The 229,248-nt window shown below is 33.9% G+C and overlaps 2 protein-coding genes across 3 annotated transcripts; one reads left to right on the top strand and one right to left on the bottom strand.

The window, feature by feature from the left end:
- Nucleotides 1-101,734: 101,734 nt before the first annotated feature.
- LOC118184705 (uncharacterized) lies at nt 101,735-130,248 on the bottom strand. 2 transcript variants are annotated; one of them, XM_085808989.1, is made up of 3 exons: nt 130,057-130,248; nt 109,913-109,994; nt 101,735-103,197 (listed from the first exon to the last, which is right to left on the bottom strand). In XM_085808989.1, the coding sequence occupies exon 3, from the start codon at nt 103,156-103,158 to the stop codon at nt 102,085-102,087; it is 1,074 nt and encodes a 357-aa protein (XP_085665115.1). In that variant the 5' UTR covers nt 103,159-103,197; nt 109,913-109,994; nt 130,057-130,248; the 3' UTR covers nt 101,735-102,084. The 2 variants fall into 2 exon arrangements, with proteins under 2 accessions (XP_085665115.1, XP_085665114.1); XM_085808988.1 differs by having other exon boundaries at nt 129,949-130,248.
- A 16,278-nt stretch (nt 130,249-146,526) lies between these two features.
- Nucleotides 146,527-216,215, top strand: LOC118204320 (uncharacterized). Its single transcript, XM_035376651.2, has 5 exons — nt 146,527-146,678; nt 167,428-167,768; nt 180,315-180,575; nt 194,862-195,194; nt 215,687-216,215. Exons 1-5 carry the CDS (start codon nt 146,675-146,677, stop codon nt 216,170-216,172), a joined length of 1,425 nt encoding a protein of 474 aa, XP_035232542.1. The 5' UTR covers nt 146,527-146,674; the 3' UTR covers nt 216,173-216,215.
- The last annotated feature ends 13,033 nt before the right edge of the window (nt 216,216-229,248 follow it).

Below are 229,248 nucleotides of genomic sequence, written 5' to 3' on the forward strand. Positions count from 1 at the left end.
AATCAAATGCTGTAAGGCATAAAAATGATTGTATAAATGTTAATGAAATGGGGTTAATGAAATTACTAGTGAGGATAACAACTCTATTTTATTTTATAAGCCTTAAAATATATTTAAAAAAGTTATCCTGAATTTTAAAATGATGATTTCACATTAATGAAAATAAATGACTCCCAGAGGCACTTTCTTCAGAAGTTGGGATCAGACTATATATGTATAAATGGTACACATAGGTTGAACGGTTACAGAATTGAATTAATCACACAGAACTGAGCAGGAAGTTTTGTCTGTTTTCTTTGCACATCTGAAAGATAAAGTATGTCAGTTAACACCCGAAGTATTTATGAATATGAATACAAGCTAGTTTTGGCTCACCAGCGGCCGAACGGACGCTGGTAGTTTGTCACTGAACTCTGGTAGTTTGGTCCGAGGTTCAAGTCCCTCAAACGGGCTGTCTGCATGGGCATTTCCATGTTTTTCCCCATGTGTAATGTGTATACGAGCCAGTTTCCCTTAGAATGTCCTCCACAAAGGCATCCCTCCCCTTAGGCAGATGGCCGTCAAGTGCTTTGCCATAATAAAATAAACCAAACCAACAAACTAGTTTTGATTAAAAAGTCTTCCATAAAGGTATTTCTTCCCCCACATGATCTTTGCCATATTCCAGTTCCAACAATCAAATCAACACATTGTTATTTAACTACTTAATTTGAAGATTTTTGGGCCCACCAGCGGCCGAGCGAGCGATAAAGTCGCTGAACACTAGTAGTTCGGTCTGAAGTTCGAATCCCGTGAACGGGCTGGCTGCATGGGCGTTTTCGTGGTTTTCCCCATGTGTAACGTGTATAGGAGCCAGTTTTCCATAGAAAGTCCTCCACGAAGGCATCCCTCCTCTTAGGCAGATAGCCCTCGAGGCTTTGCCATAATCACACGCACACATTTTGAAGATTTTATAGCAGATTATGAAATATACAATATTATATTGATGCAAAAATATATTTTTTACTCAATTCTGGAGGAGGGGCAAGTGTTCATTTTCCCGTTTCTGCAGATTCCTACAGTCTAGCATTTTCAAACCTAAAACATGATAACCCTAAGTAACATATCACCATCATTGGTACGCATTAGAGCAAACAGATCACTAGAATTTGCATATCTTCTATGTCTATTTGCTTCAATATTAAACCAAAGTCTGTAATAGTTAATGTGAAAGGCTTGAAATAAAGCAGTATGCATGATTGTTTAGAGCTCATATTCGCAATATCATTATTGTTTAGAGCCTGTTCTCTGGAAGTAATTTACAGACTTGCTGGGAATTTTATTAAAAATGATATACTTTTCTGTAGTTGCTGCATAAAAAGTAAAAGCCGTGTGTTGGCCATCCCTGGTGTAGGACGGTAAAGATAAAAATTGCCTTTCTCTCGACATGTTGCAATGCAGTGAATATAACTGAGCTTTAACTTCAAATATCTTGAGTTTAGGCAGCAAATGACATATGTGTTATCCCTGTTTCATTCTTACTTTTAAGCAATTCTACTGCAGAACGTAGCTTGAGAGTTATACACCAGAAATATGAAATACTTGTCAGCTGGACTAACACCACAGATTTACACCAGTGGACAGGGCCGTCCCTAGGCCATTGGCTGCCTGTGTACTTTCCTAAGAATATTTCCTAAGAATTTAAAAAAAAAAATTCTTAATGATTAGTTGAATTTTTATTTCATACTCACTAAGTACTTATATGTGACAAATTGTATAAAAAGTATTTACATGTGACAAGTACAATGAATTAAAAATATTTAGTCGTGGTATCGCGAGTGTTCAGCTGTTGCATAATTTTACAGCTGCACCGCGCTAGGAACGGCCCCGACAGTGGAAGATAACCATGTTCAAATCATGACAAAATTACTTTGGCAACAACACAATCAACTGGCTATTAAATTGCTGGTGAAGGTTACTTATCAAGTTCCTATAATTAATAAATATCCTTATTCAGGACTTAATTTCTAAACTTAGAAATGCCAGAACCCTATGCTAAACTGTCAGCAAAGGGGAAGAAAAGTAAATAAATAAATAAAATGACTGTTACAATCATTAATAATTTAAAAATTAAATAGTTAATTAATACCAAATTAATTCATTATTGTTTAATTAATATTAATAATTATCAATTATTTTTAATTAATGATTGTTATTTAATTAAATAAATTATTATTAAAAAAGCTAAATTATTAAAGTAATTAAAATTAAGTAAAATGTAAAGAGATAAATTAAAATTTAATAAGCGATTTGTAATACAGTTTTACTGCAAAAAATAAAATTTTTGAGATCAAATTTTTGTTCAGTTGCATAAAAGAAGTGCCAGAGCCTTTTTATTTAGGCCTCCGGCTATATTTATGATTTATTCCAAAAACTAAGAAGTACCGGAGCCAGGCTCCGGTGCAATTTAAGCTCTGTCTCTATTAACTTTTTAATAAACTTACACATTTAGTCATTATGAATATCTTAAACTTCCATTAAGTTATAAGGTTATTCTTGGTCTAATAATGGAATTTTAGTCTTATAACCCTAATATAATTATCACTTAGGATATCATGACAAAAGCTTTATGAAAGATTTTAAAACAACCTTTTTATTTAAACTGAACTTTTAACAAAACAGAGCATGGCCTGAACTTAGAGCATAACCACGGCTAGTGGCGATGCAAATAAATGCGAACAATCAAATAAATGAAAAATGTTGATCAGTAGTCTAAGACTACATAGTTAATTATTAAGCTAGCTACTAATTTACTGGCACATCAGATTAAAGTATCGGTGGCATGAGAACACAAAGCTGATACTTTTAATTATACTAGAGCTGGAAGAATCTGACCATCCAACACAGATGCCAGAAACACTCTCTAAAGATCCAAAATCCTCAATTTAAATAATGGAAGTAGAAATAAGAGGAGAGGTCTTAACTGGTTTTCCTCGTGTACTGCCCTGAAGCAGTAGTGCACCTCTCGTGGAAACCAAACTATTCAGTGACTATCCATTAAGATCAATAGGTTTTAACATAATCGGCGGTAAACATTTTGTAATTACATCGTAAATATACATATAAATATATATATTTTCTTTTTCCATAATACTTCAAAGACATAAGTATGTAAAAAGAAAATATTTTAAAACAATGTTTTATTCTGAGCGGAATTAAATGCTATACTTTCCCAGAAAAGTTTAATTTGAATGAAATATTTTCACAAGTTCTTGTTAATTACATTACAAAGAAATTTTAAGTTAATTTGATTTTATTTGGTTAATGATTACAAAAATTAAGATCAAAGTTTATTATAATACTAAAATCAAAATTATGCATTATTTCTTTCCTATTTACAGAGCTTCTTCCTGAAATACCTTCTCAAATGCAGAATGATTTTTTAGCTTCTGAGGCATCCTTTAAAAATCAGAGTTACTTTATAATTGATGCTCAATTCGGTTAATTTCAAATTAGAGCAGTTGTTATTTCCATAGTAAAATACGTTAAATATTGCTACTGATTTCCATGTACTTAACTTTCTATGAGTATTTTTGAAATGGATTAAAAAAGTTTATTTTTAATATTGTTAAAAACTTGTAATTGATTTATTACAAAATGTAAGGAAAGAATTCTTTTGATACTTACAGTCAAAAGTCTTTAATCTGGACGTCCATAATCCGGAAGGATCTATAATCCGGACCTCAAAGCTACAAACTTTCTGCGCATGCGTCAACACAGAAATTATGGTTTCATATTTTTAATTGTATAATTTCTGCATGCCATCTTACCAGATTTAAATTTATGATCTATAATCTGGAAAAACCCCTAATCCGGAATCACTGAAGTTCCGACGAGTCCGGATTAAAGACTTTTAACTGTATTATATTTTTTTATATCCTTAATTTCAACAATGCATATTCTAAAATTTATTTTTTACTAATTCCTTAAGTACACATCTGTCTACCTCACTTTTATGTACTTTGTGTGTTTCTGGACAAGTCATGGACACTGCTCATCTGGACATGTGCTCTGCACTTTAATGGTCAATAGCCAGGCATTTGATAGATAAAATTAAGTACACATCTTGTAGACTGTGCTTTACAGCACTTTTTAACAGATTGCTTTCCAGTATGAATAATTCTTGCTGAAATAGCAAATAAAAAATTCCTGCTAAAAAATTTCAATTTATGTTTACAATTAAATGTTAAGGTTATTATATATTTAAATAATGTTTATAATCATTATAAATTCAGATATATTTAATAACTAGATTTCTTCACAATAACGTTAACAGGAGTTTATGAAAGAATAAATCCTTCATTTCCAAATACATTTATAATAATTTAATAAATATTTATGCATTTTATGCTTTTTACAAGGATAATGTATACTCATATATTTAATATTTTTCGAAATGTGCAAATCTTAAATTTCTGTGTATTTACTATATTTTTCAAGTAAAGTAATTAACAGTAATGTAGCATATATCAGAATTTTTTACATATGAAATATGTATAAATTGAATGAAAATTAGATGTATTATTTTTTAATATGCACTCAAACGTCAGTTTTGCCTTGAAATTCCTCCATGAAGGCATATTTTCCTTTAGGCATATAGCTCTTGCATTCCTTACCTTATTTAAAAAGATTAACCTGACCTATGTGCCTAATTACAAAGTATTTAAACATCCATAATTTTATATTTACATTCAGCCATCAAGTTTCAAACTTTTGACTCAAAACATGTGTTTGGATACATTCATTATGAAATTCAAATTTTTTAGTAAACATATTTTCGCGTAGCATTCAATACCTTCCTTGGCGATTATGCCCAGTTTAATAATTCTCTGATAGTATAATAAATAACAACTTTCCATTTCACATTTAAACATTAATCTCATTGTCATCGGATCACAATCTTGATTTCCTTACTCTGCATAATATTGCTTCATTTTTTAAAACAGTTAAAACAACTAATTGATCTGAATTCACAAATGCATACATTATACAAGTAATTAAAAATATATAAATTATACAAATTTTCACACTTAATACTATTTTGATGTAAGGAAACTGAGGTTTAAAGAGTGTTATATTTTTCCGAAATTTTGACATTTTAAATGTATCTTAAGGTATTTTTCATTCTTTACGCATAACATGAACATTTTGCTAAAATCTATATTTTTGTTATCCAGTAGCTTAGAATTTCCTAAAACAAATTTATAATCAAAATCACTGTTGCAAGTTATTGAAAAATAACCAACACATAATTTTTACATAAATGCCACCAAACTGTACAAAGTACTATTATCCATCCAACAATTGAATGTTTCTTTTATGTAGAAGTGTCCCCCTTTTCGATTTGTGTTGAACTGTCATGTGTAGAAAAAACACTATCAAAGAGCTCTGGATGTAAAAACAAAAAATACTGCCTCTGGAGACAGTAAGTGAAAATACATGAAAGATCGAAGTATTGTAGGCAGTTTAGGTAGAATGTTATAGCTAACATTCAACCTGAAATGGTCTTTACTAATATCTCAACTATGAACTAGCAATAAAAATGTTGCAAATTTACTAACTGTAGTCTACTACTATACTGTTATGTTACATAATCCTTAGCCATTGAAAGGCTCCTCAATGATAAAATCACAAATATCTGAATTATTAAGTAAACTGCGGCTATGGCTCTTACAGTTATTTTAAAATTAGATACTTCTATTTAAGCTTCATGTCTATTAATTTTAAAATCCAGGTTGATGTATGTTTTTTAAGACAAAACACAGAGCATCAATGATAATTCTGAGCACCTTGTTCTCCAGCTGTTACACAGACAGTCAATTCATTGGCAGCAACCATCCAGTAAGATGATGTACATAAAAACACGTTATTCATGGATTGATAAACCTCTTTATTTTAGTACTGAGTAGTGAATCATGTTTAGTTACAGAAAGAATTCTTATACTTTCTTTGTCAACCTTGTCCTTGACATATAATATACCTCTTTTAAAATGATAAATTATCACAAATAATACTTAGGTATTATTAGCTTGACATTGTAAATATATTGAGAATAACATGATGAATATGAATGTCTAAAGTATTTATTTTTTCCAAAAAGTAACAGTTTTTTCAAAGACATTGACTTTAATTTTCTTGTTTTCACACTATTGTAATAACAATTTAATGCATTTGTCTCACATGCACGACTTAATGATATAATTAAAATACAGTACAGTCAGGATATATCGAAAAACAGTGCACTTCATTGCTCTTGTACAGATGATGAAATGTCAATAGTTTAATTCACAGTTGAAATGCCAGTTGTAACACCAACTTATCACATAGCTGATGCAACAGAATGTGCTCATATGTGTCGTAAATAAGCTTTTTAATACACTTTAACGCATAAGCTTAGTATAGGCAATAAAGAAATTTCAGGAACAAACAATAGACACTCTCTATCATGGTCCTGTGATTACCTGCTAAGAAATAAACTAGCATAACGTATATTTCCTCATTATTTGCACATGTTTTAGCAATAATTTACAGAAGATAGGCATGCTTAATTAACAACAATCTAAGGTAATATTTCATTATTATTTAATGTATATAATTAATTTAATGTTTAATGTATAAAAAGAAATAAAACTTTTTTAATGAAAAGTGCACTACTTAATAACTTTCATTAGCAAAAATTTTATTTTTTTATCTCCAAGCATAAATTAATTTTTTTAACAAACACCGATTTATTAATTGAACTGTATTTCACTGTAGATCAAATACAGATGTAATACAATTTCATCCATTCTCAACACATGACGCAAATTTCAAAACCACATTGTACTTCACGTAAATAAACAAAATTTCACGAAGTGCACGGCAGCATATGCGCAAATTGAGATGCGCACGGGAGGATCAGATCACGATCCCAAAAGTTGCCTTCTCTCCGTAGACGCTAGTCGGCAGAGGTAGTGGATGAGGGGTGGGAGACACTTGGACCCGTCCCCAAGTTGCTTCAAATTGAGGGCGGAACTGAGCAAAGTCGTATTGTCACCTGTGTGCTCAAGGCCCTTGCCCGAGACAGGCACAGTCTTACTCTCCTTGGCATAATGAATTTCGTGGGCTTGTTCTGATGCTACTGTCAAACAAGTGAGATAAGTCACAACAATATAAACTGTATCACTATGTATGGAATATTTAAGACCGTACGCTAGAGCGCCAAGAGTACTCTCAATGGTTTGTTTTTTCAATGGTTCTTTCAACTTTTTCAATTATAGGAGATTTCAGTAACATCAGAATTCCAACTGACTAGAACCCAGATGAATAAGGAAGTATAATGATCAAGATGCTGCAGACAAAATTTGTTTAGTTTGAAAATTATAATTAAAAACCTTAAACTGCATAATTAACTACTTAAATTTATGAATCAAAACTAAACCTTTAAAAACAGTAGCTGATTTAAAAAACGAAAATTCTCATTTGAATTATTTCAAAATAGGTATAAAAGTAATACAGTATATGCTAATAATATATAGTAATATATATGAAATACCGTATTTGACGGCATATAAGACACACTTTTTTTCCTAAATTTGGTCTCAAAAAAGTTACCTGCGTCTTATACGTGAAGGATACAGACTTATACGTGAAGGTAATTGCATTCAATAATTGTTTATTTGGCTTTTACGAAACGTGAGAAGTAAAAGAAACCACGCTATTGAAACTTTTTTTCCTTGTGTGTGGCCGTCTAAATAAAGGTGCGTCTTATATGCCGTCAAATACGGTATATATGCTACAGAAGTAAGGTTTATTATGAAAAGGAAATGTTTTCCTTTGGAATCACGTTAAATGAATTAATAAGCAGTAAATATTCTTTTTTTACTTCCTTGTACGAAGTAAAAAGGAAGTATTGTAATCGCGAAAAGTTTCAGGCAGCATATTTCAACGAAAATATCCATTTTGACCGCTATCGAATGCAATTTAACGATGTTTTTGCGTGATATCTGTACGTAAGGACAGAATAAAATACTCTTTTCCTTCCAAAAAATTATAAAACTGCTTTAAAATTAATTCTGAAGAGAATTTTTCGTGGCGTCTGTACGAACGTATGTACGTACGTGCGTACGTACGTATCTCGCATAACTCAAAAACGAGTAGCCTCAGAACGTTGAAATTTTGTATATAGGACTGCTATAACATGTAGATGTGCACCTCGTATTTTGGTTGCAATCGGCCGCACCAAACGTATTAGTTCTAGCTTTATTATAGTATTTGAATAGAACGTGTGGCAACGATTAGATAATTCTTTAAATGATATACATTTTGTGCATTCTGAGTTATAATATGAATGAAATATAATACTATTAAGTAAACCTAGAGCCAGAGTGTCGCTATGGTAGACAAAGTGAATTTTTAAGAATGCATTTATTCTATTGTGGTTTATGCGCTGTCGGCGAAGTAGGTTTAATTCAATCTAATAAGTTTAAATAAAATGCAAGAAAAAATGCGCATAATTTAATATTCCGTACAAGGAAGTCATGTGGTGTACACATCAGATTTTTTAAATTTAAAGGCATAATAAAGCAGCAAGTATTTCTTATTGTCGTTCTTTGATTAATTTGCCTTTTCACAAAATGTAATCAAATTTAATATAATATGGAACAGAAATAAAATTTACATTTAATTAAATTAACATGGGACATCAAAAGAACAAACAGATCGGCTACGAGAAATATAAGGAATTTTACTTATTTTTGTTGTCAATCCCACAGAAAAATTTTAAAGGGCATCCTTCAGACTTCTAACCACTGACTTCAGACTTCTAACATAAAAGCATATAAAGTATTCCTTGCAACTATTTTATTATAATTATTATTATTCATATGAATGGCAAGTAAAACACAGCCATTGTGTACTCAATATGCTAATTTAAATGTCACTAAACACTGAAATGAGCAAATAATTTCAAAACGTGCATTTTTGGTACAAAAGCCATATTTCTGACTTTTTTTAATTCAGAATTTGACACATAATTAACAAATATTGACTATTAGTTTCTCATGGTTATTTATAGAACTGTTAGTTCTGTAAACAAACCATGCACATTGGGTCCATATAACTCCATCATTAACCGTTATTAATTCAAAGTAACACAAAGAGCTCATTTGATACCTTGTTCATCAAATCGTGCTTAAACAGCAATTTATACATGTCGTATCAACTGATTTAATTTGGTTTCTTCATTTTAAAATTCACGTACAAAGTTGAAGTTGGAGTATAAGTACTCAATGAAGCACTGTCTAAAACTGGGGAAAAAAATCATCTTAAAACCAATGAAACGAAATTAGTTTGTTGTTCCTGAAAATGCACCTTAGCGAGAGGCGTTTCAAGCAGCCTAGAACTAGTATATTCCCCCTCCCGCAATAATACGTAGATCACAATTTCACGTCTTAAGACTGCTGCCTCTTATCTGCATAGAGTACTTTCTCTTCTCAAGTCTTGAGTACTCCTAGGTAATCTGAACTGATAGCACTAAAACACTTAAAAAGACTGAAAGAAAAAGCTACTACAGAACGCTTGCAGGCTCGATAATCTAAAATATTGCAGATTACTTGGAAGACTCGATAGTCGAAAGTATTCAAAAAATAATAAATACTTAAGGGCACTTAAAAATAAGATTTCAAAATACTTAATGGCAAAACTCGAATATTTAAAAGCAAGACTTAAATATACTTTGAAAACAGTAGGGCTGATCATATCTCAGTGTAACACGAAATACTCCCAAAACAAATACACATTTTAAGAAGTAATTTAATGTTTCTTAAAAATTTTATTTCGATTTAATCAACAGCCAACATTTACAATAAACAAACAAATGAAATAAAATAAATAAATAAATAATTAAATCCTGATACCTATAACTAGCTGTTTAATGCATTAAGTTGCAAGTGTATGGCCATTTAAAGACACAAATAACTTGTTTTTAAATTCATTTCTAAAGAAAGACAAAGTAAATGAGAAATTGAGCAATATTATTAATTTTTCACAAAAATAAATATATGTTCTAATACATTTTTTAAAAAATATAAAGATAAATAATTTATTTAATTTTTTATTATAAAATATAAAGATAAATAATTTATTTAATTATACAGTTTTAACTGTAATTTTTCATTGACACAGAAACCATTTATACATGGATAAAGTCATTGATTGCGGTTTATATAAAAAATTCATATTGATTCTTCAATTTTCCTTCCAGCAATTCTTCAATCAAATACTAAAATTTTAATCTAAAAGCATTTGGATATCAATTGTTGGATTTTGCTACATTTTATATAAAATTTGTCCTCTGTGTATTTATTTCTGTGCCATCTGCTGTCATTCATGATCACTACGTCAGGATTGCGTAATATGCAATCATTAAATAAGAGAATTAGCGCGGGCGTATAATGTTTATAGTATAAGGTGTGTCACTAGCGCAGACCAACTGAATTGGGTATTTCCTGCACCTAAGAAGAGGGTATCTTCTTTTGTATAGCTCTGCCTTTCTTTTAGACGCCCTGTCCGTTTTACTTCTTTCAACACGCCCTTGTGTTTAGTTTTTTTGACAAAGTGTGACTCGAAAATGAGAACATTTCAATTCGCCATCATTGTTACACTGGGATATTGATATTCATGTATTCCGTTAAAAGCCCACTCGCGATTATATTATCACTTCGTAACTCTTTTTCTCGCGAACCCAACCGAATCCCGATTGATAATTGTATTTATAAATAACATGTACGAAGTGAAACTCAGCATCCGACTTTCTCCCATTTTAGACAAGTCTGTATAAAGAGTCGAAACAGATAGGCTGAAAAAAATGTTACAGGATGAAAAATCTTACTTATTAGAAAAAGATTCATTTCGTAACTACCACGAAAGGAAAGTTCTTTCCTAAGAGTTATATGAATAGAAGGAAGTATTCAGTGTAAGCGTTTAGAGGGGGACAAACATAAAGCAGGGAATTTCGGGCGGAAGTACCAATTAATAACCTTGGAACTCTCGAAATATCAAAAGGAATAACCTAATATCGTCACGCATTCGTACAAATTTTGCTTTTTTGATGCAAAAAGTGGTTTTGAAAATACATGTTTAAATTGTAACTTATAGCTTGAAAACGTCACCACTGTGTTTGAAGATGATATTAATTTAAGAAAATTAGTGAGTTTTCGGATTTCTGTTGGAATGTGAGATCTTGTATTCTAAGGAGGCATAAGTTACACTCACACAGACCATGGTATAAAAGTAGCAGTGAAGTAAAAATGAGACCAGTGTCCAACAAGAATTCTTATCAATAATGGCAGCTAAAATATTTCTGTCTGCTCTTGATTTACAATTTTTATATATTTCCTTATGGTTCATGATCTTTCCGTTGCGAATGTGAACAGGATGGACGGTCCTCGCTTTTGAAAATTATTTATTATACTTGCGGAAGTAATAGACCCATTCGGAATTGCTGCTTGTTGGTGATCCTGACTTTAACTTTTAATTAACTCAATAAAATCAAAGCTTTGCTGCTGATCTGAGTGATCATTTGGGACATGAGGGAACAAAAGACCTTCATTGCAGCAGCGATGAATTTAAAAAGGAATCAAAATGTCATAGAGACAAGCTGGAAAATGTTCCTCAAGTGCTTTGCCATCTTCAAATAAACCAAACCTATTAATGTAAATAGTAAACAACAAAAAGTGAAGATACTGAAAATACCAGTTCATGGTAGTATATCATCGCACTGCAATTAATCAATATCATTAGAATTCATTTTCGTTGCGGTTCATATCCTGGCGAACGGGCTGGCTGGAAGGGCGCTTTCATGGTTTTCTTTTTATGTAACGTGGATACGAGCTAGTTTCCCTTCGAAAGTCCTCCACGAAGGCATCTCTCCCCATAGGTTGATAGCCCTAGCGATGCCGTTATCAATGAAACAAACAAACCTATATGAAAGCTGTAACATGACCTAGACTGATTAGTTTTCTATTGTCAATGAAATAATTAGCTCATAATTTGCCTAAAAAAAGCTAGCGTTTTTCATCTCCAGCAATATTAAACATTTTATTGTCACAAAAGATGTCACTACATTTCATAGTATATTAAAGTCAATAATGAGTTTCTTAATTACTAATTTATAACGTAAATCTGCTCACAAAGAAAAGGGCATATTAAAAGTCATTGACTGTCTACAGTATAACAACCAGAAGAAGCTGCAAAATCAGGCATCATCTTGCAGTCAACTAAAAAAGTAAAGCCGCAAATACTAATAATTGAAAAAAAAATCTTAACGGTAGGCAATTCAAACCTCCAAAACTACTCATTTTACGTAAAAATAGAAAAACTGATGCCTGAAAATAAATATATTTGGCTGAGCTCATAACTTTCATCCAGTAGATACAACTGAAAACTGATAAGCACTTTCTTTTCCTGGAACGTATAAATGTTCTTTCCGGTATGCATATCCTGTTTTGCTTTACATGCACCGACACAAAATGAAAAAAAAAAACTCCAAAAGTTCTGAATTTTTCCTCCCTTTTTCTAATAACCTGAGGCTAAAAACACTTAAGTTAAAATTTCTTTCCACTTCCTTCTAGTTTAAACTACTGTGTCAAACTTTGGCCTAATTGATCTCAAAAATGTTTTGCATTTCGAAGAAACTAACTAATCAGTTTATATATGGTCTTCACAATATGCTGAAAAATTACTATTTGTTCCACTCAGGATATAACTATAGCACAGGAGGAAGGGTCTCAAGCACCTAAGTCTTCATATACGGTTTGAACACGTTAACATTCATTCAAGCCTTTCTAAGCAAATAGGCTATGCATACCCGGATGAAGCAGTGACCGAAGATGTTAGGCTTTAACAGTCTTCAGTGTTGGCTTCAGCAATATTGGTGCCCTGGGAGACCGTTATAAATTAAACAAATTGATGATTCAAAGCAAAATATACTTTATTTAATTGTGGCTTGACAAAAATACTTTATTTAATTGTCGCTTGACGAAAAAGACTCAGCTGGAGCCCTAACTAGGTGCTTATGTCGTCTATGCTTGGAGCTGTCCTTGTCCTTAAAGTTAATTTGGCTAAAATATAATAAAAGCAAATTAGCTGTTAAGTATTTAACGTAGAATTCGTAGAAATATTTGCAATCTCTTAGCAGTGTCGCGGAAAGTCACACAAACCTTTCGATATTTCTTCTCCCGATCCAGCGCTTAGTACCTGTGATATGTAATAAATAAATCTCGTCCAAGACAAGAAGGTTCTCCTCGTTACATGGTTAAGCTGCAAGTGCCAAGTTTGCAATGCAGTGTTTTAACCTACTAATCCCAGTTACAGTCCTCAAAGTAACACAAAAGAGAGGATGTAAGTAATGTAATGGTGTCAGACTTTCCCTTCTCAACGGAAGCTCGGCCGATGACAGAATTAATGACCAGCGAGTCGAAAGGGAAGATCCTCGGTGTCATGACCTTCGACTCCCTCTCCCTGAACATGTTGCCTCCTCGGCAATTTATTTACACTGCTGTCTTGTCTGACGTTTGTGTGAATTCCCGGTTGGCGGTTGGTGTGAAACTTCAAAGCTATGAATAGAATCCAGCGCGTTAATTTTCTCCGTGGCGTCTAAATTATCTCGTTGGCGTCAATAGTACAAGGCGGGCCATTTATTTCTTTTTATTCCTGAACTTAACGCTCGTCTTACAGATACTTTATTTTCATACTGGGCTGTGTGTGTGGGGGGGGGGGGAAATGACACTTCGTTTATTTGTTGCAGAATTCATTGTTAAACAGATTCTATAAACCGTACATAATACACTCGTTTTCCATTCCATAGTCTGATACCAGAAAATTAAACCCTTTTAAAAAACTAAACTCTTTTTTTGTTTTTGCAGAATATTGTAGAAAAGGGGCTAAAGTCAGTTCTGTTTCTGAACAAAGAAAAAAAAAAAAAAAAAAAAAGGCGTACACTTTAAAGACATTTGATTTTAATACAAAGGCAGATTTTCGAGAAATGAGAAAAAAAAAATATTTCTTATTATTTAGTTGGTAACAGGAAAGCTATCAAGTAATTAATAGCATCTGTCAAATAAATAATAGGAATGAAACGAGAAGGAGGCAAACATAATTTCTTGAAATGCATGAAAATACATGATTAATTTTGTCACGTCGTGAAAAGTGTGTGAGAATGGAAAGCACCCAATCTACTAACATATATAATGCAAAAATTAAAATCTGAAAAATAATTTCAAAGGAAGACGGTATAAGGTATTTCTCCCACCTTCCTAGCGTGCCTTCGTGGTGTAGTGGTTCTGCACGCTGGGCCGGTATTCCAGAGGTCCGTGGTTCGATTCCCGAAGGCGTTTGCTAATTTTTTATCTGTCCGGCTTTTCCAAAATACCTAATGTCTCTACAGTGGCGCGCGAACTAAAAGGGTGTTGTATGATGATTCTCCTCACCCAGGATTTGGCGATCGGGTTCCCTAAAAACCCCAGTCGCCCTTTAAAAGGGGGGTATATAGGGTATTTCTCCCACCTTCCTAGCGCATGGAGGTAGAGTCGCCCTAACCAAGTTTCTCCCGTACCCTGCTCTGAAGCACCGGCGATCCCTACGTGGTGACCAAAACATTGGGTCATTTACCATTGAGTTCAATGGGATTTGACGCGTTCGGATGTAAATATTTTGTAATTACGTCGTAAATATACATATAAATGTATATATTTTCTTTTTCTACAACACTTCAGAGTCCTAAGTATATGAAAACAACATATTTTGAAACAACATTTCATTCTGAATGGAATTAAATGCTATACTTTTCACAGGACAGTTTTCTCAGAATGGTTTAATTTGAATGAAATATTTTCACAAGTTTTCGTTAATTACATTAGAAAAAATTAAGGTAATTAGATTTTATTCAGTTAAGGTACAAAAATTAAGATCAAAGTTTATTGTATTATTAATATTAAAATTATGCATTATTTCTTTTCTATTTATAGAGCTTCTTCCTAAAATACTTTCTTAAATATGACATGATTTTTTGGCTTCTGAGGCATCTTTTAAATCGAAAAATGTAAGTCAATTTATAATTAATGCTCTATTCGGTTCATTTTAAATTAGAGAATTATTAGGAATTAGCAAAATACTTTAAATAGTACTTGACTTTCTCTGAAGATTTCTGAAAGTAAATAAAATAAGTTTTTTTAAAATTATTATTTAAAACTTGTAACTGAATTATTATAAAATGTAAGGGGAATAATTCTTTTAATTATACTTATCAGATTTTTTTTTACCCTTCATTTCAACAATACATATTCCAAAACTCTTTATTACGTTCTTAAGTGCGCATCTCATAGCATTTGCTTTACAATACCATTTAACAGATTGCTTTCCAATACGAACAATTCTTGCTTAAATAGTTTTATAACGTATTTGTCAATTTCAATTTATGTTTACAATTCAATATTAAGGTTATCATATATTTAGATAACATTTATAATCATTATAAATTAGATACATTTAATAATTAGATTTCTTCACAGTACTTTCACAGTTGTTTATAAGTGAACAAATTCTTCATTTCAAATACATTTATAAATAATTTAATGACCTGCGTACGTTAAGAAGCCAGCATAAAACTCGAATTTCCGAGAAAAAAAGACTTGCGTGGGAAACATTTAACAATCTGGAATCAATAAGAGGGCCATTCATGATCGGACCTCCTTTGGCAGGATATACAAATGTTTTCACCTTCGTCGATTACCCTATTTTCAAATTCTGAATAAGCTGTCTTGATGATGTAGCACGTTCGCATGGTCACATCATCTTGACCGCACATGGTACTTCCGGCAAATTCGCAAATGTATCCCTCTTCTGTTCCACACATTTGTGTAAAACTGTACATAATTTTACACAAATGTGTGGTTCCAAATCAAGGGAAAGCTAACTTATTGGCATATCTGTGTGTATATTTATTAATTTTGACGAGGATTGCAGCATTTGATGGTAATTTTATTTTTAATTAACCCAAATAAGTAAAACGTGTAAGCGCAAAGTGATTTTTTTTTTTTTTTTTTTTTTTTCAGATATATAAAATTAAAACGATGAGTTTAAAATGGGCAGCAGTAAAGCCTCTCCTCTAAAAAATTTTAAAAGGTACATGTTAAATAATATATGGATGTGAAAAAAATTTGTTTTCGTTTGGAAAATAAAATAAAAGTAGCGAATACTCTATAAAGGGTATCGAAAGACGTATACAATTTTAAATGTACCGTAACGTGTTTTTCATTCTTTAAGCATAACATTTTTCTTAAAATCTAAATTTTTGTAGTTCAACAGCTTAGAATTTTATAAAACAAATTCATAATCAAAATCGCTGTTGTTAGTTATCGAAAAATAACCAAGATGTGATTTTTGCGTAAATGTCACTAAACTATACAAATTGCTATTATCCATCCCACTATGAATGTTTCTTTCATGCGAAAGTGTCCCTTTTTCGATTTGTGTGGATCTGTCGTGTGTCGAAATACTATCAGAACCCTGTCAAGCGAGCTTCTGAATGTAAACAAAGAACACCCCATCTGGTGACCCAAGCTTCAAAGCAGTGTTTCACTTCTAGCGCAGGTTGGCTTCTCCTTCCTTTCCTACCTCCATGTCCTAGCGTGCCTTCGTGGTGTAGTGGTTCTGCATGCTGGGCCGGTATTCCAGAAGTCCGAAGTTCGATTCCCGGCGAAGACGGTTGCTAATTTTTCATCTCTCCTCCTTCCCAAAATCCTAATGTCTCTATAACGGTAAATGAGTAACGAAAGGCATAAATTTTAGGCACATAAATATTACATATATAGTATATACAAGAACAACACGTAGGGAAAAAAAAAAGAACTACGTCTCACAAGTATACAAGAGTAGCTACTACAAGGCATATTCCTGATCAGACCTTTAATAAATATCCTAATTCCTCCTACTATTTCTCCTATTCCAAATATTTGTCCTCTTTCTCCTAATTCTTAATTCAGAATTTCTATTCTAGGGCGAAAAGTCATTAGAAGACTTAGGGTAGGGGGAACTGCAAGTAATATTAAGGGCTGGAATTGCTTTCAGAGCTTAAAATTATGTAATTCACTTTTGCTGTCTATAAACACCTTTTAAAGCCGATGATGGAAATAGTTTATTTTGTAATTTAAAAAATGAAACTTTTTAAGTACTTAAGAATTAAACACTTCTTAACGCCTAGTGCTTTGCCTCACTTTATTACCAATAATATGAAATTAAGAGTGAGCTGACAACAATTTCTTTCCTCTTTCTCATTAACCTACAAAGAGATTTGAGACTCTCAATTGGCATAGTCCGTAATTTTTCTCAAATAAGCTCCCCTTGAATTATTGAAGGTATTGAGAAAATAACATACTAATTTTTCAACTAATAGAGCAAAATGTTAATACCGCTTACAGAAAACTCTTGCTTACAGCCAATTACCCGATACTCATTTATATCTTTTAAGGTGAGAGAAGATGAAAGGCTGGCTTGACTCATTTGGACAGGCCAACTACTGTAGATTTGCATGACAAACTGTGAGGTCAGAAAAAGATTAAAATTGTCGGCCCAGGGCCCTTGAATTTTTACACTGAAGAGTTTAACAGAATAATAAGAAACAATGCGAATTACTTTTCGGCAGGTTTTGCTGCTTATCATCTGTAAAAAAAAAAAAAAAAAAAAAAAAAAAAAAAAAAAAAACACTTTCTTTAAAGGGTTACAAATGCACCTCCCTGCACTCACCAGTTCACCTCCCTTTATATTCACCAGTTCGCGTAAGAACAACAATGAATTGTCAATATAGCTGCTCCTTGCAGTATACTGGTATACATATGCTAAGACGGCTCTGGTAAACTTAAACTAGGCATTGGTCTTTTCATGCATCTAAGAGTGTAGCAAGTACGATGGATGGCAATCGACTAAACAAGACAATTTTTGATGGATCGCCTGTTGTCAGACAGTACTCAATACTGTTAGATAATATTTTTCTATGCAACGCTGATGGACGGGAGCTCCAGAGACTTGCTTTTTACACCTTCCGTCTTAGAAAGGACATTTGTTCATACATTTAGACTTTTGGAAGCATCAGTTATTAAACTTTTCAAGCACAGCCTTTTCTCAGTATGATTTGTGTACACTACTAATACCAGAAGTCAATTATCTCCGAAAGTCCTCTCAAGGGGCTGATGGTAAAAAAAGGAGGGGCGGGAGAACCTCGGACCAACCTCCGGGGTGTTCTTCCACAAAATTGGGGTGGAAAGTTTAACAGTTAGCTAGGTTCAGCAATACCTAAATTACCTGTGGTACTACGGAGGTGCTGGCCTAGTTTCTACCTGTACCTGTCAGACAATACTTTCTTCTAGATCAACACAAATACCATATCATAAATATAAAGTAGTTTTATAATATATTGTTATCATAATTATTGTCACTTATGCCCAGAGAATCTGGGTGTGTTAAAATTTTGCGATTTGATTAGGATATTGTGGCTAATGTTTCTGCAAGAAGTCGATCATAACAGTAAAAAAACTAGAATGTCCCTAACTGGAAAAGATAAAATTTCGTGTGATCAATTAAATAGAAAAAAATTTAATCCCTCCAACCCCCCCCCCCCCCGAAAAAAAAGAATAAACCTCTGAAATACTAGGAATTTGGAATAGGAACGCTTTTTTATATTTAATAAACTTTTAGCACATATTTTATTTTAGTTGTTACTGTTTATTGCTACAAAATTTAATTTAGCTTTTTTGGGTTTTCTGTAAAATTCTGTAACTGAAGGCATAAAACATTCAAAGTACTTTTCACTGACTTCTACCACAAAGCACTTGCTGACAAATGTTTTTCACTTGCTGGCAAAGAGTGAAGAATACAGTCAAAGAAGGGAAAAAGGGGTGTAACTGCTACTTTTGCCCAAATGTCGGCCCAACTGCCAATCGGATCCGACATAAAGACGACCTTTGTACGACAAGAGGAGATGCCGCGAATTTCCGCGAACGACAGCTGTCACGACATTCGGCTTAACCGAGGAGAGGCCAGAGTTTTCACTAGCTTTCGACACTCTAATTCTTACACTAGAATTATGAGCCAGAATTAGGCTAAATACATTTGTAGAGCTCCCGATATGTGATAAGTTGTTGCCTATCTGATGTGATGTCAATAAGAAAAAAGAACTGTTTAGTAAGTGACATAACTTAGCCTGAACAGAATTCTGTCTAATAATGCACACTTGACAGCCTCTAAAACACATCTAGTCACATACGATAAATTTTATGAATAAATATAAGAAGACTTGAGTGTATGAATATTTTCACATTTATGCATAATTTTAACCATAATGTTGAAACCAGACCACAAATATTATCAGATTTCATTGCACAGAAAATGCAAGATTGTCCTGTTTGCGCAAGTGCAGAGATTATAGATGTTCAATAATTTATCACGTGTCAGGTAAACATGCATATTAAAACAAAAACTTCCTTTTCTCATTTTTATAGCACATTTTTAGGTTACAACGATGTAGGAAAAAAAAATTAGCTAATAAACTTACTAATAAACTAAATAAACTTACTTTTCATGAGGAGCTTGCTTAAAAATACAGTAAAATGGTTAACAGTATTTTATGCTGTATATAATATGGGCTGGTCCTCTTTCCTGTTTTTTTTTAAACTGTCTTCAGATTAACTTTATAGAGGCATAAGGTTTGTTTCGGAGTGGCAAACATGAAAACTCAGGAATGCTCTCGCCTGGATTGGAGCCTCGGACTATATGATTGCTAGCCAGACGTGCTTCCAGTTACACCAGAAGGCACGCGGTAAGGAAGAAGATACTTTGCAGCATGATTTTGAGTTAACCATGGACATCATTCTCCGTTTTATCCTACAAAGCCGAATTTCTGTACTTTTAAAAAACCTCTAAAATTTTAAGTTGGAAAACTATATTTAACTGAACAAAAAGCACTGTTAGTGAGTTTGCTGAAAATCTGAATATACAATTTTGATTACATTCAAAACTGTATTCTTGATATATATACAAATTGCATAAAAATAATAAATATGGGGCGACATTAGAATTTTTTAATCAGGAAACATGAAAAATAAGCAATACCCTCGCCAGGCCTCGAACCTGGACCTCTGGAATGCGCGTCAAGTGTGCTACCGTTACACCACGAAGGCATGCAGAAAGGAGGATATACTAGCCCTTTTAAAGGGCGACTTGGGATTAGGGAACCCAATCGCCAAATCCCAGTGGTGAAGAATCATCATCCACCATCTTTTAGTTCGGGCGCCACTGTAAATTTATTAGATTATTTTGAAGTAGGAGACATGAAAAAATGAGCAATGCCCTCACCGGGATTCAAACCTGAACCTCTCGAATATGCCCCGAGTGTGCTACCGTTACACTGCGAAGGCATGCTGAAAGGCGGGAGAAAACACCTTATAAATAAATATATAAATAATCATTTGTGTATTGGTTGCCTCTTCAGGTTCTACAGTTAGGCAATGAAATGAAGACTTTGAAATAAAAACATTTTTGAAGAAGGAACTAAATAAAAAGAATAATTGATGGAAAGGCGAATGTGGGAACCTATCGTTGCACCTCTGCAGTAATAACTAATTTCATCATTCTTTCATATAATATTAAATAGCTATTTCATTTTAAGGGACATTATTTGAAAACATTCTAATTTTTTCGTGCAATTTAATTTCCATTTATGGCAATATATTTATTTATTCGAAAAATTAAACACACAGAATGCAAATAAATAAAAATAAACTAATAATGAAAACTGCTTTCATTGTTGTTGTTAATTGTGGTGTTGATAGTGAGACATTGGGTTATTTTGAAGCAGGAGACATGAAAAATGAGCAATGCCCTCGCCAGGACTAGAACCACGGACCTCTCGAATACACGCCAAATGTGCTGACCACTACGCCACGAAGGCATGGTAATAAGGCGGGAGAAATGCTTTATATACACCCCCTTTTAAAGGGTGACTGGGGATTAGGGACCCAGTCGCCAAATCCTGGTGGTGGAGAAACATCATCCACCTTTTTTAGTTCGGGCGCTACTCTAGAGACAGTAGATTATCTTGAAGCAGAAGACGAGAAAAATGAGAAATGCCTTTGCCGGGACTCGAACCTCGGACCTCTCGACTACGCGCCGAGTGTGCTGACCACTATACCACGAAGGCATGCTAATAAGCCTCGAGAAATACCTTATATAGTCTGTTTTGATATACTTTGCTTGTGATGTACAATCTGCTTCTGAAATAGCAAAAACACTCTCAAGGAGGGAAAAAATTAGAAAAGTTTGCATGCAGATATTTTAATACTTTGAATTTTAGAAGAAGATAGTAAACAGTTAAATGAGTTTAAGCAGGATGTACTAATATTCTTCCTTGTGTAAAAATAAAAAGAAAACGACAACTTTTGATGTTAAACTTTACGAATAAAAGTATATGAAAGACTGTTTTAAATTCTAAAATGAAATATTTATGCAAAATCTCTACTTCCCCCTGTTAGAGAAGCAAGATGCATAGAATTATTTTCTGAAATATGAATTTTAGATATAACCTCTTTACCGAAAATCCTTAACTGAAGTATTTTCGTTTAATATTTAGAGCCGATTTTGCTGGCTTCCTTTATAAATCCTACCCAGCTTCAGAAACATTGAGTGAAAGCACTTATTTACACATCTCTAATGATAGTACACTATTTAAAACATATATTCAAATTTGAGTTTAACTAATACAGGAAATTTCACCTTTGCAGTTTGAATTTTTTCAACTTTATTGAAATTTGCTGTAAAATTTTCGCCAAACATAAATATTTTATATTTCTTTCCCAACCAAACATCAAAGTTTTCCAGAATTTAATAACATGATATAAGTTTCCTAAAGAAATTTAATGGATGAGGTTTTTTCCTTCTTTTTTTCACAAATAGACGATTTTATGATAACGAAACTGAAGAAAAATATTTAAAAATTTTACTTTTACTTTAACAACCTTAAAATGTCTATCCTTTAGTTTGGTGATTCTCTTTTTATTGCTTAAAAATAGCTACACTTATAATTTATATTTCTCATGTCCATTCATTCTTTAATTAAAGTTTCTCGTTAGTCACTTATGTAAAGCCCATAGCTGTTTAGCAATAAAAAGCAAAAGGAAAGCATCCTATCCGATAATATTCAAATCACAATTTATATTACCAATAATGCAATGCGATAAGACAACCCTTTCTGGGAGAAAATATTAGAACTGCGTAGTTTAATTTTTATTTCTGAGCTAAATCTCTAAATCCTTACTTATCAGCTTGCAACTTTGCTCTTAATTTTAGAATAACCGGTTTATACCTCTTCTTTTATTTCAATACGCTTATCATCTCCATATTCAGTTAATTATGCCAAGCTGAAGCAAAAATAATTCTGAGATGCTTACGACTGCCTTTCCATTTTTTTCCTCCAACACTAAAAATTTTCCTGGTTGTTATATATTTTCTCTATCAAAACATTTTTATTACATATATGCATGTATAATAAATATCGCCTTTCCTTTATTAGTAATCGTATCAAGATTGCAATAATATCCTACCACTTTTCCGTTCAGTTATAATAGTCCAGTGGCTTAAATCGCAAAATAGTATGTGATATTTTCATTACGACTGAACAGGCTGGTTCGTTAGATTTCCATGGTTTTTGCCATAGGTAGGGTAACATGAATCAGTCTGTTTAGAAAGTTCTGTCTTCTCGAGTGGCGGTTTAAGGGAAAGAGAAGTGCAAGACCCTTGAATTCCATTCTACGACAAGAAGACATTGCTCTCCCTTCGTGTGTTTTGCTATAACTAAATAACCCAATCTAATCCAACCCTTTAATAGTAAAGACACACACACACACACACACAAAAAAAAAAAAAAAAAAACCTTGCCACAGCACTGATATTTTTATTTATTTATTTACGGCGCGTTAGTAAAGCAAACTGAATATTCCGTTCATGTTTCTTCTAATGCCTTCAAAAGAATATTTTCGCTAACCAACCTGTTCTTTCAGACAAACCTAGTTGCCAATTGTTAAATATTAGGGTAATGCTTCGTGAGAAAATTTAAAAAAAAAAAAAAAGAAAAAGAAAAAGCAATTATGATGCATACGGTGAGATGCATACAAAACTACAGAGAAGAAATTTTTTCGACTTTTGTCGTCGTTTCAACTACTAGAATTTCCGTTACGACAGCATATTTTTTTGGGGGGGGAGGGGGGAGAATCAGGACGCACCTATAACAAAGAATCAATGTGAATACTAATGCCAAATACGCTTGAAATACTTTGCCCAAGTTGATGTCTAACAAACATTTCAGGTTTCAGATGACTTACGACTCCGTTTGCTTAATTGCAAACAACTAGACAACGTCGCATTCCCGGCAGCGGAAAAGGCGGAACAAGGTTCTTTGATAACTGTAGCGCTGGCTTACAGATGTCCCTTGGGAGAACGCTTCGAAGATGTTCACAAGCAAAGAAACAAAAGTAGCTGTCGTGCACGCACGTTGAGAATGAAAAAAAAAAAAAAGATGAACTACGTTGGTATAAATATGAATCTCGAGATAATTCAAGCTTTTGACTTCCGCTAAGGGAAAATTAAGACACACACACACAAAAAAAAGCGCTATTTTGCAGAGTTTATTATAATTGGTGAATGTTTTGTTCGGCTAACTTCTTAAATAACGTACTTAACAATACTCATATAAAAGCCCATTGCTTTTCTGGCCCCAGTAATCACTGCTTTGTTTTACTTAATTTGATTTATTTTTTGTGTCATGTTATGTTAAAACTTCAGCGTGTAACATAATAAATTGATCAGAGGGCCCAAAAAGTAACACATAAATAAATAAATAAATAAATAAATGCTTTAAAATTTCGCATCTCTTCTAGTAGTTATAGAAACAGAACGTTAAAAATTAATATAATTCCGCAAGGTTATTATATTTTCAGTATTAATTTCTAGTGATTATCGTTTGCTTGCAACCTGTAAACAGAGGTGCTTTTCAACATATCTCAACAGTATGGCCAAACACAAAAGTATACTCAGTGTTCAGGAAGCTGCTCTCAGTACGTTTAAATTATTGGAATGGTTTTTAGTTATAAAATATTTTTATGCAAAAATATACTTCTAAAAGTCAGAAAGTTGATCCGGAATGCAGAAAAATATGCTCTTGAAATTTCTTTTCCTAGTCTAAAATTCCTGTAAGAAATTTCGATTACAAAACATTCAAAACTGATATCTGATTTCGCAAGAAAAATGTTAAGTGTATTATTGCAAAGAGAATTTTAAACATGCATACTTTATGCGCATAGTTGACGTATGTGTTCTGTATACCTGGGCACCTAAACAGATACACTTATAGATATCAGCTTAGTAAGGAATAAAACCTAGAAATTTGAAAAAACTCTGATAGAACAAAATTGCAAAAGTGTTAAATTTTGGTAAGTTTTAAATTCTGATATATTACTTTAGTCTTGATGTGAATTCATCTGGTTACAAAAGGTTTAACATAAGGTTCTCATCATAGCGATGAAATTTAAGATTAAGAGCTGTGAGCTAAATGAGAAACTTTCTTATCCTTCTAGGAAATAAAAAAAAAAAAAAAAAAAAAAAAAAAAAAAAAAAAAAAAAAAAGAAAAGAAAAAAACCCTGAGTAAATTCCCAGAGAAAGAAAGGGCATAACTATATTTTTTAGCTTGATTTTCGAAGTTTTTTTTTTTTTTTTTAATAGCTTAGCTTGATTTGCGAAGTGACTTAGAGTTATCAATTTTAAAGTTCTTAATGATCCCTTTCCCGCTTGAAAACAAAAGTCTGAATTGAAAATTTAGTTTAAAATTGAGTAGTGAGGGAAATATTTTACAACTAATGACAGAAACACATTTTACACAATTTTCGATTAGTTGCTTTTTTTTTTTTTTTTTTTTGTTGTTGTTGTTGTTGTTGAGTTTTTGATTTAGACTGCGTCAGCAAATTTAGCAGAAATATAAAATGTTTTGGGAGTTGAACATTTAATATAAGGGTAAATTATGTTAGTGCACTAAAATTTACTGCTTAGCTTAACAGAAAAAAAAAAAAAAAAAAACCTTGTAGTGTGGCCTAATCTTCCCCTTCGTGCAATAGTTTAAGCACAAGATTCTTTTAATATTTTCTATTCAGTAATTTGTAATGTAGAGTCTAATCCATGGGTGTCTAAAGTGCGGCGAACGGGCCGTACTTAATATATTTTGCCATTTGCACAACCTATTGGCTATCTGTATTAAATACGTATACATAAAAAATATATTAGATTAAAAATGGGTTACCATTTTTATTATCAAAATTTAAGTTATAATACTTTAATTCTAGAATTTAGTGCGAAATTTGGGCCTGTTTAAGAGAGACAAATTTCTTTGCTTCTGGTCTTATTTCACTTAATTTTAACCGCAAATTAAGATCCACTTTTAATTTTGTTCTGTATTTAATTTTTAAACATAACGTGGAAGAAAAGTCCTTGTTCACACAAATAGGTTGTGCAAAAGGGCAATAAAAATTTAATAGCTTTATCTGAAATGCCTTTAAAGTTGTTTTTTCGGTTCAGAAGAAACTTTACAAATGTATTATTTTTGAAATCTTCAGTTAGAGTTCGATCACGGGAAATTTCTATCAATTTTTCTTTTTCTTCGCAAGATTTTTGAATTTGATAGTTAAAAATACTTTTTCTTTTGCGTACCACCTATTTTTCTCTTGCATACCACCAGTGGTACGCGTAACACCGGTTGAGAACCCCTCTAATCTATGATTTAGTGATTTAGCTGTAGGGAAAAAAAATAATGTTTAAAGAGATTGCGATGCATGATTGAAGCTAACTTGATATAGAACAATTGTTTTTTTGTGAACAGTATTGCTTTTGCAAAATATTCATTCAAAAATTACATGAAATTTCGTTTATGAACCGCCTTGAAATCAAGAAGAATGGTGAGAGTTTCTTCCCCTATATAGATCATTGTTATTCACCCCTATAATTAAGTTTAATGTTGCTATTAAATTGTATTGTAAAATCAATGCTTTTTTTTATTTAATATGAAAAATTCCCAGTAATGCTCATAAATATTAAAGGACTGCTAGCCAGCACGTAGAATGAACATTACACAGTGCTCAATTAGGATTGAAATCTGCATTTTGATATTCTATTGAAATTGCCTACATACCAACTTTAAAACTATACAAAATTCTGAAGTCAGAATGACCAGCAATTTTACAGAAATACTTCATACATTTCAAGGCATCAGATGCCAACTGTTTTTGTGGCTCAGTACATTTAATCTTTAAAATTGGGATAGACTAAATCTATCCATAAAAGGCGATAATTTTAGAGAGATGCTCCTCTCATTTCAAGAAAATGTAACAAAATTCGTTTTTCTTTAGTGCTCCAATGCTTGCTCTAAAAGAGAGTTTTGCATCGAATTCGCTGGAAATTTATTGAGCACTTTTTAAATTAACCTAAATTTGAATATTTTATAATTTTTAAGTATGTTAATATATGTTTAAATTGAGCATCCCTTCTCTGAAAACTTAATTCTATTTCGATTCTTATAAATTTTTGATTTACATGAACTTATCTGATAAAACCGATAAAATGATAAAGGGTTAAATGTTGATGCATGAAATGTTACTATTTCTCATTTGCTTTGAACTGCCCAACATGTTGTTTGTTTATGAGATTTTTGTAGTTTTTACTCTACAGAATATGCTTTTAAATTAATGTCCTTCAGAAAGTCTTCTATGAAAGCATCGCTTCAGATAAATTCCTAAAAGAGCAGAGTTTTGATATTTTTTTTTTCCTTTTGGCTCCCGCCAAAGAATATTCATTTCTTTGTACTTTCTCCATGCTGTTTCGATTGCGGCAAAGCGGTTTCAACCAGATATTCCCTTCCTCCATTAATATTTATGTTTACAAACGAATGCAGTAACTTAAAATATCAGTGCTATCCTATTAAAAAAATTCATAATCATTTACGATTTACACAAGAATCCGCCAAATCTGATTGTAATAAATTTCTTTCAGTACGGTACAAATCTCTAATTCTTGTAGCAAATTTTCAATTATACATTCGAATGCTGTTATTTGTTTTGATTAAAGGTATGTACAAAATATTTCTACATATATTTGTAAAAATTGCTGAATATTCATCGCATATATTTATAATGTTTCGAAATACTTTTCCCTTGCAAGCTATTGAACTTATTTCTGAATTAACATTTCGATTCCTGAATTTTGCTGGAAAAGATCACATACTCAAGGCAACACTTTTTAGTCACTTAACGGCTTATTCAGATAAGATTTTTAGACACATTATTTTCAATATATACACATTTTAGATATATAAATTTAGGAATTTTGAAACTCAAATTAAATTTTTTGGTAACACTGCTGTCTAGCTCGAAACAGTTATATCTGTATATGCAAAAATTTTAAATGGATTCAGAAATGAGTATTTCTAAAGCGACACATTGGCAAGAGGATTAGTTGTCAAAGCTGAAAGAAAATTTCCCTTCATCTATGAAAACACAACGGACTTCGCATTAAATTTTAATCTGCTGTTTTTTCAAAACTTTTCTTCAGTTTCTTCTTTATTTTCCACTCATTTTCGGAGATTGTCACTACGTACGTATTCCCCGTATGTTTGTAACTCAGGACTAATCCAAGAACTTTTAGTGTAGAGATGATTCTCGATGAGGAAGCTGACAAAGAATTAATTTTATTGCTAATAGCCAAAATTGACTCAAAATTGATAAACTATCGGAGTTCCTTTTTTTAAATCAGAGATTTTTAATTAAATACATACTTATTATTAAAGAGAAGGAAAAAAGTGTTTACTGGTGCCCTGAGTTCTGAAGCATTTTTCCATTGCACAGTTTTTTTAAAGTTTCCCTTTAATTCTTGGACACTTGGTATATTTTCCCCACAGTCTTTCACGTTTCAAAACATTTTTGAAACCTCTGTACCTGAGGCAACAAAAATATTATCTTCTTATCTTAAATGTCTGTAGTAATAAATTTATTATTTTGTAACGTTGCGCGCCTCCAACTTGCACGCAACCAAGGGGTGACTGTGAAAACTGGATAAAAGACGGAGTCTTGTAAATGGTTTAAGTCCCTTTTTATTCAACGTAATAAATTACAATTGCGTGCTCTTGACGCTCACAGACTGCGCCAACTCGGCGGTCAAATAAAAATAATAACCTGAAAAGAAACTAAAGACAAGACTCTAACTACGAGGCTCTCTAAAATAACTAACTCACCGCGTTTTACAATACCGCTGCTAATTCAGCAGACTTGAAGCTCACTTGAACGATTAACACTACTTCCCGCCAAGCACATAGGCCGAAACGCGGGGTTCTTCAATTTCTCGCTAACTACCTCCGCGCTCGTGAAGTAAGAATATCACACACCGAACTTGTTTCCTTTCTATTTAAATCATAATACTTCCGCATATAATTTGAATCCTTGCGCGTTCTACCAACACCTCCTTATAGAAGGAAGCCGGGACACTGGATTGTGACGTCACGCGTAGTCGTCTATGTCGAAACCCCGAGAGAGCAACGAAACAAAACAGGCTGCGCGCTAGTGCCGTACTTAACGTTGATTTCACTATTTGATATAGATACTTGGGTGGGATTTTATTCAGAGATTCAATTATATATAATGAATAATTTAATTACTTCAAAATTTAACACAATAAAATTTGACATAAATTTAAGAATTTTTTGTTTCTTATTTCTTGACTTTAATGAATTATACTTCCTTGTAGGTTTCACAGCAGCATTTAAAAAGTTAAAAATCAGCCATACTAACTCAAAAAAGGAATTTCTGACTTTTCCCTCATAATTTAATATTGCTTTATATTTTTCTAATATTTATGAAAAAAACCCAAATTATCTGCATACAAACTATTACTTATCATTTCATTTTTCTTCCAATCAGTAATTTGTCTTTAAAAGAAAATGGTATAAAAATGCACTAAATTTTGTCTATAATATGCTATGTGTCTTGCAAGTTTCAAATAAATTAGTATATCAGAGGTTTGCTTAGCAAATAATTCAATGTGCAATTTAAAATTATTGCTTAAATCTGTAGAACCAATAATATTAGTTGTATATGTACTTAACTGTATTGTGTTAGTTATATAGCTGAACTTGAAAATAAAGATTCACAAGTGAAAAATAAAAAAATTTTATTTAAAATTTTATGCAAGCAGTCAGCATAACAACACAACACCTAAGTTATAACATACAAATAAGTTAAAACCAGCTGATCTCTTTTTATCAATAAATTATTCAAACTTTCTTGTAAAAATTGAAGCAGAAATCTCATTAAGCATATTGCCATACTAAGAAATCTCATCAATTCTTATTTATTAACAGGTGTGAAAATTTCAAAACTGCTTCTATATTAATTGGGTCTCATCAGAAACAATAAGATGAGACTATGTGACCTAATATTTAAATTTTGATACTGCAAGTTCAAGTTTCTATTCGTTAAATTTCAACCCATTTTGTCTGGCAATTACAAACACCGTTATTAACTTTTTACAACAGCCAATTAATAGTTTCAAAATGTATTACGATACTGCCATAATATGGATAAATATCGGGCAAACACTTGAGAAGACCGTCCATTACCATTTAAAACACTTCAGGTGCACAAATGATATTAAATTTTATACGATGGCTATTATTATTTATGAAGCATATAAAGATACATTCAACAGCAAATGGATGTCAGCATCACCAGTATATGTAAAAACATTTATTGATGTTGTGTAAAGGAAGTGATTATCAGTTAATGTTTCAAATATAGAAAATAATAAAAATGTTTTACCTATGCACCAGTATCCAATTTGAAAGTATCTGGTCACTACATGCAACACAATTTTGTTGTAATTTTTCCAAGCTAAAATCGTGATCTTCTAAGTTACTCGCTATCAGGCTTGTTTAATTTAAGCAAAGAATATATCAAAATGATTTGTCCAGAAAGCCACCAGTCTTAATTATGGGACACCGTTAATTTCAAAATGCACATGAAAATCACAGGTTTGTGAAATGAGTGCTCCTAATCAGAGACACCCTTTATTCAGCCAATTCCCAGAATAATAGTAGGAGTTATTACAAACCTGTTATTTTGTCGCCATGCTGAAACACATAACTGTTATCTTGATAAAGTAATTTATCATATGGTAACATGAAAATTATACTCAAATGATATAAGTAATGGCCACTTAAAGACACAACATAGACCCTTTTTTACACAACAACAAATTAAAGACAAGGAAATGAATTTTTCAATATTTTTAAGTGTAAAACAGTCAGTACATGCCCATATAAAAAATATAAATTATAATGACCCATTCTCAGTATAAAAGCAGCAGTTACCATAAACTTGTCATCTTGTAAGCATGCTGAAACACAACTTTTATCATGAGAAAGCATTTTACAGTATGTTAACACCAAATGATAACCACTTACTAAACATTAAGTGGTAGCCATTTAAATACAACCCAGATACCATTTTATGCAGCAAACACTCAACAGCACGAAAATGAATTTTTCAATATTATCATCTTTCAAGTGCTCTGAATATAAAACAGTCAGTGCATGTCCATATGAACAAAATTATAATGACCCATTCCCAGTATAATAGCAGCAGCTATTATAAACATACAATTTTCTAATCATGCTGGAAACATATAACTGTTACCTCGATAAAACATTTTACCATATGTTAACACAAAAATTATATCAAAATGATAAGAGTAGTGGCCACTTAAAACATAACCCAGACACATTTTTATGCGATGACAAATTAAAGGCAAGGAAATTCCTTCTTCAATATTTCAAGTCATAGAGTGGATATATATATAAATATATTTATATACGTTTGGTGTGGCCGATTGCAACCAAAATACGAGGTGCACATATACATGTTATAGCAGTCCTATATACAAAATTTCAACGTTCTGAGGCTACTCGTTTTTGAGTTATGTGAGATATGTACGTACGCACGAACGTACGTACAGAAGCCACGAAAAATTCTCTTCAGAATTAATTTTAGTTTAAGTTTTTTTAAGCAGTTTTATAATTTTTTTGAAGGAAAAGAGTATTTTATTCTGTCCTTACGTACAGATATGGTGCAAAAACATCGTTAAATTGCATTCGATAGCGGTCAAAATGGATATTTTCGGTGAAATATGCTGCCTGAAACTTTTCGCGATTACAATACTTCCTTTTTACTTCGTACAAGTCAGTATATGTTCATATCAACAAAATTATAATGACCCATTACCAGTATAACAGTGGCAGTTATTATATACATATCATTCGGTAAGCATGCTGAAACATCACTTTTATCAGGAGAAAGCATTTTACCATATGTCAACACCAAACTTATACCCAAATGATAAAAGTAGTGGCCGCACTAAAACACAAACCGAGATACTTTTTTACGCGATGACAAATTAAAAAAAGGACATGCCTTCTTCAATATTTCAAGTCATCTAAATATAAAACAGTCAGTATATGTTCATATCAACAAAATTATAATGACCCATTACCAGTATAACAGTGGCAATTATTATATACATATCATTCGGTAAGCATGCTGAAACATAACTTTTATCAGGAGAAAGCATTTTACCATATGTCAACACCAAACTTATACCCAAATGATAAAAGTAGTGGCTGCGCTAAAACACAAACCGAGACACCTTTTTACGCAATGACAATTTAAAGGCAAGGAAATGCCTTCTTCAATATTTCAAGTCATCTGAATGTTAAACAGTCAGTATCTGTCCATATCAACAAAAGTATAATGACCCATTACCAGTATAACAGTGGCAGTTATTATATACATATCATTTTGTACCCATGCTGAAACATATCACTTTTATCAGGAGAAAGCATTTTACCATATGTTAACACCAAACTTATATCCAAATGATAAAAGTAGTGGCCGCACTAAAACACAAACCGAGACACTTTTTTACGCGATGAGAAATTAAAAAAAGGACATGCCTTCTTCAATATTTCAAGTCATCTGAATGTAAAACAGTCAATATCTGTCCATATCAACAAAAGTATAATGACCCATTACCAGTATAACAGTGGCAGTTATTATATACATAACATTTTGTAAGCATTTTGAAACATATAACTGTTACTTTGATAAAGTATTTTATCATGTTAACACCAAAATTATACCCAAATGATAAAAGTAGTGGCCACATAAAAACATAACGCAGACACTTTTTTACACAACAAATTAAGGGCAAGGAAATGAATTTTTCAATATTTCAAGTCAATTATAATGATAAAGAATCTTACCATATGTTAACACTAATTTGATATCCACATTAATAATAAGGACCACTTAAAATACAACCCAGACACTTATTTACATAGATGCATAGAAATGAATTTTTCGTTACTATTACTTTTCAAGTGATCTCAAGGTTAAACAGACAGCATACATGAGTAGAAAAAAAATAATAAGGAATTCACAATAATGTGTAACAGTAACTGTTAGATGCGAAAATATTTTTTCAACAGCTAGTATGTGTTAATGCAAAATGTGTTTCCTTAGTTAGTCCACCACTAGAACAGCCTAAAAGTTTCCACTGATCTAACCACTCAAGTAACTTATTTAAATAAATATATCTAACATCATCATTTTGCACAGTTAACGGCTTTTGATACTCATTCATCTTATGGTGTCCTTTAAAGATACTTTTGACATTGACTATTGACCACCATGTAGATATAATTTTAATAAATTCAGCTGTTGTTTCGTAATTTAAAATACTATTTTCTTTACCAATAACCATTATTGCCTCTGCAAGACGACTGTCAAATATTTGTAATGCTAGCTTGACATTTTGTCTTTCCAAATTGGTTGGATACAGAGCTTTCAGAGTCAAACCATAACTATATTTTACAATTCTGCCTGCCTCTAATGAATGGAGACTTTTTATGCATGCAAATGCCGCTGTTTCGACCTTGGAAAAATTTTCAAAATTTGGATAAAATAAACATTGCCCAGAAGTTTTTTGATTTATCCAGTTGTTCCTGACACACTTCAAGATGTGCACTGAGTCAATAACAAAAAATAGTGGTCGAGATAAGTCTGCAGGGTTTTTATACACAATACTAATTTTTGGAGGCATACAAAATAATGACATGGCTTTTTTATTTATTGAATTATTGTCAGAGACAACTGCCACAATTCTATAACCTATATTTTCTAAACCAATTATAATTTTCTTAAGATATTGATACAGATCCTCAGCATTTAATGATTTAACTGGTAATATATGTGCCACATCCTTGAAAGGTGATAATAAGCTACGTATCATAAAAACATAAGCACTTGTAGCAGCTTTTTCACAGTTGTAGGCCATGCCACACAAATTTCCTCCTTTAAAATCGAAACATGAATTTAAATGCACTTCATCCATCATAATAATTACAGTTTTATCATTTTCTTCTAAATCCTTGCATCTTTGTTTAACATATCCTAAAAAGTCATCATTAAATTGCTCAGTAATAGGATTAAGAGAAAACGTTGAACAAATTCTACGAATAGTACGTGGATGGGGAATAGAAATGTAACCTGAATGTCGTAAAAACTTGTATGCATGCTGTGAGATCGAGTTTAACAAACTGCAAAAAATAAGTAAATCTGGAGTATATCGATACTTCTCTTTCTTTACATTTAGTTTATTTACTTGCTCTGAAAGGAAGTTCAGTTCAGTTTCTTTTTCAGGTAACACTCTTTTCAATTCTGAAAGCATATCATCCACAATTTGTATAGAATTCTTAATATATTCTTCATTTTGTAAGTTATGAGACAGACTTTCAACTTCCTTTAGTACTTCTAGAAACATATTTACATTACTAATTTTTAGAGGGAAAACAAATTTACCAATAGATTTTATAGCGATGTTTTTAATATAAACACATACTGTTAAATCCTCATTTATTACTACCGATTTCTGAATTTCTGGAGCTGGGTCACTTAAAATATCAAGTAACATAGTTGAATTTTCAGTATGTACAGTTGTCCAAAATGTTTCTAAAATCTGATGTTCTAGACAATTATTGAATTCAATTAAACTTTCAAATGATCGTTCATTATCATACCGTTCTTTCATTTTCAAACTTTCTTCTATCGCTTTCTCCAGGTATTTCTCTTCTAAACGAGCTTTCTTCTTTTCTGGTGACATTCTCGATACAGAATTTGATGACATGTAGGATGGGCCATCAGGGAACTGAGAAGGTATGCATCTTTTTTTCAAATTGGGGCTTTAATTAACTCGTCATACACTCTTAGTGCTGATGTGGCCTCTTAGTGCTGATGTGGCGATGGCAACTTTTTGTCTTTCAGGAACAGGGTAGAGCTGAAAGTGGTTTTCTAGAGCTTCTAGAAATACCGCCACCGAATTTTTTCCGTCGAAATGGACGTTTGGCTTGATTGACGCTCTCAAAGTCTGGACCAGGTATCCAAATCCTTCTAACTGGCTTGTCATTTCTTGGTGTTGTCCAGCGGCTTCCATCCAATTTTCGGCCATTTCAGTTCGATAAGTGTTCGGGCGCCAATGTAACGTTGCGCGCCTCCAACTTGCACGCAACCAAGGGGTGACTTTGAAAACTGGATAAAAGACAGAGTCTTGTAAAGGGTTTAAGTCTCTTTTTATTCAACGTAATAAATTACAATTGCGTGCTCTTGACGCTCACAGACTGCACCAACTCGGCGGTCAAATAAAAATAATAACCTGAAAAGAAACTAAAGACAAGACTCTAACTACGAGGCTCTCTAAAATAACTAACTCACCGCGTTTTACAATACCGCTGCTAATTCAGCAGACTTGAAGCTCACTTGAACGATTAACACTACTTCCCGCCAAGCACATAGGCCGAAACGCGGGGTTCTTCAATTTCTCGCTAACTACCTCCGCGCTCGTGAAGTAAGAATATCACACACCGAACTTGTTTCCTTTCTATTTAAATCATAATACTTCCGCTGATAATTTGAATCCTTGCGCGTTCTACTAAAATTTACATATTCTGGCATTGGCAGTTCCAGGGGAAAGTAAGGCTTGACAGGAAAGATAGTTTAAACTTAAAATAAATGTTAGTTAAAATAAATATAAACCCTACAATTTCAGAGGTTTAAACTTTTTGATTTTTCTTCAGCCTTCCTTCAATATTTTTGACTGAAACATTATTTTTTCTAAGGTATTTATGCAGATTAAATGCAGTTTGTACATCTTAATAGTACTGTTAATATACATTTGCATGGGTAATAAATGTTATAATCTCCATTCAAATCAATAATATAATGCAAAGATGGCATTAAAATTATGGGTGCACTTAAAATAGAAATAGTTAAGATTTGTACCGTGTTATACACGTAACCAAACTACAGCTTAAGAGCCACATGAAATTCGATAGCCATCAGATGTAGCTCTCATTATAATAGCGAGGCCAGCAGGAAGATCTAACAAAGTGAAATGGGTCAGCGATAGCTACCAAAGATTCTCTCTCTTCTGAATTCAAGAAATCTGCGCCTAAATACATTAACTAACTTTAATTAATCCCTGGAGCTGACGAAAGCAGAAGTGAGAGTGATTGCAAAATAATAATATTATTGAGTTAGTTTGTACCGTATTTTTTTCCTCCCTACTTGCAGCGTGCCGTCGTGGCGCAATTGGAAAACATGTCCGGCTAGCAATCGGGAGTTCCGGAGTTTCGGAAAGTTCAGAGTTCGAATCTTGCGAAAGCAATGCATATTTTCCACATCTGTTGCTCCGAAATAAAACAACTAATGACTTTACAAATTAACGTGAAACTATATCCTTAGAAATAGGCCCGGTGGCGCAGTGTCTGGCGCATCGCGAAGCAGCACCACAGGTCCGAGGTTCGATTCCCGGGCTGGGCAAGGTCAACTCAGCCTTTCATCCCTTGATTTCCATCTCTTGGATAGATAAAATGAGTACCAAGTACCAAGTTCGCTTAGGGACTTAACACTGGGGGTACTGCGATAAGCTGACCACTAACTTGTTCAGGGCATATGCTTACGCACCCCGGGGGCCCATGGTCAAGAAAGCAGATTTCGGGGCACTGCTGGCCTTGGCCCATTACGGCTGTTGCGTCACTGAGTTTTATATCCTTACAAGTAAATTTAATCATTTACTTATAAATCATGCTTAAGTACTGAAAGTACGAATGATATTTTTTCATCTTCGTTTTTCATTCGTACCACCAGCAATCTGCTAAAGGCGTTTCTTAATATGAACCACTTAAACAAATGCGATATGAACGAATGCGATAATCATTTCAACAAATTTGAAATTATGATTCATATGCTGGGAATCTGAGGAAATCCTTACTAACAAACAACAACTGCTGTATGCTATGTAAACTACCAATTTTAGTAAATTTTCAAAATGATAATGGTAATGTGGTAAAAGGATTTGCATTCGAAGTTACCTGGAATGACTGAGTTTAAAACTCTACATTGGTCAAAGATTCATATAAATCAGTATTAGTAATTTTCTCCCTTCTTATCGCATTCCTTCGTGATACGCCCACCAGCGGCCGAGCGGTAAAGACGCTGAACACTGGTAGTTCGGTTCGAGGTTCGAATCCCGCGAACGGGCTGGCTGCATGGGCGTGTTCGTGGTTTTCCCCATGTGTAACGTGTATACGAGCCAGTCTACCTTAGAAAGTCCTCCACGAAGGCATCCATCCCTTTATGCAGATAGCCCTCGTGTGCTTTGCCATAATTGAATAATCCAATCCAATCCTTCGTGATACAGTTGGAAGCTTCTCCGGCTGGCAGTCAGAGGTCCAGAGTTCTAATCTCGTCGAGGGTATTACACATTTTTCATATTTTCTGCTTCTTACAAACTTAATTCTCTGCACACTTTTATATGAATAATGTGTTGTATAAACATGAGAGTATTCGTACAAAATGGTTTCTGGTATAAATATGAGAGTTTTCCAACAATTCTACAGCACTTGAGTTTTTCAGTCACAAAATATGTTAATTCTATCAAAAGATCTCTTTCTTTATGCTTTATTCATTGTTTTTCGTTAAATCCGAATTCTCTTTCTCTCAGACTTTTGGGTTTGCTTTTTTTTTTTTTTTTTTTCACTTCTGTACTTTGCGAACACAACTTCCTCAGACTGAAGTAAATATAATGACCAAGGTCTCAGAGTATGCATTCGTTTCCTCTCGTCTACAAAGATTGTAACGTATTGTGTAGGGTATCTTTTATTACACGAAGTGTTGTGTATGGTATCTTTTATTACTTTATGTATTGTGCAAGGTATCTTTTATTACTTGGCATGTACTGTGCTCAGTGCTAAACGTTACTGAAAGGATCTACTCTGAAAAGAAGAGGAACGAAACTGTATTGATAAATGAACTTTCTCACGTGATGTAATCCTAGGAATAAATATAATCATTTCAAATATGAAGATGAATCTAAAAAGTATACAAAGAAGAAATTCAAGGGGAAAAAAGCAGTATGACGTGAAAAACAGTTAGATTTATGCAGGCAAATAAGCTCCTAATATATACGCAGATATACTTACGGGCAAATCCTTACGGGCAATTACTTCTCAGTTAATGGAAAATCTGCCATCTGAGCGTGTTAATGAAAACTTTGCATTTAATGATACAGGAATCGATTTTTGTGGACCCTTTCTTGTGAAATACAAAAACCAATGTACTGAATTTAAATTTGAAAAACATAATAAGAGACTACTTAGATCCGAAGCTATGAAAATCATAAAGAAAGAGAAGACTGCGAATACATTTAACAAGTGTTCAAATAATGGCATATAAAAGAAAATATTCTTAAGTTCAAACACAGCATGCTGTAAAGCAATTACATAGTTATCAGTTACAAATATAGATCTAATAATAAGAATCTAATGAAGAGACATTTATGCCTTACTTATCTTTTTGAACATGTTTTTACGAAAAACGTAAAATTTTCTATTATTTACATTGTGATTGCATGTGATGTCGTTCAAGCCCAAAAGACATATTATGTGGTAAAGAAAACGCACATGTGTTGTTCTTGTGATCATTGTTGATAAGTCTTCTACCCACCCAATATATTTGAGAAAACTCAATGAACGGAACGGTTCAGATAACATCGTTCAGGTAGCTGTAAGATATGGCTGAGATCTTGCCGTTCAACCCGGAGATACTTCACTTCTTTCAATACCAACAGGGAGGCGGTACGCTGCTAAAACAAAACAAATTTAACAGGGGGCGTGTGTTGCGAAAGGGCGTCGGAGAGATATCTACTCAATGAAAGGGTTAAAGGACCTCTATTAATGGAGGACAGTACGTTATTCGAATATCCTCCCTCTTCCAACGTAGGCGGTAGCAACTGGATTCATCTTAACAGATGAAATCATGCCTAGGGTTAGAAATTGGTAATGACCTTGTAAGGACAGCTGTCAACCATGTGAAATCCGTGTTTGCTTCGTGAGGCTCTACTTCGTGAGGTTCTACAAGCTCTTTGCAATATCTCCTCTGAAATGAATTTATTTCCGTGTTAATGTGTGGAGAAAATGTGTATTTCAGCATTGCAACGTTAAAGTACACTTTAAAATGCTGTACGCGGATTTTAATGCTATGGCCCTCTTTCAGAACTGAAGAGTACCTGTCAATATTCTATCATTTTTAAAATACTGGTCGAAATGAATTTTACCATAGCTACTCAAATAAGCGTGGAGATAATTCTTACTGACTCAGAGTACAATCAACAGTCAAATAATTGTGCGATCTAGACATAAATTTCAGAAAATTTATATAATGCAAAAAAGAATGGCTTTCGGCGAAACTCTTGACATTGGACGACACAGCGAAACGAGCGGTGCGTGTTAAGAAGAAAAATGGGGTACGCAACAGCAAAGTGCTAGATATATAGTGAACGTCACATTGCTGCTACGATTATGTAAAGGATTAACTTTGAACTACGTGCTTTAGAAAACTTATTACTATTTTTAAAGAGGGGAGGTACACAAGATAAAAACATCTGATGTGGATACTACATTACTTCCTTGTACTTATTAAATTATACACATATTTTGGCTGCATTTCATTTAAACTTATTACCTCGAATTTCATTAGAGATATATTTCTCATTCAATTAATTCAGTTCTCACTTCGTGGCAAAGCAAAAATACATAAAACCTCAAAACATCTTCATTAAAAATTGTAAAATACAGAAAAACATAAAACACCAATTGCATTTAAAGACAGTTAAAAAAAATTTTTTTTTACAATTAAAATTAGCGTTTCTACGCAAAAGCAAGCAACTCGGTCAGCGGGCAGGCAGACCAATTTTTCGGTGCACAAAATCGAAAGTTTACTTTTGGTCTCACTCGGTAAAAAGACACCGACGTTGGTGCACGAACTGACTTAATTCACTATTCTACTAAAAGTTTCATTTGTAAACAAATGGCAGCTTCGTTATGCTTAGTACCACTTAAACAACACTACACTGCAAATTCCGGTAATCTACGTAGTAGTTTTTTTCAATCATGACTAAAAAGTGAATTGATACCTTCCCTAATCAAGCTGTCATCTAATATCAAGTTATCGAGAACGAAATAAATCATTTCAGCGTCAAGTCGGTGGGCTTCGAAACTATGTGGGCAAACCCTGTGTAGTTCGATGATTGTATTTGAAACATGATCATACTCATGATTTCATAGCATTTATTCAATAGGATATTTCTCCCAACTGTAAGAGCTTTACTAAATGAATTCCAAAGCGGATCCATTTGGGTATAACGAGAAGGAAACTACATAAACTACAATTATCTCCTTTCGCCCTAGGCATTACGGCTGTGATTTTCCAGCTGGTTCTGACTAACAGATGGTTAATGGAAATACACCTAAGGACATGGCGTATATGGTGCACTTAATTTCATCATAATGATTTCTCATTAAGCTTATCTTTGAGTTCGTAAATCTGTGATTTTCTAAATTGGCGAGGTTCTGTATTTGTTGAGATTAACACTTTTAAACTGATATATGATCGTTATGATCAATGTAAGCTTCAAAATCTCGTGTTGAATATTCTTTTGAGATTAAAATATATATTATATAAGCTCTTTTTCAATAAAAGTGTTAACTTCGTATCAAATAAAAAATATTTAATCAGTGCATTTTCTCTAACTAGTTCGGGCTGACTGGATTTGAATGTAACGCTGCCAGAGTTGACCACTGGCCCCAGCACTTTATAAGTCTCACAGTGTTGTCATCTTGCAGATGCTGACTAATACTTGATAATTCCATCTTTGGATAGAACTAGCAGAACAGATGATATTCTACACAAAAGTTATAAAGCCATATATGCTATTTGTATACAGGAGCTTTTACAGTCATTGTGTCGGTATAATAACATCCTTGGTTTGTGTTACAGGACGTGATAGTTTTAATGAAATATGTTAAGATTTCAGATGCTATATAACGTAGAGATAGTTCGCATTAATTCTGACACTCTACAAAGAGAATAGATAAGTAAGCCTCATAATATAAATCAAAATAATCCAATGGTACTTGCACATATATACATAAATATAATAATAGAAAATAACAGACCATGCATTAGATTACAATTATGCAAAACTATGTTCAAAATTGCGTACATAATACGAAGAATGATATAGCTGGAGTATATAGTAGTGATATCCAGTATTTTGGAGCATATTTACAGGGTGCTATTTGCTATAAGCATTATTCATAAGTATTTATTCACTGTGTTTAATTAACATACATAGACACAGCATATCAAATTATTACGCTTAATTACAAGTATAACTGATAGTAATATAAAAGTATATTACATTTAAACCTAACGTATAAACACAAAGCTATGTAATGAGATGCATTCGGAGTACAAACCATGGTGTAATGCTAAAACTAGTACTTGAATAAATGTGTGAGAGGGACTATATAATTGCGACTTAAATAAATACATTACGCAAAATTGCTAGTGAACTATATATAACTAGCACAATTACTTAAGTAAATTGCATAAACATAATTATGATATAACACTAATTTTGATTAGCATATTTCTATTCGTGTTGCACTGCACATTACTAACATGTAATATAAATATATTCATAACACATAATTACCTGTGCACGATAATAATTAAGGTAAGTACATATTATGGAGACATTAGGATATTTTTGGAAGCAGGCAAGATGAAAAATGAGCAACACCTTCGCCTCTGGAACCCAACCACGGACCTCTGGAATACGCGCTAAGCGTGCAGACCACCACACCACGAAGGCATGCTAGGAAGGCGGAAGAAGTACCTTATAATATATAATAAAAAGCAATAATCATGTAACTGTTATTACATATTATAACACACATTGTAATTGTAAAAAAAACTACGCGTAATAAAACAGTGAGTAATAATGAATATATCTGAGGTACATGAATGGATACAGGGAAGTGGGCTGCATAGGCATTTGTGCACTTCGTTACGTAAAGAGATACTTACAGAGTACAAGCAGTGTTATATAGTTAAGACTTATTGGAATCCCTGAAGTTAACTGTTAGATTAGTAGGGATATGTATATGTTTTTGGTACTCTTATTTATAAAAGTATATTCGATCAAGTAGGCACTTTTAAATCTATCTCTATACGAGAAACGAAGTGATACCTAAATCATTCGGAAATACCTTCCGAAGAAGAGTATCTAGACTTAATTGTTCGTGTATGAGATTCTTAACTCAGCATTATCTCAAAATCGTGAAATTTTCTTTCTTTCACATGCATTATGAAATATCCGTAAAAGGCCAAGCCGCTTATTTTTTTTCCTACAGTATTAATATAGATTCGAAATGTACTATATGCTTCACTTGCTTTTTTGTGTCCTTTAATACCCTCTGGTAGAGTTTTTGGACATTTCTACTTTAAATTATCATAAACTTCTGCAAAAACATAATATTAATGCTATGATTAGCAAATACTAGCATGTATTATAACAGTGTAAAATTTGCAATTGATTAATCGCTGACTGAAACAGGTGCTTTTTATTTTACATGTACTGTTGGAAAAATCTACGAACTCATTTATGAAACTGTATCTTTAATTCCTTGATTTCTATTAGTAATTCCCAGGACACTAAAGGCCTTACAGCCGCTGTACTGAATTTCTATTAGTAATTCCCAGGACTGAATTTCTATTAGTAATTCCCAGGACACTAAAGGCCTTACAGCCGCTGTACTGAATTTCTATAAGTAATTCCCAGGACACTAAAGGCCTTACAGCCGCTGTACTGAATTTCTATTAGTAATTCCCAGGATACTAAAGGTCTTACAGCCGCTGTACTGAATTCATTTTATAGTTTTACAGATGTTTAAAGAATTATTTAAACGTTCAAATGTAGCCTATGCAATTGGTCTCTAGACGTTCGTTAATATTTACTTATTCCTAACAGAAAAAGTTCAAAATAATTGTGTACTTAGATTAAAAATTTCTTCCCCTAAACTGCGATGTTTTTCCATGTTGCTTTTCTTACTAGCGAGATATCAGATATCAGAAATACTCAAGAAAACCAAATAGATTTTCTTTCTAAGACTTATAACTAAATATTTATATCGTTTTAAAAGTTGTAAAACAAGTTTTAATAGTCTGAAAGGTTCCAAGCAGGTTCAAAAAAGATAAATGTTTTTAATTAATCTGTTTAATTGTAAACATAAATAAATAGTTCTTGCTCTTTTAAGTGATATTAAAAGCGCTTTCTTCTTATTGTAATAAACAATTCTTGCTATTTTAAGTGATATTAAAAGCGTTTCTTCTTATTGTAATAAACAATTCTTGCTATTTTAAGTGATATTAAAAGCGTTTTCTTCTTATTGCAATTATCAAGGATGCAAACTGAAATTGGTGAGGAAAAGAGTAGTGATATAAAAGACCTTTCAAGCGAACGAAAATAATGTAGTTATTTCAAGTTGAACCAATGAGTTTTGTTTACTCTTAGTCCATTTGCATTTCTATGGAAATCACTAAAAGCATACAAGATGGGATACAAGATGACTGAAATCGAGACTAAAGTTAGACTAAAGTTAGAACTAAAGTTAGAACCAGAGCTCTGAGATGGCACCTTGTCTTAAATCTTTTAATTAATTCACAATATATGAAATAGTTTATTATGATAAGCTTTGTTTTTCTTTGCAGGAGTTTATTTTAATTTTCTAATAGATATTTTTATTTTGAAACAAGCCTTTCCTTTACTTTCTCGTTTCCCCGCCTACGTTTTCCTGCCAGAAGGAGTTTTTAGGATTACCTTTTATGTAAAAGAAGTAGAGACCAGTATTTAAGCTGAAGTCTGGATCACTTCACTAGAAAAGCCTAGTAGTGCGTTAGGAGAGCACTTTCTCCCTTCTGACCACGTTGTTGCTGAAAGTCTAATTTTACTAGTATTCGGCCGTATTGTTACGTACCTGCTAGTATCCGCAGGTGATCTTAAATAATGGCCAACTCTGTTAGTTAATTCTGCGTAGCTTCCGTTGTGTTTATTTTAGTTATTATTAGATTTTTCTTGAGTTAAAGCCCAAGTGGAGGCTTATTGTAAGCCGGAGAAGGTGCCTTCTGTTCATTTATTTTTAATTGAAATAAAGGGTAAATTTAGCTCTTCTTTGGACTCTTACTGAATAGAACTCTGCGATAAGTCGCTACACAGTTCTTCAATATTCTAGCTCTCAGGAACTTCCAAATAAGCTAGGATATTACATCTTTTACAGCTGTACATATTTGTAGTATGTGACTTGACAGCAGCTGAAATATATTCGTCAATGCAGCTTTTTGCCAAAATATTTGTCTTTTATGCTCTTCCATTAACCGCACTGGTTTTAAAAACTGTACCGTCATAAAAAATGTTCCATAAACTAAATTATTTGCTTTATTTCATGACTTTGAACATTATTATTACATTATGCCCAATTTGAAATTATTTTGAAATTATTACACGAATAAGGTAAATTAAAAATTAAATTATGCCGCCCAGCCAGGATAGTGGTTAGTGACTCTGATCCCGGGGAAGGCATGAATGTTTGTAAATGTTATATAGTGTCTTTGCGGCATGGAGGCACTCAAAATATACTGCGAGCCGAAAGTTCTCTCTCGAGATTGATGGTAAGGGAAGAGGGGAGGGAGAGGACTTTGTATTCGTCTTCTAAAAATGTTCGGCCCACTAGTGGCGAAGAGGATAAGACCGCTGATTACAGGTATATTTAGTCCTGCTTTCAGTTCCTATCAAATGATCTGACGACATGAAGTTGTTGGAGATTTCTCTGTATGTAACGTGAATATGAGCCAATTTTCATAGCAAAGTCCTACGCAGAAACATCCTTCTAAGGTTAACAGCCCTCACTTCCTCTGGCATAATAAGTTTACCACCCAACCAAAAATGTCTCCAAATTCAAAGAAAGCCTACAGTTATTATATTAATTACTTGAAATTGTGATAAGGGTGATTTTAACTGGACACTGTTGCTTTCAGAAGACTGATAATTGACTACGTAGTGCTAATAATCGAGAACTGAATGTTAGATGTATTTTACAAGTATCATTGTACAAGTCTTGTGAACAACGGAAAAACAAGATCAGGAAAAATTCTAATGGTAGAAAAGAGAATAATAATTTGTTCTAAGACTGGCAGACAAACTGCATTTTAGGGTTTATACCAGTTTCTCGGTTCAGAGCGTCAGTCAAAGTTTAGTTAATGATATACAAAAGTTGTTGCTTTAGCGTTAGGGATGGGCGAATCACAGCCTTCTGACCGGAAATGACTTCCGGGAGTTTGTGCTCTGTAATCCATTCATTTTACCTAGGGGTGTTAAATGAAAGAGGTGCAGGTACTCTTTGCAGCTTGTCAATAACTTTGTTGCTCAACCCCCCCCCCCGTTAATTGAGTACTTCCTCTGAGCAAGTCTATATCATGATATTCGCTCCTGTTAATTAGGTTACGTGGTCACAGTTAATGCAAATTGGTTACCTGTCAGAGAATGTCATACTGCAAGAGTTGATTATTAAAGAATGGTTATTCGATTTATTTTCCATTACTAATTAAAACTCTATTGTTAAGCTGTTAACATTTGAGCATGTATTTACCTTTAGGGAAATAATTATTTAATTTAGTTATGTTTATAGCAAGTTTAATTATGCCTTACTAAATTAAATTTTCGTTTTATTGGCAAACTAAGAAGAAAATTAATCTAGATTGTAACGACTGACCAGAATTACTGTCACATTAATATGCATATCTAGGTCGCAGTAACATCTCCTTCTGGATAAAAAATTATTATCATTCTGTTGATTGTTTAGTTCTTTTACTTAAATAGCAATACGGATTATTTGAATACGCTTCGGAATTGCTTTTATCTTCTGCTTTTTCTATTGTCTAATTAATTTTCGTGCCTTAAATTAATCAATAAAGCACTTTTGAAGACTAAGCAACACGCTACTGGGAATTTGAAAAAGAAAACTCAATGTGCAATAAAATCTAACATAGGAATGAGGATGACAAAAATTACATAAGTTTAGCATATGTTGCTAATTTCCTTTGTACTTTTCAGCATGAATGAATTAAAATCAGAAAAGATAAAGTATAGAAATTAGATTGAAAATTCTTTGAGCTGTAATTATCTCAAATTAATCATTGTTCTCATTAATTTCAAACTTACTTTATTCAGAGAATAATCAAAACTACAAGACTATAAGTTCAAAATTTGGGCAAGATATTTTGAATAATCTGTCTTTATTCGAAAACTTTAATTGACTGATTTTGAGTGAATTAAAGTTTTCGCAGGGTTTGCAGGGTTAAAAAGAGTAATAACATTTGCAGCCAACTATCTAAAAGGAATTGGCAAAATAATAACTACAAAATCCAGACTTAAATATTTGATTAAATTTCTTTAATGGACTTCAAAAATGAATTCAAAATTTTAAAAAAAATTCCCTCATTCGATTCATTTTTCAAAAATTCTCATTAATAAATAAAAAAAAATTAAAAACTATGTTCAGTGTTTTAAATGCGGTTCTAAAACTCTTGAAGAATCTCTTGATGATGTGTTTTGATTAGAGATGTATCTCTAGATTATTAAGCATCAAATAAAAAAGGTGAAGAGAATAATATTTAGGCTGTTATTGGAAACGCAGCTCAGCAGTGGAACACTAGAAAGTCGAGTGAGGTACAGAATTTGAAAGCAATGCAAAATCAATCTACTTTATGTTTCTCTCAGAGAAAAAATTAGGATATTGATTATTTTTACGCATTCATTCTTAAGCAGTAACACAAAATTTAATGAAATATGTTAATGTTATTTTATTCATGAATGATCATCAAATAATAATTAAATCTAAACAGCCATTTAGAGTAATATTTACGACTATTGCATATGTATAATAAATAAATTAGCTACCTCAGATCTAGCAAGTTAATGTTTTTCTGCAAACATCATGTACTGAAAAATTGCGTTGGAATATAATTAAAAGTTTAGAAATAAATTACGTCTGGATTTTCATCATCACTTCTGCAGTTTAATTCAGATTTATACTGGGCACCTTAACTTGTTCATCTTCTAAATTTCTTTGCAACGCAGAAAACGGACTGTTAAATCAGACAACTGTTAGTGTTTAGTGTTTTGAACTCTGCTTTGCTGTCAAGGATACTCATATTTGTTGTATAAGCACATTTACCTATTAATACTTTCATCACGAGCGAATAAAAAATTAGTGATGTACTTTTAAGATCTTTTCAAATCTAATTCTCGGAAGCTGGTCTTTTTAGATTAGTAATATATTTATGTTAACTTTGAACTAAAACAAAAACTATACGCGAAATATGAAATTTTGAACGCATTGCTGAAATCCCTGAAAGGCTTATACATTGTTCAGCACTATTTATCTTGTTTATTGAAGGTCGCAACTTCCTTTTAGTTAGTTTAGGCGACTGAGTGGTCGTTTCCATTATCCCTTAGCGTGGGTCAACGCACGCGACCCTCGCACTGGCCTATTTTGTCGCTCGGTCATAAAGATGGTCCACATGTATGTTTACGAGAGCATTGTGTCGTTATTGTTAAACTGTTTCTCTCTAACTGTGGCAGTCGTACCAATTGTTCTGTGCGTGGGTTCAAATGAGCAAGTGAGTTCTATGAATATGACTTATCCTAAGGCATTGACCAATTCAACTTGAATAGCTCAACCAGATGCGAATTATAAACAAAGAAAGGTGGAATATTAGAGCATAAAGATTTGATTTCTTTGTTATTAAGATATGATGCTTGAAGATAAAAATTCGACATCCCTTTCAGAGTCAGTTAGTGGGAAAACTGATCGCATAGCGTACCTTCTTTTCAAAAATTGTTGTTCCTAATGCAATGAAACCTATTTGATTTAACTTTTCCTTACAGAATTTTGAAGCAAACTAAGCTTTTACTCTTCTTCGTATAGCATACTCTAAGTAAGAGAGTTTTTGTTACAGCTGTGAGATTCGTAATGATGCTAAAAAATTTTTAATATAATTTTACGTTGATTTTGTGGGTGAAATTTATGTCTAGTGTGCTGCTGCCCAAATATGAAATGCCTCTCAGAAGCAAAATCATAACTATATTGTTTAGAAATCAGCAGCACAAAGCAGGAGTCTTAGCAAATTAAATTAGCATTCATCTATCGACTGGCTTATACTCAAACTAAAATAATGCCTATTTATTAAAAATATGATCATAATCAATTTGTTTGTTGCATTAGGGTCAGTCTTTGGCATTAAACAAAAATCAAATCACAACAATCATTATAATTGGTTTAAAAAAAATCCCACCAAAAATTGGCAGAGCCCTGGGTGGTGATATTTCTGTTTGTAATTTGTTTAAGTGAACTTCGTTAGAAGAAATTGTTAAATTCATATACTAAAATTCTCCTCTTAAAGCATATTGTATGCAACTATCCATTAAAAGAACAAAAAATTTAACAGAAGAATTTTTTAATGTGAATGTGCAGAAGGATTAGGTTTTTCAATGCAAGAATCATCAGTAATCAGCTATAGCCTGGTTGGATTCTAACTCTGGCCGTTCTGCTTACTAGCCGTAGTGTTTCAGTGACACTACGAACGGACACTGTAAGAAAACAGAAAATTCCTTACAGTGTACCTGTGCATTTACATGCAAGCTAATATTATTTAATGTGAATGGTCTTGCATTAAAAAGTTTATGAAAAATCACAAAATTTAGGTCGTTTAATATGTAAGGATTCACATACATCTGAAATTTCAAAAAAATGAACTTTTCTAACATTGTCGTTTAACTAAAAGTCAGCATGTCTGCTTACAGTAACTTAGGATATCTTAAGATAATTCTGAATGTTAAAGATTTGACGACAACAGAAGAAATTGCGCATCAGAATAAACCAAACGAAGGCATGCAGTGCACTTTATATACATTCCATTCATTAAAAATTTTCATTCCCTAGATTTATTGTGACAGTTTTTTTTTTAATTTATGATGTATAATGTCTCCAGGATTAAGACAAATAAACTTCTTTTAAATAAAACTTTGAAAAAAAAAAAGCATCAATTCTGGCTCATCAAATATATAGTCAAGAGTGTGTCGATACAGGTATTTCACCATTATTACTTTTAGTTTTCTATGAGATAAACAGAACTCGAAAATTCTTTTCATTGAATAAATTTCACAAAGGAAAGCCTTGGTCATAAACTCCCATTGAGAATATACAGAAATACTCGCAAATATTTTATTGCCAAAACTGAAGACCTGCGCGACTTTCATAAAGGACTGAAGATGAAACGAAGCTAGTAGCATTAATAAGTTTAACCTATTGAAAAGTAGATTAAGTCAAATGAATTGCTCAACCAGTGATAGGTCCGCGAGTGCGATAAACTCAAATGTGATTACTCGGTCATTGATGGTTCAAATGCGATAAACTTCGTAAATAAATTTTAAAATAGTTGCATAAACTCAAATATAAATCGACAGTTGGCTAAGAGGTGCAAAAGAACTGGGGTATTAAATAAAATAACAGTTTATGCATATATATAACTACGAATTTTTGTTGTAACTACATTAATTAAAAAAAGGTATAATTTTAACAAGGGATATTTAATTAATAAGATTTATTGAAAGCTAAAATTAAACTTATGAAGAATAAATAATTTTTTCTGAACATATCATGTGTAAGAAAATTTTTGTTTTAAAGTTGTTTGACAAACTTAATCATTTTATTGACTATACTTTCTCTCATTAATTCTCTTAATTAAATTTATTCAAGCTTTCTATGATTTTTAGTTTCTCTTTGTTCATGCAGTTATAAAAAATTACATAAATTAGACATAATAATAAAACATTTTGTTTTTATAAAAAAGTATTACATTTTTATTACTTAGAAGGCATTAATTTTTATTATCTGACTAAAAAACATATTTATTAAAAAATTATGATTGAAAATATTAATGTTTTTAGGAAATTTAGTAATATGTTGAAAACTGATAAGCTGATAATATTTTTTTTTTCCTTCGGAAAAAATGAAATTATTTATTTACAACCTGCAACGTGAATATTTGCGTTCAGAATTTATGCAGCATCATTAAAATCCTATTCACAAAAAACTAACTAAATTAAATATTTTTTACTTTTCAATATCAGCACAAAATTTCTTTATATTTTATTATAAAAAGTGTATTTTGCTTCGCCAATTCGTTTTCTACTTACGTATATTACTGTTTAGGGATTGTATAATCAACTTTCGCTATAACGACTGTTCAATTGTAACAATCGGTTCAAAATGTTTTCCCAAATGATGAAAGCATATTAAATCTATTTCTGCTATAGCTACTACAGTTATAATGTCTTTTTCCTCTGAGATATAAGAGGTCGTTGTAATAAGCACCAACTGTATTTATTTCTGACAATTTTCTTCGATTTCTGTAGTTTCAAATCTACAGACAAAGTTCATGGAGGTGTTTAAGCTACTATTCGTAACATCCATAATTATGTCCAAAAAGAACAAATTTCCTTATTTCTCCATTTAACAGTTGTTCTAAAAGTGCAGCAGCATATGCGATTACAGAATGAATATTCGTAACAGAAATGTACATAGAAATTGCTATTTGCTAAGCTTTGCTTTTTAACTGCTTATAATTTTGTTAACTAGGACAAAATTTCATTGACTACTGATCCTGGAATCCTTTTAACTGATTACCGACAAAAATTAACTTCGTTTCAGAACAGCATTAAAGCATTTTAAATAGCCCTGAAAGGTGTAGGGATTTATATTTATTTTAACTAACAATTTAGAGTTTAGACCTTTCCTGTAAGCCTTCATTCCCCTAATTGTCAGTGCCACAATAGTTAAATGTTATAGCGCGCGGAAGGAAATGCAAATTTTCTACTTTGAAGGAAGTAGTTAAAAGCCTAGTTTCGGTAGCAGAAAGAGAGAGTTATTTAGGCTCTAGGGCTGCCATCTCTGCCGTAGGCTCGTTCAAGTGGCTTAATTGCACAGCTTTGCTGCCACTAGCGTAGAAGGGGGTTTAAGTTACAGTATCTCGCTGAGCTCTGTAAGCTAGTTTTATCACTTGTTAATATTTCAACTTTTAGTTTCAATTATCTGACTTTCAATTACCGCCCAAGCAGAGGCGAAGTTTGTTAGCGTCGAGTTGACATATTGTAATTTTTAAAGAGATAATAAAGGGTACTTTAACCCTTCTCCTGTGTAGTTTTCTGCTACTCCAGTATACAGACAGAAGTTCATTCTCTGGATTCTACAAAAGTATAAAGAGACAAAGTGATCTTCGACATACAATGGGCATTTAAAATTTTAAATATGATCTAAATTTTAAATATGACGTAATTCTAATATGAGCCTCATTACAAGTTGAATTATGATCTAATTACAAAATGAATTATGGTATATTTAAAAGCAGAAACTTATATCCAGAGCAACGATAGCATTACAGAAATATTGCTAACAAAGCTAAGCAAAGCTTCTTAGGATATTTAAAAGTTTTCTATACTAGAGACGTGCAACACTTTATTTTTTCGTATGAATGCTTAAAAAATTGTCAATAATAATTATCCTTACTTATAATTTAGTATCGATAACAGTTAAAGTACATGTGCGATGATATCTTGAAGGAATTTTTAAATTCTTGCATTATAAATTACTGCATTATAATTCTAACAAATATCTTATATTACAAATAAATGGTTTGAATTCTGATTATGACTGATAATCTTTCATGGCAAACTCATTTGATGTTCATCTACCTCAGGAAGATTGTCTTAATATAAATCTTCCTAATAAAATACGAGTTTGCATTTATATTACACGGGGAACAAACAAAAATACATTGCACTTTACAAATGCTTTAGTTAATTTCAGCTCTACATTAAGAGTTTTTATTCAGGTTCGGAAACTGATGAATTTGCGAAACACTTTCAGGAAGCGGAAATAAATGAATTAATTTAGTTCTGGATTTCCAAATAACGAATGGTTATTTCTTCATTAAACATTTATCAAAGATAAAATTTTTAATCCCATTTAATACATTTAAAAATAATCGATAACTCTCAATTTTGCAAAAATTTCCACTAACAGGTTTCCAGTACTGTTGGTAGCAAATATTAATTGCTATTTAAAGATGTCAGCATTTACTTTTCAAGCTTATATACTTAGCTGCATTATTGTATAGTGAAACTTCTACGTCTTGTCTTTTCTGTATTATTTTCATTGCAAATTTTCTCTTTGATGGAACATATAAATCATGCTGTGGTAATCTACCAACAAACAAGGTCTGTTTTTGTGGATCTCTAGTATTAGCATTTCAGTTACAAAAATTCTCATCTCCTTTTATCTTCATTTCTTTATTTTTTTAAAAGGAGCAAGGTGTTTTAATATTCTTTAATCAGAAACAGGATGTATTCTAGCTGATGTAACATTGAGATAAAACATGTTTGTAACTTTTAAAATTTTAGATTTTTATTTTGTTCAGTGTCAGTGTAAAACTTCATTTCAAAGGACATTTGAATCTGGGACCTCATGACCTGCCATCAAACGAGTATTCCACAAAACTACTGAAGCAATGTTCCCTTCTTCTTTCTGTCAGTGTATGTCCTTAAGAGAAATTTTCTTAGTTGAATAAAAATATTACAAATTTTCAGTATGCAAAAATTGGGAAGGCAGGACTTAATGCGTAAAAATAAATTTTGATACTGCATAATGTTTTCCGTTAGCTAGAAAAATGCTTTAACTCATTGTGTTAAAAGACTGCAAATTGATAAGTTTTTTATTCTCACTTCTTTTCCTAGAATTTCTTCCTGTCATTAAGTCATTAAAAGCTGAGAAATTGTTCTTTCAGTATTTTAGCCTTGCTTAGGTATACGAAAGAATACTAATCAATAACGTACTTCTGAAAAAAAACTGAGATGGTGACTACTGGTTTAACATGTAGCGCTCACTTTGGTATTATCGAGGATTCGGATGAACTACGTTTGCTTATATTGTAAAAGTATTCAATTTCAAAAAGCCTTGAAAAGCGCAAGAACTCCCGGAGCTCAGAACCCATACTGAGAAGGTTCTAGCTCTCCGCTTCCTGTTCCAGTTAGTTATTAAGCATACGATTCTCGTACTGCATGTGAAGCGAATGTAGCAGGTGCTGAAGACCCTCCTAGGGACCTTTAAAAACCGTGCAGGGGAAGGTGTGTATCAGCTGATCCTTCTCAGCATCCACCGGAAGCAGTCGGGAGAAGAGCATTGCATCCTTGTGAAAGAGGGGTGTAAAATTCTTTTTCCCTCTATTTTTTATGTAGTTTAAATGGCAAGGTATACCGAAATCAGCTGTTTACCATCCTGGACGTTTGCCAAAGTTTTGAGGCGACCTGTAATCGATTCGAGTTGAGGTACCTAGAAAATTGTTTGTATTTAGTTGATGCACAGAATTAATTAGTTTTTATGTATTGTATTTTTATATAAATATTAGATTCATTGACGGTTGTGCTTCGGGTAATGTTAACTTCATTCATTTATAATGTTTATTCCAATCTCTTGAAATCTCTTGACTTAACAGTCAATACATTTTTTTTCACGTAATCACATCATCATATGTATTAAATAAATTAAATTAACGCAGAAAACAAATCAAATTCACGAAAGTAAATTCATTAAATAGAATTTGGTAACATTTTTAATCTGCTTGGGAACTTTCTGTTAATATTTACCTCATTTTTCATTGATATGATTATTTTAAAAATAATTTGCCATTTACACAAAATCAGTTTCAGTGATTTCTGTGCAACACAGCATAAGAATTAAACGCATGCTTACAAAACTTGAGAAAAATATTAACATTATTTTACTATCCTAGACCAATGCATTGTTAATTTTCAAAGGGTATGAATAATTAAAATATATTAAATTATAGATATAAATTTTGAAAAAACGTGAGATTTGCATAACTCAAAATCAGGTGACTTCTCTGCAGAATTTCCTGGCGCCAAACCTCGCACCAGGAACTTCACACCTTAGCATAACGTCTTAGGCTAATTCATTCTCCTGTAATATTCTTATTTTTCCTTCCTTATCAACCTGCGGTTTAGCAGTCTATAACATACTTTTCCTGTTATTCTAAAAAATTAAAGTTTAGTATATCGCTCATGAGAAAAAGGAATTCAATCAGATTACATAACTAGAGCTCTACTGTAAATTAAGGGATGTTGTCTAGGTTCACGTGGTGTAGCCATGCGAATTTTATTTTTAAATAGGAATTATCTGGAGCTGTCAATCTGGGCACATGGGGTAAGAGTTATGGGGCTCAAATCTCAGCTAGAGCCATGAAATTTAACGTCGTATATAGTAGTGCTCCTGTGTCCACTAGCTCACAGTATCCATAGTTACCATTATCGAGAACAACAGTGTAATTAAAAGAACTGCTGTTAATTCACTGCTTTTATCTTTCAACACAGTATGACAAATGGCGTAATTTTTCTTAAGTAACCATCTTGGACACATTAATAACACAAAAATGTTTCAGCAGAAAATGAATTGACGTTGCAACTAAGCTAACAAATCGCATACCGTGTCTGAACCGAGAGATAAGTGAAAGAGAATCAGATTGCTTTAGTTTGAAATGACTCAACTTTAATTACGAAGAAATTATTTACTAGCGCTCAATTCTGTCGATTGATTTAAAGTTGACAATCAAATTTTAATTCATCTTTAAAATGGTATGAAGTAGGATTATAGCTTAGATGTAATTCAGTCGTATTGAAAATTAAACTTAATAATTCAGTTTATTGATGAATGTTAAGAAACTAGTAATATAGCGGACTTTTAGAAAGATGTAGCTTATGTATGAGACAAATTATTACTAATTAACAGCTTTGAAATGGTACTTTTATTTTCAAATTTGTGAATACTTTTAAAAGCACCAATTAAGCCACACAGTGGAATGTTTAAAGCAACTTAAAAACTGATCTGTCATCTCCTTCATATCATCGCGGAATCAAATGTGTCATGTAATCAGTATATTTAAAAAAAAAGTCGTTAAATATAAGTTCTAGTTATCAGTATGGTAATGATTACAAGAAACCCTAAAAGGCGTATTATTAAGAAACATACTTTCTGTCATGTGAACTTCCTCAGTTCTTTATAACAAATAATTCCTGCATCCCATTATTTTTGAAAAAAAGGAACCTGATTTGGCGAAAAGTATCCAAATTTCCCGATAATTCGATAACTTATTTCATGGCTATTGTTTTCGTGAACGTACTAACATAACAACTGGTTTCTACCTTTTTTTTTTTTTTTTTTTTAATTTACAAAACGTAGCGTAAACAATGCATGATTAATTACATTCCTGAAAAAAGCTGTAGCATTGAAAGTGAAATTCGCGTTGCTTAGTATTTAAAACTTAATGATGCCGAGGAAGAATATATCCGTATTTAATACTATTTCTCCTGCGTCTCTACTCAACAGGACGCATGCTCTTTGCTGTAAGGGCAAATGCACAGCTGTCGATGCCCGGATGTTGGCAGCAAACATGCAAAGCACGCTTTGTCCCGTCTTCCTTCCGGTGCCCCTCACTAACTTCAGCCCCTTTAAAGAGACCCATGTGGTTGGTAGTAGCTAGCTACTTTGCACCAACGAAGAAAAAATATTTAAATTTCATTTTATACGCTGCCGTGGCCTTTAATATCTGTTGCTGTATTGTTTTAAAAAGTTTGTTTTCCAGATGCTCCAGGCATTTTTAAGCTTCAATAGTTTCAATTCGAAGCACATATTGTAGATGAGGACGCATTGTTTAAACTTCGTTCTTTCTAATCCTAGTTATCCATTGTTTTATCGCTGGAGGTCACTAAGAGAATCACACCTTTTAATTTCGGGGGGGGGGAACTTCAAGGATTGTGCATGCTTTTTATTAATTAAATTCTCCCCAAGGTAAATTAAAGAGTTGGGAGCAGTTGTTATGATATTTCATGAGACATCTGTAGATCTTTAACTAATGCCAAGATATTAACAGTATAATTATTTAATCTTCTCAAATAAGTATTAAAAGATAAGAAATAAATTGGTAAAATTATTTAGATCATCCAGAAAGGAACGCTATATGAAAAAAGAAACTACAGAAAATTAAATAGTAATCCAAGTAGTGGTAATGCATTGTTTATCCTGTGCTCTGAAGGGTTATTACGGTGAATTCATACACATATTTCAGCTGATGGTCACTGACAATAGGTACTTCGTGACTTATATCTGCCTTTGTTTAGTAAAAGCTAGATCGTCACTCAAATGAAATAAATTGTTCTACTCTTATAATGATCTGACTAATTAAGTCGTCAGTAATGTAAACAAAGGACAGACTGCAAGTTCGGAAGGGCATTACAGAGTGTTTTAGGCTACTTTTAGCGACATAAATCTGTTTCTTCTATTTCTAATTCCTATTCTGCACAGAAATATATAGTTCTAACTGTTTAATAACATTGCTGTATTTTTTTTCAAATAACAGAATTTTAAACTACTGCTTAGGGATGTAATTATAAGCATAATTCATAATCATATTTGATAATATTTATGATTACGTAAAGAAAATCGAATATACATGAATTAAATTGTAATTATGTCGCTGTATGTTGTTTTATGCGTTTTCTATTTAAGCGTGGGAGAGACTGATAGCTTAAGCCTACATGTGGCATGAAACTTAAAATAACACTTTTTTTTTAAGTTAATGTGCTATAAAAATCATTATAATTAAAAATATGATTAAGTTTCAGTCTTGATTTTCTCTAAAATTAAGCAAATCTGATGGCGGTTTATTAGAAAAACTTTTTGCAGAGGAAAAACATGTTTTCTCTTCCTCATAGAATAAAAATACTCTGCCAGAACATTGTGGCCAAATAAGGTCAACGTGTAATAAATTTAGGTTTACTTGTAGAGACATTAGGATTTTTTGGAAACAGGAGACCTGAAAAATGAGCAACGCCCTCGCCGGGAATCGAACCACGGACCTCTGGAATACGCGCCCAGCGTACTGACCACTACACTACGAAGGTATGCTAAGAAGGCGGGAGAAATACCTTAAAGGGCAACTGGAGTTTTAGGGGACCCAGTCGCCAAATCCTGGGTGTGTAGAATCATCATCCACCACCCTTTTAGTTCGGGCGTTACTGTAGAGACATTAGGATTTTTTGGAAGCAGGAGACCTGAAAAATGAGCAACGCCTTTGCCGGGAATCGAACCACGGACCTCTCGAACACGCGCCCAACGTGCTGACCACTACACTACGAAGGCGGGAGAAATACCTTATATACTTTAATCCTGATGAACCAAATATAAGTTTGCTATATCAGCTTTTCATAGCTAAAATGTTATAATTTTTTCCGTTTAAACTGTTATCAACGAAATATGCAAAAAGTATGTTAAAAATATATAATAACTGTACAAATTTTTAAAATACACAGCGCAGCTCAAAAATACAAAAAACACTTTAAAAAACTTGTATTTTAGGGAATTTAAAAAATATGACAAAGCAATTCCTCAGAAGTATATAAAGACTATGTTATTTTTTCCTTTATCTTTTTAGGAATTTTATTACTTAGATATATTTTTTTAGATTATATTCTCTAGACCAGAGGTGCCCAACCCTATGCCCACGAGCACCAAGGCGCCCGCCGCTGTGCGATCACAATAAAAATGTTTTAGTTTTCAATAAAATTCTATGTGAAAGTTTTCTCATTTTTAGTAAAATAGAAATTGCGTCCAACACAGATCCTAGACAAGAGGGAGCGGAATGTCACTGACGACCCATCGTACCATATATGACGCGCTGAAACGGAACGCTTTATTTCAGATTTTAAATGCGTACAAATTATGTCTGAATGTTGCGAAAACTTACTGAATAGAATCTCTAGACTGTTAGCAGTGTTATGATGAATATTATTTAGTATTTTAATCTACGAAAGTAAAATGTTCTAGGCTAAGAACGCATGTTCATAATTTACAAATGTTTCACGCAGCTTAAAATTTTTGCAGGGGAATATAATAAGCAATTCTCAAGTTCATTACTTCCCTATTGTACAGAAATAATTTAAATATAGGGAAATAATCATCATTACTAATATCGCCCTTTAGTTTATTCTGAATTTTTATTAAAACTTTTTGCATTAGGATTTTGTTTATATTGCGAGAAATATTATTTATGTAACTTATGCAAGAATTCAAGTATTTAGATGAAAAGCAGGTTTTATGGGAATAATGTTTGCACAGTAGGCTTAATTGCGAAATACGCTTGATCACATGTGCCGCTCAGCGCTCCAAGGTCACGGGCATACGGGGAAACTTCGTTCGCTCGACGTCGGGGGGCGAAGAGGATCAATGAAAGAAATAATGATGCGATAAATAAAAATATTAAAAATAATAAAATAATGTATGTACGCTGAATTTTCTTCTTAAAGAAAAGAAAAATGAAAAAGAAGGTGTATTGGAAGCCGTGAAAGTGGTGGTAATGACGATAGTGCGCTGAAGTGTCGGAGATTCAGCAGTTAGAGATACAAAGTCTTAACTGCAGGGAGAAAAAAAAAAGGATAAAGATCGGCTATTAATATTTTGCTTCCATAAGATCCCTGTTTTGCGGGAAAAGACTTGAAATAAGGTGTAAAATATTGGTGTTTCTCTATTGTAACTAGTGGCCAAACCTTCATAAGCCATTTATACCTGTCTTCAAACTACAGAGACCTGGACAGGGTATAAAAGACCCTTTATTTTAAAACTAAGTAAGATGAACAAAAGGACACTTGATGCTTACAAATCAGCCAGCATTAAAGCTCTTACCTTAGAATAGCCCACCTAAAAACGTGGCCTTCACTAGACAAAACACGCTCTAACTTCAGAATCTCAAACCCTCGCTTAAATACACGCGAGCTAATTTGCATTCTAGCAGGAGAACGGAAAGAGAGAAGTGACGGTAAAGCTTCAAAAACATAAAAAAACTTGCTACACAAATTAAATAAACGTTACAAAGGTATACGGCTGATGGGAAACTAAAACTGACACAATTATTTTTTATCGTGAAGTTACTCGCAAGTAATCAAAAACTTTTTCAGAACTATCGTAAGCAGTCGTAAGCCAGCATGCTACATAAAACTAACTCATAATTGCCAGCTCTCTGAACCATTCTTTCGCTTTTTACATTTAATCGTAAAAACAAAATCCATTTTCGGAATTTTTTTTCTTTTTTTTTTTGTTGTTCACCGTATATGTTAGTTAGGTTACTTAAATAGGACAAAACACACGAGGGCTGTTTGCCTAGGGGAATGGATACCTTCGTACAGGACTTTCTAAGGGACAGTGCCTTGTATTCATGTTAAAAATGGGCAAAAATGCTGCTCAGACGGTATACAGGTTATCGGAGCCTACTGCGATACCGAAGGGCCCGGTTTCGAATCTTGGAGAAGGCATGGATGTTTGTAAATGTGTAGTGTCTTTGCGGCATCGGGGGGCACTCAAAATACATGGCGAGCCGAAAGTCCTATCGAGTGGTGGTAGGAACAGAAGGATGGGAGACCCTCAGACCCGTCTCCCGGGCTGCTCTCCATCATCTCCGGGCGGAACTGAGAGAAGTTGTATTGTCACCTGTACGGTGCTTAAATCTCTAGCCAACGATATGCGCAATCTTGCTCTCCTTGCCACGTTGAATTGCATTAGCTTGTTCTGATGTTACTGTCAGAAAAATGAGATAAGTCACAACACGCAACACAACATGGGGAAAAACATGAAAGCCAAAAATGTAGCCAGCCTGGTCTCCATGGATTGAACCCGGGTCTCACTTCCCTCGCAACATTCGGCTGTCTTAACCACTCGGCCTCTGATAGGACGCAGTGCAGTTCCCTAAAGTGAGCATTAGTGATGTGAAGGATACTTCATTTTTTGTAACAATGAAGGGGAATTATACTTTGGAAAGGAAAAAAGAAAAAGAATGGGAGAAAAGAAAAAAGAAAGTTTATTTGGGCATAATTTCCATAATTTAACTGCACAATAACCATGGATAATATGACTAAAAAACTTTTAATTATGAGGGCAATTTTATTTTTCTGTGCTTCATTAAAGTTTATGAACATTTTTCATGCTTTAAGAGAATATTAAATGTACAAAGGGAAAAGGTAGCTTTTTGCAATAACTTCAGGAATTTCAATTCAAGCTTTGTTTTCGAATAATTAAAAAGAGCTCTTTTATGATGCAACTCTTGTTTACCAGACAAGCAATCCATCTCAAGAATTCTTCCGCTAATAATAATAAGTAGATATACATAAAAGAGCTATAATGACTTAATAGCACGGAAGCTTAGGCTAATTTTCCCACAGAAATTAATTTTGGAACTGGAAATAAAATAACAATAAAACTGCAATTAACAACGAAATTCGGGTAATCTCCCTTCAACGAATTGAAAACTCAGGCAGTACCCAGCAGCCATTAAATATCCGATGCAGGGAAGCAAGTAGGCAAGAGATGGGTCATCCTTCACGAATGGCCCACGATCCGTGATTCTTTGAAAGACAGGTGGCCTTCGCCGTGTCTTAGATAGCCAGGTGATTACGTTTCCTTGACACGAAGCCTTAGCTGCGATTGCTGCTACGAAAGCGTATGTGTTTGACTAGGGTACGTTACAAATTATTGAGTTGATTGCAAATACAGAAAAAATTGCAGAATGAGCGAGATAGTGATATAATATTTACTAGCTTTAGAAGAATAAATCGAGGATTTTTCACAAGTTCTTAATGAATTAAAAAAATCTACGTGTTAGTTTCATGTCCGAGCTTCATAGTTTTCATACTCCCTCATCTCATACCCCTCTCCGAAAGTTTTCTTTATAGGGTATTTATTTCTAGACACAAAATTATTAAATCGATTACTGGCGGGCAAAAAATTTCCCCATCAGGTAATAAATAAACTTGCAACCTTTTTTTGTGTAAGAACTATACCACTATTATAACTATTAAAGATATATTTTTGGCAGTGGCAGCTGACAAACAAAAGACTTCGTAAATGAAAACATTCTGGACTCCAAAACAGAAGGAAATGCTTAAAGAATTGTAGATTGGGTAACTAAGTGGTAACTGTTTGAGGTACAGTACATCAATTTCGAAATTCAGAATTCCACTGCTCATTTTCGGCTAGTTTAGGTTAGGTTTGTTCACGAAAATTTGGTTATAGAAAAAAGTTCACGAGAGCTAGAGCTATAGGCCTAAAGGAAGCCATGCCTTTATGGAAGATTTTCTAAGAGTAACTGGTTCGTATTCACGTTGTACAAGGGGGACCCCTAGGAAAACGAACCATGAAGTCAGCCCGTTCACCTGGGATCTAACTCGGATCGAACTTCCAATATTTAGCGGATTTAACCACTCGGTTATTTAGCAAAGAGAGAGGAGTTAAGCTTCTTTATTTGGCATTTGAGTAATACCTTTTTCTCCGGATGAAACAAAGCGTATTACATAAATTCAGGAAATGCATACCAGTTTCGGAGAAACTCTTTTAGGACTTTAGAAGTAAGAGATGTGAAAAGTCAGCTGTTCCGTCGCTGTGATTCAAACTCCCGGGTTGTTAACTGGATCTGTTAAACATTTACACCACGAAACCACGCACATAAGAATGCAATAATTCCTTACATTCTTTCCCACTCTAAGGGCAGTTGAGAAAGATATGAAACACAGTCGACAAAATCAAGATGGTATCGAGTTAACACCACTGCACATTAGTTTAGGCGCCATTGTTGAACGTTGTTGAACATTTTTAAAAATGGTGATGTTGTTCATAAATGTACTATTCCCATAAATGTCATTTTTATTGTTTCGTATAAAATATTAGGAACTTCATTTATTCGAATTTTTAGCACCTTGTAGGTATTACGTTTCGTCTAAAAAGGATCACTATGAAAATACCTCATAAAAGCATTTTCTTCTTCTTAAAATGGAATTTATCTTAAATATTTTTCCTCATTGATTATACAAATGTTAAAATTTATTCCTTGTAATATCTCAAAAAGGCTTATTTTGACAGCCTTGAATGTTCAAAACAAAAATTTATACATATACTTCAATGTGATGACATGATATCTTCTTTTTGATAGACTCCTTTTTTTTATAATTATATTTATAGGACGCCTGCCTTATTAATTTCATGCTACATTACATTGAAAATCATAAGCATTTCGATGAGATGCGGAAAATTCCATGAAATTCGCTTGATCAATTGACCTTCAAATGCCAAAATCTCTGCGAAACAATCACTAAGTAACACTAAATTGTTTGAAATATCCTTTGTAAGAATACCTTGCATCTTTTGGAAAATAAAACCCATACCTATAATTTAATACAAATTTTAAGAAATAAAAACGTTGATATTTAATGAAAGCATAGATTTGATTAGAATTCACTTGATTGAAATGAAAGCCAAACTACCCATTTAAAAACAATATTTTGCTACGGTACAGAAAAAAAAAAAAAAAAAGAAAAATTAATGACACATTATTAACGTTTTGTTTTCAAGCTTACCAACAAGTAGTACCGTGATATCGCAAAACTAAATGTAGTTAGTTTTATATACGGTAACTGCCTCTGGGCTTTATTTAATATTAAAAATATGTATAGTTGTTATACAATAATTAAATTGCTTCCTTTCATTCTCTAATTTAATTTATTAAAATACCCAATTAAAAGACCCAAACAAATTTTGGAACTGACATACAGGAAAAAACCAAATGAGGATGGAGGTCTTATTTTCGGTAAATAGGTTTAGAAATAGTAAAAACAAACTGTTCTCTCCATACATCCAAAAAGAAAAATCATTGTGATGACTGCAGTTTTCGCATTCCTGTTTTATGCAGAAGAGGAAATAATTCACATCTTCGTCTTAAAATAGCAAATAAAGAATGCAGTCTGTGACACATTAAAAATTATTTCGGTAAAGCATTATAAATAAATTATGTACGGAAGTACATAGAGAAAATCATTATAAAAACTGCAGTTTGTCCGCTTTATACATTATCATCTTAAAATAAATAACAAAGGAAAATACATTGTATGACGCATTAAAAAATGTTCATAAAGTATCCTATGAATGAAACCTTCTGCCTAAAACGAAGCAAACAAGGTCATGAAAGTAACAAGGCGGCTGCGTTAAAGAGGCCACTGCAAAATAATAGCTTGTAAGACTAATACTCTACAATGATGTAATGATTTGTTTAGAATAATTCCAGTCCCTTGGAATTTTTTCTTTTATTCATTCATGACGCATTTCGGACATTAGTCTGTAGAGACATTAGGTATTTTTTTGGAAGCAGGAGAAGTGAAAAGTGAGCAACGCCCTCTAACCACGGTCCTCTGGAATACGCGTCCAGCTTGCTGACCACTACACTACGAAGGCATGTTAAGAAGGTGGGAGAAATACCTTATAAGCCTTGTTTAAATTTTTCTTCTTTAATAATAATAATAATAATAATCAATTCGTTTTTTCTGAAAGCTGTCTGCTGATGCTTCCAAATTCTTCGATATTAGAAACTTACAACATATCAAACAAAATGTTTTCTGTCCTTCCATTTAAAAAAGAAGAAAGAGAGAGAAGACTTGTAGTGACATTCAGAGTAGATTGATTCCATGGAACGTTCAAATATGAACTGATTTAAACGAAGATTATTAAGACTGATTTAAACAGAATATGAACTGATTTAAATGAGTTCTGAGTCCAAATCTGAACTGATTTAAACGGAGGTTGCTGAAACATCTTTTCCCGTTTATTATGTTGATCAGTTCATGCATTCTCCTGCTTTGGAAAACAGAGTTCCATTCTCTCTGCTGGATTTGATTTATTTTCTTGGGTGCTTCGTTTTTTAGCCTTTTTAAGCTCATAACTTCGGAATCAGGAGTACAGCTCCACCTGTTACCGATTAATTATTATTATTATTTTTATTAACATGAGTGCGTATTGATTCTATAAGCATAAAATCTGAATTTTTCTATGGCACTTTTAGAATAAAAATTTCAGTTAGAAAAATATTCTGTATGATTTAACGAGTTAACTACAAAAGTTCCTAATCTTTTATGTTCAAAATTCAGAGACGTGAGTAATTAATATTGTCACAGGGAAAATTACAAGTTTAACAATAAAATACTGTTTTATTCATCATGAAATCTTTAACTGCGAAAACAAGAAACTTCTATTTAGTAGTTTCCCCCTAAATTTGGTCAAGAAACCTTCAATTTCCATCAGTAATAGGTACTGTAGACCTATCTAAATCAACAAATTCATTCCAGAAAATCGCTTTGAAGCCTCGGCTCCTTTATTATTTGATACTTCGTATATTTCATTTATTAACATAAGAGACATTTAGCTAATTAAGATTTTTGCTCTGTAAGGATACCATGTCAGGTAGATTTTATATTTGCAAACATCGCACTTTAAACACCCACTGTGACCGACTGGAGAAAACAGCTGAACACTGGTAATTCGATGCGGGTTCAAATCTCGAAGAATGATTATGGGCTGATGCATAGATGTTTTTAGGGTTTTTCTAATAGTTAATATGAATACAAACTAGTTTCCCTTAGATATTCCTCCACGAAAGCATCTCTTAATTGGTAATAATCCTGACGTGATTTCCGTTAGCTAAAATTAACCAATCAATTTAATCTACAACTTTAAAACTTTTCTCATAAAATTCTCTTATTTATTTTGAACAATTTTTTAACTGGGCGAACATGTTTAGGACCAATATTTAGTAAAATAAATCGTATAGCCAAATTGTTTTCAGCATAAAAACGACTGGAAATTGCTTTCCATAAAACAATAGATATTAGTACTTTTCTCTCCTTTAAAATTATGCTATTTATCTTTAGATCAAGTTACAAAACAAAATTTTCAAAGTTACGTAGTCACCGGGGGAAAAAAAATAGAAAAAAGAAAAGGAAAGATAGGAAAGGAAAGGAAAATGGAAAAGGAGAGTGGAAAAAAACTTTTTTCTTTTCCATTGCAAATTTACAGTATAATATTATTATTTACCTAATATTTTGCGCTATACAAAATGATTTTTAATGATAAAAATACACCAAAAGGGAAAAATTCACATAAAAGTTTAATTAGGGAAGTGTAATTCATTTAATAAAAATAAACAATTAACAACGAAATTTTAATGTGCATATTATCGGTTACTTTAAAAAAATCCACGGGTATGTATTCCAGAGTTTGTTAACAGCAGTTAACAGCATTTGTTCAATATTAAAATCGTTTCTGTCTTTCTGTCTGACATTTGGATGTAAAAAAATTTCACCATCTGCAACCATTTCCACATCTTTAATCTTTTCATATTATTAATCCATTAAACCCCCAAACTTTCCCAACACGAATTATGCATGTAAATCTAAAATAAAACATATACAACAATTAAAATATAAAATTAAAAATTAAAAAAATAATAAAAAGGCTAGTAAATAGCAAGTTTTAATTTAACTTACCTAGATTCATATTTGAATTTCTGAGCTGCACCAGCATTTGCTAAACTAGTTGAGTTGAGTAGTTTGTACTGCTAAACTGTAAAAATAGAGGTCTCTAATACAATGTAAAGTTGAGTGTAGAGCTGCTACCTGTGAGATATATATATTATCTAATATTTCTAATTTTCCTTACTTTTGGCCAGTATTTAGTTAAAGTTTTGATTGAAAGTGTGACTTCAGTTTTAAATAATGCTGTCTAGTACAAAAAATTTCTTACAAAAATTCTCTATTATTTCAATTTGTAATTTTCTAATTCAAATTAAATTAATTCAATCAAAATGTTTATTCGAACTTTTAGTTTTAATTTTATTAAAACATTTTTTCTAAATTTTTACATAGAGATTCATCTATTTTCACAAACAACATCTATTTTCACAAACAGTAGCAGTTCAAAATTTTTTACTTTTTACACATTTTAACAATGCCTCAAAGTTAGCGACATTTTTGCACACAAAACAAGCATTTTAGATTATTAAAATTTACAGCATAGGTTTTTACAATAGTTCTCACAGGCTTTACACTCAACTTTACATTGTATTGGCACCCTCTATTTATATAGTTAGCAGTAACAAACTACTCAACTTCACCTAGTTTAGCAAATGCTAGTACAACTCAGGAATTCAAATATGTAGTTCTAGGTAAGTTAAATTAAAACTTGCTATTTACTAGCCTTATTATTATTATTATTATTATACATATTTTGATAGACTGTATATAGTTTATTTTAGGTTTACATGCATAATTCGTGTAGGGTAAGTTTCCAGTAGGCAAGAGTTTCTAACTTACTTTGGTTTTCTAAAAAATTTGGTTTTCTACTCTTAACTGACATTTAATTAATTTTAACTCTATTCATTTACTCGCTATTTTCTCAAAATTCCACTGTTTAAACTTCTTTTTTAGTAATTCACAACATTTGGTTTTACTTTTGGGTTTGAATTTTACTTTTACCCTTGCCTATATGGATGACGAAACACGAATTGAGTAATTGAAGAGTTAGGTTTGGAGGCAACTTCCCCTTGATAAGTCTGTCTCCTGCCTCCTCAACAATTATTCACTTAAACACTTTAACTTTTTGGAATAATATATTTTTTCATGGTTATAGATACGCGACTTGATTTACATATGCTCTTAGAATTTAAATGATATTGTAAATTAGTTCGCAGCAATAATAAATTTTATTTTTATTTTTATTTTCTTGCAATTAAAATTTCTTAATTAAATTTAAATTTTATATTAGCTTTATACGAATAGAGAAAGTATATTTGTTGAATTCAAATTTCATTCCTTGCAGCAATGACGCAAGAGAATTATTTAAATTTAATTTAACTTCACTATATATATATATATATCTATATATGTCATAATAAAAGCATAAGGAAATGACGGAACACTGTAGATGCGTGATTAGACCCATACTGAAGAAGAATTTGATTGTGTAGTATGCTAGTAATGCTAACTTGGTAATATCTAAAGAACTTGGCAGTCGAAGCAGTTTTAATTCCTTTTTTATTTCTAATTGATATTTGTGGCCACAATCACTTGGCACTCTAGTCGTGCCTTTCCACAGAAGATTTACATTTTTGATATTGTTGAGATAGAAAGCAAGCCAGCGAAATTACATCTTAGCACAGTAGAGAGCAAAAGCTGAAGTGCGTCGTTATGAAAGATGGAAGCACGCGAAGAGAAAAGTTTTGGTTTACAATTCGGTGATTGGTCGTCAAGAGGCATCTGGTATTAACGGTTACGTAAGATCGCATGATTAATTTGAATGACGCAATGCAGATAAGTTATTACGATTTTAGAATAGAGAGGAAGAATTAATGTTTATAGATATATTATAATTCTGATTCATATAATTTTATCTTACATATTCCCCCCTTCAAAAAGAAAAAGGCGTAGCGACAAAGCCTTTTTTAAAGAGAAAGAGTTAAAGCACTAGCAAATGTAAAAAAAATAAAAATAAATAAATCATAAAATTTTTGTCCTGTAAAGTATAATTTATAAATATCAATTTTTTTAAATAAATTTTTAATTTTTAAAGTCCTATTGAATTTTTCAGCATTTCAGTCCAAAAGTCTTTTTTGTTTGAGAATTCACATAATCATAATTCTTCAGGGAAGGTTCTTGTTATTACAGAATATCACAAAATAAACTTTTACACAATCATTACTTATAATAAAATGTAATGCACATAAATATTTATGATACTTATTTCCATACTGATAAATTATAATTTAACATCATAAATAATAGGATTAAGATTTTCAGAATTTATGGTTTCACCGTTATCATCTTTCATTTACAATTCCTGATTTTACCAAACTGGAAGCCTCGCAATACTTCTAAACAAACATATCCATCAATAGGGCTGTCCTCTTGAGCTAACCAGTGTGTTCTCTGCACTAGTGGCCCAGGGTGCCGAGGCAGTTACTTGAAAAGGCCTCCGTTCCTTCCATTAAGGTAACTGGCCTTTGAGAACTGCACTAATACATTCCATAATAAAAAAAATATAACAACAATAATAATAATATAAAAAATTACACACACTCATAAAATGAGAGCCTCCAACATTATCTTGCATGAAGAGGGTAAAAGGAACAACTGTACAGAGGTAATTACAGGCCTCTGTTGAAGGAACCAGTACACCCTCATCATACTATACTTAACACACAATAACCCATAAATTTTAACATGCATTTACCATAATTTTATATTACGTATCTGTATTAATTTCACTTATTTTTTACACCTACTTCATTTTTAGAATAATTATAAAATTCGTATTGAAAATTCTCAACAAAATTTCAAAAACATAAAAACTTATCTTAATATCCTTCCCTATGAATAATTTAAATAGCTTAAAATTAATTACTTAATTTGCTCACACATAATTATGAAAAATTAGAAAAATTAATGAACAAGAATTTCAGATTTTCTCAAAACAAATTGCAGAAATTTTAACCAAAGTTGAAATGAAAACTATAGAATCCGCAGCACATTAAATAATTTAGTTCCTGAGCTAGATTCACACGAATGTAATAATTTTTGAGCTGTTGAAAAAGCGGAAGTGCAAATAATTTTCTGTCGCACATACTTGCAAACACTAACTCAGATCGACCTTGAACCCGCTGTAATGCTGAATCCCTAAACGGTAATTCACTGATGATTTCCTTTTCACTAGGCATTCGAACTTCTTAATTTATCGAGAGATTACTTTCAATCTGTAAACACTACGCGTGATTATTTTTTTTTTTGAAGCACTTGCAAAACACAATAGCAGAAGAATGATCTGTTATTTTTTAAACACTGAAAAAACTTTCACATTATCTTGGATTTATCACAAAACGATGATTTGAAGAGCTGAATTAAATTTTCCATTAAGGTTTCAGGCTGCAGGAAACTATCCTGCCGGCTTAATTGTCATAATAAAAGCATAAGGAAATGACGGAACACTGTAGATGCGTGATTAGACATATGTAAGATAAAATTATATGAATCAGAATTATAATATAACTATAAACATTAATTCTTCCTCTCTGTTCTAAAATCGTAATAACTTATCTGCATTGCGTCATTCAAATTAATCATGCGATCTTACGTAACCGTTAATACCAGATGCCTCTTGACGACCAATCACCGAATTGTAAACCAAAACTTTTCTCTTCGCGTGCTTCCATCTTTCATAACGACGCACTTCAGCTTTTGCTCTCTACTGTGCTAAGATGTAATTTCGCTGGCTTGCTTTCTATCTCAACAATATCAAAAATGTAAATCTTCTGTGGAAAGGCACGACTAGAGTGCAAAGTGATTGTGGCCACAAATATCAATTGGAAATAAAAATGGAATTAAAACTGCTTCGACTGCCAAGTTCTTTAGATATTACCAAGTTAGCATTACTAGCATACTACGCAATCAAATTCTTCTTCAGTATGGGTCTAATCACGCATCTACAGTGTTCCGTCATTTCCTTATGCTTTTATTATGACATATATATATATATAGATAGATAGATAGATATATGCATAGATATATGCTATATGTTGCGAAAATAAAGGACGTTTGTGCACATGATGTGTAATATATATATACACACACGTAACGAAATCATGTTTGATGATGACGAGATGTTAACACACGATTCATAAGAAGATAGTTACAATAATGTTTGCTTGAACGTTTCTTTATTTCTAGACAAACATATTCTTGAAGTAAAATATACAGCTTAATGGCCACAATCTACTCCAAATTCTTGATCATATTTGTGTTCTTTTAAATTCCTTATGGAAATATAATTGAAAAAAGAGAAGTACGCTGCGATATGTTGACAGACCATAATATAAAAATATAAAAATTCTATAATATAAAAATGGAAAAGAAATGCATAGATTATTTCCAAGATTAGGGAAGAATCGGTTAATTAAGATTTTAGTTCGCAAATTTTGGTATTCTTATTGGCTGAAGCGTTATGCAAGCATCTGCATCATTAGCACCACTTAAGAGTCATGTGACAAAATTAAATTTGTAATGTCACATATTAGATAGATTTAATATAAGCATGTTACTCTTTTCAGAAAGATGAAATAAGCAAATTTAAAGGGAAAGTTGAAAAGCCAATGCAAATTAAAGTTAGTATTTTATTTTACATTCTTTTTTGTTATATATATGATTACATAATAAGGAAAAAAAAGTATTCGAATACTTTTCCCGACGCACCAAAATATTTTTCGTGACCCACACCTTTGCCATTTTAATCACTACAATAGACTGCAGCAATCTATAAATTTTAGTTTTCGAAGGTTTAGGTTTTCGAAGCAGCAGGAATCATAAAAAGTCCGTTGAACTCCCGCCAGGATTCAAACCAAGGATCTCCAACTTCTGATTGCACGTGCTAACCGCTTTACATCACAAGAGCAAACATAAAGGAATTTGAAAATGATTTACATTGCCTTCGTCCATTTAAAGGGTGACTGGGAAGAGGCAGGAGATCCAGTAGGTCCTAGTTAGCTCAAGCGCCATAAAAAAAAAAAAAAAAAAAAAAAAAAAAAACTACAGCATAGGAAAAAAAAAAGAAATTAAAAAAAAAAAAAAAAAACTGAAAGCTTTCAGATTTTACATTACGCCCAAAGGCGCGTTTTTTTAACGTTTTGTGTGTTACCTTTGTTTATAGTAAAATATCATGTTCTTCGCACTTAAACCATAAAATTCAGTTCAACAGCAACATCACAAAATAATTTTAAAATGAGCATATTTTTCAGAATTTTCGATACACAGTTCCGCGAGCTGAGGATTTTTTTTCTTCCGTAGAGTGTTGCCATTGCTTGCTTTTAAATCGTTGAGTTTGTTAATCAAAAATTAGTTACAGTTTTACAAAATATGAAATAGTTAATAAAACAAATTCCAAATTCGGGCTTCCAGATGGCCATATTCAAGTGGAAACGTACGTTATTCAAAATTTGATGGTTCTAGGTATCGTTGTTTTATCACAACGCGAGAAACATACATACATTCATGCAGATTCTTCATTATTTAATTTCTTTAAATATAATACTGGGTGATAATATTTGGTGGCAACAATTTGAAAAGTGAACCAACGCAAATTGCCAAAACGAAATTAACACTCCTGGGTAAATTGCCCTTTGGACTAAAAAAGAATTTTGCCGGGCTCAAAAAGGGTCTGAAATTTAGCCTAAGGGTTCCAAACATTGAAATATTCACAGGACGGCCATGTTTGCAAACTGCAGAATACTGTGTAGGGTTCTTCACTCTTATTCTACTAAATGAACGTTGAGGAACATAGTGAACTATTAAGCGACTTATCGCTGAGTTCAAATAATTAAAAACTTAGAATCAAGGAGGGTTAACTACCCTTTATTTCACTCAAAATAAGATGAACAGTTGACCCCTTTCTCGGGCTTACAACAAAGCCTCCACTTGGGCTTAAACTGAGAACTAATTGAGACTTAGCCGAAGCTAACACAATTATCTAACGTAGCTGACCCTTAATTTAAACTAGCCGACGAATATCAAAAGGCACGTAATGAACGGCCGAGCGTAACAGCTTCAAGAGAGATTTAGCCCGAAGGCAAACACGCTCTACTCAGGATTCCTAGCTCTCTCTCTCGAAGTAAGTTGGACCTTCTTTAAATAGGTCTTCTAATTTGCATTCAACGTGATTCTAAAAACTCATTTTGGTAGGAAGTTGTAACTGGAAATAAGAACTGATAGGAAAGCACTTTAAAATTAAAATAACTGTTATAAAATTAAAATATACCTTACAACTGTGTGAATTTGCAAACAAATAATAAGTTCAAATCAAAAAATATTGTTTGAATAAAAGAAAACTGAAAGAAATAGTTACGGAAAAAGAATCTTCACAACTATATTGTCGTTTCTGGGTACTTACAAGGATAAAATATTAATTTATTTTGCTTTCAAGACCCTGTACCTAAGCGCAGAAGCCACTTTAGCAAACAGAAAAATATTCATTGTACCATTTGACGTTCAGTTCTCCAGATATTAAACCTTCTATACATCCCACCACATCATTTTATATAATCAAGCATATCACTCTGTTTTAAAATTTTATGCCTTTCCCTTATGTTAGAAAAAGGTGAATTTTTAATAAAAAAATCTGAATTTGGATTTTGTTGTCACATTTCGCTTTCATTGCATTTAATTATTAACTACCCGACAGATTTTGGCAGTCTCAGTTCTCAGTAGGCAGTCTTGTTATCTCAGTCTGCTCAATCTGCATACACTTATCTCCTTTACCGGCTACACAATTATGATTTGCCAGTTCTCGATTAGAGAGCTTAAAATTTCATACATTGAGTTGCTTGTTTGTAAATTGAACTCTATTTTTAGACGAATTAATTATTTCTAAATATATTTACAATATTTTGCTCAGCATATTAATACCGTCTGAAGAGAGTTCGCCCATTGTGTCATGCAAATATAATAAACTGCAATTTTCAGCTCTTGTTTAATTTTTTTTTTTAAACCACAGTTTCTTCTACTCCTTGATTTCAGCTGAAAAAAACTTTAAAATAAATTCAAACTTTTACAAAACTTTTACACTGAACTTTTAAACTGAAGCAAACTTTTACAAAATAAACTGTTAAGAGTGATATATCTAAAATTAAGGTTCCTTTGTTGGTCTGATGTAAATACTCCGTAGCGGCCGTAAAACATTCGCAATGCCTGAGATGAAATATCCAAGATAGTGCTCCAGAATCACATTTCTTACTCTTCCATCAACTCATCACCAGTCATTAACAAACCCGCTGACGAAATATTCGTACAGCTGCAAGTCATTCATCTTCCTTAATTTTAGAACCATTGCTTTCTTGTTTCGATCAAGACATTTCCCCCTTTTTCAGGAAATTATTATTTAGTAGAAAAATACTGCCTTTAGCTGTTCATGGCCTGTATAGGAATGATCCATGTTAAATTAATATCACACAAATTAAGATGCACTAGTAGGGTTACTATATTTTAAGGACAAGAATCTCGAACCATGTGCACTCCATAGTGCTTTCGCGGGGGGGAGGAAGGAGAGCAAATGATATATGACTGCACTGGAATAGAGTAAAAAATATATATGGATACATTTAAAGTTAATGCATAATATACGTGCTTTTTAATTAATGAAATACTGCATTCTGTAATCTGTTATAGCCTTCTAAATTAAATTTCTTTCTTAAACACTTAATTGCCATTTGAGCTAGGCTGTATGTCGATACGGTGAGTTATCAGCTAGTAACTCAATACAATATTCTCAAACCTGTAATTTAATCAAACTTAAACTTCCTCTACCACATGTTGCGGGTTGAAGAAATATTATGCTAGGGAAAGCAGAGATAAAAAAATGTGTGTAGGGGGGGATGCACTCAGTTGATCAATGTTTAATAACGTTTAACAATATTTTTATCCAAAACATATGTGAAGTACAGTGAATTTTTGATTGATTTCAAGAACCAATTATTTTTACTTTACTGTTATTTTCTCCCTCCTTTCAGCATGCCTTCGTGGTGTAATGGTTAGCACACTCGGCGAGAGGTACAGAGGTACAGTTTCGAATCCCGGCGAGGGCACTGCTCATTTTTCATGTCTCCCGCTTCAAAAAATAATAATGACCAGGCGGTGGATGATGATTCTTCATCACCAGGATTTGGCAATTAGGTCCCCTAATTCCCAGTCGCCCTTTAGAAGGGGGGAGTATATAAGGTATTTTCTCCCTCCTTATTATTGCATGCCTTCGTGGCGTAACGGTGGCACACTCGGCGCATATTCGACAGGTCCAGGTTCGAGACCCAGCGAGGGCACTGCACATTGTTCATATACTCCTGGCTTCAAAAATGACCTAATGAACTCTAGGGCAACTGGTTTCCCTAATCCCCAGTCGCCCTTAAAAGAGGAAGTATATAAGGTATTTTCTCCCTCCTTTCAGCATGCCTTCGTGATGTAACGGTAGCATACTCGGAACATATTCTAGAGCCCGGTGAGGGCATTGCTCATTTTTCACGTTTCCTGCTTCAAAATTAAAGCTAATTTCTCTACAGTGGAGCCCGAACTAAAAGGTGGTGGATGATGGTTCTTCACCACCAGGATTGTGGCGACTGGGTACCCTAGTTCCAGTCGTCCTTTAAAAGGGGGAGTAATTTTCTCCCTTTTTTCTTCATACCTTCGTGGTGTAACGGGTAGCACACTCGGCGCGTATTCGAGAGGTTCAGGTTTTTTATTTAATTTTGTTTAATTTTAACGTCAAATCTCAAAATGTATAAGCAACTTTAAAGTTAGATTCATTCTCTGTTTTTTAATACTCCCCTTCTCATTCCCATATATTTCATATGGTAGCGAATTTTACGCGTTCGCTTATTTGATTCCTTTGAGAATCGGAGGCTTGCTAGTTTAACCGGAACTGCTTCTGAATAGTATAATGTATAACTTAAAATAGTTCTTAATACAAGAATATTTTTTTTTTGTTTGTTTTTGTTTACTCTAATGCAATTTAAATCCCACAATTTCAAATAAAGGGGATATTTGTATTCATCTCTTAGCTTGTCTACGTCTTTATCTGGAGTGAGCTCCGGTGCACAGGAAATCAGAAGAAACCGCACAGAGCCAAAATTAAAAATAACTAGCCTGTATTTACACTCATATTACACATTATATTATTTTCTGTCACTTTAGGATGGTGTGCACAAAAGTATAAAATCTGCGCGTGAATGGCTATAGGCGATTGACCGCAGTCCTATAAAACGCAAATACATACTTAATGATTAAATATAGTATTTCATTAACACATGTAAAATGTTGTGTTTAAAATAATTCATTGAGGAACGAATTGACGTATATATCTCTTGCATTATAATAAAGTTATGCATCTTCGAGTTCAGACTTTGAGGGGAAAGTTATCGGGCCTCAGGAACCAGTCGCTTTACTGTTAAGAGTGACTTTTTTCTCTAGTTTAGAGAAAAATAGCTATATTAAAATCAGAAATTGACTATGGTTGTTTCTGTATGTCTTCAGTTTAGAACAGCTAGTTTCAGTTATCAAAATAATAGAATTCTTAAAAAAAAAAAAAAAAAAAAAAAAAAAATGCAATTTATTGAGGATAGAAGCAAAAGTTGTTAATTAAGTGCTGCTACTTAAATGAGTCATTAAAAATGTAAGACAAAAATTTTATTGCAGCAATAAACAAAGGTGAGTTATAAAACAACAACTATAAATTTTTATAAAATATGTTGGAATTTGGGTTCTGTCTGCAAATAGTCACCATAAGTATGAAAAAAAAGGATCTCAATTCAGAGACTCCCATAAACAAACTGCTGATTTATTGGTTGACTTCTTAAGGACTAATCTAGTTTAAAAAGTTAATCCGTAGACAACAAAGCACAAAAGGCAAGTCAGGGAAACTATATTTACTATATCACTCTTTTTAACTTCTCAGCAATTTTAATTTTAATTTCCTCTATTACAAGAAGAGGAAGTAAAATAAAAGCTACAAAACAACTGCACTGCTGCCAAAAGCAGAAAAAAAAACTGTGTTAAAAATAAAAAGAGTGATTATTAGAAAATTAGCTAATATATAAACCAGATACGCATTAAAAACGAGTCATTTTTTGCATATGCAAATTTTGAAAAGCTACATTAGAAAAATATTGACACTAGGTAGATAAAAGGAAATTGCCTCATAAACTATTAAAGATGAACTTATACAGAAAAAGTTGTGACTGAAACCTAAAAATATTCCTCCAAACTTCGAAATATTTCAGACTAATTGGAAGATCAATTTACTCAAAACACTTTGTCAAAATGATTCAAATGCCGTGCGTGTCATGCTAAGGTATAGTATTTAATTCAGTTTTCATGGGAACAAGGTTTCGATAGTAGCAGCTATAAGAATGAGTAAAATCTTCTAAAAGTTCGCTACAATTTACCGTCAGCTCATCGTTAAAGGAAAGTTATATTAAGAAAAGGTTCTTTTTTTTTTTTCGTCTCTTCCATACGTTCCACGATCTCAATAGCTCTAGTAGGATGGCAAGTTTAAATGATACTGATAAGTAAAATTTAATTTTTATTTTCAAAAGTCAATTAATTGAAAATAAAAATTAAATTTTACTTATCAGTATCATTTAAACTTGCCATCCTACTAGAGCTATTTTCAGAAAAACGGCTTTCTTTTCATAATCATTCAACATTCCCTTCAATTAAAGAAAAAAACATCAGACCTAATAAATATAATTTACTGATTTTAATCAATAAATGTGTTTGTTTTAGTTTTAAATTTCTGTCTTATGTCTAAAAATACCTCATGCAGTTTCGTATGTTGTCTTTATTAACCCTTTACTTTAATTTTCGCTGTTTGTACCATTGGCATTTCTACACTGAAGATTATACAAACGTTGCTTCTATATCTGTGAAAGGGAAAAAAGGAAACTGACGATAGTCTAGTGCAGCGGTTCTCAACCTTTTGACTAACGCGTACCATCTAAACAAAAATTGAAAACTTTAGTACCACCAATAGGTTTTACAATGATTATTTTTCAATTTCTCCATGGAAATATTAAATCTGCATATATACACTCTTTTGCAAAAAAATCGAAGCACCAAGAAGGACTTTTGCGATCGTGACGAAATTTGGCATGCAAAAACATCTTGATCGAACATGCAAATGATCAAAGTTTCAAGGCAAATGAAGAAGAATTGCGATCATAGCGTGCATTTCTAGTGTGCAATTCGCAAAGTATAAAACCAGTAACAGAGGCAGACATTTTTTTTTGTTGCTGCCATTGTAATTCCGTAAAGAAGCAACTATTTTGAAGAAATTGCCGATGAAATGAAGGCTCTGGAAGGCCAAGGAGCACAAATGTGAGACAAGATAGGATGATTGTTCACCAGGCCCGAACCGCCACAAAAATATCATTGTCGACTATTTAACGCACTACAGCCACGTCTACACCTCCCGTGGTACCGTCCACCATCTCACGGCGCTTGTCTGAGGCGGACATTTCTCTTTAAGACATTTCCCTTTGACCCCACAACATTGGCGGAATCGTCTGGTGTGGTGTCGCAGCCGATCATCATGGCTGCCATCAGACTGGCATCGTATAGTGTACAACGATGAATCCCGTTTCACTTTTGAAGCAGCTGACCACCGTGTTCATGTCTGGAGAGGACGGGGCTAGCGGTCCCAAGCAGCCTTTGTGTTACAAAAGCATATAGTCATAATCCCTGGTGTGATGGTGTGGGACGCTATTTCTTATGGCAACAGGTCATCTTAAGTCATCCTTTGTACATCTTTAACAGCTCAACGATATGTTGATACCATCCTGCGGCCGTTTGCATTACCCTTCATGGCACGTCATCCTGGGGTCATTACTCAACAAGATAATGCCAGGCCACATACCACTCGCATATCTCTGGACTGTCTCCGTGTGGTTGATACTCTTGCTTGGCCAGCATGGTCACCAGACCTTTCACCAATCGAGCATGTCTGGGGCATGGTAGGCCGCTAGATTCGGGCACCGCAAAATATCGCAGATCAGGAGTGACAACTGATGAACGCCTGGCAAAATGTGTCGCAGGATGACATTAGGAACCTCTACCACTCCTTGCCTCGACGAATTCAAGCATACATTGCCGCCAGGGGCGTTTCGACCAGCTACTAATTTGAACACTCACTAGGTGACTGTGAGACGTGAACAAGTGCTATGACCTTGATTTTTTTAATCATTTCATTATCTGTGTATGAGCTATACACATATTCAATTTGTTCAAAAACAACCGTTTCCTTCATGGTGCTTAAATTTTTTATTTTATTTATTTATTTATTTTTTTTCAATAGAGTGTATATCTGCATATATATATGTAATGATAGCACAATTTTTGGAGGAACTGAATGTAAGAACACTGACATGTAGATGCGTAGAAATGCTGATTAAGAAGAGCAAAGATACTTGATGCTTAGAACGTCCATCCATTTTGAAAAAGAAGCAGACGAACCGGATTCTATATTTATTTAAATTCTCATTTGTGGCCACAATTTACTTGGTACTTCAGTCGTGCTTATTTTCAGAACATTTTACAATTTTGATACTATAGCGATAAAAGCGATCATAGCAACTAGATCACAGCAAAGCGTCTAGCCAGGAGGAAAACAGAAGCAAAAGTGACGCATCAGTTCAGAGAAAGAAGGGAGGGAGTCAAAAGTTTCAGTTCCGAGTTTTCGTTTACAATTATTTGATTGGGCAAGAGGTATCTGCATTAAGCGTTGCGTAAAATCGCATGATTAATTTGAATGACGCAGTTTAGACTTATTGCGCTATTTCTAAGACAGAGAGAGGAAGTCTCCAAATTAAATAGAAAATAAAAGAGGTTATAGCCAATTAAAATTAAAAGTTTTTTTACATATTTTTTATCTTATATATATATATATTGCCATATTTGCACAACCTATTGGATATTTGTATTAAATATGCATACATTAAAAATATTAGATTAAAAATTGGTTAGCATTTTAATTATCAAAATTTAAGTTACAATATGTTAGTTTTAAAATTTATTGTGAAATTTGGTCCTGTTTGAGAGAGATCTATTTTTTTTTTTTTTTTTTAATGTCTGGTCTTAATTTCACTTAGCTTTAATCGGAAATTAGGATCCACTTTTAATTTTGTTCTGTATTTTTTAAATATAACATGGAAGAAAATCCTTGTTCTTACAAATAGGTTGTGCAAAAGGCTATAAAAATTTGACAGCTTTTTTTTAAATGCCTTTTTTATTTATTTATTTATTTATTTATTTTCGGTTCAGCCAAAAGTTAACAGGTATGTAATTTTTGAAATCTTCAGTTAGAGTTCGATGACAGGAATTTTTTATCAATTGTTTTCTTTCTTCAGGAGGTTTTTGAATTTAATCGTTAAAAATACTTTGTTTCTTTTGCGTATTTTCCACCTATTTTTCTCTTTCGTACCACCGATTGAGAATCGCTGGTCTAGTGCAAACCAACTATGGCTTGAGAGTAAAACAAAGACAAATTATTCCTTTTCATTTTCATTTCAAACTGCAATACCCGTGTGACCAAATCGATATTGCTTCTTTTTGATGACTTCATAAACTAACTCATAAGTATCATCCTATTTAAAACGATTTTGTCAACATGATATACCTACTCCTTATTGCTTGTTGCCTCTTTTCAAAAAATGATGCTGTTCAAAATATTATTTTTGAAGTGGTCAGTGCCTTTAAACAGGGTAAATAAAGCTTTAATCAAAAGTGCATGGACTAAACGCCCACGATCACGAGAAACACCTTCAGTATTCTCAAATTATACGAATTAAATAATAATTATACGAATTTTAATAAATGCATGAACCTTCAGTATTCTCAAATTATACGAATGTATGGGCTTAATAATTACTCAAGGTCTAATTAGTGCACAAAGTAACCAAGAAAGCTACGAACTCTACCCTGAGTTTCTTTCTCCCAAGAAGGGTGGTATTGGTATAACGTAGGATTTTTCATAGCAGAGTAAAAGAAATGGCGAGAAGAAAATGGGAAATGTAGCAAATGAGTCACATTTTTAAAATTACAAGAGGAGAACATTAATAAACTACTCTTCCGAAACAGTGTACATGCGATCGATGCAGCTGCGAGAAACAAATGCGCCGAAGCTAACAGCATTCGTCCCACCACTCCTTATCAGAAGAATGAGGGAGGGATGTTGAAAGAGTTACTGGGGTTAACTGAATAATTGGGCTCGAAGAACTCGCAGATGAGGAAGCATTTCTTAAGCTTTAACATACGTCATCGCTTTTTTTGATTATGTGTGCCATGTGTCAGGATCCAAATTCTATTTTGAAATGAAATTTGCTTGTCATACGCTCATACAAAGGAAAATCCATAGTTTAAATACTATTCCCTCTCCCTCCACCATATTACATTCTTAGAACATCTCAATTAATAACACAGAACCCGAACACAGAGTTTAGTGAGTAATTTGTTATCAATACTGCACTAATTTACATTCCTTTATTATCAATACTACACGAATTTACAAATACTCCAATTTAAATGCTTTGTTTACAGTTAATGACATATGTGGCAAAATAGAAATCAATTACGTGCTAGAACAAAATGTAAATTTCAGTTAATAAAAAATTTATTCAAGAAATTTAATGTTCAGCAAAAGCATTAGACCACAAATGTCTTTTAGAGAGAAGTACTAGATGGTTGCATGTATGTCTTCGATAAAATAACCTTTAGTTTTCAAGACAGTAAGAATCTACTTAACATTTCACATTCATTTTACGAAATTTTAGGTTAGTATTTAAAATAGAGTTGCGCATTTGGCTAAGCGCTTCTCTTCAGCCCCAATTTTTTTTACAAATATTTCAATGTTTCGCTATAGCGTTGATTGTGCTTGGAGCATTTGATTATGTCAAAGCACGCGAGGGCTATCTCCTAAGAGTAAGGACTTCTTTGTGTGGGAAGTTCTAAGGGAAGCTGGCTCTACGCACGGAAAACCCATTTGCCTGGACTCCAGCCCAGGCAAAGTATTCAGCTATTTTAAATCTCAGCCACTGGTCATCTGCGCTACAGAATTAAAATCTAGATCGTTTGAGAGCCATTCCGCGCAGTGGAGTAGGTAGAGGGAGCGGTCCATCCTGGATGGCAGCAATTTTCTCGTGAAATATTATTTTATAGGGGTTAGTCAGGTGGATCGTCGAAGCAGATAAAAAATAAGGAGATTCTGAACTGCCCATACCGAATGAAATTGAGAAGAAAAATAGTTTTTACTCTAGATAAAATATTCATAGAAATCATCACGAGATTTCCCCAGCTACATGCTGTTGTTACACCTTTTATACTTCATCGAAACTTTTGAATCAAAATTACGAATATCAACTAAATTATGATCACGGTGACATTAATAAAGAGGAATTGTTCGCTAAGGGAAAGCATTTCAGACTTCTGTTTTCGTTATTGCTGAGAAAAACATAACAAAAACACGGAAGGACGGTTCTTTTGAATTTTTGTAGTTTATTCTAAAAAATACAATCTCCAAAACAAAGTTCCAAATATTGTAACACTACGTCTTCAAATTTCTGAAGAAGAGGTTTCTAAATAAAATTATGTAAGAAGCAAAATTGTTTATTTTGCGTTTATGTGTGTGTGTGTGTGTGTGTGATTATGGCAAAGCCTCGAGGGCCATCTGCCTAAGGGCAGGGATGCCTTCGTGGAGGACTTTCTAAGGGAAACTGGCTCGTATACACGTTACACATGGGGAAAACCACGAACACGCCCATGCAGCCAGCCCGTTCGCGGGATTCGAACCTCGGACCGAACTACCAGTGTTCAGCGACTTTACCGCTCGGCCGCTGGTGGGCCTGTTTTGCGTTTAAGAAGTCTTTTTGTACTGTCCACATACCAGCAACTTTAGCAATCAAGTAGATCTCTACCGTATATCGTCGATGATTTTGGGAACGGAGAAATAAGGAAGATGATAACATAATTTTAAGTTGCTAATTAGTTAACTTAAATTTGAATTAAAATTTTTCTTCAAAAATAAAGCATAGCGTCTTTTCATTTCCTATATGCCATTTTGATACTTTTTGTAGTTAATTGTTTGTATGTCAAGAGAGACGCAAATTTAGGGCTCGCCCCAAACGGCAAAAGATTTAGCTACGCCACAGATTCCTTAATGTTTACTGTTTTAACCACTGCCTTTTAACCACTGCCTAAGAATTTGATGCGTATGACAGAAAATTCTGCAATCCTAAAACACAAATGGCGTATTAACAAGTTGTTCCGTAACACATCCAAGCGAGAAGTATTCCAAAATGTTTCTATAAGCTTTACTATTCTCCCTTTGATCAAAGGAAGTTTATCGACCTTACAGAATGGCATTAGCTTTAAATGATAATAAAAACAGGATTTTTTAAAACATTTTATTACAGGGAACGATGAAGTCTTTACGAAAACTTTTCTTCCGGTGTTCTTCAATGTGCACCAGACATTTTGTCTGAAAAAATGATATTTTTTCCATTTATTTTCTTCATAGCTCTATTATTTTGGCTCATTCCAAATGCTTTTCTGCTTGTTTTAGAGATTAAGGGTTGACTTTTCAGGATATCAAACTTAATTTACGAGTAAATACAAATGTCTGCTGAAAATTATTTCATTTCAAAATGCTTTTAGGTTTATGCTAAATTTTTATTTGATGAAGATCAATTACCCTTCTAAAACAACTTTAACACCAGAAAAAAGTTGCTTGCCATAATTAAAGCTGTAGAAAATTTCCAATATTTATGATTTCTCGCTAATTTTGGTCTTCCTAGTCTCTTATTGTTTTCAAAACCATCGAAAATTAGGTGTCTCATTATGAGTTACCAGACAGGAATCTTATTTATATTTCACTAAAAGGTTAATGTTACCTCTGAGATTGTTATCCTTTTAGAGAATGTTTATCATATTAATACACTGACTGCAACTCTTGCCCTAGTCGGATTTGGTTTGGTTTATTTAATTATGGCAAAGCACACTAGGGCTATCTGCCTAAGGGAAGGGGATGCCTTCGTGGAGGATTTTCTAAGGGAAACTGACTCGCATACACGTTACACATGGGGAAAACTACGAAAACGCACATGCAGCCAACCCGTTCGCGGGATTCGAACCTCGGACCGAACTACCAGTGTTCAGCGACTTTACCGCTAGGCGCACTAGTCGGAATGGATGGGCGCACTAGTCGGAATTCAGACTGTTATTGATGACAATATCTAGAGTATATAATTACGCTGTTCTTTCAAAAATTAACTTTGTCCTTCTTTTCAGAATGTATTTGTAATGAGAATGACAGCAGCGCACAGTTTAAAGCGTAGCAGAATGCTACCCGGTAAGTATTGGCGAGATTTCGTTGCTTTAATATATTTGCGTAACGACATTTCAAATTCTAGAAGTTCTGCTAGAAATCAATTACAGATGAAAGGTGGAAACATAGGAGAATAAATAAATCTCTAAATTCTGCATATGACAACCACAATTACCATGAATACATGAAAAAAGAGAAAGAAACACTATGCAGTCAGTTTTCAAGAAATATTACTTCAAATAATGCTTATTCTATAATCAGCAGTCAAACCTGTAGCATAATATATGTAGGCTACGAATATAAAAATACGCTATACTGTAGTAGGATCTATGTTTAATTTGTAACAATTTAAAAACAATTTTTCGCAAATCAAATTATTTTCCCTTCACTCATATTGCGTAAAAGTATTAAAAACTTGATCTATATAAGACTGAAACCTTCTCGTGTCAGTAAAAATCTGTGTTTTCCTGTATCGTAATCTTCTTCTTCCCTCCCTCTTCCAAAAACTGTAACAATTTTACTGTAATTAGAGACCGAGCTGTAGACTTCTGTACCTATATGTGGTTATGAACTTCAAAGCCGCTGACATTTTTGTACTATCATACTTTCCTTAAGGTAGTACGTCTGCTTCTAGGAAGATTCTAATATATTTGAACACCAGTATCAGATTTTGCTTCTTTCGAGGATTGAGCTCAAGTTCTCTGAATAAATAAGAATGAATAATTTTCTGCATTGCTTCACACATTAAGGTATATTTCATTCATAAACACAGGATTTTGTTTCATTTTATTCTATGGATTAAAATTTGGTTATGCCACTACGTAAAATTACAACTTTTTTTAAATTTCTGTTTAGTTTTGTTTTCGTTTTACTTTTTATTTCTCCACTGAAGAGTAAACCGCAAGCATAGTAGAACATAAGAGAGAAAAGAGGTTTTGATGTGTTTCTGACAACCCCACGATGCTAGTCTCACTGAGAATTAAACTTCTCGTGCAACCGTTATTATACTTTTTCATAGAAATCTGCTGGATACTAACAGTAGACTCCACACTTTCGGAAACCTTCTAAGCTAATAAATAAAGCATGAATAAAAGCAATCAGATATTTTGATATATTTGAATTAATAACGTAACAGATATTTTTGATGCTTTAATTTTTACTACTCATGAAATTCCGTCTAGTAGTAAGTAATAGTGACTGACCAAAACATTGTTGCGTGCTATCTAGATGTGTATCCGCAATCCTCCAAAATGAATTACTGCTTGAACACGTCGAGAAATTGATTATATCATATAAAGGAAGATCGCTAGCCGAATTTAAAGTCATATCCGCTGCAATTTTACCTAAGTTGTTGGTTACGTTTTCTTGGATCTGATGTTTTTCTTAACCTGTCTCAACAGGTCTCCAATATGGTGGATCCTGGAGACTTTTATGTACTCTGGAACTCAGATAGGCTGTCCTCGAATTACGCCTACGTGTAGAAGTCAATATGGCAGACATCAGCGTTTCAAGAATAGAAAAAGCTTACTAAAATTTCTTAAAATACATCACCTACTACTTCAGGGTATAAGTGATCAACTAGCATACGTATTTTAAAAGCGGAAAGCATTTGAGAAGCTTCCAGAACACAATAACCAATCTAATAAGTCAAATGAAAAAGAATATTCTTGAAGACAAGGGACATTAAATCTGGATAAATGATTTAACTTATAGCAACAACGGCAAACGAACGAAACATCAACTTCCTAGAATCTGCAACCTACTCAATATCATCTGTTTTTCGGCTTATCTTGTAGCTGCGATAGCCAGGATGGGTGAGATTATACACAACTATTTCTTTATGTGTACTCATCTGGCTAGTCTTTGGTTACCTAAGTTATCAGTGGCCGGATGGGCGGACTCCATTAGCTCGCTCGGCATTGATATGTTCATCGATAATACACCCACTGTATACGGCGGAACATTCATATGGTTGTATTTGTAGTTACTTTGAGATAGAAGGACCCCTCCATCTTGCGCAGACAATGCATGTAGTATCCGAATCAGCGAAGTCACAACATTTAACCACTTTCATTGACTGTGATATACTTTCGGAAGGCTCAGATGTTTGCATGTTTAGTTTTCATTCGGTTTGCATAAATTCCACTCAGCTCCGGGGGGGGGGATATGCACTTCCCTTCTTATTGCTGCTTTTACCACTTTCATCATTCTTCCCTATATTTTAATACCACGTGTTACTGAAATGTTCAGACATTTACTTTACAATCTGGCGATCTGAGTATTTTTATTAGCACCAATTTGTTAAATTTTCAAGTCATATGAATTGCATACTTTCTAAAATTTTCCAACATTAACATTTACAAGAAAAAGAAAATTTTTCAATAAAATGCATCTTCTAAATAGCATTTCAGCTAAAATTTAAAAAAGGATGTTTTTCGATAAAATATTTTGCTAGTCTTTTAAAAGTGTGTAGAATTTCTAAGAGTTTTTCCCCGTGGAGGACATCTTTGTGACTCTCATTAATGTTACTTGAAGGGCATTAGACGAAAAGCCACATACAATCGTCTTTTACAACGGAAATTGAAGCCAAAGTTAACACAATATTATTCACTAATTTTACCAGTTCAGAAATCAGTGGGACCAAATTCTTACGTTCTGAAGTAAAAGGTTTTGGAGTCTCATGGCATAGCCAGCCTTGGCGGTGGGCAAGGTAGGCAACTGCCGATGGTGACCAAATTTAGAGGTGGCAAAACCAGCTGAACTACCTTTAAAAAAACATTCAAAAAATATATTCCTATTGCCTGAATCCAGTAAATAAAGGAATAGTAACATAAAATTAAATAAAACAGCAATTGACGGGCTTCTGGCCATTCCTGTATTCTGAGATGCACTGCAGACAAGAACAGATTAAGCTTTTAAATTCTGGGTGGTGGGTATTTGTACACGCGACTGCACGACAGGAAGTGAAAAATGCGCGTCCGCCTCTTACAGGAGTTACAAGCTTTTTTTTACCCTCTAGTAAAAGAGAGTCTGATCTTACACAGTGCCTTATTTATGCAGTACGACAGCCAGGTCCACTTGGATTGTGGTAGTGATACAGTTTATGTAACTTTTACAGTATAGTGGATGTGAAAAGTACTTTTTAGAGGTACGTTAGTATTGTTTGTTGCCATTTGGCCCTTCAATCGTCTAAGTTCACCCAACAATTTTTTTCAACCACATTAACTTTTTATATAATGTTTAATTGTGATTTTCTGAGGAACTATCAAACCGATTATAATACACTTTTTTGCTATATTTATTGCTATTAATTTTAAATAGGACAAATTTATGGGTGGGTGCTCCATGGTATATACGAAACTTATAACACTTTCTTTAAATCCCTATATTTTGTTCGAAGGCATCTCAGGTTATTTTTTACCTTTCTTTAGAATGAATACCCTATATATTCGGTTTTAATTGTTTGACTAACCTTATCCAATTAACTCGGGTAGTCAATATAAAATGAAGAGGTTGGAGAAGTAAACCGAGCTTCAAAAGCAATCGGGAGCTTTGCGTAACTTCTTAAGAGATGCAAATATTACCAAAGAAAGCGATTATTGAGATCTAAAAACTACTATTAATTCTGATTTGGGTTATCAAGACAACAGCAACATTAATGATGAAACTGCGAGTTGTTCCAGATAGGAACAGAGCTCAACAGATTTTGAGGAAAGGGATACTACCATGGGAAATGAAGAAGGCCTCAATCAAACTCTCTCATCAGACCCCAGGCTCGATAGTATAAGTGACTCAAACTGAATATTTTTAGTTAGAATTACCTCCTTTTACCTCCTTTCTTCGGTTTCGATTTTCCACCAGTCAAATTTCAATCAAATTCCAAATCGAAGATTTAGTGCAAAGTATTATAGCAGAATTTTAAATCACGGAGAACACGTGTCAAGAGACTGGCTGGTATATTCAGTGTATAAAGATTCTGTGTTCTGTTTCTGTTGCAGATTTTATTGGTAACTCAAAATTGATTTCGTTTTTAAATGGATGTTACAGAAACTGGAAAAAAGAATTGGTGAGATATTAAGAAAACATGAAGACTCGAACACTCCTGTAAATAATTTAAAATCATGGATAGAGCTGAAACGAAGGTTGTAAACTTGTCAGACAATAAGTTCAGCTGCACAAAGATGAATTAATTCTGAAATTAAACATTGGTATGAAAGAATTTTACGCATAATGTCAGTTATTAAATTTCTTGGTGAAAGTTCTCTAGCTTTTCAGGGTACAAGTGACTAGCTTTATAGACATAATAACGAAACCTTCCTGAAGTTAATTCAACTGCTAGCTGAATTTGTCCCAATAATAGAGAAACATGTTATTAGAATTCTCAGTAATGAAGAAGAGACAGGGACGTATTTAGGGAAAAAACATTCAGAACAAAATTATTGCACTGCTACATGATAACATAAAGTCTTATAAAAAAGGGTTAAAAAAAACGAAATATTATTCGGTTATTCTTGATTGTACTCCCAGTGAGAGTAAGGCTGAACAAATGACATTTGTAGTAAGATATGTTTCCTTCATCAGTCAGAAGCGGAATTTAAAATGCAACGTTAATGAACATTTTCTGGGTTTCTTCTTATTGAAAGATCTACTGCTAAGGAATTATCTCATGTTTTATTAGAAGAGGTGGAGAAAAATGGATTAAAATTAGAAAATATGAGTGTCAAGGTTACGATAATGGTTCGAATAACAGAGTCGACGACTTGGGAGTACAATCAAGAATTAAAATTTTAAATCCCATAGCATTTAAAGCACCTTGCAGCAACGATTCTTTAAACTTAGAATCTTCCTTAGAGGCAGCGATTTTTTTTTTTTTTTTAATATGGTTCAAAAGCTACATACATTTTTTGTAGCGTCGACATTACGGCGGGCCATATTAAGAAAACACTTTAAAACTCTTACACTGAAGTCACTGAGCGACACTCATTGGGAAAGTCGTATAGATTCCTTAATACCTGTACGTTCGAAATAGAAAATATTCACGATGCTTTACTAAGCATTTCTGAAAATGTAGAAATAGATAATATGATTCGAGATGAGACCAGTGGTATATTAATCACAATAAACCAATTTAAGTTTTTATGTTCGATCTCCATTTGGTATAAAATTTTGAATCATATTAATCAGACAAGAAATCTATTTTAATCAAAAGATTTTGATTTATCCCAAGCCCCTGATTTATTAAATAGCTCTTTAATCTCTTTTATTAAATCTAAAATACTTTTTTTAAGATTTAAGATCGGATAAATCTTTTGACAACTTTATGTTAAAAGATGAAAAATTAGCTAACGAACAGACGTAGGGGGGGGAACTTTAAATTCACTACACGACGTCATTGTGTTCGATCTACAACACGAAATTTTTAATATGAAAGTATAGACGAACCTATAGAAGATTCAAAAGTGAAATATAAAATAGGTTCCCCCCCTTGACTATAGATCAGGCGAACAGTGCTTTGGAGCTGAGATTCAAACTACTCAGTAGTCATAACGACTCTTTTGAGTTTTTGTACAGTGTCAACAACTTTAAAGACGTGTAAAAACGAATTACTGGCACACTGTAAAGACCTGGAAAACATCTTAATACTCGTAGATGGTGATTCCTCCGATCTTAACACTTTAGAACTGACTGACGAAATCTACTACTTTTTTCTTCGCTTTTAAGAAAGAAAGAAGGCCCAGTTGAATGTTCTTAAATTCAATACCTCCCTTAACAGTGGGCCAAATTTAAGCATTGCTTTAAGAATTTTGTTAACCCTGCTCATAACTGTTGCTACCCACGAAAGATCTTTTTTTAAACTAAAAACAGTAAAAAATAACTTAAGAAACATGTCTACTCAAAATCGTCTTAATGGGTTAGCAATGTTGGCCATTGAACGTGAATTGAGTAATAAATTACATCTGAAAGAAGTTATTCGCGATTTTGAGAAAAAAAGGATCGAAAGAGATTATTTTAATTTACGTTTAAACTTTGTATATTGTACTAGTATTCTTTATTGTTTGTTGTTTTAAAAGTACTGCTTGTACTAGTTTTAGTTCCAAAGTTTGTGTGTTTTTAATTTAAAAAACTTCGTAAATATTATTGAGTGTTATTGCCTTAATTCAGTTAGATTGTATGATTGTTGATAGTTATGTATTGTTAGATTAGACCATATTTATCTGGTTAACATGTTCTTTGTTCTTTTTCATAAATCTGTTTTCTTTTAATTTTAACGTTTTTGAAACTTGGGAAGCGGCACATTTAAGGTTTGCTTAAGGTGGCAAAAACGCTAGGGCCGTCGCTGCCTATCAATGACAAAAAAGAAAATAAATTTAAAAAAGTTATAATGAAATCTGTAAAATAATAATAATAATAAATTAAAGCATACATTAGAAATTTTAAAAACATTGTTTTATTTTAAAATATATGTAAAAAATAATAAATAAATAGGTAGAATAATGATAACCAAAGTTGAGAAACTGAATATATATTTAATACCATTTCATTTATTTAATTGTAACCACACTTTACCTTTTTATTTAAGTTTTAAGATTTTTAATTTTTTTAATTTTCAGTTTAAATTTAGTTTGCAGTTTTTCAGAGAGCATAAAAGTAGGCAACTAAAATGCGTAATTTATTTAATATAATTTTTGATTAAAAATTAGGATTCCTTTCACGCGTAACTTAAAAGCCTAAACACTTTATTTCATTCAGCATCTTATTCAATTCTAAAGACGGTTTTCTGATTTTTTTCCCTTCCTTCTTCTTCCATAGTGTCTCTAAAGAAACTGCTGTCCAACTAAATTGCTATGCTTCCTGATTAAAAACTCGCGAAATAATACGCAGTTTCAATTGATATTAAATTTTTCCGAGACAAAAAAGAGGCAATGGAGCTCATTTAAATATAGGGTCCAGTATTCCTCGGCGTGTTTCGGTATATGGGATGAAGTATCAAACGCAGGCTGCGGTGCGCACAAGGTAAGGCACAAATGCATACTAATCATACATTAAAATGCAATTCTATTGTTCTCAGTTTGGAAACATCGATATAAATAAAAATATATTACACTTGTGATTTGCATTCCTTGACATAAAATTAGGCACTAAATTCTGACTGCTATGAAGTTATTATGAGTTTCTTTTTTAATCCTTCCTTGAAATGTTGAATAAATAGCATTTTTTTCCTATTCTGATCACTAGATGACAGCACAAGGCTTCGGACGATGAGCCCGCTATCAACAGCGCTCATTCCATCATTCTACTGTATAATAACCATAAACGTCTATTCATGTATCTGTGGAACCAACAACATAATAAGCTATCGGAATCACTTTTTTGTTTTCTTTTTATGTCAGGTACAATTAAGCTAATTTTCGTTTTGTATAATTGAGTTTTGCGCCTGCGCAGGGTGACGCGGTATGTGCTGGAGAGTTCTGCGCCTGCGGGGGGTGATGCGGTGTGCAGCAGTTTTGATTTTCGTCCGAAATGTTATGTTGAATATGATTAATAAAGTTTATTTTAAAAAAATTGTCTTCTGCCTCACCATTAGATCTCAACTTTTGGTGACCGACGTTGGACAACGTGCATCGTTTCGTGTAATTTAGACCAGCCGTTCTCAACCTTTTGACTAAAGCGTACAATCTTAACAAAAATTGAATAACTTTAGTACCACCACTACATTTTACAATGAATATTTTAAATTTCTCAATAAAAATATTTAAAAAATATATTTTACTATTTGCATAACCGGTACTTACGTATTATCGCAACCAGGTTGGCGCTATTTGTAAGTTTCAGTAAAAAAGTATGAATAGAAAGAAAATGTACATTTATTAATTACAGATAATTTTTAACACAGTTTTATATATTATTTTGTTTTAAAATATAAAATAGCAATTAAACCCTTCCGGTTTCAAATTTGAATAAGTTGCAGAATTATTTTTTCGGCGGAAATCTTTTGGCTATTGCTTTTAGCACTGATTGAAAACCGTATTCGCCATAACCATGTACACGTCGACTTATTTTTACTTATTAAAAAAACATCCCAGAATTGCACAAAAATGGCATTGCGCACACTCTTGACTTTATCCATGTACACTGCTATTTTCTCATAAACTACAAAAATTTGCACGAAAATGCAGGAAAATTTTGTGAATCTCCACATGCTCTTTTTACAAAACTACGTACAACACATAGGGTTGCCGTAAGTAGGGTCGCCAAATTTGGCAATTTATGCGAATTTTGGCCTGGTTGCGATAATACGTAAGTACCGCATAACCTATTGGCTGTTTGTATTAAAAATGCACATGTAAAAAATATAAGATTAAAAATTTATTACCATCTAATAATTTAATTCTAAAAATTTAGTGTGAAATTTGGGGCTGTTCAAAATAGAACAATTTCTTTATGTCTGGTCTTATTTCACTTATTTTTAAACGTAAATTAGGACCCGCTTTTATTTTGTTCTGTATTTATTTTTCAAATACAACATCGAAGGAAATCCTTGTTCACACAAATAGGTTGTGGTTATAAATAGGTTTTTCATTATTTATTTATTTTTATTTTTGAAATCTTCAGTTACACTTCGATCACAAGAAATTTCTATCAATTGTTCTCTTTTTTTATGATATAAAACTTCAGGTACATTTGAACCAAAGGGATTTCTAATCCGATTTTCTTTTTCAGAATCTTTGGGAAAATACATGTTGAAATTATTTTACAACAAAAACAATGATTTATAATGCTGGATACTTATTCTTCTTTTATTTTCAAATTATTTTGGGTTAGAAAACTTTTCAAAAGTTAAAAAAAACATTTTAAATTATTATCCAATTCTTTGACTATTAGCTCGAGTTTTTTTTTTTTATCATTGCATCTCTAATGATAAACAAATTAAGCCTTTGTCCTTATAATCCTAAATTTAATTCATTTAACTTTCCAAAAATATCAGCTACATATGCTAAACGCGCCAACCATAATTCACCGAATAAACATTTTTGCAATTCAAATTTTGAATTTCTGATCGAAGTTCAAAAAGACGATTTAAAGCTTTGCATCTGGATAACCACTTTACTTCAGAATGTAAGAAAAGCGTTTTATGTTTACTGCTCATCTCTTGGAATAAAACCGTAAATATTCCTGAATTTAAAGCTCGGCTTTTAATAAAATTAACGATTTTCAAAGCTTGATTTAAAACGGTTTTCAGGTTTTCGAGGATTGTTTTGGCTATTAAAGCTTCACGATGAATGGAGGACTGAGTATATTTAGTTTAAGGCGCGATTTTCTTTATTTGAGAAATAACACCAGAATGTTTTCCTGTTAAAGCCCGAGCTCAATCATTTCATAATGCATTTATTCCAAGGAACATCATTCTCAGACATAAAATTGTGAATTACTTTGAAAATTTCATTTGCAACTGCTGTATCATGAAGATATTCGCAAAATAAATACCCACTGGCAATTCGTTTATTTTCTTCGAAACGTATGTGAGCTAATAATTGAACAAAGTTCGTTGTATCAGTATTTTCCTCCAACTGTAATGCGAAATACTCACTGTGTTTTAGTTTTTGAATAAGTGTCTCTTTTATGGAATTTGCTATTTCCTGAATTCGTTGACCTACTGTATCATTTGATAACGGAATAATATTAAGTTCATTAGCCGCTTGTTCGTTGAATAATGTTAAAACGATGTCTTTAGCGTTTGGTAATATAAGGTTTTCTCTAATAGCCGTGAGCCTGCCCGGTCTTGGCAATTCTTAGGCTTACTAGGTAACTAGCTTCCAAAGCTTTTTCACTTGAAGTAACAAAACCAGTTTTGAACTCCCATGATTTCCTCTTAAAATATTCTTCAGATTTATCCTTTAAATTGGCGAGCTTAGATTCAAGATGTCTTTTAAGAAACGATGGTTTCACATTTTGATTGGATAATAGTTAACTGCAAACCCCACACTGAGGTTTAGGATCCATTTGATCTCCATTCCAAGTAAACCCAAATGATACATAACTTTCATTATATATTCTACAAACAGTTTTTTATTTTCTTTTCAGTTTTCTTAGTGCTAGTAGATTGTCCTGGATCCATCAACTGTGAATCATCAATTTTCCGCTCAGTCCTAGCCAATTTTCCATTTTAAAAATGTAGGTTTGTTTTATTATTTCTTCACAACTATTTAAATGCACCATATATCACGAGTTCTTCAGAAACATACGACGATATTCTCAAATCACGTAGCAAAGTAAGGAATGCAAAGCAAAAAAGACAGTATACCTGCTGTTTGAGACAGAAGATTAAAGTAAAAAAAAAAAAAAAAAAAAAAAAAAAAAAAAAAAATTCTAATTGAAAATAGAGCAGTACGAACTCCGAAATGGTTGCGACATAAAGTGTAGACATGCTAATAAATCGATCAACTCTAAAAAAATTAACGAGATACTAATATCTTTTTATAGGAACGTATGTTTATTTTCTACTTAATACAACATCTACTTCTATTACTCATTTTAAAAACATCATTTATGACAAATTTTGTTATGTCTATGGCTCAAAGAATATTTGCGAAAATGAAAACGGATTATTTTGCTAAAGTCTATGGGCGGCTATTAACCTTGAACAAAGCTCAGATCGCATAAATTTACGAGTGTTAGTGAAAAAAACTTAAACAAGATGTTGGAGTACTTAATTTTTGAAGTTAATAGTTAAAAATACTTTGTTTCTTAGCGTACCACCTATTTTTCTCTTCTATACATCTCTATTCTTCTGCTTTTGAAGAAGCACGGGTAATTTCCACTATGGCGATGGTTCTATTTTAAGGTCATGTTATAATCGGGGAAATTTTAGAATAGACAGTATTTTATGACATTCTTGTACTTTTGATGATTCGTTTCCAAATTTTTCATCGTCAAAGTTTCGTCAAATTTGTTACATTTCGTACTGACCCACAGCGTACCACGTAGAAATGTTACCATTGTTACATAATAGAATTTTCAGCGTACCACGTAGAAATGTTACCATTGTTACATAATAGAATTTTTTTTATTAAATTTACGGCGAATAATTTTAAAAAAATCTGTTCATATATGTGCGACTTTACATTTTTACTAATTACTTATCATTTAAATTGTTTATTGCATAATCAACGACATTGTAAACAGCATCAGAGTTACATAAATAAGGAAAGCCATTAATTACGTAATAATGAGTTTTGGATTTGTATTTAATATTTGCATTTTGTCTTTTTTTTTCCTTTATTTTCACAGTTTTTAATTATATGTTATCATTAATATACGATAATCATGTTACTGGCAGCCAGTGTTGCCAGAAATTTTTCAACTAATGTAGCAAAAGGAGACTCAAAAAGTCACAAATGACGTCAGAGATCAAGCGGGTTTTTGTGACCTCATAGTTGTGCATGCTCAGATGGCCTCTGACGTCATCACTAATTTACAGTCCATTGGTTCCGTAAGTTACAGAATGTATTTGATTCTTTGTTGTTTCAATTACGTATCATAGCTTTAACGAAAATTTTAAAACTAAATTGATTATTTTCAATTGTTTAAATATCAATTTCTTTTTTAAATTAATTCTCATTTAATTTAGGTTCTATTTTTAAATTGTGTATATCCATTCTTAAGTGATTCCTTGCGTTTAGATTGTTAGTGCTTTTGTACTAAATTTTTTGAGTTGGCAGTTAATTTTGCCTATTTGTGAACATATTGAGAAACGTTTTTCAGTGAGTTTTCCGTTCTGCCTGGTGGGCTTGTAGAGACATTAGGTATTTTTTGGAAGCAGGAGACATGAAAAATGAGCAAAGCCTTCACCGGAAATCGAACCACGGACCTCTGGAATACGCGCCTAGCGTGCTGACCAATACACTACGAAGGCGGAAGAAATACCTTACATACTCCCCCTTTTATAGGGCGACTAGGGTTTAGGAGACCCAATCGCCAAATCCTGGGTGTGGAAAATCATTATCTACCACCCTTTTAGTTCGGGCGCCGTCGTAGTGACATTAGGTTATTTGGAAGCAGAAGAGATGAAAAATGAGCAACGCCTTTTCCGGGAATCGAACCACGGACCTCTAGAATACGGGTCGAATGTGCAGACCACTACACCTCGAAGGCGGGAGAAATACCTTATAGGCTTATTTCAGATTTCTGCGTTGTCCAGACAAACTGTGATCTCAAGTTAGCCCAGGTATTTCGAGTCCTAGTCACGTGCAAACGGCATATTAAATAAAAACTGTAACAGTAGATTCTATGGAATTCATATTAAAAAATGCATGTTTCATTACGAACATTATGAAAGTAATCATTTATCTCAATACAGCGAAAGTAATAAACAATCAGTTAACATTAAACAAAATTTTAATGCTTCTGATCAGCTACGGATGGACATGTTGGAAGGACCGGCCAACTTGCATAGAGATATCGGTACCTCTTTTCGAATTGGCCATAGTTCGTCAAGACAAAAAAGGATGACCGGCATCTTTACGAAGTTCAATTTATACATCTAAGAACGTAACTTTCATCAAGATGGCGTGGATGCCCATTTGAAAATCTAAGTGAACAGTCGTCGAATGGCATAAAGGCGATGGTATCGTTATGAAACCGTCAGGATAGCGGGACATGAAAATACACCGCTTTTATGCTATGAAGTAAAGATTTAGATCCACCAGTTATGAATTTGTGATAAGTTAAAGACGATGGGGTTAATTTGATATGTTTACCATTAATTTATCTTTCATCCGTTTCTCAAACAAGTGACAAAGCGAACTTACGATCACCAGCGCCTCGGAGTTTTTCCCAATAACTATACATCTGCCCCTGCTTGGGATACTGAACATTTCATTGAATGTAAGTAGCTCCACTAGTGGCTGAGAGAGGTTCAGACCACTGATAACGGAAATTGGATTCGGGGTTCAATCCAAGGTATTGGGCTATAGCTTTCTCCATGTGGCCACGTGAACTGTTTTGCACGAAGGCCCACCTTCCCTTAAACAAACAGTCCTCGTGTGTTTTGCCATATTTGATAAACCTAACCATTGAATGTAACTGAAAAGAATTAAATAAAAGAAATGCTCCTAAAATTTATTCCCATTAAAAACTACTCCTGTAAAATTCCCTAAAATAACGCTGAAGACCACAGACCTGCTTTTGGAAACAGATTCCACAAATATTTTCCGAAAGCCATAAAATTCGCGATTCGAGCATTTTTTTATTAAAAGGCTGTATACTGAAATCGATACTTTTTTTTTTTTATCAACTCCAGCGCTAATTTCTGTATGATAAGAATTGCTTCAGACATTGACACTTCGTGAGGTAATTCTTATCCTAGTAAAGCCAGAGCTATCTCGGACAAATTAGATTCAGCAAGAATAATTTCTATTCCATAAATCCTGCTAATAACACATTGCTTTAATAAAAAAAAAAAAAAAAAAAAAAAAAAAAGAGAGAGAGCGATTCCGTACAGGAATTTTATTTTTATTTTCCTACCATGGTCATGGAATTCTCTATATATGAAAAGTGATTCGAATTAAAAACCTGTCATCAAAGCGAAAACATTCGACTACTTGAGCAATGCAGTGTTAAAAACCAAACTTATCTTTAAACGTAACTTTCAACAAAAAAATGCCATGAAGCTTGCAAATCCTTTTCGTATTATAGGGTGAGGGAACTCATTGATTCCTTAAAGCACTTGAATACCAAAATTCCGCAGTACTTGGGATTTGAGTTTATGCGGATTACGTGGCGCAAAACAATGATTATATTTAGACTAAGAATCCAAAATTAATAAAAAATTCAAAAGAGCAGATAAAGTAATTTCTTTTTTGATATATTTACAGAAATATGCATGACACACAGGGGAAAATTTTTTAAATATTTTTATAGTGAAATAAATACATAAATATATTATAATTTGATATATGGATAAAAACATATAAAAATGATTCTTAATATTTTCAAATGTCTATTGGCAGCAGTTTAAAACTTTGCGATATGCTGGTTTAATAGCCCCCTCTACAAATTATACAGACAAGTAGCATATCTTCCAGCATTCTGAAGAGTTACACAGCTTTGTTGCTCTAAATTCTTTTCTTTTTTTAGAATTTATTCACACTCTTACCGAATTTATGTATAATTTACCATTCTGATATGGCAAAAACACACTACTTTTAGCTCTGAAGTTGAAAATTCTGTCAACTACATACTCACCAGCGGCCAAGAGGTAAGACAACTAAACATTGGTAGTCCGATCCAGTTTTATCTCCCGGCAAACGGGCTGTCTGCATGCGAGATTTCTTGGTTTTCCCCATGTTTAACATGAGTACAAACCGGTTTCCCTTAAAGCGTGTTCCACGACAGCATCTATTCTGATTCAGAAGTCAAACAACAAAAATCAGCGTTAATTCACAAAATCATCTATTCTTTTGGGCAGCCAGCTCAAGCTTGTCGTAATGCAGTCCAAGGACTTAGGCCAGGCGACTCCTCTAGACACATCATAGGATGAATACTCTCTCCTCCAGAAAGTCGACCAGTTCAGCTTAGAGTTGTCGCGAAAGGGTTTTTTATTCTACGGCGAAACTTCTACCGTATCTAAAATCAATCTTTCTATATGAAGAACATCATATGCATAACTGATTCAAAGCAAGGTTAAACATTTATTTACAATATGTACAGTTAATTAATCAACATACAGAAAATTCTACTAATCAAAGGATATGGCTTAATGCGCCATTCCCGTCTAGCATCTTTTATTCAGGTGAGGGTGCTGCTATCGCTGTATGACATATTTCTCTACAAACGTAGCCTCATGTATAAAATTTCTTCCAACAGTTCCCCCCCCAGTGAAATCTCATATAACGTTCAAGAAACTTATCTGTATAGGGCTAAGCGACTGCAGTACCTGAATTGAAGAAATGTGATGCACAGCTGCCCAGCATGTTTTCCTAGACTAGGATACCACTTTCATAGAAGTGGTCGATTTCCCTTATGTTGAAAGGATGATAGACTTGCCAGAATCCCTTTATATGCTGAATCTCGACTCATATCACTGAAAAACACGGCTCCCTATTTTTGTTGCATCCAATAATAGTATGGCTGGCTCCTGAAAAGACGCACTGTTCTGCGATCGGTTGTTGGCTGCTGAGCGTAAAAGGCCTGCTCTGCTATGCATCTACATACAAGTTGCCTGGAAACTGTTGTTCTAGATGCAGTACTGAGGTCTTAGCTGAGCTCTATCAATCACCTTTCTATGACAAGCAACATTTAATGCCCCGTACCAATTCTCCGCAGGTGCCATGCCTCTTAAGACAGCCTTAGCCAGGTCTTCTGGTAATGGTACCTAGAGTTTGGAACTAAGATCATAACGTGTATACACCATTCGAGACACTTGTAATCATCCAGAGACTTCCATTTGAGAATGGCAGTCCTTAAACCTACTGATGGTTCTCCATCTCAATCTGTCATCTAAATGATTAAGAAAATTCATTTTAACTGAAACAGTCAGTCTGTGAAAAGATATTACAGCGTATTGATGAGTTACAGACTCGAAAATCGGTCACTTACAGGTTTTCTTAAAAAAATGTTCCTTTTAACACATTTTAACAGCTACTAGATGCTTACAGTATATCTGCCATTCCCCAAATCAAATAAGGCATCATTTTTTAAAATATTAGTAGCTATTTCAAATAATTAAAAAAAATGCATGATTTTAATTTTGGACATCAACATAACTGTTACTTTTCTGGTTGCAAAAAAAATTAGAACAGAGCAGCAAATATTACTGACTCTATATTAAAAGTGTCTTCTTTGAAAAACTGATTAGAAGAGAAACAAAATACTTCTGTTATGGTGGATATACATATGAAGTCCGTGGAATTATACATGCATGTAAAGAACATGCAAGATAAAATTCTAATTTTATTTTGCAATAGCTCCTTAAGTCTCTTTTTGAATTAGGTTATTTTCCCTTTCTATCCTAAATATGCTTATAATTGGGCACGTGCAAAAGATCTACCTGCTAGCGATAGGTTGCTAGGGAAAGGTATACTGAGACGGTGTTTCAAGAGTCATGTCATCGGGAGAACATTACGGCAGCAGCAGGAAGCGAGTGTGAACAACTGGCTCAGAAGAGAATGCTGTGCCATTAAATAGAGAACAAAAAGTAACACATCAGACGATGTTTAATATTTGAGTTCGACAATGGCAGAATTGCGGCCCTAGGCATCCACAGCATCAGGCAAGTGTAGGGAAGACAATGCAGCTGATGAAAATACATGCCATCGCTGGTTTCCAAAATTCAGGGTCAATGACAGAAGTTGCCAAGATCAAACATGGTCCGGGCGGCCATCAGCATTTTCCAAGGATGATCTGGACCTAGCCCTAACAGTTAGTCCGAATCCAACTGTAGAATAAACAGAAACCTTCCAGGTACACAGAATAACAGTGGAAAGAAGGCTTAAGGCTATGCATTTGATTACAAAGTTCGACCACTGTGTTCCACATCAGTTGAATACAGCTTACTGAGAGAGGTGAGTTAAGATGTGTTTCCTTACTTTCTCGATATGAAAATTAACACTTCTTGATATGGATTGTAACGGATGAGAAATGAGTTATAAATTGGAACGTGAAGTGTCGGAGGAATGAGTCTGAAGTGCTTCCATCACAATCTAAAGAGCTTCATCCTAGAAGGTGCTGTTGAGTGTCTGGCAGGAAGTGAAAAGTATAATTCAGTGGGATGTCCTCAAATCTAATCAAAACATGAATGCAACATTCTGTCAACAACTTTTCACCATCAAATTACTTTTAAATTTATATTAATTGCCTTAAAGGAAAGAAAAATCGCTTAAATTTTAGTAACTTTGTTGCAGTCTTTGGTTTTTAATATGATGCACAATGGTATTTCTTTAAATAATAAATCCATTAATTTACAGTTTTATTGCCAACATTTAGCAAAAAATATATCGTATTTTAAACATTCATAATCTGGCAATTCTGTGCATATATTTTTCCATATCTGCCAAATAAACTAAATCTATGAGTTAGTTGTTCTACACATTGGATCAAAAGGGAAAATGCTGTTTTTCAAAACTGGTTTCCATTTGAAACTGTTCATCATAACAGTAACATGTGAGCTTTATTTGCTGAGTTAACAGTTTGCAGCCACCACTGAAATTTTTAAATTGTGACAAATTTTTTCAGAAGGCTTAATGAAAAAGCTTTCATGTCAGAAAACAATTGTGTGCAATTCACCGACCTCACAATAAATGGGTGCTTGGATGATTTGATAAAGAAACTATAAGAGTCTAGAATTATGGATTTGTGTTCCCTTCAAATTAATATCAAGGTTTGGTTTAATATATCATTTCAAAGTTATCTGAATACACATCAGGGCTATCTGCCTAAGGGAAATCCATTAGAAACTGGGCTGCACACATCATACCATTCCAATAAGCATTTGTATTTACAAGGAGTCACAGACATGAAATAATCACACCAGCATTAGAGAATATAACAGTTAAGAAGATAATGGAGAGAATTATGAAAATTGATGTACTTCTTGTACATCTTTGACAATGGATTATCTACCTACATATATTGAGATGATTATTCAAAACGTCATGTCAAGCTTTCTAAGACGTACACATGGATCTTATCTTTTTATGGATGTCCACAACAAGGAAAACTGGTTGATGGATTTCTTAAGTCAAGTGAATACAATAAGCTAATAAACTGCCCAAACAAATGTCCTCATTTGAATTCCAAACAGAACACAAAGAAAACTCTTCAAGTAGCTGCTGCATCATGAAATTCCCCTCCTATTACTCTTGATTTCAATGCTCTTATGACCATATTGGTTGAGGAGTGGAACTTATCTCTTCCAAACTTGAATTAACCATTTACAGAAAGCACTGAAGTACATTTTAAGTTTTTATGAGTTATGGGAGATAAAATTTTTTTGCTAAATATCCACTTTTTAAAAAAATTTTGTAGCCACATACTACCTATTTCACATGCATTGATATTCAGTTTATATTTTGTAAAATGATAGCAACTGTCAGACGAATGAACCTCCAAACAAGTTTCATGCATAATACATACTGGCCACTGCTTGCATAAAAAATGTCATTCATTTGTGTACACTTCAGATAAGACTTCAGCTTATTATTGCTAGCAACCTCAACCAACAGGAACCAACTGAAAGAGACACTCCGACACAAAATTTCAAATTAGGCAAGGAGGAAGAACCTTAGATTGGGAAAAATTTATTTATGCATAATTAATTATGTTTCAAGTTTGTGCCAATCTAAAGCTGCTTTTTTTTTGCTTGACTTTATATATAGAAATTCTACTGCAAAAATTATGCAAAAGTATAGAAATAATTATTTACACAATACACACATAATGCAGGCATTTATGTTATTAGGTTATGAGAGTATTTTAGGTTACTTGAACAAGCAATTTAATCAGTATTTAATTCATAATGTTAAAACTCTTAAAGTTCTGAAATATCTTAAAATTTTAAGGAGCTTAAAATAACACATAATTGCTAAAAATATTTCTTTTCATACTCAAATCTATTACAATACTTTTGCATAGAAGATCTCTGTTTTTATCACATACTTTTACAATGTGAACACATGTAAGCAAATTACACTTTATACTGCAATACAGCCTCAATTTAGTTTTATTTATATAATGAACACCACGAGATACCTAAAATGGTTAAGATAGGTGAATTTTATATAAAAAAAATTATATACAAATATTCATTACTAAATTAATGAAAGCAGAATAAGATCCTCACATGTTAGTTAAAACACAGGGAATAAATTTATGTAAGAAATCTGGTAACTTGAAAAACTATGTTTAGGCAATTCAATCACTTTTTTATGATTACATTTCTACAAGTGTAGAGAAACTTAATAGGTAAAAACAGAAAATTTAAGAAGTGAGAGGAAGTATATATATATATATATATATTTTTTGTTATGGATACATTAACAGTACTTTTACAAAACAAAAGAACAAGAAACTTATACATATATTCCTACAGCTGTTTTTCAAAACTTCACAATATTTGCAATAAGTAATTAAACTTTCAAAATAACTTTTTATTCTATACCAATAAACTTTTCAAATATAACACTCATATTAACAAATTAAAAACATAGAAAGAACAAACAAGTTTCAACATTGAACAAGAAAATGCATATAAATATTTTGATAATGACAATATAATACATGAATTACAATAATTTAATGCATGAAAATGAATATCACATATCTATGCTCAAGTTCAAACTGTAAGTAAACACTTGCAATCCACATGCCTACATTTTAAAGATTCTGAAATTTAGCAAATGGCAAAGTTACTTCAGCAATGCACTTTTTCCTAACCTGTCATCAACATTATGATCAACTACATATTATATATTAATAATTAAGAAAACAGTTTTTTCATGGCACTTGCATAATACTGATTTAGCTTCTGAACTCTGCATTTCAGAATCTGCATCTGCTTAGCTACAGCCTGATTCTTAGGTTCTAATTGTTGAGCAGATGACAAATCTTCCTTGGCCTTTTCATATTCTTGTAACTGTAAATATGCAGCTCCACGTCTATAAAGAGCTTTTGCATTATTAGGTTGTATTATTAGGGCTTTGGTTGAGTTGATCACAACAGATTCAAAATTATGATGCCTCATCTGGCAAGCAGCAACATTAAGATAACATGATAATTTAAGTCCTCTTATATCCATACCTTCCTCCTGTCCAGAAGGAATATCATGTTCTAAAGAAATGACGTATTTGAAAGTAAGTCCAAAACGTCTAAAAGCATACTGGTATGCTCCTCGTGAGTATAATTCCAAACCTCTCTGTTTATGGTAACTAGCTCTACGCCACTTTTCTGTAATGCTCATTTCCCATATTTCAGGCTCTCGTGTATAAGACAAAAGCTGAAATTGAATTTCAACTAAATTACTAGATGCATTTTCATTAGTGGAAGGAACACACACATTTGCTTCTGATTTGTTTTCTGTGGATTGTTTTGCTTCAAGTGATAAATCAGAAGCCTCATTTATTTGTTGTACTGTTTCTTTAGTTTCAATTTTACTCTCAGAAGCAGTATCAGTCGGTGACAGATTATTTGATTCGTTTTCTAAGTCCACCATTTCAGTACTTTCAATAAGGCTCTCATTTGTTTCATTATCCTGCATTTCAACTGGAATAACACAATCAGTATGTAAACAAGGGTGTTGGAATTTTATACAACATTCTTCTTCTTCTTTCATAGTCCGAATGCAGTCCTCAATTACTCGATCAGTAGATTCATCTACATCTCCAACAACTATTTCTTTCATTTGGGTATCATCCACACTGGTCAAAATACTCATTTCATCTGCAATAACTTTAATCTTACACACTGAGCCATCCTGAGGTGTATTAAAGCCATATCCCTTTGATATAATCACTTTTGAGAACAACTTTTCTGGAGCTTTTCTTAAAACAGGCATACTCAATAAAACAGTCAGTTATATACATAACACATTTTTCTGAAAAAAAATACACACATATATTAATTCATGGAATATTATTTAATATTACAGACAAATCATAAAATATTTTATAATAGTAGACTAGAAACCTTTATTTTCAAGCATGCTTCATTAGATGCAAGTTCTAAAGATTAAGATAACTTAGAAGAGATAATGCAATTCATTACAGTTTCATGAAAACACTTTTGGAAGTTAAAAATATTTTATCATTGCATAATGAGAAATTCAAAGCAGATACAAGCATTGAAACATATTTTTATAGACAGAAGTACAAAATGATTCAGATTTCCTTAAACTTTCATATGCATGATTCTTTTCAGCACATATACAATTCTTGTATAGAACTCGCTGATATGAAACATATATATGATGTGACCTCATAAGACCATTAATAGGTTCTTGTCAAAGTAGAAATTACAATTTGTAAGTATAATTTTTATGCCTTAATAATTTTAGTAAACAGTTCATGTGCTATAAATACATTTATGTTATCTCAACAATAACTTTTATATATAATGAAAACTTCCATTTCCCAAAATGTTGTTCTATAAATAGCATTGTTGAAGGGAAATATAATTCTAGTCCAATGGATTTCACAAATAAGGGCAAAATTTCATGTACACAGCTATATTAGAAAATGCGCAAGTGTTTCAACTGCCCTTTTTTATAATATTTACCCACACTTTAAAGCCATTATCCCCACAGTGATTCCTTTTACTGATAACAGAAGAAATTTTTTTGCTCTTCCTTTCCAAACACAGCTATTAAATTCACTATATAAGCTGATGAATAGCTTATCACTATAAGGAACATAAAACAATCATTGATGGTTCACGGTTTTGATTACAATGATTTCATATCATCACTACTAAGCCTTTTATCTAACTGTGAAGTATGTCATGAACTCAAGAGGAGGTTCTCGTGAAGATACGAAGCTTTATGACCATAAAAGAAAGAAAAAATAATTTCTTGAAGTTGGAATTTTGTGAAAAATGAAATTATCCTACTTCATGAAATTTTGTCCAGAATGAAGACGAAAACTTCTGGATACAGGATAGACCTACTCAAATCAAACGAATCCTATTGCCTTTTCAATGCATTTGTGATTTAACCCGTTACATTCATTAAAATGCATATGGCCTGTTAAGTCTAAAACCTCAACAAAAATGAGTTGAAATTACCTTTTACACATCAAACTCCACAAAAATGTGATTAGAAAGACTGGATTATTATTGTTAATACATAAAGAAAAGAAAGCAAAATTATAAACATACGAAACACATACAGTCGTAATATTATTCAAAGAAATATTTACTACAATGTTTTGTAGCTTGCTTGTGAAGCAGACACTAAACATGCATAATCTTAAGACCCAAATTATACGTACTAATATTTGTGAATAATGTTTGCTGATAAAAAGGATGAAACAATATAAAAACCACTTTGAGAAATAATTACATTTTTGCTAAATACATAGCAAAATTGAAAACGTATTTACCCCTTTTCTGTTTCATTAATATGCTCAAGCTCCCGTTTTAGCGCACTGTTTTGTTTGGCAAAATTAAATTCAAGATGATGGTAGAACAAGTGACTCAGTAGATATAAAAATTCTGAATACCTCACTATTTGGCACCATTGGAACAACAGAACTACTGAGATATGAACTATGGCTAATGGCACAACATTGTATAGCATCACCCATTGTATATAGTATCATTATAACAATGTTTTGGAGAAGCCCTATAAAACACATCTGCTGCAGAAAACCAGTACCAAGACAACAGTATAATGAAGGTAATTATTATTTGTAAGAAATGTCGGTGTGATGAAAATATGCTAATTTGTATTTGCTACAGTACCTAGTTTCTACTTGAACAGTATGAAGGAGGAAGACTGAATGAATAAGTATAGTAATGCCATACCTGTTATTATGAATCTCTCATAATATTGATACATAAAAAATATTGCTGTAACAATGAGGCTAAATCTAAAACTAGGACTGACTAAACAATTGAAATAGTACTATGTTTGGAGAAATAAGCATTCATATTATTTCTTATTTGAAGATGTATATTTAAGGATGAAGAAAATGAACAAAAGCATACCCCTCAGACTGCCTTCTTCTACCAAAAGAAAGTGATGGCTCTATCATGTTTTGTACAGTAATATACTGATTTTCAGTAAATGCCAATAAAACTTTGATGAGAATGATAGTAGGACTGACATTATTCTGACAGAATGTGGGCATTCACTGCCATATTTTTCTCACATGCCATATTACCTTTTAAGATAACATTTCAGTTAACATGGGTGGATATGTTCTTTCTTTGAGTGTGTGGGGGGAGGGGAAACCCTCAGATGGCTGCACAATCACCAAACTTAAAACACTACTGAACTATAATGATTTGTATTGGAAACTGAAGTGCAGTAGTTCTTACTTGAAGAATAATGTAACATACAACCGGCCATGCATAATTTATTATGTAGCCAATCCCAGGAAGATTCAGGCAGATCTGAAAGCTAAAATTAGTTACAACCTAAAAGATACATCCTATTTTCCACAGTCATATTATTTTATTCCACCTCTTAAATGCACTACATGAATTTACCTATGCAATATGCATTTATTAATGGAAAGTTACTGAAAAAATAAAATTACAAAGGCCTTTATGGTGAAGTTAGATTAGAAAAACCAATTATAATATTAATCTTTTAACTATATTTTATATACTAAAATGAAAAATGTACTATACCATCAAATAAAAATAAAAAAAGTTTTAAGTTATGTTTTAGTTTAAAAGTTTGTCTCAAGTTTCAACTTAAAGCCTACCAAATACAGTAATAAAACAAAAAAGTTTCTAAAGCAGTAAAATAAAAGATGTACACTTTTATTCAGATAAAAGTTTCAAAATTTAGTTCATAACTAAAATCAACTGAACTGCAAGGGATAGTAATACTAATGCAATTAATAATGACAGATGTATTTTCATAACTACTAACACTTCAGTCAGTTGAGTTTAAATACGAAACAGGTTAAAATACAACATATGTTTAGTGACATAAAAGCATTTTAAAAATTAATCTGCAATATTTGCATATATTTAAATTTAAACAACTTCAGCAAGAAATCATCAAAATGAAAAATACTGAAACTGATTTTGTTGCATGCATAAAATTATACAACATTTATGAAATTATGAATTCTAAATTATGTTATCTGATATAAACTAACATATTAGAAGCAAATTTTTTTCAAAGTTCATGCTTTCCATAGTTAAATAGTTAAATCTATATGTAATTCAAGTGAATGAAGCCATTAATTTCCTTAATCATTTTCTTAGTACAGAGGAATAAAGAAAGAAAGAATTAAAAACATTATATACAGCAACTAAACTTAATTACTGCATACATGCTAATACTGTTAAACAAGTTAAAACTCCAATGTTACTGATGCAGTCATTCCATATGCTAAATTAATAAATCAGAATGCAAAATACTGATCAACATTGCATACTTTATTAACTTAGAGATTAGCCTTAAAAATAGGACAGGAAATATAAAACTGTAAATTTAGCAAGGGAATAGGAAAAAATTAGAGGAAGGAAATCAATAAATATCAGTCTTAGAACTCAAAATTTATGATGAAAGTATGCACTGGAAAAATTCCATTGTATGCAGAATGTAGGAAGATTAGTGAGAAAGTTCCTCATAAGCTATTTCTAATAAAAAAGAAAATCTAGGAATTAAGCATTCAGTTAAAAAAAAAAAACTAGGTAGCAATTTGTCAATAAAAACTAGTTCCCCTATAAATGTCACAAGCAATGTCCAGTCTCGGGTACTGAAATTCATGCTGAAATCTAACCACAGATAGTATCACTAATATTAGAATTTTATTTAAAACTCTATGGCTAAAAATTTCTTTAATTTTTCTGTTGAAAAAAGATGACAATTATTACAGAAATGCTACTTTCTTGAACCGAACTTTATGCTAATTAAACAGTTTTATAAGTTATGAAGCCTCTACTTCTAAAGCAATGTAAACTGCATACAGTCATCATAATAATTCAAAACTGAATTGTTCAGAGAAGAAAGGAAACATTGGCTCTATGTCACTGGCAGCACAAGAGGCAAGGCTGGGCAAAAAACATACAGATATAAAGAACAGTGTACAAGTGAGATGAGACTAACTGGCATCAAGCCATCACAATTTGACATGAGAATAGTTGTCAGAAACTTCCTTAACTCATTTTCCAAATGTAATTTCCTTGAGCAATATATTATATATACAAGTGAAGTATGGACAAGTGCAATGACACTAGTTATGTTACTCTAAATTGTTGGATGCTGCATACTGCATACCTTGGTTGTTTTCTAACTTTGATAGCAGTTCACATTCAAGTATTAGATTGAAAAAAAAAAAAAAAAAAAAAAAAAAAAAACAGTTCTTTCAAATCACATTGGAAGCAAACTCTGTGCATGAAGGATTGGGAGAAAAAAATTTGACTATCGATAAAGACTTCAAAGAACAAATTCGATACACGGAAATTTTTGGAAAGTGGTTTTAGAACAGTTATTCTAACATTAGCTTACGTTGCCAAAAAATGTGTTAGCTTTTTTTGGACATAATGAAGATACAAATACTAATTATAATAGCATTTTTTTATCGCAGGTCAAGTCATTAAATAAATATGACAATGTTATAAACAAAGTGTTTTTTTTTTTTTTTTAAATGCCAGTAGGAAGTGTGCAATATTTGAATATATTTGATCCCTATCAAACAAAATGAATTAATTGAATGTACCGCTCATACTTTAAAACAAATTTTGGTGAACCAAATAAATGCATCTCCCTTCTATTCTTCATTATGATATTACTCAAGCTAAATCAAAGACAGATCAAATGAGGACCATTTTAAAACATATTTGCATTGCAAGACATAATTCAGAAACCATAAATTTTATAATCAAAGAAATATTTCTCAGATTTTTTATGCTGTAAAAAATCACTCTTCTGAAGGATTGAAACAAATCATTCTCAATTTCCTGAATGAAATAAAAATTACAATGAAAAAGTGCTACAGACAAGGATTTGACGACATTTATGTTAAGAATGAAGTCTATAATGGCCTCAAGCAAAAGATAAAAACTATTCAGTCAAATGCAGAATATAAACAGTGCTCATTTCCCAACTTCATCATTACTGACTCTGTAAGTGGTTGCAAAGGAATTGCATCATTTTTTGATATATTATAGAACATACATTTATTCTGTGGGAAAAGTATAAACTGATGGCAGTTAACAAATTTTACAGCTTAATCAGGAATACCTCTAACAAAATAAACCTGGCTAGTTGGCCAGGAAGGATCACCTCACTAAATACAGTAAAAATTACATTTTGGTAAAATTCTGAAAGTTTTAACTGAAATCCACTTTAAAAGCAATAATAAAAAAAAAAAGAATGGGAAGAACTGCAGATAATAAGAATATAGAAAAAAGAAAATAGCAAATTTATTGTTATTTCTATATTCATGCATAAAATAATAAATGAAATAAATAATTATTTAAAAACATTACAAAAAACTAATGCAGTGTACTCTCAGTTATCCAGGCATAGATTATTCCTGCATGGCAGTACCCCATGCACATTTATCACTGTGCACAAGAGTGCGTGCGAGAGAAGAAAAACACACAAGTCCAAGCATGAAAAAAGATTCTTCCTAATATAAAAACTGAAGATTTCTTTGAAAAAGTAAACTGGAAAAACATCGAGGAATGGTTCGAGGAAAAAAGATTCTTCCTAATATAAAAACTGGAGATTTCTTTGAAAAAGTACACTGGAAAAACATCGAGGAATGGTTCAATGGTGACTGACTGCACTGAGCCAGGCTTTAATTGCTTCAGGCTTTAAATACTTTGTGATGAAAGTATTTCAAATGTCAGAAGAAGAGAAGAATTCATAGGATTTTGAAATGGCACAAAGAGATGAAAACCTGAGAAAAAAAGGTCTAGTGAATATGGAGTATTGGGGGTGGGATACAAAACATGCCAGCCATACTCAATAAGTTTTTGTCTTATACTCATCAAAATGTATAGCCAAGCATTAGCAAGATGAAAAACAGCACTTCAAAGATTGATCAGTTCTGGGAACTTTGCCTTGACTTCTGTTTTTTAAATATACCGACCCAGAGCTCAAATAGCATCGGAGCCTGGCTCTGGTACTTCACAGTTTATGGAGTAAATCATAATTATAGCCGGAGTGCATAGGAGCCCTAAATAAGAAGGCTCGGGCACTTTTTTATTAAATTACCGAACAACAATTTCAGTAGAAATTTGATCTCAAAAATTTTATTTTTAGCAGCAGTAAAATTATATTAAAAATCGTTTATTAAATTTTAATTTACCTCTTTAAATTTTTAATTTTAATTATTTAATCATTTTAATAAATAATAATCATTAATTAATTGATTAATTATTATATAACAACTAATAAATATTAAATAATTATTTATTAAATTGATTAATAATTAACTATTTAATTTTTAAATTATTAATGATTTTAATAGTAATTTTATTTATTTATTTACTCTTGGTCTTCATAGGCCTCCAGCACTTCTAATTTTAGAAATTAAGCCCTCATACTGACCATAAGTACATAACATAAAAGAATGCACAAATAAAAACATCAAAAGAAATGAAAATAATAATTGACTTACTTTATTCTACTTGTGCATTCTGCTGATACCAGAAAAATTGAATCTCCTACCATTAAGTGTAATTATATCCTGAACATTCATGCTACAAAAAATAAAATTCAGAATTTTTATGAAACTAATAATCTTGCCTGTAAATGCAAAATATACAGGTCTTTAAAAAACTATTCAAGCATACAAGTTTAAAGAAAATATTTTAGTAACACAGAAAAGGGCACTTGTTGGGTATGTGGTACCTGCCAGCATAATGAATAATCTAATAGCAAAAAGCATTATTGGACCATAAACAATCTATTAACAAATCAAATCTGTTTTTCTTTATTATTTCTGACAGACATAGTTTAGATGCTGCATTCAAAACAATATCAAAGCAATAGTTATTCTCTACAACTTAATCTGTGTTCATATAAACTCTGATGACCTATGTCATGCTGCCACTTAGTTTTCAACTTCCTGATCTCTACATGCGTTATATTGCTTACATGTGGAATACATCTTGGGATTGAATTTTATGTTCAATTTAAGAAAAAAGGGAGCACCCCCTCCCTCCTCAAAAAGAAAGAATATTACCAAGAAAAGAAATAAAAAATTCCTCTTTGAAAAAAATCTCGAACAGCTCCTAAGACTGCCGAAAGTCGTAGGTAGGATTTTTGGAGAAATTTTAAGGGGAATCATATAACCAACAAATAATGAAAAAAAAGTTTATTAAAGCTTTTAATTTACTGCATATAAACCAGAATTTACTGAATTTTAAATTATTTGCAGACAAATCGTGTTACCAAACTTTATGAAGCAAATATCAACAACATATTAAAACATACGACACAGAAAATGTTATATTGGAAAAAAAAAAAAAACTATCTTTTTAAATTCTTATAAAACTGTAATCTACCAAACACAGATATAGCAAAGGAAAATGAATAATTTCATCATTCTTTAGACACAGAGAATATAGAAATGTATATATTTTTAAATTTCAAGTTAAATGAAATAAGAATCAAACTCGGGAAAAAAACGTTTACTTGAAAATAGAACAATTTCTTTATCCTTTTTTTTCATTTTCATTAAACAACAATCCAGACATGAAGAGTTAAGTTTCAAGAATTTACAGGATGCCTTATAAAATTTCAATATACAAAATATTAAAATGGCATTAAAATATTCACTGCAATATACATGTTCTAGCTAATAAATGTACAGAATAGATTCATTATGTCAAACTTCTTGGGCTGCCCAACTGGGATAGTGGTTAGCAACGCTGACTGCATACCAATGGATGTTTGTAAATGTATAGTGTCTGAGTGGCATAGGGGCACTTTAAATATGCAGCGAGAAAAAAGTCATCTCGAGAGATTGGGAGTAGGGGAAGAGGGGTGGGAGACTTTCGGACTCGTTCAGGATTCTCTTCATCAAAATTGGGGGTGGAACTGAGCTAAAGACATACTGTCACCTGTATAGTGCTCACGGCTGTTGCCAACAACACGTACAATCTTGCATTCTTTGTCATGAAAAATTTCATGGCCTTGTTCTGATGCTACTGTCAGACAAGTGGGATTAAGTCAACAACAAACTTCTTGAAATATAAAGGCAGCATGTTTGTAATAACTTCATGAAATAAATCCTCCAATTCCCAGAAAAGTCATGATGGCCACTTGCAGTTAGACTGCATTTGCTTCTTTTAGTTGGCACACATTTACTTCAGATATTCCAGCAGGAAGGTTCAGAAATTAATTTCAGGGCTCTGTGACATCCACATAGGTCTGAAAATACCCAAATGTTGATGAAACATCACATGGAAATCAAGCCCCATCATTAACACTTGCGACTTTCTCTTTTGGGAATATCTATACAAAAAAGTCTACTAACAGAAACCACCAAACGCAGAACAATTGTGAATGGCCATTATGACCTTCTCTGAAGAATTAACACGATTTAATTGTCAAGTTAACATTAGCCAGAACGTTTACCTGGAAAAGGCTGTATGAGAAGGACATTGGCATATTAAAGTATTTTGTGCACTTTGGCCAGTAATGCATATTCCAATTAATTTTTAAACCATCTTATTTGCAATATTTTCACATTAAAATTTCACAAACCATTTTCAGCATACTTTTTCACACATCATTCTGCATATATTAAACTATTTTAGCAAAAAAGTATGGCATAGTTCAAGATTACAAAGTAACTTGTAAACTTTTAATAATTTCATATTACTATTATATAAGACACTTTTGGCATTGACCTTTCTTTCATATGCTATTCTGCATATAATAAACTATTTTACCTCAATCAATACTCCAATGAGAAAAGTATAACATAGTTCAACTAAACAGGGATTTTCTGCTTTAACATGCAGTAATAATTCTATATAAAATTTATTAACAACTACACTGTCAGGTCAAATAATTCCAGGGAAGAGATGGAAATATAATAAACTTTGTCTAACTTAAAAGTCTTCAAATATTTTTAAAAATTATAAATATATATAATTCAAAATGCACAATGAATTACTAATTATATATTTATGCTTGATGAAAGAGCATACAAATAATGTAAAAACACTTCAATATACTAAATATTTATTTTCTTATCAATACACAACTTAAAGTTGTCAACAGCCCATTGTTTTTAAAAAGAATTTTGGAAAAACAAGTTAACAGAAATTAAGGTGAATGTCATCTAAAATGAGTTTAAGAATATATGTATACACACAATGCAGATAATTATTCAAAGAGTTTTATTAGATATTCTAATTAGACTATTACCTTATTTACTCAGTTAAAAAAAATCTATACTCTGTCATCACCTTCAATGGAAATACAATGAACTGTAAGATAGTAGTGGTGTATTTAATTATGGCAAAGCAGGCGAGGGCTATCTGCCTAAGGGGAGGGATGCCTTCATGGAGGACTTTCTAAGGGAAACTGGCTCGTATACACGTTACACATGGGGAAAACCACGAAAACACCCATGCAGCCAGCCCGTTCGCAGGATTCGAATCTCGGACCAAACTACCACTGTTTAGTGACTTTACCGCTCGGCCGCTGGTGGGCTAAGTTTAAGCAGCACTTTTGTCTTAGGAAGATAATAGTTCAATGCTGATGTTTGTTTATGTTCTGAAAAATACTGATCATTTTCAGAGTGTTTAGGGAAAGAGTCAACATGAAAAGGTTCAATGTACTAGAAAGTTGCACGAGTGCAAATTTCACTTTGTTGGTTAGAAGTTCACATAATCTTATCACAGTCCAAAAAGTTTAATTATTTAATGAAGAAAAAGCACATGATGGCTGGCTACCTGCCAAGCAAATGAGATATGCTCCCAAGGGCATTTCATTTACTTATATTAAATATGGAGAAAAGAAAACACTTAAATTGTCAACCTATTTAACTATAAGGATGATAACCTAAGATGAATACCAGATATTCTAGACTGCAAACATTATGGTTTCTACCCGAAATTAAAAACTGCCATAAGCAGAATGCGACTCACTCCGGACAAAAACATGCACTACCAAAATGTCTCCGAAAGCAAAAATAAATATTGAATGATATGAGAAAACCTAATCTAATTAAAAATAGATCAAACGAATCAATGAAAATAGTTGTTACTTTCTTATTGTCTAATGTCAGTATCTTATTTCCAAAATGTAAAAATAAAATGATTATAAAAATAAGTTAGTATAAATTATAATAAAATAATAATTATATAAATAATATTATAATTGATAAAATTATTATAAAGTCTTTTCTGAACAGATCAAACCAAACACCCTATTTTATAACTATATTAATCTGAGTTGTTTCTTCATTTTTGCAATCATGATAATGTTATTTGGAATCTGAGAATGATTGGGTAACATATAATATTTTCAAGATGCATTTCATTATCAGTAGTCTAAAATTCTGACTTACTGATGGATGTTTTAGTCCTGGATTAAATAAATAAATATAAATGGTCATTAGATATTAATGGTTTTAAGGAAAAGATCACACTGTTTACGAAAGCAAGCACAGTCCTTTTTTACAGCTACGAAAAGGAAAGAAAATTCCAGTTTTCAATAAAATCACCACCTGATTTTCATCCATTGACCAACCTGAATTTCTTATATTTGCCAAATATGCTGAAAATACTTCAGAACAGTCTTGAATAATATAAATCATCAAATCATCAGTTTTTAATTTTTTTACCACAGAATACTTCATGATGCTGCTGGTGTTTTATAATGCATAACCGGCATACTTTATGCTAACATAAATAAAATTCTAAATGTTAAACATAGAATGCCAGATGTAATTGGTTCATGTAAATTTGTGTTCAACTGAAGAACCATTTCTTTTTTACTATAGGTTTTTAGCTAACTACTATGAAGCAGCATGAAGAAATCTTGGTATGTATTACACCGACACAAGAGATCTTGGTGCGTATTACATTGATAAATAAAAAGAGCATATGCTGAAATGAGTATAGAATTTACAACAAAAAGTTTGGTACGATAAGGCTGCACAACTACCTAGCATAAGCATACACATGCATGTGTTCTACAAAGCTATTTTTATTAAAGGCTAAATGGCACCTTAAAAAAGATAGACACGGGAAAGATAATTTCATTGAAATAATAATTTGTCATTACGAAACCCTGAACAAAAATGTGGAGCTCAGTATGGACACTGTGCATTATGCCCTCCCGACTATAATATTTTAATTTCCATACCAGTGTCTTTTTGCAGTGCTTGTGTGATGAAAGCTATTTCTGCTTTTTTCTAGATCAGACAACATATAGAATTACTCCACACTATTGATGCATTTCTCATAGATAAAGAATATCAATACCTCACTGTTGTATCCCTGAATCTTTGTGGTTGACAGAATGTCCTATTCTCAAAAGATGTAAAATGCATCCGCCAAAAGTCTATGTAAACATCTCACCCCAATCCACCCTTACTTAAACATCTTGCCTTATACAATCAAAAGTCGTTAATCCGGACTCGTCGGGACTTCGATTCTGGATTATCGATTTTTCCGGATTATAGATCATCAGTTTAAATCTCGTAAGATGGCATGCAGAAATTCTAAAATTAAAAATATGAAACCTTAATTTATGAAATAAAGAACAATTATAATCTAAAGGGTATCAAAATTTACAAAAAAAAAAAAGCTTAATATTTATTTGTTTACTTTATTAAACATTTCTTTCAATGTAAGTTGTTTTAAGTTGCTTCGTTTTATGTGATAATACTTTCTTTTTAATTCTATAAACAGACACAATTTCTTGTTCAGTTACAAAGTTCCGCTGTTCAAGTCCCGTTAATTGTTGTGCCGAGAATACTGACTAACTTGTCAATCGAAATTTTTTCGTTTTCACTAACCTCTCTGTCACATTCTTCATGTCTTTATCCATTTTTTTGCAGCAATTCCACTTTTTGTTTGATGGACATCGAAACATACTTTTGTTTTGTACGATCCTTTGGGAGCTCCAGAATCAGAAACTCTATTTGACATAATCGAAAGTTCAAGTTTATTTTTATAAAATTGCTCTTACAGTCTGCAAATAATAATAAGCCGGATCCAATTCGAAGATTAAGGAACAACACAATCATCAACATTAATTGAAACAAATAATTAGATAATTTTAGATTATACTGTCTGTTATACATGCGCATGCGAAAACGCATTCTGCGCTTGCGCACACGCATATGCGCAGTGGTAAAAGGTCTTACGCGCACGAGTAAACACCTATGGGCATGTGTCAACGTGGCACATGCCAAGAAAGTTTTTAGCTTTGAGGTCCGGATTATAGATCATTCCGGATTATGGGTGTCCGAATTAACGACTTTTGACTGTACCTCCTATGAATATCTGCAAAAACTTTGCAATATTACCTGCAATCGGGGCTTAAATTGTGCCGGTGCTTCTCAGTTTTTAACCTTCCAGCATGCACATATGCACAAAATTTACGACAAATTCAGATTTGCATTGCATTTCCATCACACTAACATAAGAACTTTTACTTATATTTGAATGCCGATATCATTGGTATTTTGCAATGAGATTAATATTTTATTTCTTAACAAATTTATTATCAATATTCACTCATTTCTGTCATTTTTCGTGCCCAAAACGGTAAAATAATGGATTACGTAAAAAATACGACATGCGAGTGCTGGAAGGTTACGATACATTACAATTCTAGCTGGAATGCACTAGATAAAATAAACTCCAAATAGCTCTAAATAAAATAAACTCCATTACTTCTTTTTATAAAACTAAACCACAATTAAAAAAAAAAGTTTGTAATTCGTAATGTTTTACTTTAACAATAAGTTAGACCTTGCAATACTCTGTTTCCCTAAGATACAAATTCATGAGAACATGAGACATTCAAGGAAAATATGCTCGCTCACATGTGGAAATCATTCCGTTTAAGAAGTGCATTAAATTTACGAGAAGTTGTTCAGGAATGCATAAATTTCTCATCATGCCATCCTATCTAGAATTTTGTTATCGATGGTTCATGTTCGTTATTCTCGCAGGAAGGGAAATTTATGTTCGTCAAGTGACGCATAATGGAGTGAAATACTGAGATAAATTGCTCAAAAGCACCCTATACTATTGTCTTCTCACAGTATCCACTAATGTATCCAAATATGAGGGGCAAAAAGTGTCACCAGCAACTTTACATTAGTTCTTAGAAGTCGGATTCATTACTCTTTTTGCCCGACACACATTCTGCTTCATAGCTATAATTATATCAGCAGGAGAACATAGTCAAAGAGAACACTCACTCTTTCACCATGATTCCCCGGCAACTCTTCAGTGTTCCTTAGCCGCTCATATCCATTTAAAATGTCTTTCACACCCTCAATCTGTTTCACAATGTTTTTACCATTATCTGTATTCTCATCAGTGATAATTTACACATATTTAATTTTTGTGCTGGTAAAAGAACATTTTTTAACCTATGATCCCTTGAAATAATGTATTATATTGTACACAAAATGTATTTATTTCTTTTCTTACTTGGCCTTTGGAGGATTAGAGTGATTAATTAAAATCCATTACTTTCCATATATACAAAACAATATGAAGTATATTTTGCTTTACTTTATGGATTCCTACAGTATGTAACAGCCTTGAGGATACTTCATTTTACTTTTGCTTAAATTTCAGGCGCACATATTAATCTTTAGTATTTTTTTCTGTAACCCCTCAACTGCAGCGGGCGTATATATACACCTTGCTCAGCTGATGTGTTAACTGCCCTGGGCGTATATATATGCCCTTCTGAAATACTATCATTTGCTTTGGGCTGCTACCAGTAAAATTATTCGCAAAGCTTTGGAATGCAACACCACAATGACCTTGACAGAGTATGAAAAGGAAGATATTATTTCAGAGGAATTGGAAAGGGGGATGTTTCTGAAATGGTGAAAGTAATGCCTGTGCAGTATTTGTGATTTTTTTTTTTAGATTGAAACTTTTTTTTTCTTTTCTTTTCTTTTTTTTTTTTTTTAATTCTGTGTCTTCCGTTTTTGTTTACTGTTTGTAGTAGGTGCCAGTAATGAAGAAAGATATAATGGATGTTTCAAACCTACTATCTTTTTTGAATTATTTTTTTATGAACTGTTCATGCTTCATATTCTTACTAAAACTAACCATTTTGTAGACGAGTATGTGAACCAACACCCTGCAAAAGAAAAACAAAGAACAAAATCGTGGCATTCAACCAGTTCAAAAGAAATACGTTATTTTTAGGTATATTGATTTCACAAGGTATAACACTGAAACCTGATATTATACTTTACTGGTCTAAAAATAAATTGATCGAAACTGCACTTTTGGAGATCTTTTTATTATACTTGTGCTCTAAACATTAAATTCTGTTCTTTCATTTTTTCTTTTATTTATTTTGTTAAAGTAAACAGTTTTTAGAAAGTAAAACTTGCACTTATTTTTCCCCTAATATATCACACAACTACGTGCACCTGTGTGAAAAATGGTGGCACTGGGGAGTTTACCTTGTACGTTTTCTGCTGCAGTTAAGGGGTTAAACGCAAGGTTTGGAATAATTATAAATGGTCATTACTAAAAATTTAACTTTATGGATAAAATTTGATGTTCAAAATATAGTTGGTGTGAAGGTGAATAAAATTAAAAATTTTGTTTAAAAATATAATGATTAGTTTTTGCATTTCTGTTGAAAAATTATTTAAGATAAATATTTTTATTCAGATATGAAGATCAATATCGATTAGCTGAACGAAAAGCATATAACATAATAACAAGAAATGTGAAATTTATTATTTTTAGTATTTACCCATCTTTTACTCTTTGTAACTTACCATATTTTTAATTTTCTCATATCACATTTGTTTCACGACTGATTTAATTTTTATAATATATTTGTTACTTATTTAATTGATTATTTATCTGCTTATAATTTATTTAACAGCAATTAATAACGTATTTTACATTTTATTCAACTTTAATTTCTTGTAATTTAGTTTTTGAATTTATTATTATTGTGTTCATACAGTTTTTATATGTCATTCCTAACAGGTTAATGTAGTGCTCTGGCACTTCCGATTTTAGAAATTAAGCCTTGCCTGCAAATGGTTTTAGCATCTCTGACTGAATATTCATCATCTTCTGACATTGTTCTTCTTTGGCAATCACCATTTATCTTTCTAACAGTAGCTCTTGCTGTTTTAAAGGATTTCTATGCATGGGCTTGTCAATATTGCTTTCCTCTAGGTTTCATAACTAATTCAGTTACCCCACATTTTACATCACTGATGGAACACTAAACTCTCTTTGAAAAGTTAATGATGTGGTATTCAGGGCTGCCATGAAGTGATATCAATGATCTAGGTTCTTTTTCAAAATACTTTTACTGGATATCAATAAACTTCATCTTTTTGAAGTTCTGAGTTAACATGTTTAGCAATTTCTTTTTAGTTCGCATTCAAAAGATGCAAACGAGACAAAAATAGTAAAATTTACTCATCAGGTGGGAGTTGGTCATTTTCGCTATTTTTTTAAATAACATTCCCGAACTATTAACCAACAAGAACTCGCACCAGGCATGACATGCCCGATCCAATGAATGAAAATTCAACATTTTTGTTACTTTTTCCTTATCAGATTTGGGGGGGGGGACTAGTTCAGCTCTAAAAATAAATTTTGAGAAACAGGTGTCGGGGGTATGTCGTACATGTGCTAGTCCTCGCATCAATCAGATCTTTCCTTTTTTTCTCAGTTTTTTAATTATGACAAAGAAAATGAATATTTTTGACACTTTATCGAGACTGTTTCTAGTGATAGTGTCTGATGATAGTGTTGCCTCTGCGGATGAAGAATACTGTAGTAATCACGATTCTTTTACTGAAATTGAGACAGAAACAGAAGATGAAATTTCACTGTCAACAATTGATTTTTATATTGGTAAAGATAAAGTTACAAAATGGCAGAAGAAAAAATACCGGCAAAATGTCAAGAAGCCTTCAAGGAATAGAATTAGCAAGCTCCCAGGTAATACAGCTTACTCAAGAGATGTCGCTTCTCCCATAGATGCATGGAATAATCTATTTGATAGCAACTTGCTAAATATGATGGTACAAACATTTATATCGAATCAATTCAAGATTTTACTCGAGAGTGAGATGGAAAAAAAAAAAAAAAAAAAAAAAGACGAAATCAAAATCAAAGCATTTCTTGGATTTACGCCAGGTTGGTTCTGCATATTCACAAATAAGCCAAACATATTGAATTAATCACATTTGCTACCAAAACATATCATGCCGCGTTTCTGCACGCTAGCAATAACAGCACAGGCAAGAGGAAGACTAACTCAAAAGAATCAGTTCATTTCACTTGAGAAAAAGTACAGTTTAGTTGCAGCACAGCTATACATGAAAAAGATAAACAGTTAATATTTAATTTAAAAATTCGTTGCATGGTTGCTGCATACTCCCCTCCCAGTGTCAACGAAATCTTGCAGGGAAATGAACATGATGCCCAAAACGTGTAGTCTTGGGTTGCACCTTTGTTGCAGGCTTTCGGTTTAGCACTCTTTTATTTCAACCCGGGGATTCCACGAAATCGCTCGCAGCATACGGGGATTCCCTGAAATATTATGCAGCAATAGGTTTCAAATACATATCCGAAAGAGTGTACTTGTATTTCTTGTTTGGTGCGGTATCGTACAGACATATTTTGAAGGGGTAAATGTGGAAGATATCGAAGAAATAATTCAAGAAGCAGCGGCTAGTCTTTCTAATGATGAGCTCAAGGAATTAACTGAACAAGAAGAAAACAAAAATGTTGACAGCAGTGATTCAGAAGAAGAGCAAAAAGAACTTTCGATGGCGTTTGTAAAAAGGAGTTTGTCTACCATAACTGAAATAATGGATCAATTCATTGAAAATGATCCGAATTTTGACAGGAGCTCAAAAGTAAGGCATGGTGTAAGAGATGCTCTATCCGTTTATGAAGAACTTTTAAGAGAACAACGCAAAAGAAAAAGGCAAACAACATTAGATGCTTTTGTCACAAAAAGGCAGAACACTGAAAACGCGGAAGGCTAACTAAATATGACTGACTGAGAATTTTATTTGTTTTTTTTAAGAATATTCGTTTTGTTATTTATATTTTGTTTTTATTTTTGCAAGAAATAATAATGTGGTATTAATTTGGGCTTTAAGAAATAAATGTTTGGTTTTATTTTTATTAAAAAAACATACTTTTTAAATTTAATACCTAACCAATTTCCTAGCCATCTTCCCCTAACCCCAATATTTACATGTAAAGATAGCCTCGTTTAGCGCTGTTTCACATTACACTCTACTTTTATGGAACGTATCCCCGGCGTTAAGCGGGTTCTTACTGTATTCACAAATAAGCTAAACATATTCAATTAATCACATTTATTTACAATTACATAGCGAAAGAAAAGAACATGCTACCAAAACATATCGCGCCACGTTTCTGTACGCTAGCAATAACAGCACAGGCACGAGGAAGACTAACTCACAAGAATCAGTTCACTTCACTTGATGAAAAGTAGAGTTTAGTTGCAGCACTGTTATACATGAAAAAGATAAACAGTTAATATTTAATTTAAAATTTCGTTACATGGTTGCTGCATACTCCCCTCCCAGTGTCAATGAAATCTTACAGGGAAATGAAGATGACGCCCAAAATGTTTAGTCTTGTGTTGCACCTTTGTTGCAGGCTGTGCTGAAGTTGTAATATCAGATAGACTATGATTTGATAGAATATCTGGGTTATTGGCAAATTATGTACCACAGTGCCCTGCAAACTGCGAGGTGAAGTTGGTGGTGGAGCAATTGGTTTATGCCCATTCAGAACATAAGCTGGCTTTACACGATCAATGGATACAGGTACAGTTTTGCCATTTATGTCTAGGTAAGAGACCTTCTCTGTTCTACGAATAACTAAAAACGGTCCATCATAAGGAGGTTGAAGTGGGCATCTCACCATATCATGACGAAGAAAAACATGGGTAGAAGTTGCTAAATCACGGTGTATAAAGGTTTTGCTATCACCATAGGTCTTGAGTGGTATGGGATGAAGTGTTTGCATATGTGCACGTAAGTGGCTGACAAAATCCGTGGAGTCAGCTGATTGTTGAGCAGGAGCCAGGAACTCCCCAGGCAGACGAATGGTGGTGTGAAAAACAAAATCTGCTGGTGTGCAACCCAAATCTTCTTTCAAAGCAGCTCGAAAACCAAGAAGGTTCACAGGAAGGATTTCAGTCCACCGCTCACTGTCATGGCACTTGATAGCAGTCTTAAGAGGTCGATGCAATTCCTCTATTAACCCATTCGACTGGGGGTGGTAACTAGTTGTCCTGGATCTTTGAATTCCCAAGTGATGAGTGAGAGAGCGAAAAAGTGAAGCTTCAAACTAGCATCCTTGGTCAGTTGTCACAGTAGAGGGCGCTCCATACGTGGAAAACCAGCATGTGAAAAATGCTTCTGCAACAGTTTCAGAAGAGATATCCTTGAGTGGTTGAGCTTCTGGCCATCGAGAGAAACGGTCAATTAAAGTCAAGTAGTAAGAATAACCATTTGAGGGAGGGAGAGGGCCTATAGGGTCCAAATGAACATGGTCAAATCTTTGGGAAGGCTCCTTAAAACTTGCCAAAGTTGCTTTTGTATGCCTATGAATTTTAGCATTTTGACATGGGATGCAACATTTGGTCCATTCAGCTATATCTGATAACATTTTAGGTCAGACAAATCGTGACCACACAATGTGTTGTGTTCTGCGTACACCAGGGTGAGCCATTTTGTGTAATATGGCAAAAACATCCTGGCGAAACTGAGTTGGGACATAGGGATAAACTCTGCCTGTTGATACATCACAGAATAGATCAATGTTTGATTCTGGGAGAGTAATTTTTTTTAACTGCATTTATGTGTCCGATGACAGTAAGGATTTCAACTCATCATCCAATGTTTGTGCTGTAGCTATTTTAGAATAATCAACTGATGCAGGAAGAATTAAGGCAGCTATATGGGACATGACATCTGCAAGAATATTCTCAGGCCCTGAAATGTGCTGTATATTAGTTGTGAATTGCGAGATGAAATATACATGAGCACTTGTCATTCTTTTGATAGAAAGCATATATCAGAGGCTTATGATCAGTAAAGAGGACAAACATTCTAGCCTCCAACATATGTCTGAAATAACAAATGGATGCATAAGCAGCAAGGAGCTCCCTGTCATAAGCACTGTACCGAGTTTCTGCTGTACTAAGCTTCCTCGAGAAGAAACCTAAGGGCTGCAATTTGGAGTCCACAACCTGATGCAATGCACCACCAATGGCATGATCAGATGCATCTACATGCAAAGCAAGTGGGGCAGTTGCAGAAGGATGGGCAAGTAACGTGGCATTAGCTAGTGCTTGTTTGCATTTGTTAAAAGCCTCAGTTGCAAGTGGAGTCCAAATAATTGGTTTCTTCGAATTTTTCTTGCCAGAAGATCCCTTTAAAATGTCGCTTAACAAGGCCTGGTTGTCTGCTGCATGAGGCAAAAACGTAAGATAGAAATTAATTAGGCCTAGAAACTTATGCAAATTACCAATAGTTTCAGGCAACTGAAAATCTAGGACTGCTTGGACTTATATTTTGCAAGGGTTTAACCCCTTCAGGGCTTATATGGTGACCAAGAAACTCCAGCTCAGTAACACCAAACACACATTTTGAAACACTTAACTTGAGACCATAAGTACTCAGTCTTTGAAATATAGCATGTACGTGCTTCTTATGCTCCACTGCATCATTTGAAAACATAGTATATCATCAAGATAAACATAACAAAATGTGAGACACCTTAGGACCTCGTGCAGAAAGCGCATGAAAGTTTGGGGTGCATTCACTAAGCCAAAACACAGATGAGTATACTCGTAGAGACTCATGGGGTTGCCACTGCTGTTTTAGGAATGTCAGCATCTGCAATAGGAATTTGGTGAAATGCTTTAAAAATGTCTACTTTTGAGAAAATGGATTTACCATAGAGTGAATGAGCAAAGTCTTGCAGGTACGAAATTGGATAACTATCAAATTCAGTGACAGAATTTAGCCTGTGGTAATCTCCAACCAGATGAACTGCAGAATCCTGCTTAGGGACTACATGCAATGGTGAACTCCATGGACTCTTGGAAGGACGGAATATCCCTTGATCCAGGAGGAATTCGAACTCAGATTTCACTGCTTCGTGCCGCTTGGGATGGAGTCGTCTCAGTTTTGAAGTCGCAGGCTGTCCACGGCTCAAGATATGATGCACTGTATTATGAGGAACAGTCTTTTTAATTAGAGTAGGATTTGTTATATCTGGAAACTCGGAAAGCAAGGAGTCATAATCTGAATTAACAGAAACAGTGACAATAGAAGGTTGGCTTTTGTGAGCAACATTGCCATAAGTAAACAATGAAGTTTCGGGATTTATAAGACACTGCCGTTTCAAATCAACAAGAAGATTAAAATGTTTCAAAAAGTCAGCACCGATGATAGGAGAAGTTACATCAGCAATCACAAATGTCCATGAGAAGGGTTTCCGGAGACCCAAGTCCAACTGTCTGTGCACAAATCCATATGCAGGAATTTTAGAATTGTTCGCAGAAAAAAAGGCAAATGTTTCACAACAATTTCTCTTATCTTTAGGAGAAGGAGGTAACACTGAGATCTTACTACCAGAATCAATCAAAAATTTTTGGCCAGTCTTCCTGTTGTGAAGAAGTAACTAACTGGGCTTTTTGGATACTTCTGTCATCCCAGCTATGACGAAGAGGTTTTCCTGCTGTTGATACACGCAAGGCTTAGGACATTTGCATGCCTTATCACCAAAATGGTTATGATAGAAACACACATTACTGGAAGTATTACCTTTCCTGGAACGAGAGGTTGAGCTACTCCAGAACCTAGTTGTCGTTCGAGCACGGGAAAGTTCAGAAACTTGGCGTGAAAGTTCTTCGATATGCCTGGCTAGGGTTTCAGTTGTGATGCCATAGGAATCCAAGGACGTTCCAGCTGCAGAAGTAGCACAGATTGCACCTGGTTGAACAACCTCAGTGACTTAACCAGCTATAATTGCTAGCTGATCAAGAGTTCCAGAAAAAGAGACAAAACTGGATATGGGCTCGCATCCGTTGCATCCATAAATTTTGCAAAAAGTCATCATTTAGCTGTTTCCCAGATACCTCTTTCATTTTCTGTAGGAGATGATTAGGCCGTTCATCCCCCAACTGAAGTTCAGTGACGTGTTTTTCAATTTTCTGGTGTTCAGAATCTTCAAATTCAGTGATGAGTCTCTTGGACAGTTTTTTATATTTGTCAGAGTCCGAACGGTTTAGTACGATATCCGAGATGTGTGACAGAGTTTCCGCATCTATATTCACTATAAGAGCAGAAAATTTCATTTCATCACTTGTAATTCCACTGTAAATGAAGGCACTGTCACACTGTGCGATCCAAAACCGCATGTTAGCTTTCCAGAAAGGTGGAATGTGAAGTGCAACTTTCGCTACTTGGCTCTGCTGATCGGGGTGGAGGCATCGCTAGTATGTGGAAATAGTTCAGGAGAGCAGAAACAAAATAATCGTAATTATCCAGAAAGCGAAGTCGCCACAGTGGGATAGGCTTAACACAGCAAGGCTTAGCAAAGCATGTGACCAATTAACTTATTTTTCGTCCATAGGTCACCAATTACGGCAGGTTGGTTCTGTATACAGTAAGACCCCGCTTAACGCTGTTTTGTTTAGCGCTGTTTCGGTTTAGCACTCTTTTATTTCAACCCGGGGATTCCACGAAATCGCTCGCAGCATACGGGGATTCCCTGAAATATTATGCAGCGATAGGTTTCAAATACATATCCGAAAGAGTGTACTTGTATTTCTTGTTTGGTGCGGTATCGTACAGACATATTTTGAAGGGGTAAATGTGGAAGATATCGAAGAAATAATTCAAGAAGCAGCGGCTAGTCTTTCTAATGATGAGCTCAAGGAATTAACTGAACAAGAAGAAAACAAAAATGTTGACAGCAGTGATTCAGAAGAAGAGCAAAAAGAACTTTCGATGGCGTTTGTAAAAAGGAGTTTGTCTACCATAACTGAAATAATGGATCAATTCATTGAAAATGATCCGAATTTTGACAGGAGCTCAAAAGTAAGGCATGGTGTAAGAGATGCTCTATCCGTTTATGAAGAACTTTTAAGAGAACAACGCAAAAGAAAAAGGCAAACAACATTAGATGCTTTTGTCACAAAAAGGCAGAACACTGAAAACGCGGAAGGCTAACTAAATATGACTGACTGAGAATTTTATTTGTTTTTTTTAAGAATATTCGTTTTGTTATTTATATTTTGTTTTTATTTTTGCAAGAAATAATAATGTGGTATTAATTTGGGCTTTAAGAAATAAATGTTTGGTTTTATTTTTATTAAAAAAACATACTTTTTAAATTTAATACCTAACCAATTTCCTAGCCATCTTCCCCTAACCCCAATATTTACATGTAAAGATAGCCTCGTTTAGCGCTGTTTCACATTACACTCTACTTTTATGGAACGTATCCCCGGCGTTAAGCGGGTTCTTACTGTATTCACAAATAAGCTAAACATATTCAATTAATCACATTTATTTACAATTACATAGCGAAAGAAAAGAACATGCTACCAAAACATATCGCGCCACGTTTCTGTACGCTAGCAATAACAGCACAGGCACGAGGAAGACTAACTCACAAGAATCAGTTCACTTCACTTGATGAAAAGTAGAGTTTAGTTGCAGCACTGTTATACATGAAAAAGATAAACAGTTAATATTTAATTTAAAATTTCGTTACATGGTTGCTGCATACTCCCCTCCCAGTGTCAATGAAATCTTACAGGGAAATGAAGATGACGCCCAAAATGTTTAGTCTTGTGTTGCACCTTTGTTGCAGGCTGTGCTGAAGTTGTAATATCAGATGGATTATGATTTGATAGAGTATCTGGGTTATTGGCAAATTATGTACCACAGTGCCCTGCAAACTGCGAGGTAAAGTTGGTGGTGAACATAAGCTGGCTTTACACGATCAATGGATACAGGTACAGTTTTCCTATTTATGTCTAGGTAAAAGACCTTCTCTGTTCTACGAACAACTAAAAATGGTTTATCATAAGGAGGTTGAAACGGGCGTCTCACCAATTCTGACAATTTTTTTAAAGAGCTTTATTTGCCATTTTGTCAAATAAGCAAAGAACGAATTTCTAAATATACTATATTAAATTAGCAACAGCCAGATTACAAAAAATATTTACATAGTAAAATTAAACAACAAATTACAGAAAGATGTTAAGATATGATCCCATTAAAAAAAACATGCAAGCAGAACAACGAGAAGGCAAAATATATTGAAAAATGGAAAAGGAGTACTAAAGCATCTGCTATATGGACAAATATCAATAACTTAACAATGATAAATATTTAGGTGGGCATTTATTCAAAAATTAAAATTTGCTTTCTCCAGTATTCAGTGAAATGGTAAATTTTTTATAATGACACTGAAGTCAGATTAGAAAGTTAATCATTTGAAATATATTAAAAGTATGCGTTTAGTCTATATTTTAGGGTGCTCCTTCGCTTATCGGCAAGCTGCAGTGTCACTTATCACCCAAATTGTTGTTTCATTTATGATAACCTGAGTAGTTGAAACCCTATTATGAGGTGACTGGTTGCGGTCAATTTGACTGATGGGGAAAATATTTGCAAGGGCTTATTCTGCGTTGGATGTCAGTTAGGAAGCACATTGATTATTTTGTGCTGTAACACTGTAAAATGGCTGTATGTGATGAGATTACTCTGAAGTTTTTGCACGATTTGGAACGAAAGGGATAAAAGCATTAATTGACTGGTGTGTAAATGAAGGTTTACTTGGTAGTCATTATAAGTGTGCTGTTTGTATGAAGGAATGTATGAAGGTTGAACGGAAAGGTCATTCAGATGGCTTTGAATGGGTTTGTCGCAAGAAAGGTTCATGCAAGAAATGCTACCGACAGTCGAGCACTACGAAGGATATTTTAGACTTCAATTTTTGTAAATTTACGTGGTGTATACATATTTTAGTTGAGATAATTTTAGAAAGTTTTCAGATGCTGTTAATTTTGTGTGCCATAGACTAAAGACACAGAAATTTCTAATTATGACAAGTTGATATTTCCTTTTTGTAGTGCATACATGCATGTGCAATAACATGCATTTCCTTTTTTATGTGACATACATGCATGTGCAATAACATGTATTTCCTTTTTTATGTGATTTCATTGTGCGATTTAAAATGCAGTTTACTGAGCTTCGATTGGCTACAAATTTTGTTCAATTTTGGTGATGAGTAACTTTGTTTTAACATTATACGACACCTTTTTTTAAGTGAAAATAGATCGATGTGTACATGGACAAAGTCAAGGGAGTGCTGGATGGCGAGTTGTGCAATTCTCTGATTTTTTTTTTTTTTTGAAAATATATTGATGTGTACATGGACATCGCGTTTGTGCAATTCTCTGACTTGTTATTTTGGTTTTGTGTAGTGGCCATCTTGAAATTGTGCCTTGCTGGCCAATAGCCAAAAATTGCCAAGGGGCACCCTAAAATATATTTTAACCACATATGCATTTGCATGCTTATGATGCTGCCAACCTAGAAACATGAAAACCTGGGAGATTCTTGCGCGAAAAATTAGGTGTTTCCGAGATATTTTCATGCTGCGTACCGATGCCATTTCAAAAACTAAAACTGACTTAAATCCACTTTATAAATGATTTAGGTTATCGAACCCCATAAAATGCAATTCTAGGTAAAATTGTGGTACTATTCCATTTTGAGGACCATAAAAAATAGCCAAACTATTGTTGATGCCAGTGCTGCCAAAAATAATTGCAGCAACCCAAACGTAAGAAAGGAAGTATAATAGTAAATAACTATCTAAAGATTATTGTTTTAATTTATATGAAAAGATAATTTCATATAATGCTTTTTTATTATTATAATTTATCTAAAAATGGTAAACATAATTGAATGGAAGCATAACAGTAAATAACTATTTTAGATCAGCATTATAAATTATATAAAAAATGGCTAAACATAACTGAATGATTCCTGCATCGCTATTTCGCTACCGAGTTATCGCTAAAGCATTATTTCATCTCATTGGTTGTTCAAACATAATTTTCTATAATGAATAATGCCTTTTCTTTGAAAAAATTCTATTGCAGACTTTTTGTCATGGGCAATTCCCATATTGGTAAATCCATAGGATATCAAAAAGGGATTTAAAAATTGAACTAGTATTTCGATGGTGTCTTAATATAGAACTATTTTAACTTACGCAATCTGAAATCGGCGCGTACGCTAGATATGGTGTGCTGTAAATGGGCACGTTTGCTAGATTTGGTGCTTTTGCGCACACATTTTTGCTGCAATTTTTTACGGTCCTCAAAACGGAACAGTACCAAAATATTTAATTAGATATTCTAAATTTTACGTTCTTCAACTAATTTCATTTTGTAAATTTCTTCTTTTTTACTTTCAATGTCCTGAGTAGCAAAGAATTTTTTTTTTTTTTTTATCAGAGTATTTTAAAATACAATGAAAATAAAATTAATAATTAATGTGCAAAAACATAACACTTTACTATCTGTTCATGTAAACCAAAACTAAGCACAATTAATAACCGATTAAACATTGGTTGAACCTTCACAAGAAGCTCTACAAATGTCTACAGTAGATTAACATAATTCTGATCAAATAAAATTTAACAAGAAAAATTATGCTGATCATCAATAGGAGTAGGGAACCAGAATTTGGAAAACTTTACATTAATTCAATAAATGGTGAATCTTTACCAATAAATTTCATTGTTTACTGGTAAACATTTTCCTTAATGATTATAGGAAATAAAACTGAGGATTAAGGCTTAAAAATGTAAAAAAAACCGGAAATTTGGTATCTACTTGGATATATGGTGAAAACCGGTAGAGTTGGCAGCTATGTTATACGAATAAAAATTTTGGAACATCTGGCAATAAGTTATTTAAATTTAAATAACTAATATACAAGTTTGAGCAATACGATGGAAAAAAACACATTGGAACTATAATTTTCAAAAGAGAGCAGTATAACACACATCACAGTCAATATTTTAACCTATATAAAATTCAATTTGGAAATATATTTCCCTAGGTGTTGGTGAGTTAACAGATAAACCATGAGATTATAACAGAACTAGGTACATTTCTGGTTCAGGGAAAAGGAAAATGTTTACAATATGCAAGTAATGCTAGAAACCAGCATCGGTCTTCAAAATTTACCGAAGTTAAATATTTATTCACAGCGAAATGAGATTCAGAGAACTTTTAGGAAAAAGGAAGCATTAAATCTTATAACTACATGTATTAATAAAGCAAAACTTCGCACTGCAGCCTATTTCTATTACAATGCTACAAAGAATTTTTGTTTACAAACCGCATAATACTCACATGATATATTAGGAATATAGAACAATGACGTATAACAACCTTTAACCTCAGACCTTTCAAGTCATACCCGACTAAACAATACCATAAAGCAATTTCGGAAGACAATACCTCAACAACAGCGTCTTTCATAGAATGACAGGCGCACTTCGAATCTATGCAGTAATCTGGATGCGGTTAAAATATCAGCTGCAATGCTTTTTAGATGTACGGTTGCAGTTATTTCAATAAACTTTTTGTTCAGATAAAATTCACCAGGCAAACGCCACAGAGCTAAAATAAACATCTGCAAACCCACTCTAGATCACATGTGTTACCAGCATCGGCGAGCAATACGTCTCTTGCTTAAGCTCCGAGCTGGCTGTTGTAAGCTGTAATTTGATGCTGTCATCATTCAGCACGGGGTAGGGAGAGTGGAGAATCCTCTCTCAGTTAGTGAAAGATTTGGTGCTATTAGGTTTCAGTGAAGATAAGCTGTGTTGGGTAGGGTATAATCTTAATGCTGGGGAATGGAATTATGGGGAGTCCCTGTTTATCTTTTGGAGGAGGGGATTTATGCTGCGTGTCGAGTAAGTTGCAATGTTCGATTAAAGTGTCGAAATTTATTTCAAAGTTTTATAAAGGCATTGTTTGATTCTGTTTATTAAGAATTTGGAGAGTGTTATTTCTTATACATCACAATGCGCTAGTTATTTATTGAAGGCTTTCATTTTGTAGGATTCTAATTTTCAAAACAACCATTCGTTCTTCTCATAGCCCTTAGTGCTTGCTTTTCATCTAAGTTTGTTAAAACAATAAACTTCAGTGCCGAAGAGCCCGAGTTCGAATCCCAGAGAAGGCATGAATGTTTGTAAATGTATAGTGTCGGTGCGGCGTAGCGGCATTCTAAATATGCGGCGAGCCGAAAGTCCTGTCGTGTGGTTTGGTCGAAGGGGAGAGGGGTGGGAGACCCTCGGACCCGTCGCCCCGGGGTGCTCTCCATCAAAATGATGTGCGGAACTGAGCTAAATCGCACTCTCACCTGAAAGGTGTTCAAGGCTGTTGCCAACGGCAGGAATAATCAGCGGCGTAGCTAGGGTTTTCAGCGCCCGGGGACAACTGAAGATTTTGCGACCCTTTCTGTGTGCTACGAATGGAAAACATTTCATTCTAAAATTTAGTACCATGAATTTGGCGCCCCCTGGATGCTGCGCCCGGGGACATCTGTCCCCCCTTGCCCCACCCTAGCTACGTGTCTGGGACTAATCTAGCGCTCCTTGCCACGAGGAATGCCGTGGGCTGGGGCTGACTACACCGGACAAGGGAGCATAAGCAACAACAACAACAAAAGAATGAAAGGCGAAACCTGGCGCAACATCATAGCAATTTTTAAGTAGTATCAGTGTACGAACAAAGCTCATGAGAGAAAAGAAAGTATCACTGATATGGAAGATATTTCTAGATTTCTCTAAGAATAGAGAAAAATTTCTCGTTTTCATCTCACTACACCCTCTCGGGAATCGCCGAATTACTTGTCAAGTAATTGCATGCATTTGGCATTTACAAGAATGATTATTAATTTTTCGCCATCATTTAAAAGCACTCTTTTTTTAAAATTTGATCAGATGGGGGAAATGTCTAATTTTTAAGACATGGTGCTGTAATGATCGCAACCTATCATATTAAAGTTGAAGCAGTTAATCGGTGCCAGACTATTTGAGTAGAAAGTATCCAGACTTGGTTAATAGTTCCACATGGCTAAATTGCGGAGCACTTATACACTGACAAGAACACAGTAATAAGTGGGTGGACACGCAAATTTTACCATAGGTTGTCCAAGTATAATCCTACTTCAGGATTTACTTGAGCATCCATCTATAGGACATACCTTGGGGGAAATCGAAAATTTCTTCTCTGTTGCTAACTATTACTGAGACTTACCAACCCCAAACGGAAGGGGGAACGAAGGTCGCATCCGATCACTCTAAAATGAGAGCACTTACTCAAGGCGAAAATACTCGAAAATAATGGCTAAGTAGAAATTATTTAGACCTACATCTGCGGATATCGCAGTTGGTAGAAAGGATGTTTACGAAAACGAGACCCTAAGTTTGTCCCTTAAATGATGTCAATGCCACCCAAAAAAATGTGGACTTTTATTGTTGCAAATGTTATCTAGATGTAATGTTCATAGTGTCACAGATTTGACTTGCTAAATGATGAATGAATTTGCGCTCCGACTTCAAGTAAGTGAGTGGGTAAGTGTGTTTAGAAGGTAACATCTTAACAATTACATAACTTTGAGAATTTTTTGACTTGAAACATGAGAACTATTTTTGACTGACGTCTTTTGCGGATATTAAATACAAAAATTATTTAAGTCTCCATAACTTTAATAGCATATAGGAAAGCAAATTGCAGTTGTCTGCCTAAATTAAAGGATACATTCGTGGAGGAGGAAGTTGGCTGATATTCCCGTTACACATACGAAATGTCATAAAAATAAGCAGTCAGGTTCCGGGAACCAAGCCAAAGCCAAATTACCAGTGTTCAGCGACCATATCCGCTCGGCTTCTGGTAGAATCAAAAGTATAAGTATAAGAGAATGACAGAAAAAGTCACGAGAAAGTGCCTACCCGTGTGATGAATTCAAAGAGTCTGTTTTAGCCAGCAGCATAATAGACTGATACTTATATCTGAGGTTCATAACTGATTTAGTAGTAGCAATGATGTAAATTGTTAAAAAAGGAAAGGTACATCAAGAGAGTTTGGAGTGCTGGAGAGATATAAGATAGTCGTTTGCTCATGCAGAATACATATTCAGGTGTGACTCATCAGAAAAAGTACGGTTAGCATAACTAATTTAAGTCAGAATTTCTCTAGCCCTATTTGAACCTTTAAACGATTTATCACTCATGACAGCAGTTATTACAGAAATAAAGCTACGGTTTGCAGGGGCTTAACACAAATTTAAGATGCTAATAACATACATGAAATTTTATTTTAATTTACTGCGTTCTGAACTTGGACCAAAAAAATAAATAAATAAATAAATAAATAAAACGTTGTCAGTTTTGACCTATTCGGAAATTTTTGTAAACTCTGAAGAAGGTGGGTAATTAAATTAAGTATCAACAAATTCTGTATTTCTAAGCATAATATATATATATATTATAAATAATACCATAATATATTATATAATAATTTATGGTTTAGTAAATTACTGACTATATTATCCCCTTTGAAAATAAAGTAGTTAAGTTAGAATGCTATTGAAATTAATTTACTCATTAGCATATATATTTAAATTTGAATTATTAAAATAGAAGAAATAAAAAGCGAAGATGTAACCAATAAACTAAGTAATTATCGCTATTGACCGGAAAATGGTTGACTTTTCAAGGGGGGAAAACTAATTTCAATCAATTAGCAATAATTAATAGATGCGAATATGTTTCGTCTTTTTCTCAAGTAAGAATCAAGACTGAAAAAGCTGCTGAGTAAGACTCATTTAAAATGATTTAAATTTCTAATTAAGAAGCAGTAAGAAATTGGCGGTTCTGTTTAACTTGAAATAATTATTATAAGAGTGAGTTTTATCTCCTTACTTAGAAAATTGCTCCCTACACTTTCGCTTTTGATCATATTCAAGCAACGAAAAGTTTGTTTAAACAATAAAACAATAAAGAACTAGTGTACAAAATTATAAGACTAAAATGAAACATTAAAAATGAATGAAATAAAGAAAATTTACATAATATACATTAAAGCCCAGAAATTAACTTCACTTACGTGTTTGCTAGCTGTGATACTCAGACAATATGTCCGTTACTTTCTTCGTACTCAGAATGGAATTCGGAGTTCGATTGGGAATGAAGAACGGAGTTGTTAGTAATACAATAATTAATTAACTACAACGCATTAAAAATATTTGTACAGCTACAATAGATCTAAAAAACAAAATTCTACTACTTATTCAAATTCTTAAAAATAATCAAGCGCCAAATAACTTTATTAAGCTTTGTCATAAAAAAGCAGGCATTAAATACTCTACCTAAAAATCATTTGGCTTATAGGTTTATGATAATTTATTCCTAAACGTTCAAAAGACGGTATATGTTGGGTGACTATTAGTTAAATGATTTGTAAATACTGTAATTACTACAGTAATTGTATATAACGTAAAAATCGTTTATTCTGGTATCTTTCTTGCTTTTAATAGCAAAATAGGCCTATTTCAAGCTTCTGAGTCTGCTTAGTAGCTCTTTAATATAAAAAGGGGAAAAAATGGAAATCAAAATTTTAACTTTATTATCTCTTCTTTTTAATTTGTTAGTTCTCGTTTCTGTTCTAAAAATAGTAGCTGCTCGTAATAAATTTCTCTAAACTGGCATTTCAATCTTATACCATCTTACATTACTCTTGTGTAACACTAATTATGCAGTTACATATGTAACGCTTGAGCCGGTATTCATATTAAATTCTGCAAATGAAAATCCAAATTAGTGGGTAAGAATAAAGAGGAACTTTAATTTTACTTATAGAGTTATTAGGTTATTTTGATGCAGGAGATATGAAAAATGAGCAATGCCCCTCGTTGGGACTCGAACCTGAACCTCTCGAATAAGCGCCGAGTGTGCTGCTTTTACACCACGAAGGCATGCAGAAAGAAGGGAGAAAATAACCTTATATACTAAGGTTCATATTTTAATCTGCGCATTTCCTCTGCCGCTTCACTTTGCTGCTAATGTCGCGTGTTCATCTGTCTTTTTTTTCCGCCAATTATAAATATGCTAAACGTTATTTATATGTGTGGACCACAGCGTCACGCCATCATTCTGAATTAGGTCTTCTTCCTGGACACTTTGCATTATTTTCCCGTGTATCTGTCTTGCTAGCCTATTGTCCGCTGTTCCTCTTTCGGACGGGAGCTCCAAAGACTTGCTTATTACACCTTCCGCCTTAAAAAGAACATTTGTTCATACATTTAGACTTTTGGAAACATCAGTTGTTGAAATTTTCAAGGATGGTCTTTTCTCAGGATGATTTGTGTACACTAATAATATCAGAAATCAGTGATCTCAGAAAGTCCTCTCAAGGGATTGATGGTAAAAAAAAGAGAGGCGGGGGATCCTCGGACCATCCCCGGGGTGTTCTCCCTCAAAATTGGGGTGGAAAGTTTAACAGTTGGCTAAATTCAGCAATACCCCAATTACCTGTGGTACTACGGAGGTGCTGGCCTAGCTTCTACCTGTACCTGTTTCTCTCCAGTTGTAGTGTAACATATAACTACAAGAACAACAGGATCACAATCTATACTATTGATTATAAGGAAAATATTGGAAGAGGCTGCAGTTAGTTAGTGACAATATAGCCAAGCATTCTTGGTATTGTAGACTGGCCAACAGCAATTCCGTCTTTCAGGTGAACCGGTTGGCATTAAGATAGCTATTACTGCTGCCAAATCATTTTTCTCCCCTGCAGTAATTTTAAGCGTAATTAGGCTTATTTTGGAACTGAAAGCATGAAGAATCAGCGATGCTATCGCCGGGTCGCGAACTCAAGCTCATCATATTTCTAGCCGGACATATGCAGGCTCGAGGTTAGGAGGGAAAAAACCTTACATGCTCTCCCTACTTAAAGAGTTCAGCAAACTCCAAATCCAAGTAGTGATGAATTATTGTTCATCTCATTTTGAGTTACTGTAGTGTCTATTAGTAGTGTCTATTAGTAGTTACTGTAGTGTCTATTAGTACCGTAGTGTCTTCAAAGCAGGAAACATGAAAAATCAACACTGCTCCGGCCGGGATTCGAATTCGGGACCTTTCAGTTGCTGGCCGTACGTGCTTCCAATTACATCATGAAAGCACGCAGTAAGGAAAGCGAAAATTCCTTACACACTTTCTCCGATTCTGGTTCCAGCCTTTCAGTTACTGCAGGGAACCGGTACAACACCCCACTCGTCAGATATGCAAAAAAAAGCAACTTCTTGCCTTTGCATTCTTCATATCTGAGTTAAGCTCCTGCTCATCAAGAACAGCGGAGAATAAAAAGCTCGATTGGCTAAATTGGCAGCCAGATATTTGTATGCTTTTCTTAAACGGCCTCTTCTCTCGCCTAATAAAAACCATTTTCTAACGTTTTTTCACAAGTGTCAAGAAAGAACACAGACTAAACTGGGAGCAGTGGCACGCCGTGGACATGAGCACCTTCGTAAAAGACTGCATTACAGAGCCCTCATAAAATATAATAATTTGCAATTAAAAATGCAACACATAAGAAATTTCTATCTGAGGTGAAGTGGGGTAAGTGCAGACTGTTTTTTGTAAATTTTGGAATTTATAACCTATGTATTTTCACTTTGGTATGTAAAATTAGTATGTATATACTTAATGCTGTTCGTATTAAACGCTTTGCACAGTTATTACTATTTAATTCATATTAACTAGGATTCTAAGTTTCATTATGAAATTTCATTTCCGTTGGATACCGTACAAAATGCCAAATAGTTTGCATTTTGCCCCGAATTGCGACAAGACTGTAATTTTGACTTGAAAATGCTTTGAAACCTTGTTTCACGTGCAATGGGACAAGACCAGAAGTATAACAAACTTTCTATTAAATGCTTGGTTGATTTAAGAGAGGAAAACACGTTTATCCTTGCGTGACATCTATGTCGAATAGCTCATAGTAACTTCTAGTAGTTAAACATTCATACTAGTTAAAGAAATTTCTCTCATATTATAATAAAAATAACCGATATACGCACTTGCCCTGTTTACGAATTTACCTAACTCTACCTTATATGTTTTTAAAAAACAATTACCTAAAATACAAATTTTCTTAACTTTTACACAGATATTACAAAATATTTTGCGCTTGTTTTGTAAAATACCATTCATTATTCATTTCCTTTTTATTCCCTTTAGCTGCTACAACGTTCTTAATGAGATCTCTAATGTCAAAAATATCCATATTATCATTTCTTACCGAAATTATTGAAAATGCAATACAAGATTCCTTTGGCATTGCGAATCTCAATTAATTTTTTTCGTTAATTTTAACGTTGAAAATTCCTTTTACAGGTAGATTCTGTTCAGGTAATGTTAAATAAATATGAAGTATTAAATCTATGTCTTGAAATGTATCGTTTAATTTATCTAGTTTAAAATATTGCGAGGAGATTTAATTCCTTCCCCCCTTTTTTATTTTTTTTTTATTTGTATACAAAAAATTTGGCTTTAATTCTTCAAATTAAATTATTTCACATTATTAGCATTTCTATTGTTGCTCAGTGTTAGCTGTAAAGTTTTGCACGCTTTAATTGATCAGTGCAATTTAACCCTCAGCTTATTCTTTAAATTTCTTTATGCTGCGGTTAAATTTAAAATCCTCATTGTAGAGTATCGAATATACAATTCTTTCTGTAACAATCATACGGTAGCATTATGTGCGCGTGTAGAACGTTTTATTTGTCCTCCGAATTAAATTTACATTGTATTACTCTATGAGTAGGCGCACTCTCATTTTATTACTTTTATCATTTATTACTGTTACTCATTTTGTAGAGTCATTAGGTTATTTTTGAAGCAGGAAAGGTGAAAAATGAGCAATGCCCTCGCCGAGACTCGAACCATGGATCTCTGCATACGCGCCGAGTGTGCTGACCTCTACACCCCGAAAGTATGGTAAGAAAGAAAATACCTTATATACTTCCCCTTTTAAAAAGAGACTTTGGATTATGGGACCCAGTCGCCAAATCATGGTGATAGAGAATCATCATCCACCACCTTTTAGTTCGGGCGCCACTGTAGAGACATTAGGTTTTTTTTTTTATTTGAAAGCAGGAGAGATGCAAAATGAGCAATGCTCTCTCCGGGACTCGAAACACAGACCTCTCGATACGCGCCGAGTGTGCTGACCACTACGCCACGAAGGGATGCTAAGAAGGCGGGAGAAATACCTTATAGCTTTACTTCTGTTTTATTTCTGTCCGCCAAATTAAATTCACATCTTTATACTACTGTATGAGTATGCTACTCCCCTCTTATTACCGTTACAAATTTTAGCTGCATTTTTACAGATGCGCTTTCATAGTATATTTATATTGAACTGAACCCAACTTAGCTAATATTGCCGCGATGGCGCACAAGAGTGCAACGTGTCCGATTCGATGAAATAATGTCCGAAGGACGCATAGCATAGTAACAGTCTGGACATTGAAACCCCCAGGGCGAATGGAGGAAGGGAGTAGTATATCTAGTAAATCTTTATACCTTCTTATATATATATATATATGGGATGCCTCCCGTTCCCACTGAAAGTAGCGTATTCATCACTTTTTTGTGCTGGGACCATGCCCTTTAGGAACACAGTCAGTCGTCTTCGAGAGACAGAGTGCCGTAGAGAAAGGACGCTAGTAAAAAAGCAAGATGGCAGGCTGTGCGTAGATAGCCTCATAATTCAGTCTCGCTCAAATTCAATTACTTAGTGGCAATATTTGTATCATGAAGAAGGTGCTAGATGTTACAGACTCTAAATGTGAGTACAGGCGTCAGGCATGATCGCATCTACTTCTGCTTTTACCCTGTCATGTCTCAAACACCCATTGTACATAAATTTCAACAAATGTGTGTGTCTACAAGCTGAATTTCTTCCTTAAGAATCTTAGAAGACACTCACATGTAACCATGTACTATTATGCTGATGTAATAGGCATTTGTAATTTGTAATGTTTATAAAGTTAAGACCTGCAGCACTTTTATTTCTTTCTTTCTTTTTTTTACTCTTTAACATAGCATTATAGTGTCTAATCTGCTACCTCGGTGCCAGATATTTACATTTTCTTTGCTGGGATGATACTCAAATTCTGCGCTGCGTCGTCTGGGTCGAAAGTTTGGTTGGCGGTGCAAAATGCCACGTATATGAAATCTATATATGCTTCGCTCGTTTTTTAATTACTGAGAGAAAAAAGTACATCAACATGACATTTTTCGTAATAATTATGTTTATATGAATATTGAATAATGACAGTTAATGTGTCATTTTGGCGTAAACTAGCGAATATTCTGAATAACCAAATCTAAATAATTATGCCTTTCATGCATACAAGGAAAATGATTGCGCATTCTTCCAAACAGTCAGGAAATGTATCATATTGTATCATATTAAGAAACAAATGATCGATGATTTTTTAACACTCTTGAAGAGAGAAATAAATACATAAAAAACCAAAATTCACTGAAGTGCATCATAGCAAAGGAAAACTGTTCTGAGTGCCTAAAGCGACAAGGACAGCATACATTTTAGAACCTTTGCGAAGACTCGATGCCACTGCAAACTTATAAACTTCGTAGAATGTGAAGATATTTAAAAAAAATATGTTTGAAGTTTTAGTTAAATTCAGGAAAAAATAGATAGTATAAGATTATGCTTGATGCTCATACGCATTTTTGCTGATAAACGAATATATAGACTTTTAGAAATTATTCACGTATTTCCTATTTTGGTTGCGTATTCGTAAGTAAGGAAAACATTTTGTAGTGAGCATTTGTAACGCACGAAATGGATTGGAAAAAATAAAAATTAGTAATTATTTTAATAGTTAACTTGGACTAAAGTTTCACGGTATTAAAATTAACTAAGATTAAAGAAAAGTACATGTATAAATTAATTTAATAGTAAGTTACGAATATTTTCTTTTGCGTAGAATGTAGCTCAGATTTACTAGTTTAATAAAAAGGAGATTAAAAACCCGTGTTGACTGGATTAAAGTCTCGTTACCTAAACACCAATATCAGAGAAAATTAAGTTCGCTTGTCTTTCAAACCTATGATTTAAAGTTTCTTATTTAAAGTGCTGATGAATCTTCGAAACATACAACAAATTTATAAAGTCAACTAAAAATTGAGTGTAAAGTCTGATTCGGAGCACTTAAAATATAGCACTTAAATAAAATACTTGAAAATTCAATGACTTGCAGCCATAAAAAAGGCGTAAAAGCAGATAACATTTTCTAAGTATCCAAGATATTATGGGTAAGAAATTTCTTTCTCAAGAAATCCAATTTTTCTGAAGTATGATGATATTAGTTACCTTTAAGATTTGTGCTTCAAATTTAGTTGTTATGCAGGAAAAAATTACTAAAGGTTTAAATGAAGGTACTCATAATAGGTGTTTCAAAATAAATGCATGGAATTTCAGGAAATATTCACAAATTTTTCTAACGCGACTGTAATTTTGATGCGTCAATGGTATTTTCTGACTTGAGTAAATGATACGAAATGCAATCGGAAGCGAATATTGCAAACATTTCACTGTAAACCCATAATTCTAGCTATAAAATTTAATTTTTAATTAAACGATGGATGCAAGAAATCAGATGATATATCCTGATCATGTGAAACATAAAAAAGAATTTTTATGTTTTATAAATTCAGAAATTATTAATGATTTTTTAAGAATGCAATGTAGAAATGTTTTTAGTATAACAGTAGTGAAAATATGAATGATTAAGAAATGCCGCATGTGAATGATTTTACTGAATGTGTTAATTTCAAAATTAGATTTTAATATGTATAGTAGGGAAAATGATAAGATTCTTCCTTAAAGTTAAATGAATGAAAAGTCTTTTATCTGATGACTTCTATCAAAACGATGATAAAGTATGTAACAGAAAAAAAAAAAAAAAAAGTTCACTACCTTTTCTTCGTAGATTTTTTAAAAAATTTACATATATATTTTTAATGTTTTACATCATAATCCAAGCTTTACGAGTTCTATCAGTGTCAATATCTTCTCTCCTTCATAAGACAGTCCATAAATTTCTGACTCTCTTTAATTCTAAATTCGTTTCCTTTCGAAAAGGCTTGAGGTATTAGAAAATTGCGAAGAGAGAAAATATATTCCTTGCCAGTTCTTACCCTTCTGACAGAAAATTAATTATGAATTTCATGAGTATTACTTAACATTCGTGATTCAGCTTAACAGGTGATTCGTGATGAATATGTGTCAAGCATTTCTAATTTTCTGAGCACAGAACATAGTAGATATTAAAATGTACACTGCTCAAGGGGGGGGGAGAAAATATGGGACAGTTCTATATCTCCCGTTCTACTGAGCCGAATGACGAAATTCAACTTGCGTTTTTCATGTCTCCAAAACGCGATTTAGGATATATATTAGATTTATATATAGCATTGTTTTAATAATAAGTATTTTTAACACAAAGTCGGACTTTTTCTGAAATGACATTCCAAGCATTTACAATAAATTTTCTAATTTGCCTTTAAAGCTATATGCACATTATATACAAGAATATTATGATCTGTAGATCTATACGATTCCATTTACCTGAACGGAATGGTTACAAGCATTCATGTTCCATGCAGTCTTAATTCTTTTATAAGAAGTATAAAAATATTGTCGAGGGAAGGAGATTATTTTTTACTTTGTTAAAGAACTGTATTAACTACTGCGGATGATGGTTATGATAAATTAAATCTCATATGCGTTCAATTATGGCTTAAATATTTAATAAAATACTGAAATGGCGCTTTAAGTATAGGTTGTAATAAGTACATTAAAGTCTTTTAAGATTTATGTATGCATTATAGAAGTTGAAAAATATGAGGGCTAGGAAAAAATATAAAGAAATGTAATGTGTTTTATTTTCATTAATTTGGATGGAGGAAGCTTCAGTTTTAAATTTTGAGGCAAAAAAGCTTTCCTTTTGTGTGTGAAAAAATCTCAAAATGAGAGGAAAAAAAGAAAGCATTTTTTCTTTGACGAGAAAAGTTTTTTTGCATTTTTCTAAGACGAAAAACATTCAAATACAGATTTCGTTGGGACTAAAAAGAAACACTTGGAATTTTTTTGAGTTGAAAAAGTTTCACTTTAATTTTTTTAGGGCGAATAATCTCCACTTTTAGTCTGGTTATGGGAAAACCCATGTTAATTTCAAAACGTAAAGAAAAAAAGTTACTTTGATTTTATAACGTCGAAAATAATTCATTAAAATATTTTTAGGTTTGATTTTACAAAGTCGTAAATAATTCATTTAAACCTTTTTAGCTCGAAAAAGGTTTCACATTTATTTTTCTAAGTCGAAACATTTCACTTATTTTTTTTACGAAAAAACTTCATTGACCTTTCTCAAAGATGAAAAAAATTATTTCAATACCTTTTAAGACTAAAAAAGACTTTTTAATTCAAAGTCGTTTCACTTTACATGTTTTCTAAGATAGAAAATTCTTATTTATGTTTTTTCTGAGATGAAAATTTTTCCCTTACATCTTTTTCAAAGATGAAAACTTTCATTTTAGACTTTTAAGATTAAAAAAAAAAAATACATTTAAAAAATGTACTTTAAATAATTCAGACTAAAATTTTTTCCTTTAGGAAATTTATTAGCTTTGTGAAACTCAAATAAAAAGTATATGTGAAATATTTCATTGTTTAAATATCATTCCTAAATTATAAATCTTTTTTTACAAATGAATACAAAGCATCCATTTTACATAAATGATAGTACATGCAGTTTGCATGTAAATAAAAAATACGATATACTTCGTGGCCCACCAGCGGCCGAGCGGTAAAGTAGCTGAACACTGGTAGTTCGGTGCGAGGTTCGAATCCCGCGAACGGGCTGGCTGCATTGGGCGTTTTCGTGGTTTTCCCCATGAAACGTGAATACGAGCCAGTTTCCCTTAGAAAGTTCTCCACGAAGGCATCCCTTCCCTTAGGCAGATAGCCCTAGTGTGCTTTGCCATAATTAAATAAACCAAACCAAATGATATGCTTCAAATATACCAGAAATTAAACTTTATAATGGAATATTTTTCCATTAAGTAATTCAACGGGGAAGTTACTTAAACATTCTCCATATGAATCAAGTCTTTGTGTTGGTAAACAAGTATCCAGTACATGTTGATACGGACTTGCGTTAAAAAATGTTTTTCATTCTATTACTAAGTCGAGGTACTCGAAAGATAATAGTAGTACTTTAAGGTATATTTTACTGGAAATCGAATTAATTTTTTTTCCTTATAATTTCATTTTCATGACATGAAGAAAAAAGTTGCTTTTCTTTTTTTTTTTTCTTTCATAACGTACATTATTTTCAGAGGCACGCACTGAATGGTTTAAATGATAGACTTAAAACAAAATTCTAAAACATTCAATTCTCTTTTTCGCCAACAGAGGGCAGGATGAGCATATCTTCTGAATTAAGATGTTACAAAAATCCTCTTGATATGTTACCAATTTAAAAAAAAAACTAAATTCAAATGTGAAACTAAATGCAGCAAGTCTAATCATAAACAATCAACTTAAAACAACTCCCCTACTTTCGTGACGTCATGGATGACGTTGGACGTTGCAGCCTGTCACCCCGTCTGTGTGACGTCGTTGCCACGTTCTCAGCTCCACAGCTCCTCTGTCGCAGAACACTCGATTTTACATCTACTTAACAAACTGTCTTCAATGACTGTAGATTCAATCGGTTCTACCTTTTCTAGCAGCGAAAAAAATCCTCTAACCGTTTGCTTTAGAAGCAAGAATTCAAAAATAAAATTCGCATATTTTAAGTGACAGACGCAGAACATCTATTTAAGCTGAAAAGGAGAACATACTTTTTTTTATTTAATTACTGTATAACTCTGCTTAGCAAATGGTAGTAAAAAATCCATTTTCGTACATACGGCTGAATATTCTCTTCCATGAAGAAAAGTGTATTTTTAAACAATTAGTCAGCAGTTATGAATCTATTTTATTAAAAACAGTGACATTAACATCACTTATAATTTCTTGAGTTTCTTGAGATTTTAAAATTACATTTAAGGCTAGCCCAGTTCTCAAAATTCCTCCTTTCTCTGTATCATTTAAGGTGCAGATTTTTCAAAATATTTTAACCGCAATTATTCTATAAAAGTCAATACAAGCATATTTCAAGACAACTTCAAATTCTAGTCAAATAGAAAAAAATTCCATGTTTATTGTATTAGATATCACCGTCATGTGACATGACTGTTGTATCGAAACTTTGCCTCAAGATGCAGGGGCGAATCATTTCACACATGTTACAAGTTGTGTTGTAGGATTTTAATTGAGTAGAAGTTTAAATCAATGTTTTTCAGACCATACTAAACTGATAAGTGAGTTAGTTATCACTCCATTCTGAATTAATATGAAAAAGGTCTTACGAAAGTTAAAATAATCTCTTCATTAACACTCTAAATTTAACAGAAGTCACCAACTGCGCTTACAAAATGAAACTCAGCCCCTTTTAGGTATTTAATCTAACATAAGCTCAAGTATTGAAGTTTAAATAACATAACCGGAGACAATACAAACTACTTTTTACTAAAACTGATGTACGTAACCTGGCTTATTATTTAGGTGTCACATATTTAACATCGGCTGACAAAATGGCTAAAGCCGAAATAATCTTTGGCAGAAATGGCGATGCAAATGAGGCTGCCGAAAGCTCGAATTCTAAAATATTCAAACAACTACTCAAATACTCTAGCAGCTTATTCTGGTGGGGACAACGGAAATAAAAAGCTACAGTAATGATTCAAATCATAATAATTGGTTAATAAACTTAAACTTTACAGCGTGATCTCCGATCGCATTTTAGAATTTAATGTTAACCTTGAATGTGAAAGCTCTGATGGGGACTTTTCTTACATATTCCATCAACAAAGCCTGAAAGGGAACGACTTTTGAAAATGTCTGGGAAAAGTAAATGAGATATAATCAAGCCTCAGAAGCAAAGGCGAACTGCGAAGGATCCGGAGTTCCGAATCATTAATTAATTAAGAAAAAATAGCAAACATAACCTGTTCCTGCGTCTCAAGATGAGGAGCCCTACATTTCATAAATCCGACACAGCTTGCAAGTAAGTTGAACTCATACCCTTGCTTTGTCATACCCTAGCTCTGGAAGATATAGTGGTTAGCAAAGATGATCTAAAAACTACTGGTGAACATCTTTTAGATCACTTGAAAGTCAGATGGTTATGATCTAAAAAAATCATAACTTGACAACTTATTTTACTTATCTTTCACAAGGTTCGTAACATCAGATGCCTGAGAAGGAAATTTTGAACATGTTTTTACTGATTCACTTCAAGGTGAATGAGTATCAGAATAATGTATTGTAACGTTGATCGAATTTTCAGAGCCCAAATTAAGTAACTCCAAGCTCTTTTACCATTGAAACCGCTTTTTTTCTATTCCTATGTTCTAGGAAGGGGTTTTTCTCACAGGGTTTAAGATCTGAGTTCCTTTTACTATATGTAAGAGAAAGAAATGTTTTGGCTTTCTTATATCATAAGGTATTTCTCCCGCCTTCCTAGTATGCCTTCGTGGTGTGGTGGTCTGCACCCTGGGCGCGCATTCCAGAGGTCCGCGATTCGATTCATGGCGAAGGCGTTGTTCATTTCTCATCTTTCCTGCTTTCAAATTAAAACCTAATGATTCTACAGTGGCGCCCGAAATAAAAGGGTGGTGGATGATGATTTTCCACACTCAGGGTTTGGCGACTGGGTCCCCTAAAAACCCCAGTCGCCCTTTAAAAGGGAGTATATAAGGTATTTCACCAGCCTTCCTAGCATGCCTTTGTGGTGTGGTGGTCTGCACGTTGGGCGCGTATTCCAGAGGTCCGCGATTCGATTCCCGGCGAAGGCGTTGCTCATTTTTCATCTTTCCTGCTTCCAAATTAAAACGTAATGCCTCTACAATATTTTATATTTCATGTTAAATAAATGATCGTTTTTTGTAAAACTGTCCTGACTGGAATTACATCAGTTATATTCTGAATTCTTCAATTAATTTAAAGGTAACTGGACTTCAGGTAACAGATGCATTTTGTTCAGTTAATTCGTCTATTAATTAAGTATTTCCATAACTTTTTCTTTTTATTCACTTAACAGACCACTTTTTTCACAGTTAGATGTATAATATAGACGAGTATTTTTTGATATGGATGCCAAATAGTTGTTAAGCAAAATATGAATTTAAAATGTAATTTAATTTGAATTTTCATGGGTATTCATTTCAATTTATTTATTACTTTTCTCTTTTTCTGATTAGTCAGAATTACCTTACAGTAATTCTTTAGAAATAATCGACTTGCATTAAATCTTACTAAACCAATGATATAGAATGATCTGTTTATTATTTTGGTAAGAATATTAGAACTGTTCGAATAAAATAAGAAATAAACGAGTAATAAATGAAATTAATTTGTTTTCATTACCTTTTCCTTCCTCATTTTATTCGAACAATTCAATGTATACATTTCGAACGATTTCTCGTCTTCCCATTATATGTCTTCACTAGTGTGTATTCTCTATCCCCGTAAAAGAAATAATAATAGTTTTTTTAAAGGAAGCGACTTCAGGGATTTTACTTAAATAAACATTTTATGTCTCGAAATTTAATGGGAGGAATTATACTCGCTTAGAAATAAAGAAAGAAAAATTCAACATTAGTGTTTTGACAGCATCCCCGTCTTTTTACAACAAGCGCGTAACGTGAAATAAGAACTGCTGAAATCTCACCTCTTACGAGCCGAAGAGACAGCCCTCTTCTGCTTGAATGACTGAATCTCTTCTAAATTTAGGATTGCCCATTTATTATAGGACTAGAAACCTGCGTTCTTGGCAAGCCACAGACCCTATGCATGTGTTTCTCTAAGCTCGCTGAGAGCTAACGTAGTTTTCATTTCCTACGAAGTTTGTTTTCAAATGGGTAAGCAACATAACTTTACTTTTGCATTTTAAAAGAAATTTTTCCTTTTTATCGTTATGGGTATAAGAGACAGAACTTGTATGATGCATTTAGAAGTCATTGCCTTGAAAAATTCATACAAGGCTTTCATAATACTGCTATTAATATGTAATAAGATTTTCAAGTGAGCAAAGAATTCCCTTTCTAAATCAAATAGTAAATTTCGTCAAAAAATTGTTTAATTTTATTATTCACTTGTCATATTTAAAGATCGTGAAAAAGGATTCTGTTTACAGCCAGGCTCTATGTAATATTTTTTTTTTTTTTAAATTTCCTCTAAATTTAGCATTTACTCAAGAGGCAAATATTAGCTCTCAAAATGTGCTTTCGCAGAGAATTGGTCGATTAAGTAGCAAGAAAAATTAAAAAAATGATTGCGCTTTTTATACTTTTATGATAATTGAATGCTTCCAATTAAGACAATATTTTAATCAAGGCTGCATATCTCTCTATAATACTATGATAATAATAACGTTTTCTTAAACTTTACTTATATTTCCTGTATAATATTAAACTTATATACCGCAAATTAGTTAAATATACAGGGTATTAAAATTTACAATAAAACTATTTATACGATAAACTGCTTATGTGATAACACCATTTCCTCTTATATTTTGTTTGTCTTCCTCATCCCATTTTCATTAAGTTCTCCCTTGTGATTGCATTATAGTTACTGTTTGAATCAGTTCTAAAATTTCGAATACTTAGTTCAAAATAATAATTTTTGTTTGGTTTTTGGAGGAAGAATTACTTTTCTTAAAAAATTAAAAATACTTTTCACAACAGTTTGATTTATATTCAGATTTAAATAATACCTTTTTTTGTACAAATTCACACAACAACTTTTTACGCTTATGCATGTTTTAATGATGAATGAAACACATATCACTTTAGAGTAAAGGTTTTTCAGCGTACATCTGAAACCACATTCGCTATTGATAACCAGTGACTTGATCATCATAGGCAAGGCAGTAACTTCTTGAAATTTTTAAAATTTTTATTTAATGAAAGGTTCTGGTCGTTCAGTAGCGTATTATAGATAAAAAGATAGAAGAACCACGAGAATGTAAAATTTATTTTCAATGTAAGCAATCATGTTTTAAGGTATCAAATTTAATTGATCATAAAATGTGTTTGACGCTGACGGAATGCCATAAAATTGTCACTTTAGATGTAACAGCGTCACAGTATGTTAATTTCGTTTCCGTAAATGGTGTATCAAAGGTCTCAGTAACTTATAAAAATATGTATAATATTAATCGATTTGACAAATGTAGTAAAAAACGCCTCTCTAACATGAATTTTTGTATTTATTTTGAGAAATGAGAAATTGATCATTTACAATTATCTGATCAGTGATAGTATATTTGTTGGTAGGTGTCTAGGGTGGTCTAGGGTATGTGTTAAAACTGTTTTACATTTAAGTTCATCGGATTATTTTACTTTATGTAACACATTTCATCAGTAACCGGAGAGATAACGTAAATCTCAAATTTTATTTTCATACCAAATGAAAATGACAAGGTCCATTTTTAAAAAAAAAAATTGTTTTTTATGTGTAAAGTTAACAGGTCCAAATCCAACAGAAAGCTCTCCATGTAAGTCACGAACTTGCTCGTAAAGAATTTGTCGATAATGACCGAACCCATCAGTAGTCATTTAGCAGTTTCATCACCGAGATCGTTAACTAAATCCACCAAAAGAGCGACTGACACTGCATCCGCAGAAGGGGGGGGGAAGGGAGATAACACAACAGCGAAGTCTTACGCGAGAACCGAACCCCTGCGTTCGAATTAGCAGCCAGTCTCTGCTAACTACTGCACCGACAAAGATCTAATAGCACATAAAAAACTTAACTTGTAGTAACTACTGCAGATCCTGCGAATTTTTGCAATGGAATAAGACACAATTTATTTTTGGAAGTCGTTAATAATTCCAAGAAACACACTTTTTGTTGCATTTCTCAATGATTTAACTCCATTTTTATTACGTTTTGCATTAACATTTTAAAAACATTGTTAGTTTTCATTGAATATTCAGATTTTTTTCCTTAAATTTTTAAACACATGGAATCCTGTGCTTTCACTACGATTATCTTATCCCGGCAATAATGTTTATCACCACCTCAAACCTCCCAAAATGTTACAGAAAAGTCCATAAAGAATTGAGTTAGTAAACTGATTCTTCCTTCTCCTGCAACGTCTTCGCCTGAAATGATCACACTTCCCTACTCTCCCATAGGCCTGCCAACATTGCCCTCTAGCTGTCACCGTTCGCATTTTCAGACACAAGTTCTTATCTTGTTTCTTATTGTATGACAGACAAAAATGTCAAGTTTAGCAACGACTTTTTGAGACACCCTGTATAATAGCAAGTCCACCGCTCCGCTTAACGTTCGATAATAATATTTTGAACAACTCGTTTTAAGTATGTAATTTTATGCTCCATTATATTAAATTCCTGGGAATTAATTCTTAAACTAGAGCTGTTAGATTAAAGCTATTTCACATGTTAAACTTGAATTTGAACATGAAGATCAGATAGCAAATTTTTAATAGTAGTTTATTCCTAAAAAGTTTCATATACTGATATTAAACGTTTTAGCTACACAATTCCCAACTTCCTTCTACATGCTACACGATTCCTAGCTATACAATTCCCAACTTCCAGGATTAAATTCATTGCAGCCGTCGTGCACTAGGTATTTTAACTCCTAGATGGCAACACTATCATTAAATTCTTTCATTTTATGACTCAAAGCTCGCACAAGAAAAGCTACGTACTGTTATATTCAAGTTATGTTTTTAAGGTATTTTCTTCCTCTTTACCACCTGCTTTTATGGTGTAACTGGAAACACGGAAGGCTAGCAATTGGAAGGTACGAATTTCGAATCCCAGCAAGAGCACTGCACATTTATTCAGTTTCCTGGCTCTAAAAAATCAAAAGGATTCTACAGCGTCTGAACTAAAATGTGACTAATGATAATTTATCACCACCAGGATTTAAAGAATGGATGCCCGCCTCCCCACTCGTCTTTTAATTGGGCGAGAATGTAAGGTATTTTCTTCCTCCTTACCGCGTACCTTAGTGTTGTATTGGAAGCCCGTTCGACTAGGAGTCAGGAGCTTCGGAATTCAAATTCTGGTGAGAGAACTTCATTGTTCATGTCTCCGTCTTTGAAAATATTAACGACTCCACATACCTAATGCACAAGTAAACGAAAAAAAGGACACAGCTACTTGCTGAATAATAAACTACTGTTATATTCAAAGCGTGAAAACTACCATAAAATATTTCAGTTTACGGAAATTAAATACTCTCCTTCTTCTCAGCCCTCTTTATCTGAAAATGCTTTACATGTTCCCCCATAAGATGTTTTTCTGCTATTTATTGCAACGGCTCTCACGCGATTTACCTTAAACTATTGATGGTCTTCAAACTTCAAACAGGAAGCACTCAAAAGTACAATTTTTCTTTTGTTGTGTCTATACTGTCTTCGGAAAAGCAAATGAAAAAAGAATTGGAAATACATTAGTGCTACCCGTGGAAAATGAAATAAAAATCCTATTTCTCTGCAATTTTTAATGAAAATTTTTCGCAAAAATGAATTTTATTGACCAATCTGAACAAAAATCTAATAAGTTCAACTTATATTTTGTTTTTATTGCTGCACAGGTCAAACTGAGCTTTCACTTGAATAAGTTATGGCGAAAGACATTAGAATATTTAAGACTTGGTTAGAAGTTTCAGGATATTCCACAGGAATTTATAACCAAAATTTCATCAAGTCTATTGAAATATCATCTAATTGTTCCTCTTTCTTTATTGCAATGTGATACGATTTATTATGATTCTGAAGTAGATGCTTAAATGAGCAATGTGTCTCTCAGTTATCTCTGAGAGATATTTTTACAATCGCTCAGCTGAGATATGTGTTAGAAAATGCTTTTTATAAAGTTTTGTCCAAATTAATTTTTTATTTCAGTCCAAAAATTGAATTCATATTCCGTTATAAAATTATTTAGTTTTCAAAACGTTATGTGTTAATTCATTTGACGTGCGATGACAAAATATATAATTTTTAAAGTTACAAATGACTTTTTTCATTAATTTTAATAATATTCAATTTAAAGACTTGAAAGGATGCATTAACATAGTTTAAAGTGGCAAAACTATCTGCTAAAATGGCTACAAATTGTAACCCCATTCCATTATTATAATTTTGGAAGAGAATCGCGTTTACATTCACTTGAAAAAATTCCAGTTTCATCTTTCAGTTCCAAAAATTGACTCCAAAATTTCTTTTTGATATTCATCCCACTTCTGAATGCAAAAACAAGGGTTTTATCATTACTAGATTTATTCATCCTCAATAATTGACTAAAAAATACAATAACAATTGGATTTATTCATCTTAATCATTCTATAACAACTGTAGCTTGAAATTAGCCCTGTGGGTTGAGTAAATTTATAATTTTTACAGCATCATCTGTACATACCTTAATGTATTCCATATTAGTTTTTCCACAAAAGAAAATTAGTGAACACGGCAATGAAATGTTTAATGTGTGGAGCAAGTGGAATTATTTGTGATGCAGCCTTTTTATTTCAGCCCAATAACGATTTTGTTTTATTTTGTACAAATATGTAAACCCAAATTACAAGGCAAATCATGTTTATTCATATATACCAGGGGTCGCCAAACTTCATGACGACAGGAGATGCATAGTAGATTTCATTAATATTCGAGAGCCACAAATCCATATTTGTACAGTTTAAAAAATAATAAGACATGTTTTCAATGGAAAGAAACTTTTGAAGTAAACTAATGAGTATTTTATATTTTATATGCGATTCACGTGGTTACATATAAATGTAAATGAATATTTTTTCCCTCTGCCCTGTATTCAGAAAAGTAAGTCCCAATAAAATATAAATTAGAAATTACTGTATTATGCAAATGAGCGTTCTTCTTTCAGAAAAAGAAGTCCTTTATCGTCCACCTTTTATAACTGTTATTTGATTTTAGTAGAAGTAAGCTTGTAGAGACATTAGGTTATTTCGAAGCAGGAGAGATGAAAAAATTAGCAATGTCCTTGCCGGAACTCGAACCATGGATGTGTCGAATACACGTCGAGCGTGCTGACCACTACACCACGAAGGCATGCTAAGAAGGCGGGAGAAGTACCTTATATACTTCCCATTTTAAAGGGTGACTGGGGATTAAGGGACGCAATCGCCAAATCCTGGTGGCGGAGAATCATCATTCATTAACTTTTTAGTTCGGATGCCACTGTAGAGACATTAGATTATTTCGAAGCAGGAGAGAGGAAAAATGAGCAATGCCCTCGTCGGGACTCGAACCACGGACCTCACGAATACGCGCCGAGCTTGCTGACAACTTCACCACGAAGGCATGCTAAGAAGGCGGGAGAAATACCTTATAAGCTAAAATCGGAAGAACACGCATTGGTCTTTAAGAATACAATTACGTAAAACATTTTTTCATTTAAGTGAATTATAAATAATTGATTAAAAAAAGAGTCTTTTTTTCCTTTAACTCAAGTCTTTCAGAAAAATAAATGAAGTAATGTAAGTCAAAACGCACCTCAGAGAAACTCTTATTTGAGGGAAAAAAAAAATATTTTGAAAAAAGCTATCAACTTTTTTAGTTTTTTGCATAAAAATTAATATTAATTTTTTTTTCGCGAAGGTCAGCATACTGAGATCAAATCTAGCTTTAAATAATTGAATTAATTCATTACATGCGAAATGGACAAGTTAGATTTTGATTCTTCTATAGACATTCGAATCCTCAGATATCAGAAATTTTCAGAAAGATTTTAAATTCCAAACATCGAATATTAGAGCATTTTCGTCATTTGAATGTTTTGAATCTTAGCCTTAGAAATTATTACACATTTTAACCCACAACTTTGGAATGACTAGTTAACTGATGCCCAGTGTAGAAAAATTAACTAAAAATTAAACGCGATTGCACTGGTATCTGAATCATCAGTGTCACTCCTGATGACATCATTTCTGTGTACCATCTAGCGAAATCTGCCAGAATTTTTATGTAATCACTACACGTGCGCAACGTCGAAAATTCTCGAAACTATCCCAGTAATTCTGAGTATAGATGACTTATTTCTAATACATCTAGCGGTTCATGCCACGATATATAAATATTTCGAATACAAGGAAAACCAAAACTAATGGTATAAAAAGAAAACGTACCTGTAACTACTATAATGAGTTTATTTCACAAATACAGATATAATTTGACAGTTAAAACCTTTAAATTTCTATGGACATGCAAAGACATGGTAGACGCCTACAGGATAGTTTAGTTCCTGGGTTCTTGCTACACATATATACGGATCTATTGTATTCAAATTATTAAATGTTGAACCCATAAAGACTATAAGTTGACTTATCGTTTTGTCTTAAATTTCTAAGTAAAATAAATTCAACTCAGAGAAAAGAATGAAATAAAACGTTTTTTTATTTAATCTTCAGCCTAATGGTTACACATTATTATACACACACTGTATATTAAAAAAACAAAATTCGAAATGGAGTTTGAAATGAATTTTCGAAATGGAATGTGTAGGCGTATGAAGGTACTATGATTGTAAAAAATGAAACATCAGATTTACAACTCAAAGTTTACAGAGGTAAATCCAGCAAAATTTCACATTACATTGCTTGATATTTGTAGTGATCTGGCAGTGGCTCGTAGTACTACAACATTCCTTTGGGCTACAGAGCTTTCGTGAATGACGTGTCAGACATACATGATGATCGAAGATAAAGATTATGAAAAATATCAACATATTAAAGAAGTATAATACCAGTACCAGACCGGTGCAACGTCACTGAGCGACAGAACTAGGGGGTGAAAAATTTTAGAAGTACCGGAGGGGCGAAATGCGTCTCTATCCTAGTGCGATATTTGTGACGACATAGAAAGAAAGAAGTTCGTCAAGCAATGTGCGAGAAACTAGCATAAACTAAAGCGATTTCATCTACATCAGTATGCCGTATTTCGACAAAAGTTTTGCGGAAGAGAGATATTTGTATCCGGTTGATCCATCATTGCTTGAGGCAACATAATGATGAAGTTGAGAGATTTATATCTCGAATGACAGCAATGGACAAAGCGTGAATTGAAAACTTTGAGCACAATTAAAATCGTTGTCAAACAAGTGGTTATCCTGAGATCTCAAAAAGTTTTAACATGCTCAAACATTGATGAAATAAATTAAGATTTCGCCATAGAATTATTACAGAAGATAGAGTTTCACGAGCAAATTGTGTTAACTGCAGGATATTACTGTGAGGCGTTGGGAGATATGTGAAGAAATTATATAAAAATGATTTCACTTGGTTAGGAATGCGGAATTAATTTTGAAGACACCCTGCATATTAAAAAATTGGGCAGGTCTCCTGATCAATTAAGAACGGAAAAGTTTACATTACCAATCCAAAAATCCTCAGATTTCGAAGTCTTCCTCAAATTGGAAGAGCCGTACGTGGATAAATTGGAAGAGCTTGAGGATTTATGATACTACAGATAATATTACCTCTTTAGCTTTAAATTCAGTTGAGTTAAACTCAGTTGCTTATGATAATACAATATACTTTCATCAAAATTTGAGGTATATTAAAATATGCATTCAAAGGTTATTTATGAAAACATATATATACATACTCATAACTATACACCGCGAAGATGACATCCATCCTAGTTCTTGCCGTACGGAATTCAACGTCATTTCTGCGGAAACTAGAACTGACGGTAAGAATTGAAGTGCAAATAAATAATATCGTGTGCAATCTTGATTAATATAAAATTAAAAATATTTGCACAGAAAAATATTTGCATTCAGACAGAAAGTTTTTTGAAATATTTGCAATTACTTTATAAGAAGGATTTATTAATAACCGTAATAATTACTTATTATATTACTGATGATTAGGATTCAGTTCTTGACAATTACATTCTAAATATGAATTTTAAGGGTATAATGAAAATACGCTACACACAAAAATACATTTTAGGATAAAAAATGAGTTAATTTTTTATGTTTTAAAACTTCTTAAATTCATTTAATAAACATCGCATCCTCGTTTTTAATTGAATCCAAAATGTTGGGTGTCGTTTATATAATTATTCTTACTTGTCCACAGAATCTGCTGACTTATCCAGCCATTAAGTAGCTGCAGATCATTTGTACATAACCATTGAACTTCCATTAATTCAGTCTCTAGAGGGTTGTATGTTTATATCATAATCTGACTTTTATAAAAATGATTATTCTAAATCTTATGTTTCTATAAAAATATACTGTGCTTTAAAAATATGGATGATAGTATCAGCCGCTCTTTCAGCCACTTCATAAGCAACAGCTTGTTTAGAAATAAATTATGCAGTTAAATGTCATAAAATATTTTCATAAAATTCAAATAAACATCAAATGACAGTTCTCAGTTTTAAACAGTTCGATTTAAACGAAGTTAAAGTAAAGTAGCAGACGATAAAACGCCAAAGATAAAAATTTACTCTTACAAATATTTTTTTAAGAAAAGGAAGAAAGAAATTTAAAAAAAAAATAGTTAAAAATTTGAATAATATCATCTATAATTTAAAAAAATAGCTTTTCATATAGTATTAATAAATATTTATTACGCATCATTGAGGGAAAAATTTTATATAATTAATTCTCCGTAAAATTTTATTTGAAATTTAAGGTTAAAAATAGCTGTGGCAATTCTCTGTAACAAAAATCCATAAACCATATTTGGCGTTATTATTGCTCAAAAAAAAAAAAAAAAAAAAAAAAAAAAAAGATGCCAAATTTCAAAACGCGAAAATATGTAAATTCATGTATATCTTAGAAAATTTGGAGTTAAAAAAGTTTAATTTTTGGCAGGTATGCTTAGAAATACACCTACTTTAAGATGATGGTAAAAATTTTATAGGTTATAATTCAAAATTTTTTTCGAAAAATTTACAAAAATTATTTAAAAACAGAAATTTCAAAAACAAAACACAAAAAATGGGGAAATTTTATTTGGAATGAACCTAAATTTCGAAATGTGAAAGGAAAAATAAAAAAAGTTTAATAAAGAAAGAGATATTAATAAATATTTGCCAAATTCAATTAACACTGAGGAGCTAAAATTTTGAGAGCTAATATTTTAAAAACTATTCGTACGATTTTTACAAAACTTGGCATTCTGGCATAATTTGAGTCTTAGAATCGAAATATGGGAAAAAAAAATGGTATGTTATTTCAGAAAACATACCAATTTTTTTCGATTTTGGTCAAAATGTTAGTATGTTAGAGTAGTGCTATATATAAATCTAATATATATCCTAAGTCGCGCTTTCGAGACATGAAAAACGCAGTTTGAATTTTGTCAATCGGCCCAGTAGAACGGTAGATATAGCACTGTCCATATTTTTTTTTTTTTTTTTTTTGAGCAGTGTACATATATATTTTAACGTATGCACTTACATAACGGCAAAATTGAAAGTAAAATCTTCTACCCAATAACAATAAAAACTATAACATTAATATATTCAAATTCATTAATAAGATATTCAAGCCGAATATTTTATCCAGCCAATTAGAAATAAAGTGGAATCTTAACTTCATCATTATTAACGTAGCATCCACATCGTAATTTATGCACTGTTGGGTTCTCTGGGCTGCTGAAATGTCATCCGCTTCTTCTGTTTCTTACTTCAATTATATTGCTGCAAATATGTGAAAAGCACATGTAATTATTAAAGAATGGATGCGCTATTTAGGCCAGTTCAACTGTGCATTTTTACTCCAAGAATGCTATGCGAAAAATAAAGAGCTGTATCAACATGATATGACTACAGCTTCATCTTTATGCATCAGCTCCATCATCGTATCCCAAGTAGCACACGACGTTGCAAAGTGGTCCGAGAGGTTGCAAAGCGGTCGGGGTAACTTTTATGACGTCTTTATAACGTTGCGAAGACGCAAAATATTTGCCGTTGCATCTTGGCAATTTGTCGACGTCTCTACAACGTCATGATATGACCGCTTTTAGATGCGGTAGTTTTAGCATTTTTTTAAAGTCCATCAGCATTATTTTTAGAATGAAAAGAAACTAAATCTCCCCTTTCAAGAATCTGAAGTCCGCATAAGATTTACTTTGCAGTGTTTCATTACTTTATTTCTTCTAAATATATTATTCAAAGGTAGATTCATCTAATGAAATGTAAATTTAACATAAATACTTTTTTGATCTATTAAATTTAATTAGTACTAAAAATACGTGCTAAATAATTGTTTAAAATTCTGTTAAAATAATTAATACTTAAATATTTTTATAAATATTATAGCAAAACATTTAAAAATGAAACTAATCTATAAAGTAAGTTATTAAGTTATGCATTTTATATACTTTAAAATCATATTTCCGAAATCAATGCAAATCACATGTCAGCAATTATTTCACTACTGAAATATGACTTATTTTTTATATTTCTTATTTTTGAAGTAAGGGCGAATTCACGTCTGTCCAATATATACGGCGGAAAATTCATCGAAGGAGAAGCAGACCTGTACATTATTTACTGGAAGCTTATATAAACGAACATCTCGAGATCTGCGCGCCTTGGCTAGCTGCCAAATTCGAACAACTGCGCAATTAATTCAGATTCTAGCAGCTGTTTCAAGAGATCCCATGTGTAAGGCGTTTGAAAAGACTTACTTCATGTTTGAAACTGAATCAAGCAATGACTGATATAAATAATATTGCTTATATTAAAGGTAAATGTAATGCACCGTCAATCAAAGAACGCATTGTGAATCTTCTCATTGTTCTGTATCTAGTTACTTCAACTGCCTTCAGCGAGTGAAATTATCGTGAGAATGCTGAATTTGTGCGTGAATATCTGCTTTACAAGAAATGCTACAATGCTACTCGGGAAACTAGTGTTCGTGAAATAGTATCTCTGTGGTCTATAGTGGTCTGTGGAATATAGTGTTCGTGAAATAGTGTGTGGTTCGTAAAATAGTGTCTGTCTCCAATCACTGTGGTTCCAGCGGTGCAATATTTGGATAAACTTACTAGCTTTGTACTTCGGTTATAACGTCCTAAGAGCTATATCACATATCATTCATATTAATCGATTATTGTGCTCATATTAAAAAGTTGGCTTTCAGAATAATTTCATATAAAACCAAAAATGACATACAACGGTAAGCCACTTTCTGGCTTTGTTGAAAATGCAATCGATACAGAAGCAACAACAAGTCAAGCTGCTATGGTATGTTCATGATTTTCGAAATACAAAGTAATTATTGGACTAGTACCAGTACTTAATATGATTGTTAAAGATGAATTAGATATATGTACAATATAAGCAATTAATTAATTATTAAAATTAATAATAATGCACATTCTATAGTATATTGTCTTTTGTACAGTATGCAGAAAAGGTTAATGATTTTAAACAGTGCATGAAATGTATGATCGAAAAACTAGTGTTAAGGAAATATTAGCATTTCTATAAAATATTGTAATCTATAATTATGTTATATTTAATTGTGTAATATTAAAAAACACTAAATATTTTTTATTGATTGCAAATTGCAGTTTTATTACTTTTCGTTTGGTATCTATTCTTCCAAACAATGTGTAATTCCCGTTTTTTAAAATATTGCCGTTATGTATGTTTATTAGATTATCTCAATAAATGAATGTTGGAAATTAGGTTTTATTTTTTATTAAATTTAAGTATATTCTATTTTCATCGCTTACTTTTTATGTGCTTCTGATAATAAAGAAATTCATAATAAATAGAAACAAAAAGTTTCATTGTGTGCTATTTAACGAACAGCTTACTTTTTAACGTACTTATCTTTCTATCGTATACTATATTATTTCAATTATTTGTATACAGTAACAAAAAGGAAAGTTGTTGATTATAAAAAGTGCATGAAATAATCATTGTAATCTACCACTATTCTAAAATGTGAAAACTAAAAATATATAAATACATTAACATATGATCGAAAAAAATGGTGTTAAGAAACATCAGCATTACTAGTAAATACTGCAATCCATAATTATTGCAATTTTAATTGCTTACTATTTAAAAAACACAAATATTTTTTTATTAATTGGAAATTTTAGTTCTCTTACCTTCCTTCTGCTATTTATACTTTCAAACACTACTAGTTCATGTTTTTTTTTTTTTTTTTTTTTTTTTTTTATATATATATATATATATAATACTGTCATCTATGTTGTTTGTTAGGTTATTATTTCATTTTAGATATGAATATGGAAGTTATTAGATTTAGGTATATTTTTGATCACATCTGTCCCGGATTTAGCGGGGGGCAAGCCGAGAAACATCTGCTGGGAAGCATTGTAACTATTTTCTGAGAGCTAACCCAAAAAATTTAACCTTGGGCCATCCCGGATAAATTAAATAATTTAAATTAATATTCGTCAAATATATACAAGACACCATCATTATGTCTTCAAGATGAAGCAAGGCATTTAGATTTCTTTGCAGCAAGTCGGCAACTTACGCTCACCTTTGGTTTGACTCGGAACAGTGGAGCGTATTTTGGATTTTAAAGCTAGATTTATTATTTTTATGGTTATTTTTTAGTTTTCAGGTCTCTTCTGTACTCTTTTTTTTTTTTTTTTTTTAATATGCTTGCTTTTAATAGCTTGCACTATATTTAGCGAGACGCGACCATTTATTTAGGACTGCTCAGTGTAATTACGTCAATTCTTAGTTATTCTTATTAAGACAATTCATAGTGAATTTTATTTAGATTAAAGGAAACGATCTGCGTGCTGAGGGGGAGAAAAGCGGAATATAGAAAACGAGCCAAAGATAAGGCCAAACAGAGAAACCAAATTTCAGCTAAGATAAAAAAATAACTTTACGGAAGAAGTAAACCGTGAGACCCTGCCGCAGTTCCGATTATGCTGAGATTCCTAGAGGGTATAAACATTTCTTGCAATTTTCACGACCAAACATGACTGCACATATCATTCCAAAACAATCTAGAAGTCAGCATTTGAAAGAACAACCTTCTTCATCGACATCAAACGAATAGCTGGAGGACATGAAACCATGATCCTAAAGATCTCCTCATTTAGATGGGGTCGAGCAGCAGGAAGACCAAAAACTAAAAATTTTCCATTTGTTGGACTCATGCAGTTGGCTGGTCATAGAAAAAAAATGAAAAATCACCAACAATCATTCTTAAGCAGTCAATCAGTATTATCAGCCAGTAAACATCCAGGAAACGTATACCCCGGTCCTACTGAACGTGATGGCAGACATTTGACATGTAATACAGAAGATTAGTAAATAATGAAACGCTTAGAAGATCTTGATTTACATCTTCTAAAAACGAGAATGCAATTTTTTGTACACCCTGCAAGATTTATCAGAAACATGGTGCTGCCGCTACACCATACTACAGGATTCATTAATTGGAAAAAACGTTTTAGCAAAATTGACTGAGCACGAAGCGTCTGGAATCCACAGAGGTGCATCATTAAGTAGAAAATTCGAGTATGACAAATGAAATCGTGCCAAGGCATCGATCAAGACATTGAGCGACTCATTTATACAGAGAAAGAAAAATGGAGAGAAATTCTATATAGTCATGGATGCGGTTCTGTATCTTTCAACAAACTGTCGTTGTTTTTTTGGGTCTGATGATATCCCCAGGAGCCTGTTCACGACCTAGCGAAGTTTCCTCGACCTAGCGAAGGAAATTTTCTGAATTTAATCTCTCCTCTTGCCAAACATAATTCAACTTTTAAGTACCAGTCAAAACACCAAACAGAGGTAAAGAAATCATATATCATATAGGCAAAACAGTCTGAAGTAGCATTTTAAACGATATTAAAGAAGCCAAATACTACACAATAATGCTAAATTGCATTCCATATGTGCCTCATACAGAAAAAAAAAAAAAAAAAAAAAAAAAAAAAAAATTAACCACGTGATTCAATACGTAAAAACGTGTGGTGATGTGTGTGAGATAAAGGAAAATTTAATTGATTTCATAGAAGTTGGTGGAAAGATAGGAGAATGTATTTCTTAATGCATTGTAGAAAATTAGTGTCTTAATTGACACTTGATGGTTTAGATATTGGACAATGTCGGTGCCAGTCCTACGACAACGGGTCTAATACGGCTGGTATTTTTAAAACACTACAAGCTAAGATTACAGAAATGAATAAACTGGAGGAATTTGGGCCATGTTTGGCCCACTTCTCGTATCTTGTCGGTGTGCATTTTGCTTCTTCGCGCCCGGAAGCAGTTAATCTTGTACAGACATTAGGATTGGAAGCCAAAAAAGATGAAAAATAGCAAACGCCTTTTCCAGGAACCGAACCACTGACCTCTGGAATACAGGCCCAGCGTGCAGAACCACTACACCACGAAGGACGCTACGAAAGTGGGAGAAATACCTTATAATCTGTTTGGAATTACTCAGAAAATACTTCGCTTTTTTGTCGGTTGCACTACTCGATGGTATATTATGAAAAAATTTACAAAATACAACTTAAAAGGAAGCAGCCAGACAAGATGGTCGGCAAAATATGTCGCTGTGAAAGTCCTTCAATGAATTTACCGGAAATATTAAAATATTTAAAAGAAATTAAAGATATTTCTCTTGATGAGGAATCCAAGCATGAGGTAGACCAACCTGAAAATTTGAGCTAATATTTTTCCAGAATTCAATCGAGTAAATATAGAAATTAAAAAAAAAAAATTACTCTTCCGCGTTCTGTGTAGTTAACGAAAGAACTAACCAAAACTGAGAATTATAAAAAATGAGAGAAAAATCCTATGGAATATTGGATACAAGAGTCTAAAACAGTAGCCGAAAAAATTGCAGTTGAGTCTATTCTGACAAAGAAAAAATTGCAAAGCACAAAAAGCAATCTGATGAACAGTTTGAGGACGAATCACGAACATTTCAACTTGTTCAGATAGAAGTTTCAGCAAATTAAAACATATTAAAAAATATCTACGATCATCGGTGAGCCAGGAGCGTTTACCAAGTCTCGCGATTTTGGAAACCGAAAATCAAACCGCAGATCAAATTATGACGATTCCATGCATTTATTTGTAGAACAAAAGGCTTACAGAGTGAAATTTTAATTTTCGTTACTAATTCCGTGATATTTTAATAGCGTTAAAACAGGTAAGAACTTAAAATTACTTATGAAATATGAAGTATGAAAAACGAGACAGGAAGTACGAATACTAAGAGTGATAGCCCATATTTTGTATAATCTTTTCAGAATTTTTCCTTTCCGCAATAGCCCATATTTTGTATGCAATGGCCCGATTAGTGGCTAAGCAATAAAAGCCGCTGAGCACTAGTAGTTCTGTCCGAGAGTCAAGTATATGTGGCTATATGAGCATTTCCGTGATTTTCCCCGTGTGTAACATACATATGAGCTAGTTTCCATTACAAATTTTTTTCGCCGGTGCATTCCCCCTTTCCCATGCAGTGCCTAATGGTGAAAAACATAGTGAATAATCAGACAAATGTCCTCAGCAGTGGCCGAGTGATTAAGACTGAATACTGGTAGTTCTGGCAACTGAATACTGGTAGAACACAGGCAAGGTCGAACTGGTAGTTCGACCTTGCCTGTGTTCAAACTCAGGCGAACGGGTTGGCTGCGTGGTTTGTTTTCGTGGATTTTCTCATGTGTAACGTGAATACGCGCCAGTTTTCTTTAAAAGGTTCCTCCACGAAAGCACCTCTCCTCTACGCAGATAGCCCTCCTGCCTTTGCCATATTCATATAATCTAACCTTACGTATTTTAACCAGTATGCAATACACGGAATAGTGAGAAGCTTAGGAGATGCCCGTTCCCCCTAGAGCGGAAAAACGAATGATTTCGAGGACTGGAGAGTTAGAAGCACTTCAGGATTAGAGTTAAGATTAGGACTGAATCCAAAATTAAGCTCACCAGAAAGTCCGCGAAAGTCCAGAAAGACGATTCTCCTAGGAGGGGACGATTTTCTAATTATGTCACTTTGGTACGTATTTTTCCTTTATAACAACAACAACAACAAAAAAAAAAAAAAAAAAAAAAAAAAAAGCAATAAAAGCACGTAAGGAATTTAGTATAAAATGGAGCTTAGTTTTTACTTCAAATACTACCTGTTTCATATTTATTAAACAAATTAAAACTTGTTAGAAAAACTTAAAAGGATAATGGGTGAGGGGGCGGCAGTTTTAGCTTTTGCCCCACATCAGAAAAATCAAAGATCCGGCGCTGGATCACATTTATTAACTACTTTATACTGTCTTGGAAACTTGGAGATATAGAAGTTAATGGTTATATTTTTTACTGTGAAAGGCGAATAAATTTATACTTGAGTTCATATAAAATACTGATTATGTTACCTTAAGAACCACTCCCTATTTATCATGACAGGGGCAATTTTTAATGTCTCTGAGATTTAACAGAAATAAATGTGATAATGCTGTTATCAGAAAAACTCTTTTTTTACCTACATATATATCTTTACTTTTATTTATGTCTAATTGAGTTTTATTTACCCAAAACCTACTATTAATGTTATATATTTATAATAAACACTTTCATAGTTATTTTCACTTAAGAGAAAAAAAAATGATGAAATCTTAAATAATTGTAATTTAGAAATTAAGTTATTTAAAAAGTATAGTTTATAGTACTGAAAATAATTAACGCTATTGTTAATTATGCATATTTAGTCTAAAGAGAAAAAATTGTATTATCTTCTGGTTTTCAGGAAATGATAAAATATTTAAACTTTCGATAAATACAAGGAATACAAAATTTAAAAAAAGAAGAAAAATATATTAATTATTAAGCTTATTTTTCTGCATAAATCACTATTTAACACAAGGACATAGTAACGACATTTTCACAACAGTTGAAAAAATATGGAATTTTTTGAACATTTAGGCGTCTTTAAGACGTCGTGATACGATGCTTTCACAACCAAAATATCACCTGCGAAAGACGTAATAATGACGTCTGTGCGACAAAAACCTCATCTGCAAAGACGTAATAAGGACGTCTTTGCTACGGTTGCAAAATAGTGGATGTTCGCAGACATCTGGGCGTCTTAAAGATAACCTATTGCAACGTTTTTGCAACGACATCCGCGACGAGTTTGCAACGTCGTTACGACGTTGCTGTGCTACTTGGGATTCTAAATATCCACACAAAAATTTCAGTATGGAAATAATGAAATAATAATATGTAAGTATAAGATATAAAATATGACAGAAAATTGTTAATATAATCAACTTATTACTTAACTTAATTGGCAATAGCCCTTTTAATTTTTAATTTTATTTCAGCTATGTCCCCTTCAAAGAATCTATACTTACGTCCACTTACGTCATTATTTCATCTGCAATGATGTGGAATGCGAAAGCTCCTATCCAATTGCTGTTCAGAATTCAAACAAAGGATTCAGATCTTATTTATAGGACCTGTTGAAGTGTGCATGTAATTGTTTCTACAATTCTTGCTTGGCTAACTTGTATTTCGCTGCTCCGCTGTAAATTGTTTCGAAATGCTATAAATGTATATAGCATTGTAGGGTACTTGTCCCACCCATAGTGGTGTGAAGAAATCACAGCACTATTTTTTACACATCTATTTTTCACATTTATTTTACACATCTATTTTTCTATCACTCATCCCATTTGTGTGCAAGCTGCATCTGTCACCCTTCCCCACACGACTGCAAAGTAATTAGTGCCTTCTCTACTCAGTTGTCCCAAATTCATCTGCTATAATTTTGTTGTTGGATGGGATACTGACTAGAAAACGCACCAATTATTTTGAAGTTGTGACTGGGATGGTGATAGATAGAATAGGATACGCACGCAAATACGAGGGCCATCCAGGAAGTAGATTACGTTTCCGTTTGTGTCCGCTAGGGGCGGGGCTAGCGCGGCCATCTTGGGGTCAGAGCGTTGCGCAGCTCAGTCTGCATCTAGCCGTGCTAGTGAGAGGTTCGTGCTGTGCTCCGTTCAGATACTGTGACGGTTTGAAATGTCTGCGTTAATTGAAAATCCCGCGAGCTGCGAGGTGCGCTCAGTAATAAGGTTTCTGACTGCAAAAAACTGTAAACCGATAGAAATCTATCGGCAGCTTCGTGAAGTGTATGGGGACAACATTATCACTGAAGGTGGAGTGCGTCAGTGGGTCATAAGATTTCAAAATGGCCGAACCAATGTTCACGACGAAGATCGAAGTGGGAGACCCAGCATAGTGACCGCCGAACTTCTCGAAAAAGTCGATGCTAAAGTCCGTGAAAATCGAAATTTCACAATAACGGAACTTTCTTTGAGTTTTCCACAAATTTCGCGAAGTTTGTTGCACGAAATCATCAGCGAAAAGCTTGGTTACCACAAGTTTTGTGCAAGATGGATTCCAAAAATCTTGACAGAGGACCACAAAAATCAGCGAATGGCTGCAGCGTTGAACTTTTTGGACGCTTACCATAAGGATGGTGACTCTTTACTCGATCGCATCGTTACTGGTGACGAAACATGGGTGAAACATGTGAACTGTGAAACGAAATTGCAATCAATGCAGTGGGGGCACACAAGTTCTCCCCAAAAACCCAAGAAATGCATGCAAACAATGTCGGCAAGGAAGATGATGGCGACTGTTTTTTGGGACAGAAAAGGTGTAATTTTGGTGGACTTCCTGGAAAGAGGCACTACAATAAACTCTCAAAGGTATTGCCAAACTCTCCAAAAACTCAGAAGAGCAATTCAAAACAAGCGCAGACTAATGTTGAGCTCTAAGATCTTGTTGATTCACGACAACGCCCGGCCCCACACGGCAAATGTCACTCGTAAAGTTCTTGAATCTTTTAAGTGGGAGTTGTTTCCTCATCCGCCGTACAGTCCCGACCTGGCACCGAGCGACTTCCACCTATTCCCAGCAATGAAGAAGTGGCTGGCTATGCAGCGTTTTGATGACGACGCACAGCTGCAAGAAGAGGTAACGAAGTGGTTGAAGGCGCAGGCGGCCGAATTTTTCGACGAAGGAATTTCCAAGCTCGTACATCGCTACGATAAATGCCTTAATTTGTATGGTGACTATGTAGAAAAGTAGTATTTGAGTGTGGCTTTCATCTGTATATAATAAAATTTGTTTCCTATACTTTGTTTATTTTTTTATTCCAAAACGTAATCTACTTTCTGGATAGCCCTCGTAGAATGCGTGATAGAAGAAGAAACTTGCAGACGTTGAATATTTTGTAGATAACAGGACATATAATTTTATTTCCTTGAAATATAATTCTTAAGGAAATATTTTCTCTTTTTCACATCACTATGGGTGCGACAAGCACCCCACAATTCTATATACATTTATGGTATTTTGAAACAATGGACAGCAGAGAGATGCAAGTTAGCCAAGCAAGAAGAGCAGAAAAAAGTGAATAGACACTTCAGCTGGACCTACAAATAAGATCGGAATCCTTTGTTTGAAATCCGAACAGCGATTGGACAGGAAATTTCGCATTGCAGGTCACTGCAGATAAAATAATGACGTAAGATGCGCAGTACAGGTTCAGTGAAGGGGAACGTAGCCAAATAAAATCAGGATTTAAAAGCGCTAAGTATGTCAGTAACTTTCTTTCATATGTTATATTTTACACACACATACATCTGTGTGTGTGATGATTTGGATGAGAAGACATATATATTTTCACTCATGGCCAATATTGTAGATGATGATGATGGCGTGCAGAATGCGTGACTATATATTTTCAGTCAAATGTAAGCGTCGTGATGATTTAACATACTCGTATTTTATAACTCACACATCATAATAGCCGAAATCTGCACCCATTCTTTATCCCATTTGTACCTTTTTATAATGCGATTATAATATTTTTATTGTGGTATAAAACGTTGAACGGCGACACATTAACTGGACAGAAAGCAAAGCAGGAATGTGACACATTCAGAAAGAAAGGCTGGGAAAGGAGAACAGTTATGAGTTCCGGTTTGCTTCATACGGATTGGTTATTAATAAAAAGTTTCGGTTCCGATTGAAATCTTATTCGCTGAAACATTTACGTAAATGCTTGAAATAGCAGAGTTATGTAAGATCATATGACATGAATTAACTTGGAAATAACGCAATTTAGAGAAATTTATTATAAGCAGTTACTAGGATAGAAAGGGACAATATCCAAATTAAAGGAAAGGGTTAAGGATTATTCCAAATTAAAATTAGAATTTTGCTTTGCATATTTTTATATAATATATTTATATACACATAGTCATGTATACGAAAAATTATAAAAGCGAAATATAAATTATAATATATAACTGGTATAACACATATAAAGCTTCAATAAGACAGTTAAAAAAATTACATTATACCCGCTTTATTTTCGTTTTTCCTATTTTTGTTATTATAAATTGCAAAAATGTGTAAGCCCTTTGGAAGAGGGAAGCTCACATTACTAAATACCTTCTTTGGTGTATGTAAGCAAACTTAAATAGTTACATATATTACTATATGCTTATGTTTATAATACATACATATTGTGAGATATAATGAAGATGGATATATAAATTACAACATATTTTTAATTTTATTAACTGTTTTATTTTCAGCGGACGAAACGCAAATCCGGACTCCAGTTCCTGAGGGGAAGAAATCAGTTCTTCGAGAAATAGCTGATTGTATAATCAATTATTGCTCAATCGACGATATTCGGTTACTTCTTGCGAGTGGTCAAGATATTAATGCACCAGTCGCGAATGGTTTAAGACTTCTTCACTACGCAGTATTTCACCGGCATGTTGAAGCAGTGAAAGTATTACTCGTTAGAGGAGCAAATCCATCCGTCATGGATGATGTGGGGTACACCCCCATGCATTTGTGTGCTGAAAGAGGTTTCTGTAATGTTATCAGGATTTTACTTCAATATAATGCACGAGTGGATTTTTCTAAGGTAAGTATAGATATATTGCTTAACACAATTTACCTGTTCTAGAAAGAATACGTTCTGAAAGTATAAGAAGAAGTCCAGTACTTTAAGTACTTATTTTTCAGCATTCTAGAATTTTTTAAATAAAAGGATAAAAATCAATTTCACCGATTGAAACAACATAGTATTTCAGAGGAAAGAAAAACAGGGGGGAGGGAAAACGTTTTTGGCAATTTATATACAAATTGAAGAGATTAGATCTAATGCACAAAATGATGAATAAAAATTATTTTTTATTAAAGTATTATTTCTCGAAATAAATCGTCCCGAAGTTTAAGTATGCATTTCTTAGCTTCATATCTACACAAATTTAAGTTATTAAAAGCACCGCAGGTGCTACTAGTCTCAAAACACAGTTTTTTCTGTATCACTTTTTTTGCCGGAATCATTTTCAAATTGTTGCCACCAAATGTTATAGTGATGCATTACTTAAAAAAATTAAATAATGAAGAATCTGTATGTAGTATGTTCCGTACACTGTGAAAAAACGATCACCGAATTTTGAATACACGTAGTCCTCCACATGAATATGAGCAAATCGAAACCAGAATTTGAATTTCAGATTTGTTTTTGATTTATTTCGCATTTTATACATATTTAAAGATTTTTATTTAACAAATTCAGCGATTTAAAAACATGAAGTGGCAACACTGTTCTAAATAAAGCATTTTTATTCCTAGCTCTCCAAACTATTGCATTCGGAAAAATGTTGTAAGATCCATCTCTGTTATTCCACATTAACTAAATTAGATCCTAGAATGAACCTGGCGAATTCTGGTGGACTCATATGAATCTAACTGGCGTGATACTAATCTGGTAAGTCCAAGAGGCTTACTAAGCCTGACCGCGAAATAACAATGAAACGTGCGCTTGGATAGCGAAACACACTCTGAACAAACTGATTTATTCACACGTTTAAATAGCACTTCACTTAACTTTAAATTTACATCCTGGCGACAGAATGTGAGGGGAAGTTCAGAAGTTTAGAACAGGTAATCAAACTTAATATAAATTTGTTATACAAAATAAGGAAAACCCTACAATGTATGGGATTTACCTTTCAATTTTAATCCAAAAATTAGGCTGCTTGAAAGCAATGTATTAATCACCATACTTCTTACCTCCAAGCATCAGCGAGTTGCAATTTAGTAAAGCGTAAGGTATTTAACTTTCAAATTTAATTTTTCTATTATTAAGAAGCAAAGTGACTGAAAAACAAGAACACTTCTTAAAAATATTTTTTATACTTTTTAGTGTGATTGATTTAAATATAAATTCATTTAAATCATGGAAGGCCAACATGGCGGATTGTGATGGTCACAAGTTCTACGCAGCTCTGGACAATGAATTTCGAAATGTAGACTCAGTCATCATTTCCAAATGCAACATAAATCAACAGATTCGTGATGATGTCAAGAAAGCTTGAGTGAGATTAAAAGTTTGATTACAAGGTATGCTGAGCATGTCAAATCTATAAATTTCCGCGAAGCTTGTAAAGAAAGCTTATTGAATTCTGTCAGGCAACCGAAATCTTATGCTAACACTGTGGTGCCAAACCAAATTGATTCAGATTGCTGTATAATTGTGAGTGCAGAAAACTTTATATCTCATGAAGTTAAAAAGCTTCTTAAAGCCGAAAAAAGAATTGATTTTGCTTTACAAGAAGACGCAACTATTTTGAATCTCTGTATTCCAAAGCGAAAATATACTACACACTTACTTAAATATGTGCCAAATAACATTATTGATAACGAAATCTCGGAAATTTTTGAAGAACAGAATTCTGAAATTAATTTGTCTGAAGCATACTGGAAAGATATTAAAGTTCGCTTTACTTTAAAAAAGTTTCAACTTGAGAAACGTGTAGTTATTCAGTGCATCCCGCTGTGCGTAAGTGTGTATTAAATTTTGGGTGTATTAAACTGATACTGTATACTGGAATCTGTATAAACTGATACTGGAATCTGTATAAAGTTGAAGATTTTGTTGTTTTAAATAGGTATTTTAAATGTTTAGGCTATCACTGAAGTCGTGATTGCAAACATTAATAGGCTTGTTATTGTTGGTGAGCATACGAGTTCAGAAAGCGATAAAAAAGAAGTGTAGGTGTGTGTTAATTGCATAAGATTCAATTAAAAAAAATGCAGTTAAGAATGTCGATGCAAATAATGGGCCATTTTTTGGAACTTGCCCCAGCCAAACTTTTATGATGAATATTGGAGCTTCAAAAATTTATAATGGGTAAGTTCGTCAATTCACCTATTTCTTTTGTACAAATTAAATCGCGCATGTCAAAATGGGCTACTCAGCAACTTACTTTATATATGTAGGCAATTGACATTGATGTTGCGTTGATTCAGAAACGGCACTGTTATAAAGGTGTTCTTCCTGGCTTTCCAATTAAATATAAAGTTTACTACGATTTTGAAGCAGAAGTTGTCAAGTCTGCTATTATTATTCGTAATCAAAATCTTTCTCCTCTTTGAACTTAAATCATGCTGTTTATTATACTGTTTTGGATACAAAAATTAATGATTCTGATTTGACTATTTATTCTGCATATTTTGAGCCCCAAGCTAGCATTGATATAGAACTCTTAAAAATTTCACGAATTTTGATGATTAAGAAACCATACAATTTTTTATTCAAATAGCATATCAGCGGTTTGCATAGTCCTGTTACTAATGCTAGAGGAAAGAAACTTGGCTGTTTTATTAGTGCGAATCATTTGTTTCTAATTAACAAAAATCTCGGACCTACTTTCAGTTCCACGCATGGCTCCGGCTACATTGACGTTACACTTTGTAGCTTAGGAATGTTCTTAAGAAGATTCTCTTTCTGACCATAAAATGATTATTTTTTGAATTTGATAATTTGAATACTTTTATTTTAAAAAGAGCAAACTGGTTTTTATTTTTAGAACTTTGTAATAGGGAACTGCGTGAATTGAATATCCTTCTTGATATATACACTGATTGGATTGCATTAGAAAATGCTGTAAATAGTCTCCCTACCATTATTTTTAATTGTGCTTCATTATTAATTCCGAGGAAGAAAAGTATGAGGAATGATGTTCCTTGGTGGTCTGAGGAAACTGACTGTTATAAGAAGCATGCAAATGCTGTTAGGAGTAGATTCTAAAGAGAAAGTAAAAGTTTTCTTGAAAGATATATATATATATATATATGTTGAATGATCTAAAATTCACTTAGTTCGAAAACAAGTTTTTCTAATACTTGCGCAATAGCTGCAAAGTAAGATAATAATCCTTTATTTATTATAGAAATATAGATTATATTATCTCCTAATATAAATTTAGTAGAAGTATGAAAAAAGAGGGAACCCATATGTAGCAAGTTTAATTCCGAAAATTGTGTTTTAAAGTATACATATATGTTGAATGATCTAAAATTTACTTAGTTCGAAAACAAATTTTTCTAATACTTGCGCAATAGCTTCAAAGTAAGATAATAATAATTTATTTACTATAGAAATGTAGATTATATTTATATTATCTCCTAATATAAATTTAGTAGAAGTGTAAAAAAAAAAAAGAGGGAACCCATATGAAGGAAGTTTAATTCTGAAAATTGCAATTTAAAGTAACTTTGATGTAAATTATGAAAAAAACGTTTTCCTGGGACTTGAATTTAAATCATGAATAACAAAATTTAAAACTTTGAAAAAGAAATTAATAATTGAAAACAAGTAATTATCGCTACTGATTGGAAATTAGTTGAACTTTCAAGGGGAATAAAGCAACTCCCGTTTAATGAAGAATAATTAATAAATGCGAAGGTGCTTCGTCTCTTACTCAAGTAAGAATGATAATGCCAAACTGACAAATTAAGTTAGGTCACAATTATACAATGACTCCCAATAAGTATTTGGACACCTATGCAAATGACGATATCTGCGGTCCTAAGGTACGTCACGGACTCCGCCGATATATATCGTGTAGGAAACAGCATCGGCTTTAGTCGCATGCAAGATGCCTCGCAGTTCGGAGCTCTCTGATTTCGAGAAAGGTATAATTATCGGGTATACAAATGTGGCCGATCCTTAAGAGACATATCTAGCGATCTGAAGTACCCAAAATCGGCAGTTGCCTATGTGATTAAGAAGTGGAAGGTGAGCGGTGATTGTCGGAATGTGCCCCGAGTCGGCAGACCAACGAAACTGGGAGATAGAGACCGACGAGGGCTGTCCAGAGAAATTCGGAAGAACCGCACCCAACCGATGGCCCTCATCCGCGAGGAGTTTCAACAGGCATCCGGGAGTATTGTTTCAATGAATACCATCCGTCAGGAAGCACATCTGCTTGGATTTCATGGTCGTGCTGCTGCCCATAAGCCTTTGATCACAAAGTCCAACCGCGCTGCTCGGTTAATGTGATGCAAAGCACATCGAAATTGGACCGTAGATCAGTGGAAACGGGTTCGTTGGAGTAACGAATCAAGGTTCACCCTTTACCGTTCGGATGGCAGGGTCTGGGCTTGGCATCTACCTGGAGAACGTCTCCTTCCAGAATTCATTGTGCCAACAGTCAAGTTCGGCGGAGGTGGAATTATGGTCTGGGGTGTTTCTCCTGGTATGGGCTGGGACCCTTGGTCCCCATTCATGGTAAGCTCAACTCCGATGCCTACTGCACTATTTTGGATGACAATGTGCTTCCTACGTTGTGGCAGTTTTATGAGTTGGACCCCTGTTACTTTCAGGACGACAATGGCAGTTGTCATGTTTCGACGTTAACTAAGGCTTGGTATGGTGCCAATGGAGTTCATCGAATGGACTGGCCTGCCCACAGTCCAGACCTGAACCCTATCGAGAACCTCTGGGACGAGTTGCATTGCCGAATTCAGGGGTGAACCACCCGTGCAAAATCGGTGAAGGAACTTCTATGTCTTCTCCAAGCCGAGTGGAAGAAAATACCACTAGCTGTCATACAAAGACTTGTGGAAAGTATGCCCCGGAGGGTCCACGCTGTAATTACCTCTCGTCGAGGCTTTATCAACTATTGATTTTGAATAAAGTTAGTTTTTCTTTTCTATCACAGGTGTCCAAATACTTATTGGTAGTCAATGTAGTTCCGTTAAGTGATGGAATTTATAACCAAAGTAGAGTACCAAAGAACTCATTCTGAATGAAGCATTTTCGCTAATACAAGATTCTTTATAAATTTTGAGTGAAAAGCAATTTATGTAGTAAAATTTATAAGATATTTGAGTAAATCTCCCATGACACCTTCGCTTTCTTATGTGAGTGAAAATGTCTGTTGAAATTTTGAATATACTAACTAGTGAATGAAAATTAATTAATTTCCGGCTAATTGTCGTGTCGGAACGAGGAAGAAAATTAGAAAAGGAAAAAAGCAATTTTTCACTGTCAACGAGCTATTTGACAGAATAAAGAGTATGAAATAAGCTAATTTTTTTAGTAACAGCATAAGAAAAGTCTGAAAATAATTAGCGTTTTTCCTTATGTACAATTTTGTTTTTACACTATGTACAAATACTCCAACTGATAGACATCCAACTTATACCGCCTTCTCAGGTTTAGGAACAAATTATCATATCCCTATCAGTTAAATGATTTAGAGTGAGTATTTAACGCCTGCTCTTTTAAGACAATGGTTAATAAATCGATTAGGTATTAGATTATTTTTGAGAATTTTAATAAGGAGCAAAATTTCGCGTTGTAGATCTATCGTATCTGTGCAAATATTTTTAATACGTTGTATTTGATTTAATATTGTATTACTAATAGCTTTTTTGGCGATGTTGGAAATCCAATTTATTAATTTGTTAGTATTAAAAATTGAAGTTTCTTGTTTTGTCAAACAATAAAATTATTTTGTAGTTAATAATTTGAAGATCGAGATAGTCGATGCTATTTTGCGAATGATTAGTTTAAGGCATTCTGGATAAATCTCGAGTATTCAATCTGATTAAAATTATTAAATGTAATAGGATCATCAATATACCTGTAAGTGTGCTTTTAGTAATTTAATTCTGGCTGTTGTAAATTTTTTTGGAAGGTAAATTCTTTGACAAATAAAAAGAGATTACAGATCGAAGTACTGGAATGTGAGCCCATTGGAAGTCCTCTGACTTGTTTAAAAAGTTTATTTTGAAATTTAATGTAGTAATGAAAAAGGTTGCATTTTAGGTAGGTTTTCCATTTAATAATGTTGATAATTGTGAGCATAGCAGGGAAGCGTTTAGTTTGTAAATCTAGCAGACTAGTATAGATTTCTTCTAAAGGAAGTGAGGTATATAAGTTTTCAAAGTCATTTTCCGTTAATTTTTTGTATGTCAATTGTTTGAATGGCATTAATGACAGGAGTGTTATTATGGATGATCCAGCAATAGTTATGATTAGTGTTACAATCGTTGAAAATAAATTTACAATTTTTTTTTTAGCTTAATTGCAAAATAATAGTCTACATTTTTCTTGTAGTTATTAGTTCCCTTTGCTATAAATCCGAATTTTAATGGTGTTTTATGGAATGTGGGAAGTGCATAGAGGTGAGTAAATCTGTTATATAATTAAATATTTTGAGTTGCGGCATAATTATAAGGCTAAATTATCTAAAGCCAAGCTTGATTAGTGGAATAATTTTCTCTCAAATATTAACGCTCACAGTGTCTGGAAAAATTTATGTATGTGTTTTTTATGACGACGAATTTTGCAAAAAGAATTGAAGCTTCAGGGATTAAAATCCCGGTTTGCAAAGTTATTTCGTCATTGAGTATTATTATACAGGGTGTCTATAATTAAAAAATCCTATTCGTACCTTATTTCAAACTGCCTACCAGCCTATTTCAAAGCTGACTACAACCGAAACCACTGATCAGAAAATGGGGAAATTTTGTGGCGGACTTAATGAAGGAATGACATTGTTTTTCATTGAAAAAAAAATAGTTACAAATAGCGCCACCAGGACGCATCATATTAATAATTTATACATTTAGTCAAGCCTTTATAATAGTTTTAAAATTTTACAAATTTCATTGCAAAAAACATGTTCCTGATGGTGTCAATCATTTTCAGCTACCATCTGAAATAGCAAGATGGCATATTCCATAGTTGACAAAAGTGTGTGCTGGGAAATGATCAGCGAGTGGCGTGATATGCTGGCTTTAATACTTTAAGATCAGGTAAAGTTCTTGAATTGTCACGACTTACCAGATGTTTCAAATATCCCCAAAGCAAGAAATCTCATGGATTGAACTCTGGGGATCGGGGAGGCCATACATTACGAAAAGCGCGATCCCATAAACTTATCATCATTATGAGCAACAAGAACACTGAAAATAGTTTCCGCTAATGTTTCTAGGTTTTATAACAGCTGCTGCATGACGTCGACAAAGATTTACATTTTTACTACAGGTTTTTAAAGTAAAACGCTCTCTGGTGACGCAGTTTGTAACTATTTTTTCTTCTCTAAAAGACATGCCTTCATTAAGTCCACCACAAAATTTCGCAGTTTTCTGATCACTGGTTTCGCTTGTAGGCAGCTTTGAAGTAGGGTTCTTTAATTTTAGACACCCTGTATATTTGCTGTTATGACAAGAAATTTTTCCAAGCGATAATTTGCGTGATGATACGAATTCTCATAGAGCTATTCATACTGAGTCAGAGGGGCTATATATTTCATTTATTGACTGTCAATTTTCTACTTCAGAAGATAGCAGTACTATAAGAAATCTCAAGAAATCAAATCACTTGGGCTAGACTCTTTTTCCAATGAAATTATACAGCACTTCCATGCAATGGATAGCCCTTTTTTTGCACAGATTGTTCAACCTTTGTTTATCATTTATTGTCTTTCCAACGCACACTGGAAAAAAGCTCGGGTTGTTTTAATCCCTAAAATTTTCGATGCAAGAAATACTTATCCTGACAATATTAAATCATTAACCTATTACCCAGTTTGGAGAAATGTCTTCAATCTCTCTTCATTAATAGAATAAATTGGCATTTGAGAGAGAAATATTTTTATATTTCTCGGTTCGGGTTTACTACTTGGAAGTCTATTGAAGACGTCTTTATTCATCTTAGTTATATCTTGCAGTATGGAATGCAAATGAAATTTTTAACTGTTCTTATTTTTCTGGATATCAAATGTACTTTTGATAATGCTTAGTGGTCATCTAACTTAAAAATTCTAAAAGATGCATGTGTACCGTAGACTAACTATAATCTACTTAAAAGCTTCTTAAACGGATGACCTCTGAGCTTCAGCTTGGGTCGGAAAAGAAGGTTTATTCTCTGGAAAAAGGCTGTCCTTACGGCTCTGTGTTCGGTTCTACTCTTTGGAACACAATAAGAAAGTGTCTTTTCAGTCATCTCGACGTTTATTTAAAAACTGCATTTGAAGACGACTTAATTTTAATTTTCCAAGGAAAGCTTTTGACTAATATTATTTTGAGATTACAGGCAGTGCTGGATTTTGTTCCCAGCTGGGCGTTCTCTCATAAACTCACTTTCAGTCCTTCAAAAAGCAAAGCTATGGTTGTTTCCAGGAATTTTGATGAAGAAAATATTGCTTCTGTACTACATAAAGATTCTGTTTAGGATTTTGTAGACAGTGTTAAGTATCTTGGTGTGGTACTTGATCAAAACTTAACATGAAAAAAGCACATCGTATTCCATTATACTGAATGGAAAAAAAAAATAATGGTTTTTCACAGACCTTCCAAAAATACTTTTAGAGTAATCTATGAAGTCAGGAAACTGATCTATAAGCAGTGTATTTTGCCTTTCATTTCGTACGGCTCTTGTGCTTGGGGACATGTTCTTACAAAGAGGGTTAACAAAAGCAATCTGAGAACGATTCAACGGAAAATTCTTCTTCGTATTATTAGTGGTTGTAGAACGCTAAGTCATAACGTTACTTGTTCTTGCAGGAGTTCCACCTATTGATTTAGAAATTGACTATAAGAATAATATTTTCGAGGCATTGGCAACTGATACTTTGGAAAACTGCATAAATGGAAACGTCCCTTAGAGCCCATAAATTTCTGCGATGATAAAGAGATTATTGAAAAATGTTTTCATCTGGTTTACAGATGGCAGTAATATGAATAATAAGGTTGGTCTAGCATTTGTTCTTTTTGAACACAAATCTGAGATTTGTTATTTTAAACACCGTATTTGAAATGAATGCATAGTTTTGAAGCAGAACGTTTATGTATTTATCTCGTCGTCAAGCGGATCAAAGATAATGAGACATTATATATTCCTTAAGGTACCTTATATGTTCTGATTAGCTTTCTTCACCTTTTGAACAGTACTGCCAGCGGCGAGAGGTTAGTAATCGACACACTGTTAGCTGTTAGGCGCTTTATAAGCATTTCGGTGCAATAACCGAATAGTTATGACACAAAGGACGCATTTGGATGATTTTTATGTGGTAGAATTATCGGCCGTCTGTAATGTGGGCGTACCCAACTGGAAGTATCAGACGAACTTGGAATTGCCCAGAGTGTCATCTCCAGGCTTTGGCAACGATTCCAAGATGATGGTAATGTGAGAAGACGTTACAGCACAGGTCTCCCCAGAGTTACAACGCCGAATGAGGACCGGTATTTGGCAGTTACTGCCAAAGAAACAGGCGGAGCACAGCCTCAGACCTGTCTCGTCAGCTCTCTTCAGCCACTGGTAAGACAATTTCAAGGCAGACCGTGTACAGACGCTTATGGCAGATTGGTCTATATGCTCGTAGACCTGTCAGATGCGTTCCACTTACTGCAACTCACTGTCGCCTGCGGTTAGCCTGGAGTAGAGAGCATGCATTGTGGACACAGCAACAGTGGGCTTGTGTGATGTTTTCCGACGAGTCCAGGTTTAGTTTGCAGTCTGATTCTCTCCGGACTTTCATATGGAGAGCTCCAGGTACGCGTTACCACCAAGCAAACATCATTGAACGACACCGTTACGGTGGTGCAGGAGTGCTCGTTTGGGGTGGAATTATTCTGGGTTCCAGAACTGACCTGCATGTTCAAATCGGAACCATGACAATCCAAATCTATCGGGACGTCATTCTGGAACAACATGTACGTTTGTTTCGGGGCGCCATGGGCGCACAATTTGTGTTTATGTATGACAACGCCCATCCTCACCGTGCAAACATCGTAAGCGAATGCCTTCAATCAGAAGATAGCACCCGTATGGACTGGCCAGCATTCTCACCGGACTTGAATCCAGTAGAGCACGTGTGGGACATGCTTGGCCGAAGAGTTGCAGCCCGTCAACCTCCTCCTACATGTCTAACGGAACTTCGGAGAGCATTGCTTTTTGAGTGGTGTAATATCCCCCAAGATTAGATCGATAATTTGATACTCAGCATGCCTAGGCGTTGTACGGACTGTATTGCATCGTCTGGGAGACATACAATGTATTAACAATCATACTAACCATGTAATATTGGTTTTTTGTAAACAGTTTTTTTTTGTAATTTGCTCCAGGGAGAAAAAATCGCTAATTGTTTTAATAATATCAAACATATAGCATCTTTGTTTGCTCTTTACCTTTTGTTTAATAAATAAGCTTTACAAATAAGTCAAAGTTGTTTTGCTTCTAACTCTTCCTTTGCCTGATTTTGCATTATCCTTAATTTATGGACATAGTGTATAAAGCTTAAATTCAAATAAACTAATAAGCAAAGGCTACAAAGAGCAATTTAACGCGAAGTTATCTCTAACTTCATCAGCGTAGATTTCAGCTATCAGCAGTTATAATGCAAGGTCGAAGATGGGAACCCTCAACTAAAGTAGCAAACCTAGTAACGTATCCTCAAGAGGCAGAACGTCTTAACAATTTCAAAACTTTACTTAGGTACAAGCGAACTAATTTGTATCCTGGCAGGAAAACGGAAAGCGAGAGGTGACAGCACCAATAAGGACAAAACTGAAAGGATTTTAATCAGGTTCTTTTACAGTTCATAATAATCCTCTTCTGCATTTATGCACAAATTCCAGGGCTTGCTCTATAATTATTGCTCCTTGTAAGTAGTTGAAATATGTTTAGCATCCTCTGTGATTTGCCAGGGTCTCCTCTGCAGAATCAAAACTGTAATTTTTAAATTTGGATTTCACCCTCGGAAAAAATATAAATAAAGTGAAAAGTAGTCAAATTAGAAGAGCAGAGAGATGAAATACTAGTGCAATTTTCATTTCTTTGGAAATTTTGCTTCTGCAGGAGCAGAGTGACGTGGGGAATTGTAGTCAATTGTAGTCATGAAACAATCATTTCCCACCCTTTTACAGCTGAAGGCTTCTATGACGAAAGTCCTCTCCCCACAGCCTCTAAACTTTGCAACAAAATGCTGCATTGGTCTTCTAACATCGAAGAACGAATTCCCGGCAAGTAGTTTCCTTGATGCTAAAAAATATATCAACCATTCATTGCACTTCTGACTGTCTTTGGCCTCTTTGGTGTTGGATTTTAGTTAGAACCATTTGTTTCGTCTTAAGCCGTCATACCTATGAAGAAAAAGCGTCATCCTATTTTCATCCGTCAGCTTGAAGGGAAAATCCCAGAGAAATCCAGACACACTTGCATTAAAGACTGCCAAGGAATGCGCTAATTATGGTGAAAACGTTGAGATCAATTGATGACAACAGAAGATTATTTTAAATGAGTCTTTAACCCTTTCCGGCACGCTACCTTTCAAAGTCGGAAATTTGATTTAAAAAAAAAAAAAAAAAAAAAAAAGGTAGGCAGTCTAATTAGACCTAGAGGAGTACACAAGTAAAATTTTGTGAAGATATCACTTATCGTTTTAATTCTGTAAGTGTGCCCAAAGTCGCACACTGATTGAATAGAGCTTCGAAAAGAGTGCTGAAACGAGCATTGTTATCAATGAACTGACTGATGAGATGCGGAGAAACAAAGAATACAGACTCTCAGTTGTCCTAGATTATCGGTGAGCCCGTTCTGGGCACACCTAGGGTTCGCCGTTTGATTTTAAGCAAGATTTCAAAGTAAAATTTTAAGACTAATATAGAATAAGAAGATTAGCATACATCCAAAAATAACATAGAAATTCCTTTTCAAACAATTCCTTATACACCCTAAAATAAATCTGGAAGATTTCTTTGAAAAATGAGGGTCTTAAAAAATAAACATGGCTAAAATATACGGACTGGTTTGTGTTGAGCTGCCATCTACTATAAATAAAGAAGGTTCAGAAAATGCCATCTACTATAAATCCTTTTTCATTCAATTTTTATGTACGTACAGAAGGAAATTTTTAGGTGTGTCCAGACCGGACACACTGTGCCGCAAAGGCGAAAAGCCTTTCCTATTGCCAGCTGGACATGTTATCCAACTAAACTAAGAAAACACGTCAGAAGGAAGGTAAAATGCTTTATATGCTTTTTGTATAAACATTAATTGTCTAACAAAATTATTTGTATTTGTATTTAAGAAAACTTTAATTTGCAATTTCAACTTCAATTTTTACGTGTTTATAATGATTAAAATAAATCTCCGCTATTTTAGGTTTTGGAAGGAGATACTAGTTACGGTTTTCCTCCTAGAGCCAGTCAAGCGGACGAGCCATTACGCCTGGCTTTGAAAAATGGTTATTATAAAGCAGCAGAACTCTTGTTGAAACATGGAGCAAATCCAAATACCGAATATTACCTGGGTCATGAGATTAATTTGCTAAATCCGTTAGATATTGAGGCTGTGGATCTGTTGTTGCAGTATGGTGCTCATCCTAATGCTAGAGACCGACAAGGAATGACATTGCTTATGAAGGTAAGATTTCACTATAAAGCGATTTTATTAATTTCTTATGGATACCTTTTCTCATTAGCTTTCCTAGCTTTAACTTCCTTTTATTAACTGCCGCGTTAAGTCCAAATAAAATAACAGGTTTTTGAAACATATCATCGTCTTTAGGATTTCACTCGTCGTTTGATAATTATTCATTTCGGTCAGTCAGAGCTTGTAAGAAGAGGAACGCAATAAAATATTGCTTATCTTGAGCTTATACGTTATAGTTTCATTTAACTTTGCAGGTAGGTACTGCACATCGCTAATTAAATAAATGTAGCTATTCTGGTAAAACAGTCACAAAAATTTTTCTTCAAAGAACTGCAATTTAATGTATATGAGCAACAGTTGCGAAAATAAAGGCCAGGTAAGGACTTTCATGAGCATGGTGTCTAGTCTCCTTATAGTCTGTGAATATTGTACTGTATGAATGATGCGTTATATATGTAATACGTTTTCTTAACATTTTGCTCATGGTGAGTGGTCATGGTGAGTGGGTGAATTTTCTTGTAATACTGGAGCACACTGCTTAAGCTGCACATCAAATTCTCTCATCTCTGCATCACATGCATTTTCAGATGGTTCAATACACTGACTACCAATAAGTATTTGGACACCTTTGCAAATGACGATATCTGCGCTCCTAAGGTACGTCACGGACTCCGCCGGTATATATCGTGTAAGAAACAGCATCGGCTTTAGTCGCATGCAAGATGCCTCGCAGTTCGGAGCTCTCTGATTTCGAGAAAGGTATAATTATCGGGTATCACAAATGTGGCCGATCCTTAAGAGACATATCTAGCGATCTGAAGTACCCAAAATCGACAGTGGCCTATGTGATTAAGAAGTGGCCTATGTGGACTGGCCTGCCTAGAGTCCAGACCTGAAACCTATCGAAAACCTCTGGGACGAGTTGCATTGCCGAATTCAGGGGTGAACCACCCGTGCAAAATCGGTGAAGGAACTTCTATGTCTTCTCCAAGCCGAGTGGAAGAAAATACCACTAGCTGTCATACAAAGACTTGTGGAAAGTATGCCCCGGAGGGTCCACGCTGTAATTACCTCTCGCGGAGGCTCTAATAGCTATTGATTTTGAATAAAGTTAGTTTTTCTTTTCTATCACAGGTGTCCAAATACTTATTGGTAGTCAGTGTACTCGCTAACTGCGACTTCATAACTTCACTATCAGTTTCTACCAACTTTACTGTCGCATTTTCGTGTTCTCCCATCTCTACTTCAGGCATTTGAGAATCAGGAACTTTATTTACATGAATTATTTCTTCACTTCTTTCAGAAGATTTCAAACCACTTCGTTTATTTCTTCATCTTTACAAACAATATTATCACTGTCTTCCAGTTCAACTTCGCCCACCAGCGGCCGAACGGTGAAGTCGCTAAATACTGGTAGTTCGGTCCGATGTTCGAATCCCGCGAAGGGACTGGCTGCATGGGCGTTTTCGTGGTTTTTCCCATGTGTAACGTGTATACGAGCCAGTTTCCCTTAGTAAGTCCTCCACGAAGGCAACCCTCCCCTTAGGCAGATAGCCCTAGTGTGCTTTCCCATAATTAAATACACCAACACCAGTTCAACTTCGGACACTTGAGGATGAGAAGGTGTAGAAGATACTAATATAGGCAGATACCAAGATCAAAGATACATGATACATGGTGCAGAATATGTTACATGTTACAAGATGATACGAGATTATATATGCAGATGCCGGGATACATGATACTGGATCCAGAATAAGTTACATAACTAAGATTTTGCGAGATATATGATAGTAGGTGCTGGAAATACAAATTTATGCTAATGCCAGGATACTTGATACAAGGCGCATGATAAGTTGAATGAATAAGTTACAAGATACAGGATAATACGAGATAATATATGCGGATGTCAGAATACATGATACAGGGTGTTGAATAGTTTGCATGATACAGGATGATACGAAATAAATGATATAAGGTACAGAAGCTATAAATATATGCAGATACAGTATCAGGTTCAATGTTTCTTCTAACCTTCTTCGGAAACATACAATGACCTGACTAGAACAGAGAGCTTACTAAAGCTATGTTCACTAATTGTAGTAAGTAGACAGGATACAGACGAAGGGTATACAAAACCCTTTATTTTTTCTTTATATACAATGACTTCCGTACTTCGGAATACAATGACCCTCCACTCGGGGTCTAACTTAAAAGATATCAAAATAAAACTAAACTCTAATTTAACTTTAGAATAAGATTGGCCTTATAATAACAGAAAGCGTATGTAGCACAGAGACTGTGAACACTACAATACGTTTAATTCATCAAGAGGATTAAAACCTCTGGCCTGGAAGGCAAAGTAGCAACTGCGTAACTTCTAAGGTAAGCGGCCTGCTTCGAACTCACGGCTTCCTCTCTTCTGCTTGGCAAAAAGGCCACACTTAAATACTTGGCGTTCGCCAGACAACTTTGCATAAACTCCTTCACGCTTATAATTCTGGCCGGAAGTAGAAAATAAGAAGTGATAGTAAAGATTTAAAATAAAATAAACGTTAGTAAAACTTAAGATCCTTACATACTTCCCGCCAGAGTTAATTAGTTTGAAACTGAGGTCTAAAACGACCTTGTTGAAAACTTTTAGCTCTAGAAACTAACGCGAGGCCAACCTTTTACAGTCATAACTTAGCTAGAAACTAGAAAATTTTAAAAGAAAGAAATTTGTTACAATAGCAGCTCCCGGAATATACAACAATCTTTTTTCTTTTTCATCTGTACTGCATCAAAACAGGAGCTTTATTCAATTCTGGTTCCTTCCAGAGATCTGGAAGGAAAACTAGTTTAATGAAATGTTACAGAATGACATTGCAAATAACATATAGAATATACTTTTCTTAACATTCTTATTTCATTCATGACTATTTTAATTATCTCTCCCCGTGCTCTCTGACATGTGTTGTAAAAACACCAAACACGAATGTGTTTCTGTCTATGTGTTCAACACTTCCTCCTACAATCAAAACACTAACGTGTTAAAATTCAACATACGAGACCTCTTAACACACCCTAATTTCAACTCTAGACCCTGAGGTACTATTCTGAAAGTGGCTAACTCTAAAGTGTAGCGTCAGAGAGCCTAACTACATCATTCAACCTTTAACACATATTCACCATGATTTAATCTTTACAGTCACACGAATAAAAAAATTTTTTAACATTACTTTCACTTTTACCATATCACGGTATTTCTAAACATTCAAAATAACAGTTCACATGTATACAAGAACATATCAAGATGCCGTTAATTTTACACATTTGAAAACATACATTAGTAGTACGTACATTGTTAACTTCTATTCTTTTCAAAGCAAGTGCCAATTCTTTCTACATTGAAATAATACTACATTTCAAAAAGTCTTTCAGACTAAAACTTCTTTCTTGTTAGAATGTTTTAAATAAAATTTATACAATAACTTTTTACAATATTTAAGTCTTTATACAACGCTATTATACATCAACTTTAGTTTTACGCGCGAGTAATTGAAAAACATAATAAGAAAACCGGTCACAACTCATTTCTCGCCCTTTTGGCGATAAAGGTAGACCTCGCATGAGGTAAAACTTCTTGAAATCTGCCACTTGCAGTAAGAATGAAAGATTAACTTAAGTTTGTAAAGTAACATAAAATTTTACTTATCTTTGTAATATTCAGACATCCTTTTCTGGGCCCAGTCTTTAAAGGTGCTGCAGACCGTAGCTTGGTTGATCCTCCTTCTTGTACGGGCTCGCCCTTCAGTGCTTTCCTCTGGAAGCTTCCGTTTTTCACCACTACGGCCACCCTTGAACATCTTCCTTCTGTCCTCTGCTTGTGGTCTTGGCCGTTTGAAGGCAGCTGGTCTTGGTGGAACCGGGAAACTTCTGTCGTGATCCTGCTTGGACCTCGTTGTTGGCCGTTCAAATTTTTCTTGTACTTTTTCCTCCGCCGCTGATGGCCCTTCCGCAGTTCGGCGACTTTTGCTGCGGAGAGTTCTGTCGGATGAGTCAATCTTCCGTTTCACAGCCGGGTTATAGTTGCCGTCCTTTCTCTCGGTCTTTTCCACATACGTCGTCCTTCTCCCTTCTTCATTCTGGGGGTGTTCGTGAACTCTGTTTTTTGGACGGTGGAACGGCTTCTTTTTCTTTGTACCTTCAATTTTTCCGCGGGGCAATTTTCTTTTCACTTGCTTCTGTCTCTCATTGGCTTGCCCTTGTACTTGTCGTTTTCCCACCTCTGGAACTTGTACCTGCGGTGTCTGCCGTACCGGATCCTGCAAAAGATCTGAAAAGATTTGCATTTTATTACGGTCATAGAATGGTTTTATCTGGTCAATGTTTGCGGAACAGGTTTCACCATTTCTTGCCTTTAACACTACAACAGCGTGAGTTATTTTTTCTATAACATATGGTCCTTCAAAGCGTGGAAAAAATTTGGCAGTTTTATCTTCTGGTGCTGAAGAAAGTGAATGCTTAATTTTTAGTACTTCATCCCCTACTTTATAAGTTACTCCCCGTCGTTTCAAGTCATAATACAATTTTTGTTTTCTTTGTGCTACTTCCGTATTCTTTTTTGCTTCTTTTATTAGTTTTTCTATATCACCCATTTTAAATTCTGGGGCTCTTTGTTGCACATAAAATAGTTTATCTAACGGTGTTATAACCTTTCTGCCTAGAAATAACTCAGCAGGAGTTTTGCCCGTTGTATCATGTTTTGCGGTCCTAAGGGCGAAAGCAAATTCATTGACATAGTTATCCCAGCTTTTATGAAAATTTTTAACATAACTACGGATAATTTTCACTATATTTCTGTTGACCCGTTCCGCTATATTTGATTGCGGCCGATACGGGACCATTTTTAAATGACGTATGCCCAGTTTTTGGCACATGTCTTCAAATATATTACTTACAAATTGAGGACCATTATCCGATATAACTTTTAGGGGCGCCCCGTATTTTAAAATATATTTATTTAAAATAGAATCGGTAACTAATTTCGCGGAGGCTCGTTTTAAGGGAACAATTTCGGTCCATTTACTAAAATGATCAACTATAACAAGGAGATAGCGACTTTTGTTTAACTGACTTTTTGGGAAAGGGCCCAATAAATCGATGCCGATTATTTCATTTGGAAATTCGGATTTAATACTATTTAGAAACCCGGCCGGGCGGAAATTAATATAATTAACGGCTTGACATGTTGGGCAGGACTGGACATACGCCCTTGTTAACTTTTGCAGTTCAGGAAAGTAGACTGCCTCGCGTACGCGTTGAGTAGTTTTTCGAATACCAGCATGAGAAGCTAAAGGGCTGTCATGGAGCTCTTGCAGGATATTTAATCTAAGACTAGCTGGGATAACAGGTCGAAATTCGTTGTTGGAATTCGTAGTTTTTGTATAAAATAATAGACCATCTATTAGTTCGTAATGGGCCGCCCTATTTCTTATCGCCACAATATCTTGGTGGCTAAAATTTTCAGGATCCTTCAAATACTCATAAATACTTCCAAACTCAGGATCCTTACCCAGTTCGGATATTACAGTTTCTCGGGAATTTATTGTACACGCTGTCAGCATTGCAACTTTTACGGTATTACCCTGTTCGTCTAATTTAATTCGTGACAGGGCATCTGCTACGATATTTTCCTTTCCGGGGGTATGCTTGATTACCAGATTATATTCTTGCAGCTTGAGTGCCCATCTTATTAACCTTGGGGATAAATTTTTCCCCGAGTACAATCTAGTTACCGCCGCATGATCAGAATATACTGTTATCGGCGCCTTTCCAAAATAGACTCGGAACTTTTGCACTGCTAACAGAACTGCAAGTGCCTCTCTCTCGGTCGCGGAATAGTTTCTTTGTGTTTGATTTAAAGTTCGGCTAAAAAATGCAACTGGCTGCTGATTTTGCGAAAGTACCGCTCCTACCGCATAATCCGAAGCATCCGCTGAAATTTCTAAATTTTCATCCTTTTCAGGAAATTTCAACACAGGGGCTTGCGTTAATGCTTGTTTTAATTTTTCGAAAGCACTATTGGCTTCGGCCGTCCACGAGAATCTTGCCTTTTTCCTTTTTAATTTTAACAATGGCTCAGCGATAGCCGCAAAATCTTTTATAAAGGACCTATAATATGAACAAAGTCCTAGAAAAGAAGAGAGCTTCTTTGCCGTGTTTGGAGTCGGATACTTTTGTACAGCGATTATTTTTGATTCATCTGTCTCGATCCCTTTTTGCGATATTTTGTAACCTAAATATTTTAATTCAGGGGCTGCTAATTTGCATTTTTCGACATTAACTTTTAGACCGGCCTCATTTAATAAAGAAAACACCTGTCTTAAATCCTGTACATGTTGGTCTAGATTATCACTAGTAATAATGATATCGTCTAAATAGATAAATGTGGACTTTCCGAGAACAGGTCTTAACACAATGTCCATGCATCGCTGAAATGTTGCTGGGGCGCCTGAAAGGCCAAACGGCATTCGCAAAAATGCATAAGTGCCAGACTTGGTTATAAAAGCAGTCTTAGGCACTTCCTCAGGCCTGATCCCTATTTGAAAATAACCATTCGTTAAGTCTAAAGTCGTCATAAATTTGGTTGATTTTATGTTCCTTAAAATTTCTTCTATAATCGGTAACGGATATACCGGATATTTCGTTATGGAATTTAATTTACGGTAATCAATAGCGAATCTCCACCTTTTTGGATGTTCCAAAGGATAATCATTATTTTTCTTACATAAAACCACCGGACTAGCATAACTACTTGAGATAGGCGTTATGATCTTTTTACGTAGCATATCGGTAATATGCCATTCTATAATTTTTTCCTTATTCTTATCATACCGGTATGGTTTTTGACGAACCGGCAATGCATCTCCGGTGTCAATACTATGGTTAGTAACCTGGGTAAATCCTGGAATATCACTAAATAAGGAAGCAAATTCACTTACCACTTGTCGGATTCTATCTTGCTCGTCATTAGGCAGGTGATCAAGATTTAACCTTGGCGGTTCAACCTTTTCTACACGCACTGGTTTCATCGTCAGCTTAAGAGACGCTTCATTAAAATCCAGTGTAGCTTGTGCGTCTGAAAGAAAGTCTATTCCTAGTATTAAGTGTGCTTGCAAATTCTTTACTATAAAAAACATCACCTTTACTTGTTCGTCCTTGATACGGATGTACAAAGGTACTTTACCTACGCACTTACATTGTTCTCCTTGCGCCGCTAATACTGTTGTATTATCCGCATTATATATGCGGTATTTGCGAAAATACTTTCTAAAAAAGACTTCTGCCACACAGGAACACTGCGCGCCGGTATCCAGGAGTGCGGTGGCCGGGATATTATTTACCAAGACTTCAATCTTCGGAAGAGTTAAATTTTTCCCCATTACTGTATTTAACTTGTAGGAAGAGGGGTTTTCGTGGCCTTCGGATTTCCGCACCCTCTCGTCAGCAGAAATCCGTTTTAGTTTAAATTATTTTTCCTTTCGGTGCTTTCCTTCTTTCTCCACTGGCCTTCAGACTTTTTTCCTGGGTTGCTATTGAACTGTCGACGTTCGCCGGCTGTTTTTGAATGCTCGGTGTCCTTGCCCACTGATTCGCTTTTTCTCCGTAGCCATGTGCTTGAGTTTGCTGTAGTCTTGGCGTACCAAATTGGTTTCGCTGTTGATATTGGCGTCTTCTTTCGACGTCCGCCGTTCTTCTACTTTCAAACTGGATTGCTAGCTCAAATAATTTTTCCAGTGTAGTCGGATTTCTCAATTCAATAAAGTCTTGCACTTGGGGTAGTAACCTCGGCAAAATCACTTGAATTATTTCAGGATGCGGACGGTTTCCATACAAGAGCTTGAAAACGTGAATTTTTCTTAAAATAAAACTCGAGAGGTTTTCCATTCTTTGTTGATATATACTGAAAAGTTCTGTTTCTAATTTCGCACGATCCCTTACAACAGGGAAGGCTTTTAGTAGGGCAGTCTTGAAATTTTCGTAGGTATAGGTGGGACTTCCTGCTTGACCCAAGAGACTTCTGCCGATACATTTGAACCAGTTAAGCGCTTGGCCCCTCAAAGCACTGGTAGCTAAGGTAACTTTTTGAAACTCGTGCACGGGGTAGAGCATGAAGTGGTCATCCAATTTTCCCAAAAAACTGGTTACCTGTGAGTTTCCATTAAACGTTGCTTCTGGTTTCATCGAAGCGCGCATGGTCTGGACAATATACCCAAATCCTTCCAGGGCGGCAGCTGGCATTTCTGGATTCTGAGCTGTTTCTGCAGGCAGCACAGGTTCTTCTTGAAACTCGGCCATGGTTATTCTTCGTCGGGCGCCACTATCAGGTTCAATGTTTCTTCTAACCTTCTTCGGAAACATACAATGACCTGACTAGAACAGAGAGCTTACTAAAGCTATGTTCACTAATTGTAGTAAGTAGACAGGATACAGACGAAGGGTATACAAAACCCTTTATTTTTTCTTTATATACAATGACTTCCGTACTTCGGAATACAATGACCCTCCACTCGGGGTCTAACTTAAAAGATATCAAAATAAAACTAAACTCTAATTTAACTTTAGAATAAGATTGGCCTTATAATAACAGAAAGCGTATGTAGCACAGAGACTGTGAACACTACAATACGTTTAATTCATCAAGAGGATTAAAACCTCTGGCCTGGAAGGCAAAGTAGCAACTGCGTAACTTCTAAGGTAAGCGGCCTGCTTCGAACTCACGGCTTCCTCTCTTCTGCTTGGCAAAAAGGCCACACTTAAATACTTGGCGTTCGCCAGACAACTTTGCATAAACTCCTTCACGCTTATAATTCTGGCCGGAAGTAGAAAATAAGAAGTGATAGTAAAGATTTAAAATAAAATAAACGTTAGTAAAACTTAAGATCCTTACAACAGATAATGCTAATTCCCTTGTACAGTTCAGTTAGTTTACATGATACAGATAATTGGCATAATACAGTTTCGTTAAATAATACTTGTATATACATGCAATAGGACTATCAGTGTTGTACACACATTCAATATTATTCAAAGGTATTAGGTACTGGTGCCAATCACTAAATCGCTATTTGTCTATTGTGGCAGTCTGTGAGTTTGGCTAAGTTTGGCACAGGTCCATATTTAGTTCTGCCAGTTTGCCCATTAGGAGCCCGATTTTTCTGACCAGGTGACTTTGCTTTGTTAAAAACTTACAGAAGGCCTGTCGATTTGTGGACGGAAAGTTGACGTGAAGCTCTTCTGTAAGGGGACAGGGTGTTAGGTAGTGCCCCGGAGAGCCAGTCTGTCCATAGGTGCACTGACTGGTATGGCTTATGCCGAATCTGTTGAAATATTCTGGAAATGGTCCATGACCCATAATGTACCTGACCAGTTGCGTGTTAGCAATGTTCCTGGTGGTTTCCACGTAGCTGATGTGGTAATGAGCCCGTCTCCCAGTTTCGCTATTGTCCCATGTCTGCTGCCATAGCCCAATTGCCTTTAAACGTAGAGAACTCATCAGGAATGAGACAGGCCATGGGATGTCAATTTGTAAATCGGTCGGTCCTGTAGCTGCTTCTTTGGCGAGATGGTCTGCCAATTCATAACCGTGGTAGCCGGCATGCGCTTTTATCCATTCCAATTTGGTACGGAGAGGTGGATTTTTCCGCAGGTCTTCTTGGACACCTTGTATTATGCCGGAAGGATGGTCTGGATTTCCTATTGCATACAGGGATGAGAGGCTGTCGGTTTTGATAGTAGCGTTGCGGATGTTGTGGGATTGCAAGTAGCGAATTGCTTGCGCAATCGCCACTGCTTCTCCCTGAAATACGCTATTATGTTGCCGCAGCTTTCCCTTCCATTGGTCTTTTATTGTACCTTGTTGCATAACTACAAACGCACATCCCACTTTTTCGTCAATTTTCGAACCATCCGTGTAGATGGTGTGCTGTGCAGGATGGTGAGTCGTAGTGGTATTGATGGTAATATTTACTCCCGTGCCTTTGACCATTAATCAGGACAGCTCCAAAATCTCGTTTACAGTCGTAGAAGAACTACTATAATAAACACGCTGACACGATGATCAGCGCCACAGCCTTCACACTATCAGGCAATAAAGGTGAGACAGCTTCACTGCAAAGCACCAAAGTACAGCTCTCGACTGTGCTCGGTCGTTCTCAGAACTCCACGTACTCTCGAGACTCTCCACGCTACAACTCGCGATGAACTCGACGACTCACTGAGCACAGTTCCCGACTCTTCGGTTCAGTCGTTCCCGGAGCTCAACACGCTCTCTCGACGATCCACTAACCGCGATACACTACGAGACTCTTTCGGTGCACTCTCTGCCCGGCTGTCAACTCGATCGACTCCGCAGGGATTGACTCGCTAGACGAGACACTAACTCGATACTAACTAACTTGCACTCTAGACGAGGCACTCTGGCTCGCCCTCTCGACGAGGCACACTCTCTCTAACTGACTGCGGACCAGCAGGGTTTATATAGCTTTCGGCTTGTGTTCGAGAACATTATGGGCTAAACCGGTAAGAATTCGTTCCAGAAGGTTCTCCCCCTGTCCATGGTATAACGCCAAATGTCGCCAAATGGGCGATTTCTCGCTAAATGTGGCAACCCTAAAACTGCGATAAGATTCTTACCGCACCGGACATTTCGTAACACTATTGATTGCAAATTTTGTCATTCATCTTGTAGTATATATAAGATTGAAACCAACTAGGTCTCTCAATTTTTAATTTACTACTTTCTACTTTTATATATAGATATATATATATATATATATATACAGGGTCTGTTCTGAAATAAATAGGACTGGTGTTTTCCTGAATGAACGGGCGTACGAGAGGCGTTCTTCGTGCGCACAATCAGTGAACGGGGATATTGGGAACGCTGGGAAAAATCGGCAGTCGGTTCTCGGCCGTTTAAGAGAGCAGGTCGCTTGTACTGTGAAACCCTGTCGAAACGTCTCGTCACGGAGAATCATGGAGCGTTTTCTGGAGCAGCGATACGCGATCAAATTTTGTGTAACGCTTGATAAAACGGGCAAAAAAAAAGACATAATTAAGAAGGCCTACGGTCATGCTTCCACGGGTAGATCGGGTGTTTTTGAGTGACACAAGCTGTTCCGAGAAGGTAGGGAAAGAGTTGAAAAACGACGACCGCTCCGGACGCCCTTCGACCAGCAAGAGCAACCAAACTGTGTCGCGAGTGAAAAATTTACTGAACAGCGATCGTAGGATGAGTATCAGAAAGATTGCTGATGAAGTGAACATTCCTCAAACCGAAGTTTTTGAGACCGTAAGAGAAAACTTAACCATGAAGAAAGTGTGCGCGAAGTGTGTGCCGCGAGTGTTGGCAGAGGAGCAAAAGGCCAACCGGAAAGCAATCTGCCAGGATCTTTTTCATCATGAGAATGAAGACCCCGACTTTTTGGACAATGTAGTGACCGGTGACAACACGTGGGTGTTTGAATACGACCCGGAGAGCAAGAGGAAGAGCTCAGAATGACACACCCCTTCTTCCACACGCCCTAAGGAAGCACGAATGAGCAAAATCGAAGGAAAAGATCCATGCTCCTTTACTTTTTTGACCGACATAGAGTCATTCCACAAATAGTTCGTACCAGCCGGACACACAGTTAATTCAGTTTTTTAAGTGGAAGTCCTCACAAGACTGCGAAAACGCATTGTTCGCGTCCGCCCAGCCATCGCCAACAATTGGCGGCTGCACCATGACAACACACCGAGCCACGCAACGTTCCTCGTAGTGGATTATCTTGCCCAGCACAATGTGGCAACGCTGCCTAATCTCCCTACAGCCCCGACTTGCCCCCTCCAAACTTTTTCTATTCCCAAGAATAAAATCGACCCTCTAGGGGAAGCATCACGGCTTGGTAGAGGCGGTTCAACAGGCCGTCGCGAGGGAGCTAAACAGCTTTCCGATCCAGGCGTTGCTGAAGGTTTGCGAAAACTGGAAGAAAACTCGTTGACAGCAAAGTGTAGATGCGAAAAAGTGCTACTTTGAAAAATTCTAATCGTTTGTACTATTCTCATGAATAAAAGTTTTTTTTTTAAAGAAATAATGAAATATAAAATGTGAAAAGTACATGAAATAAAAAAGGCCAGAATATGAATTAATTAACTGGCGTTCTTTCTAGTGGGATTATTTCTAGTGGGTTATTTCTAGTGGGTAATGTGTTTTCTTCTGTTGCTTACTCAGAAGGGGTGGTGTAGGCCATACTACACCGTAATTCCGTTATCGGCAGTGGGGATACTTAGAATTATTACAGGCGTTGAACATTTGAGAAGCTATTTTTGGTACGTGGGAGAAACTTGGTATGTTTGAGGGAGGTGGTTGCGGAGTTCTGATGTGAGTGAAAGCGTCTGTTAAAATTTTGAATATATTAACTAGTGAATGGAAATTAATTTCTGGCTAATTGTCATGGCGGAACGAGGAAGAAAAGAAGAAAAATAGTAATTTTCATTGCCAACGAGCTATTTGGAAGACTATAGAGAAGGAAATAGGCTCATTTTTTTAGTAACAGCATAAAAAGTCTGAAAACAATTATATTTTACATTATATACAAATTTTGTAATTACACACTATATACAAATTCTCCAACTGACAGTCATGCAACTTATACCGCCTTTTCAGGTTTAGGAACAAATTATCATATCTCTATCAGTTAAATGATTCAGAGAGAGTATTTAACGCCTGCTCTTATAGGACAATGGTTAATAAATCAATTAGGTATTAGATTATTTTTGAGAGTTTTAATAAGGATCATAATTTCGCGCTGTAGATCTATCGTATCTGTGCAAATATTTTTAATACGTTGGATTTGATTTAAGATAGTATTACTAATAACTTTTTGGAGAGAAAGTACATAAGCTAATTAATTCATATTCTGGCCTTTTGTATTTCATATACATTTTTACATTTTATTATTTCTTATAATAAATATTTCAATTTTTCAACTTTTATTTAATTTGTTTCTTGTGTTTCTCATGTTTATTTCAATTATTTTGAGTTTTGTTTCATAGTTCCAGTTAAGATTACTGCTGTTTATTAGTTTTATAAAAATAGTTTTGAATTAACATGCATAAAAGCGAGGGTATCGGGGGACACTTTACTCAAGTATCTTGTAAATTAATACATAATTTGATTATTCACTCAGAATTTCTAAAGAATCTATTGTCTTAGCGAAAATGCTGCATTCAGAAGGAGTTATTTAGTACTCTAATTTGGCTTTAATGTCTCTAGTTTTCTAAAATTCCAATCACTTAAACTACAATTTTTGGCCTAACTTAATTTGCCAGTTTGGCATCATCATTCTTACTTGAGTAAAAGACGAAACACCTTCGCATTTATTAATTATTCTTCATTGAACGGTAGTTGGTTTGTTCCCCTTGAAAAGTCAAATAATTTCCGATCAATGACGATAATTACTTGGTTTATTCATTTTCTTTTCCAAAGTTTGAATTTTTGTTATTCATGATTTAAATTCAAATACCTTTCAAAATCTTTTTCATGATTTAAATTCAAGTCCCCTTAAAAAGTTTTTTTTTTCCTGATTTACATTCAAGTTCCTTTTAAAAAACAATTTTCGGAATTAAACTTCCTACTTCTGGGTTCCCTCATTTTGATACATTCTACTAAATTTGTATTTGGAGATAATATAACCAATATTTCTTGCCGTAATTTTGAGAAAGTGAATTTTAGTTTTTTCCTTTCCTTTCGAATTTAATTGAATAATGGTGCCGTTTTCTGACATGTCAGTCAACATTATAGTGATTGTACACTTAAATTGAAATCGCTGTGGTAAACGTGGCTCTATAATTAGTGGCAGTCTTGCAGATTATACATATGGTAATTATCTGTGCGTTTTATTTAGTATTTAAATAGTGTAATTATTATGCATAGCATGGTAATTAAATTCCTTTCTCTCATTCTACAATTTTAGTTATCAAAATAACTGTTTATAAAATACTGTTTATAAGAAATGTCAGAACAAAAATATAGAAAAAAAAAGTAGGTACTCTTTTTCGATTAAATACGATACTCATTTGCACATAAAAAATGATGAATAAAGAAATTTGTGTAAACTAGATCCAAAATAATTATTTCTTATGGGAACAAAAAATACTCAAATCCTCAAAATAAGCTAAATTTTTTGCGTTGTTTAATTTGACCTTTTAGTTTTTAACCCAATTATGATACTAGCTTTTTTTCGTTAGGCATGCTGTAATCCTGAAGCACTGGATACTGTTAAGCTATTGATTGCCTATGGAGCAGACGTCAGTGCAATGACCAATGAAGACCAGCGCACTCCTTTGCATTACGCAGTCCTAAGTGGCAACTTAAATACTGTTCAATATTTAGTAGAGAATGGAGCAAGCGTGAAACTCCCACCAGATTATGCTAAACCTCCACCTCTTTTCTTCGCAGTCCTTAAGGCAGACTACTACATGATGAAATACTTAATCGATGCTGGTGCAGATGTCAACCAGGGATCTTCAGTGGTGGGATCGGCACTGCACATCGCTTTAAGTGAATTAGCAGAAAATAAGGTAACATTGTATTGTTCTACAACAGGAATTCCAAAACTTCTTGCATCTCTTTCTTTTAAAAGAATGGTTTTCTTCATCGATCTCCTTACATTTTTCTCTATAATACACTACATACAACATAATTACAAAGCAAATAATTACAAATAAGTAACTTATAAATAGATTAAGAATATGAACTAAAGTTATGAAAGAATGGTTTATTAGATTTATGTTTGAATTTTTTTCATTTTGCAACTAAAACAAGTTTTCAAGGGAAAAAAATCACAGACTAGGATGGCATAAGTTCGAGTTTAATGAATGTCATAATTGCCCTTGATATATTCATGAATTGTTTTATAATATTTGGCATAAAATTGCCTAGCTGAATTTTTCAATCACCTCGGCTAAAAAATTTCAGCCTGTTTCTTGTTTTCCATTCTAAATATTCGTTCTCCTTTTTTTTTTTTTTTTTTTTTTTTTTTTTTTTTGCTGTGTTTTCTTATGTTCTTGTTTTTAACTTTTCTATATTGCGCACATAAAAAATTTATATATTTAGAAAAAGTATTATTGATATTTTGAATATATTAAATACTCTTAGTCCATTTTCCCCTTATATGATTCCCCTCTATATGATTTCTTCTTTGCTACGTAATACAACTTTGTATCAATAAGCAATTAATTATCATTTTTATTAATAATTTTTTGTAGTCAATAAGATCTTCATTTTCTTGATTAATTGCCGGCGCATATTGCGGCTATTGGCCCCTTGATCACCAATGGCTTCCTTTAAAATTTCATCGACTCTAGAGGGGTCAAAATCAAAATCCATAGGGAATCCCTGTTATACAATATTTTTGTCTCTTATATGAATTTATATTCTTAATTAATGTGTAATGTCTTTAAAGTTTAAGGGTAATGACAGAAAGTAAAATGCAAATAATTGATGAATTTGGGCAATTTACGTTTTCTTTTGTTGTGTATGTAAATGCACAGTCAGCATTTAATTCTACAACTTCATTTCAACCAGCAAGTTAATCCAATCCAAGTAGTTGTAGGTAGTGGCATTTTTATTTGCATTTCTTGTACACTCTTCATGTTATTTAGCTCCTTGCTTGTATCTTTTACTTATGTAGCTAAATAAGCCTTCTTTGGTCTAATGGAAAAACCTTTGATTTATGCTACAACAACAGAGCATGGTTCAAGAAAAAAGCCGTTTAATTTTGTTACCTGGATAAGCAGTTATAAGGGACGATCAAGAAGTTTCTGTTCGAAGGCTCTACAGTCTAGACTTGGTATGCTAGTCATGCAAAATCATCTTGAGCTTTTAGGCAATCATACCACGCCTCACTAAGCTGAATATACCAGTTAGGTAAAACTCCTTTTTCTCCTGCTTAAGAAGCCCGAAACTGGCTGCTGCACTTTTCAGTCAAACGGAAACCGTCGACTTTTCAAGGGCTTTTTTAAAGGGACGAAAACAAAGCCCCCTGAAGATAACAGGGCCGAATTTGGCGAAAATCGCGTGAAGAGAGATCAGGGCTGTGCTGCGGGTGATCGAGTGTCTGTGTGCAACTTCCACGTTACGACATTTGCAATATGGGGACGTGCGTTATCATGAAGCAGAATCAACCCATTCCGCAGTTTTCCCGAAAGTTTCCGCCTTAACTGCTCGTCGTAATCTCTTCAGCGTTTCTCAGTAGTCTCTCAGTCACCTGGATCTTTGAAATCAATAAGTAATGGAAATAAAAAAATAGGGTAAACATCACTCTTCCAGCAGATGACTGGCTTTTGAACTTTTTTCAGGATGCGAGGATGAAGAATGATACCATTGCATAGTCGACGATTTCGACTCAGATTTCTAGTGGTTTTACCATCTTTCCAGTAGTGGTCCAATGCGCTCAAGGAACGTATTGCCTTCAATAATGAAACGCATCAGGTTCATGTTGAAATTATTTATCAATGAAAATACGTAAAATACGAAGTACCACCGCAAAATATATGTTGAAATTATTTAGCAGTGAAAAACAATGATTTTCTTTGCTAATTCTTTTCTTTTTATTTTCAAATTATTTTCGGTTAGAAAACTTTCTAAAGGTGGTAAAGCTTAAAATATTACTATCCAATTCTAATTAATTTTTAGCTCGAGTTTTTATATCATTGCATTTATTTTATCTTCAATGGAAACAAATTAACACTTTGTTCTTATCCTAAATTTAATTCATTTAATGTTTGAAAAATATCAGCTAAATATTCTAACCGCGCCATCCATAAGTCACTAAATAAGCAATTTTGAGATTCAAATTTTGAGCTGCTGAGGAAAATGTGATTTTCTGATCGAAGTTCAAACAGAGTATTTAAAACTTTGCCTCTACATGACACCTTACTTCTGAATGTAAAACGTCCACCAGCGGCCGAGCAGTTAATTCGTTGAACACTGGTAATTCGGTCCGAGGTTCGAATTCCAGGAACGGACATTTTCGTGGTTTTTCCCATATGTAACGTATATACGAACCAGTTTTCCATAGAAAGTCCGCCACGAAGGCATCTCTTCCCTTAGGCAGATAGCCCTCGAGGCTTTGCCGTAATCAAATAAACCAAACCAAAAGGAATGTAACAAAAGGATTTTTTGTTCACTGGCCATCTCTTGGCATAAAATCGTAAATATTCTTGACTTTAAAGCTTTCCTTTTAATAAAATTAAAAATTTTCACAGCTTCTTTCAAAATGATTTTCATGTTTTCGGGGATAGTTTTGGCTACTAAACTTCATGATGGATGGAGCAGTGAGTAAATTTAGTTTCAGGTGCTACTTTCTTTATACACTACCGGACATTAAAAATGCAACACCAAGAAGCAGTGGACGGAAAATTATGCAATCCAGAGCACGTTGAAGAAGATATAAGGGAAAGAAAATGCAGAATGTTCAACTTTCGTGCCGTTATTCCTGTAGGGAAATCATCGTAGAAAATTTTTTCTTGTCTTAGAGGACGCGTGTAATAGCAGAGAATGCCAGGCCGTCTTCAACGGAACCACCTCCAGGAGACAGACGATATTACGAGGGGCACGGTGATCGGCTTGAGAAGGAACCGCTTGTCGGCAGATGCGTCGATCCACACGGCTTGAGATCCCGTGTGGATCGACGCATCTGCCGACAAGCGGTGGCGCGGAGACAGGTCCAAACCGGCAGCAATTGTAGAATGCTCCACAGTGCGACAACGCGATATCATGGTTTGGGGCGCAATTGCGTGCGATTCCAGGTCACCTCTAGTTCGTTTTCAGGACACTAATGAGATCAGTGATAAGTGGATGACGTGCTGCGGCCGATGACACTCGCCTACCTTCAGAGAAGTGCCCAGTGCTACCTTCAGGGAGTGCCCAGTGCCCTTTATCAGCAGGATAACGTCAAACGACACACTGCTCGCAGCAGCCAACGTGCTCTGCGAGTTGTACAGATACTTCGCTGGCCACCGTTCTCTCCTGATCCCTCACCAATCGAACGCATTTGGAATGTGATTGGACGCCATATGCATACCCTGCCATTGCCGCGTTCAGAAGAACTGTGGCAAATGTTTGACAGGAAATGGGAAGCCATTCCCCAGGACACCATCCTTAGCCTCAATGATTCTCTACCTAGACGTGTTGCTTCGTGTATCGCCGTTCAAAATGGACCTACAACCTACTGAGCTGACGCTGTTCTCACTCTGTATTATGTATCTCATTTCGAAATAAAGATCATTTATTCTTATTTGCTTTTTCTCTCTTTGCCGAGTTTCATCACTTTCTGGCCACTTCTTTTTGATTTTGCATTTTCAGTCTCGCTTAGTGTATGTGAAATAACACTAGAATGTTTCCCTGTTAAAACCCGAAATTCGTCACTAGATATGGCAATGCACTTATTCCAAGAAATATCATTTTCAGACATAAAATTATCAATTATTTTGAAAACTTTATTTGCTCTATCATGAAGAGATTCATAAAATAAATGCTCTTCGGCAATTCGCTTATCTTCCACTTGAAGTAACAAAAACCTTTCATTACTTGTTTAGTATTTTTGACCTCCGATAATTTTCTCTTAAAATATTCTTCAGATTTATCCTTTAAACTGGCATGCTTAGATTCAAGATGTCTTTTAAGAAACGATGATTTCATACTTTGATTGGATAATAATTCATCGCAAACAACACATTAAGGTTAAAGGTCCATTTCGTCTCCATCCCAAGTAAACCCAAATGATAAATAACTTTAATTATATTTCTATAAAAAGATTTCGTTTCTTTTCAGTATTCTGAGAAACATTGCCTTGGATCCATTAATAAGTGGTTATCCAGAGGCAAAGTTTTAAATCACCTTTTTGAACTTCGATCCGAAATTCATATTTTCTTCTGTGATTCAAGATTTGAATTGCAAATTTGTTTATTTAGTGAATTATGGCTGGAGCGGTTAGCATATTTAGCTGATATTTTTGGAAAGTTAAATGAATTAAATTTAGGATTACAAGTACAAAGTGTTAATTTGTTTACCATTAGCAATAAAATACAAGCAATGCTAAAAAAAAAAAAAATCGAAATAATATTCGAAAATTGGACAACAATATTTTAACAGTTTTAGAAAATTTTCTGAGAGAAAATAATTTGAAAATAAACGAAGAATTCGACATTAAAAAGCATTGTTTTTGATCGATAAATAATTTCAATATGTATTTTCCCGAGTATCAGGAAAAAGAAAATTAGATTAGAAATCCATTTTGTCCAAATGTACTTGAAATTTTATCTATTGAAGAAAAAGAACAATTCATAAAGTTTCCTATGATCGAACTGTAACTGAAGTTTCAAACTCTAACTAAAGTTTCTGAACTTTCTGAACTAACTCTGAAATTTTCAAAAATAACACACTTGTTAACTTTTGGCTGACCTGAAAAAAATAATTTAGATAGCTGGTAGATTGTCTTGGATCCATCACCTGTGAATCATCACTTTTCCGCTTAGTCAATCCTAGCCATTTTCCTATTTTGAAAATATAGGTTTGTTTTATTATTTTTTCACAAATATTTAAATGCGCAATATCTTACGAGTTCTTTAAAAACAAACGGCGATATTCTCAAATCGTGTAGAAAAGTAAGGAAAACAAAGCAATAAGAAGACAAAATACCTGCTGTTAGAGACAGCAAAACGACGTAAAAAATTATTCTAATTGAAGAGCCATATGAGCCCGGAAATGGGGCGACATAAAGTACAGATTAATAAATCGATCAACTCTAAAAGAATTAATGAGATATACTCTTTTATTTTAAAGGAATCTATTTTTATTTCCTATTAAATACAACATGAGTTTCTATTACTCCTTTTAAAAACATCATTTTTGAAAAATTTTGTTATGTCTATGGCTCAAAGAATAATTGTGAAAATAAAAAACGGATTATTTTTGCTAAAGTCTACGAGCAACTACAGACCTTGAATAAAGGCAATATTGCATAAATTTACAAGTGTTTTAATTTGTTCATTTAACCGTTATAAATGCTTTGTTTCTTTGCATACTACCTGTCGTTCTCTTGAGTACCACCAGTGGTACGCGTACCAACGGTTGAGAATAGCTATTCTAAAAACTCTTCACTTTCAGTTTTATTATTATGGTGGTACTTCGTATCTACTGAGTTATAAATCTTTTCCATTTATTTAAGTATAATTTTTAAACTTTCATTGAAAATATTTCATTTCATTCCTTTCATTGAAAATATTTCATTTCATTCCTTTCATTGAAAATATTTCATTTCATTCCTTTCATTGAAAATATTTAATTTAATTTATCACGTATAGCTTGTTTTCAGGATTCTTGTTAACTTCTCTGTCTGACGGTGAAACTTTATTCATAGAATCTGTAAAAATTCCTCCTCCTTCAATTTTTTTATTTGTACTTGATCGACTCAATCGAAATGTTAACTCTTTAGATTGATTTCTTCCAAATACAATTTTGAGATTCTTAAGAACCTCATTTCTACATAGAAATAGCAAAAACATTATGGAAGAATTATGTTTGAAAGCTTTGGAAATTATAAAAATTAAACTCATTTTAAAAGAGAAACATTCCTTCTCTCCTAAAATGGGAACTAAACTTCCGTAGCATACTTCTAATAAGAGCTATGAGAATCAGTTGTGTGAAATCACCGTTTACTCACTTAGTAAAAAGAATCAGTTCGCAAGCGGATCGTACATTTTACCCTATTAACGACAGGTTATTTTCAGAGTACAATTTCTAATAATTGCTCTTTTAAGATTAGCTCTATTAAGAACTTTATAGCCTATAGCTTAAAACATGGTAAAAGTCGTGATTTGAAAAATATTTGCGTGTTTGGTTGTGATACTTGTAGGCTGATACTTGCTTGTCTTGGAACGAAATTGGAGATAGTAAGTAAAAGAAAATGCTACTTTGCTACTTGTGGAATATTCTAGAGTGAAAAGTCATTTAAAGGATCCAATGATAAAATATGTGATGGCATCCAGAAATGATGAGTCCAAAGAAGAAAGGTTGAATGCTATGATGATAGAAAGTGTCTTTTCAAAAATCCTTTTTTCTTGAAGGTTTTGAGATAGGACGTACAATTGAAAGCAAAGTTATAGATATAAGCGATGCAGATGTGCGAGATAATTAGAAATGAAAAATGAAAGATCTGAAAGAGAAAGAAACCTCTAATTAGGTATCCCGAGCCAGAAGTATACGAGACTATGCTGGGTAGTCGTGAAACCTTATCATAAGAAGATGTATTCACTTTAACAGCTGACAAGCAAAACCTGTGGAAGATGTCTAAGGATGAAAAAGTGCAGAGTATTGAATAAAATGATATTTGGAATTTAGAAGAGTTACCACCAAAGAAAAGATTAATTTTATGTAAATTCATTTTACAACAAAAACGAGATGAGAGGTGCAAACTTTGTCTTGTTGCTTAAGGCTTTATGCAAAAGAAAGGGGCAGAATATAATAATAGCTATTCACCTGGTATTAGTATACATACCTTATGTTTTATTCTTATAATTATACTCCAAGAAAATTCAAATGTATTTTTCTTTGACCTTAAAACTGCTTTCTACAATTTTGATTTAAAAGAATTATGGTTCTGCTGCATTATCGAATCAAGAAAAGGACTTCAGTATTTATCGCATCTCGAACTGTAATTTTCTGAATTATTGATATTGATAGGATCACAATATTTGAAGATAAACAATCATGCATTAAGTGTATACTTAACAGGATAATTCAGGTGATTTGAAGCATTTAGACATTAAGCTGAATTTTTTTATAATATTGTGAATGCGTATAATATCAAAATTGAGTATGTTTGTTCTAATTGACAAATTTATGATTTATTAACAAAATCTTTACCTATAACAATTATCAAAGTAGTCTTAACTTTTATTTTATTTTTGAAAGGTCGACTTAGGGCGGCTGCTGTAGATGTAATAACTCACTTCGTATTTAAACCCATAGCTTGATTTCAGTTAACAAAGTAAATATAAAAGATTTTTCTCACTTCTTTCGTAATTTTAATGAGCCTGAGACTGGAGATTTCGATGAGCTACTAAGCACGTAGTTACTCCGGTTCAATTAATTAGTTTATTAGCTACTATTGTTGGTGGATGCATTTCATTGTACAGTTCTTACCTATTTTTGGTGTTATCTAGTTCCTTGCTTGTATCTTTTCATTATGTACCTAAAAAATTTATTCGGTGAAAAGGAAAAAACCTCTTATTTATTTTTTAATAGCTTTCAAATGGTATTCAAGTGTATCCGTAGAATATGAGTGTAGTATTTAAAAATTAAAACAAATTGCCAAATTTATTACCAGAAAATGAATATTATGCATGAGAAATAAAATACACTGAGTATGCAAGATGTACAAATTAAATTTATATACTAGAGACTGATGCCTGAAACCAACTTAATTAGAGCGCATTAAATGAAACATATTTTTAAATTATGAAAAATTATATTGTAAGTACAAATATTACTGCTTGTTATACATTTATCCAACCTGTCTACACACATCTTCAACTAAGATTTCTGACTTAGTTGTATTATTTAAAGAATGAATAACACATTTTATCACTAAATTGCTGAAGCCAGTTTTCAAGTTGTAAATTAAAAAATCCATAAAATTATTTTACCAAGTTGAACTAAATATAAGGACAAGAATAGTTGGTAATATAGCAAAACCAAGAATCTACAGCTGAATATAGTAAGAATTTTACACAGTTTACAGAAATTTGTTTATAAACAACTTCCATATTCAATACAGCTGTTAGTCTATACCTAGAATCTCTTCTTTCGTGACGGCAGATAAACTAAATTAATATCTATGCTGAAATAGTTTGAATTCAAAAGGTTTAATATACAGTAAGATTCGAATAATTTAATGTAATTTGATAATGAGTGTTTCGAATGTATTTTTAAAAAATGCGCCTCTGCTTGATTTGAAAGTGTAAGTTCGCTATCGAAAGGCAGTAAATAAAGTTTTATGAAGAAATATTAACAGATTGATTTCTACCATAAGTTTCTAAAATTAGTATATATTTAAAAATTAAGTTAATTTTTTCAGTATTCATTTTGACAATAACCAGCAATACTGAATGTTTGTAGAAAGGATAATGAATTCATTTTCGTACTGAATTTGGTCTTGAGCGTGTAGAGTTTATATATAAAATTGAGGTAACGGTAAATAAGTGTAAAAAAAGTAACAGTAAATTTAAACCAAAACTATGCATTAAATTTAAACCTGTAGTAAATTTAAACCCAAAATATGAAGTTTCGAAATAGCTTGAGTATTGCCTGCATACAGTGAGTCCCAAATTTGAGGGTACACTTAATGCTAACTTAATTTGTAGGCTATTAAGAATAGAAATTATTATGCAAGTTTTCCTAGTTTTGTCCCATTAAAAAATATACATTTTTCTTCTTAACTACACAAAAAATAAGTTATAATATTCCGTTAAAAAAATACTATATTACTTAAACGAAAATCTTCAACTTCTGAAAGTCACAAAATTGAGAGTACACTTCTTAAATGACTGTGTAAAACTACCAGTAAAATTTAAAAAATAATTTGTATCTAAGATTTATACAAAAATACAACCTTTTAGTATCCAAATATTTCAAATTTGTGCTTACTACCTTTCTGTGTGACAAATATGGAGAATAGGAAAGAAAAGACGATTGGGGAAAGAAAACTGGCCATTAATCTGTCTAATCAAGGAAAATCTTTGAGAAAAATAGGAGAAATACTTGGAAGAAGTGTAAATTGTATTAGAAAAATAATTCAAAAATTTAGAAAGGATGGTACGCTGGAAAACCAAGCAGGGAGAGGCAGGAAGAAAATTCTCAGTTCAGCAGCAGAGAGGACAAGGTAAGGATTGATCCTACAATAAGTGCCCCCAAAATTGCCGCAAGTACTTCGGAAACTGTGGGTAAATCTGTTTCTGCAGAAACAGTGCGCAGAATCCTCAGAAGGGCTGGTTATAATGGCAGGAAAGATCTCAAAAAGCCCTTCATTAGTAAAATAAATAGAGCTAACAGATTAAAATTTGCTAAAGAGCACATTCTAAAGCCTAAAGAATTCTGGAATGAAGTTATTTTCAGCGATGAGAGTAAATTTAATGTTTTTGGCAGTGACGGTCATCGTATGGTATGGCGCAAGAAAAATTCAGCTTTAGATCCAAGAAGCACAATTCCAACTGTGAAGCATGGAGGTGGGTCAGTAATGGTTTGGGGCTGTATGGCATCATCGGGAGTTGGAAAGCTAGTGTTTATTAATGGAATAATGGATAAAATGGGTTACCTTGATATACTGAAAAATAATTTGAAGGACAGTGCTACTCAATTGGGACTAGGATCAAAATTCACATTTCAACAAGATAATGATCCAAAGCATACAGCAAAATACTGTCAAAGAATGGTTGCTGTATCACTGCCGAAATCAGCTGAACACACCCCCTCAATCTCCTGATTTGAACGTGATCGAAAATTTGTGGTCCCACCTTGAAAAAGAGGTCCGAAAACATCAGATCACAAGTAAAGAACATTTGAAGCATGTACTAAAAGTGGAGTGGGAAAACCTTTCACCCGAAATTACGAAAAATCTTGTCGATTCGATGTCCCGGTGGCTGGAAGCTGTTATCAAAGCCAGTGGGTATGCTACAAAATATTAATGTGTTGTTTTTTTATAATTTATGTAATAAAATAATTACATGTACCCTCAATTTTGTGAGCTCAGATTTTTGACGATTTATGTTGTACATTTTGTTTCTGTATTTCATGCATTTTTTTATGTCTATTCATGAATAAATATTAAGATTAGATATCTTTCTATATCCTCGTCTAAAGGTTTTGGTGCCTGTCTTTATCTGACAGTTTTTGTTTTCATTCTAAACATGAATTCTGTCGTAGAATGGAGTGTACCCTCAATTTTGGGACTCACTGTATGTTCGAGTACGACCTTGAATGCATTTATTGCAGAGAATTTGTGTATGTGTTACCGTGAAAGATCGTAATTGGAGAATGTCAACATTCACCAAATGCGTTGGTGAAAGATCGAATATTGCATTACATTCTTGTACATTCGGACCCTCACCGGTGTATCTAGACAATCACAGATATGCTCTGGTGTAGGTCGAAAAGAGAGGAGTATATGTACGTGCTGTTATTGCAAAAGGAAGTGTTCCACAAATAAATGCAGTTGTAAAAGCAAGGACCTCTTGTGCAATTCAAAGTGTCCTAATAGTTTAAGTTGTTGCAGTAAATAAGATTTGAATCACATAATTTAGTAAGTTTTTAACTTCTATTATTTTCCTTTCTCATTTTGAATGTACTGTGTATTTTAAGTTCTTACATTCGTAAGTTCTCATTTTAAGTCTCAAGTGCGTTTTTTCGCGACTGAATTACGGAGAAGAAAATATAATATTCTTATATGTTCAACATACACCATTAGCACATGGTGAATGTCGACATTGACCGGTGTAAGTCAGAAATAAGAGTATTTGGAAAATATTTCGGACATGCACCAAGCGACTATGTGAATGTTGACATTCACCGGTGAAAGTCGACATTCTCCAGATTTCGGTGTTTCACCGTAACATATGTATTTTTCTGCTTTAGAGATTTCAGTATAAAGTTCTGTTATTCATTTAAACTGCTTTGAATACTAGGCAACATTAGCCCTCTTACCGCGGTTGCGAAATTCATCTAAGCATAAAACAAAATTCATACCTTCTTGCGAAACTGTTCCCAATTGAAAACTCAGGTTCAGCTGACGGGATTTCTGCCGACATGATAAAAACGATCTCCGCATATATTCAGCATAAAAGGTGAAAACGTTATTCGCGAATCCCACGTTTGGAGAGTTAAAGAAAAACAAAAATATTTTTTTATAATTTTAACAGCCGGAAAATGCTACTGGTGCTTGCCACTTCTTTGAAAGTTGAGAAATTAAATTTCTAAAAATTATGCTCTTTACATGTTTCCAAGCTGTAGCAGTAGCTAAAATTACATATATCATATTAAATTATGCTTAGTAGTCCATGACCCCGCACTCAGAGTTTCATAAATTGTACATGAACGAGTTCCTATATTTACATGTAATGTTTTGGATAACTCCTTGACTCATAAGTTCAGTAAGGGGTAAATAATAATATTGGTTAAAAATATATTCTAGAAGTCTCTGTTACAAATTCCAAAGCTGAAGTATAGATGTTACAGTTGTAAGGTCTCTCACTTGAAATTCTAAGTTAATGTTGGAAGTAAGGAACCTAGGAACTGATAAGCGAATAATCGCTAGAGTTCGAAGACAGGAAACAACAAGAGAGAAGGGTAAATAACCCTTTATTATTTCTATAAGATTTAACAAGACTCCGCCTGGGAGTGAACAAATAAAGTCCGCACTTTGGACTTGAACTTAAAAGACTAAGAATTAAACTAAAACTAAGATTAACTAACTAAGTATAGCCAAAGCTATCAAGGTACAATGAGAGTTGGCCCCTTAACCTATTTTACTACGAAGCTTAGCAAGGGCCTGACTACGGCCGAGCGTATAACAGCTTTGAGAAAGAGCGGCCAAAAAGGCAGACGCGCGTAGCTCAGAAACTCTGTTTCTCTCTCTCTGTCTCGGTAAGTAACTTCGTGGTTTAAATACTGCTCCTTCTCATTAGATATTCAGCAAATTCCAAAACTACGTTCTAGCCGGAAGTAGTAAGTTGAAGTTAAGAATCTGACAGGAAAGGAACTTTAACTTAAAATTTAAGTGTTAATAAAATTAACATAATCCTTACATAGCTTCCGACCAGACTTTAAATACTCGAAAAATAAGGTCTCAAAACGACCTTTTTTAAGACTTTAAAGTCTGAAACTTACATTAACTACACTCTTCCAACTTTTACATTAACTAAATGTCTTTAAAGTTTCGTTTTTAGGGCCAACTTTACAACAATTCTAAAAGCTAAACTAAAGCTAGGAAAAATAAAAAATTACAATGAATTCTTTTTGGACATTATATCTTGACATAAATCTTCTTCCTACATACTCTTTATTCAGCTAGACTTATTTCAGGTCTTGATCCTTCCATATCTGGAAGGAAATGTCATTAGTAATGCATTTTTACAAAACTTGACTTTAAATCCTAGCTTTACGATTTTAATTCATTATTTGGCCCTTATGCTCTTTCATTCATCTACAGATTTATTTCACCCATGCTCTCCAGCAAATGTACTGAAATGTACTTAGGGTCTTCTATGTTGTGTTACCGCGAACAAACTACCGCTACACAACACCTAACTTTGTTAAAATTTGACACACTAGACCTGCCAAGACTCCCTACACGAAAACTGTTTCCTATTGTAGTAAGCAAAAGCTTATATTTTACTTTTAAACGTGTTAACTGGAGAGCCTAACATTAAACACATATATATCAATATTGCATTCCTCCATACTCCCATACACAGAAATAAAAATTTATTTTCTATGTCATTTTAATCTTTACGATATTTTCACGCAAAGAACAAACATTTCTACATGAACATGAACATTTAAATATTTACACATTACTTTTGAATTCATTTTACATCAACAGTCATAGTTGCTTAATGACACTTTACCAAAATTTACACGAAATTTTAACTTTACGTTAACATATTATAGTATTCCAATTGTCTTCCGACTAAACTTATTCAGAACTTACTTCTCGCAACTTGCGAGTTCTTAACAAAAAGTATTTAACGCTAGTAGCTTCTCGCCAAATTACTAATATAAAAATCTATGCTTACGAACATTTACAAAATATCGCTATCTGCGATTTAAATTTTCTAAACAGCTTTAGCAACTTATAACAATATGATATAATTTGAACTTCAAAGAAAAATTAGCAAAGAAATTTTCACTTATCTTTTTCTGTACTCTTGCATCCTGTCTTTACAGAATTGATCAAATGTAGAAAACCTGATAACCTCCACTCTTCTTCTCGATGTTCGATGTTCCGCTCCATTCAGTTCCAGTGCTTTCCTTTTCTGTCCTTTATGTAGGAATCTGGGACTCTTCCGGGCAGGTTGTGGATTCTGGAATGCCAATTTCCTTTTTGACTCCGGTGGGGCTCTCCGTCCTTCAGGGTCTTTGAATCTTCTCTTGGCCCTTCTAACTTGTTGCTCCGGCACAGTTGTGTCTACAGGTCTTTTCTGGCTTTTCAGTCTCCACGCTAGTCCTCCTCGGGTCTGCCTTGTAGTTGTTGATGCTGGAAACTGTGGTTTACGTCTACTTTTAATTCGTCGTTGAATTTTCTCCTTTCCTGGAACCTTGTCAGCAGGCCTCCCTCGTGTGGTCGATGGCACTTGAGTTTTTGCAGCATCCTGGGTTCTGACTCGTTGATCTGTCGATGCTAATTTCCTCCTTTTTTGTGCGCTTGTAGCCTTAGTGGTATGGGTTTCCCTGGTCGAAGTTTGTTGGCTCTGCTTTCTTTTTTGCGTTGGGGGACTCGAGCTGTACTCCTGAGCTGGCGGGCTTCTCTCCTTACTTCCAGAATCCTGCAATAAATCCTGCAATATTTTAAAGTCAGTGCGGCTGTAATAAGGTTTTAACTGATCGATATTTGCCGCCAGTTGTTGGCCATTTTCGGCCTTTAAATAAAACGTGACTTCTCTTATTCTTTCCACCATGTACGGCCCTTCAAACCTGGGCTCAAACTTCGCCACTCTGTTTTTTGGTGCCGACGATAACGAATATTTCAGCTTCAGCACTTTTTGTCCCACTGTATATTCCAATTCCCTTCTATTTCTATCATAATAAATCTTTTGTTTCTGTCTTGCTATGTCAGAACTTTTAATAGCTTCGTCAATAAATTTTTGAACTTCTTTTAACTTAAATTCTTGTCGCTGTTGTACAAAGAATAGCTTATCCAACGGCGTTATGATTTTTCTTCCTAAAAATAACTCCGCGGGGGTTTTCTGCGTAGTATCATGCTTTGCGGTTCTCAAGGCAAAACCTAACTCATTGACACAGCTGTCCAAGCGGTCATGAAAGTTTTTCACATATTCTCTAATAATTTTTACAATATTCTTATTTACGCGTTCCGCTATATTCGACTGCGGTCTATACGGTACCATTTTTAGATGGCGTATGCCAAGTCCTGTGCACAAATTTTTAAATATACTACTAACAAACTGTTTTCCATTATCTGATATTACTTTTAGTGGGGCCCCGTATTTTAATATATATTTATTTAAGAAAGAATCTGCGACTATTTTAGCTGAAGCTCGTTTAAGAGGGACTATTTCTACCCATTTTGAAAAATGGTCAACGATTGTTAAAAGATATCTGTTTTTATTTATTTTTGTCCTAGGGTAGGGTCCTAGCAAATCTATTCCAACTATTTCGTTTAGAAAAGTGGTCTTTATGTTTTTTAAATACCCGGCCGGGCTGTAATTAACATCGTTTATTAATTGACACATATGGCACGACTTAACATACGCCGTAACAACTTTCTGTAATTGTGGAAAATAAACCGCTTCGCGTACCCTCTTTAGTGTTTTTCGTATTCCGAAATGTGCTGCAGAAGGTAGATCGTGTAACTCCTCTAAGATACTTAAAAGTAGACTCGCTGGGATTACTGGTCGGTATTCCTGATTTTCATTAGTTACTTTTGTGTAAAATAACAATTTGTCGATTATTTCATAATGCTGTGCCCTACTGCGGATAGCTGTTAAATCTATATGTTCAAATTTTTCAGGGTCTTCCAAGTATGCGTAAATGTCTTTAAACTCTGGGTCCTTTTTTAATTCTTCAATTATTGTTTCACGGGACTCAATAACTCTTGAGGTGAGCATGGCACACTTGATAGTGTTTCCCTCTTCATCAATTTTTATTCGCGAAAGGGCATCGGCGACCAAGTTTTCCTTTCCCGGAGTATGTTTTATAATTAGGTTGAACTCTTGTAATTTTAAAGTCCAACGTATCAAGCGAGGCGATAAATTTTTTCCTGAATACAAGCGATCCACTGCCGCATGATCTGAGTAGACCGTTATCGGTGAACTTCCGAAGTAGACCCGAAACTTCTGAACTGCTAATAACACAGCGAGCGTTTCTCGCTCAGTAGCGGAATAGTTCCTTTGCGTAGCACTCAAGGTTTTCGAAAAGAAAGCTATAGGTTGCCCATTTTGGGAGAGCACCGCTCCAACTGCATAATCGGATGCATCCGCTGAAATTTCTAGACCTTGCTCGCCTTCTGGGAATTTAAGGACTGGGGCATTGATTAGGGCATTCTTTAATTGTTCAAACGCGGTGTTCGCTTCGGCTGTCCAAGAAAATCTACTTTTCTTTCTTTTTAGCACTAGAAGAGGCTCAACTATTTTTGCAAAATCTTTTATGAACATTCTATAATAGGAGCATAAGCCCAAAAATGAAGACAATTTCTTAGCCGTATTTGGGGGAGGATAACTTTTAATTGACTTAATTTTTGAATCATCAGTTTCTATTCCCTTATTCGAGATTTTGTACCCGAAGTATCGTAATTCCTTCGCTGCAAACTTGCATTTTCTTGCATTTATTTTGAAACCGGCCTCGTTAAGTAAGGCAAAAACTTCTTCCAAATGTTTCAAATGTTCTTCTAATGATTCGCTGGTAGCTATGATATCGTCAAGATAAATTATTGTGCTTTTACCTAAAACTGGCTTTAAGACTATGTCCATAGCTTTTTGGAACGTAGCTGGCGCTCCGCTGAAACCAAAGGGCATTCTTAAAAAGGCATAGACGCCTGACTTTGTTATAAACGCGGTCTTCTGGACATCCTCCGGCTTCACGGCTATTTGAAAGTAACCCGACGTGAGGTCTAGAGTTGTCATAAATTTAGTCGAGCGAATGTTTCTGATGATTTCATCAATTATTGGTAGGGGATATGTGGGATATTTTGTTATACTGTTTAACTTACGATAATCAACTGCAAACCTATACGCGTCCGGGTGTTCAGGCGGTAGCCCGTTTTTTTTTCTACAAAGGACCACCAGACTTGCGTAAGGGCTCGTGCTTGGTACAATTATTTTATTCTTTAACATAGTTTTTATATGGGTTTCCAAAATTTCTTCTTTTACTTTATCGTATCGGTAAGGTTTTGACCGGACTGGAGGGGCATTCCCAGTGTCTATGGAATGACTAACTACCTGACAAAACCTAGGTTTTTCGTTAAACAAAGAATTAAATTTTCTTACCAATTCTTCAATCTTCTTTTCCTCTTCTAAATTTAAATGTTCCAGATTCAATTCCGGCATGGAAACTTCACCTTCTTGTACCGGGTCCATGTGCACCTGAAACGTAGAATTCTGAAAATTAAGATTTGCGCCGGATGCGCGTAAAAAATCGATCCCCAATATCACTGATGTGAGTAAGTTTTTTACGACTAAAAAATTAATTTTTAGGATCTCGTTTTTAATCTGAACATGCAGTGCGGTTTTCCCCAAACATACGCACTGTTTGCCTTGGGCGGCAATTACTTTCTCTCCCGTGGCTTTAAACAGTCTGTAACGACGAAAATGTTTTTTGAAAAAAATTTCCGATAGGAATGAACATTGTGACCCTGTGTCCAGGAGTGCAGTGGTTGGTACATTATTTACCAAAATCTGTATCTCCGGCATAGCAAGATTTTGTACTACGACCGTATTTAGACAAATTTCTGAGGGGTCTCTGTCCTACTCGGTGACCGTTGCCCCTTCTCGATCACCGTTTGCGTTTAAAGTCTGGTTACCTGCCGCCTCTTTTCGGTGATTTTTATATCCACCGGCCTTAGATTTATCTGCGCTCTTGCTATTAAACTTTTCACTTTTTCCCGTCTGCCGATATGCCTTGTACTGAACTTGTGGTTTCTTTTGGGGAGTTAATCTTGAGTACTGGCCAAACGGACTTGCACGCGCTTTCTCTGCGTTTCTTCTACTTTGAAATTTCATTGCAAGCTGGAACAGAATTTCAAACGTTTGCAGATTACGCACTTCGAGAAAATCTTGCGCTGATGGTAGAAGACGCGGTAGAATTAGTTCGATAATTTCTTTATCGGGCCTTTTCCCGTATAATAAATTAAAAATATGTACTTTTCTTAAAATGAACTCTGTCAAATCCTCGAAACTGCCTTGGTATTTACTATACAGTTCTGATTCAAGCTTCGCAAGATCTTTAACCACTGGAAATGCTTTTATTAATGCAGATTTGAAATTTTCCCAGTTATATGATTCAGATCCTGGGTCCCCCAACAAGAACTTTCCTATACTCTTCTGCCAGCTAAGGGCTTGACCTTTTAAGGCTGTCGTAGCGATGATCACTTTTTGTAGCTGATTCACAGGGTGTAAGGTGAAATGTAGGTCTAGTTGCTCCAAAAATGTCAGGACTGAGCCCTTGCCATCGAAAGTGGCTGTCGGTTTGATGGCTGCATGCAGCGTTTCCACGAGGAATCCAAACCCTTCTACTGGATTCGTGGATGTTGTAGGGACCTGAAAGGTCAGAGGGGTCAACGTAAACTTCCCGGTTTCTAACGACATGGTCCGTTTAGAATTCTTTTCGGGCGCCAATTGTAAAGTCCCTCGCTTGAAATTCTAAGTTAATGTTGGAAGTGAGGAACCTAGGAACTGATAAGCGAATAATCGCTAGAGCTCGAAGACAGGAAACAACAAGAGAGAAGGTTAAATAACCCTTTATTATTTCTATAAGATTTAACAAGACTCCACCTGGGAGTGAACAAATAAAGTCCGCACTTTGGACCTTGAACTTAAAAGACTAAGAATTAAACTAAAACTAAGATTAACTAACTAAGTATAGCCAAAGCTATCAAGGTGCAATGAGAGTTGGCCCCTTAACCTATTTTACTACGAAGCGTAGCAAGGGCCTGAGTACGGCCGAGCGTATAACAGCTTTGAGAGAGAGAGGCCAAAAAGGCAGACGCACGTAGTTCAGAAACTCTGTTTCTCTCTCTCTGTCTCGGTAAGTAACTTCGTGGTTTAAATACCGCTCCTTCTCATTAAATATTCAGCAAATTCCAAAACTACGTTCTGGCCGGAAGTAGTAAGTTGAAGTTAAAAATTTGACAGGAAAGGAACTTTAACTTAAAATTTAACTGTTAATAAAATTAACATAATCCTTACACACTTGCCAATGAGAAGAAGACACTTAATACCATTAGGAAGTTCAACTTCTCAAAATTTGTTTCATAAAACAGACTAATAGAAGATTCTAGTAGAAGATGGGAAAAAAGACAAATTTGATAAATAATAGTCAAATATAGTGGTTGTTTACGAAGCTTCTCACATAGCACATATTTGGGTTCTTTCTGACATTTGCCAAATGTCAGAGGTAGCAGACATAAATTTTTAGTTTCATTTTTTCCGTTTTATAGTATCCTAAATAATACAGGCTCCATTACTAAATTCATGTACAACAGTGTTTCTGTTCTTAATTTATGCTAGTAAACCTATTATATCCAGTTTACAATATTACAAAATTACTTTGATTATCCATTTTTTCTTATTTTTATCTTATGTATATTATCAACATTTTAACTAGGATTCCAAAACACTTAAGAGATAGATATACGATTGAAAGCATTCTATAAATACCCAACTATAAATAAAGAAAAGTTAACGGTAAAGAGCATCGAAGAGAAACAATGCCATGAACTTTAGAATATGCTGAATGACTTACTACTCACTCATATCTTTTTAGACGGCACGCATGGCAAAGATGCACCAGCTGGATTATCGCATTTTCAGTATTACTCGTGCTCTCGATATACAGGGTGCGCGAGTAGAATGTGGGATCAATGTGAACAAGAGAAACTATTAACTATGTATAGTTTTTCTTGATCCCCGTTTTTTATTCCAGGTTCTCGATTATCAATAAGATTTCAAAGAATACACCCCGAAACAGATTGGACGTTTAGGAGGGGCTTGATGAACGGAGATGGAAGATGATAATCTACTCCATGTGCGCCATGATGACAATCAATAACGTCTTAGATAAGTTGAATTCGCTAGTGAGAGACAGAGAGAAGGAAATAACGTTTAGGAGAATTAGAAAACAGATAGCTGAGTCAGACTTTGATGTAGAGGCTGTGGCAGCCATAAAGACACAAGATTGAGCAGAACACGGTAAGGTGTAACAATTTCATTTCAAAAGTGCAGCAGTTCATTCATAATAATTGTGAGTAAATAAAACATGTGAAACAAAACATTCTGGTGACCGTAATTAAGCTCTGGGTTGAAGAAGTTAACCATACATATTTAAATCAAGAAGGCCATATGTATTTAAACAAGACTCTTCGCCATACACATTGCTAAGAAAACTCAGAATATTTTTGACCAGCTGATCCCTGATATGTGTCCTCCAAATTACTTCACTGCAATCTTTTTGGCTATGGTGCACGGGAAGAGGTTGAAAGGATTGCTAATAAGATTGCTTATGACAATGAAGGGAAGCCGAGAAAAACAGTAAAACAGTCCACCAGGCACTTTACGATTTGTCTTATAAGAGTATAAAATGCTTCTGTTCCCGCTTCTGATGTCGCCTGGAGGCTTTGATTGATTTCAAATTTTGTCGTCAGGATTAATTTCAAATAGCTGTAAAGCGTTACTTTGCTGTTTTTGGAGTTTTCAATAACTATTTAAAAAAAGAACAATTACTGCTGTTTCTCCTTGTTTTTCATGCCAGTTCTGCTCCCTCAACCTTTCTGCCACATTTGTCAGCAGTCTTTTTAGGAAGCGAGAGACTTTATTGCCTGAAAATTTATGATTTTTAGCTGAGAAAAATTGGAATTCATTCTTGCATCAACTACATTAGCTAGTAGATTTGTTGTATAACTAAATTGCTTGCTTATTCTACATTAGTGTTTAAATTTGTGCATGAAACAATGTGTTTTAGACACCATTAATTTGATATGATATAGTGCTTGGTTTTAAATTAGTTATACCACCTGAAAAGCTTCATTTACAATACTTGATGATTTATGAAATTTATATTTTTACAGGTCTCTATTGTGAAATTTCTTTTGGAAAATGGAGCAAATCCAAATGCCATTCTTATGACAAGTCGTGGACCAATATTAAAGCCTCCACTTGGAGAATATTTTGCTGCAATAAGTCGTCCAGATATAAATATAGTTAGAATGCTTTTGAAATATGGTGCAAGAGTTATTTTATTGGGCCAGCGCCAACACCCTCTTGGAATATTGCAATCAATACATCACATCGATTGCCGAGAAAGCGACCAAATTTTAGAGTTAATAGCATCTGCAGCTGAAGCGTTTTGCATCAGTTTAATCGACCGATCTGTTCTTCTAAGCAACAGACACAAGTTAGTTTTACTGCAAAGAGCATTGGTTCCGTTTTCTCTGAAACATTCATCTCGTATATGTATAAGAAATATTTTAGGATGGGGACCACAATTTATTGTCGCTGTTCATGGTTTACCTCTCCCAGTTGTATTGAAGCAATACTTATTATTCGAGGATTAATGTTAAAAAATTATTTTAAATAAATATTATTTTATTTATTGTACTTACATAGTGTCCCAACTGTAAATGTTCGTATTTAGAAATCATGCTCAAATTTTTAAGTCTGTGCAAACAAATCAATGCAAACACAAACAAAACAAATACGTACTTGACATGAATATGCGGTAACTTAATATGAGCACCGAGTGTGATTTAAAAAATTCATAATGTGAGCAGCTGAAATCTGGAGAAAGGTTTTAATTGAAAATTCATAGCTTTTCAAAAATTATATGAACAAGTCCAGGAGTTCGATGGTCGAACCAGTTACACGTACACTTACTTTGCAATGATTACAAATATTTTCAATCATACTTTTATTTGTAATTTTATTATGTACTGCATATGTAATACATGCGGGAACTACGTGTACTTGAATTACTATAATAATTGAACACTTAATATAACACAATTGAACACTTAATTAACAATAAACAAACACTTAATATAACACAAATATATTATTATGCATAACATGCAACAGATACAAATACAACTGATTATTAAAATCTTTAGAATTCCATGCCTGTCGTTTCCAATTCCCAAAAAGCATTCTCTAAGCATATATAGGATTGCCATTTGTTGGCAGATGATTATTTAAATGTTTTACTATTTTAACATACATATAGTTTATAGCAGGAGTGGCCAAACTTAACATCAGTGTGTGCCGCATGTTGGAATTTAATAAAGTTCAACAGCTGCAAGTAGATTTTCCAAAAGCCACAAGTCCACATTTGGATTATTTTAAAAGTAGCGAAGCAGGTTTTAGGTGGAGAGAAACATGTGATTCTGAATAATCATCCAGTGACACTTTGCGTTCAGCATGTGATGATGCGGCAAACACAACGCGAAATTTTGTGGTACCTTTATTTTCTCTAATTGCAGCTTGGTGTCAGTTTTTAAATATTCCGGTTCTACCGCGATAGTTTCTTGTAAATGTTGATCTATCACAACTTTTCAATATTTGTGAAATTTCGGATTCTTCCTACATCTGCGCTGCAGCGACTCAAACTGTTTTTTCGCTACCTCAAAAATTTTCCCGTAATCCCCCTGAATGCTCGTTCCACAGCAAATAAGCGGTGTAAATTTTCTACAAGTAACCTTGTCTACTAAGCTTTGAATGTCATCAGATTTATTAGAAAGTCCCAAAGCTTGCAACTGCCATAAATTTCTCATACATTCCGATGTCGAATAAACTTCTAAATTATTTTTAAATTGTATAAATTCTGTATTATATTAAATGTTTCTGATGCATTACATGCGTTTTCTGTTCCGCTCACAGACCACCTCAGTCTAATTTTTACAGCTACTAATGATTTAGAAATTCTGCAGTCTCTTCCTATTACAGTCTTCAAATACATATCTGACCGAAGAAGTAATGAATGTTCTTCAATTCTGTTATTAAAATGAAGTGCGAATATTAATTGTAATTCTGTTTATAAATAAATGTGCAATCTTTTTATTGGGTATTGGCATTATAGCGCTACTAATTTTGTTTCTAAATATTCTATATTAATTTTATTCTCGTATTTAATGGAGGAGTCGAAACGAAATTGGTGTTTTTTTTTTTTTTTTTTTTTTTTTTTTTCCTGTTTGTGGTTTATCCTGATCGAATGCATAAATTGTCACCAACTCACTGCCTAATAATCGACAACTGCATTCTTTCGGAAACGCTTCTCTTGATGAAACATTTTGCGATCCACGGTCGAATAATACGCGTATTCCAAAAATGGATTGTTTACCGTTGTTTTTAATATTTGCTGGAACTGTGTGTAAGAGCGAACCTTTCTAGGAAGACCTCATTAATAGAATTCATAACAGTTTTCGACATCTGTTTATCATCCATCAATTCTACGCTGCTGTCTATGTAATTAGCGTCACATGTCAGGCTGGAATGTTATTTTGCATGTAAAGCATTTATCTCTTGATTTACATGACCAAACCATATGACTTCCCTGCAGACCATCTGCCATTGCGTTTTAAACTTCGACTTTCTTCCCACGTTCCTTATTATAATTTTCAGAACTCTGCTGAGAATTATAAAACTTCATTCCGGTTTGCCTACAGCAGATTATGAAGATTACTAGGCGTGAATTAATAGTACTTCCATGAGTTAACTTGTGTGAAAAAAGAATTTTTTTTAAAATTTTTATTTTTTACTTTTCTTTTAGTTCCCATCTAAAGCAAGTAATCATGCTTCCTGGAAAACGCAAATATGAATAAGAGAACAAAAGATTTAAAGCAGAGCGGGAAGAAAAATTTGTTTTTGTGGGGATAAATGGGAAACCAGTGTATCTTTTACATCAAGTAACACAGTCGCAGTTCAAAGCCAGTCAACTTAAGAAACATTATGAATCCAGTCTTTCAGCTAATAATTTCCTACCGATTACTAATTAAGATGAACTCTCTGTCTGCACTCCTGAGAACTCTCTGTCTTCTCTGATGAACTCTCTGTCTGCACTTATGAGAACAGCAGACCTGCTATTATGCTTAAGCTGTTATTGTGTGTCTTTTGGAAGACGAACATCTACTATCTATGCACCACGGCCAAGGCCCTAGAGGACAAGAGATATAATTTGAGCAATTTTTATTGAAGTACATGGGCATACAAGGTCCTTGAAGGAAATACATTGGAATCCTGTGTTGCTACAAGTGAACCGTATATCATAAGCTTAAAAGTTCCACTGCATAAATTATAGGATTATTTAAATCAGTTTCATAGACTCGCATACTGTGCCAGATGTTATAGAAACTTTTACGGAATATAGGTAAGTGTCAAAATTATAATTCATAGAAATATTTATTTACTGTTTACAAAATAATGGTTTAGACAACGTGAAGAAAATGTGCGCGCTACAGATTAAACTTTATGTGATACTAGACAGTTCTGAGTATGGAGGAAGACTATTCTAAAAGCATAAATATTATTAATATTAACATTAATATATAGGATAACCTAAGAGCTTTCTTTAGACTTTTTCATTTCCCTTTAATAGAGCAATCCAGCTCTGAAGATTATTTTCAGATGGTTCTGAGAGATGAATGCCCTATGTTAGAGTGCATTCATGTAATTAATATCTCAAGTTGCTTACTTTACCGCAGGAGAACTGGTCCAAGTCCCTAAAACCGAATCTATGTAGACAAGCTAGTTTAGGGCAGCGTTCAGAGTAGAGCTGAGCCAGAATGGAGCTTTCTGATTTTAGGACTGACGAGATTAGTGGAAAATAGTCATGGGTGATAGGCTCCCTTGCCTCTGTATCGCATTACCTTTGCCAGCCGTTTTTCGTATTTATCTCGAGTTTTCTTTTCAGTGGTGACTCTGAGTTGGAAATATATCCCGCAAACCGGGAACTTGCATATTGTTCCTAACTTAGCCAGTATGTCCACTTTTTCATTTCCCTTGTGTCTTACGCGGGCTTTGATTCACTGCAGTTTCACGGGACTATCGCTATTGAGTAGAACTTCCCTAATAACATACAGGTTCACGTTTAGAGGCGCCATTACTTAGATCTTCAATATTAGACATGCTGTCTGTGCGTAAAATAGTTCTAAAGTTCTTAAAGACTGCTTAACTGCTTTGGGAACTGCAAATAAATCTGCCTAATATACAAAATTGGGTTTCTCAATCTACTTGTCAATTGAAAAATAGATCACATCTTTGTGCAGAAGGCTGGACCGTCCTCAGTTTTTGAACTATCAGTATGTATTTCAAGTTCAGCTGTCCTTTTCACTATATTACTTATAAAGGCCTCGTAGTTATATCGTCCATTATGAGTTTCTGCCTGTGGTGCTCTCATCTCATAGTCAGTTGTTCAGGTATGTGGCATCGTGAGTGATGATGTCTACTCTTGCACTTAAGACTTTTTTTTCCTAAGCTCCTTTATTGCCTACCAAATACAGTGGTTTGAGGTCTGCAAGATTGAGTAGTGAATTTTTCAACGCAAGTCCTGTTTGCAGTAGTGATTAAGAGGGCTATTCGCCTTTGCAAGCTGAGAAATTTCCTTACGCTATGCGCACTTAACATGATACACCAAGCTGATACTCCATGGCAGACTTTTGTCGCTGTCACCGTGGGATAGTACATTTTTAGAAACACTGAGGAGATGCCCTACGTTTTCCCTGTCATTTGAAAAAGACTGTTGTACTGCAGAGATGTGTTATCGTTCAGGTATTCTATATGCGTAATCCAGTTGAATATATCGTCTAAAATAATGTGAAGATATTTTAATGTTTTGCTTATCTTGACTTAGTGCTCTTTAATTCTGGAAGCTGGAAGCCCGATTAGCGTTTTGGGATTTTCAGTAACTCCTGCCAACCGTTTCTTCGTGTTGGAGCGTAAGCGTATGCTGGGAGCACCAGTTCGGGAGACAGTCTAACGCTTGATTTGCCCTGGTTTTTAATCTTTGCCTGGCACTCGCTCCTATTATTATCAAGATATCGTCTGAGTGTATATTCCGATTGTGACTGTTCAATAGATTAAGCTCCGAATACACTAGGACGTTCCGCAAAATCTGAGCAAGGCACGATTCTTGTGGGCAGCATTTTGTTCTGTGTCTTGTGAAGATGACTCTCTCTGTGGTAACTTTTAATGTTCGGAGTGACAGATAGCTGCCAGTTATTCGAAAGACGTCATTACTAACTCCCAGGTGGTCCAATGAGGCAAGTATATCTGGCTACCAAAAGGCGTCAAAAGCCTCTTTGAGATCAAGCGAGCTTAGCGCTGTGTACTTGCTTCTTGCAATACTGCTGTCTCTGAATATTTTAAGGCTGTACAGCTGATCCACCGAAAGTCCTTTGAAACCAAATTGAAGATGGTTTTGCCTAGCAGCCCTGTACAAAGCTATAAGGTATTTCTCCCGCATTCTTAGCGAGCCTTCGTGGTGTATTGGTTTGCACGCTCAGCTCGTAATTGAGAGGTCCGCGGTTCGATTCCCGGCGAAGGCGTTGCATATTTTTCCTCACTTCTGCTTTAAAAAATAACCTAATGACTCTACAGAGCATGATGCAGTCTTCCTAGGATAGGTCTCTCAAGCACCTCATTTAAGAAGGGCGACAGACAGGTTGGTCTGTAGGAGGAGGGCAGTGTCGGTTGAGGAATAGGACTACATTAGCGTCCTTTAAAGGAAATGGAAATTATCTCATTTTACAGCAACGATAGAAGAAGATGATCACAAGATCAGGAATTAAAGGAAACTGTTCTATTATGATTGTGGTGTCTGGCCCATCTGGTCTTGGAACCTTATTTTGATTCAGCCTTTTTACTAAATTTACAACTTCCGAGTGAAAAAAAATAAATTGCTTTTGAAGTTGCTGGATGTAATGTTTCTTGCTTGTTCCCTAACTACTATATGTCAAGGCATATCGATATCTATGATATCTCTGGGAACAGATTCTCAAGAAGAATTCATTGTTACGGTAGTGCTAAGGGTTTGCAAGTAGTAGATTGCATTATCCTTCCAGCACGCGCTTATGCGCAAAATTTACGACAAATTCCGTTTTTAATGCACATTTTTCGCATATCGAAGCTAAGACGTCTGAAGGTCATTTCTATTCCTCTTTCTACCCCTCCCCACATCATGGAATGATCCAACCGGAAGTCATTTCACTTTTTTTATTAAAACTGGGTTTTTGTGCTACCTGGCAGCTTTTCTATAAAAGTTACGACACGCGCATGGTCGTGTTTTAAAATTCGGAAAATATTTTTTTCTCAAATATTTTGTAATTTTGTGTCATTAATTGCCGTGTATTATTTTAATTTGAATACATTTGGCTCTGTAAATTTTATATCGGTTTTCATGACAAAAAAAAATATGTGCAACCAGCTGATTTTGCTCGGAGTCTTCAAGAATTATCTGATGAAGAAAAGGAAGACAATGAAACCTTTGGATGGGAGAACAATAGCGATTTACATTTCTTATTTTCTTTCCATTCCCTATTTTCTTTTATTTCTATTTTTTAGAAATAAATAAAAACATTAAAGTTAGTTTAAAGTGCGTTTTTTGTAACCAGTAAGAAGTAAATTTCCTTGCAGAAGTAAGTAATGCTAAACTTACTTTTTCCTGCCAAGGTGTTTTACTTTTTTATTTTCTATACTTGTCTTTGATGAATATTAAAATTAGCTTCGATTTTAAAATATAATTATTAAATAATAAATTAAAAATTTTCTATGATGAAATACATCATTGCATTTCCATCTCACTAACATAATAAACTTAAAGATAATTTACTTATATTTGAATGTGATATCATTTGTATTTTTCAATAATAAGATAATTATTTTATTTCTTAACAAATTTATTATCAATAAATAGTATTGTCAACTTATATTTGGCGCGTTCCCTTTTGATATGTATGCAGTAGTAGTTAGTCGTGTGGTCTCCCTCACGATTGACCTGATAGCGAGGCCTCCATAAATTAAGCTTCTCTTTGCAAATGCAAATTTTCTGTGTCCTCCAGATGGGATGAATTTTAATCGGAGCTTTTTTCTATTTGTAAACTGTATAGCAGCGTGCTGTTATGCTTCCTCTAAGAGCTTCTGTGGCTTCATCAAAACAGGCTGGAAGACTGTCTTCTGTTTCTTTAAGGTGTTTGTGAAGCTTGCAATAGCCACTATAATAGTCTTAAATGTGTGTTTACAATATTGAATTGTGCTATAATTGATCGTGAAAGAAATGTATTTTGTGATTGCATACTGAATCTGTATCGAGGGCTTTTCAGCCGTTCCCACTATTTGCCAGATCTCTAGAAATGAGCATGTCATCTGACCAGGCTTTTGCTCGTAATATTTCGAATGTTGGCAAGAAGCGTCTTGAATTCAGAAAAACTAGCCTCTTGGCCGAAGTAAATTGTTGAAGTTCTGAGCTTGTAATATCTTCATTCGGGCTCTCCAGGCAGGGCTTTTGGCGTTTGTGTCTCCTACAATTTTATATCACATCTTTCACTAATTTTTGGATACTGTAAGTCTAGAAGTATCATATCACATGTCCATAAAAAATGAAGATGGTGAGTTTTGTGGATGTATTTTGTCTTTCTAGAGCTCTTGTTGCTGAATGAAGAGTGAAAAGAAGCGGATCATGTGGCTGAGCAAAAATTATCTCAGTTTTTCTGTTGTAGAGAATAATACTTTCCAGGCCATAGGAAGGCCTGATAGAGTACCTATGAATGGATGCGATTCTTGTATAGCCGTTGTGGAGAACAATGCTTTTCAGGCCACAGGATCGCCTGTTAGAGTACCCATGGATAGATGCGATTCTTGTATAAAAAATCTGATGTGTACACCACATGACTTCCTTGTACGGACTATTAAATTATATTTTTTCTTGCATTTCATTTAAACTTATTGGATTGAATTAAATCTACTTCGCCGACAACGCATAAACTACAATAGAATAAATGCATTCTTTAAAATTCACTCTAGTATTTGTTTACCATAGCGACACTCTGGCGCTAGATTCACTTAACAGTATTAATAGATATATAAGAGTTAACTTATATAATAATTATATAACGGAAACTAAGTTAACGGTTATATAATCCAATAATTATATAACAGTTAACTTATATATTTCGTTCATATTGTAACTCATAATGCACAAAATTTATATCATTTAAAGAATAGAATTATCTAATCGTTGGCACATGTTCTATTCAAATACTATAATAAAGCTAGAATGATGTATAAAAGAAATTAAGCAAACAAAACAAAACAAAACAAAACAAAAAAAAAAAAAAAAAAAAAAAAAAAAAACAGTTTTTCACAGACAATTGAGTATTTCTCATTTAATTAATTCAGTTCTCACTTCGCGAGAAGGCAAAAATACATAAAAACTCAAAATATCTATATTAAAAATTACGAAGTAAATCTTAAACACTTATTTCCTCGAAAGAATTCCAGAAAGAATTAAGCATGATTTAATTGGCAATAATAAATGAATGCGTTATCTTTGTTGTTGCGAAGCTAAGTTTCTCTAGATTGGCAACAAATCCACTAGTCTCCTGTTTCAAATGTAAACATTAATGGCCACCATAAAAAAATGCTTAGCGGCACTTAGACAACTTTAAAATTGCTGATAATTCTAAAAATATTTCATACAGATTTACTAAAGGCATAAAAACCTTAACCGGAAGATAAAAACAACATCATACTATCATTTTTAAAGCAAAAAATGTACAATTTACAAACATATAAGAGTAAAGAAACTGAGATCACTGAGCCGGGTAACAGAGTGGATATGTATATAAATATATTTATATACGTTTGGTGCGGCCGATTGCAACCAAAATACGAGGCGCACATCTGCATGTTATAGCAGTCCTATATACAAAATTTCAACGTTCTGAGGCTACTCGTTTTTGAGTTATGCGAGATACGTACGTACGCACGTACGTACATAGTTCGTACAGATGCCACGAAAAATTCTCTTCAGAATTAATTTTAAAGCAGTTTTATAATTTTTTTGAAGGAAAAGAGTATTTTATTCTGTCCTTACGTACAGATATCACGCAAAAACATCGTTAAATTGCATTCGATAGCGGTAAAAATGGATATTTTCGTTGAAATATGCTACCTGAAACTTTTCGCGATTACAATACTCCCTTTTTACTTCGTACAAGGAAGTAAAAAGAACTGTACTTTCTGAACTTTAACTGCATTAGCATTATTGTAGCCGCTCAGGTTCTTAGGAGATTGACTTGGCGGACTCTTACTGAGGAACCTCGCTGATGAGTTTCTGTGGCTGCATATTTTTCCTAATTTTTAGTTCTTTTAGTGAACCTCTGTATGTAGCACGGACTCCCTCGTTCACCCCGTGATCGATGCTGTATGTTACTTGTTTCTGGGTCTTGTGTTTACGTCCATGTACAATTGTGACACTTTTTTTTGTAACTCAAGGTGCGGTCTCTAAAGCAGTGCTCACTTCCAGAGATTGAGCAGCAAATTGATTTAACGCATTAATTACTGTGATGCCTTATGCCTTGTTGGTTGTAGTACCACATTAAGTTGATGTGCTTCCGGCAAGGGCACGAACTAAAACCTACTAGAAATCTGCTTGGAACTTCCGGACTACTCTGGTCGTCTGATATGATATATACTAGCCAGTTATTTGAACTCCCGAGTTGGCCATACGATCTATCTGTATGGTGAAAGTAGACAATATAGGAGAGATTAGCTGCCTTCACAGGCCTAGAACCACTGTTTCTATGGTGGTCCGCTGAGGCCTCGGTAAGGAGGATCAGATCACCATGTATGGGCTACTCTATGGTCTGTATGATGGTTTTTTTTATTTAAAGAAAAAGAAATCCTCATGCACCACAAAGTATCACACGAGGGTTACAAATCGTAAGTAAAGAAAGCAGAATCGTAAGTAATAACGTCAACTTTCAATAATACAATGAAATCAAACACTAAGAAATAACACACACATGATATATATATGTATGTATGTATAAAAAGAAAGAGCGATATAATTGAGACTTAACAAACATTTTTAGATCATAAAGTTGTTCTAATAGTGAAATTGCGTTTATAGTCTCAATTATTATCGTTTGATGAAGCGCGCTATAGGTATTAACTTGATTCGAGTTTTGAGCTGCTTTCCTCTTGATGAATCAGACGCAAACCTCGAGTTAAGCTATTTACCATTTGTTGCAATTTTTTGTACATATCATATATTTTTGTAATATGTTTAATTTTTACAACAGTTCTTTTATAATTCTTTGTGCGTTAAAATTTATTAATTTTTTCTAACCCCTTTTTGATTTTGAAGTCCTCTCGACTTGTTATTTTAACATTTAGTTTTTAAGAGTTTGCTTTTACTACTTTATTATTGTTTCTAGATATTGAATGATTTTACTTCTAAGGAACTATAGAGTCAAAAGAATTTTTTAGCATAAGCTTTGAAATGTTCCTCTTACTTATAATTTTTTTTTAATTTTGCAGATCAATGCGCAAAATTCTTGACCATTAAGGTCACTATAATTCATTATATATATATATATATATATTCTAATTATATGTATATATATATATGTATGTCATAATAAAAGCAAAGGAAAAGACGGAACACTGTCGATGCTTGATTAGATCCATATTGAAGATGAATTTTGATTGCGTAATATGCTGGTAATGCTAACTTGGTAATATCTAAAGAACATGGCAGTCGAGGCAGTTTTAATTCCATTTTTATTTGCAACTGATATTTGTGGCCACAATCACTTGGCACTCTAGTCGTGCCTTTCCACAGAAGATTTACATTTTTGATATTGTTGAGATAGAAAGCAAGTCAGTGAAATTACATCTTAGCACAGCCGAGAGCAAAAGCTGAAGTGCGTAGTTATGAAAGATGGAAGCACGGCGAAGAGAAAAGTTTTGGTTTACAAAGACAGTTTCAGTTCCCAATTATTACGTCATCAGAGCTGCGCGGGCCATAGAGTGATCTAGAAATGACGCAATGCAGAGAAGTTATTACGATTTTAGAATAGAGAAGAAGAATTAATGTTTATAGTTATATTCTGATTCATATATTTTTATCTTACATATTCCCCCCTTCAAAAGAAAGGTTGTGTGAGCAGAGTGGAAGAAAAAGCATTAGAGCAGCAAAATGTTACAGTTATAATTGTGAAAATACAAAACATATTTACTTTTTTTAAACAAAAAATTATTGCCATAAAACTTTGACCGATATTTTGACATTTCATTGAAAGTCATATACACTGGTGTGCAAAAATTAAGGACGAGACGGTTTTTTCAATATAACTTTGTACAAAAGCTTTCCAAATCAACACATTTAATACCGTAAGATCCCCAATACGTAAGGACATGAGTAATGTAAGCAACACTTACTAAAAGAGAAATCAGAGGGATAAAAAGAAGCTTTATTGAAAAAGTAGCGTGGAGCGCAATGCGACTGAAAGCCGAAACATCCCTGTGATGGGTGTCCAGCAAGAAACATCCGGTCTTTAATAGGAGATATGATCTCCCCTGACTGCTAGGCAGGTTTCACAGCGTCTGCCCATGCTGAGAATAAGGGGGTGAATGAGTTGTTGAGGCACTGCTGCCCATTCGTCTTTCAGAGCCAATCGAAGCTCCGAAATCGTTACTGGTGGTAAGTTACGAGCTGCCAAGCGTCTGCCTAGAAAATCCCATACATGCTCGATGGGATTGAGATCCGGAGATCGTGTCGGCCAATCCATACGTTCAATATCCTCACTCTCTAAGAGCTGTTCGGCAGCTACTGTGCGATGACATGGTGCATTGTCGTCCATGAAAAGGAACTGCGGACCCATAGCGCCTCTAAAAAGACACACATATGGAAGAAGAATCTCGTTACAATAACGGGTCCCGTTGACTGAACCTGCGTCGAAGATGTGAAGGTCTGCACGACTACCAAGCATGATGTCTCCCCAAACGAGAACACCGCCACCTCCATACCTGTCCCTTTCAATGATGTTCGAGGGATGATTGCGGCTTCCCCGCTCTCTCCAGATGAGTATGCGATGAGAATCGCAACTTAGACTGAATCCGCTCTCATCTGTAAAGAGTACTCGTCCCCATTCATTGTCTCTCCAATTCCGGTGTTCCCGGCACCACAAAGAACGCTTCTCCGATCGGCAGGCGTTAGAGGTACACACCGTACAGGGCGTCGTGCAAACAGACCACCACCGTGCAGTCTTCTGGCCACGGTAAAACGCGATATCGGTCGTCCAGTCGCCTGTGTCGTGTGTCTAGCGATTTCTCCCGCTGTCTGCCGCCTGTTTCTTCTGGCCTGTAAGGCAATATACCGGTCATATGCGGGTGTGGTTCCTCGTGGACGACCATTACTAAACCCCCGGATAGCTGTTCCTGTAGTTTGAAATTGTCTCCGTGTCGTGAAAGTCGTGAAACGACGCTGTGAGCAATTCCGAACTCTGCAGCCACACTTGTCACACTGCGGCCTTCCTCCAACTTCCCAATGATTCGACCTCGGGTAAAAGCATCCAGATGTCGTCTAACAGATTGATTATTCGCCATTTCTCGCTGAGGCAGCAACTCGGTGTGATTTTAACTGCTATACGGTGTGCAATCTCTTTGCCAGAAATACTGATCTTACACCGACAACATGCTTTATACTACTCAGACACTCCCCCATTACGTCTACCTGCATATCTGCGCATGTGCTACCGTACATCACCTTACTTAATCTCCTGATTGGTCTTTCTGTCCGCTCTGCCTCTTCGTTCAGCTGATATGCTAATTTTTCGACTTTGTCCTTAATTTTTGCACACCAGAGTAATTTTGAATTCAATAATAATTTTAGACACTGTACTCTTTTAAAGCAATTGCACCTTTTAGTGTTCTGAGATAAGAATGTCCAAAGAAATTTTGTAAAGTTCTTGATAGTTCCACACGGTAAAAGTTCAAATTTTTTCACAAACTAAATGTTCAAATAAAATTTTTTCAAATTTTTGTTGATGAAAATATTTCTATTATATTACAAATTAAGATGCCAATTTTCATATTATTTATGTTTTTCAAGGAAGGCATTTAAAATATAAAAATTTTATAAAACATCATTCATAAACACAATTTCAAATTTTTCACTATTATTAAGACATTTAAAAGTTACTTATTCTTTACAAAACTTGAAGACTCCACAACTTTATCTAAATACTAGCATTTCCATCATATTGGTTTATCAGTTGAGCAAACTGGTGTTTAATATTCTTCACCAGTGGCCAAAAGATTTGCCAAATTAGCAGTTACTGTAGAAAAGGCCTCCGTTCCTTCTGCAGAGGCAACTGGCCTTTTTCGAACTGCTGTCATTCCATATGAAGATTAAAAACACACTCCATTTTATGAAAAAATAAAAATACTTAAATTAAAAAAATGTATTTTTTCATAAGGTGAGAGCCTTCAACGTTTATCATAAAAACATTAAAGAAATTCCTAGAATTTAAAATTTTCAAACAATAATTTCATTCTTAACATACAGTAAAAATTAAAAAAATATAAATTCAAAGAAATTTAAACAATAGTACAAAAATCTTATTCACATTAGGAACCT

The sequence above is a fragment of the Stegodyphus dumicola genome, chromosome X2 (genome assembly GCF_044657685.1).
Source record: "Stegodyphus dumicola isolate Sdum_Otavi_A_Nest chromosome X2, ASM4465768v1".
In the NCBI taxonomy this organism is placed as follows: Eukaryota; Metazoa; Arthropoda; class Arachnida; order Araneae; family Eresidae; genus Stegodyphus; species Stegodyphus dumicola.

Bases quoted from the DNA above. Each gene is read 5' to 3' on its own strand.
- LOC118184705 (XM_085808989.1), bottom strand. From the start codon at position 103,158: ATGCCTGTTTTAAGAAAAGCTCCAGAAAAGTTGTTCTCAAAAGTGATT.
- LOC118204320 (XM_035376651.2), top strand. The intron at 180,576-194,861 runs GTAAGATTTCAC...TTTTTTCGTTAG, and splicing joins GAATGACATTGCTTATGAAG to GCATGCTGTAATCCTGAAGC. The intron at 195,195-215,686 runs GTAACATTGTAT...ATATTTTTACAG, and splicing joins GTGAATTAGCAGAAAATAAG to GTCTCTATTGTGAAATTTCT.